Below are 288,358 nucleotides of genomic sequence, written 5' to 3'. Positions count from 1 at the left end.
ATTATCCTAGAGTTCCGCGTGCATGTATTTTGGTTTAAGTTCTTCTATTCTTTTGATGAAATCAGTCTTCTCCAGGCACCCATCACAGTTTTCGTCCCAATCGTTCAGGATCTTCTTAAGATCGCGCACTTTCAGTTTCTTGAGATCGACGGACTTTAAATCTATCTGCTTGTCATACCGGAGGTCGCAGATTTGTGAATCTTTCTTTTTCAACTTTTCGCAAATTTTGACAGCAGGCATGGACCAACTGATTGGCTTCGATATTTCTCCCAGAATACCGGTAGCCGATTCTTCGAGGCCTCCCAGATAATAGCAGAACCGATTTTCTTTATTTTTACTTCCTTTACAAAACTTTTTAAATTCGGTTTCAATTTTTTTGGGGTCTTTCTTCACATCTTCGCTGAGTGACGAGGAAAATTTCTCTAGGGTTTTTATACAAACTTCACAGTCGCCTTCTTTTAAACTAGATGAACTAACAATGAATATTGAAAGAAATATGAATACACCGATTTTAACACTAAAATTTATTGAACAACGTGCCATTTTTTGAGATATTACCGGCAGGTCAAATTTTCTAAATTAAATGACAAGTGTGGAACTCGAAGCGAATGTTCTTTTAATATTACGTTGACAACCGACATGGCGAATTCTGATTGGTGCACGTGTGAGCACTAACGACGCCTAGGGGCCGACTTTATAACTAATGGAATTGACAGCGATAAGTAAAGAATAATACCCATACACCTCATGCTCAAAATACTAAAAGTAATTTTATTATACACACCTCTAAATTCATAACCTCTCTCCGAAGAGAGCGGATGTCCTGCGAGTCAACCTCTTTATTTTGAATGTTATCCATTCTGCAAAAAATATAAATTAGGGATTTTAGTTTCAGAATAACACAATATTATTGTTGTCAAAATTATGTTTCTGTGGGTGTTCTATAATGAACCCCATAGACGCATTTTGGATGTTCATGTTAGCGGCGTTAGTGCTAGCAAATTGCACAAAAAAAATAATTATGTTACAGAATAGAAAATATTTTAATACAAAAACAAAACTGAGTAATGTCCTTAACAAATACAGTCGTGACAATAAATAATTTATATAAATTATTATTTTCTAGTCGTCTGATGTAGGTACATCCGGGAAATTCAACAAATTAGAATTTTCCCTACAAATATCTGGCCACACTGGTAGGTTCATAGACAATATACCTACAAATTGTATGCAGAGAAAGTAAACCGGAAATGGTTTGAAATTTGATCACTGTTCCATTGAAAATTAACTCAGCCGTTAGAAATGGTTTGATATCTTCGCCCCAAAAGCAAAAGAGCACATCTGCAATTGTTACGGTTTTGAGTTACGAATGCAGTTTTCTTCGTAATTTTTTTCTCTACATTATGGGCAAAATGGCATTTGTGAAGCAAAACCCATGAATTCACAATTGAGCAAAGAAAATAAAGATTACTTGTGTACTTATTTGTAAACTGATCTTCATTTTTAATGTAAGTATAGAAAAAAAAGTAACACGTACGCGATTTTAGGGACTAGGTATGTGCAATGTTTACAAAAATAATAAGTATGGGAAAAAAGTAACAAGTGTAATTATTTAAAAGTGAGTAAGGTCCTTTGTACTTACAAAAAAAATTTTGTTGCAGAAAAAGGGCACTTGTAAAATTTTAAAAACATGTTGGCAGCGGACAAAGGAGGCCCAAATAAATTTTGGAAGATCACAATAAGCGTAAAGTGGACGCTTGCATATCAAAAGATAAAGCTAGAACGTTATTCGATGACATTTTTAATCTTTCACTTTTGTTTTACATGCGGTCCTCTACACTCCATGCTCACAAGTATCGAGTTTTTATTACACGAGAAAGTTTGGTACATTCAATTTTACCATTCATGACCAAGCATTAAAAGAAGGATTATGCTACATTTAGAATTGTGACGTTAAAAAACAAACGTGGCCATCTCCAGTCAAAGACTTTTTTGTTATTTTTGGTTGGTATGATTGCTTGTGTTGTTTTATAATACTATAATAATATTCAGTTCAGACATGGCTATCTCCTCAATTTCTGCTTCAAAAATTCAAATAAAAGATGTGATTTTTTTCAAACTTAGGCATCTCCATTGATTTTTTTATATCAAACGTGGTCACATTCGTCTTGGCCAATAACGACGTAGCACTTTTTCAAAATGGCCAATCATGTCGTGGCATTTTATCAAGATGGCCCCCATCAGCACAAAGTTTTCTCTGTGTATAAGGTGTGCTCTTCAAGTTTTTAAGCGAAATAATAATTGTCTAAGAATGGAAAATAATCCAAATAAAGTTTATATCGTGAGGTGTTCATATTAATATGTTAGACATTTACACCATAGAAGTTTACTTGAAGAATTTATTTTCATTTTATTTATATTTTGTAACGGAGATTCTAAACTACAAATGATCTTTATATTACCTACCTAACGAATTTTATCAATTTAATATGTTCGATTGTCGTGTAGTGGTCAATTATAAAAAGCTCTTATCAAAAGTAATTTTTAAAAACTTGTCATAGGTACGTATATAAATGAACTAAATGGCTACCTATTTACGAAGCATTCCTTATATTTTGTACATTTAAAATGAATGAATACGAATTTGTATTATTGTAGACAATGATAGGAGGTTAGAATTTCATAACAAGTTGACGTTTCAATAAATATGTTTCTATTTTAGAGACTAATATGTTATGAATTAATTTTAAGTACTGGCAACACTAATTAGTCGTCAGAAAAGCGTTTCCGTGGACATTTACCAAACGGTCCCAAACCAAACGGTTCCATTTCGTTTGTTTGATCCAGGTTGAATAATACAGACTTATTAACCGCGTTGTGGCCACATCAAAAATGCTTTTCTGTACTTATGCCAAATTGAAGTCAAATGACATTTTTGAATTTCACAAATCTTTTTATAAGCATTCAAAGAAAACTGAGCAGCACAATTTTATACTGTAATATATTAAAACAACAAATACTGAAAGAAGTATTTTGTTAATTGCGATTTAAGAGTGTCAAAACGAATTGTAAAATGTGGAAAAATGATAAGTCAAATAGACCCTCAGCCAATACCACCGGGAGGTGGTATTGGCTGAGGTGATATACTCCCGAATACACCAGCCAAGTTAACCGACGTCAACAATTTTCTGAATAAATATTACGATAAAGATTGGCAAAATAAATTCGAGCAGTTAAATTATTACAAAAAGTTTTAATCTCAAGCAATTTACCAATGAGGTTAGACACCAATGAAGTAGTAATTGATGATTCAGAAGAAGTTTTTGACTTTGTTTAGTGATTTAATATCATAGGTTAGTTTTTGTACTGATTTGCTTTTTTCTAATTCAATTAAGTACTTTATTATTCTTTATTCTTAAAATAGAATTAGTGTTTGATATCATTGTCTCGAGTATTTTACTCTTTATTAATGTAAACTTATTCTCCTTTCTTGTCATTGCCTCATGTTTAATTTTCTGTAGAGTTTATTAAGATATATCATTCGAATTGTAAACTAATTTGAATATGTAAACTAAAACATTAATTATTAAATAAACTGTTTTTCAATAGAATACATAATATGAACGTTTAATTTAACACAACCCTGTTTATTAGAATACAAAACAAACCGATCGAATACAAAACAAAACTTTCCATTTCCAATAGTATTTATTTCAAACCTGGTCAAATTCAGATGATACAAAACAAACATAGCCATCTCCAACATAAAATCGTAAATATCTTGTTTGTTAAGGATTCGCGATTATTGAGTATTGTTTAAATCGTATTTTTTAAATAAAATATAATCATAAATTAGGAAATTATTAACTCACGGGTACAAATTAACCACAAAAACAAAAAAGTTGATTTACTCAGTTTCACTTGTGATGGAGATGGCCACGTTTGTTTTTTGGCGTCACAATTAGAGTCACGGTCATTGTGATTCTGATGAAGTTGGAACAGTTTTATTCACTCATTTAAAAAGCCTCCCGTACTCTGTTAAGCATGTTCCCTTTTTTCTGACTCATGCGGTGGCCAAAATAGGAATCGTTTTATAGCTGTTATACTAGTGTACCTATATTGTGTAAAACACTACGTTGGAAACTATCAACCTTAAATTCCTGGAGACTGGTCATTCTCAAATAGACGTGGACAGCATACATAGTAGTATCGAGAATTAGAGTCACGGTCATCGTGGTTCTAATGAAGTTGGAACAGCTTTATTCACTTATTTAAAAAGCCTTCCTCATTCTGTTAAGCATGTTTCACTTTTTTCTGATTCATGTGGTGGCCAAAATAGGAATTGCTTTATTATAGCTGCTCTACTATTGCATATTGTGAAAAACACTATGTTGGAAACTATCGAACCTAAATTCCTGGAGACTGGTCATTCTCAAATGCAAGTGGCCAGCATACATAGTAGTATCGAGAAGATAAAAAATGTATTTCTATTTACTCACCAGAAGAATGGCCTACACTGATTATACTGGCCAGGCATAAAAAACCGTTGAATGTGATTCAATTGACTTTTAGTGATATTTTTGATCTAAAACTGCTAAAAATTAAAACCATCCAAGGTAACACGGACAACGTATCTTGGATGAAAATAAAATGGATAGGTACGATGACTGAAAAACGAACCGCTGAAAATATTCGTTAAGACGTCGTACCTATGACGAAACAGAGTTCATCGAGATTTCAGCTCTTTCCATTCTTACTCCAAGAAAGAGAGGAAGGCATGCATTATCAACACAACCCGAAAACTTTCTAACGCCAAAATACAGCCAAGAAATTCTAATAAGCCCTTTAAAATTGCGAGACCTTCTGAAACTGTGCAGTGATCGAGTTATTCCTCGCAATTATCATGCATTTTGGGAAGGATTACGACAAAGCAATACTGAACCCGATGCCTCTGAGGATAATGAACTTGATGACTGAACTGCTCTTAATTTCTTTACCTACTTATATTTATTTTGTAATGCATGTTCTTCATAAATTCTTTGTCTTACACTAATAAAAAAATATTTAAAAAAAACACAAATATTCATTTTCACTTAAATATTATGAACTGAAACCTATATACCAATTTAAGAACACTGAGTTTGAATTTTAAGTATTTAACCTCAGTAGATGAATGAATAACTGCTTCAAATTCATAAATGCATATAGGAAAAAGGTAACATGTGACTTAAAATCTCTTAAAAATCAAAAATCGACAACTTATAAAAAAAATAAAAATTGCATTGTAATCTTGAGTAATTATGTCACCTGTGTTCTAAATTTCATTTCAAAATATTAAGTAATAACCTCTCCACAATTTTTTTTCAAAAACACTTAAAATGCGTTTTTCTTAAAACTCAATTCATGCACAAGTGCCCTTTTGCTTTTGGGGCAGTGTTGCCATATTTTGAAAGTGAAATTATAGTACGGTGCCTTCAAAATTATAGTATTTCGGCAAAAAATATAGTACGCGTTGAGTGACGAATAATTTTCTACATTTTCAGAAAAATAAACGTGGGGTAATTAACGTCTTGTTTTTTTTAGACAAAATATCCATGAAGGTTACGTCTTGTTTTTTTAGACAAAATTCAAATGTTATGTCAATGGCTTCCAAACTTTATGTTACCACACCTCCCTTCAAAAAAATCTGATCTAGGCGCCCCCCCCTTATTTCATTAAATAATACAGACACCTTTTTAAATAGTCAACAATGTACCTACTTACGAATACAAAAATGAAAAAAAAAATAAACAAATGATGAATAAAAAAACAAATAAAAAAAAATTACTACTAAAATTACATTAATTTTTGACGAATTTGCTTGTTTATTAGCACAATCAATTTCAATAGTAGTCAATCCAAATTCATCGTCGTTCATTGACAAATGGATTCTATCATGGACCCCATATCCCGAAACGGACCCCCCTGGTCAGGATTTTTCAACCACATATTTAAAATATTTAATAGCTCCGAAACAAAGCAGCTATTAATAAAATAATGTGGAAAGTGCATTAGCAAACTAACCAAGAACTCTAGCGTAGAAATCATTTAAAAATAATGGAGACGTGGCGAACTTTCTTTTTGTCATTTTGATTTCCTAAGCTCTAATTTTTTATGAATGCCTTTACTTTGTCGTTTTAAATCGGTGAATGCATTAGTGGTCCTTGGATTGATTTATTCACTCAATTTTTTTTAAATTTAAACCAAATAGACAAGTTTAAAAACAAAATTATCTTTCCTAAACAAATTTGCCTCATATTTCAACATTTTGATTAATTTGACCCTTTTATTTTACGAGATAGTCATTGCGGTTTACAATAGTATAGAAGTGAGGGATTATAAAATTAGTCTCCATATTTGCAGAAAGGTTTGGAGACAACCTTTTATAGGACTGTTTTTTTGTGTAGTTTATAACTAGCGACCGTTTTATAAACTACGCATTTGCAAACTGCAAACCTGTGGCTACATTAATTGTGTTAACCTTTTGCGTCTTCCTTTGCAACACTCCGCGCCTCCCAGTTTGGAAATCGCTGTGTTAAGTAATTAACATCACCTTTTTTTAGACATGGGGATTTTTTTTTTTTTGCTTCTCACGGATTATTTTGGCGTTGTTTTTCTTCTATTGGCAACTTTTTTCCCGATTTATCAAAATTATAGTATTTTGGGCGTACTATACCTGTTTTATATCGTACATAGTACGCAGACGAAAATTATAGTACAAATACTATAATTATAGTACGAATGGCAACACTGTTTTGGGGCGAAGATATGAAACGTCAAACCAGTGTTGCCAACCGTACTATAATTATAGTTTTTGCACTATAATTTTCGTCTGCGTACTATGTACTACATAAAACAGGTAGATACGCCCAAAATACTATAATTTTGAAAATTCGGAAAAAAAAGTTGGCAATACAAAACACAGTTGAAAATGTCCCTCTGAGGCGGACGAAACCGGTCTTAATTTATTGATTAAAAGTGGAATAAGTACTACAAAAAAATTGCGTTTTATTAAATTAAAGCAACAATAAAAAAGGCCTTTTGTCTAAAAATACGAGATAATAATATATTCAAAATGCTTTTAAACGAATGGGTATGTAAGTATTTCAATCGATGGAAAATGACAGCAGAGCCAGACTAATTATTAAATTATTATTATAAACAGTGCTGCCAGATGAAATAAATTATTAAGACATAATTTCAGCAAATTTGAAAAATCTTGGAGTAGACTTTAAATTAAACATAGTATATATATATCGTTCTCTCATGATTGAGGATCGTGACCACTTTGAAATTCTGTCATCTTTTGAGAAACCAAAACTTTCCACGCTTCTCGATCCTCTGTTTCTCTCATGGCAGATTAACGGCTGCTCCCAGTCAGCTCCTACACTACTTGGTCGCTTTTCCTCTGCTTAACCTTCCCTGGAGATTAACCAAAACTACCAGTCTCTTCAGTCCGCATTGAACAATATGTCCCTAAAATCTGCAGAATGCATGTCAAGACACTGTTGAGAGCCGTTCCTTTATCTGTACTCTGTCCAAGATATACAAAGTATTCAGCACTAACACCACATTTCGCATCGATCAAGCATCATTTTCGTGGCAATGAAATTCCCCGATCCTTCCATATAGTGGTAAGATGTGTCAGCATTTTTCGTAATCTGTGTGCGCCTTCCTATCTCTGCTTCACATCCGTCTATTCTACTAATGGTCGATCTCAGATATAGAAATTCGGCCTCTATTTCTAGGTTTCCGAGTATACTTGCTGCTGCTAGGTTAACCTGATCAATAACCATTAACTCGGGCTTTATTCCTATTATAGATTATATAGAGGTCGTGTAGCAGCTTGGTGAGTCTCTTTCATCAGCTGTGATTAGCATGGTATCATCTGCGAATTTTAAGTTCTTTATTTTCTGACCGCAAATTGTTATTCCGCCCTGCGAAAGACCTACGGGCCTCAGCATAATATGCTCTCCATGCATATAGAATAACTGGGGATATAAACCACATACCTGACAGACTCCCTTTTTGGTTCGGATACTCTCAGAAAATGCACTATTTACTCTTTACCTTTGTGACTATTGGGTACTGTTCGGTTATTAGGAATACAGCGGAAAACACATTTTGAAAAGAGCGGATAAACTGGATTATTTGCTAGGTTAACCTAACCAAACCTAAACTAACAAATAATCCAGTATATCGGGTATTTTCAAAATATGCTTTCCGCTGTATTCCTGATAACCGAACAGTACCGACTATTGTTATATAGGTTTTTGATGAGACAGGTAAGGTGCGCTCTAACTCCTATTTCCAAAAGTACCTTTCACACAGTCGAATGCCTTCTGTTTCCAACGAAGTATGACAATATTGTTATAATCCCATTAATTAATTTGATAAAAATATTATAAAAGAGAACTTTTTGAAATCTAAATATCAGTAGATACGATTCTCTTCGTGTTAGGTCGATAAAACATTGATGCTATTGTATAATGTTTTTCATCAATATTTTAAATTTCACACCAGTGTTGTCAATTGTACTATAATAATTGTGGTATTTTAATTTTCTCTGCGCTTTATGAAAAAGGTATAGTACGCCAAGATAACTATAATTTCGCCATTTCTGTACTACATATAACTTTTGTGTGTGAAACACTATAATACCGAATTTGACATTGGAGATGATCATAATGTGTAAAGGGGAAAAAAAGGCCAAAAGTTCTATCCAAAATGAAGATGTTGACTTTGATTGTAAATAGAATTCCATAAATTTACCAGTAAGGTTTTGTCTTTAATCTGGAATGGAATTTCTTGAATTTGTGTGTAAAATATCATAATAAAGTGTGAAATGCGAAAATTAATGAAAGGCTGGTTCGATCACGTTACTACATAATCATTTATTTCAGATTTTATTAATCATTTAATTACAATAAACATTTGCAAGAATAAAATCAAAACAGCTTCATAAATGGAGACATTCTCACAGCTATGATGGTTGATGTACAGCGATTGAGGATGTAGAGTTTAGTGGTATTTGTAGTTCCTGTGGTGCTCTGAAAATGAAAATAAAAAAAATTAAACACCATGCAGAGCGGTTTTTCCCAATTGCCAGTCAGCAAATAGTATTGTCACCCACTTTAAAATGCATGTCAAAAATTCCAAGCAAATTGTCATTCACAAAACTAAATATACAAATATTATTTATTATTCATCTAATGCCACTCTGGTGTACAGATATAAAATACAAATATTACTTCTGCTTTGAACATCACAAAAATCACTTAAATTATTATTTTCCAGATTTATAGTAACACTTATAATAGACGACTAACTAACTAAAGCCTGCAGTAGTAATGCTGCACAGAAAAGACTCCCTGAGTTTAACACTTTACGGTCCGGTCACGCCACATTGGCGTCCTTTGCAAGCCGAACGTTACGATCCGGTGACGCCTACGTGGCGTCCTCACATAGGCATATCTTTACTGTGAAAAATAAATATGAAATTTAATATTTGGTTGCAAGATCTATCGACAGATGGTTGAATGACATGTGCAAGAAGTAAAAGCATGATGGAAAAAAAATATTTCGGGGTTTTTACAGAGATGGCGGACGTAATACCATTCAGTATTTTTTTTGTACCTATACAATTTTTTTTATTAGTTACAAGCCCATTTCTAGACGGCTGAATCACGAGACGTAAACAAAAACGGTAATAAACACTCAATGTTATATTCCAGTGTCATCACTTCAACTTCGAAATTTAATTGTCGACCCTTTTCAGTGGTAGTCACCCATTTATGAACCTGCATTCTTTTTTTTTTAAATGAACGCGATTTTTCGCTATGTCAAATTGTCATTAATGGTTTATTACCCATGAAACATCCACCCACCATGCTTCATCATCCATGATAGAAATCTTAACTTGAAAATGAGAATAGTTATAAATGTGAACTTGTATCGCGTTGTCATTTTCGTTCGCTTTTTTCGGGAGATTATTGCTTGTGTAACTGCATAAATAATAGCTATTATTATTTATATTGCACTAATTTCATTGAAAAAATAATTAATCTAAGTATATTTCAGCTAGGATATATATTTTTTATTAGTTTTATCTCCAAAAAAACTTTTTAAAATGGAGGACCATTCGTTTTTAAACAGAGGAAAACTATGCGGATTGTATGTCAGATATTCCCAGTGACTGAAGATATCGGAGATTTTAGTGTAATTTTCAATCACAATCAAATATTTCCGGGGATTTCCGCAACTAATAAACGTTTAAGAAGAAAGTATAAAGTGTGTTCCTCACATAAACTTCGAAAAGAAACTATTTACATGTCCAAAGAGTGTAAAGTACCTCTACATCTACATATTGGTAATTGGTTTTCTTCGTATAATTTTAAAAAAAGTGTATTAGTTGTTAGTTCATTTTACATTCATAGTTTTATAAACTATTTCAAATAATTTCAGCTTTAGTGTGATAATAATTATTTCGTGCCTAGCCAGTTATCTAAAGGTATTATCCATAAGATTGAGTGTTGATTCAAATATTTTTGTGGAATGTAGATGTTTGTTTTACAATTCTATTGCTCATAGATTTTGTTATATGAATTTTTTACGCACGCCTCTGCACTGTTATTGAATTGTCTCGATTCCTACAATAATACCAAATTGTAATAAACGGTGGGAATGTATATGCATGCATTTTATTTATTTGAATTTACTCGAAAATATGCACGCCACTGCACTGCCTCAGCCATAAAACCCATAAAACCAATAAATCAGATTAGTGTTCGTTCGGGAATGAATGTGCATTTATTTTTAAACACTTCACAGTTTGTGTGAAGTCTTTGTTATTTTATTATATTTGATAATCAGAGACATGAGTAGTAGCGCTAAAAATGAATTGATACGTATTCTATAGCGGTGTAAAACATTTTGTATTTGAATATTTTATTACATTTTTAAATTAAAAAATAATATATTGTGATTGCTTTATATCAATAGGCTGTTTCCTTTACATTATATTTAACAAATTGAACTAATCTAATAACATATAATAAACAATTTACGAAAATTTACAAATTATATACTTTACCTTTATGGAACGCGGGCCAGAGGTTGACAAGTGTTAAATAAATGACACAATTTGATGCATTGATATATTTTAAGTATTTTCTGAAAATTTTATTGAAATATATCAATAGGTTCAAAAGTTATATCATTTTTAACTTCGCGATCGAAATTTGTTGATTTTCATTAAAAAATACCGGATATTGGCGTAGGTTCTTCGCGAAAATTCGCGGACCGTATAGTGTTAAGATTGTAATCCAGTCGTGTCACAGAAGTCAATCAACAAACATCAATCAAAAACAGTTCTGTGTATTAATTAATTCTGACTCCACATCTCAAAAACATAAACTTAATAACCACACAACTACAAATTGGTGATCCCCTAAATTAAATCAACGGCTACAGATTTTCAAGTACTTTCCACTGAACTCCCTTTTTACATGTTTTTTTTTTACACGATTTCGAAATAACACGGTGCAAAGCCATCAACTCTGAATGCATGTTGGAGAATTGTTAGGTTTGATTTTTTAAGTATTTTAGTGTATACTTTTTTTACATGTTTTTTTTAACACGGTATCGCGAGGAACGTATCTACCGTGTAAATTGGGAGTCCAGTATATTCATATTGTGAGAAGACTTTTTCGGCCACGTCAGTAATGAAAATTAAATAACAGAATGAATGTCAATGCAGCGCTTCGTCTCTAGGTAACAACACTGAAACCAAGGTTTATGGTTATCAAATTATTCTAGCAATGATGCAGCTGCAAATTTATCATAATTATTAACAATTAATTTATTTAAAGATCGAACTAGTATCAAGATCAAGATTTAAAAACAAAGTTTTTCTCCTGTTTTCTAAATATAACATTTGAGACTGAATATACATAACATAGATCAGAAAAATTGTAGATTTTTTTTGGATCGAGCGGCATTCATACACACATTCATCGCTTGCCAGATGAGTGTTTGTACCAATTAAGGATATTTCTTTTAGGTATGATTCTGAGGCTCCTCCAATACATACTATATGTATTTGAAGTAATAAATTGATTTAATATTAAAATTCATTGCATTGAAGTCAGAATAAATGTTGAAAAATTCTGGTTATCAAAAAGCATCAAAGAAAACCTTCTATGGAGACAAACCGAAAATATATGAAAGTGAAGTTGTTACTAAACCAAATGATTAAACTAATTGCAAGCTATTTCGCATTACACTAATTTTAAGCAATTTCACAGCTATGCATTCTGAGAATTATTTTCCAAAATGACATTGTAAAAACATAAAAAAACAGGTTTTAAACACCGACAATGATTTTGTGGTTTTGCGTCAGCCTTATAATGTCGTGGTCCTGGGTCTGGTAAATTCAAATGTGTGTTTGGACCCAGAGACTAAACCTAATAGGTTGAGCAAGTGACTAACATCCATTCCTCGTAAAAACAAAATTCTGCTAATACAACCTCCACTCTGTGGACGCCTATATTATGATCTTCTTAGGATCGAACCAGGAAAAAAAATGTCATCATTTAGATGGAACGACCACGTAAAATCGATGGTGGCCTGTTTCGAAATGTTGTTATGTATTGTCATTTAAAAAAATGTTTTACGATTTTAGCATTCACGCAAGTCATTTTAATCTCAATGTATGTCTGCAAATAAATTCACTTTCGAAACTGTTGCATTGTTGATTTTAAGAATGGTTTTTCTGATTTTACATGATTGTTCATTGACATATCATAATTATATTAGGTCACCATCACATCACATTCATGACAAATTCACGTTTCAAAGATTATCTTAGCAATATCAGCACATTTAATAAATCACAGATTTGACTTGACATGCATGAATCTAAAATTGTGTTTGAAATGTCTAAATACTTGGGATTTCGAGAGATGCGGGTGATAATCATGAAGTTTGCTACAAATGAATCTGAATGCGATTTAATTAAGTAATTTAATCATAATTCTTAGTAACATTTGCTTGAGCTTCACTTTCATATAATATGTCCTCTTCAACTATTAGAGAGAAGTCTTTGTATGAACCTCAAAGTATTGTCCAGACACTAGGCTGTTATCATGTTATTTTTTTACCCAAATGACACTCATTTAACTGGACAAAATTAATGATAGAACAGTGTAAAGATACTAACGAATCTTTCCGTAGTTGATAATGTAGAAGAGACCCATGGCGGCTGTAAGGGCCTGGACGTATGGAGCAATTCCTGCACGCCTGGGCTGTACATACTTATGCTGCCATCTCCAGAATCCTTAAAAACAATAAAAATGTAAAAATTTCAACACAGCATGCTGCTCTTCCCTTATCAGACATTTTGGTCTAATATCCAGGATTACCATCAGCGGTTGAGCAATGGCCCACCCATCAGAGTCTACCAACTTTAATGAATTCAGAGATACATTTTTCTTGGAAAACCTCCAGGTTATGTCGAATACGCTATTCTTCTCCTTTTTGTATGGGCCCATATATCCTACACAGCATCTTCGTCTTGAATATATTGAGCACACGTCAATGGCGAAGGTAGGCTGTGGAGATCCGAGATAAATAGTGCACACTAAACTTTGTCAGTCAGTGTTTTTTAGGTCCTTTGAAGACGAAAGTATTGATACTTGATATTGTATTGAAACAAAACTATTGGTTTAAAAGTTAAAAGTTTTTTCCTACCAATTATCGATAATGTGAAATCAAAGCATGTATCGGTTGTCATTGTTTTTTATCCTTTGCCCAGTTATTCATTATCAAGTAGCCATTTTTCAGAGATTTTCACAGATAAATTATAGATTTACCATTATAAATTATTTGTTGAATAAAGGTGTTACAATACGCTAATATTAAATTTGACATATCATTCAGCATTTTTTAAATACTGCAAAGAGTTTAGTTCCAAATTCAAATAGTGGATAATTTATGTCGGTATATTATCTATAAAACAGTCAGTTTATTATTGATAATAAACTCAAATAGTAGTCTATTTGAGTGTTAAATAATGTATTTTAAACTCTTATAGTTCATAAAGTGTAGAACCCATAAGATTAAAGAGTCGGTTCAAGTTCTCACTTAAACATTGGTTGGTTATCATGATTACAAGCTCATTGGTATGGCATGTCAAAAAAGTAAGTAATTTAATCTGCACAAATTGAACAAGCACCTACCAAAACGAAATATCTTGTAATATATTTGGATAATAAGCTAGAAGATAAAGTAAAAAATTACCTCTGCTGAAGAGACCAGCGATTGATTGCGGAGACTTATTACGACGACCGAACCATGATCCAATTTCGGATAACTTCAGTTGACTGAAGGGTTTATCAACTGAAAATAAATACAATTGTCTCGTGAAAATAGCGTTATGAGAGCACAGATTAAAACGGTGGAGCAGTGTCAAAATTTTGAAGTGTAAGTCAATGTTCCATTGACAACCCGAAATTACATAACTTTTGAATAAGATTTTGACGAAATGTCGAAAAATATATATGCTCTTGAGGCATTTTATTTGAGAATAAATAATTTACTGACCTTTTCCATAATAACGAGCTGGGTCATAAGGACCGTGAACACTTGGATTATATTCTTTGGGATAATCACCGAAACCCATGATTTATCGGGAGAAAAACGGAATATGGCAGAACAGGATGGTGCTGCCAACAGAACAGACAAATTTTGATGAACTAGTGAGTTTACTTTACAGTATAGCCAACATAAGAAAATATTTAAATTTTAAAGGAATACTTGATCATACGCGAATGGACGGCAAAACTTTTTGAATAGGTACCTACCTACCTATCTATTATTTTTACCGTAAAAAATATTTAGATACCTTACATAATTAAATGAGATATTATACATTCTCTACACTGCTCTTGTAGTTTTCACTCATTATTTGAAATCATATGAATCACTATAACAATTCCTCAATATTTTCTCCATCAACATTTTCAAAGCCATATAAATTTGTCATTAGCTCACATATTTCAAATAGGTATCATTTCATGATTTCACTTGTCTCAGGCTCGATAGAATTGAAAAAATCATTTTCCACATTTGGTAGAATTTTTCTCCACGACAGAACAAGTTTAGTACCTAGTGTTATTGATTTTATTTTGTACCAAGATTGAGTTACTCCCATGTATCGCATCCAGTATTGTGATATTCTAATCAAATCGTCATTTTCCTTACAAAGGCTTTTAGGAAGGCCATGTTACATTAGAGGGTAAAAATTTTGCAACCATACAGCTGTTGCTCGTTTTCAATATGCTTTCATTTGGATAAGGACCATTATCTAAGAACAGCACGGCTTTCTGTGGCAACCCCTTACTTTTCCTCTCACTTCTGGAACCCATTTAGTTTTAAACCAATCTTCAAAGATCTTTCTATCTCTCCTTGCTCACAAACATGAAAGCGAGCAATTAAAAAAAAAAAAATCATGCATGGATAATCCGCAAACCAGATAATCAGGACATGGATAATCGGAAGTTTATTATATTATACCCAACTTTGACATCAAATTTCTCATCTTGGGTTATCATAGAGGTTTTCAAACTTTCTTGGTCCAGAGCGCCATTAGTGTGTAAAATTTTGGCGCACCAATTTATTCACAAAGCTACGTTACTTTGAAATGTTTACTAAATTTTAATGTGACAGTATCACAATTCATAAAGTAGAATCTCTGCTATTTGAATCGTATAAGTAGCATCAATGCAAAAAAAAACCAGTTCCATATTATTACCTAGATATCCAAAATATTAATTATTCGAAGAAGTTAACAATCGCGCAGATCAAATCTGAATTAGATGAAGTTCATGGGGACTTTCAAAAAAGAGTTTAAACGTGGATGCACTAGCATTGAAGAGGATTCACACTTCAGATGCCCAATTGACGTTACTGAGGAGGAAATCCATGATCTTTTAATGGGAGACTGTCAAGTGCATGTGCGCTAGAATGTTGAGACTGCGGGCATCTCAAATTAACAGTTGTATACACAAAACAGTTTAATAAGATAGACATGTAAAATCAGTCGCCATAGACCAAGATTTTGAAGCCGAATTTTGTTTATGACTTAAAGGCGGTCATGCTATAAATGCTTGAAATACAAATCCCCGGAATGTCCTAAAATATTACCTACCAATATTGAAAGCATGTTTCGATTAATGCCATATTTTTCCAAACGAGAATTAAACCTTGTTACCACCACAAGAAGATGGTACTGCACTTCCCATTATTTATGTGTTCACTGGTGTCAATATCTTTTACAAAAAATAGCTTTTTGCGTGATTGTTGACTGTAAACTAAAAAGCACTAGAATAGACATATAATTTTTGCCAATATTTAAAAGCAATCCATAAGACTTTTTGCATGGTGACTGTTGACAAATCTTAGATTCATCACTACACACCAAAGTCCAAACAGCAGTCAAAACAATGGGCAAGAACCGGTGAAAATTAATCAAAGAAGGCAAAGACCGTTTTGTCGGAAAATGAGGCTACTGTTTTGAAGGGTTCACAAGGAACCATTATGATTGGAAAAGGGCAAGAAAATAACAGGGCTTATCATTAATTATTATGTGGTGTTATTGGATCGTTTGAAAGATGAGTTGAAAGTAAAATAGCTAAGATCGGAGCACAAAAAAATTCTCGTCCATCAAGCTGCTTCCCATTTTACAAAACAATGTCATCCAATCGCAAAATGTGATGAAAATGAATGAAACCCCAATTTAATGTTTTTGAAGGGACTGACGAAAAAACAACAAATAAATAGCAGGAAAATGTAAAAAGGTGATGTCTCTAGGTAAAGTTGTTATCGAAAAATAGCTAGAAAAGTTTATTAATCGGTAAATATATATTCAAAAGTAATGAGAAAAATAAAATAAAAAATTAAGATGTATCGTGGAGTTCTATATACCAAAAATACGTGTCAAATTCGGTACATTTCTATCGGGTGGTAAGAATGAATGACATAAGATTTATTATCAAAATTACAATAAAAATGTACGTAAATCTATTACCTAGGGAAACGCTAAACGTTAATTGGAATTTATTATATCCTTATATCTGTTTTTTCAAATTTAAAAAACATCGATTTAGAGGTTAGAAAGCATGCAATTAAAATCGAAACATCTCGGTTCAGACTTAATTTATCGCAAAAAACGCTTAGCGTTTCTATTAAAAATATTATTTAATAATTTTTAGGCTAGTTATTTAAATTTAATCTTGTATTTTTGTATATTAACGAATCGATTGTAAATAAAATGAATATTTGACAAGACTTCATCGACATATGCTGCTAACGCGGAAATAAATCGAAATATTTTTGAAACAGTACTTGCATAGATTAAAAATTACATACACACACACATACATTGAAAATAAAGGTTCGCCAGGTACGAAGACAAAAACTGTGTTAATTCTGCTGTCAATAATTTTTGTTTGCGATATTGGAGCATATGTCAATGGACTACATATATCAACCTCCACTTTCTGAAATAGTGTTGTGTAATTATTTCAGATATTTATTACTGTTTTGACGTACCTACCTTTTATAAAGCGATTTTAAAATAAATATAGTTTCATAATAATATAAAGAAAGCATACGAGCGAAAATGCCTAAGATACTTCTGACACACATCGAATTTAATCTTTGTCTAGTAACTGTACAATTTATCCATATTTATGTTAAGTGTTTAAAATGTTATAGGTAAAAAAAAAATCGTCTATTCACGTGGTAGTCGCGAAAATTATGAACAATATACAATGTTAAAAATAATAAGAATTGTTAAAATTTCTAGTCACAATATTATTCAAAGACAAATTAACCCGATCAAAACAGCCTCGACAAACTTCCACTTCACTAACTTTTGTTCTATATGTTTATCCTGGATACAGCGGCAAACACATTTTTAAAATAGCCGATATACTGGATTATTTGTTAGTTTGGGTAAGTTTAAGTTAGATTAGGTAATCCTAACAAATAATCCAGTATATAGGCTATTTTCAAAATGTCTTTGCCGCTGTATCCAGGATAACCGACTTGTACCCTAACTTTAATTACATACATACTATTGTACTATATTTGGGCCATCAAACGTTCATTCCTGTCTACGGCCTTAAAATTATTATCTACGTGCCTATATAACTGTATGCCGTCCTGTCAAAAAGTGGAGGTTGATAATTTAGTATGTAGAAAATAGAAGTTATTATTAGTCTCCATAAAATATAGGGTAAACAATTCAGTGAATGAACACATAAGAGGTGAATTTGAAAATAAATTAAATTAAAAACGATTAAATGAACTAAGAAAATTATAACAATAGGTAGGTACAATAAATTGTGTATAACCGTGGTATTACTAATTTTATGCCGTGATGCTTTGATAGTTGAACTTTTCATAATATTTGGATCACTATTTAGTTGCTCATTTATCTGCTACATCATAAAGTCGTAAATATTGTTTTTTTATGAAGCAATCATAAATACAAAAAATTAAGATCTACTTTTCAATCATAGTAGATACCTAGGAATATGGTATAGGTGTTGATAATTTTTAATTATTTATTCGAGATCTTCAGGGAATTACAAAAGTCCACACCTAGAAACCACTGGGCCAATAAGGTTTCTTTTTATATCTCCAAATCCATTTCACTTACACATTTATAGGTAAAATAAATAAAACTATCTTTTATTTTATCTTGCACTGTTCTTTAAAATCGACATTAGATTTTTTCAAAGAAATAACGTTCTGTCTTTTTCTTAGAATATTATGTAATCAGTGGTGCACTTACTTCAAATTCTAAATTTTTTTCTTACGTTTTACAATTTTTTTTTTAATTTGTCACTTATTTTGTCCTTGGGTTTGCTTATCAAGATTTGTTCGCATGTTTATTTACGTTTTTTCTTACCTCCAACTTCTTTTTTATTCAATTCGTTGCGTGTCTTACTTTATTCTTATCTCAGATATAGTTAGTTAGTTAATACAAACCGTCCACTCTGTGGAGGCCCATATGAACCCATTAGGATCGGACATGGTTGAAACGAAATGAATTGGGATGTCTATATAATATCGACATTGTCATAATTATAACTACAGTCGAACTCGGTTATTACAATCTCGGACATAGCGAGATCTCGGATGTAATGAGGAAACAGTCGTTGACATTTGGTATATGATTTTCTCCGTACATTTTTATTCACTGTTATAACGAGATACTTATCGGATATACCGAGCTAAAATACTGGTAATGTGTTGATCGTTTAAAGACATTTCGACCCTAAGCAATAAAATCCGATCGGACAGGATGCCGCCGGGGACAGATTACGTTTATAACACTAGTTAAGTGTCTAATTGTTGTTTTCGCCGACAATAAAAATACCTATTCTCTGATATAACGAGTACCGCTTATAACGAGCACATTCAGCCGGTCCAACCTTCCTAGTAATAACTAAGTACAACTGTATATTCCTTATTTTGTTTAATAATAATTCGAATGGCATTTGTTTTGCTATTCATTTCATATCATTCTTTTATTCCACCTCTAGTAGAAATTCGATGTAATTGTCAATTGTACAAGATTAAACTCAATCTTATAAACATTTGTACTTAAATGTTCATTTACTACTATAAATGAATTTTACTGTAGAAAAATATTTATATTAATTCGTATTGACAACGTAAAAAAATCTGGTTCATTGACTGGACAGGATACCCTTGTATTGCCACTGTAAAAAAACTACGGTAAACAAAATGTAAAAATCATAAACACTTTAAATCAAATCAAATAGACATGTAATGTTTATATAATATTTTATGGGGAAAATATTAATTGTAAATATTTTTACATAGGTAAGTAAATATATAATAAATTTAAATGCATTTTTATCAAGCTTATGATTTTTAATATGTGGCGACACACAATATTTTATTTTATTGCCATCTGGTTGCGATCGACGAAAGTTTTTAGTAACACATTTTTAGAAATTCATGGTAGATGCCTATAGATGCCTTTAGATGGCGTTGAAGTCACATTTGATCGTAAATTGAGGCAAAGAATTCGCCTTAAAAAATTATTGAAATTGGTTTGGTGAATATTTTTGTCTTGTTAGGTAAGTAGGTATTGAATTTATTTAGTCTACATATACAGCACACACGCTCATAATATATCCACAGTGGATTAGTTGATATAGTGCCCATCTCTGAACTAGTTAGTGGGTTCAATCATGCGGCTAGAAAAAAAATGCATTTTTTTTAATGGTTTCGTCATTCCACAGAATATTTTGAATGATCACTATCTCTATAAATTCAATGATGGATAGTGCCAACTCTAATGTATTAGTATTTTGAATTATTATGCTATTTTTTCTTTAAAATTACTTGCGATATTGCATCCATAGATAATATTTTGAACAGAACCTAACCTGCAGACCATAAATAATAGATAATAATTTAATAGAAAATTCAGAGAAAACCACGAAAATGCGATTTTTAAAGTCGAAAATGTGTAGGCATGTGGAAAATGATAAAAAAACATTCATTGAGTCATGCGGGTGTCGATGAAGCGTGGTACGCTTGAGATGACCTGTTCGTTGTTCTGGTGATTTTGCCAGATTTTGCTAACTGACAATGTTTGTTTAAAGGTTCAAAATGTGCTACAGGATGGGAGCATCACTCTGATAATACTTTAAATACCAATAAAAATGGCATTACACACTTTTTCCCGTAGCGGTAGCTTACTGTGACATCACATGACATGATCATAATATATTTGAACCTTAAATAACAACAAATTGGATGTACAAATTTCATTTTACTAGTTTTCTATAATAACATAAACTTATTTAAGATTAATTTCATAAAATAACACTTAAACCACCACATTGTAGTGATGTAAATGAATTGTCCCACAGACAGAATGACAATACATAATTACAGGCGTGATTTCATCAGACTAGTGTGATTAATTCCATCTGTAAAAAAAATATGTATGTTAAAATATACCAACATAAATACGAATCATGAATACAAACAGATTTTTAAAATATGCTTACTTAATAAAACGAAATAAAAAAAATATCTATGTTCATGAAAATTATAGCCACAAATTATTATGTATAAACTAAATAGTCATGTGAACAAGTATGTAACGATGAATAGACAGATAAAGATTACAGCAATTGTGTCTCACCTATAATGCGCATAGGCCCTATTGGCCTCGCATTGCTTATGTAATTCTTGCTTCCGTTTGACAACACGCCCCCGGTTTTGAGCTCCATCTATTATCTCTCGAGCCAACTTGTCAGGGAAATGTAAAGTTCCTTCTTTTTCACGGCAAGTCTGCACCATCCACCTCATTGCAAAAAATTTCGAACGTTTATTTGATATCGCGACGGGTACCTAAAATTTAAAGAAACTGTTAGGCTTTTTTAAAAAAAAAAAAGAAAAAGGTGCCGGAACTCACTTCTTGCCAAACAATTTACCTACTGTAAAACGTCATATATTTGAATAAAAGTATATAGTGATTTCCATGGTACCCACATCCTGAAGCGGCCCCCCTACCTATCACTAGTGGCGGCCAGTGGTCTTTAAAATTGCATTTTCTGGTAGTGCACAATGGTTTTACCTTCTATAAAGAGAAGATATTCTTCTTTCACCCTGTAACGACCCAGCATTAGAGCATAGGGCAAGCACAAATTTGCGCAACCTCCCTCGGTCCATCGCCAACTCTTGCGCCTCCCGCCATGTCAGACCTGCAGCACGTAGGTCGCTTTTGTGGCACCGGTGCAGGGTGAGGGAGGGCCGGCCATGGCGACGGAACTCTTGAGGCTGTGCCACAAGGGTGCGAAGTGTCACACTCTTTGGCGGCATCCGGACACGTGTCCTAGCCATGTAAGGTCGTAAAGCGTCTTTTCATGATTACCTCAATCACCGAAGGCTGCCGTGTTCTCTTACCGACTTCTCAGAAGGTAAATTAAATGTCTTTGTTTATTTATACTATTTCTCAAAAAAGTGTTTGAACAGCTAGAATGATTTAATATCAATAAAGAAATATAAATGTCACAGTTTATGGCTTTACGCTCCAAGCGAACAATGCTTCAGCCAAATAAATAACCGCTGTGTTTTTTTATTATTTTGAATGTATTTGAGTGGTTTAGAAATAAACACGGCAGTTTGTATGTTCGTAAAATTTTGGCGATTCATTAACTATGTTAACTGTAAAATTGTTAAAAATTAACTCGCCAACATTGTTATAAAACAGAAACTGGCATTTTTGTTTCTAGAGTCCTTCGTTTCGTGCGCCGATCTAAAAGTGTGTAAAAAGTTCTACACAAAACGCCATTACAGGAACATTCGACCACGGTTTAAGTAGTATACAATGACCTCATTGTAATCCTGTGCAAACTGAAAATCTATTTGGATCGTAATCGCTTTGCGCTCATGAACGGAGTATTGTTCATAATACTGCTACATGTTCTACTTCGCGAAGTGAGTGATACACGTATGAATAACAATGAAAAGTTGAGCGATGTCTTCAAAGATGCAGGCAGTGCGTAGCACTTGCAGGCTATAAGAGGACCCGCCGCTGCCTACCACTAAGGTTAAAGGCAGTGTGATGCTCTATAGTAGCATTTTTCAAATGGTGTTCGAGGTAATATTAAAGGTATTCAGTGTATCAACAAACATTAACCAAAAAATGCAATTACACAACCACCTATTTTAATATGTTAATATGCCCGAAGGAAATTAGCGCGAAATCAGTTTTTTTATAATTAGAGCAAATTTGTGATGTGCGTTATTTCAATTATCTGGTAGATCCCCCAGGCTAAAGCCCTGTCAGACCCCCCTTTGTGGGGGCCATGGTGATTTGGAGATGATTCTGAGATGATTCAGGAAAATTAACTTGTAATATGTAATCGCGATCAATGTTTCATCTAATTGCTTTTGAAACATTAATAATACCGTGAAAATGGTGCCGGAACGCTGTTCCACCGCGTTACATTACAAAAAAAGCCCTGCTGTTAGGTATAAATAATATTACCAATCTAAAACGTGAATCACACCTTATTGCGCAATCGATTTGGGAGATGGCAATTAATTAACATTCCTAAATCCTTTAACGTTTCCTAATCACATATAGCGCAGTTTTTATCTGAACCTTATGAAATTGATGACACTCTTCGAGCGAATGCTCCTAATAAATATTACATTCGTAACTTTATAATTGTTGTGTGATGTTATCAACTAGTGCAGGGTTGGCAAATCTATGGCATGTGTGCAGTGGCACGTTTAGTGAAGTAGAGGCCCGGCGGAATGACTAATTATCAGACCTACTACAATAAAAAATGTAAAAAAAGTAAAATCTTTAATATAAGTATATTTTGTATACTTCCATCACACAGCACAAACCGTCACGTCCTAATGGAGTGAACATGAACCGTCAGTTTTGCAAAAAACTCGTGTAGATCATGCATTCATCAGACAGCAGAATTTGGATCCCTGGCTATGAGACATCTCATACTGAATTTTTGGCAAGCACTTTATGCATTGTTTCTATTGAATCAGAACTCACTGCATCTCGCTAACAGAATGTGAATTATTATCACCTGATATTTGACGCCACCTCTTCGGACAGGGGTAAGTTGCAGCAGGGGTTGACTGTTCTGGACAGCTCTATGAAACAGAACTTTGGGGTCCAATTCAATCTTTTTCTTTTCTTCGATATCCGTTGTTGAATGATATTTCTGTATTTGAATGCGTTTAACATTCTCATATGTCTTTTCCATGAGTTCTCTAGCTAATTTTTTCTTTCCCATTTTCATTATGTAGTTTACCATTTTTCTGGAAAAACATTTTTTTTGGAATTAAATAATAAAATTGTTGTTTTACAGTGAGTTTCATTTTTACAGTAAGTCTACGTCTTACTGGGTCAAATCCTTAGTTTGAAGGATATATAATTAATTTACAACTTTCATAATTCATGTATATAAACCTGTCTATGGTATGCCTATGCACTAAATCTGTGCAAAGAATAAGGTAGGTAAATTTTTGACAAGATTTATCACGATTAGGCATTTTCATTTTCACGGTATGTATATGTTACACCGAATGTGCGAAATCGACTATTACATGAAATGGGCTAAATTTTGGCTAATTCATGTAATAGTCAAGCCTGTTGCCTTATTCATGAATAAGGTAAATTTTCTACCGAGTACATGAAGTCGCCAGGGCATGGAATTCTTAAACTGTCAACATGACAGCAGAAAAAGTAAATTTAATACGGATGATTTTATTAGTTATAATTGGACATAATATAATATTATTAGGTTAGGTTGGGTTAGGTTAGGTTAGGTTAGGTTAGATTAGGTTTTGAAATTCTGAATTATTCAACTGAATGTCCATTTTGAGGTTAGCTAACAAGTGTCAACAATACAATCGACCATTGCATGTACGATACCCAAGCACGAATCAAATCGCGAAAATACCTTTAAATAAAATTCATCCGTTATCATATTATAGTTCTAGTTTTTTTGCGCATAGTAAATGGACATGAACGTCATTTTAGTTATTGATTGGTATATTTTTATATTATAATCAATGACATTTGACACAAATTTGGTTAGTTGCAAAAAATACCACCGGAGCGCGACCACCTATTTCGACCATAGACAATATACGTATATTTTGACCAATCCACGAGCATTTCACACATTTAGTTTAGTTGCAAAAAATACCACCGTAGCGCTAGTATCTAATTTGTCCAAGACATGAAGTAGGCAGAAAAATTACTGCCGATTTCACGCACTCTCCAGATATTTTGTCTAATTCATGAATAAGACAACGGGCTTGCATTTTTCATGATTTAGGCAAAATTTTGCCCATTTCATGTAATATTCAATTTCGCACATTCGGCGTAACATATACAACCATAAAACTGACAGTACTACAGTACGATACAGAGTGATGTGATTTAAAGTTTATCTTGATCTGAAAACATAATTTAAATTATGAGTATTTTCCTCATAGTAATAATATAAAGAGAGTGGGTATTGTTCAGTAAAATGAAGCCGCGTTTCTTGGGTATAACGCACAGTAAAACCTCGATTTTATTATTTTTAACTAAACTATGAAACGTTATAATACAATCATGTTGCTTCTCAATACGACTACCAAATTTAAATACAACATAATATTTTCTACTAAATTAACTAAAAACAATTACAACCACTAACTTTATATTTAACACAAAAACAATAATGTTCAGCAACATGTGCTCGCAGTTTTTAAATGACTATAGTCATTCAAATCAATATTTACCAGAGACGTGTACAAAAAATATTTAATTCAGTCGTAGAAATTCTATCTTAGTCCAACGCATATTGCGGAGATATAAGCGTGCCGAATATTTTCCCACTCGCACTCATGGTTCATTTTTGTTCAAGCTTTGGTAGTTTCTAAATATAATTTATGCATTTATTTATCATTTCAATCGTAAATAATGATGGCACAACGATAGAAGCCAACACCATCTTTAAATACCATCAAACTATCGAATCTTTATTGGTAAGTAATTAATATTCATATACACTAGTATGATGTAAAAATGTCTTTATCATTAAATACCGAAAATCGTGTGACATTATTTGAGGAGCAAACATTCAAAAAATGATTTGTCACACAGATGTTGAGCTGAGATAATCACGAAAAACATATTGTATAATAACCTAGCCTATGTACTCAAAGTATTTTGTATAATCTAAAACTCGCGGAAGTGGTTAATTTTTTCATTTGAAATTTGGACAAAACACGATTTGCATGAAACTTGTGGACAAAACACTATTTGAATGAAAATCAAGGCATTTCATTTATATCATATATTATTTTAATAAAATTTATTAGGGAGCATATTGTATAATATTATGTACAGATTGTTAAATAGTAAAAGGTTCTGGCTCCACACAGTCACAAATGACCTCCTGCTCTTCTATATTGGCCGATGGTTCATCAAAAAGTATTTTTTTGTACCATTCTAGTCCTATCTCCAAGATTCTTCCAGTCGCAAAACATTACTTTTACATCATTTTTCTTCTCTTGTGATATGAAATGTGATAAGGGCAACGTGTCTGGTTGCACTCGTTGCAAATGTGAATAAGATATACCTTTCTTCACCAAGTAACCGTATTCTTACGGGCTATCGCTAATATAATGAAAATTCGTATTTCCTTCGACCAGTACACGTTTTTGGCCACATGGTGTTATTTCTACTTTTAGTGATAATCGTTTTAAATCACTAATGGTTGGGAAGTCTTTATATAGTTTATTCAGGGACTTAGTAACCACTATGTTCCAGTCTTCACCCAGCACATTTTCTGGGCCGATCCGTTTATACACTTCTTGGTATTCCTCCGGTGTCAAACGAGTTTGCTTTTTTCTTAGCATTAGTGTAATGCAACCATCACAAAACAGTCGAAGTATTTTTTTTCCCTTGGAAATCCATATTTCTTAAATGGTGCAGCAAAGCTGAAGATATTTCTTGACTACCTTTCCCAGCTTTTTCTTCTGTCCAGGTATAAAAATGTGGTATAGAATATCTTTTTTTTTTGTTTCAGATCGTTTCCCACATGTAGCTAGAGCCAATATTGGCTTGGCTAACTTCGATATGGTCCTCACTATCTTCTTGCATCGTAAATTGTTATAATGAATTAAATTTTATTAACGTCTTGTTGAAAACACAACCTCTTTAAACAATACTGTCACTGAAGTAACAGCTCACAGTTACCGTGCAAAATGTGATTAGTCACATATGCAATATGGAGGCTTCTACGCTGTGATTGGTTAATAGGACAAAACATCGTATGATTGAAATCGAGTGCTGGAGAAATCATGGTTTGCTTGAATGTGTCATTTTTAGGATTGATTTTTTATAGGATAAAACGTTCTTTCAACACTTATTCTGGTTTCTTTTCATAGATTTCAATATGGACTATCAGAATTGAAAATAATCGGCATTTTTCAAAATGTGTGACAAATCACTTTTTGAATGTTTGCTCCTCATTTATGGCAAATCCCTATAGCAGGCATGTCACAATCACATCATAAAATGTACAAAGTATATACATTTAGTTTTAATATAATATGATTTCATGGAGATTTTGAAGAGGAAGTATTATGTTTATTTCTTTAAGTAGCTTACGTGAAAGTCTTTTACAAATAAACTTCGAGGAAGTCCATGTGACTTCGTCGTTTCACTTGATTCGTAATGCATTACTCACGGCCTGCCCAGAGAGTGAAAGAGAAGATTAAATTGAGGCAATTTCCCCTTAGCATCACACAGTAGGCTCTCTGCACAGGACGTGAATAGATTGTCAAGTGCAATGAGTACCCCAAAGGACAGCTAAAACCATCTGTAGCAATCACACCACTGAGCATTACAAGGGTGACACACTTTCATATGTATGTTTTGTTGTCAAAACAAAACAATGGAGCAGAAGCGATAGCATTTCTTCAATCATAACTAGATCAATAGTTTATTATGATTTGTTTAATTGCGACAATGTCTCTTGTAATGTATGAACTGCATTTGTATAAATAGCAAAGACAATCCATAAATTCTCACTCACATCGAGTCCGTCACTCGGCACACTACTCAACTCGAGTCCAGTCTCTCGGTTGTATTAACATCTCGGTACATCGCCAGCGGTGTCGCCAGACCGCTTGCAAGCAGAATGTTCATTTGAGCGTAGGATACCGATATTAAAATATGAATTTCGCCATCCGGCAGACCCGACACAAAGTGAGTGTCATTTTATTTTCTAGATGCTTCGTCCATATTAACGTCATTGGGCCTATCACTGTCAGTTTTGATACTGGATACTAGATCAGAGTCTACTTGAAGTTGGACATGCGTGCCCTGTAAGATGATTTAAGTCGGCAAACATTTAACTACTACCTTCCCAATTACTATTGTAGTATGTAAAGATTATTGAATGGTGAGTAATTATTATGATTCTATCAAGACAAGTACTATTCTTACCCAGTAGTCTCATCATAAAACTGTGAACAGGTTTCGGAGATTTGTGGCGGAATAATTGGGATGCTTCGACGATTTTCGGATTCTCCGCTTTCTATCAACTCCTTTAGTTGACGCTTGTCAAACACCGGTTTTAAATAATTATCTCCAAATACTGACATATTGTTGCTTGGGACAGCGCAGACTGGATTCCTGAAAAGTGAAGTACGATTTGCTCATTTACATAGGTAAGAAATTCGTTCTTGCTACCTACTACTTACTAATTATATGAATGGTATAATAAACAATAAATTGTATGTGGTATTTCGGTACTTGAATTTGAGGTTAATTTAATAATGAGAATAAAACTATGAATACAATGTAAATATAACAAAAAAACATGACACAAACTAACGCTTTCAGAATGTAATTGTGTTGCATTCCCAGCAGACATCTACGTATTATTCTCAAAGCCATCGTGGATTTATTTAAATTTATTTTATTTGTCTTTTGTCAAAACTTTATAAAAGGCCAAAGGCGACCATAAGTCAGACCATAGACTAAGTCAGACTCAGGCACTCAGCACAGTGTTGCCATATTTTCAAAGTGAAATTATAGTACTGAGCCTCCAAAATTATAGTATTTCGGCCAAAATATAGTACGCGTTGAATGACGAATACTTTTCTGCATTTTCCAAAAATTACACGTAAACTAATTAACGTCACCTTTTTTTAGACAAAAATTCAAATGTAAAGTAATTAACGTCTGGTTTTCTTAAACAAAAATTCAAATGTAAGGTGATTAACGTCTCCTTTTTTTAGATAACAATTCAAATAGAAGGTGATTAACGTCTCGTCTTTTAGACAAAAGTTAGGTATTTTAGTTCTCCCGGACAGCTTTAGCGCTATTTTTTTATCTATTTTTCCGAATTTTCAAAATTATAGTATTTTAGGCGTACTTTACCTGTTTTATATCGTACATAGTACGCGGGCAAAAAATATAGTACAAATACTATAATTATAGTACAATACTATAATTTTGATTTCGCAAAAAAAGTAAAATACTACAATTTTACGCAAAATACACCAAAATACTATAATTTTAAAGGATTCAAGACGAAAAATGTTCCTGTACTATATATTTTTCAGAATTACTATAATTTTTACGCCTTTGTACTATAATCAGCATAGAAAAATATGGCAACACTGCTCAGAAGTGAGCAGAGCCTCCAAAATTATAGTATTTAGGGACAAAATATAGTACGCGTTGTCATCTGTTGAAAATGTATAGGTTTTTTGTTTCTCAGAAAAAAAAAACGGATAATTTGAGAAACCCTGAGACTCATTTTTATTTAGGTACCTCTTCCGACCAAAAATGCTTACCAAAGAATTCAAGAAATTTCAACCAAAGTCAAGGGATTTTTTTACGTTTTTCGAGTGCTTAATTTTTTCCAAGTTCTCCAAATCTTCTTATATTGCGAAATTATAGTACTTTGCACCAATTTATCGAGCGGAAATATCGAAATTTCAGTACTTTTTACATAATTTTTCCGACATTCAAAATTATAGTATTTTGGGCGTACTATACCCGTTATATATCGTACATGGTAAGCGGGCCAAAATTATAGTACAAATACTATAATTATTGTACGGTTGGCAACACTAGAGCAGAGAGACAAAACGTCAAAATATTGTAGGTTAGGTCATAGACTACTAGACAATGGTACGTTTACATCTGACACTTATGCCGTTATACTAATTTTATGTGTCTGACATAAAATTCTCGTATACTTCTCGTTGAAATAAAGTTTTTACACTTTATTCTATGACAACATTTGGAATAAATATATGCGGTGTTTACATAATATGGCATTGTAACTTATTCGGACATTTATTTCGTATACTTCTCAAAAACGTTATGTCAGTGATCAGTTCTGTTGTCAATATGGGAATGTCAAAAAAAAAGAAAATAGCAGCGAGTGTTATTATTTTAAGTCTTTTGGCAACAAAAAGGAGGGAAAAACGGTCTAAATGGGTGCGGGAATGGATTCAGCGACGAGAAGAACTAGGTGCTTTCCGTTTTTTTTTTTTTGTTAATTATTGAATTGATTCCGTAGGTAAGTTGTGTAATTTTCGGTTTATATCCAGTATTGTTATATCAAATTTGTTTGCTAGTTCTCGCATCACTTTTCTTTGTTCTGTTTTTATATTCCTTCGTGTTCACATCTCATAATTCTGGTTTTAGGTAATACTGGTCAATTAACTCGAATATATCCGCTTCCAACCACTCTTTTTTAACATTCATGATGTATGATAATTAATTGTCCGTTGTTTTCGAAATATACCTATGTACTTCACTACCTGTCAAACTACGAATAATGTGTCAGGTACTTGACATAAAAGTAGACGGTGGCTCAACTTCGGTGATATGTCGCTGGAAGTTCGGACTTGTCGTATACGCGATGTTTACATTATTTGCGTATATAAGTAGATTGAATAAGTGACAGGTGAATGTCGACACACGCGAAATAAGTGGGGGGTACAAATATAATTACTGTTTACACTAGTGAATATTATGGTGTCATACATAAATATGACGATACAAGTGTCAAATGTAAACTTACCATACAACGGGTTACTACTCGCCATGTTATGAGGAATAAATCCATAAAATATGTAGGTACCTAGGTAGATAGTTTGTGAAACGGCAATCTATTGACGTCTCATAATATGGGACTTGAATATAAACAAAATGTTTCGTGATAGGTATTCTTAACTCTATAGAAAACAAATCGCCTATATTTTTCAATTTTTGATTGTTTTGAAATTAGACCCCTTTTATATCTTTTATTTTTTGTATTTTCGTATTCGAAAAGAGATTGAAGAGAAGAGAGAGAGTTCAATCTCTTTGGAAAATCGACATTTTCAAACAAAATAATATTTTTACGTTAAATTATTAATAAAATTGTTCGATGGGCGATGTCGATGCCGTGCTAGCAACCATAGCAGTGTTGCCAACCGTACTATAAGTATAGTATTAGTACTATAACTTTGGTCCGCGTACTATGTACGATATAAAACAGGTATAGTACGCCCAAAATACTATAATTTTGAATATCGGAAAAAATATGTAAAACGTACTAAAATTTCGATATTTCCATTCGATAAATTGGTAAAAAGTACTATAATTCCGCAATATAAGATTTGGAGAACTTGGAAAAAAAATTGCTTGAAAAACGTACAAAAATCCCTTGACTTTGGTTTAAAATGAAATTTCCTGAATTCTTCGAAGCATTTTTGGTCGGAAGAGGTACTTAAATAAAAAGGAGTTTCGGAGTTTCTCAAATTCTCCGTAATTTTTTTTTCTGAGAAACAAAAAACCTATAAATTTTCAACAGATGACAACGCGTACTATATTTTTTCCCCAAATACTATAATTTTGGAGGCTCTGTACTATAATTCCACTTTGAAAAGATAGCAACACTGTACCATAGACTAATATACTTTTACTAGCAACGTTTATGAGCGTTGTCCGTCTGCCATTTTCTATCGATTTTCTGTCCAAATTGAAACTTCGTCATACTGCTTGTTATAACGTGAAATTAAAATATGGGCGAAGACAAGAGTGTAAAAGGTAAAATATATTATTGTTTACATTCCTTTGCGATTCTGTTGATCTATCGGTTGCCTGTGCGCGTAGTTTCATAGTCCGGCAGTAGTACAGTGGAACAACCTTTTTGGGGTCATTTCAAGCATTATTCCCATAGTATCGCGCGCGCTTTTAGGAAATGCACTGAATAATTAATTATTATTTATTCCTTCTGCATTTCATTTCCACCAAAATGTCTCATAATTATGCGTAACGTCAATTAATCTAAATATTTCCCGCCGGTTCTTAAAGTTTTTGTTGACAACGCGTTCACTGCCTTCATTCATTATTGTGTTTATATTAAATATGAATGGAACAATAAATGTCCCGACGTGTGTGTTATGTAAACTAAACCTCTTTTAGTAGATAGGATGTATTAGAAATGTCAACAATCATAATATTATTCAACTAATTACTTAGTATCTAGATCTTAGTACTCGAAGTGACTACAGCGTATCGAGTTTATGTATGTAATTTAGTTTAGATTCACAAAACACATGTAACCTTATGTACTTACTGCACAAACTGTCAAGACAAAATTGTTCATTGGAAAGTTAGCCATCAATCAGCGCTTGCAACTAAGTTGGACATCCCATTATGATCACATAATATTCATGGGTTGTCACTCATGTCAATCGAAAAAAAAAAGTTTCAGTAAAGATGCAGGCGATGAAGTACTCCATATAGTTTATTTGTCAAGCTCTTTCTAGACAAAAAACCAAACCAAAACCTAATAGTATCTTACCATAACCTAAAAATAAGTTGGTTGGGTTTTGGTTTTGTTTAGTGTCTCAATTTCCTCGATTACGAGTTTTTACGAGCGAAAATTTGCAGTCCCAAAGCTAGAGTGTGGAAGTTCCTTCACAGGAAGGCTTGGCCGTAATAGATTACATCGAATTAGGAAACACTCTTTCTAACGGATGCTTCGCAAAGTCTTGGGACATCTAACGTGGTCCACGGAATACGTTCACGTGGTGGTTATATTTTGGTTTATAAGCTTAATCTTTTCATTTTAATGGCGGTATATCTGTAGATTGTAGAGGATTTTTGTCCAATATCTTTGGGGTGCATAATATTTTGATGCATATTTAGCAGAGCGTCGGCGGCGATCCAGGTCCCGTGAACGTCGCAAGAGTCGTTCGAGGTCCCGCAGTCGCGAGCGCCGCACCGAGCGCAAAAGGAGCAGTTCTCGTTCGCCCAGCGGCCGGAACACGCGCTCTCGCAGGCGCAAGCCTTCCCTCTACTGGGATGTGCCCCCACCCGGCTTTGAGCACATCACCCCTCTGCAGTACAAGGCCATGCAAGCGGCTGGACAGATCCCTGCGAACATCGTCGCCGATACGCCCCAGGCCGCCGTGCCTGTTGTCGGTTCAACCATCACCCGCCAGGCCCGAAGGTTTGTTTGTGTTTCTTCCATGTTATCTATTAAGCTTGTTCTAGTGATTATGCAATGATTGTAAATTACGGAAATACCATTCCTTCCCATGCGCTGGTGATAATTTTAATGTTAATATCTATAGTCACTGCTGTGGAAAGTGTTCCTGTTGTATCGACGTACCTCGCTTATGTCCTCTCACTTTTTCTAGTTATCTATTCGAACTACAGAACCTTATTTTCAATGTTGTACATTTATAAATATATATACATGTCTATGTACCACATTTTTCGTGATCTAACACGTGATTTAACATGATCCTGGACCCAAGTCGCTAACTATGCTGCTGCGTAGTTTATAAATGGGCCCATACTAGAAGAGGAAGAATGTTGTATTCGGCATAACCTGGAGCTCTACAATGTCTTCCAATCCGGGGGCCTTGCACTACAAAAAAATGTCCAGGGTTTTTACAAGGTGGTTTCATAGGCCCTGGCCGAATTCAAATTAATACCCAATTTGTCCTTCGAAAAGTCCTATAAGAAACCTCGATAGTAAATGCGAGGTATTCATAAAGGCATCGACAAAAAAAAGCCTATTCCAAGAAGAATGTATCTCCGCATTCGTTTAGCCATATAGCAAGAATGGACAGTGCTCAACCACCGAGGGGAATCCTTATGGCTGTAGATAGTGACCAGCTTGAAATTCTGTCATAGCAACCAAGACTTTCCACCCCTCTCGGTATGGACATATTATCGAGAGCCATTCCTTTATCTCTAGTCATTGGATGGTTGGCTGGTTCGTCTTGCGTTCTGTCCAAGAAATACGAAGCCAACACCACATTTCAAAGGCATCGGTTGCCTTCTACTCCCTTGCTCTCAGGGTCTATGACAACACCATTCCACTACTAACTGCTATCCTATATTATTATAGTATTTGCGTTATTTTTGTGAGAAAATTAACTTCGGAACCTTTTGAGACATCGAGATGAAATCCATTAAATTGGTACTAAATAAGTCAAGCTGTGCAAGTATCATCAATATGTTCAGTAGTTTTTGAGTTATAACAATAAAAATGAAATTGCTTTCAGTTATTATGGATGGCTGATCAAAAGGCAAATATTTAAGTCGGACAACTCAATTTTATTATTGCTATAGATGATTGATTACCTACAATAATTAAATTATATTTTACCCGTCAAGGTGAACATAAATTGGTGTTTTATGTGGAGTCTTCGTTAATGATGAATGACGCAATCCCAATTTGTACAGATGTAATCACGGATACATTTCTTGATGCGTTGTCGAGGTTGTGCGATGTTTAAACAGTTGGTCAGATTTTGTTTTGATTAAACAGATCCGCCGATAAAGAATTCATAATTCTTTTATGGAGCCGAGAAAATGGTATACTACCGTATTCGACCCAAGGCCGCCCTAAGCGGAGGCATTCTTGGCAAACACCACTGTGGGCGCAATTGCTACAAATATAATATATAAATTTTGACTTAAGAAGTATTTTGATTAGTTTAACGATTAGAGCACAAACTGGCAACAACAACTGCATACTGATTTTCAAAATATGTATTGCGCTTTTCATGGATAAAAGAGTGTCATGCAGAAACATATCGTCACCGTTCAGGCAAAAGTCACCAACCCTAAAAACATAGTTTTGAGATATCGCAATTTGAAAGTTTGAAAATGCAGGAAAAATCAGATTTTAATGTTTTTAAGGTTTTATCTACATTAAATTATTTTCTCATGTCTTTTTAATAATTGCTTTAAGGTACTTTTACTTTTTGATGCTAATTAAAACATCTGGAAGGTTTTAAAGGAGGCAAGGTAGCTCAAATTATGGTTTGGTGACTTTTGCTTGTTAATAATCTGAACAATGTTAGCCAAAAGAAGCATCAGTAAAACTCACCATCCATAGTATAGTGACTTTTGCTTGTATATTTATAACGAAGGATTTTTTTTTATAGAGTCAATAATGTCTATTCACCTACAATGACTTTTGCTTGTTAAGATTTTATCGAAAGTCATTTAGTGAAAAACAAATATTTCGGATTTAAGCAAAATTTTACTAACTAATGTACCGAGGTGAGTTTTGCATCTTAAAGAACATAATTTTACGCTTCGGGTGACATACTCAACTCAAAACTGCCATTTTCAGGGTTGGTGACTTTTGCCTGAACGGTGACGATATGTACTTATCCTTTAATATTAATTTGCAATATCGAAATCGACTACCCAGTTCGATTGAGAAAAACATATGATTTCATTTCTGCACTACACTCAAACAATTAAAGGCTAAATGCAAAGATTTTGATGTTATGTAATGCTAATTGATTATAATAACCCTAACTAAACACTAAATAATAATATGGCAACATTGTTTTTGGTGATTTAAAGTGCACTTTCAAATTTCTAAAGACATAACGGTGAAAGTTTAGAAACTGCACTGGAACTGGAATAATTTTAAATTAATGTTTAATGTAATTGTCGCCAGTATTTGACAACATCATTTGAATTGCAAATATGGCAATACTACGTCAGTTAAAACATTCATATAAAAAAATGTCAGATTGATTTCAATTGTTCGAATAACATAATACGATTACTGCTAGTATTTCGTGTTTACTTAGATAATCGGCACTCATAACAATTTTGCTTTTTCGGACAATGTTCAATACTATATTTACATGATTTTTGTTCATAATACATCTTTATTTGACATTTGTTACTCATTCTGTGTTATGCGTCTGAAAATCGGCTATATTATGCCTAAGACCATTTGTTGATTAAGGTGATGTCTCTAGGTAAAGTTGTTATCGAAAAATAGCTAGAAAAGTTTATTAATCGGTAGATATATATTCAAAAGTAATGAGAAAAATAAAATAAAAAATTAAGATGTATCGTGGAGTTCTATATACCAAAAATACGTGTCAAATTCGGTACATTTCTATCGGGTGGTAAGAATGAATGACATAAGATTTATTATCAAAATTACGATAAAAATATACCTAAATCTATTACCTAGCGAAACGCTAAACGTAAATTGGAATTTATTATATCCTTATATCTTTTTTTTCAAATTTAAAAAACATCGATTTAGAGGTTAGAAAGCACGCAATTAAAATCGAAATATCTCGGCTTACACGCAATTTATCGCGAATAACGCTTAGCGTTTCTATTAAAAATATTATTTATTAATTTTTACGGCAGTTATTTAAATTTAATCTTGTATTTTTGTATATTAACGAATCGATAGAAATCGAAACCATAATAATTGCTCGAATTGGCAACATGCTGACAACACTAAGCCGACGCTTGGCCGTATAGTGCTGCCGTCGTGGAATTATTTGGAAACAAAATTTCTTCATACAAAATACACACACAACCATAACATGACGTTGAAAATGAAACTCACACATAGACAAGACAAAATAACATTATTTTTCTCTGAATCTTGGCAAAAATCAGTTTGTGTTAAACTTCTATGCGAAATTGCCATATGAATAAAAATAACTTAACAAATTAAAATTACAATATTTACTTAATATACGTAGGAACCTGCCTATATTCAAAATTTGATACTGAAAATTATTTTCAATTAGTATTTGCTTAAATTACAACTGTTTTTTACCATTATTTATGATAAAAATAAACAAATCTCGCATTTTGACATATTATGGCAGCACCATCAATAATCACCGCGCGCTTAGGCAACCGCCAATCAATTTTATCTTTTTATTAATTAATTGTAATAATTATAATTAATTATAAATTAATTAACTAATCAGTAACATTTTCGTTACTAAGTAGGTCGTGTGATTATTGATTGATTTTTGGTGAAGAAATCACACATTGTATGATTTTCTGCAACCAAAATTATTTTATTAGGTTATGTTGTAGCTACTGACGTTTGGCGTGTTGTTATTCTTTATGTTTTATGCATTTTTATATAATTTATGTTACTCAGTGCAAATTACGTGTTATTGTTGTGATAAATTATATTGTGAGTGTTTAAATTACATCACATATTCAGTGTAGTTTAATTAAATAGTGAATACCAGAGGTGTGTGATAAGTGAATATAAATCTTTGTTACATATTGATCTAGTACCTATATTTTATTAATAATTATGGATGTGCCATGTGTAAGTGTTAAAAAATATAAGTCCTACACTAGAAAAAATAAAAAACTATCTTAAACTACCAAAATATTGATGGAAAGTCGTGATGAATACTTTAGGAAACGGAAGTTAGTATCATCCAACACAGCCGTTGCTTGTGAACCAATTCCGGTGATAAATAGTGATGTATCCATCTCGGATGACCCAGACAATCTTCCAGTATTGACAGATGAGCACAATTATTGTGTGAGACTTGATAGTTGTGAAGACATTCAGAGCTGTTGGCCGAAAAAATTGAAAACGTATTCGGTATACGGTATATCGTATACGGTATTAAGTCAACATTGCATTTTGAATGCAGGTGTTGTGAGAAAACAGCGTCAGTATTAACTGAACCCCAAACGTCTACGATTAATACATCATTTGTTTGGGGATCTTTAAATATCGGGATTGGTTACAGTCAGGCACAGGAATTATGCGGTATTGTGGGAATTCCATTCATGTCTTCGGGAACGTTCCAAAGGCATGAAAAAAAAGTTAGCCAGTCATGGAAAACTCATTTGTGTGATCAAATGTCGAAGGATATAGAGATCGAGAAACAGTTGGCTATAGAAAATAATGAAATTGATGAAAAACACCCCTATATAACGGTCATTGTTGACGGAGGTTGGTCAAGAAGGAGTTATGGCCATAGTTTTTCTGCCAAATCCGGAGTGGCATGCATCATCGGAAAACGAACAGGAAAACTTCTTTACCTAGGTGTTAAGAACAAATATTGCCACATTTGTACCATCGCAGCCAATGAAAAAAAACCAGCTAAGAAACATGAGTGTAATATATCTTTTTCTGGACCATCGACAGGCATGGAGCAAACCATTGTAGTTGAGGGACTAAATTATATTTTTGACAAACATCAAGTATGGGTAAAATTTTTAATAGGGGATGGTGATTCAAGTGTATTTGCTAGGGTGCGTGAGAGAGCACCGTTTGGGTATAAAATTAAAAAAATGGAATGCGCGAATCACATGGTCAAATGCTACACTAGCAAACTTTATACGATGGTTAATAACGTAAAATACGATACGAAAAGCCGAAGCTTATTGCGGAAGGAGATTAAACGTCTCAAAAGTGCTGCACGATACGCTATAAAACGATGCGAAGGCAATATCACTCAGTTAAAGTTGGATTTGAAAAATGGACCCAATCATGTATTTGGCGAACACTCTGAGTGCCGTGCAGATTACTTCAAATAATTAAAAGTGTTGTTATTAGTCGGCTAAATCGTCAAAATCGTCTTAAGGCGAGACGTTTAGATTTCACTTCCAGGTATAAAAAACCAACTGTCCCTGTAAGCAACCAAGCTGACTGTGAATATGGCCCGCATGCTGCCGATTCAGATATTCCACAGTTGGACTTACAGGAGAAAATGAAAGAAATTATGGAATCTTTACAGGCTGGGGTTTCTTGCGATACAGATTGTAAGCAATTGCAGTTGGCGACAGTAGGGCAAAGTGAAAATTATTTGTGGATTGATGCCAGGCATAAACGTTTGACAGCATCTAAGTTTGGGAATATTTTCAAAATGAGAAATACGACACCACGGCATAATACTGTTAAAAATATACTTTTCCCAAGTGATATTGTGACAAAGGATATAATGTATGGCAGGAAGAATGAACGCACTGCTATTGCCTTATATGAAGCAAAAAACAAAGTCACTGTTATGCCTTGTGGTCTTTTTGTAAGAACGGAATTCCCATTTTTAGGAGCAAGCCCCGATGGTTTAATTGGGGAAAATGGGTTGATAGAAGTTAAATGTCTTCCGTCCATCGGTTCCAAACCAATTTTAGAGGCAGCATTACAAAACAATATATTATGTTTAACTATTGTGAACTCCGTACTTCACTTAAAAGAATCACATAATTATTGGTTTCAAATACAGGGACAGTTGTACATTGCGAAGAAGGAATACTGTGATTTAATTGTATATGCCGACAGTGGAATCGAAATCATACGACTTTTGCCAGATCCACAGTTTGAGACACGTGTTCTACCGCGTTTGATAAGTTTTTATAATGATTGCCTTCTTCCAGAATTAGCTGATAGCCGTATCCAACGGGGTATGAGAATTCGCGAACCTGAGTTTATATTAAATAATTTGCAAACTAAAGCGAAGAAAATAAAAAAGTAATTTATGTTGACTTCTGATATAATTCTCGCAATAAATATGTCATAGTTTTCCTTGACATTTGGACATGGAATTTCGCGTATCCATAAAACTGATAGACTACGTAGTGCGCTCTTAGAAATCACAAAGGCCTACCGAGCAACTTCAACGGACGCGCTTCCGGTCCTGGCCGCATTCTTCCACTTGACCTGCACATACAGGTCAGCGGTCCGTCAACGAAGCTCCTCAAAGGTGAGGAGGCCGTTGATGGTGACTTTCACCTTGCCCCGCCTCCTCGGCATGTTGCTGAAAAAGTAACCTGACTATACGTCTATTGACGCTTGACGCGGCATAGAAGACCTGGCAGCGACGGTGGAATGAATCAACCAAGGGCCGGCACACATTTAAATTTTTTCCAGACATTAAATGGCGATTGGAGATAACCAAATATCTGACTCCTGACCATCACACCGATCAATTTGTGATTGGACACGGTGGGTTAGCTGGCAAGCTCTTTGAGCTTGGACTTGTAAGCCGTCCGACATGTCCATGCGGAGGGGTAATTCAGGATGCCAACCACATCCTCTGGGAATGTCTTAGAATGTGCTCCCGAACGGGAGGAGATGCTCAGGTCGGTCCAACCAGCTGTTGGGCCCATCGGGCCGTCCGACTTGGTTGCTACTAAGGCCAATTATCCTGCATTTAAAAAATTTGCGGCGTCTTACTGCGGGCGTGAAGATCTCTACACGTAATTTTTGCTGTTCGTATGATTAGCTTCATTATTTTTTCATATATACAATAGAATTATTTTTATTTTAATAATTTCCTTGCGCTCTTCTCTCCCCGGAACTTTGCATTAGAAAGTAACTTCTTTAAACTCAGTCAGAGCTCACTTTGAGCGTAGCAACCTTAGTCCTGGGTATCTTTTCCTAGGGCATTCCCAGCCTAAAACTGAACTAGATGCTTCACATCAACCAATGTAGGGCCACGTGATGGCTCGTGGGTTAACTTCAATAATATTGCTTATTATATATACTTCATTAGAATAAACAACTTCTTTTGTAGCTGTTTATGCATGCCATGCTTGTTTCGTGGATTTTCACGATGGTTTTCAGATTTTTCGTGTTCTATGCTTATAACGATATCTCATAATTATTATTAATTTACAATGCTATACAATGTAACCAATGATTTATTATATTCTAAAATGTTTTAATGAAAATAACTAGTGGAACTTTTTTATATAATTATATACCATATATAGTTAGTTTATTTAGTGGTTATTTTGGTTTCTTTGGCAATTCTTCCAGAATATATTCCTAGAATTGTCGGACTTGAGCGATAATAAAACGCATTTCTAATCTACGCATGCGTTTTACTATTTATTATACATGTTTTCCTGATATCGTCGCCTTGGAAGTGAATAGAGCTTCACGGATGTCATTTGTGTATTAGATTGTTTAGCAAATTTGATGGAAATCATGTTCCTGTAAAAAGATCAGTTATTTTTCTTCACCATAATAATAATTATAACCAATAAGTATTTCAAAAATTGTTTGGTCAAATAAAAACGTTTTTGAATTTTGTGTGGATTACCTCTATTCACTTCCAAGGTGAAGATATTCACCAAGATTTATTTTCAACACGTCTAGTATTCTCAATACTTTCTATAACCTGATTCCTAAACCTAAACAATTTTTCACAAACATGTGTTTGGATCCAGCGTGTCTATTCCTTAGACTATGTACGCAAGACGCTTCCCGCTGCTATCTAAGGAAGGTTTGTATCCAATTGTTGTAATTGTTACAATAAGTGCTATGTTTTAACAGCACTTTTCTTGGCAAAGCTAAACTTTCGAGCGAGATGACTGTTTAGACCAAGGGTTCCCAACCTCGGAACGCGACGGGTTTTCTGTGGGGTCGCCAGCATATAAAGCTAAAAAAAATTCACTATAATGCAATTTTTATTTTGGGCAGAGAGGTGGTGGCGTTCTCATTGCTGTACGCTCCGACCGACCAGACAGTATATCTGTTGTTGACTGTCACTTTGCTGCAGCTATTGACGTCGTTATTATTCGATTACGGTGAAATGGGTCATTTTTCACTGTTACGTGTATTTTCCACCGCGATCGTCTCGCGATGCATATAATTCGTTCTTTTCATACTTTGAAAACTTGCCAGTTGATAATTGTATAACCATCATTGGTGATTTCAATTTGTATTCATCTCATTTCTTATCCTGTATGAATCTCAAGCAGTTTTCAGAGATAAGAAATTGAGATACCCGGGGTTCCAGCGGCTAGCTCAGGTGTCCATCGAACCCCGGATTCACAAAAAAAAGATAAAAAAAGGATTTATATATGTTGGTAAAATTAAATAAAACACTAAGTCTTTAGCGTTATATATTTTAATATTTGGTTGGACAACGTTACTTTATAGTCCATTACATATTTTGTTTTTACAATTAGTTACACAGGTCCGTACACGGTTTACAAAGGACGCTTACTAACTTTCTTTTTCAAATTCCCCGTACCCACGCCGTCCAGCAAAAAGGACTCTCGTGATTGGACATACGATTAAAGCACTTGCATCACAAAAAATGGAAGAAAGCGAAGTGTCTTAGCGATTTTATTTTCTTATATCATATCACGTGTATTATATCAAATCTTGTGACATTGTCAATGTTATCAATGGAATCCAGTTTTTACTCTTGGCAGACGATTTAAAATTATATGTGTCAATTCACAGTGAATTAGATTGTCACATATTACAAAATAACTAGTAGAACTTTTTTATATTATAATAAGTGAAGGTAATTCCATAAACAACGTTTTTTGTGTAATTGAATTTGATCAAATTATATACCTACAATATATTATAATATACTATCATAAAAATGTCAATACGATATAATAAAATATTGTACTTATTTAAAAAAATTAATAATTATTTGAATAAGTATATATATATAATAATATTATAGTAAGTAGAATATATTATATTCTTATAATATGTAAATGAATTTTTGTCTAGCGATTTTTTTCATCTGGCAATACTTGCAACTTATTATGGTAACTTACTGCCATCTGGTTGGAATCGACCAAAGTTTTTAGTAACAGATTTTTAGAAATTCATGGTAGATGCCTGTAAATATAAATAGATGGCGTGAAAGTCACATTATATGTGTAATTTAGGCCAAAGACATCGCCTTAAATATAACTAAGCAAGAAAGAGTGTTAGGAGCAAATCAACACAGACTGTGGTGCCACAATGTGGGTCTTACTTGATTCCAAATGGATCCAATTGAAATAAAGTGAGAACCACCACAGTTTGTGTCAATTTACATCAAATTGCACTGCCGTGTGCCTTAGCCCTTAGAGCCTGTTCACATGGTGCGTTTTTGCAGCGCGCGTGTACCAAAAATGCGTTGCGCCCACATGACGCGTTTTACGCGCGACCAGCAAAAATACTTTACGCTCAGTATTCAACATGGAAACCGAGGAAACTGTGGCTTGCGTACCGTCAATGTTCGTACAAGATGTTCTAATGCAGCGGTCACCATTTTTTTTTGAAAAGGGTCAAGATGTAAATATTTTAGGCCATTCGGTCTAAAAATCTTAAGATATTTATGTACCCATCGAGCCGAGCCTACTTAAATAACAAGTAAAAATACACTCTCACCAATTTATTGAACAAACTGTTATTTTAATAATAATAATAACAAGAATTATAATAAGTCAATTTAATTGAAATACAGCTCTAGGTACTGAGAGTTACTAGAACTATATAACTAACTATAATTCATTGTGAGAGCACCTAAATTTTTCTAAATAAAGTTTTTCACTTACCTAGATTTTTTTTTTTGTTCTTCCGAATCACCAGGTTTACAAATTTTTCTACGAGCTCTTCCCAGCTTATACGTTTTATATTTCTATTAGAATAATCAGAAGATTCCTTGTCCCATATAGCCTTCCTTTATTTCCATTTCATCAATAAATAATTCTGTATCGAAGTATTCACGCTCCATTGTGAAAAAAAAATGTGTATTTTAAAACAAGCCGACAAATCTGGGCGCAATAATTGGCGGCATAGTACCTCGACTCGCGCACAACACGTGCGAGGTCGAGAGTCTGGCGCATTCCGCGTGAGAGTCGTCACGCGCGAGCGCTTGTGGACAGCTGAATTGGGTCACATGTACCTGGAGAACGCGCGATTTGTCACTCGCGCGTAAAAACGCGCCATGTGGACAGGCTCTTAGTCCTCCCAGTGTTTTGATAATATCTGCATAGTCTCATCACATGCTGTTTTTCTAGGTTATATGTGGGCAACATACCATTTGGAGTGACAGAGGAGGAGACAATGGAGTTCTTCAACCAACAGATGCACCTGTCGGGGCTGGCCCAGGCTGCCGGCAACCCCGTCCTCGCCTGCCAGATTAACCTCGACAAAAATTTTGCTTTCTTGGAATTCCGGTGAGATAAAATAATATTCTTCGAATCGTTAGTTGAATTTTGAAGGGAGTGTAATTAGTGTCAATCAAATTTACATAATATGTAATTGTTAGAGAAGAAAAACCACAATATATTTATGTTTCAATATTCAATTGTTAAAAATAATGGGTTGGGCGAACAGCTATTAACTATTCAAAATTCTACTCTGTGGAGGCCATACGCTCTGCGTAAAACCAAACATGGTAATATACTCTTTTTTTGAGTTACGTAAGTAAGCTACTCGTAAGTACCTACCTATAATTTTCAAATGTTTGTTACGAATCAATGTTAAATCATCTAATTCAATCTAATTGTAACATCGCTGTCTACAAATTAACGCTTGGCCATAATGTATTCATACAATTTACCGGACATAAGTTCCATCAAATGGTGTTTTATTTAGAGCTTATGTTGGAAAATTATTTAATGATAATATTAAAAATATAATAAATACTTTATTATATTACATAGTTATATTTTATATATGCGTACAGTAATACCCTGACTTATGCGAACTTGGAGTTACGCGGTTCTTTATCTGACACTTCAGACCCAGTTCCATCAGAAAAGCACATGACAATTGCTTGCCTGACAGAAAGTCTAAAAATTTTAGACAACATAGACTCCAACGAAGAACTAGCTACCAAAGCAAGGAATAACAAAAATTATTAGCTTGCCACAAAGAAATTCTTCTTAAAAACAGAGGGCATCGTGTTGTCAAATGAATTTGTTAAATTTTATGAAGCCATCGACATCGAAATAACTTTTTTGCATTTATTATTTATTATCTTAGAACTCATTTATTTTATTAATATTTTGTACGTTATGTATAGGTAAATCGTTTTACAGTGGCACCATGAGTACGGCAAATGCGGCTTGCAGTTGTAGTGGTATTGTTTGCTAGCATTGAAATAGGCATTGTCGCAAGCAATTCAATACACGCGCGAATCGCCTATGGTGCCACTGTAGAATGATTTACCTATACAATGAACTACAATTTTATTAACTGCTTTCAGCAAGTTTTCTCGCTCTATGAGGCTGTGATAGACAGGCCGCACATACAAATTTCGCGTGTAATCTCGTCTGACTTAAAACTCAAATTACTAGCCACTGTCAATTGATTTGCATAATCTAAAAAATTAAACACACAGTGACATCTGTTTGAATAATTATGAAATACCAACCCACAAATTATCGGTATTACAGCGATTTTAGTAAGAGTTTCGATTTACATTCAATGTGTGTTGTTAAAAATTGACTTAAGTGATTTTCATCGGACCCACCTATCACATAACTTCGGGGTATTACTGTACTTGTTTCCACAATAAATTATTATTTTAAAATAACATTGGTTTTAATCATTTGAACTTTTTTCATCTAGGTCTATTGACGAAACAACGCAGGCCATGGCATTCGATGGTATCAATTTCAAGGGACAGAGCTTGAAGATTCGCAGACCTCACGATTACCAACCCATGCCGGGCACAGAGAATCCTTCCGTCAATGTACCAGGTAACATTATCATAAAATCATACCTTATGCATAATATGCCCAATAAGAGAGATTAATGCCGTGTACTAGTAAAACCTAAATTGGATATCGGTGGGTAAAAATTTTATACTGTCGACGGTTTGACTATTGATGAGCAGGCATTAGAAATTTATACAGTAATTGAATAGATGTTTTCAAAAATATCTTCAGTTTAATTAACCCGATCGCCGCGGATGGGACATATCGACTACCTCATGGAATAACACACTAACTCTAAATTATCAACTTTTCAGGAGAGCAAAAAAACCAATCAAAAAATGTGTAGCGAAATCCGTTTATTTTATGCAAATATTATTTAAATTATAATTTATATCTTAAAAAATAATAACAATAACTTGTGATACCAACTACATGTGGATTATTGTTCCATGTTATTTAAGATATTACAAAAAATGTTATATAATCATAACTCTACTTACGAGTATTATTTTAATATTTTGGCTGTTTTTCGAGAAAAAAATCCAAAAAAAAATTGGCTGGTGTGGAATTTTTTTCTATGCATCAATAACTCAAAAAACATAAAACACACTATTTCGAGTTGGTGTGTTATTCCATGAGGTAGTCGATATGTTGTTTTCTACATAAGCTCTGATACTGGGCGGATGTCGCAACTGTTGATATCGAAAATTGAAATGTCGGTAAAGTAGGAAATACTTCACGCATAGTATTAATTTTTGTATTGAAAGATGCTCTGATTCGTGTTCGTACCGCCATATCAATAACTTTGTCAAAAATATGTTGTTTTAATTTCATAAACATCGATCTTTCGAACCCCCTCGATCTATTGAGATTCGCCGGTACGATTGCATCAGTTCAAATCTACGCGGTATTTTTCGCGGCTGCGCAGTAGGTATACAAAATATATTTCATTCGAGTTGAGTGTGCGCCGAGTATTTACCGTGTAAAGTTGAATTCACCGCGATTTTTACATCATGTGCGGGAATACGAAAAAGACAACCAAAAAACGAAAAGAAATTTGTCGTTATATTTCTAAAAATGTACTTGAACTTGTGTTCTGGATTATGTCATTTATTACTCATGTGTCTCCCCAATTGTTTCAAAGTCATAAATCGAGCTCATTATTGAAAGTCGTAAATCATTAGTAAAGTAGTGTGGACTACTTATATTATATGAAAAAATATATATTATTATATTTTAGAGGATTGCAAGTTTTACCAATAAATTACGAATTACTATGAAGGAATAACGTATAAATTTTTGATAAAAAAAACACACACGGTTAGGTATACAATAAAATATAAATCATGGAATATTGACTTTTCAACTATATTACATATTATCTTCGCGTACAATTTAATGCTTGTAAATTTTTAAAACCTTACCCAAAAAAAAGTTTTATAGCACTTGGAAAAATTTACGCAATTTAAAAAATAAATATTGTTTTTTTTACAAAACATAAAATGACAATCACTAACATAACACAATGCTCAATAAAACTGAAAAGTTATATACAAAATCCAAGTTTCACTAAAAAAAAAAATAACAAAAAAATTATTATAATATTTTCAACCAGGACTCACCTTTAACGCTTAAATTAGAATGGCCCATAGAACATGTAAAATCCTGACACAATCTATGCCACGAAATAAAACTGGGGACTACCATCCAATTTTAATGGATTTTTCATCAATAAAACTTACACTAATTAACAATAATTCATAAGTCACCAATAAAAGCTATTATTTTCAATAATTTTTATGGCATTTTAAGTGTTTTTAACACAGTAAAATAAAATTAGTCGGTGATTAATCGTCTTCATCGGCGCACTTGTTTTGAAGTCGAGTGTTATGTTATCGAAAATGGCTACAGAGTTTATCGGAACAAAGCAATATGGTAGTTTTGTTAAAGTAAACACAGCTAAATTCAACACTCCATTATGTGTTTTAGTGTGGCACTTGGATCCTTATGTATCTAGGCATGATAACAGTTGTAGCCACAATTTTTAACTGCCGTATTTGGAAACTTTACGCGCCGATCGGGTTAACAATTTTTTCTTTTACAGCCGGAGTAATCAGCACAGTTGTACCAGATTCCCCGCACAAGATATTCATCGGAGGCCTGCCCAATTACCTCAATGAAGATCAGGTATTTGTTAATTCTAATCCCGTAACACACTATCTATCAAGAATCACCAATTATTATCTCATGATACAACATTATTTGAATTCAAAATCAATCTCACCGATTTCTGTCACAATGCATATATTTTGAGCTCTCTCCAATAAGAACAATTTGACTAGGATGTTTCTGCTACAATGAAATGACAATATTTTAAAAACATAGCCATTATTTTTATGGGCAAATGTGACTTGTGGTTATAATAATAATTGTCATCTAAACTCTCATTAGCCTAGCTCTCCCTGCCGCCCGTCCGGACTCGCCTTCGTAAGGTTTAATTTTCAGCTTTCATTCGGTGTTGGTCGCGTCAAAAAAAACACAATATCCCTTTTTATAGGTTTCTTTTAGCATCAGTTCCGCAATGTTTTTTCTAGCACACGATTCTGGATATCAGTACATAGTTAGGTTTAATTATTCTCAGAATTTTATATTTCAACGCAGCATTCGGCATGTCTATATGTGCGCTGCCCGTGTCAATATCCGGATTGACAATGTCATTGTGTGTTTTGGTGTTGGGCCATTTTTTATGATGAATACTTTACTGGAAGTCAGAAAGTACGATGTAAATTATCTCTTTTTTGAAAATATTATTCACCCACTGACTGTTTATACTAGAAATAAAAAAACAGTTGAGTAGGGTTACAGGTTATAATATGCTTAGTGCGTAATGGTTTCGAGTACGGTGACATGATTTTCGGGTTTCCAAATTGGTCTTTCGAGTGAACTCAAAACAAATGATGTTAAACAATGGGATTGAAGATTATTAGTCTCCTCAATCTCCACTGTTCTCGATTAAATCTTCCGGTTTGGTATTTTGGATTGGAGGCAAAAATCTTACTTAGAATGGCAACACTGCTTTCTGCGATTAAAATTGTTTATGCAATCAATTTATTAAATTCCAATTGCCGGTGAGTTCTCAAAATATTCTTCAATTGATATACAATTGAACAATATAAACTCTAAATGATTTATCGGTTGCTTTTCAGTCAGGGTATACATACCTACATGGTCTTCATCATTCATATATTTTTTTTATTGACATGGCAATGTAATTTTAGATAGGTATTATTAAGATAGTGTCTGTTTACATAATAGATGTCAATCTAGTGTCAACATATAAATAATAAAACATTTAATACTGGTAGTCTTTCGTGTTTGTGTATATAAAATCAGTAACAAGTAAACAGCGTATTATTATTTTATTGCTAACTAATACTCGATTATTATAACTTATGTCGGATTCGTTTTAATAGTTACGCTTCAGCACATATCACCCATTACCCCACACTTGCGTGCGTTTACTCATTGTCTATAAAACACTAAACAATATTTACCTGAATAACGGCTGTTTAGAGTGTTTTGTGACATTCTATGCATCACAACCTAAGTTTTCATCATTAAAATAGGGGTCCAAACCAAATAATGCAATGTCATCACTGAACGGATACCGATCTAGTGCTGTGTGTATAAATGGACCTTGAAGGCGGAGGGCTCCCACCCTTACGCACTATTCGATTTCAGCCTTCCTTTTCAGTTCAATTTATTTCAGGGTGGCCCGGTCTTTGTTTTTCAGACTGTTGTCCAATACATAAAATTTTCAGCTTGACTCTCGGAAGAGTGGATTATTGCCGGTTTGTTTATTTTTTTTACAATAGCTAGGGAGCGAAGCAAACCTCGGGGGCCACTGAGCACATTACACCGACACGCCCTTTCTAAAGGTAACTTTCCGCCAGTTGTAATGTTGCCCGCGGGAAAAGTCTATCGATAATAACTGATTACTGATTCCGTATGCTTTCTGCCCCTCCCTAGCTTAGATTTGGCAATAGAGAGGCCTGTGTAACCCTGTCTCTCATTCTCACATTTACGTCTATGTTCAGAATGGGGTGAATGAGCGAGACAGCTGCACTCGAAGGCAAGTCACACATTTTCAACTCATTTTGTTAACAGCAAACGCGAAAACGACAGGTATTTAAAAGAGTGATGCTTAACTTAACTGTCTTTCATTTAAAATGATTCAGCCACAGTTTAATTTCAATTCATTCAACATTTTACGGACTTCAATAAAACGGACTTCTTGACGCACATCATGGATTAAATTTTAAACAGATTAGGCTCAATAGAATCAAAATAATATTCAATTTTAAGGTTTATCATTAGATATCTTTTACAGGTATGAGAGTGTTTTAATATATTATCTTATTTTCAACAGTTACATATAAAACTATATATTATAATATAATATTTTAACAGTAATCTTTTATTATTATTATAAAATTTATCAAAATTATAATCATGAATATTAAACAATTAAATTCTAATATACAGTTAGGTTCTCACAGAATAGTCACATTTTATTATTTACTTATTTTATAATACTATGTATCGTTGTGTCTATTCCAAAACCTCTTACTAGAATTTTTTTGCCATGCGAACAGTCTAAAATAACATGAAATTATTGATTTATTCCCCTGTAAAAATAATATCAAGGAATTATGAATTGAAGATTGAAAAATAGCACTATTCGATACTAAATGAAAAACAATTTAATATATTTGTTGAGAGGTTTTGTTATGGACACGATGATAATAATAATATACGTTTTATGATAGATGTTTATGATTTACTATTTAAAAAATATACATATATATCCAATTCTTTTGAGTAAGAATGTAATATTTATATGAAGAAACCAAATCATGCGAATTGATAATTTTTTATGCATAATAATTATTATTTGTAATAAATTAAAAATATAAAAATTAATGCACTTTTCAAATTTCTATTTTTTTTTTTACATAATTTTATATTACAAATTTTAAATTACAATTACTTATTTAGTACATACGTAATGCACCGTATTATAACTGGGTGTAGTGATCAATGTAATGATTGGTGAATAATTATTGGCGGTGATTATTTTGGAGGCGTGTGACTTATATTGGGATCTGTGTAGGTGAAAGAACTACTCATGTCCTTTGGCCAACTGAGGGCCTTCAATCTTGTGAAGGATTCTTCCACTGGCCTCAGTAAAGGATATGCGTTCGCCGAGTACGTGGATATATCCATGACCGATCAGGTAAGATATCATTTTAAGGTATGATAACAATTCGCGTTAAAATTTAATGTCAATAATTGAGTAGCTTCACAGAAGAGGGGACCGAGTAAAATTGGGGCAATTGCTACGTCGGTGTCTTTAGACTTCTTGCTTTTGCATGTCACTCATAAAAATACACCATGTTTGTATTAATTAATATGATTGTCTTTTCTTAAAATTTTGTTTTAGTAATTACGCCTCTCTTCTCCCCTGCTCTTCAAATTACAATATAATTAACATTGGGCTGAAATTTTCAGTTTCACATAACTCGTCCTCTCTTCTATGCAGAACAGACCTTTCATATATGAAAGTGAGGCTGATGATAATTAAGGTTATTAAAGTTAATGATTAAAATAACTGAAAGTTGTTTTGCATTGCTGATTCATTAGTATCAATTTTCACATTGACGAATCATTATTTATTTAGATAAACAATCACAAAAATGACGTATTATGTCAACTGTTAGAGATAATGTCGTCATATTTCAACGTACCAACTTATAATACATAATTTTTCAATTTTCTAATTCAAACACACCAAAATGTTCCAAAATTTCGTATTTGTCGTCAATTTTAACCCCCAAGAATCATTTTTCATACAAAAAGTACATTATAAATCGTAATATTCGTTATTTCGTAATTTAAAATGGAATTTGTTCCCAAAGAGCATTTTTATCCATATAAATCAAAATATATAATTGTAAAATACTTTTTTTTTGGAAAGCAATAAATTTAATGATTACGTACATAATACTGAAGTTTGGAAGGCACCCTCTAGTTCAATCGCAATCCAAACTCTGATTGTGACATTTTTTCTAGAAATTCCTTTCATTATAATAATATATAATGGTTGTATGTTATTCTGCATAGGCGATTGCTGGATTGAACGGAATGCAGCTTGGTGACAAAAAGCTGATTGTCCAACGTGCCAGTATAGGAGCTAAGAACTCTTCAATAGGTAAGAAGCTTACGAAGCTGTTGCACTCCTCACAATTTTATAAAAGAAAACATCACTTCATTTTGATCATTCATTACTAAATCAGTGTTTTCACTCAATTATCATAATGTGAATTTTATGCCGTTAAGTAATAACATGTATGTTGAACTCTATGTGTGGCCATGTGGTCCAGTGCGTAAGGCACTGGGCTCCCATCCGGGGGCACCGAATTCCATTACCGGTGAAGTCACAATATATTTTATTGGTTTTCTCAAAGCCTGGGTGTTTATGTGATCGTTTCGCTTCTACAGCACAACAGTTTCACTACACTACTGCTATTGGGCCTCATGGCCTATATATATTTTTATATAATATGTGTATGTGAAAGGAATTAGAAGAAAAAGAAATTTAATATAATGTAACCACTCATTGCGGTTGGGAAGGTGAATTCCATTAAAATCTTTGTCGAAGATCTTTTATAGTGTAATACCGACCTAATATCCCGTTTACACGTGCATGGATTTGCTGCTGACAGTATGTATTATCGCGGCCATAACAAAAAAATGCATGAATCAAAAAAGTTCTGAAATTTCACGCGGCAATTCAACCGTGCAATATCTGCGCCTGCGCAGTAGAACGACAGTGGCGAACCCGCCGAACAAAAAAAACTACATGCAAAACATTCTTGACATTAACCAATTTTCACAACCAGTCAAATAGTACCATATCGTCGGTTTTTTGTAAAAAGGGCGAATTAACCAAAATGCTACTTTACAGGAGGAGGATTTTTAACTTTTAACATTTATTTGTTTTTTTACCTGTAGATGATTATAAACATCTAACAAGTTTATAATAAAGCTTAGAAAGAATACTGTCATTATAATAGGTATTACTTTATAATATTTTAAAAGGCCTAATATGTCACATTTGATTTTTATTTCGTAATTTTAATTAATTTAATTTTAGTCGATTATCGTTTTTAAGTACTTTCCTGTGGAGATAAAAATTCGCCGTTTTTACACAATAAAGCTAGTGGGGTACATATTGTATTTTCATTAAAATCTCGATTTCGCCAAAATGGTTGATTCGCCCTTTTTACAAAACACCGACGATATAATGAAAACATCGTGTCTTCCTTACTCTTGAAGAATGAGATTGGTGAGACAGCCAGCACTTTTACGTGTAGACGGTTATTATCGCGATAGTTTAAAATACACACTATTGGTGCAAGTAAATCCATGCACGTGTATGCTAAGTATGTATGTATGTATGCCTACAAAATAAGCGATTCATCATATTTATTTTTGGCTGAAATATTTTAGAGTTCTAATTGATCTCATTATATCTTCAAGCATAGACTTATACAGTCGCAGTCTGTTGATAAAACAAAGATAATGGATTATTCGAAAAACATCTTCATCAAGTAGTGGATTTTGTAAATGCATCCTGAATCTAAGGAATTTTGTAAACCACCGGCTGTCATTGGTTGAAAATACTCATTGATGTGTTCCTTTGTTTTGCAGCGGCCATGATGGTAGCGGGTGCAGCGCCGGTCCAGTTGCAAGTTCCCGGGCTGTCTCTCGGCACTGCGGGTCCGCCCACAGAAGTGCTCTGCCTGCTCAACATGGTCACCCCCGACGAGTTGCGTGATGAAGACGAGTACGAAGACATTCTTGAGGACATCAGGTAACACTACATAACCGTTTAGATGAAAATATAAGACTAACATGCAAATAAATCCAATGAGATGTCTTTCAATCGATTTTGGATAGTAGACTAATGTTATTTTTTGGCCTGGTTATCGTAGAACTATTTTAACATTTTCCAAAAAATTATGGTTGAATTGCACGCACCAACGGTTCTGTGCAGTTTCAATTTAAAATCATTATTTTGAAGTCAATGACAAGTGAACAATATAATTGAAAATAGTCGTTCATTCGCATTATACACTGAAGAAATGGTTATTGAGCCGTAAATTGAAATTGAATCATAATAAAGACCGCTGTGGTGAACGAGTGGCCATTTATGTAGTGAGGTATATGGCGTGTACTTATGAATATACATAGTTAATTGGATCTAAAACATAAAATGGTAATGTTCTTTCAGAGAGGAATGTAATAAATATGGCTGTGTACGCAGTGTGGAAATTCCAAGACCCATTGAAGGAATCGAAGTACCTGGCTGTGGAAAGGTATTTTATTTTGAATATATTTTATTTATATTTTAACGTCTACAATGGCCGAGCGGTTTACACGGCGCCTTAAAATGTCGTGGGTCCCAGGTTTGAATCCTGGGTCTGGCAAATACACATTGATTTTCAATTCGTGTATGGACTTAATAGGTTGAGCAAGTGGCTCTATTATTAATAAAAACCTCCATTCTGTCGAGGCCCATATGATCCTATTAGGATCAGACATGGTTAAAAGAAAAAAAAGAAGATATCTAATATTCTTTACATATTTTATCTCTTGGAGACTTGTGGCAGGTTTTATTGGATGTATTAATCGACTCATGTCTTATCAATAAATGAAAAAGTTATTGATTAATGATGCCTGATGGAAGATGTATGACGTCCTCATTATCCGCTGGTCCGTGATCCGCTTAAAAATGGCGACCAAAATTACTTGGAAGATAGGTTTAATTGGGACACATTTAGAAAAGAAAAATACATGTGAGCAAGACAGAAATAGTGTAGGTGTGTGGGATTGTAAGATTGAAAGTGACAGTTGACGCCTGTGAGCCATTGCGCTGGTGTTTTTTATCTGCATTTTCCTGGAAATTCGTAATTGCGGGACTCGTATAAAGAAAACTCGCATAGTGAGGACTCCATGTATAGTAAAACCTTGGAATGCGAGCATAATTCATTCCGGATATGTGTTTGTAATCCAAAGCTCTCGTTTATCTCATTTTCATCGCTCGCATGGCTACAGTCTTACTCGGATGGTCATTGACAACATATTTTTGCTCGTATTGCAAGACCTCACTTGTTCATCAAGTTAAAATTTGCTTGTTTTGCAAAAACTCGCAGAACAAGTTACTCGCAATTCATGGTTTTACTGTATACTCAAATCATTCTACAGTGGCACCATGAGTACGACAAAAGTGATTTGCAGTTGTATTGTTTGCCAGCATCTGAAATAGGCATTGTAACAAATACAACCAACACACTTGCGAACTGCCTGTTTTGCCACTGTAGAATGATTTCAGTTGTTTGAGTCAGTAAAAAACATAAAATTCCCTTTTATCTTCCGAATGTATTGAAGAATGTTATCAGAATGTTATCGTTAGCTATAATATAACATTGTATCTTTTTGGTATTTGTATTAAATTCAGTAAATGTGTATCTATTCTTACAAAATCTACCTTAACCTATAAATAACAAATGCGATGAAACACTGACGGGGTATTTGATATTTTTAGGTGTTTGTGGAGTTCAACTCCGTGGGCGACTGCCAGAAGGCGCAGCAGACCTTGACGGGTCGCAAGTTCAGTCACCGAGTGGTGGTCACATCGTACTTTGACCCTGAGAAGTACCACCGCAGAGAGTTTTAGATTTAAGCTACCTTTTATCTTAATTTAGTGTACGTGTCCATTTATAAGTGACCCGGCCGTTTGCAATTTACTGTGTTTATTGTATACCTTTCGCAATAGCTATTATGTAACTTAACTATGATGGTATACCCTCATTTGGACTGTGTTATGGCAATTTATAGATGAAGAATCGATGCAACTTCAGTTTAATCTGAGACCAGAAAAGTAAACTTAATTTCACTCCTGTTCTCGTACGAATCTTCATTTTCGTGTTCTCAACTGTTGAGGATCGTGACTCCTTTTACATGTCCTAGTTATGGCCATCTGCACTGCTGTGGTCAGACCATCATGTAGGTCAGTGGTCGGTAACCTACATACACTGGAGTGACAAATATATTTTTAAGTATTGGACACTCCCAGTGCTCTCAAAATAATACAAATACAAACATCATCTCACTATAATATAGTGAGATGATAATATATGTTTCCATATGAATTAGCAATCAGCATATTTTCTTTAATGTTACAATTTTTCCACATGTTCATTCTACAATATGCATGCCTAGGTTGCCGATCATGGCATAGGTGATTTTTACCTCTTTCCGTTGCCCATAGGTTTTTTCCAAAATACTATTTTCCCATCTGGCTATGTCGCCATTTATTCCATAGAGTTAAAAGATTAACATCGACTTCTAAATATGCAAACTGACTAAATGTTATTAACATGTTCTGTGTGAATAAAATTGATGCCAAATGCTATTTCTCGACCTCTCGGATGATAAGGATATTATTGCAATCTTGTCATGTTTTTCAGATGGCAATAGTGCCAAAGTCGGCTGTAAGTGACACATGCCGTACCACTGCAGACATGTATGCCATTTGTGCAATCGTCACTACATTCGAGATTCTTTCAAGAAAGCCTGGAATTATGGTTTAGTTGCTTTGGAAGTTTATTTGATTTAAACGTTTTTACTAAAAGTTGTCCATTGGTAACACATCTGTTTCTTGATCTATAGATGCATAAAGCCGTCTAAATCTCGGGACCATTATTTATAATTTTATATTATCTCCACCATATCTATATAACAATATGAAAAAAAAGGCATTTTCTTTTCATTATTCAGTTGTATTTTTTTGATTCAATTGACATGATTAAAATTCTAAATAGTATTGTGGATATTGATTAAAATTAAATCATTTCGTAATTTTCAGTGTATTATATTATTATATATAAATTGTAATTATTCTGGAAATCAGCAGAAATCAGTTTGGTACTAATTGCAGTAAAAAAGCGTACCTACACAATTAGTTCACTTAGGAATGTGTACGATTGACGTCACACTTTTAATGCGCTTGCATAATGTATTTTATTCATAAGTTATCTCGTGTCGAGTGCCACGTAATGTATTGATCTTCCGTTGGTCATAAAATTCAAAATAACGTTGATAGTGTCGCTTTTAAAGCGATTCAAATGTCCCCGTTGCTTTAGCTAAACTTTCAAAATGTACACTACATTATTCGTGATTACACACTACTTAAAATAACATGTAATATTAAGCTAAATGCTCGTAAGTTGATAATATTAACACGATTCTCACAAACCTACCCGTTGTGAAGAGAATGCTTGCCGCAAAAATATCTTATTAAAGGCGGTAACTTAAAACAAATGGAATATTTATTTTCATGAATGAAAAAGCCTATTTCTACTTTCATTGTGTTCCATTTTAGCTGGTATATTGTAAGACCTTCAATGATCGTTTGTCAGTATATAATTTTACAGCACTGCTGCTTGGTCTAATTAAATTATTAAAAATGTGGGTTCCACTGAGGTGATTTCTTGAAGTGATATCCACTGAAATTTTACATTCTTTTGTTTATTGTCTTATCACTGTAGTTTCGTGACGAAGTGATATCATTCCCATATAAATCACCCAGCATGTCTGGTGCATAATTATCTCCATTTTCATCGAATCGATGCAAACATTTTTTTTACTGGATTAGCTTAATATTATTGCAATTTTAATGATGCATTCTTATTCTTCCATATTTTGCTTCTTAAAACATTGCAAGCTTTTGTATTGAAAGAAAAATTGAACGAGTCTACGGTCACTGTGTTATAATTTAATATTAATTGTCAAATTTTTAGTTTATAGTATGTAAGTTACTGATTTTAAAATAAAAATCTTTATTCTACAATACATTGTAATATTTATTTATTTTCCTGGGACCTTTACAGGTCGACTTGATATGTCAGCCACAGAACGAGTTTTTGTTTTTGTGGTCAGTCTGACTGCGTTTTGTGGCTGGCATGTCTGTCGATCTTGTGTCTTTACGCAATCTTAATAAAATACTGTTCAAACCAGAGCTGGAGATGAAACCGAAATCGAACCTCGAAACTTGAAGAACTCTTTCAACATAAAGTTGAGTAACAAAAATCGAAATGTCTTGAAGAAATTTTGAAATTGAAGTAAAGTATCCTTTAGCTAATAAGTAAGTATGGGAAGGTTGATATATTATCGATTCTTTGAAGAACCAGAACCTGGGTTGCAATTTTTCATTTCTTCACATAAACGTACTTATGTAAACGAGAACTAATTAAAAATAAACAATATTTTGTAGTAATTCCTATTTTTTACAAAAAACCGTGACTTGACAGTCAATACCAAAAAAAGTAAACTAAAATATTAAAAAAACCCTCTGGAGAATTATGAAGCTATGAAAAATGATAAAAGCGGAAAAATTGTCAAATTAATATAATAGAATCTATCATTAACTGCAATCCTGTGAGAGTCGTCCTTATTCAGGCGTTGGTGAGTTGCTAGGGTAAATTACCCCATGGCTAAAAATGGTACATTGAATCTCGGAGCAAACCAGATTTGTCATTTTTGTCCAGGCCTTGAAATTGATCATGCGATAGCAATAAAAATGCTGCTACTGTTTTTCCACACGTGAATACAGAAATTGATTGAGCCATGAAGACAGCTTATACTGACAGACTCAAATATTAAAAAGCTCCAATTTCAATGCCCTTGAATAAAATATTAACATATTGATCGCCAACTAGTTTTACATAAAATAGTTAAAAAATGATTATTTGTTTCTAGGGTATTATTTGATAGGCTGTGAAAGAATATGTTTTTTTTTCATTTTGATGATTTTTTTACGTAAATATTGGTTTTTATGATGTGCCGGCCTCAGGTGTCCGTCGCGGCGCCAACAAGTTAATTTATTATATTGCGCCGGGCCGGCCATTTCGCCGGTCACCTGTCCATATGTGTTGACGAGAGCATGGTGCCATTTCGAGGTCGAATTATATTTAGATAGTATAATAAACAGAAAAGGCACAAATACGGAATAAAAGTTTTCAAATTGGGTAGTATAATACCTGGATACACATAAACTGGAAATATTCGTATAAATACATTATAATCATTTTTGTAATTCTATTTTTTTATTATTTACATAATTTTTATAACTTACATTTTTATAATCTATTTAATTTTTATTTATATATCAATAAAAACACATTTACAATTTAAAAGGAAAACTTTTTTTTTCAATATGTACACTCTTTACATTAGTGAGCCTACTTTCGTTACTTTGAAGGAATATTCTCAGGCCAAGCTGCATTAACATATAGAAGAGCCATGCCGGGCACCTCATATAGGATAATACTCGGCGCGCGTGCCCGCCGGCGCTGAAAATCAACTCAAACGTAGGTCTTCCTTGCCGGTCACCGTTGACCCCCACGGCCCCCATCTCTCTCATGGCGATCAACGTGTTAAATAACATTAATTCTCCAAAACTTGATGTGAAAATGTTTTTCATGAAATTTTTTTTTCATCTAAGTTAATTTTTCATTGTATGTTCCTGTAAAAAGTTCCCTTACCGTTGTCCTAACTTAAGCGAATGGTGGTGTGCGTGTTTGTTTTTAAAAGGATGTTGGGAAATCTCGTGAGGTAGAGATCGCAGAGCATGTGGCAGATGATTGGTTTATTTGTCGAGACCATTGCAAGTTGTAGAAAATGAAAATCATTGTTTATAAATGTATATAGTATATTTTATTTATTCAAAACTGTGCCATTTTTGGGATTAACAAAACCTCTCTCCATTGCACATGATCATAATAAACCACACTTGGCCATCACTGTGTGTTTGGCCATCCTATATAAACTCAACCTCATTACAAAGTTCATTCTCAAATGGGAGAATGAATTGAGTACCTGAGAATATATTGGAAGTATATAATGCAAATGTCTAGGAATAATATCGTCGTTCTATCCAACAGTAACAACCGTCTAATTTTAATTTTAACCTTTCCTATACGATCCTTAAAAATTCCATCTGTTCCGGTGATGACACCTTCAGTTACCGTACGAGATTGACAATATTGCTGTAGATAAGAGAGAAATGTAGTAGAAAAGTATTTACTGGATAATGACATTGATTTAATGATTACATTATTTTTATTTAGATGAAATTAGTGTATTTTGTGGTGATTCTAGGAATAACTAAAATATTAAAATGACGGATTGGATGAAATATTTGTAATAAAAAAGGTTGCGTCACATGAAGTAACCAAAAACAATACAAAATTAAACAAAATGATAATAATTCCTGGTTTTAGTTTAATTATGAGGTTCGTAAATTTTTTTGTGGAGTAAATTTTAGATTATGATTTAGAAGGTTTTTGCGGAATGATTTTTGAAAAGATTAGACATGGTGTGGTTATGGGTAAAGGATCTTACACCATTACAGATATTCGATAATACAAGCGTATTCAATGAATATCAATTTTTTTTTCAAAATGGGATTTATCAGTTTTACAAGATAGACCGACGATATATAAAATTGATATATATATTTAATGAAGATATAAAATTCCGTTAAAATAGAGGACAAATTAATTGGAGGGAGAATTTTTTTTATTAAAAGCAAGGTAATTTTATGATTATATATATTTGTTTTACCTTGCTTTCAATGGAATTACAAACTGTCATAGTCACTAACTTTTATGTTAATTATAAAGGCACAATGCATTCTGTGCAACATTGACTTAATATAAATAGTAGGTACAAAGTGATTAATTAAAAATTGACATAATTGTATTCCACTGATTTTTAAACATCATTTTGCATAGCGGGCTGGTATGTTATGGGGACTCGATCATCATCCTTTGATAGGACTATTCTTCTCATCACTCCATAGATGACAGCTCCGGCAATTAGCATTCCTATGCCGACCAACACTGTGACTACCCATGCAGGTACGCTGTTACCACCTTGAAAAGAAACGTATATTTAAATTTATATTTCTTTAGGGACATGGCTCAATCTAAACAAAGGGCTTGACCTAAGGCATGAACGAATCGAACCATAAGTGCGAGTGAGTAAGCCATTCGGCACGCTTATAATATATCCGCACTATGCGTTAGAGTAAGATAGAATTTCTACGGCTGAATGAATTATTTTTTCAAAATGTCATCGGTAAAAATAGATTAGACTGATTACATTCATTTAAAAACTGCGAGCTCAAAATACGTCCACGGTGGCCGTGCGGCTTAAGCGTTGGACTATCACGCCGTGGGTCCCAGGTTCGAATCCTGGGTCTGGCAAGTACACATATTGTTTTTCAATTTGTGTGTGAGTCAGGGTATGGACCTAATAGGTTGAGCAAGTGGCTGACATCCATTTCTCGTAAAAAACAAAATCTGTTAATATAAACCTCTACTCTGTGGAGGCCCATATGATCCTATTAAAATCGGACACGGTCGAAAAAAAAAAAAAAAAAACTGCGAGCTCAAAATTTTTTTTTTGTGTTAAATATAAAGTTAGTGGCAATTATTGTTAGTTATTTTAGTAGGACATATTGTTAACTAAGATGTGCTTAAATTTGATAGTTGTACTGAGAAGCAACACCATGGTATAACGTTCCATAGTTAAGTTGATAATAATAAAATCGAGGTTCTACTGTGTTATACTCAAGAAACACGGCTTCATTTTTCCGATAACTTGGCGCTCTCTGTATATCATTACTCTGAGGCTTGACTATAATAACAAGGAGACTCATAAAATTAGATGACATTTTTGGTGTGGTTGATTTGACCAGTACAAAATGATATTTTGTAAGTTGGCTGTTTGAAATGTAAACATGGCGGTTTGTTCATGGCCGCCATCTTTGTGTTGACTTTTCGGTACAAATGTGACATATTTGTGATTATTCATCTAAATATCTGATCTGCAAATATCTACAAATTTTCTATATGCAACAATTTTATATAAGCCATTTGACGATTCATCTTTCAGGATCGCCTTTTCACTCATAATTCTGTGTATCATAATTATAGCAATAGATGTTTGGGTCTTGTTTTAGTAATAAATAGATATGTATGGCGATTTGAGAACTGCAACTAATTCATTGTTAAAATCATATGTCATATAATTAATTCAGCAAATTGTGATTGGATAAATTTATCTAACTGGTTTTAGTTAAAGTGGCTTGTTTATATTGTGTTAAGATGTTTTCATTCAGCAGTGAATTAATCCATGCTGATGAATGTCTCTCCACCAAGAGTTGTCAGAGTTTACTTACGGTAATAGTTCCTTGTCAGTGCTTTGCGCCCTCGTAAGATTTTTCGTCTCGCTTCTGTTTCTTGGACTAACACACTCACGAGTACTGAAAGAAAAAAAACAATAATTAGAATAGGTTCTAGAATACCTAGAATTAGAAATTAATATATTACCATAAAACATTAACAACTTGTTTGCAAAGCTACTAGGAACACATTACCATCATGGTGAAAGTTGGTCAATAAAGAATAAATTAGAATTTAATATGGACAAATGTTTTTGTATTACTTTTTCTAGGTCAAGAACCCCGATTATATATAATTATATTATGTCAAAAAGTTCATTAAAGCGTCAATCGGAGGCGAAAGATCTTGGGATAATTTTTGATTCTTCATTATTTTTTTTATATTGCCGATTTTTTAAAACAGTTTTATTTGTCTCCTGGACAATATGGTTTTGTAGTCATGGCAGGTATTGTAGAATTAACGACGATATTTAAAAAAAATGTATTAGGCTCTCATAAGACCCCTGCAGGCAGATTGTTTTTGAAAAAATGGAAATGCCTTCTAGAATTCTCACCTATTTTACTAAGCTTAAAATAATATAAATAGTGCATATTTAAAAAAAGTGTATCAGGCTCTCATAGACCCCTGTAGGTAGATTATTTATGAAAAAATGGCAATGCCTTCTAGAATTCTCACCTATTTTACTAAGCTTAAAATAATATAGATATTGCATATTAAAAAAAATGTATCAGGCTCTTATAGACCCCTGCAGGTAGATTGTTTATGAAAAAATGGCAATGCCTTCTAGAATTCTTACCTATTTTACTAAGTTTAAGGGCCCACATGCTCAGCGTATGTCAAAATGGAGCTTTTATGGTATTTTCAGAGCATAACCCTGGACATTCCTTAAACGTTGTAGATAATCTATTTATATAATTTTGAAGTCTTATTATCCTTTATATTTATTTTAAACATTTGATGACTGCATAAAGTATTTTTATTACATAAATTGTATTCTTTTACCTCTCGATCTAATGTTTTAGAATATAGTAATTTTTCAGTGGTGTTAAGATTTTTTAGATTTATTAATTTTTAAACGCATTTACAAAACCATTAGTAAAATTAATGTTAATATTATATAGTGACGTATTTACGATAAAAAATTATATTTTATAATCTTTGTGATCCCAAATTTGACAACAATTAGGCATTTTATTATTCAAAAAATGGGCACGATTAACACATTTGAAGATAATTCTAAAGATACTGATTATAAGCTATGTCTTTGACCATTCAAATGTAATAAACATCCTACGAATAATGATTGCTTTATAATAATTATTGACCTAAGAATAAGGTAGTATTTTTTTGAAATACGCCATTTCTATTGGCATTCCCCAGTGGTTAAGCTACAACATACGGCCGTAGCTATAAATTGACAAACAATAAATGAAGTATGGAGTAAGATCATGGTAACGCGCGTGTTTGAACATGTACCGTTTTTTAAAAAATATTTTTTTTTCGGTTAGGTACAGTCAACAGTCACCGGGACGGGACAGTGGAAAGATATGAGGTTCGAGTCCCTCTTGGTCTAACCTATTTTTCTAATATCTATGTTCGTAATTTAATATTTCTAAGTGTATATTCAGTATTCAAAAAGATGCTTTAGTTAAATATGGGAGAATTGATCAACTTGCAATATTTGTGGGAGATTATAACAATTTCTCATATTGAAAATAAAATAATCGTAACATTGACTCTTGACATGGGTAAGGAGCAGTGTATTTCCTCCCCACAGCCAGTCTCTGATACGAAATATGGAAAGCCCTCGACAAACTCCACACCATGGTAGAGTGCACTCGAGGTAATATGGTGATGTGGGGGATCTTTGATAAGCCGCGAGTATGACCTCCATAAAGAATGATGAAGAATATCATAGATTTGACTAGGCAACTTTGGTCTATTTTGATGTCACTGCTTTTCCATATTTTATTGTAGCTTTTCATTACTCTCCTTGCGATCTGTGATTAATCTTTTTGCATCCTCCGATGTGTGTAATGCAAAAGCCAACATAAACAAAATCTTCAACCATTATAGGTTATAATACCAGCACTTGAAATGGATAAGTTAACAAACTGAAGCGCTCGACAATTTTCTAAAGATCGTACATAACATGGTTATCAAATTTTATGTATTTTATAAAAATAAATGTGATTTTTGAAGTTATACTTCTTTAGGCACGTTTGGGAAAACAGATCAGAGTGTATTTTTGGCGTGTGACAAAGTTGCGCGTGCAAATATAACGCATTATTTTGGCATGGGACGGAAGTTTTCCCCGCCGATGCGACATAATTAATTTTGATCATCTGTCTGTTATCTATGATCTATCTCTTTGTCTTAATGTTATTTTATATCCAGTACCATATGCAACTCAATATCTATAAAAAAAATGTTCTATCACGTGTCAAGTTGGTGGTGTGGTATGATATATGTGAGTTGACCTTAGTATGGTTCAGATACATTTTGATAGATTTTACTAATTGACATTATTCATTTTTTGTTCAAAATATGCCGGATGGGGAGCATCAGTCTGATAACATTTTGAATACCAAGTAAAACGACATTACACTTATAGCCCGTTTACACATGCATGGATTTAATACTGACAGTACCTATATACTACCACGGACATAATAAGAAAATACAAGTGTAAACATATTGTATTAATGTGCAAGTTGCAAGACTACATGCATGGATCAAAAAAGTTCAGCGACTTCTGAATTTTCACTCGATAGTTGAAACTTGCACAATATCTGCACATGCGCAGTAGGAATATAGTGGCGAACCTGACGGAAAAAATTCAAACTACACCGCACAGAGCATTTTACATTACCGATTTTCACAATCTGTCCATACCTGTCAAATAGTACCACACAATGACAACAATGCGTCTCAATTATTATGCTTGAATAATGATAAAGTTAACAGTTATTATGTAACGCGATAGTTTAATTTACACACTTTTGGTGCAAGTAAATCCATGCACGTGTACAGGCGCTATTACTGTAAGCTTACTGTGAGTTCACTTGACGTGATCGTAATGTGTTTCTGGCATAAGTATCCTAGGTACCCAACAAAGAATTGTTTTTCACAAAATATGACATAGTTAGAGCGATGCCGAGTGAGAGAAAACGATGCAATAGACTTCATGTAAGAGCAGTTGTAAATAATAATACTAACAATAATTTATATATATGAGGCGTCTAATTCCAAAAAGCGATAAGTTTTCACATTTGGTCAAAATCGAGAAAAAAATCCGCACGTATTCTTTGTATAATTTTACACAATATTTGTTGGTCTATAAATTCCAAAACACGACATAACCCTACGAAAAAAAATATATTAAGTCTCGATTTATTACAAAAAGCGCCAAGTCCGTTTTTCATAGTATTTAAAGTTTGGTTGATTTCGCGCGTTTTTAAGTCAACCAATAAGGGAACGTTCAATATTGAAAGGGGCGTCTCCCATGCTGTAGCATCTGGTAAACTCATGACAGTGCGAAAGTCTTAACACCACTGCACAGTTATGTACCGAAATATGACTATATTCTAAAACATTAGAGCGAGAGCTTTAAAAGAATACTATTTTATGTAACAAAAATACTTTATGCAGTCATCAAATGTTTAAAATATCTATAAAGGATAATAAGGCTTCAAAAATATATAAATAGATTATCTACAACGTTTAAGGAGTGTCCAGGATCATGGTTTGAAAATACGATAAAAACTCAATTTCGACCTACGACGAGCACGTGGGCCGTTAAAAATAATGACAAAATTTTAGCTAATTATTACCACTTGTCTAAAAGAGAAATACATTCTTTGTGCTCGATTCGGTAGCGCAGTTGTACGTAAAAGGACATTTCAAATAATTATGCAAGCAAATTTAAAATATTTTATGTACATAGGTACCAATACAATGCATGTACTAATTAAAGAGTTTTAATTAGAATAAATATATTATACAGTAGACTCCCGATTATTCGGGATAATGGTGGGGAGCGGCGGCACAGTTAAACGAAAAACATGGATAATCCGAACTACGCGTTTGTCTTTTTATAATACTACATATAATACATTTCTAAAGCAGTGAATTATTTTACCATGTTTAATGCTCATTATTTATTAAGAAAAATATGTGATTTTGGTTTGTTTGCAGGAATCTTTTTAATATCAGTCAAAAAAATAAATTCATGCACGGATAATCTGCAAACCGTATATTCCGCACACGGATAAACAGGAGTTTATTGTATAGGTAGGTATTAAATAAACAAAAATTTGTCGATTCATCGAGGATTCAGAAAAAGTAGCTTTCGTTTAAATTAATTTATGTCATAACAAAGATAACCTCAAGCCAGCGGTTAAAATTGCAGAAATTTAATGATTTAGGTACATAGTACAGACCCATTATCTTATTTTTGGTTTTACTAATTAATGAGGCCTATAATATTTCATGCATCTACATAATATTTACAAATACCGATAAGTCCCCAACACCCTACCCTTTTTGTGTTTCAAACATAAAAGATTGATTTTAATGTCAGTCTCTTTTCTTTATTGTATATAAATTGTATTTTTAGATTAGAATAGTAAGCCCACTTTATTATCTGACGAATCCTTTATTTCAATACGTTCAGCCAAACAACATTTTAAATATTAGAATATATCTGTCATTTTTATTAAGCAATTTCTGCATGACGTTAAAATTTTAAACAATATTATTTTCAGATGCATTTGGAAGTTATAGATTATAATTATATTGAAATTTATATTGTGTGAAATTACACATAAATTATGTGTATATTTATTGTTTGATCTTTCTCATATGTGGACTTATGGATTGTTGAAAATAGACACCTTATTTATAAAATATTTCAACTTACCCAAGATCACTGCGAGATAAAAGAACAGGGATTTGCTGGACTTCATTTTAACTTTGTTATTGAATTGCTTTCAAAGAATGTTTCTACTATATGATCAAACCTATAGTTTGGTACAATATTGCGTTGTACAGGATAAGAGAGGCACACCTTGCAGTGACTGTTCAGTTAGTCTGAAATCATGTTGACACACTGATAACAAAGATAAGATAAGTATTTTTTATTACAGAAACTCATTATCTATTTTATTTGGAAATATGACACATAGTAGGTATGTTAATGCAAATAGAGAAGATAACAAAGAGTCCTGATGGATACCAGAAGCGCGTTTACGCGCTCTACAAATCCATGCATACAAGGCTGGCCATAGAAAATGAGCGTGTATACACGCTGTATTTTACACTCACTACACTAGCCCAAGTCTGTTGTTTTAAATAAATTAATATATTGTACACAATATACTGCCATCTCTTGTAATAATAGTGACATTCTTAACTGATATAGAAGTCTTTATGATATACTTTTAATACATTGCTAAATAATGATGCTTCTAACGTTTTATTTATCATTCGTGGCCCGCCGGGTTCTACCTCCCGGAATTTAAACCTCAATTGTTTTTACCAATAAATGATAAACCAAATAGTTTGTATTACAATAAACTCCCGATTATCCGTGCATCCAATCCGTGGGTCCAATGTGTACACATAACGCTTAATTATTCCACGATATAATTCTTATTATTATTCAACGCCTCATCTGGAGCGAACCCTTTTTTGAGTTGCTCTGCTCCAGCTCCGCTCTGGGTAAAAAGTTTTTGTATATATACAGTATTATATGTATACAAATATTAAAAAAAAAAAAAAAATAGTAGTTTTAAAATAATCGTCATTTTCATTATTAATTCTATTAAGGCGAAGTCTTCACTGAACCTTTTTTAAAGAGGCACCTAGCGGAAAAATACGAATCTTGCAATTTGAGACATTTTTTTGATAATTTACAATTTCAACTGTATTAATGAATAAATATGTATCTGAAAACATTAAAAATAAAAATATTTTTTATTTTAAGTCAAAGACAAACTTACAATTGTAAAAAATGTAATAAAATGTGAATTTGTTCTATCGGACCGCACCCTATTATTACATATATTTTATGGTCATATTTATTATTAAAATTTGGTTTATTAAGTTTTCTAAGCATCACCTAAGCGATTTTTGACTAATTCATAGTTTTAATATTTTTTATATCTATTTTAAAAAACATCGATTTTTATAAAAAATATAAATGTGTATAACTTGAAATCCTTTTTATTTATATCAAATCAATTATTTTTATAAATATAAATAAAATATTGAAAGTTGAACAGTTGAAATTGTAAATTATCAAAAAAATGTCTCAAATTGCAAGCTTCTTATTTTTCCGCTAGGTGCCTCTTTAAAAAAGGCTCAGTGAAGACTTTGCCTTAAACAAAAATACCGACAGCAAATCGTCTCTCAATATTTGCCTATATAAAAAGTGAAGTTATTTATCACTCGACAGTGTTGCCATATTTCAAATAATTCCAGTGTTGCTAAGTATCAAAATATACTATTTTCATTAGATTTTAGGACGAAAATTTAATAATAAAAAAAACATCCGGAACAGTGGAGCATTACAAATCTTCGGTGCTCCGGCTCCGGGTAAAATCCCACTGCTCCGCTCCAACGCTCTGGCGGTAACGCATCTGGTGCACACAAAATGAAACTTTTCGTGATTGAAAAAGCGAAAAAACCAGGGTCATTTAAGGGCCCACATGCCCAACGTAGGTCAAAATGGAGGTTTTATGGTATTTTCAGACCATAACTCTGGACATTCTTTAAACGTTGTAGATAATCTATTTTTATAATTTTGAAACCTTATTATCCTTTGTATTTATTTTAAACATTTGATGACTGCATAAAGTATTTTTATTACGTAAAATAGTATTCTTTTAAACCTCTCGATCTCATGTTTTAGAATATAGAGTCATATTTCAGTACATCCATATGCAGTGGTGTTAAGATTTATTAGTTTTAATAATTTTTAAACGCATTTACAAAACCATTGGTAAAATTTATGTTAACATTAATTATATAGTGAAATATTTACGATAAAAAAATATATTTTATAATCTGTGATCCAAAATTTGACAAGAATTAGGCATTTTATTATTCAAAAAATGGGCACGATGAACACATTTGAAGATAATTCTAAAGATACTGATTATAAGCTATGTCTTTGACCATTCAAATGTGATAAAACATTCTACGATTAATGATTGTTTTATAATGATTATTGACCTGTAATTGAGCAGCTGCTTCACACTGACAGTGAGGCGGATGCTCAGCGAGGTGACTGGCTAGCATCGGACGTGAGGACTCCCATCTAATTGTGGATTTCCTGGACAAGCTTCCTGGCTTTAAAGGTCCGGTACACATGCACGGATTCACTGCTAGCAATAGCACAAAAATCTAATTTATTTCATTAACTGTGTACATCATGGCCCCCACATACTGAAGCGGGCCCTTAGGCCAAGATATTTGGCGGGCCCCCCTACCTATCACTAAGGTTAAATCCATCCGACGTTCTACAGTGGCGTTTTCTAAATTGTGTTCGAGGTCAATAAAAATTCAGTGTGGTTGTCGACTATCAACATACATTAAACCAAAATTGCATCGCACGACTATGTATTTTAAAATGGTAATGACTTCAATGTAAAAAAGCGCCACAGGCGACTTTTTTTTTACTATTAAAGCATATTTAAGATGTCTGTTTATCTCAATTATGTGGTCGACCCGTCACGCCGGGCCCCTAGGCTAGAGCCCTGTCAGCCCCCCCTTGTGGGGGCTATGTTGTACATACAAAAATGCTGATTATCTCGGCAATGTAATTTTTCATCAGTGTAAGTGAGATGTCTTTGTTGTTGTTCTGCGCTGTGTATTTCATATATTTTGACGCCAGGATCGAAACTATCGTTCTACCGTGCAAGTTGCTACTATCGTGTAAAAATTCAAAAGCCACTTTTTTGATCAATGCATGCAGTGTTGCGAGTTGGACAACAATAAATGTTTAAGTACCTCTTATTTTTATGGTTGCAACAATACATACTGCTAGCAGTAAATCCACGCATGTGTATTAATAATGGGCTATATAGCCACGCAAATATAGGACATGTCTGAACGGAATCCAATGTGGGCATTTGAATTGTGTTTATACGATGCATAAGTGGGACTTGAAAGGGCCCCTACTTTGTGAGTGTGGTGATATTCAGACCAGAGCAGATCGTGAAGTTGTGCAGCGTGTATGCTTCCCCTGGAGGAGTTTCAGCTATACACCAAGCCATGTTGTATGGATATATGCCTTGCTGCTTCTACTTGTTGTATGACTAGTTTTGTGATTTTGTTTTCTAATGTAATTTTTTAACCCAAACGTTGTTTTATAATATTGCCACGCTTATTACCATATCGCGATTATATTATTTTAGTACCAGTTGAAAAATAAAAGATAAAATTTAATTGTCTATAACATTTATTTCAAACATATCGAGAACTACTTAGAACTATGATACTTTAAGAACGCAATATATAATAATTTATTCTTTGAAGATGTCTTTTAAGCTAGGTGCCGAAACTGGTTCAACTTTTTTGGTTAGTTTCAGGTGTGATGTAACACTTCTCGGGTCGAGGATGTGCTCGGATTCTTCGCGGCTCGGTTGTCGCTCGGCTGGTTTAGACCCCAGCTCAGCATTCAGTGTTGCCACACATTTATCATACAAGTCTTCTTCGAAATCGGTACTAACTGCTTTTAATTTTTTGTGAATATCGATGAGTTTTTGTGTATTGGATTGATTTATAGCATCCGATAGTTTCACCGTACCCAGGTGCTGTCCGGATTTGTGAAATTTCCTGTAAAGCGAGAAGGTTCAAAATTAATTTAAGGCACATTTATCATAGGGCGATATTAAATACTCCACAGCGACCAAAACGTATGCTAAAAAAATGCATGATATAATACGGTTTTATAAATCGTATTTTTTGTGTGCTAAATTTAAAGTCTTCTTCTTATTGTGCCATCCCCTAGCGGAGGTCGGCCACCATCAAGGCGATCTTATCTTTGTCGTCTGCTACCCGTTCTACTGCTAACAGTTCGGTGGAGCTGCACTCGTACCAATCACGGAGTTTCTTAAGCCATGAAATGCGGCGCCGTCCTCTGCTACGCTTCCCATTGATCTTTCCTTGAATGACAAGTTGGGGAATGCTGTATTTTTGTCCTCTCATAATGTGGCCGAGGTATTGTAGTTTCCTGGTTTTGATACTACGTAGAACTTCTCGGTCCTTCCCCATTCGATTGAGAACTTCAACATTTATCACCCGGTCAGCCCAAGGAATTTTGAGGATGCGTCTATACAGCCATATCTCGAAAGCTTCAAGTCTCCGTGACATCTCTTGGTTTAGCGTCCATACTTTCATACCATAGAAAAGAATTGAGAGCACATAACAACGTACCATACGCAGTCTCAGACCTAGGTTAAGATCTTGATTGCTAAGGAGGCGTCTCATTTTGAGAAAGGCGCTCCTTGCGATCTCAATTCTAGTTTTTATTTCCTGAGACTGAATTTAAAGTAATCAATGATTTTTGTTTGTGTTTGACAAAATTCATATGTTGTTTTTCAATGCATGTTTTAACTAGAACAAGCAAGGATCTGATGGATTGTGGCAACATTCGTTGTAAAAAATTGTTAATATAAGATATTATCTTCCTCTCTGTCAAGGTCCATATCTTAAGTTTAGGAGCGAAAATGGTACCTAATAACTTTAATTAAATTGTATAATGTTGCAAAATGGGTTCAATTGACCTTTATATATGAACTCAATAACTAGTATGGATATAATATAGAACTGTTTTGTTTACAAGGCAAATTAACAATAGTCTTACGCTCTTAAGTTATCTTCTTCGTAGAAAATAGGACGGATGGGGATGTTGGAGACTGGGCGCGAATAGAGGGGCTCAGCCAAGGGGGGGAATGCTCGATAGATGTCCCACCAGAGGGGCCTGTCCTCCACACGCATTGCGCCACTGCGTAATAGTCCTTCAACCCTAAAACAAATAATTCGTCAAATGCAATCAATGTATTATCTTTTCATACGTCTAGAATGACAGCAAAATTATATGCAGACTTGCATACTTAAAAAAATAAAATAAATATCACAAATCAACTTTTCAATCGCACCCATAGTGTAGTTAAGCAGCACTCATAGTCTACTTCTAAATTACGTATCTGACAAAATTCACCTGTTTTTACTATGTGTTTGATTCACAGAAAGTTCATTGTGCATTAAAAAAAAATGTCCCTATGTAAACTCGGACATCTACCAAAAAAGCATTTACTTTTTACTATAAATGGAAAAAATAAATCTCACTTAATTTCGGAAAAAAATCTATGTAAAAACGGACAAATACTCTAATTTTATTAAATGAACTTTGTAAATGCGGATGTGTTAATACGTGTCCGCACATTTGTACGTATGCAGTTCACCGTATCACACTTCACTGTGAAATGTTGTATCGGAAATATTATGGTCGACAGACACCGCGACTGGCCATTAGATATAATTAACATGATATTTAAATGTGGTAATTAAATATTAATCAGCAGTGATTGGGTTATTAATGTGCATAGTTTATCATACTTTATTATTTGTTAGGTTAGGTTAGGTTTTCATTCATGAATTTTGCTAAAATCAGAGATGACCATATGTCACCGAGATGTCATCTCTTTCCGATAAAAAAGCTCTCGGCGAACTGTGCTACGGAGAAATGTAATACGCACAATTTAGATGTAACAGTGTTAATAATGGTTCCATGACTATTCTGTTCTGTTTTGTCCGGTCACCGTTAATAATATATCCGTCTTTACATTGGGCACCAGACAGTCGCATAAACAGATAAATGCTCTTTATCTTTATGTATTACGTTACAGAAGGTCGTTAGCAAATGTTAGAGATGCAAGTGTATTAAGGTTCCTCTGAGCAGTTCGAATTATGATTTCAATTGTGATAATTATAGTAGCTAATAATTGATATGACTTCTTCGAACGTAAAGTGAGGCATGTGGTAGTTGTCCCATTAATGAATGTTTGAAAGTCAACGTGAAGTCAGACGATTTCAATTCTGCCAAAAGTATATAATTTAGAAAGAATGTAATAATGCGTAAATAAAATGTGAATAGTATTTATAATACACACTGAATTTCAGGTGCCTAGTAATAAAAACATAGAGGTTCTAAGAAATTTTACTTCAAATAGCTCTCCTGTAAAATTGCATTTTTGTAGATGTCCGAGTTTACATAGAGACTGTCGATATGTTCTGCTTATGAGCAACGTTCCCTCTAATTTTTCTGTTATGTATGCGGATCGTCAACGCATCTGAGCAGGGTTGGTGTCACCCGGTGCGGTAAATTTACACTCCCCCCCCCACAAACACACATACAATTTTTCATTAAAACTTATATTTTTAAGGTATTTATTAATTTCAGTGATTTTATATAATAATAACACTAACAACGATAATTATTTTTGAAGTATGTACTTAAATAAAAAATAGGAAATAAAGAAACTCGATATATATCCGTACTTTCATCAACAATTAATGTATGAAACCGAAACTTCCGTAATTCGTCAAAAAAATCTTTTTTAATGACTGCATTCATGCATTTGACCGCATAATTTTTACTTGCTAGCTTTCGGGAATATCTGTGTATTTTAGATACTTACATAATTATGAATAATATCTTGTACCTACAAAAAGCATGGATGCATTTATTTTTATGGTCAATAGTATATTATCAATTTGCACTTTGACTAGATTGCAACCAAATTTTTTGCGCTCAGCGATCTCAATCCTATTCTTTCGTTCTTTGGGTGTTTCCGTAATTATTTTCAAAAGTCCACCTCTTTTGAAAATAATTACGACCGAGAAATGAGTCGAAGAATTGTGCATGTGATGGTTTCGTGCATTCGAGCAAAATTTAAATCTGGCAAAGGAAACTTTCATTTACAATATTTTTGTGTGAGGACTGTGCGGGGGATGCAAACATGTGTGCGGACACATTTTGGTAGGTGTGCGCGCGCACACCTTACAGGGAACATTGCTTATGAGTAGTAATGGTAATTTACATTTTTTTTTATAACCACAAACTTTGTAAAGAGTAGAAAGTAGGAAAAGTTGGCGAAAGAAATTTTGGCTCATTGAATCGTCAATTGGTCAATGCCAGGCTGAAAGCCCTGAGAGACGAGGAGACAGACTCCGACCGAACCGAGGACCGCCGGACTGACTACCAGACCCAAGACAGGGTAGTCAAACGATCCGTGCGGTTGGACAAGCGCAATTTTATGAACCAGTAAATTGAAGCGGCAGAAAGCAGAAATGACACCAGAAAACTCTTCCGAATCACCCGTGAAGTCTGCGGCAGGCGACCACCGACTCTCAGAGCCATTCGTGGTCTCAGTGGAGCAATAGAGTCTGACGCAGAATGCGTCAAGAAGATTTGGAAGAATCATTTCTGCGGAGTGCTGAAACGCCCACCCCCTTTGGATCCCTTTGATATATCTGCGGAAGCTTTACTTTTGGACATTCCCCGAGCGACCAACATTTCCGATTGCCCGCCCATGCACACCGAGATAAAATCGGCTGTGAAAAGGCTCAAGAACGGAAAGGCACCGGGGGGAGACAGGATTTATCCTGAATTCCTCAAGTACAGCTTGAGCACAATCCTGCACCCTATGTTTCATCTGATGACAAAGGTGTGGGAAGAAGAGCGCTGCCCAAGAGACTGGGTGAACGGTGAAATCATCACATTTCTTAAAAAAGGTGACCCTCTAAGCTGCGACAATTATCGAGGCATTACGCTACTCAGTGTTCCGGGAAAGATTTTGACAAACATCATTTTGATGAGAATAAGGGACCCAATAATGCACGTCCTGAGGAAAAATCAAGCCGGGTTTCTACCTGGTCGAGCGTGTGCAGACCAAATCCACAACCTTCGATGTCTTCTCCAGCAGAGCCATGAGCTGAACAGTCCGATGGCTTGCTGCTTTGTGGATTATGAGAAGGCTTTCGACAGTCCGCACCGCCCCTCTGGATGATACTGGGAGCATACGGGATCCCTCCCAAGATCATTGCCATAATCAAAAGCCTGCACGAGAATAGCGAATGCTGTGTCAGAATTGAAGACACTGTCACGGAATGGTTCGGGGTCACGACCGGAGTCAGACAGGGTTGTGTCCTTGCACCGTTTCTCTTTATCATTCTCTTTGACTTCATACTACGGAAGTCAATACCACCCGACCAAGGCGTACCTGTTACCCCCACGGTGAAGCTATGCGACCTGGAATACGCCGATGACGCTGTCCTATTCGACAACTCAATCGAGGGCATTCAAGAGACAATCGACAGGTTGCAAAACAACTCCTCTTGCATTGGTTTGAAAATCAACGCGAAGAAAACCAACGTCTTGTGTAATAGCACCTGTCCTGATCCAGATTTCCCTCTGATTAGCGATGGACAAAACATCGAGAGCGTCGACAGCTTCAAGTACCTGGGGGTACACATCACGGGAGATGGCATTTTGCAGAAAGAGCTCGCTATCCGAATGGGAATGGCTGGAGCAACATTCAACTCGATGCGAAATGTCTGGGACAATTGTACTCGGTCAAAACAAAATGCCGCCTATTCGACGCTTGCATTCTGACGGTGCTGCTTTACGGTAGCGAATCATGGCACCTTACGAAGGCTCAGAGCAACCGTATACTGAGCTTCGAAAACAGATGTTTGCGACGAATACTGGGTGTGCGGTGGTATGAATTTAGGAGCAACGAGGAGATAAGAGAACGCACCAAGCAGCCTCTCATCACGCTGAAAGTGAAGAGGCGACGTTGGACCTGGCTTGGCCACGTGCTGTGGATGCCAGAAGAGAACTTTAACCTGGCTTGCCTGTTCTTCAAGCCAACCGGATTCCGGCGACCTGGAAGGCCGCTAAATACAATCTACAGAGTGTATACGCCGGAGCTACGGGATGCTGGTTTGACCTGGAACGAAGCAAGAAGACTGGCGAGCGACAGGGATTCTTGGAGGCGCCGCGTGGTGTCCATATGCTCCAGTTAAGGGGCGGATATGGACAAAGAAGAAAGAAGAATCGTCAATAATTATGTTGCAGTTTAAATACCAGCAAGTAATCAACATATTTCTTTAACTATCTTATCATAGATATTTTTTTTGTTTATTGTTCAGTAAAATAAATCAGGGTGTTTTTAACTTGAGAACATTATACAAAGAAATTGTCCAATCTGTCTACAAATTTTTGATTCTTGAGGAGAAACTTGATTACTTTGATCATGGTCCCCACACCCTGAAGCGGGCTCCCAGGCCAGGATATTTGTAGGCCCCCCTACCTATCACTAAGATTAAAGGCAGTATAGCGCTCTACAGTAACGTTTTTCAAATGGTGTTTGAGGTAAAATTAAGAGTATTTTTTAATACATCCACTGGAATTATTGAGTATCGACACACATCAAAAATTACACCGCATAACTAGACGTTTTAAAATCATAAATTTGAAGTAAATTAGCGCCAATTTATTAGGGTCAATTTGTGATGTGTGTTTATCTCACTTATCCAGTTGACCCACCACACCAGGCCCTCAGGCTAGAGCCCTGTCAGCCTCCCCTTGTAGGGGCCATGCCTATGATAGCCCAGTGATTTTTGTCTTATTTATTTTTTGTCATGGACTAATCTTTTTCTTCAAAATAATTAAGTGGAATTAATTATTTAATATATTTTAAATCTATTGAATAATGTAGCAATTTTAAAAGCTATATTTTTTAAATATTTGTCAATGTGAGTTTTTTCTCAGTTTAATTCATTGTAATTTTGTCTACAATAATTCTCTAATTGCAATTATAAATCTTGAAATTTATTAAATAAAACGAACACGCCATTTTAAACTTGCCTGGGGTACAATAATTCAATCCATATAATTACCACTAAGAGAGCTTCAGCAATTCCTGTATCATAGTATGATGCAAAAATATAACAGATGGGTGAGGTTTTGGATAATTTTATTAGGTAATTTAACAATTCACATAAGATATATTATATTTAATTAGTAATGGACACTTAAAACTATAGTCAAATAAACAATATATTATAGAGACAATACATAGCTAAATGTTATCAATAGGTACAAAGATATTAACTGAATAAAAGAGTTTATACTTAATATTAATTACTTATCAAATAATATCTTTTGAATCTTAAAAATTAATGATAAAATAATATGTTAATACATTCTAACCAAAGGCATAAATTCCAGAGTGTGGCAGGGCGAGCTACGGTTTGGCGAACAGTCTAACCACACATATAAAGTAAAATGTAAACTGATAGTACAGAATACTAGCCGAGAAACGGTGGACTGGGTGACCTATTTTATTGTACGACAACATCTTTTTGGCTACGTGTTAAAAATGTGAACTAACATGCTCCGCCCATTTTACCCGCAATTCCATTATAAACTAATAAGCTCCTCCCATTTAGTAGACAGCAGCGCCTAGAAGCGTAGCCAAGAAGATGTTGTCATACAATAGTAAGTACGAGGTTTGGTGCAATGGCACACACCTCTCACACTGCTCGTCGGTAGTGTTTTGCAAATTAAAAACTTTTTTCTTGTTGGTGGTATTAATCTGAAATTTTGTCTAATTAATTATTTGTGGAAGGATTCTAGATGGAAATCTAAAAAATATATATATATGCTGTCGATCTATTTTCCGAGACATAGCGACTAAATTGCGTGTCAGAAGCAAATTCCACATCCACGCCAAACTGCCTTCTGTGGGCTCTTTGCCCATTTAATATTCAATAGCCATAAAATAATTGACAATAACACATTTGGGTTATTTGAATCCAAAATACTTCAGTGTATAGATTAGAGTTTCTACCGTAATAAAAATCAATTAACACCTTTTAAATCTTATGGTAAACAAGAAAATAATAATATTGTAGTAATTTGGCAAACATGGCGAGTTTTATCTCAAAGTTTAGTATGAAACGATAAAGAGTTAAATAGGTTGCAGATAAATCTTTCAGTTAAAAAACCGTCTGTTTAAAGGTGATTTTAAAAATAAACTAAACAAAATGCTTTCAAATTCTCATAGATAATAAATCTGAATTATAATTTTTAAGGTCTCTCACGGGATAATTAACCGAAGTGGTTTTTTTGCCTCATAGATCATAAATTTTAAAGTTATGTCAAATTAGAAGTTTTTTCATCAACTCAAAATACATTAATTTACTTTACCAAGCCATATTATATGAGTGCAAATATAAGCGCTTGGCCATAGTGACGGGCGGGCAGCGGGACGGCAGCGGCTGGTACAACTCAAACATATAACCGTATGTGATTTGCCCCAAAATAGACACTGTCAAGGAACATTTCACACACGGTTATACGTTTGAGTTGCGCAAGCCGCCGCTGCCCGCCGACCACTACGTTCTTGCACTTCTTAAGAGTTTATTAATTGCTGATATGTATTAATTTCAAAGCTTCACTGAACAGTTTACCAGGAAATTTTATTGTCATTTTTACTGTGTACTTCAAGATAAAATCAGCCACCTGCATATTCTTGATTAAATTTCATATTGTATGGCGTCAAATAGAGTCTGGCGCAACCGTTCCATGCCCTCTTTGCGAGAGTCCGCGAGAAGTTGCTGATGCAGAGATTGCATTTCATTGGCCACATCTGCTTCCAAAGCTAATCGCTGACTCTTATGTTTCTCATCCACGCTGGCAGACCTGAAAGGAGACGTTATATTGATTTGTGGAAAGCAATCGTCTTGCAGCATTGCCAAATTAAGGCTACAGATTACATCGCAAAATTATGTTAAATGCTAAGAAGACCATATTGTTTTACGAGAAATGGATGTTAGTCACTTGGTTGACCTATTAGGTCCATAATCTGGGTCCAAATACACATTGGAAAACAACATATGAATTTTTCCAGACTCATAACTCGATGTATCAATTGTAGCAAATGGATTTCGTATCCAGTCATAATTTTCTATATTTAAGGAAGGAAAGTAAGTAATATGCAATATTTTCTTCCAAAAAAAGTTTAATGTTCTGTTATAGCGGAAATAATTCCCTCGGCAATGTTTTCGTTAAGTGAAGGAAACATATCCACTTTATTTTTCCCTATTATTCAATTTTTTCCGAAATCAGTGTCAGTGGATGTCAAAAATCTTTCATTTTTTCCTTGAATGCTTGTCTTAACATTATTTAAGTAATCAAAAATATCTGCTAAATATGCCATTTTAGCACAAATATCATTCTGAAGACATTTTACAAAATCATCCACACACCTTCATTTTGGAAAAAGATTAACAATTCATTCTTAAGTTCCATGAATCGGCATAAAACTTTACCCGTAGATAACCACCTCACTTACACAGTGTGAAAAAGCAAACATTCGTTACTTAGCTTCCATAGAAATCCAAAGTTTTCAAAAATGCATGTTTTTAAAGGTCTCGATTTGATGAAATTTACCATATTTACACATTAGTGGTGCTGGTAGTGTTTTCGAAACTAGAGATTCCCTGTGTAAAAATCAGTGCGTAGATATAGATAGATAAATAGTATATAGGATTTGAGGGTAACAAATTCTTTAAATGAGCCTACCATTGACGGAGCACCGTCCATACAAATTCCTACACATAACTCCCATGATATTTTAAATTATTCTAAATATGAATAAATGGAATCAAAAACATCTTGTCCTGTCGTACACCCGGTAAAGGTTTACTATTTCACGGAGTTTTCTGCTTTTATCATTTTTTCGCGGTGCACCGGTTAAGAACCACTGCTATAAGCAGATCCGGCATTATGGCCAAACTCATTACTTATTTTAAAACAAGGTTCCAAGTTGTACTTTTCTGAAAGGTTTTTGCAAATTCTCGATGGGATTCACTACTCCACAAAGAGGGTGCTGTCATGATAATGATATACTAACTGTTTGTCAAACGCGGTGGTGATTTCCTTGAGAGTCGATAGGATCTGTGCATGACAAGCCGCCGCTTGCTGTGCACCCTTCGCCTGCATCTTTTGCAGTTTTTCCTCATTCTCCTTTATCTTCGCCACGTCCTGTTGGTACTGATCCAGTATGGTGTTCAGATTTTGAGACAACTTATCTCTGCAATCTCTCCTACAACATGGTATTATAAATAAACAATTATTTTTATTCAACGAGTAATTTACAAGATTTGAGAATGTAACATTCATTATTGAACATACATAATTTGAAAACATCTCAGACAACAGGTGGAGCACATTTCACGCGGGGTCGAGTCCCGCTGGTAATATATTTCTCTGAGGTGTTTTCAAATTATGTATGTGTATAATAATTCGGTACTATGATGGCAAACGGTTACAACTGCTGTTACACAATTTTACAGGAGAGCAAAAACACAGTTTTGAAATATGTCTGACAAGAGTCGGTTTATAAGGCGCCGGACACATAGAATCGGGCGTGCGGGGCGCTCACGCATTTTGAATGTGAATCATCGAAAATACAACGTGATCAAATATGACAGAGCACACTGGTTTTGACGAAGCACTGTGCCCGCCCGCCCCATGATTCACGCGTTGTTTGGCTTCTCAGCGGGACGAATTAACGAAAATACTACGTTGTCAAATATGTCAAAGCCCATTGAACACGGCAAGCAAAAAGGGCGCACGCTTTTTATTTTATTCGCTTCTGGACGCGTTGTCGATAGACGGGCGAGTAGGCATTATTTAATAACAGTAAACTCATTGTTTAGTTGCTGGGTGTCCGATATTTCGTTGGTAGAATTATGTCATCGTGAATATGAATTACAAGCCGCCGAGAAATAAAATAATATTTTTATTGCTTTGTTATGAGAGACGCTGATAATAATAATTATTTTGTGCTTCTCATGCCCCTTATTATATAGGTGAAGGGTAATGAGCGGGTGAGAGGGGGCCTACTTCGTAGTGAGCGCCCCGAGCGCCGTTTCTGGTGGGCTTCATCACTAAGATATTTTGAAGTATTTTATATCAAATTAAGCGGAATTAGTATCCCAACACAAACCTCAAAAATCATTTCTTTTATAAAAATTGAAGTTTTATTTATATTGAATTTTAAGCAGATATATCTTTTTGCCATATCAACTTTTTTCACATTTGGTCAGATGCAGATATCTTTTAAGTAATGTTACTTTGTGTCCAATAAATTTGCAGCTCTAATATTTTGCCACATCAAAGAATGTGTAATTTGAAACATATTATGGAAGAAAACTTAAAAAGTGAAAAAACTGCAGTTGTAACCGTCTGCCATCATAGTACCGAATTATTATAAATTATGAGAAGTGTATCATGAAATTTCTATAAGTCCAAAGACTCCACTGGGTGTGACATATGAAAAGGATGAACATCAGCATAGAAGCGCTTAACGATAAAGCTGGAGTACCGACTACAACTCTGGTGACTGAATGGAATAGAAGACCCACCAGACTCTAAGTGTTCAACTGGCGTTCAAGGGAGTAGAGAGCAATGTTGGAGTCAGCCGTGGTACACACCAAACCGTAGCGCCAATAATAATAAGTATATGGTGAAACTATTTTTATCTCAAGAAACAACATTCTAAAAAATTTAAAAAATATCAAAAGAATATTTTTTTCACCGTACTTTTTGCATAAAATAATATTGTCACGGTCTAATACCCCGTTTACATGAGCATGGATTTACTGCTGACAGTACATAATATTATTGCAGCCATGAATCAAAAAGTTCAGAAGCTTCTGAATTTTCACGCGGCAGTTGGATTTGTTCGATATCTGCATCCGCGCAGTAGAATGATAGTGGCAAACCTGCCGAAAAAAAAGGAACTACACCGCGCAGACTTATTTTGAGGTTAATCGATTTTTATGACTGTCAAATAGTAACATAAAATGACAACATTGCATCTCGCTTACTCTTGAAGAATGAGATTGGAGAGGCAGTCTTTACGTGTAAAGAGTTATTGTCACAATGGTTTAAAATACTCACTATTGGTGAAAGTAAATCCATGCACGTGTACAGGTGCTGTTCTTATATAAGTAAATGTCTCATTTAGACGAAAAAGTTGGCATGGGGTTGAATTTGACAATTACCTACTTTATAAGACAAGCGCAGCAATCGATTACAAAAAAGTGCAGAGAAGCTTGAATGCATTCTCTGCTACATAAGTAGGTAAGTTAAATAATCAATGTTTTGGTATGAAATTTATGTATATTTATAATATGAATGTGTGTTACCATTGAGGTTTTGTGTTTGAAAAAGTAAGAAAAAGATTTACCTGGTTTCTGATTGTTTTTCCAAAAGTTCTTCAATTTTTTGCTGACTGGTTTTGATGGCGCCCAAGGTGAAGGCGTCCAATTGTTTTCTCCTGCTTTGCTTCACTCCTTCATACTGATTCAACGGGGTAGACATCCTATTTCCTTCTTCGACTAAATAGTCCCCGCCTGCTTTAGTATCAATAATATTGATGCCTTTCGAGAGTCTTTTGTAGTTTGACTTCTCGTCTTTGTAGTTCATGGTTTTACGCGGGCAAGGAGATTCCATGGAACCGTTAAAGTCCATTACACTTCCGACAATCTTTTTTTTCAAAGACTCTTTGGGCATTTTTATCAGAAAATTTACACGACAACCTACCACAAGCGAAGAGAAAACAAAATAGCCGAAATACTTTCCCGCTTTTCTATTTATATGCAGCAGAAAGCACGCAAATTCAGACGCAACCAAATTTCAAAAATGGAACACTTCTTGTATAAATCTTTTAAACCATAGATAAACAGATATTCTATTTCAAACACTCATAGAATCGGCTAATTAATTATGAAAATGTCATCTACAGTATAAAATTGATTAAGTATTACATGATAGCTAAGGAAATTTTATTCAATTAACCTAAGGAATAACCGGGGTGTATTAAAACGTCTGCAAAGATAATAAAAATAAACAACAGCTTACCGGGAAAATATGGTCCCAATTTTTTCAAGTCGGCTGGTTGCCATTTTAAATCAGGTTTTATGATTAAATTCAGTAAAACGGTAATATTATTGTTAAAAATCGTGATTAATAACCTAAATTTTCATCACAACAGAATCCCAGATGACACTTTCCGAATGGATATTTAAAAAACTTGTCAGTCGAATAAAACTATTTTTCCATACATTATTAGATTTAAAATTTCCTCATGAGACATTTTAATATACCGTGAAATGGGGTGAGATTAATAGTCCAGTCAAATTAGACCGAAAAATACGTTATGGTTGCAAAAGGTCGGGTAGAAGATTTTTTTCCCCTACTTGTATATAATGAATAATGAGTACGAAAAAAACCATTTTTCCAATTCGGATGACTTCGGCACAACTTTTGGCGGGCAAAAAACCGCAAATTTTTGGGATTTTTTTTGGTTTTTCGCTTATATCTCAAAAACGGTCGGTCGTAGCAAAAATATTGTAATATACAATTTTAAAGCTTATTAAATTTTCTAAAATTTTTATATCATACTTTTTTTTAAATCTCTGACCGTTTATGAGATATTTTCTGTTGAAAACAGTATATATCAAAGAGATTGGACTCCTCCCCCAGAGGTAGCACACAAATGTCAGTGTGTACTCGTTTTGTGGTAGAAAGCTCTACCTCTCTGAAATTAGGTACACTTTGCTGCAAATGGGCCATACTCGGACATAAAAACGCCCCACTGAGTATTTTTTTTTATCAACACAAACTTACAACCAATTTATGATAAACGTATTTTCATTATAAAAAGTTCCCGCAATAAAAACTTTATTAGGATTCAGGGTAAGAAAAAATAATGTAAATGGATGTAAGTATTTTATTTTTAATAACACAAAAAACACAATAATATTATGAAAAATTATACACAAATCAGTTAATGGCAAATGGTTAAATATTGGAATAAGAAATATATTAGACACAAAATAAGGTAGGTATGTTGAAAATTTGATTATATAGTTAATTACAATATTTTATCTATTTAACATAATATTATTATCAGAGAAGCCCTGCATATATAATATGAATTCATACAAAAAAAAGATTATTTAAAACGAAAATGGTTTTATTTGAAATATAATGTATGAAAGTTAGCGTTGAGAAAATAATATTTTGAAATACTATTGATTCCTAAGTATACTTAATCTATTAAAATATTGTCTAATATGGTTGATTTGTTGCTCTGCATTTTTCGCTAAATAATGATATTTTATTTCTAAATATTTTTTTGAAACAAGTTTCATTAAATTTGTGACGTGGTTTGTTAATGACGATGTATCATACATGTGATTATCTAATTCTCTAAAAATACAGTTGCTATTAACAAAAAAGTTTATTATTTAAATATTCTAAATTAAATTTTGGATGCGTACGAATGCCTCCGCTTTGGTGCAGGGCAAAATATATTTAACTCTGAAAACTATTATAAATTTATCTAAATAATGAATGTCATTAACTAGAAAGTACTAATATTTTTTTTTACTTTGAAAAACAAATCTTATATTTTGGGTTCACAATAATATTACGAGTGCGGCCCTGGCACATGACATTGGAGAGTAAATATTTTGACGTTTGACATAATTGTTATTGTAACAGATGTTTTAGGAAAAACTATCAATGTATAATTAATAATATGCATATATTGTTCCGAAATGCTGTTACTCCTTTGTATTCTTCCATTAAAAACACCTTTTTAGCCGAATAACATCTGAAATCTTTGTAAAATACAACAACAATATCCGCCATGTTTTTTTACAACATAAAAGCAAACGCTAGTGAAGTAGCAGCGTACAGTAATGCCAACAGACTTTTTTTCCTGTTTCGTAAGGCTTCGTACGTGTTCGTACGAAAATGATGATATGTTCACTCTCCACAGTCTAATCTCTTTGGTATATATGTATTCGAAAACACGCGTTTTACTAAAAATCAAACTTTAATGAGAAGAAATACCATTTTACCTTAAGTGCAAGAACGTAGTGATCGCGCGGGGGCGGCGCGGCGGCGTCTTGCAAAACTCAAACGTATAACCGTGCTTAAAATGTTTGTAGACAGTGTCTTTTTTGGAGCATAATACACACGGTTTTACGTTTGAGTTTCGCAAGACGCCGCCGCGCCGCGCCCGCCAGATGACTACGGACGAGCACTAAGATCTTACAAATAAACAGTTTGGGGTTACAAACTAGACTTTATGGTCAATGGGCCCAATGTTCCAGATGGTGCGTGGGGTGGGGGGAGGTTAGTGGGAGTGGTAGAAAGAGCCACATTCCAATACCCCCACCAGTACCAGTGGTGCTACGACACGAATCAGTACCAATTTTGTTTTAGTTTAGTCTCCATAGACTAATATTAGTCTCCATCGCTTTGTCTTATGTATGACATGATATGAAAATATGTTTAAAGCTTTAATTAATACTAGGTATATATTAATTGATAATGATGAAGTATAATGAATTTCTATGCCTCCCCCCCCCCCTTAAGATCTTACAAATAAAGTATCGTCGCTATAGGATTTGTTTCCCGAATATCCATTTTTGTCGAAATCGACAATTTAATGCAGTTCAATTTCTTTTATCGAACTCTACCGAAATCATTTATAGAAACAATATATTTTTATCTAGGAACAGAGATATTTTTTAAAAAAACCCGAATACGCCATGTTAAGTTACAATTACTCCGTGGTGTTCTCCCGAATGTCCAACTATTCGTACCTGAATATCCAAATTAATTTCGGTCGAAATATATCTCTGGCTGACTGTTTATTTCCCGAATATGACTTTAGCCAATCAAACCGCGCTCACACCGTGCATCTCGCTCCCACATTCACGCTGTCTAGCTCTAAAACAATCACGCCCACTTTCATATTTTTCGGCCGTCCGGAGATTTCTTTCAAATTTCGTCTTATTGATATTGTTTTTAACGTTACTATTGTTTTAATAGTGAATTCATTAAATTTGAAGAGCTCATTCATAGCTGATACATCACCAGATCGCCCTGAACTTATAGTAGAGTTGTGGAAGTGAGTATTTTAACCTAAATAACTGCATTTTGTTTTGATAAATGACACAAAATCCCAACGGTTATATGAATTCTACAGTATGACCCGGCAACTACTATGACGTAAAAAATAATTATTATTTCAAATTATTATTAATCAAACATTGTTTGTCTTTATTTTACTTTTAATCTAGGTATTTCTATGAAAATAAAGGCGATGCTATTATTTATTTTTGAATGCGCTGATTGTTAATTTAATTTAATATGTATGTTAGTAACTATTTATTTGGTGGATATTATATACTTAGGATATTGGTACCTACCTAATATTAGCAGCCAATGGTAATTAATTTATACATGCTATTATTTTGTGTTGTTATTCCTTACAATATGTAATAAGTTTAATTGTCAATTATAGAAATATATAGATATAATAATATACAGATATATATATATATATAGATTTTTTTTTTTTGGAAAAAGTATTATTATAAAATTGTTAGCAAGTACGAGTAAGTACCATCATAAAATATTGGAGAAATGACCGTGACGGCGGTTAGTAATTGAAGTAGTAGATACCTTATAATATATTTTCTCAGAAGTGATTTAAAAAATGTTCAATTATTATAATGGTACATTCTTAAATCTTGTGAATTATTCGTTCAATAAAAAAATAGTTAATTACTTAAAAACTATTTTATTACTTAATCCGAAAAAAAACCGAAAAAGCGATTGCCGCATGTTATTATTACATACGAACTTGGATAATTACGATCATTAAGTATTTAAATAGTAGAGGCAATTATTAACAATTATCGTGTAAATAAATATAAAATTTGAGGCGCGTACTTTTTGACCACTCAGTAATCTGTGGGCCGTGCAGCAATACGCTACGGTCTTAAATCCCGAACGTCCATGTTTTGTCCCGAATATCCATTATTCTGAGAGAGCGCTAAAAATTTCCCGAATATCCACAGTGAGTTCTTGTAAATAAAACGCATTTTCTGTGCATTTAATGATTTATACCAGTATATTATTCTTGGAATCTATTCTTAGATAATGTTGCAATCATACAGTATAGAAAGAATGATTGATACATCTACTGATATTAAAATATACGACAATGAAATTTGTTTTTTGTCTCCTGTAAAATTGACATTTGGTCTATTCGGGAAACAAATCCTATAGCGACGGTATGTTGATAGTTTTAGTAATGATAGCAAAACAAATGTTAATACTTACAGAATAATAATATTCTTCACCAAACATCTTAACCGTTTCTGCCGCTTTAGTGGAGGTGGAGTAGGCAAAGGTTGTACGTCTTCAAAGTCTTACAATGCAGCTCCCACGTATCTATTTCATGAGGGCTGGCATCTGGATTGTTGAATACTGTGTCACTTCCTTCAACTGAATATTTTTCTCCAAAATACCACACAATTTAATCTTTATATGGCCAAATAGAGAGGATGTTGTATCACACCCACTGGACGTGTGTGTGAAAAGAATGGTACGTGCGACGATTTTGTCGAGAACAACACATCTGGTTTACTTCCCTTTCCAGGTTTTCGAAAGACTAAGTTGTCCAAGAATTGTCCTCTTGCCGACATCAGTATAAGAAGGTCAACATCTTCACCTACAACAACTACTCTTTTGAATTCATTTGCTTTTCAAATGTCAGTAGTTACAATTAAAACATCGGCATCCTCTTCTGCCTGGTTCACTTTTATGCCAACCTGTAAGAAAAGCGATTTTTTATTATTTTCGTTGCTCAAAAAAAGTTTCTGGTTTACCTGATTGACAGTGTTTCCTAGAAACATAATTTCAGGGTGTGATTTTAAATTTATACGGCGTAATCTTTCTACAAACTTTGTCCCACTGGATGCAGCATTGGATGGATATCCGTCAAATACAACTTCAATTTGTGACTTATAGTGTTTTGTCAAATAATCCGAATACATCTTCGCAATGCCACCAAAGGATGAATTTCGGGACCACACTACTTTATATAGGAGATGTCCTCCATCAGCCACAATAAACTGATTGTTAATGCTGGTGCCGTGAGTCTCAATGCTGGTGAAAGCCTTGTAGAATAACGATTTTGTCCCTTTTCTCATACCCTGTTCTGAAAACAGTGACATGGGGTAGGGTGCTACATAATATTCCTCCGTTTCTTTATATATACATATTCTGTCAAATAGGGTAAGCGGATCAGCTACAACAACTTTAGCGCTTCCTGCTTTCATACTACCGCCAACGGATGCAATGGTAACAATTTTGTCTTTTCTTTTGAATTTAACATTGTGAAAGTCGTTACCGACTATTCCATTAATCCCTTTTAACCACTCTTCTTGGGAATTATAGCAGTTTACTGCTGTTCCTCCAACAATCCCACTACTCGACGACATTATCTCGTCGGTTTTGGGAAATGGGTAGTGTAATGATAGCCATTCAAGAAGCTTACTTGTGTCAGCATTGTCTCGGTCAATTCGGGAACTTCTCATGTCAACATGCTGTTCCGATGATGCGGACTGAACATTACAGAATGACTCAATTTCATTGCATACCTTCTGCATACTGACCATTCCCAAAGTCCATCTGGTTAGAACACTGTCACTTATGCCTCTGCCCTGTGTTAGACCTCTATAAATCTTCATTGTTTTCATTAATGTTTGTTGGATGGTCATATCCGACCAAATTCCACTCCAGTGTTTGTCAGAGCGACGTATCGTAAAATATCCTCTGCTAGTGAACTCCTCTAATTCAGCAGCGTCCATTTCTTTTTCAGTTGTTACATATCCTGAAGATACAAATGGGCACTTTTGGCGTAAAGAAAATGGCCTGCTGCATGAAAGAATGGAAAAATTTTTTCAATACTTTTCAAATGAAGGTTCCAATCACCAGTTCGTTCGGCCTGGATAAAGTGTTTGATGAGCGTTGTACTGTAACCATAACTTTGCAGTAGGACCATTATTTTCTAGCGACCACATGGCTTTTTCAAATTTATTTGTGACCATTTTGAGGACAGTATCATTGAAATAAGCGTTTGATAACTCCGTTCGATCAATACTACTAGTAAGGTGATGGAGTGCACCTACTTCTTCTTCGGTACGTTCAATTATTGTATCCCAACACAATACACATGTAAAGAATAAACATAACTACGCGCGCGATGGAGACTAAACTAAAGCAAAAGTGGTACTGATTCGTATCGTGGCACCAGCGGTACTGGTGGAATGTGGACCTTTCTACCACTCCCAATACCCTCCCCCCACCCCACGCACCATCTGGAACATTGGGCTCATTGACCATAAAGTCTAGTTTGTAAGCCCAAACTGTTTATTTGTAAGATCTTAAGTTTAAAATGGTATTTCTTCTCATTAAAGTTTGATTTTTACTAAAACGCGTGTTTTCGAATACATGTATACTGTTTTCAACAGCAAATATCTCATAAGCGGTCAGAGATAGAAAAAAAATGTATGATATAAAAATTTTAGGAAATTTAATAAACTTTAAAATTGTATATTACTATATTTTTGCTACGACCGACCATTTTTGAGATATAAGCGAAAAACCAAAAAAAATCCCAAAAATTCCGCCAACAGTTGTGCCGAAGTCATCCGAATTGGCATTATCATTATATTATATAAGTAGGAAAAAAAAAACTTCTACCCCACCTTTTGCAACCAAAAAGTACAGATTCACCCAATCGAGATTTTAGAGGTAGGTACCTACTGTGAACAAATTTAGTTTAGTTATTTAAATTTATGTAGCAACGTTAAATATTATCAAAATTATTACTAATATTAACATTTTTGTTCCAAGTAGCTATTTCGGTTATTATTACACCTGATTACACCATTCATTGGGTCTATTATATACACAAGGCTGGTATCGGCGGCTATCGAGTGTAGTTTATCATATTTATGTGTTGAGCCGGTTAGTTGTTACAATAAGTTAACCATCTGATTTAATAAGTTAAAAGTCAACCTATTCCATATCGACAATGATTATTCTTAGTACCTACTAATGCAGATGGGCTGTTTTATTACTGAGTGCTTATTTGTTTGTCAGTGGCTGATTGACCGCTTACAGTATGAAGTTCACGCACAAGCATTTTTTCGCAATCCTAACAGGGCTCTAACCTGGAGATCTTTCAGCTAAGTGAGATTATTAGGTAGGTATATTGGTATTTAAAAATATGTGGTTATGTCAAAGAATTTGGACTTTAGATAGAAGGAGCCTCATTATTTCTGTTATGACATTTGAAAATTATCTAGCAAGCGGGTGAAGCATAGTTATATTGGTAAACTCCACAAATATGAACATCATTCAATTGCCATTCTGATTTCCTTATTCTCATAATATGGCGGCCATATTTTATGTTTTTTGTGGTTACTTACTTGAGTGCAGTTATAATGGTTTTACACAAATTTATACAAATTTTCAACTAAATAATAGTGCCGAAGTGTAGATTGGCTGCTTATCTATTCATCATGACAGTTTGTCTTTTTATTCGCCCTGCAAATTGGCAAATAAATGTCATCAGTAGTGAGAAGTTCTCTGTAAAAGTACCTACCTGCAATTCAAAGTCACTTGAAGCTAATTTCACATCTGTACCAGTGGTATTTTTTTGCTTCATTTTCATACATTTTAGGCTCCATCTGCATAGAAGGAGATTTTCAACATCTCTTGGTTACGCATGTGTACATACCTACAAACTTATCTGAAGAATGAGATGGGGGAGCCACTGTCGAAAACTACCCAATCAAGACTTGTAACTGGACAAAATGTGACAGTCGAATGAAATTTTCAAAATGGCGTCCTATGGTAGTTCGTAGTTCCATTTTTGGCCATTCTACAGATAAGTTTGTAGGTACCTATGTATCATGTATTTTTCAATTTTTGATTATTTTATTGGTAGAGTTGACCACTTTTGATTTGGTTAATCTTCTATACTGAAAGAAATTAAGCAATATGTGAGCTTCCATAATTTTTAACTAGACAGGAAATTTTAGGTCTCCATTAAGAATTCTATAATTAATATTATCTGAGAAAACTAATGGAAAGACATCTTTTATATCGCGAAATCTATCTTGACCTTAGCAATAGGTAGGAGGGTCCGCCGAAGATCCTGGACTAGAATGTGGAGACCATGTCTTGCATACACACTTATTTTTGTATAATGCTCTAAGGCAGTGCATTCTCTAAGCATTTTTAGCTCGCGTAGGACATTTTATCATATTTATAAATTTGAATGTGATTTGTCGCTTAAGAGTGTTGTCTCAACTGTAGAATCTGTATGGCCTTTCCGTCCCAATAGGTATCCAATTTTAGTTTGAATTGCGCTCAAAACGAAGGCACTGTTTTGTTCTACCTACTTATGTGAATCAACGTTTTCCACTATGAAGGTGGTTAAAAGTAAATATAGAAACACACTCACAGATGTACATCTTGATAATTGCATTCGGGTTGGAGTGACAAGGTACACTCCGAGATTTGAAAAAATTGCGGAGGAAGGTTCACACTTATTTTAAGATATTTTTCAATTATTATTTTGTTTATAAATAAATAAATAATTATTTACGTATTTTATGTTTTATTGGAAGTCCGATGTCCTAATTTATTTTAAGTAATATAATATTATGTATGGTACGATAACGGACGATGATAAAAATTATAAAGAAGGAATATTATGTATAAGTAGCTCACATCCTTATTGAGTTTGGAGACCACTGCTCTAAGGGAAAGTTTCTTAACCGGTGGTCCGCGAAGATTTTTAGGTGGGCCGAAAAAATTTTCTGCAGTTCAAAAATAGTTACCTAGAAACCCAACATTTGAAGTGGGGTTGTATTATATTTCGACAATTGTTTCAAAAATAGTGTAAATATAAATATTTATTATTTTATTCCAATGTTGGTCTGCAAAATTTTTTTTGTAGTCCGCGGATGTAAAAAGGTTAAGAAACATTGCTCTAAGACAGGGATTTCCAATTCCTTGCCCGTGACCGATTTGTGTGCGCCCGCCACTATTCGACCCCGACAGAATTTTTTAAATTTCAGTTTTATTTCGACAAATTATTTATGAAATTATTTTTTTATGTATTATTTTTATTATCTACCTATGTCCAACTAGGCCTAGGGCCTAGGGTACAAAAAGGTTGGGAGTTGAAAGGGACAAAATAAATATGAAAATGTCTTGTTTAATTACAAAAATGGTAAGGAGTTTTATTTAAAAAAAAATATATCACAAATTACAATATGAAAATAACATTAAATAAACTAATTTATTCTACAGTATTTAAAAATAATAACAAAAATAACTTCAGTAAAAATAAATTATTATTACTTAAGGATTTAATAAACTTTAAAGTGAAAGCAAATATTTTAAGAGAAAAATATTAAATATATTACAGAACTAAGTACTTATGTATATAAAACAATTTATTGAAAGATAAAAAAATATGTTACACAATATAAATATCTAATAATTTGTGTTTTTAGTATATATTAAAACTTAACATAAAAATATGTATAAAATGTATTATAATGAAGTATTTACATAATATATTTATATGTCCTTACTAGGGACATATTTCCAAATTTATTATTTGTGTTTTAGAAATAAAGTAAGGAAGATTTATCTCTACGATCATTTATTCTTCATATAAAAAATATTTAGGTATATAAATATAAGCTTTATCTTGTATAAACTTGTATCCCTAAGAACAAATTTTGTTTGAGTCATAATTAGTCATTTTATGCGAGTCCTTTGTGTTTTGAATATGGTGATTTGTGGCCTTTAGCGAGGTCGGTGAAATTCATCGGTCTCGGCAACTCCTTCGATGCATGAGGATCTGAGTCAATGGACGGCATGGTATTCCAAGCGTAGTGCGGCATATTTTCTTCAGGTTTCTCTCTGTACGTCATCCACAACGTTGGGCTGAAACATCAAAATGGATTATTTCAAAATGATAAAAGAGTAATTAGGTTGTTTGGTAAAAAAATGTCACCAATTCTGCTCTCAGAATTGGAATATGACGCTTCCATAAAGTTAAGAAGTATTTTCAAAGATTTTTTATGACGATTATATTGTTCTTATAAATTTTCACAACCCTTACTTGAGATACACTCAGATTTAATGAAAATGGTGTGGGAAGATGTAACAGAAAAGGAAGAACATGACAGACATTCCTATCTCAGACATATGAGGCTATTAGTTGGTTTTTTGTTTCTTTAATATTTTTCTTAAGAATGATACTGTAAGGCAGTGGTTTCCAAACTTTATGATACTACGCCTCCCTTTTAAAAGAAATAAATTTTGGCGCCCCCCCCTTTATTTTATTACAGACACCTTTTCAAATAGTCCAAAATGTAGTAAGTATTACAAAAATGAAAAAAAAATAAATATATTAATTTGTTTTTCATGCGATGAATGTGCTTGTTTATTAGCACAATCAATTTCAATAGTAGTCAATCCAAATTCATCATCGTTCATTGACAAATGGATTATATCATGGGCACCACATCCTGAAGCGGGCCCACCTACCTACCTATCGCTTATCACATCAAATTGCAACGTACAACCACATATTTAAAATATTTAATAGGCCTAAAACAAAGCAGTGCCGCGGGCTACTTTTTTTACTATTAATAAAATAATGTGAAAAGAGCATTAGCAAACTGAACCAAGAACTCAGTAAATAGATTTTTGTTTGCTTCAATATATCTGGCGCAGAAATTATTTAAAAGTGCGATGGCGAACTTATTTTTTTGTAATTTTGATTTCCAAAGCTCCAATTTTTTCACTTTGTCTTTTTAAGCCAGTGAATGCATTAGTGGTCCTTTCCTTGCATTGATTTTTTCACTCATTTTTTTAAACAGACAAAATTATCGTTCCTAAACAAATTTGCCTCAAATTTCAACATAATGATTAATTTGACCCTTTTATTTCATTTTTTCACGAGATAGCCAGCGCAGCGCGCTTCACAATTACTAGTATAGAAGTGAGGTATTATAAAATTAGCCTCCATATTTTCAGACAGGTTTACAAACAACCTTTTATAAGACTGTTTTTTTATGTAGTTTATAACTAGTGGCAGTTTTATAAACTGTGCATTTGTAAACTGCAAACTTGTGGCTACATTAATTGAGTTAAACTTTTCGCGCCTCCCTTTGCAACACTCCACGCCTCCCAGTTTGGAAATCGCTACTGTAAGGAGATACTTTTCCATCGTGTGATATATGTATTTATAAAATATCAAATACAGCTCCGTTTGTTAGTTAAATAGAATTAAACCCGATTATATTCATCAGCCGCCATTTTTCATATTTTACGACTAATTTTAAACATAATTTTTTATTAAATTTCATGTTAGGACATTTGATTTCGCTATTTGATTTTTCTAATAATTGTTTACCAACATGTTTGCGAAAGAAAATATTATATTTGCAGTTCTAAAATCTCAAAATGGTGGAATATGGAGGTTACCAATTTTGAAACAAACAGCCTCGCTTCTTCCTAATCAGTTTTTTTATTATTATTATCATGCAGTTGGGTTAATCAAATGTAGTTAGAAGTTTTAAAATATAAATTAATACTAGTATCAAACATACCTGTGTTCACTGGGTAACGCGTTGAAGAAAACATCACTCTTGATTTTATTTGCATTCGGTTTCACTGGTGGTGAGTCGACGGCCGCTTCCCTCTTATCAGAAGAAGCACCTTCCAAATCATCTACCTCTGCGCTTTTAGTTTGGGCACCTTCTGCCAGTGTTTCGCTATCATCCAGTATGATATCATCGCTGCCGTGTTTCAGACTGCCTTTGATGCCTTCGTAAGGCTCACTGTCATCGTCTTCATCATCGGGTGAACCGTAAAACAGTTTGTGTTCATTTTTGTCAGGTTTCCACGCGTTGTTGTAATTTTCTTTAATAATCTGATCTTGTTCTTTCGATTCGGAAGGTGAATTTCCATCTTTTGCGTAGAAACCATTGTCAGAGTGGTCAGGCGCCTTGTATTTGTGCAAGACGTTACCGATATAGTAAAACTTCATCGGTTTACTTGTCGTAGCGTGAGAATTTCCCAACGGATTGCCTGTAGCTTTAAGGTTACTTTTATATTTCACGTTAGGTTCGATGACAATTGATATATCAGTATGGTGTTGATTTCCAAATTGAGATGCTAGATTAACGTTAACATTTGTGGGTCTGTCGTAGTTGGGATATCTCGAAGTCGTAGTTCTTTTTCCATTACTGTCGTAAGGATTATTTTGAGGATATTTATTGCTGTTAGGTGTTTGGACCCATGGAGAATCAGCTGAAAACTGTCCATGTTCACTTTGAAGGGGTTTATTGTATCCGTTATTGTCTTGGTCAGTATTAGCAGGTCTGGTATCGTCATTAGGTCTGTTATAGTCAAAAGGATTTGGTTTAGGAAATTGCGGTCTGAAATTAGTCACGGGTTTTTGAAGGAACGGTCTTTGATATGTGGGTCTAGTAAATAACGGAACAGTCTCTTCCTCGCTTGAGTATGTATTGTCAAAAACGATCGGTTTCGGAAGATTTGTTCCATATCCGGCGTTATTACTTGAGTCTTCGTGTTGGGGTTTCACCGGTGAAGGTTTATTGTCAATGTAGATAGTTATACCCGTGCTAACGGGTTTAACATTTACTGGACGCACCGGTCTAGGGTTTGCCCCGTAACTACTATCATCGGACGATGCAAAAGGAGGTCGGACGGGTTTGTAATATGTACTCGTTGTCTGATAACCGCTATTTCCACTCAAATCAAATTGCGGACGATTAAATAAGTCATGTTTTTTGGTCGTTTCAATATGGCTGAAAGTCACTAAACTGTATGGATTGTACTCTGTCGTATAGTCATTGTTATATACAGGTCGGTATGGTTTATTAGGGCGGTAATTGTTTTGTACGGGTCGGTAATCGGATTGTTGATTGTTGTTATTATAGGAATTGGTCTCGTGGGAGTCGTATGGGTCTTGATTTACGATGTGACTCGGTTGGCTGCCGTATGGACGGCTGTCATGATCTTGCGAATCCGACTGCACCGGCTTATTTTGCGGTCTATAGTTGTTATTTTGTGAATTAGCGATGTTACCGTACCGTTCAAAGATGTTTTGTCCGTATTGGTTAACCGGACGGTACTCTAATCTGTTGTTGTTATAAACCGGGCGTTTATTGTAAGGGAACGGGTTAGAGTTAGGAGATTGCTGTTGTCCTTGAACTGTTATTTTAATGGTTTCTTTATAGTCATCGTTTTGGTATTTGGGTGTAGTCTTCGGTACAATATTTATTAGATAAGTAAAACGGTTGGGATTGGAAGTTGTCTGGTCGTTTTGTTGATAGTATATTATGTGAGGTTTAGGTCGCGATTGGATGGAAGGTTTAGGCGTTGTCGTCTTTATTAAGCCATACAAATTGCTAAAGAATGGAAGTTGCGATTCATCGCTGAGTAGAAGGCCGTAGGTCTTCACTGAGCTTTTATCTTTGTCTGTTTCAATTTTAGTCTTAGTCGGTTGGTCATCGGTTGAGTTATCATCGCTTTCTCTACTTTCTAAAACTAACGAAGGTTTACTATTGTCAGTAAAAGAACGCCTGTCACTTAAAGTATTATTTGTCTGGTCAAGTTTTTGTTCTATTTCACCGTCAATCCCAGTCTTAGCGGAGAAATCTAATTTGTCATCGATTTTAATAGTATTTTGAGTCGTCAGTTTAGTTTTAGTTGTAGGTCTGTTGGTAGTCTTCGTTTTAACAGTCTGGGTAGTGGAAATTGGAGCGGGAGTAGTCGTTTGTTTATCGGGTAAGTCAAGTTTATCGTCAAGTTTTATCGGAGTGATATCATTAATAGAGGCTGTCGTCTGTTTGTTTTTGGTTGTCTGTCGTCGGGTTATAGTCGGTTGGTCGAGAAATGAGGATGGGAAATTATCAAAGGCTTGGGAAAAGTGCGGTCTGGCGGTCGGTCGGAAAGAACCGCCGATTCTGTCCAAGTTGTTGATGTCATTCTCAAAGTCGGCTACTTGCTCTGTCCACGGAGTCAAATCAAAGCTGTTGAGTAAGTTACTGTCGCAAGGTACGCGCTCGTTTCTAAATTCGTCAGCTGACAGGAAGACAAATGGCTGAATGGTGTCCACATTTTCCATCGTTTTACAGAGTACCTGTGCCAGAGTTACACGTCTCAGTTGTTGCAATTGAGCTGGAGTAAAGGATGACTCAAATTTACCATTCTCATACCTACAAATATAAAATGAGATAGTTTTAACAATGCTATAAAAAAACGACAGTTTTAGTTAATTTATTATCTATTGAACACAGAAACATAATATAAAATTAAATCATGTTATCATTGTTGTTTTAATATTAATGCATATCAGAAAAATGGGGTTACATTTTAACCCGGCGCCCGCTTCTGTCACGAGAGTAGTACGCGAAATTTCGCAAAACTACGGGGCTACAGCGCTTCTGTCGCCAATGTTGTACGCAAAAATGCGCCGGTCGATTATGTAGAATATACATGACGCATGATTTTGAAATCTCTACCATAATTTGCCTTATTTCATTACCAACGGTGACATATATGTAACATTGTCAAATAAATTGTGTTACAATACTAAAACTAAGATGTTTGACATGCCTTCGACAGGCCGTCAATCTACGCTCATTTAATTTTGGTTTGAAACATCGTGCCACTTTACTGCGTTTGCGCAGTATGCGTAATATCACTGTTGTGAGAGGACTGTGCAAGGAATCGCTCTTGTCGTTTTTCCGTACAAAATATTACGTATTTTACGCGATCTATTGTATTGTGTGAATTTTATTATAATATTTTGTCTGTGTTATTGTTTATGTTTTAACTATACCATTCATGTGTATTAAACTGTTAAAAAGTGTTTTGACTATATTTTTTTGGACTATTTTACCTTTGTTATCGTGTGAGTGTTTGGTTGAGAACTTTTTTCAAACTTCAATATGGCTGGTTTAAGTGAGGAATTGGACTCCGATTACGAAATGTCTGAAGAAGAATTGGAACCATCTGACCTCAGTGATGTAGATATATCAGAAGAGCCAATTGAACACTTGAGAACATGGACATCCGGACCCCATGTTCCGATCGTATATGAGTTTGATGATTTTCAATCCGGCATAGCAAACAGCGATTTGACTGAGACTTCGCCTGAGTGTCTTTTTTTTGAACATTTTTTAAACAGTGATATAATGTTGAAGGTAGTCCAACAAACAAACATTTTTTTCCACTACCAGTATAACACTCAAGAACTTGGACCAAAATCACGTTCTCATAATTGGATCGATACAACTGTATCAGAATTATATGCATTTTTTGCGGTGTCAATGCTCATGACACGAAACAAACATTTGTCACTAGAAGAACACTGGAGTACGGATTGTTTTTTAAGTGCACCCATTTTCGGTCAGACGATGCCTAGAGACCGATATGAGTTATTGCTCCAAATGCTCCATTTTTCCGATCCAACAAGTGTTACCTCAGATAGACTAAATAAAATTAGGTTACTTTTAGAGCATACACGCAAAATTTTCAAAGACACGATGATTCCGCATCAAAATCTCTGTATCGATGAGAGCATTATTGTTTTTAAAGGGAGACTTATTTTTAAACAATTCATTCCATCGAAGCGTCATCGTTTCGGTATCAAAATGTTCGTGCTGTGTGACGTTATGACGGGTTATATTTTAGATTTTATTATTTATTGTGGTGACGGGACAGACATAGTGGATAGCCAAAACTTTGGAATTTCCGGAGCTGTTGTGACAACGCTGCTGACCGAGTATCTGGGCAAAGGGCATTCGTTGTGGTGCGATAACTGGTACACCGGTCCACAGTTATTCAAACACCTCCATGAAAATAAAACCAATGCTTGTGGGACTGTACGTAAGAATCGCAAAGAAATGCCATGCTTCAAAAAGCTGAAAAAGGTGGAGACAGAGGTAAAGTCAAACAGCCCATTGTTGGCTCTCAAATGGTGTGACAGAAGAGATGTCCACATGCTTACAACCATGCACGATGACTCCTTCGGTCCAACAGGTAAAACTAATTTTAGAACAGGAGAACCCATTATGAAGCCAAAGTGCATCTTAGAGTATAATAAAAATATGGGGACTGTCGACAAGGCCGACATGATGCTCAGCAGCTTGTCGTGCATGAGGAAATCTGTGAAATGGTACAAAAAAGTAGCATTTCACATGATTGACCTCTATTTATTAAATGCGTTCTATATGTATAAATCTGTTACTGGTAGTAAAAAAACTTTAGGAGAATTTCAGTTAGTCGTGATAAAACAATTAGTTGCTAAGTACGCTGTGAAAATCACGAAAACTCCACAACCCAGACCATCGACTAGTGAAAATCCATTGAGGTTGTTGCCTAGAACTTTAACAGATCATTTGCCGCAACACATTCCGCCCACGGCAAATAATAAAAAGCCCAGAAGACGCTGTCATGTGTGCGGAAATTCAAAAATTAATAAAAAAAAAACATCTCTATCTAGATATATGTGTTGTATTTGCAATGTGGCTTTATGTCTCAGTCCGTGTTATAAAATCTACCACTCTTCAAAACAATTTTAAATGTGTAAAGTAAAAATAAATATGTAACTCAGTAATAATATTTAATAGCTGTTTAAGTGTCTGCCTAAAAGTTTGTTTAGTCTAAAATTATTGTGCTATTTTTACGACCCTACTCAGGGAAAAAACATTATGTGTGATTTTATTACCATTTGTGAAGTGTTTCTATACTCGCGTCAAGCACGAGCGTGACGAATAACAAAATGCAAGCCTTGCAGTGCTCCATATACATAAAATGGTGAGTCTTTGTATAGAATTAATTTCTTCGGATATTTTTGACATTATGACTGATTTATTACGGTTTTTTAATGTTGTAAAATAATCTGAACATGTCTAGGCGCCTAAAGAGCCATAAAACTCATTTTTTATTGCCGTTTTTATTATGAAACACAGAAGTTAAATTAAACAAAAACCGTCACCGCGAGAGTGAATTCGTCATACTACAATAGGCCGCGAGTGCCAGGTTAATGAAACGCTTTATTCCAATGTAATTTATACCATAGATAAAACTAGATTGTAACAAAATTAGAAAGTTTCTAAAAACACAATGTTTTTAGAGCTAGCGGCCAGACCTTTAAAGATATTCATTTATTTAATTCAAATTGATTCAATTCTATTTGAGTGGTAGGAAAGATGAAAAATATGTTGATTCTCACCAGAAACGATCGCCTCGTCTCAAATTGGAGAACTGTTGTGCAATGATGCAAGCAAATGTCGGTCCGACCAATCCTCCGATAACGGGCCTCTCCGCCATTCCTCCCGTAAACAAATCGATGTCATCCACATGCCTAAAATAAAAATCAGGAAAACATAACAATCAGATTGCGCATTTAAAATTAGATAAAAACATTTAGATTGATAAACATCATTTGTTTCTGTCATTATATTAGGCTCATCTCCGACAATGGCCATAAAGCGTGTACGGATATAGAAAAAAGTTGTCCACCTAATATAACATAGTATCATAATATACCACACCAACAATTATTTTAATGGATTTTTGAGGATGCCTTTTGAACAATAACAAATGCGAATGGAATGGCTTCATTTGTTTTCTTCTTTTGAAATTTAATGATTGAGCCGAGACGTGTTGCCGATTTTATGATGTTGTCAACGTGAGTCAGGACACTACTTTAGACTCGAATCAAGTTTACTCAGCAATTTTTATGCTGTTTCAATGGAATATATCCGTTTCACAAAATTTCATTTGTCCATTTGATAATAATAACAAATTAAAGGTTTATATTATTATTATTATTGGTGGCCTTCAGGAATGTCTCCACTCTCCCTTTCTGTCACAAGTTTTTTAGGCGTTTGTAACATCACTATAACCTGTGAAAATATTTTATATTAGTACAAATAATTCTTCTATCAACATTACCTGTATATTTCCTCCATTTTTCTGACGGCTCTCGACGGCATTATCTTAAGCAAGTCATCCCAGTCGTTAATGAGTGACAATCCGCATGGCTCTCTCCACGTGGTGTATGATGGTAGACCATGGTCTCTGCCTCTTTGAATATTAATGGAGGCCAAGTCCATTCCGAAGGCAAATCTTGAAGTTTGGAATAGATGATTCGTGAGCTCTGGCGATATGAATTCATCTCGCTTCTGCGACAATTGGTTGCTCATGCCCAAAATCAGTCTGTCAACTGCGCCAAAGCTCCATATATTTGAAGGATTTGTTAGTTCATCATGCAGAGAGACATCTGTGGACAGAATGAAAATTTGATTTGAAGAGACAATATACAGGGGTCTTTATTATCTGCGTCCCTGCAATTACGAATTTTCAGGAAAATGCAAAAATAAAATACCTATAAAAACACAAGCACAATAGGACACAGTCGTGAAAAATTCCACACTCCTACATTATTAGTGTCTTGCTCGTGAGTCTTTTTCTTTTCTAAACGTGTCCCAATTAAACCTCGTAGTAAAGTAGTTTTGGTTCCCGTTTTAAGCGGATTCGCTTTAGAAGATATTTTTTCGGTACGGTACCAAATACCCTTGGATAACGAGGACCCCCAGTAATACAGAAAACTTCAGTTGATTTTTTAAAACTGTGATTATTATAATTTTTTGTGAAATAAGCCTCAGGACGAGGAATTATAAATTCTTCATTAAAAATTCAGATGGAATATCATCATAGGCTCACTTATTTAAATCAAAACTTTTATTAAAGCAAAGGGTCCTGCTAGTACAGTTTTACTGGTGGTCGGAGTTGAATAAACTGGAACTTAAACATCTAGTGATATAGTAGAACCTCAATTACTCGGGTTAATTGGAGACAAGGGTTGTAAATGCAGATATGACAATGACAAGGTTGGATAATTGAAAAAACATGGAAGATATTATTTAGTTTTGGAATAATCCAGAATAAAAAAAATGCCTTTTTCTGATGCTCATACGAAATTAAAACCGCATAATCAAAGTCCGGATAATTGAGTTTCTACTAATATTGAATTATTTTTATTGGACAATCATACCAATTCTTAACAAATGCTAATTCAATTGTCACTTACTGTTCGGTAATGGCCTGTGAAACCGGTCGTATCTCACGAAAGAATCCTGAACGAGGCTGTGACCGAATCTGAAAGCTGCCGCTCCGAAGGAGTTTGCTGGATTTGGATTAACTTTAGAGTTGTATCCTTTGTAATATCCCTTCTTCAGTAAGTCTAGTTGGAATAGACGCATTACTTCGGATCCTGAAACAAAGTAAAAATAATGATCAGTTATAAGATTATAATCTAATAATTTAAGCAAGGTTTCTTAACGTTTCACTAATTTGTTAATATAACTGTGAAACAGTGTATACTAATTTGATAATATTATATTAAATAAGTTTTATCATTCATGCCTGGTGGGTATGTCAAGTGTACGAATTAATGCCAGTCGGTGTATTAGTTGAATACTAACCTAATATAATCGGCAAGAATTCTTTGTAGGTGATATGCTGAACTAATGCTCCGATGATTTTTCTTGTTTCTTGATACACCTTTTCATCACTCCAATGTGGATTCAGGTGCGATAACTCTGTAGCAAACCTGTAGAAATAGTTTTGATAAGAAATTTTCTCTATATTGTGAAAATAGTAGCATGCTTTTAAATTAGAATTTTCATTGTTAATTACCTGTTGTGTTTGCGCAACCATACGATATGCATGGCCACAAGACCGGGATGCTCGTTGACTCTGCCATCGCCGGCCTTAAAGCAGGAAACGTCAACTGCACCCCCTCTGCAGAGAGCCTCTTCATCAGAATCCTCAGCTGGCAAAAGTGGGCGGCGAGCCTGTGCCCTGCCATATTGCAGAAGTCCTATAATTAAACAATATATTTAGTGACATCTGTTAATGAATAATTACACTAATAATATTTTAGTTTTTAATGTCATTAATAGATGGCAGTAATACTCACATTGTGGTAAGTAATCAATATTAATATCTAAATATAATTAGGTAATAATTATTATTGATGGTTTATTCTCACCATTCCTGAATAGTCTTAGTTTATCAGACTGCCTGGCCGATGCACCGTATATCGGAGATGCATCAACGTAAGCTGTCACCCTGTTGAGTTGTTCACGCCATCCCAGTTCACAGTTTTCCCGGGGGGCAGGTCCAGACCGGAGGAATTCCAGGCATCTGATGCCCAAGGGGCCGTAAAAAGGGTCTTCGTCGGGCACCAAAATTGGCATGCACTCAGGATGCTATATGAAGATAACAAAATGTCTTAATTATTTATCCTAATATTAATGGTGACCTACAATAATATTTTATTTATATTCTAATATAAAGTTGGATTGGTATATTATTTTATAGTTTATCGAATTGATAGTGGGGAGATGATTTTTGAACCAAGTTACTTATAATAAACTGATTTAATTAAATATCTAGATAGATGTCTTATAGATTGGAAAATATATTATTATACCTAGGACCAATTAACTTAACTTAACACGATAAAAGCATTCATTTAATAATCAAAAGCCTCAGGACGAGGAATTAAAAAATCTTCATAAAATAATTCAGAGGAATTGTCATCATTAGCTATCAATTTATTATTTGAATGTTTCAACGTGTTATATAATTATTGATTGAATGGTTTTCAATATAATGTCCACTTCAGATGAATCCTCAATGTAGATGTATATATTTCGATAGTAATCTGCCTACAGAGGATTAGTTGTGACTCATTTTCTCAGGACCTAAGGTTTTCGACATAAACAAACACGCACTGTGGGTTACGTATATAGGTACCTTAAGATAAATTCAGAAAAAGGCATGCAAACTTATTAATCTAGTTGAGATTTGAGCTCAGAGCTGTATTAATACGTCCCCAAATCGCGATAGTGGTTAAATACCACACCAACCTTGTAAAAAGTCTATTAAAACATCCACTGTGGAAACAAAAACAATACTTTCCGTTCTCGTAAAATTTTGGCAAGTCAATAAAAATGTCTTATTTCTTTCTTATAGGTCAAAGACGTATTAAATGGACAACTCATTTCATATTGGCGATCACGAGAAATAGTGCACGAAACTTATTCACAGATGTATAGGTAGACGTCACGTGATCATATGACGTTGCATTTCCATTATACGATATCAAGCTTCGAGAATTTAGAGTAATATAGCCTTTATTGTAACGGCGTATTAATGTCATCGCGTTAGAATTCTCGGGTTACTTACGTCTTCCGGAGATTCAGCGAAACGCTTCCAGGCATTCAGCGAAACGATTCCAGACGCAAACTGGGAATTCTGCCCTTAATTAATAACTTTAAATATTTTTGTAATTCGTTATTTATATTATTATTCTTTTTGTTGTGTGTATAATAAATACATGCCTTTTATCAATTAATAACACAGTTTCGAAGTATGAATACAGAAGAAAGTAGGTACCTATGATAATAATACAAGAGAACGGAGGTAGATAAATATAACAAAAAAAAAATAGTCAAACACAATTAAATTTTTATTGAACGCCATTTATTCGAGATAAAAACAAGTTATAAAAATATATTATTATTGTATGTTTGACGTATGTATCTTCGTACATTTATTTTCAAACAGGCGATACCAGTTTCATCATTACGACATTTTCAACTGAAAGTTGATCCGTGGAAAATGTTATAACAACGATACCCGTATATTATCAAATCATGGTAATGATAACAATGGTATTGTTAATTTAATTATTATGACATAAACAATGAAAACAAAAAAATATCAAGAAACAAGTTATAAAATATACACGATAAGCAGACCAAACGTTGCTTAGGGGCGCCACATTTTGAGGGGCGGCAAATTATGGAAGAAATACGAATATTACGTAGTTTTGAGAAAAGTTGTTTGTCTAAACAAAATATTCTTTGCTACGGCGCTAACAAACCATACAGTGTACAAATAAATATCAACGAATATGTAATTAGATTTTCACGTTTTGATCATATTGCTTTGCTTAAGATGTTTGAGATTAAACAATAACATATTATGATTGTTATTGAATTGCAATATAATAATTTGGTATAATTTGAAGCGTCGGTTAATAAGAATATTTTGAAACTGAAAATTGATCCGTTGAAAATGTTTTAATGACAAAACCAGTATCAGTTTATTGGAGAAAATATTATTTCAGCATGAAAATGATAACAATTCTATTACTGTTTATTTAAATATTATAGAATCACAACAAGAAATGAGAATAAAATCAAGAATCAAGTTATAAAAAATACACGATTAACGTTATATTATAGGTGCATGTTTTAATAATTCAGAGAGCAAGCAAACAGAGAAAACAACAGAAAGTAAATAGAAATATTCATAAAAAGTAAATGGAGCACAAGATATGAGATTAATAATTATTAATATTATTGGCAAACATACAAAGTGGAAAATACTATTGAAGTATGACAATGATAACAATTCTATTACGATTCATTATGGCGTTCTAAGAAGAAATAACCGTAATGAACAACAATAATTAAGTTCAACAACAGATAAAACAGAAAAGAAAAAAAAAGAAAGAAGAAGATAAAACAGAACAACAGATAAAACAGAACAAAATCAACGACAGATAAAACAGAAGAAAGTAAATGGAAATATTCGGGAGTAAAAAAAACAGATGATATCTTTAATTTAAAATATAGTTCTGCATGCAATTAACTAAGTAGATATATTTAAAAAAGTATTTTTAATTAAACAAACGATGTCAAAAAATATGTTTAATTACATACCTATAATAAATTGAAAATAATATTACCAGTCCGTTCATGCAAATCAATTAGCTGAAGTACGGTGCAAACAGTACTACCATATTTGAAAAATTGAACGAATATATACCTTACTGTCATTACAATACGGACCATATTTATAAATCACCATTTGTGCGTTGAGCCCTCCTAGGAACGGAGAAATCATCGCTGCCTGCGTAAAAATGTTCGGCTATTTCTGTCAAATTGTTCTGTCATTGAATTGCATCGAATAATATCGTTTGTCAATATCTAAAAATGGCATTTTATCAATAATAAATAATACTTACACATGAAAAGTTATCCCATCTTTCTTGGAGTGTTTAGTAGAATTTTTTTTACAATTTTTAACTAGGCACATTGGCATTTTGTAACACAATAATAACGGCGGTGTCGAAATGTAACGGACGCGAACGGCAATTAGTTCGATATTTTGTATGGGCAGACCCAGTGGTGTCGCCAGACCGCTTGCAAGCGGAATGTTCATTTGAGCGAAGGATACCGATATTAAAATATGAATTTCGCCATCCGGCAGACCCGACACAAAGTGAGTGTCATTTTAATTTCCACATGATTCGTCCATATAAATGTCATTGTTATAGGTATAACTTTTGAAAAAACTATTAGAAATGTTATTTTTTATTAGTGTACATACAACATTAAATTTTAGAATACAAGAACGTCATAATATACGGATTTTTTTTGTCGCTTACTAAAATTTTACGAAAATAGAAACTGCCGTTTTTGTTTCCAGAACATATTATTATGTAGCTAGTTTCTTACCAGAAATTCTTCCGGTATAAATCCTCTCCCACCATCGCCGCAGCACCTGGGGACAGAGCCATTGAATCCTCGCGACTGGCTGGAAGAAGTCACATCGTGGTCCAAGAATTGCCCCCACTGCATGAGCATGTGAGTGACCGGCGCCGTGGGCCTCCTGCGCCCTCCGAGGGACGATGTGTCCGCATGCACCGCGGAGCTGACACGACGGGCCGACGGCAGGGTTGCGCCACCGCGGACGGAGAGTCTCGGGGCCTCGAGACCGTCGGAGTAAGTCGGCGGGAGGAAGCGCTGGGCTGGCGATAGGGCGGATCCCCAACGCGGACGTCGTGCATTGTTACAAGTTCCATCATGGGTGCGGTACCTAAACGTTCCATATTCAGAATGATCATTCTCGTCAACGCATTCATCGTGAGATTTTTTACTCAAGACTCATCAATAATAATAATTGATAACGGTAGTATAAACAAAAGAGTACAGTAAAAAATATAGTAAGAAGTGTTCAGTATATTGACATTGACCATGTCCGATCTAATAAGATCATAATATGGGCCTCCATAGAGTGGAGGTTTTTTGTATAACAGATTTAGTTTTTACGAGGAATGGATGTCAGCCACTTGCTCAACCTATTAGGTTTGAAATTGAAAAACCAAAAACCAGACGCAGGATTCGAACAGGACGCAGAACAGATTAATTAATAAGATATAAATGTAAAAGTCAGTCGCAATGGAATACCTACGATTTTTCAGACGAAAATTACCGTATTTCACATTTAACATGAAAGAAAATGAAACAGACAATACAAAACAATAATCGAAGGCTGAAAAATATTTAGTAGGTACCTAACTATCACACAAGTACAATTAAAAAACATGTTAGAACCTTTTACACAATAACCAAGTTTTCTAATAAATTATTAGGTATTCCGAGTCTAGTACAAAATAGAAAATTGCATAATATTGATAACGCATTTATAAAACAATGATTAATTGCCGGTCCAATGAGTGAGAAACTGTGTGGTATGTCATCAACGACTACCCAATACTAGAAAAGGAGCGATAGACTCTCGGAACTCTGTGTGGACAACAGTGCTCGAAATGGAAAAGTTTACGAACCGGAGCACTCGACAGTTTTGTAAAGACAGTTATCAAATTTTATGTGTATTTCATAAAAATAAGTGTGTTTGATTTTCTATTATATGGCCTATCTAGCTCAGACGGTCAAATTATTTTTTCCACGAGACGGAGCGATACCTTTACCGATTTCACGAACAGGAACGGCGCTCCGGTCCATTTCGAGCCCTGGTGGACAACATAATTACGAAAATGACAGCCAAACACCTCACGAAATATTAAACAACAAAATAACATAAAAAATATTTATTTTTAGCCATAAAGTATAAAGTAAATTAAAGACATAAGTACATGGAGGGATATAATTAAGTGCACACTTCACTTAAAATTGTAATCGAACATTTTTTTTAAATATCACCATAAATGAGAATATGGAAATGATTAAACTAAACGCAAAGAAAAAAAAAATAGTGAAAAACTTATTAAATAGAATAATTGAGAAATTGAGAACAGAATATTTGGAGAGTGTCACTTTCCTGTTAGATTCTAGGTACGTACTAGATCTCGCAAGATTCTTGTAGTTCCTATTAGAATCTTTCTGATCTGGTACCTACGCAGAGTGATAATATTGCTGTTCTTCCTTTCCTTGACATTTAACACATCAATATATTATTAATCTCTTGATAATGACTTCTGCATTAGTCCGAAACGTCAAGGAAAGAAGGAGGAGGAACACAAGGTGACAACCCAAAAATCAAACACACTACCAAAATAACTATAACATATGAATGTAAGGCTGCAGACACACGGCATTGCAGTAGAAGTGCGTCGATGCAGGGTCTTGTTTGATTCCAATTGTATCCGATTAGAATCACCAGTTAGATAATAAATAAGACCTGCGTCGACGCACATCAACTGCAATGCCGTGTGTCTACAGCCTAACAGGTAATTACAAAAATGTGCCTATCCGTAAAATGGTAAATATATAAACCATTAAAATTAGAAGCCTCAGGACGAGGAATTAAAAAATCTTCATAAAATAATTCAGAGGAATTGTCATCATTGGCTAATAATTATTGGTTGAATATATTTTTACCATTTAACGTGGCTAAGGCACACGATACTGAAGTCAGTTTGCGTCAACGCAGGTCTGACTTGATTCCAAATTGTTGAAACGATATAAATTACTTTGAGGAGAGACATCGCAAGAGTCATGCCACAATAGCTGATTATGGAATCCTTTTCACCCCCTTGCAGTTTCTTTATAATGGTAAAGTGATATAACCGAAGATAACAACATATTAATTTAGCTGACGTCCTACCGTTTAGAAGCCGGGGGACATCTCGGTTCACCCCGCAGCGGACACTGCTCCCGGAGCGCGGAACTCTTGACGAGGGAAGACCGCCGAGGATGGCCACCTTCTCCGCCTGACACGCGACTCTCCACGTCCGATGGGTATCTGAGGAAATGGAAAATAACAAATTGTTAGACGCCATAATTAAGAGGTTAAAACATAGAAAAGACATAATTTATGACATGTAATTTGCTTTGTAGGTATACCTAGGTATTCTATTGTTCAATTATTGTTCTCTATCTTCTGACACCGCCCTATTTCATAATCAATAATCCTGATGAACGCCTCACTTTTTTAAGTATTATTACACTTTAAAATAATCTTCCGAAAATTTATCGTCTGTAGCTAAGATAATATTATCAAGATGATCTTCTATAGTATAAAAGTGAAACAGAAAAGGATTACTAATGTAAATAATCATGTTGGCTGCGAATCATTTCGCATTGTAGGTTTATTTGTAGTAAATATCATACGTATTCCATGACCGAACTGAGATAAATAAATCAATAAATTAATATTATTAATATGTAAAATAAAAAAATATGTTTAAACATAATAATATATTCTTTAAGCTATTATTCCCATTACGATCGAAGCGAATAATGTAAGTAGGTAGGTATTCATATTATTCAGATTAACCCACGTGTAAGATAATATGAAATACTTACCTGTATTATTTTATATAGGTACTTAAATCAACTGTAACGATATTACTTGAGTTAATTCTGAAAACACCTTTAGACTACATTGATACATTGTTTAGACCTAGTGTCTAGACGAAAAGTTAGAAAAGCTTTCCAAAATACTCGCATGTCTACCAAACGTGGCTACGTGCCCATCGACGTTTTAAATACAGCAACAGGCCGTGGGGCTCAATATCAGTAGTGTAGAGAAACATTTATGAAGTAGTAGAAGTGAAGCAATCAAACACTCGGGCTTTGAGAAATCACATAATATCTGCGAAATTACGGTAAGTAAATAAGTAGTATTCAAAGCAGGATGTCAACAGGAGGCTGTCATATTATTATTTCTCTATGGTTAACAGTTCAATCATAAAAATCGTATAGATATTATTATACCTACGATTATTTTCTACTGTCAAAAGTATTCATTTAATAATCGAAAGCCTCAGGACGAGGAATTAAAAAATCTTCATAAAATAATTCAGAGGAATTGTCATCATCGGCCATCGATTTATTATTTGAATGTTTCAACGTGTTATATACCTAACTGATTTATCGTTGTTTTTTGATTTTACAATAATATGGCATATGTCAGAAGATACGTCATATGTTCCAAAGGTTCTTTCTCTCTCCTGAAAAATCATATTTTTTGACAAAAATGTCGTTTTTGTAATCAACTCGTCGATTGTCACTTCGCGAACACGAATATCATTGTCACTTTCCCTCCAAGGATTATTCAACATAACATTTTATGGACGTAAATAATAGGACCATGGCCCCCACATTCTGAAGCGGGCCCCCCTACCTATCGCTAAAGATAAAAGCAGTGTGACGCTCTACAGTATAGTGTACGCGGTAAAATTAATGTGCATATTTAGTAATTTTTTTGTATATTTTAATACATTCATTTGAATTATGGAGTTGTCGAGTATCGATACACAATTAAAAATTGTATCGTACAACCACATTTTAAATAATAACATTATTGAAGAAAAAGAGCGGCGCAGGCGACTTTTTTTTACTATTAGAGAGAATTTGTGGTGGGTGTTTATATCAATTATCTGGTCGGCTCGCCACGCCGGGCCCTTCGTGAACCCGGCCCCCAGGCTAGAACCCTGTCAGCCCCCCTTTGTGGGGGCCATGAATAGGACACTATGTTTGAAAGGACCTATAATAATATAATTTTATTATTTTAGGCTGTTAGTTTCAGTAAATGAGATATAGAATATTTGTTTCGACAAGTGACACGATATAATAATTTGACTATTAATACTAGAATTCAAATATTCCAAGCGTTATTCCATCATTAAGGTATATTATTTAATTGGTACTTATTCAGTACCAAATTTAAAGAAAATGAAGATCATCATTAATGATTCGATTAAAAAAAACAATTGTTTATACGCGTGCCGTAAACAAATAAAATTATGACGCGCGCTAATGCGTGAAATGGAAAAAGCCTGCGCCGAAAGTGAATGGTACACGAATAAGAAATTTTCATAACAGAACAACATGCCGAACATATTAATAATGCCTATTAAATTACACGTTGGTACGAGAATCACGGAGTGTTTACGTTTACATGCTTCACTCTCTCGTATTATTTACATAGCGTGATGTCCTTTTCCTATGGTTACGATAACTGTTTAAAGGATGTATCTATAGTCTATGGTTCAAAGTCAATTTTAAAATTGGAATTAGAAAGCCCATCTTCGTCTAATCTAAACCATGTTATACTGTTACATATTATTATTGCTTGTGTGTGTGTGTTTTTTTAATAATAATTGAAACACTGTTCACCACAAAACTTCTTTCATTCTAAATAAGAACATATTATTATCACCCACTGAAACCGTTTGATTAAGAGCGTACTTCAGTGAAACGGCAAATAATTTTCAACAGTAGGTGCGACGAAATTTCTCACTGGTCGCCAATCGGAGACCGACAGTCGAGGTGTCCGCACGTCGATTTGTTTTGTCATGGCGTCGGATGAAAATATTCTTAAATCGTGTAAAGATGACTAAAAAACTTTACGTATGTACTTAAAGAAGAAAACATGTCAATGAATACACTATTATTATTAGTAATATAACAATAAACATAACATTAAATGGACGCATGTTGGATTTTTATGACAAATTATATTTCGTTCGGCACGCGTCATTTGCACAATCTGCGCATCGCCTAGCCACGATCTTTTTAGACCATATCTCAACTGAAGTATAGCCTTAAGTAATTATTTAAAGTAGTTTTACCAGGGTCTAGATATTGTAGTAGATTTACACACAGATTTGTTGTCAACTTACTTAATTACTGTCGTGTCAATTTTAACTTGTAACCACAGAATAGATAATAACTAGAATTCCGACAGGCTATATACATTAACAGTGCATATACATAATATACATTATACAGTAAATTTTGAAGCAGGGTTTTCAATATGTGAGTGTCCTACGAAAATGAACCACGCAATAACTAATACACAAATATTAAATGAGCGTCAATGCATAAACCGAGAGCAGTTGTCGGTATTCGACGCATTACGTATTCTTGACACGTGTTTAAATTTATCCCATATTCTTCCTTACTCCAGATCGGTTGCCTGCTTCTCCTTACCCGTTAGGTATTTCAGTTCCCCATTATTTCTGAGTTCCCTGCTTGAAACTGTCATGAAAGTTAAATAATATAGGCTTCAAATTATTTGGTAAGTATATATATGCATTAACAGCAAGTATTTTAATAAAAAATCGAGCAAGTATTTTATTAAAAAGGTGAGAACTATTTAATATGAACAGCAAGTAAAAAATGATTATTGGTAAGTATTATAATATAACAATGGAAGTATTTAAATTATGATAGGGAATTATTTAAACAATTTCCGGGAATTATTTAAATAATTAATGGTAAGTATAAATATCAATTTGTCAGTATAAAATCTATTTTGGACAGATTTTTTCTTTTACAGAAATAACTTATTTAGTAGCTTCCTTATTATGTTAAATTTAGTAGGATAGTATTGTTCTTTCTATCTGGCTCTCCAGAACAGATTGTACTATTAGAATGGTATTTCTCTATTATTTCATCCCTTACGCCCATTTAGTGTAGCAGCATTTGTGTATCTATAAAATGGCTCAATGATGCAATGCGAGTCTCCTGAGCAAGCTTCTAGTGCCTTTAAGATACTATTTCATTTTAACTATCAGCTGTAACTTAACTTAACTGCACCTTCCGAACCACCAGTTGTAGGTAGCTGTTATGCATACACTCTTGATCTAAGCGCACTTCAAAGATATATGTAACCTTACCTTATGAGATTCAAACCCTTAATCTCTACTTCATCGCGGAGTTAAATAAATTGTAGTGTCTATTATATACATTTTCAACTTTGCAATAATAACAAGACATACTTCAGACTTGTATAGTGCTTATTAAATATTATTTTCAGTACCAGAATTAAATAATAAGACAGACTTCAGTTGTTTACAATAAATGTATTTCTTGTGTTCAAAAATTCACAATAATAATCAATTGTAACAAACATATGACAGAATAAGACGTTTCCTTCAATGATATATCAACTACATACAACCTATTACTAAAGACGACCGATGTCGATCAATGTGAATGATTGAAAATGATAATCTAGAATACACACCCAGTCAAACGATAACATAAAAATCTTTTCCTTCAATTACGTACAACCTATTACTAAAAACGTTTATGAAATTCATAAAAGAAAACATAAAATATGTGTTGTTTTTACTGTTATATTATTTTATGCAAGTCTACATATAAATAACACAACATTTTAGGATTATCGGAAAACATTCCGATAACCGCAATTTGACAGCTCGATTTTTTTATTCGTTCGTTGATCAGTATCAGAGCATAGACAAATCGGACGACTTATTAATTATTGTCCTCGGACTTTTGGCTCGCCAATGGCAATACGTTTCACGGTCTTGTTTACATTACATGCTGTAATAAATTAACAATATTAAATAATTATCTGATTCGGCATTTACACTAATAGTAAAAATAATAATATACATATTATATAAATAATTAGGATACTTACTTAAATTAGTAATTTTAAAAGACATTGAAAAAAACCTTTTTTGTAGTGATGAGTAAAAAACATGTAAAATATAAAAAATCCACGAACCCTAACTAATTATTTAGCATACAATTTTAATTGAGATAAATTTAATATCATACTATTAATTATTGTTGTATCCAAACTGAGATTCATTTTTTTTATAAAATTAGACAATAATAGGTAATGAAAATGTACTTAGTTTAAAAAAATGATTTCTGTAATATTTGTAGTACCTACCTAGAGAACCTATATTTTTGATCAATTATTAATTTAATCTTTGAGGTTATTCGCATTTATTCTGTGAAATGTCCATCTAGCTCTTTTTTCTGCACCTCTGCGACTTCTTATTTGATCTTCTTTTAATAATAATATAATCATAAATAGTTTGTTCTTACCGATATTCATGAATGCATAGACTAATATACTTTATATGCGATAATGGTAACCCTAAAATGCCGTGCGCCCCATTGAATGTTTTTTACTTTTCATACTATCAAAATAATAATGGATATTGATTTTATCTATTGGCTCATGTCATTTAAATAATGATTATTTATTTTTACTACTGATTTTTGAATATTATTTCTTGCTGTACCATTATTTTACATTCAACATTAAAACTGGCGGGCTTATACCGATACTTTGAAATAAATACTTACCATTCATTTAAAATTCTGACAGTTGTTATTTAAAAACTTTTCAAAATTGTCTATTAATACTTGCTTCAAAAATGCACGCCAATAATATATCGAATGTAAAGCTTTGCGTGCGTAAATGCCCCATAATACCTACATTCGTGAATTACTACTGATTCATCAAAGTAGGAATACTAATTTTATTCATTAGTAGGTAATTATATAATTACTAATGATCATATTATTGTAATCACGTAAAATTTATTACTTTATTATTATTATGACACCCACGATGGCCGTGCGGTTTAACATCGTGGGTCCCAGGGTCGAATCCTGGGTCTGGCAAGTACACATTATTGTTTTTCAATTTGTGTATGAGTCAGAGTATGGACCTACTATGTTGAACAAGTGGCTAACATTCATTTCTCGTAAAAACAAAATATTATGTTAATACAAACATCCACTCTGAGGAGGCCCATAATGATTTTATAATGAAAATAACCTGCATTGTAAAACATAATTATACAGATAATATATACAATATTTTTGATTTTTTCTAATCGACGTGATAGACAACGGTTGAATTTTGCGTAGTCAATATTAATAGTATTATCATTTTGAAATAAAATAGTGTTCCAAACTTACATCAATATTTTCATTGTTTCGTTTGATAAAAATGCTGTTGCAAAATTTCAATAATTTGAAAGAAAACTACTTATCTGGATAAGAATAATAAGATGATATTATTGTGGATTTGTATAATTATGTATTCAGCAACTACACAATAATATAATATGTGCTTTGAGGTATATGTTTTTGAATATTTTTTAAAATCCCGGCCATAAAATTTATAATAACATCTAAATGAATACTGTTTATAGAATAGAATGCGTGGGAAATAAAGAAAGACAGTCTGGCCGATTTATTTATTGGTGAATTTCCGCCTCGTGGATAAATATCACCTCCGGTGTGCCTAATGATCTCAATCTCAAATGAAATGTAAATAAGCAGTCATTATTTTCGTATAATTCTTTTTTTACATGGTATTAAACCTCAATAGGAAATCGTTTTGGTCGTTAGAAATTTTCTAATTGAATTTTCATCTTCGCTAACTGATTTCCGGAAACGAAGGCTGATAGCATAGCGAAGAAAAGGGACGCATAGAACGAGTTCATCCTCCTAGTGGAGCGACGAGATTTGTACAAAATTAATAAAGAATAATTCCATAGATATTACAATGCTGGAAACTTTCTTTGATATTTATTGTATTATATTGTAACTGAGTGAATCACTATGTGTACATTTCGTGATGGTTCCTTATTTATAACTACAGTAAAAACTAATAAAACTAATGTGCTACATTCTGTTTTATATTCAGTATTGAATATAAATAATCAAACCTTTGAATATGGATTGTGTCAAACTCAATATGTATGAAATCAAAGCAATGCTAGTTATTCAAAACTCCCTCCATATTTAGTTAATATTTAGGTTCAAGGTTTTACAAACAGATGGCATAATAAATGATTAATTTTTCTAGATGTCACTAAGTAGGTAGGTAATAAAATAGCGCGCTAACTATTGTAGACATTCAAATAAACGTAATTTGGAATCACATAATATAATATGAAGATTAACTAATAGTTGGTAGGTATCTAGTAAATAGTTACAGGTACGAGCCATGCACGAGTTAACCTGTCTATTATAACTAATTCACATAATATAATTAGGGAATCCAATCAGCGCACCTATTTTCTAAATATTAATTAGGTATACCTATTTACTAGATGTACGGTGATTAAATCTGGAGCAAAAGGCCAATAGTTCAAACGAATTGACAGCTGCCAAATTGAAATTGCTCGTCTATAACTTACCCTCAATAATGTGGATCCGATGTGGGCCACGGCGCTAGTCGCGTTTTCTAACAGCCGATGTATAATATTTCGTATTATTATGATAATACAATCACTACTTACTTGCCTGACACTAATTAAAATATTAAAAATCTTACTTTCTATCGAGTCGCTTTTACACTTTCTCGACCGCGTCGTCGAAATATTAAATAAACAAGTTTTAAAATGTATTGCCAGCCCCCCCCATTTTTCTTACTGCACGCATTTAATGCGGATGGAAAGTGTGTTGGTACCTAATTTTTATTAGAAAACTATATAGTTGTTAATTTTATTGCTCAAGATGTCTGTTTTGGTAAACATTCTTGACGTTATAATATTCCAATGAATATTTTCATTTTACGAGGATTCCAGTATTATTAAAAATACTATGTCTGTGGTTAAAAGGTGTGTGGTAAAAGTTGCGACTGAGATAATCGGTTTTTAAATAAATCACAGTTTTCAAAATACTTTTGCTTGGAAGTTAATATATTATAATAGTTATAATTAAGTTTCTGATATTTGTTAGGTACGAGTATATTTAATGTTTTGAATAAGTTATTTTACTTATAGTAAAAAATGATTTTCTCAATTTAAGCTATTTCTACAAATTAAAATATCTATTTATTTTGTTTACATGTGACAAAATCTAAGATACACAAAAAAGAACACAATTTTTTTAAACACATTGGCATTAAATTTAATAAATAAATAATTACAAGATAAAAAGAACTTTTTATATACAACGTTTTTAAATTTTCGCTTAAACGATCAAAAAAATTTGAACTTGATAGAAATAATACTGAAATGTCATTTTGATTTCCATAGTAACGCACGTATATATTAATAATTTAATTGCTAGGACCATCCGCTTAACAACCAATAATGGTGTCGAAATAAATTTTCATACGAAACAGAATTAACTGAAAATGAATTCAATTCTACTTGTAGATGGCTAAAAGTATTAAAAATGGATTGGTATCGTGTTCTGATATATTATAAAAGTTTCAAATGTCTAGCTAGTCGGGAAGTTAGTTAAAAATCGATTGCAAGATTTGTACCGGACAAAGAACCACCGGACAAATAAGAATACGAGCTAAGAAAAACGTTGTAAAAAATTAAAAAAATTAAATAAATAAATACATTGAAACTATTCACTGCTCAAAAATCTCTCTTACAGCTTCGATATAAAAATTCTTATACAATATTCCAATCGTAAAAATATGTATTAGGTACGTATTGAATTATAATATAATAACAGTTTTCTTTAAAAGCGTTTTAAAATATCGAATTCAAAATATATTTAACTTAATTTTAATGTTGGATTGAAGAATATTGATAAATCGAAACTATTTTAAATTAATATAAACTGTATCCGTTTCCGTCACTTGATGTGTTTCCAGTAGTATAACCACACGCATCCCTGATCGCTTGTACCCGGATTATTTATAATATTATTACTAACATAGAGACAACAAAGCCAAAAAACAAATGTAAATAATTAACATAATAATATTATTGTGATGTAAATTATGATTAGAAGTATAAAATTATGTACCTTGATAGCGGTAGGTACGATTTAATGCAAATGTCTTGGTGTTTCGATATGCTTTCACTGGTAAAATTTTTAATAAATTAACATGATATAAATTTATTAACATTGTTTAATTTATAAATGCATATTTACATATTGTGCTACCAAGTGATGACTAATGTGAAAAGATTTTTAGCACAGTCCGGTGTGTTATATTTTGCTGCAGAGTATTAATTTAATACGGCAGTGTGTTTTTCATATTTGATAGCGGCTACAAATCGTCAATAATTATATGCTGGATCGGTGATATTTTATAAATCAACTAGATTGGTAACTGTGATCAGTGACGTCCCTAGACAAAATGCCGCCCCGAGGCAGCGCCAAAATGCCGCCCCATTTTTTATACAGTATTCTTCATCATCCTTTCATGACTAAAATATTTAAGAAATGTGTTGTATAGATACATTACCGACAAAATATATACTTAATACATACTAAATCTAATTGCATTTATTAATTCAATTACAATTTTCAAATATTAATTCAGATACATTTAAAAATACACCTGGCAACTTCCAAAACTCGCGATTGACCGGAAAAAATATTTGGGTACATTTTAAATTAGGCAAGTATGTATATACGTATAGGTATATAAGTAATTCAAAAATCTACACGTGTCATTGCTGGTCATCAAGGACTTGACCTCCAAGGAAAACGGAAGTAAACTAGACATCGCGAATCCGACAAAAAATACAGTCCTGTTAAACCTTGTGTGTTAGTTAATCAATACATTTTGTTTCCAACCAGTGAGCTGATTTTTTTAATGGAAAGATATTTCCGTTATTAGGTACTAAGTTTAGGTAGCTATTTCTATATATACCTAATGATTCTACTCGATTTGCACGTCACTGACTGTGATATAATTAATATGGGTGTTAAATTTAAGGAACATAGATAATATATGTACAGTGACGTCCCTAGATAAAGTGGCATCCTAAAACAAACTTACAAACAACCAATTAAACTTTTTTCAAACCGGATCCAGCGTTTTAGATTGCGAAATTTGTATTTGACATTTATTATTATGGCGAGTATTTCTATATCGCAAATACATTACAAAAAACTAATATTAGGTACACCAGTGGGTCTATTCTATACTTATCGAACACTAAAGTAATAAATAGTATGAAACTTAGGGTAGGTTTGTATCAAAATATTAGCACTTATTGTAACAATTACACGAAGCTGGTTTTTATTGTTGCAATAAGTGCGATATTTTAACAGCAGCAAGATAGGTGCTGTTAAAATATAGCACTTATTGCAACAATAAAAACCAGCTTCGTGTAATTGTTACAATAAGTGCTAATATTTTGATACAAACCTACCCTAAGTTTGATAATATTTATCACTTTATCACTTTAGCGGTCGATAAGTATAGAATAGACCCACAGATTTGCTTGAAAAATAACACGATTGCCTTTTTGTCTTCCTTTTGTCTTCTTTTTGTCCGATCTTACAAATGAAAATACAATGACATAAACATTATAGTATTTTAGTGATGACCATTTTTTTTTTTTTTTTTTTACATACAATTGTTTTTAGCTGATGATGTATTTATTGATTGGAAACCATATTTTTCAATATACGTTCTCGTAAAAATCGTTTTAATGATTATGATTAATTTTTTGAAATGTTAGTTTTTAGCGTTTTTATTTTATGAAAATCTAGCATTTTTTCAGCCATCTGACTTATTTGTTTACCCTATCTGCCATATTTTATGACAATGCCCACGGGACGTCACTATAGACGTAGTTATTTAATATTTATAGTGTTTACGCATGGATAGATGGATAGACTCCAGAATAGGTGAGAGAATAGTTTGACGCTGAATGCAATGCGAGGAGTATTTCTTTGTAATGGTGAAAGACGAAAAATGCAAAATAATAGTAAGTTGTATTACCTCATTTGATCGAAAGATTGTTTCTTTTAGAAAATCTAGCAGGTTAGCAAATATAATATAGAAACATCGACATAACTACATTCTGTGGAAAGTCTCGGTACGGAAACTGGCAGTAAGCTGCTTTTTAGAAATTGTTCCGGTAAAGAACCAGTTTCGATTTGTACCTACTTGGACGAACGACATCGACGATTTCACGACCTGTAGATCGCGCAATCAGATAATACTAATATAATATCGTAATATTGTTACACTTTGAAGTTAGAGCAGGGTTTCACAAGCTTTTCTCCCCTAACAGCGACAAGCAGGCGATATTATATGATGTCGCCTACTGTTGGTCATTTAAAAAAAAACGATTCGCCCACAATAATTCCTAAGTTAGAATCTGACTTGAAACTTGAGCCCATATCAGTTGAAGTTATGCCCTATATTGAATAAGGTTTAAAAGATTATTTGAGACTTCCTTTCTTGAGGTTGTATGGATACCTTAAATCCATGGTTTTAACCAACTGGCTTTCTTTTGGTAATGCTTACATAAAGTGATCTTTATTTTGTCTACGTTTAGCCAGTCATTGATATATTATTTAACTAACTACACAATATTATGCTTTGAATGGCGTTGTATTTCGACCACGTTCTCACCAACAAGTAACAGCCATCGATTGCAATTCGCTAGAATTTTAGAGATGACTAACTTCATACATTTTGTAGCTGTCTAGCTTTTGTAGCTAGTCTGTAAACTATCCAAATATTGTGTATCCATAAGATTATAGTAAATATTTATGGCATTGTGATGTGTTGCGATATTATGTTGTTTTATTTTACAAATCTACCTTCATACAGTTGCGATCGTGCAAGAAAAAGAAACGATTTTAATATACAAATATGTCATAGATAGTGATTGAATTATCATAGGATACTGCTATCTCTTGGTTTGCACGAATTCTAAAAGTATCTATTTAAATTTTATAGTTAAAATTTTGCAATTTAGGAACTGTTTGATCCGAAGTCGTCCGATTTGTATTTTTTGTTAGAATATGTGCCCGTGATATATAAATAATAATATTATATAACCGAAATAAACATATTGCCAACAGTTTTTTTGCGTATTCTACGTTGGCATATTTAAACATCTGTATTTGTGTAACCGTATGTTTTTCGAACATGCTGACGTGCGTGATTAGGCGCTCTGTGAATAAAAAATTGTATACATACCTACAACAGTTATCTGTAGAATGGCCAAAAATGGAACTACAAAGTACCATATGAGGCCAATTTGAAAATTTAATTCGAATGTCAGATTTTGCTCAGTTACGAGTCTTGATTGGGTAGTTTTCGACAGTGGCTCCCCCATCCCATTCTTCAGATAAGTTTGTAGGACTGTACATATTTTTTTGCGTTCAAAAATAGAATTATCACAGTTCTATTATAAAACAATAGATTAATATTTATTTGGAAATAAATATGGCCGCAATCTGTCAGACGTAGAGAAAGATAATACAGCTTAAAAAAACTGTTCCAGAATCATTATAATCAACTATGTACATGCCTACGAATATAATATCGGAAATGACGTATAGAAATCAAAGAAATATTTAAAAATCTCAAATAGAGATGTGTGTGAGTTGAAACTGTAACAGTGTTTGATGTAGGTAGGCATCTATCTACATAATGTTTAATTTATTGAAAACATGCGCAATTGTTCATGCATTTGCAAGACGGATTAACTACGAATGTATGTCTTAAATCTAATAAAACATTAAAAATAGCTCAACGTGGCGTGGAATGATGAAGGATGCATACATAATAATAGAGCCGACAAGCTTACGAAATATTGTGATAGTGGTTGCTAAACAGTTGGGCAAAATGCTATCATGAATGACCATAGAGGCGCTTCAAAAATTGCTGTATCGAAGAATCGTATAAGTTAGAGAAAACGACGTGGCAGTAAAAAATTAAGGACCGGGATGAATGAAATGATCTGGGGGATACCTTTCTTCTTTCTTCTTCGACCATGTCCGATCCTAATAGGATCATATGGGCCTCCACAGAGTAGAGGTTTGTATTAACAGATTTTGTTTTTTACGAGAAATGGATGTCAGCCACTTGCACTTGCTCAACCGATTAGGTCCATACCCTGACTCACACACAAATTGAAAAACAATATGTGTACTTGCCAGACCCAGGATTCGAACCTGAGACCCACATCGTGATAGTCCAACGCTTAAGCCGCGCGGCCACCGTGGGTGGGCCTTTATCCGATATTAAATCACAGCTATGATAAAATATAAAAAAACATTAAAAAATAATAATGACACAGGCTAGGTTCGATTCGATTTGTTTACATTTGATAATGTTTATGTTCATGTAGATGTAGATATATATATATCTGTAAACAATTAATATCGCACCCTTTTTACGCGTAGACAATAATTTTTTAAAGGAATTTTCCCCATTATTTTTACGTTAGCTATTTTCCACCATTTCCAACATTTATGTTCGCCGACTGATATAATAATTTTGCGTAACATACGTTCATTTTGATTTCTAAATTGTGACCATTAATTTTTTTTAACGATGTTATTTTTATGTACACTCTTGTTATTTACCGGAAAGAGTAAGTTACAGTAAAAATAAACATTACAGGCTGCAATATCATATTTGGTTGTAAATATAATAAATATTTATTATTATTACTACATATCTATATCAATATTAATTTAAAATCAAATAAACCAAACAAACAAATTCTTGCTTCCTGAATTCGATATGACTTTCCAAATAAATATAAATATTAATTAGATATTTACAAATTGAATTATTCAATTTACAAGCTTTCTATTTAATTAAATCATGGTTGGAGAAACTTTGTAACATTTCAACGATATAATAATATTTAATGGTTTTGCAACTTTATCGAAAAAAAAAAACTTAACAGAACGTGTGGCAAGCAATGGCGATTGCTTATCAAAATATGTTCGTGGAAGTAACACAATGTTCAATTTATTTAATCTTAGTCAAATAAAATATTTTACGATTACATAGCGTCGGTATCCATTTTTAACCAATAGATAAAAACTAAAAGGTTGGAGTATAATACATGTATTATAGATAACGCATTTTAACATTTAAATTATTTAAACAAATATTACCCATCGAAAATTATTGTTATCTAATAGTAAAAAAAAATAAATGAAACCAAGCTTTGCGTACACAGAATATACTAGGTACATACAAAATACCACGTTTTTGAGCCACGTGTTTTACAAAAAGTCACATATTGTGATTATGATACAAAACTGTTGTGGTATTTGTGGATTGGGTCAGAAGTTATTTTTAAACTTTATTAAAAAAACTTTGTTATTAATGTCGACGATTATTGTTGCCACGTATTTTAACTTTTAAAAACAAATTCATTTGTGCAGATACAGTTTTACCTCGTGTTTTCCACGCATTTTCTCGATGTTGAAAGCACGTGTCGTTTTAACCACGAAAAGTTTAGTAGGTACGCATTTGGATATTCAAAAAAATGCTATAGCTGGCTGTATTTATACGATCAGAATCGACACTAGAATAAATAGCTTTGAAATTTAATTATATAATGAAGTATTATTAGTATTGCACAATTAATATAAACTGAAACTGTATAGATTTTAAACAGTTGATTATAATACGTTTATGAATGTGAATCTTGACCGATTAATCACCACTGGTAATAAAGGTATAAAAACACGAGGAATTTTATAACTAGATCTGGAAAACAACACAGACTGCGATTTTTTTTATAATTTGACAATATTGAATAGTTGTTACAATTCACTTACCATTGTTTTAAGTGAAGGCATTCCTCCTTGGGATTATAAGCACAAGTTTATAATTCGTGGTGATGACGTTATTCAATCGTCTCTATATAGCAACTACACACCTCGCGGCTGAACACACCGCGGACGACTACTAAAATCGAAAGCGCTGCATCTCATATTATATAGTTCGTGTTTGAGGCAACTTTGTGAATACCTCTTCTCTTTTTATAGCCTCCGTGGAAAGTGCTATCGGCTGCATATTTTTTTATTATTATTTTAAAGAGGCATCAAATCGCATTCAAATAAATCATTAATTTGTTATTAATTCTGTTTTACTTTTACACAATAACGATTTGTTTATCGCAACGAAATGCGATAGCACAGCGATAAAGTGAGTTATAATTAATTAGCTCTAAACTGGATTTTACGTTCATCTAATAGTTGTAAAATGTAACAATCATTATTTAGTAATGAATTCTTACAATTATAATATTTATTGTATTGTATAGAATCATATATTAGAATATATTGACAGTGACTCTAAAACCATTGAATTTCAATTGCGTAAGTACAAACATTAGTGTTCTCCATATTTTTGTACGGTGTCGGGTCATGGAGCCTGAGGGCAAGGGAGCGGAAGGCAATTTATTGGTGGCGCCGAATACTTCGTGTTTCTTGGATAGAGCATAATAATTTATTATGACGAATTAGTCAATTATTCACAGACTCCAGATAAACGAACGGTCAGTTTTTGGGACATATCATTTGGCGCGGTCAAGAAAGCCTGGATAGACGAGTGGTTTTAGGGTGGTGGTCTGCAAGGAAGGTAAAGCAGTGGAACAATGTCAGCGCGCTGGAGCGACCAATTGGAGTTAATGGGGACAGTATTCCTTCTGTCTTGAGAGAAACAGATAACTGTGAGGGGTGATCATCAGCCATGAGGGAACGACCGAGAAGAGACCTATATAAAAATAGATTATACTAAGTGCTTTGGTAAATTATCTGTTTGTAAATACAAAATAAAATAGCGGCCTGCTTGTCTGTCTTTTTTACGGTATTATTTAAGATTTTACGTTATTGTTCATATGAATAAGAATATTTGGTTTGAAATATTATGGCAAGGTATTTTCATATACTTATAAATATATTATGGCCATGGCCCCCACAAGGGGGGGGGGGGCTGACAGGGTTCTAGCCTGGGAGCCCGGGCTCAGAAGGGGCCCGGCGTGGTGAGTCGACCAGATATGTGGGATAAACACACATCACAAGTTTGCTTTAATAGTGAAAAAAGTCACCTGCGGCGCTATTTTACTTCAATAATGTTATTCAATTAAAATATACGGTTGTGTGATATAATTTTTCATTGTGTGTCGATACTCGGCAACTCCATAATTCAAATGGATGTATTAAAAATACACTTTAATTTTACTGAATACATAATTTTTAGAAAACACTACTGTAAAGCGTCACACCGAGTTTACCCTTATCGATAGATAGGGGGGCCTGTCAAAGATCCTATCCTGGGGAACCACTTCAGGATGTGGGGGCCATGATTATGGCACAAATAAAAGCATGAATATTTTTGGGAAACGGGTTTCAGCTAATTTAGTCGTAGCCCTTAGTATATTTTTTTTCACATTCATTTATTTCAAATTGGCGGTTCGTCACAGAACTTCGTTATAATAATGTTAAAGTTTTTTTTGTTAAATGTGGATTTCTTATGCGTTGGTCGTGACCAACAAAACGAAGATTGGTGATTTTTGTTTGGCGACTGTGAAATTATTATTGTCAATTTTATTATACATATCCTTTTCATTAGAACCTTAGAGCAGTGGTAATTTAAGTTGAAAGTCTAAGTATGAGAATAAAATTTCTAATAAAAAAGTTCAATTTAGTGTCGTTATTATTTCTAGCTGGCTGACACAGACACGCTCTCAAGTTTTTGATCAGACCGTCTGGGGTAGTTTAAAGAAAGGTATAAGTACCTGCTTATTGACAATTTGTTTTAAAACGTTATTACGAATAGGTAATAAAGCTATATACAATATATCTTCACGAGTCTAATCGGAAACGTAAAAACGTAGGGTTGCTTGATTGTTTTTGAGAATATTGGAGCAATTGTCTGCCAATTGCAAACAATTCGGGATTCAATTCAATTAGCGGGAATCTCTTGCATTGTATAGATCATATTAAAAAAACTGTATAGTGGTGACAGGGTACATACGCCCTTGTCTTAATCCTTTCCTAAAAACTGCTGACATTGACGTAACATTGCCAGTTTGACCATGTAACCGGTTTTGGGACCAACAGACTTACATTTTACCCAGTCTACCTTTCGGGTGTATAATATATAATATATATCAAGTAGGTATTGACATGTAGTTGTTGGCCCATCTGTGGAATGTGAAATACCTACAATATATTTAATAATTTAATTAACATGAACTGTTCAACATAAAAGCCCCTGAGCGACAATACGACTCCTCGGGAAATTTGGGACTTACACTTATGGTTAGTCATTGTTCAGGCCTGGTTTTACTAAACTTTTGATACATCAATGTAAACTATAATAATTATAATGTAATTTTTAGGCTATGCTAATGATAAAAACAAGAACCTCCCGAATTGAAGACCTCATCAAGTTTGCAAAAAAAAAATCACCCGTATGAAGTCTTTGAAGTTATCACCGTGCAAATCGATAATGGAAATCCAGCATATTTGAAATGGATCAATGATGTTGTTCCTCCGCAGAAATAAACAGCAATTTGTATGATTATGTATGTCATGTTTTAATTTACAGTAAAGAATGAAAGATACATGGAAATACGATTTGTTAAATTAAGGACACGGTCAGATAGGGAAGAAAAAGAAGAAAATTTTGGAACTAGCATGTGGAAACTGGAAAGGATGGGTGAAACTAGGATTTTACATATTGCGATGTAAGTACGATAGATTTACTAACTAGATGTCGTCACATATGATGAAAAGACAGATTGGACTCAATTTTGCAAAAATCTAAAATAAAATACACCTGTCAAGAATAAAACAAAGTCTTAGACTTGATAAAATAGCTCACGTTAATACTTTATATTTTATCACAAATATATCAATGTAAATCTTACTGTTTCCCAACCTACCTAAAATGGTTGCAGGGTAGAAGTTCTTAAGTCGCGTTTTTACGAAATTAAGATTTAATGCCAATGTGTGTAAATAATTGTGCTATCATAAATTTTGTCACATGTAACGAAAATAAATAGATACGTATTTTAATTTGTAGAAACAGCTTAAATTGATAAAATTAGCTCTGTTTTGAATAAGTAAAATTGCTTATTGAAAACATTGAATATAACTCAATATCAAAAACTTAATTGTACATAACTAACATACGTAAATGTGAACTCTGCCATTCTTGGTGGTATTGGCTTGTGTGTCTCTGATAATTACCTTAGGAATCGAGGGCATGCGTTGTTTGTTCTCCCACGGTGCAGAACTAACCTGCCATTAGTAATGCCAATTGGGAGGGCAGTAACCATGCTTAATGAAATCGCTTCGGATATTGATATATTCCACTTACGTGAGGGTGAATTTAGGTGGACGTTGTTTTATAAGTTTTTAAGATAGGGTTTATCAAAGTTCACTCTGTGTGCTTCCATCTACTTTTATTTTGTTACTTATTTAATTTATTTTCTTATTTTATTACTTTTTCTCTGTATTTTTTTTTTTTTTTTTATTATTAACACTTATTTTATGTCATGTCGTGAACGCTTTGAATTTATAATTTGTTATGTTCATTATATGTAAAATAAATAAATTTGATTTGATTTGATTTGATTTGATTTGATAAATAATAAAAGAAAAACCAATTAACTTCTAAGCAAGTGTATTTTGAAAACTGTGATTTATTTCAAAACTGATTATCTCAGCTGCAACCAAACTGACAAGCACTTTTACCCCGAAACTACAGATTTTATAAATATCGTTATTAAAATAACCTTAGAACCAATATGTTGTACGAGTACCTATGTACGATTTTGTAAATAATGAAAACATGTTTTGTACTCGAAGCATATCTTTCAGAGCCAAATCATCTGCCGGGTCTATTTATATCAGAATCCTGAAATTCCTAAAGCTAAAAATCCGAAAGACCATAAACACCAAATAGCCGAAAATCTTAAAATAAGTTTTTTCTGGAAGCGTTCTTTTTATACATACGATAGATGTAGAGACGAGGGAGATGGGCTACGGGAACATGTTCGCTCGGATTTACCCCGACTTCGCAATTAGGTACCCCATCATCCCCGTCACTAGCTCTCAGAAACATACATTATAATATACTTATATTATATGTGAACAATTATTTTCAAGGATGGACCATTTAAATATCACTTGTAAGATCGTCACAATGCGTTTTTTTTTTATCTCAGTGTAGTTAAGTTTTTTGTTAGAAATAAATCTGTAAAATGAATTAGGTACTTGCATCTAATTTAATAGTTCCCTTTGGTACTTTCATATACCTATTTGGCTCTGTCTCAATATAACAAGTCTTCTTTGATCTTTGGTTTTCACTGATTACAGTGTCAGACTTCAAGCAAATCTAAGGGGGGTTGTTTTATTTCGATATCACAACATTGGTTTCTCCAGTGATGAATATTTAGGGATGCGGCAATGAGTCACCGGATCTTTGGGGTAATTGTAAATGATTCATTCTGAATTCTTTAGAATATAAACTTTGTTGGTTAATTAGGTATTATGAAGGTGTAGTTATTTTTCATAAAATTTTCTTAATGAAAGAAATGCAAATCTTGTGGATAAAATATTGAAATTTGGCATTGAAGAGTCACAGCGAGAGTTACAGCCGCCTGCGTGCGAATAAAAAATCTCCACCCACCATAAGTTAAATAACCCGAAATAGGTGTCAACATAAATGACTCAATTAAAGAATAATTAACAAAAAATAAATTTGACCATACATAATTTGAAAACATCTAATATCTCTTAAAGTGTATGTTATCAAATTATGTATATTCAACATAATAATTATAGAATGTTACATTCTCAAATCTTGTGGCTTATGTGTTGAATAAAATAATTAGTTATTAAACTTTGTTTCAAAACCATTATATTGGTGTCTACCATGTAAACACCAGTTCAATGAATAAATACTTACTTAATAAATAATATTTACTTATTTAATTCACCTTGTCACGTCCTAGCATTGGGGCATAGGGCCAACACAACATCGAGCCACTTCCCTTGGTATATTGCCACGTCTCGCATGCTCTATCTATATTATAATATAGAAGGTTTTCTTCAACGTTTTCATCGTATATATTCACCGACATAAAAAGGAAATAAGCTTTAATAAACGTAGGGACCTCATTTTGTAGAAAGAGAGTAGACGGGTAACATTTGTTGTTTTTCAGTTCAAATCAATGACATTAATATGGACGAAGCATCTAGAAAGTAAAATGACACTCACTTTGTGTCGGGTCTGCCGGATGGCGAAATTCATATTTTAATATCGGTGTCCTACGCTCAAATGAACATTCTGCTTGCAAGCGGTCTGGCGACACCGCTGGGTCTGCCCATACAAAATTTCTGACTGCCGGGTTTCGACTCCACCGTTATTATTGTGTTACAAAATGCCAATGTGCCTAATTGGTGCAAATTAACCTTTTGGGTCTATTCATAACGAAAAACTGAAATTCTTAAAACCAAAAAGCCGATAGTCCATAATATTTATTATATCAAACGGCTGAGAAATCTTAAATTGCGTTTGTCCGAAAATATTATTTCTGAATATTGTAATAGAAAAAGTAAATTTTTAAAGTCGTGAGAGTAAGATACTAATTATAATTGGCGACATAGATTAGTGTTCACGATACCCACAAATATTTAGATGGCATCATTTCGTAGCTTGCAAGTTTGGAAAAGTAATGACAATGATCATTACAATAATTGTGTATATATTATCAAAATGATCATTAAAAATGATTTTACCTCGCAATTTTCTCCTCATTTGAACGTAAGTAGATACATAATAAAATAGTGAGCTACTTTCGCAGACTTATACTTTGAACTTGACTTGAATGCTTTCTATTCACGACTAGATAATATGTGGGTGGAAACGTGTACTATACAATATAATAATATATTCAATTACCTGGTTATTCATATATTATATTAAATATATGAATAAACTGCTGATTGAAAATATACGAAGACAAATCTAAGTTTGGATTAAGTAAACGAAACGTCACAATGTTTATAAATCATCGTTAGGATTTACAATATGGAGTTTTTGTAGAGAAGCCAGTTGCAAAACTCTGTATTTTTTCATTCGTTTAATCGGAAATATAATAATTGTAATTGATTTAAATATTGTACTATTCCTTATGGGTACACTATGCGCACTCACCAATGGGAAATGCATGCCTACTGATACACGATAGTATTAATTTTGGAATACTCTGTACGCTTGCAATCGAAAAGGAAAGCACATCATAAAAATAACGATGATAATTACAATTAGTTTGAATTTAGTACACCGAATTTGACGTTATTATTCGTTGTTATTTAAGTACGGTTATTAAAAATAATTACTAATTTTTAAATATAATATATAAAAAAATGAATAATACACTAGATTTAAGAATGTGGCACTCGTTGTTGAATATTGTAGAACAGGGTGGTTAAACGCATTGATTTTGGACATTAAACAAATAAATATAATGCCTTCAAGGTGTGACTGTATTAACTCAAAATCTCTTGGAGTGGTACAATGTCGAATAATAATGTAGGTAGAGAGAGGACCGATACATTATGAAGAGTATGGGAACTAAAAAAATATAGTACATCGGCCGTATTGTGGGATGACAGAAGTAACACCATTCTCTATCTCATCGTTCAAGAAAATATTAACAATAAGTAACAGCAAGTCCGCTGCAATATCCAGGGTAGCAGACGATAAAGTAAAAATTACTCTGTCCGTAGCCAACGTCTGATAGGGGATCGTGTCCGGAAACTTGTACGTATGAAATTCGCCGTATCACACTTCACCGTGAAATGTTTATCGGAAATATACGGCCGTATATTAACTCATTCCGTGCGTCCAACGCAACTATTGCGTTGCCCATTAGACGGCCATTAGATATAATTAGCATGTTATTTAAATGTGGTAATTAATTAGTAATTAACATGTCGGCAGTGAATGCGTTAGATCGTCCAACCTCTTTGGGTCGTATAGTACTGACATAATATTCATGTACTTTATGTTTACTACATGGTTTACACTTTATAGGAAGCCAGCAGCAAATAAATTTTGAATATAGCCGATATACTGGATTATTTGTTAGGTTAGGTTTAGAAATTTTAGAAATTGAATTAATGTTCGTTTTGAATCTAATAAAATTGGATACCGTGTATTATACGGTCATCTCTTTCCAATAAGAGAGCTCACGGCGAACTGTGCCACGGTGAAATATTTTACGTACAATTTACATGTAACCATATGGGGGATAGCACAAGAAAATAAGATACATTTACTTTCAATTATCCATAATTTTTATTTTCTTTAAGTAGATCAACCAAATGACGTGATTGATGTAATTTGGTTTGACATTACGAAATTCTAAACATTATTTTAGTAGTTATTTATAGAGAAACATTTCCCGGAGATGTTGTTTCAATATTACAGCAACTGTTGACGAAGTAGTGAAGTTATGGTATTTTTCTTAAATCACGTAATAATTTTTCAGAAATCTTCTGCGGTGGATTTATAAGTACCAACGTGACTTCAATATTCATTTTCCGCACAGATGAACAGTGTCATGAATAGATGTTATATAATTTTAAAATAAAATAATAGATTGTAATATCACGTTCGATAATGTTGTTTTAATTATATAAGCATAATTATAGTTAAAAAGCAATTTCAGTAATGGTTACAATTAATTATTGATTGATCATTAAATAACGTTTAGTAAGCCATTTTAATAATCTTTATTTTATCAGTAATATTATTTGGATGCAATTAACACACTGTATAGAATAATTACGATTCATCTTGTTATGAGAGCAGAATATATCTTATAAAAAATATATTTAGAAAAGAATCGGTATCTAGGTACCTAGTCGTATTTTGCAATACGTGAATAATTATTTTATAAACCGCGAGACGTTTTACGTCCTCCAATACAATAATATACATTTACTTATATTATGATGCAAAATAAAAAATAATTTTTAATACATCAAGGATTTTTTTAAAATCTCAATGCAGCTTATCACAGTACCGATGCTATACTTACATGAATAATATGCAATGCGAAATGATTTGACGAGCTAATTAAATCATTTTCATTAATGATAATTTTAACAGCTTAACTTTAATTTATGAATGCTCTATAATTGTCATGTATACATACGTATTTTAGACTTTAAAAATCCCATAACATATCTAGTGGAATTTTAAAACACATACCTATCTATATCGTGGGTGCTTTAATCAATTAAGCTACCCACCGACTGAAATATTTATTCATGCAGATATTTTCCAATAAGTCCGGATCTATTGTGTACACACGGCGGCTATCAACGGTAGTTTATCATATTTACGTATTGAGGTATTATAATTGTTACAATAAGTTAGCCGTCTAAACCTAAACTATCAAAATTGTCAATCTCGCTCTAAAAGTCTAAAAGCTAACACAGTCAAGAGAAGGGCTGTTAAAACATAGCACTTTTTGACAGTTTAGAGTGAGTTTAGACGGTTAACTTATTGTAACAATTAACCGCCTCAATAAACTACCGTCGATAGCCGCCTTGTGTATAGAATAGACCCAATGATGTGTTTAAAAATATGTCAATAGTGGCTAAGTAACATATTTTTAAATCGAAATAAGGTAATAGCTTATTTACTCTGCGACGTAGTCCATTGCGTAAGACAACAGATTTTAATATTGGGGGTTCCGGGCACGATTCCCAGCGATGTCACAATACGTCTATGACATATATGATTTTCTCAAATCAGTGTTTTTTTTTAGTAAGTTTCACTAGTAGTAAGACGTTAAAAGTAGTAAGAAGTACCAGAGTAATTGGGTCTCGTGACGTGTTGAAGTATTTAAAAAATACTATCTTTAATTCATAGACGGCGTCAAAATTTCTCAAAAAATCCATTTGACGTCTTATCATTTGCTAATATTATTAATTGTTTTATTTTTTATTTACTGTATATAAGCAAGATTGAATAAATGTTTAACAGTTTAATATGTAAGTTATAATTATTTTTTGTGCCTATTCCACAATTAATTTATATTTTTAACACGATCGATTTCACCGTTTTCAATTGGTCGATTGAAAATGACCGGTTATTTATTGAAGTATTCAATATTTATGCCAGATCCATAATATAATACATAAATTTCATTGAAGAGTGTTGCATTTTTAAATCTTGTATATAATATTCAAATTAAAAATATCACCTATTAAACCTTACCAATTCAGATCTACAATTTCATACAGAAATAATAATTATGTAAACATATTAAATCATTTGTATTATATTAAAATATTATAGTAATGTTACGAGTATTTACTGTGGTTCACGCACACGAGTAAATCAATTAGGCTTTTAACAATTTCTTATTCCACGCCATTTAAAATAAACATCATTCTTTGTAACCAACACAATGGGAGGTGAAAGATGGTGAGAGATTTCTTATTATTTTTAATACCCATAATAACACTGTCGTGTACTGAAATATTAAATTTAAAAAGCTGTTATATTAATAGTCATTGTAAATTATTGTACTTAACTAAACTAACCATCTACAATTATTTCAAAAGACATTTAGTTACAAAGCTTACATATACTAATTAGTCACTGTAGAAAGTAGAGTGGAGAGTAAAAAAATATATTCTTAGTTTTAATGATATTTTATAGGTAATTACATACATATGATTCGTAATCGTGTACATAACGGTGACTTCTATTTATCTCCAGTGACATCCCATGGAAGCAGGCAGGTCATGCGTTGCTTAGGGATGTCCAGTGACGTCCCTAGACAAAATGCCGCCCCTAGGCAGTGCCAAAATGCCGCCACATTTTTTATACAGTACTTTATAATATGATCCTTTCATGTCTACAATATCTAAGAAATATGTGTTGTATGGATACATTACTAACAATACAAATCTAATTTAAATGCCATCTTTGATTCATTAGACAATATTGCGAGTCTACGGTTTCAGATAGGTACATTTAAAAATATACTTGACAAGTTTCAAAACTCGCGAGTGACTGGCAAACATATTTGGATAAATTTTAAATTAGGTATGAACGTATCATTGCTGTTCACCAAAAACGTGACGTCCAAGAACAATGGAAGTAAACTAGACATCGCGAACCCGACAAAAAAAATCCTTATTCGTACCTAATTAATACGTTTTGCTTCCAAACAGTGAGCTGAATTTTTTAATGGAAATATATTTCCGTTATTACTAAGTTTAGGTATCTATTTTTATATATACACCTAGTGATTTTCCTCGATTTTCCGCCCTTTGGGTAACTGCCGCCCCCAAGCGACGCTCAATCTGCCTACCCCCACGGGACGTCACTAGGGATGGCATTCAATAAACGCGGCGAAACGAAGGAACGAATAGAAATGTTGTTGGAGAGTAGACACCTATATCTTCGTTTAAAAATTACAGAAGCAAAAAAAATCCTGTCACCATAACTATTGTTGTACCTATCGTAATAATCCATGGCGGTTTGTCGTACGGGAAAAAATCACAAGGAGCCTCGAAACTTATCAGTGCCTCAGATCTCTAGGTACAAAAAACCGCCGATTGAGAAGTTTCACGGAAATGCTCTGACATGGTATATATTTTTTATATATATTTTTTTCAACATCTTTGTTACACTTGTCTGTTTAAGATAACCGAAAGCAAATAATAAAATATGTAGGTAGGTATCTAACGATTTGAAACTAAACATGATTAAAACGAAATGCTAAGTTTGCTAAGGGCGGCACTTTTCCTAGGGTCGTTACTGTGTCTCTCCAACGATCCCCGTATTCCGCAGTCCACATAACTGAATCTAAAGTCACATTACCTACTTTATTTGGTAGATCCACCCTGTAGAGTAGGGGTAGTCAACCTTTTTATGCCTACTGCCCACTTTTGTATCTCTGTTAGTAGTAAAATTTTCTAACCGCCCACCGGTTCGACAGTAATGTGTGATTTATAAAGTAGGGAAGCAACTTTACTTTATAAATTTTATAAAGCTGAGTTACAGCAAGTTAAAGCATATAACAATAATAACTTACCAAATACTTTATGTCAGACTTTCGCTAAGTTTAGCAGAATATATCTTTGTAAAACAACTTACTGTAGTTAAATCTATCTTTTTATTTATACTTTGCATACATAGAAGCATGAAGTCTGATGAAATTACATTTAATTAATTAAATTATTAATGAGATCCCTGAGGCTAATGCTGTGAAACTAAATACTGGATATCTGGCTCAATTTTTGTAAGGAACAAACGAAGGTCTCCTCTTTCGGAAATATTCAGGCGGTTTCTTTCTTAGGTCATAATATGCAGAGGCGGCTCTTCCTTAAGGGTTCGTAGGGACCATCCCCACATCGTTATGTCAAAAATACACGTTGGATATTTTATCACTGTCATAATATACATAGGTACTTAATTACATGATTAAATTAACCATTTAATTTATTTTATCATACTGGGGAGCGAATCAAATGATCCCATGGTATTAATTAGGTTAATATTTTTAAGCACGCTTTTTAGATGTGATTAAGTGACGACTCAGATAATCATTTTATTTATTCTGAAAAATTACTCATTTCCTCATTATATTATATCATATTATTATAACTGTCTTGATATATAATGTATAATGTGAGAAAGTAGGTAGGTATTTATATTTAATAATAAATGGCTAAGCCCCACCACCTAGAAAATCGTCGAGCCGCCACTGTCAATATGATTAACAGCACTAATGCCTGATTCCACAATATATGCGGTAGAGAAAGGTATCAATAAACTGGATATCAGTTTCCACATATTTGGATATAAGAAAGGCATTTTTTTATTATAAATAGTATATTTTCTGAAATTTAAATTGTTACAGGGAATTTTATGAAAACATAATGAAATAATGTTTTTAAAACCCCTAACGTCCACAATGAAAACTGGACTGGAAAGCCCACTAGTGGGCGGTAGGGACCAGGTTGACTACCTCTGCGTAGAGTATAGTCTAGAGAGTCAGAGATTCCCAAGCTTATTTGACCCACCACCATCATTTCAGACATAAAAATACTCGTCTAAATAAACGTCTCCCTGCAGATTTACATTCTTTAAGCGAATGCACCATTTAAGTATTATTATAACAAATAGAAAGATTCAGTGACAGAGTTGTATATTTCTACATACGGAACATAGCAAAGAAATATGTCGTAAATAATATACCCAGATGCTTAACCTTTTTATTAAAATTAACCATTCTAACATTCCCATTAAACATAATTTCAAAAAATAATTTATTAAGATAACGAAACATAAATAGAATTTCAATTTCCTAATGAGAACGATGGACCTGAAGCGCTGCTATCGATTTATTAATGTTCAGCTTCACTTTTTTGCCAGCAGCATTCTTTCAATTCAATTCAATTCAATTCCATTTATTTATTTTACATATTGTGGACATTACAAATTGTAAGTTAAAGACGTTCACAACATGACATGAAATAGTGCTATAAAGAAAAAAGAAAAGGGATAAAAATGAAAATATAAAAAGAGAACATAATATAAACATACAAACGCAGTGAAAATACAATTATACATCTATAGTAGTTCAAAGTAGTACACCGAGTTAGCTAAGGAGGCCCTATTTTAAGAATTTATAAAATAGTGTCCACCTAAAATCACCCTCGCGCAAGCGGAATATATCAACACCCGAAGCAATTTGGTTGAACATAGTTATCGCCCTCCCAATTGGCATTACCAGTGGCAGGTTGGTTCTGCACCTTGGGAGAATAAACAACTGTAGGTCCCTATTTCTAAGATAGTTATCAGGGACACAAAGGTCAACATTGCCCAGAATGGCAGAGTTCTCATTTATACCTAGTATAAGTCGAAAAAAATACGTAGCTAAATAAAAATCTCTTCTAAATTGCAGACTGCAGTATGTAAGCTTAAATTCTTAAATCACAGCAGTTAATAATTGGTAGTTGGATCCTTTTTTTAGGTAAGTAACAGATTTTGTGACCATACTGAACCCACGTTCCACTAAATACGATGCAGGAAATGCAATAATTAAAAACGTTAGTGTGGTTATTTGGAAAATATGGAAAACACTATGGATTTAATTGTATGTTACTTTTTTCAAATTTTCATCTGCTTTCTTTATTTTTGCTACCATCGCCCCAATACTTAAATTTAACGCCTCCCAATGGGTTACGTGTACGTTGTACGTATGCAGTTTATCGTGGGACACTTATTCGTGCGCCGTAGTACGTGAAACATGAGTTCGTATAACATTTGATCAAATGACGAGTTCTTCGTTGAACATTTCACCGTGGAATTCATGTATCTTACAAAATGCGGCGATAGTTTGCAAATAGTACAGTTCCAATTAGATTAACCCTAACCAAACCTAACTTAACCTAGTAAAGACATCTCATAAAATTCGCCACATGTTGTAGCATACGTACAAATATACTCCACGGTGAAATGTGCAATGAAGAACTCGTCATTAAAATTTTGATTAAACGTTACACGAACTCATGTTTCACGTACCTACTGCGGCGCACGAATAAGTGTCCTGCGGTGAACTGTTTACGTACAAATTTCCGGATACGCTCCCAATGGGTTCAGACGTCACTATATATATATTCAATAAAAAACCTGTAATTAACTTGTATTTAATTATATCTCTATAATATGAAGGCGTCCTTATAATAAGCAAAAATTAAGTGTTAAAGGAGAGAAGAAAAACACTTGGGAAATTAGAACTTTTTAAGTATATCCGGTTTTGGATGTTTTTATACTCTTCTCTAAATTTTTCTGCATCTATACTATTTTTTAGGGACGTCTTCGTATATCGTAAAATGATGGAATTTATTCAAAATTACGACTCGATTACAAATTTCGATAGACAGTTTTGCCGAATACCTGTATTTAATAAAATACTGTAGGTATAGAAAGCGTTAAATTTATGTTTAATTCGCATTTTGACAATAGAATAATCTGAAAAAAACTGTAATTGCTATGGATGTCTTATGAATCGATATATTAGTTTGATTTTATTATCTAAAAACAAAAAAAAGTTATAATAATACGATTTTATGGTATGTTTATTATTATTATAATGAGAAAATATATGGAATGATAATGACTTATTATACATCTTGTTGTTTTCATATTTTTTTTTTCATAATCAGGACTTTCACAAGTTACGCTTCTTTAGTTTGCAAAAATAAATACATTCAAACGATAAACAAATAATGAAGTTTAATCCCAATTCCGGGATGGTAGCGTTTTCAATTCCAAGTTATCGGTATTGCAGATTTCTGTACTATCCACCTAAATAGTCGGTGAATATAGATACACGTTTATAAGACTTAAATGGAGCCCAGTTCATTTTTATGATAGTATATTTATTTGAAAATTAAAACGTCCGTAAACAAAAACAAAAAATAGATCTAGGCACCTTTATAAAAATGCTTATCTTCACTATTAAAGAGGCCATTTATTAATAAAAAAAGAACTGATCAATCTGTCTTATACGCAGTGAAACAGTAATACGCAACCTTTGTCGTTCAAAATACAACTCAAATGATAATACAATATAATATATGAAAATCTATTGATTATATATTTGCTAGAAATACTATTATTATTATTATTATCATTAATATTATTATTATTGAATTAAATGTGCCATTAATAATACAGACGCTACTCTTCCTCGAAGCGATTTAAACCACTGCTTAGTGAGCCAGAACGCATCAAAACGTCGATTAAAAAGAATATATTATTTTTATAATACGAGGACAAAGAAAGTCAAAAGTTTATATTTTAAGAAAAAATATTGTTAATCATTGAAACGATTATGATATCAAAATAAGATACCTACATCAAGATTAATATACAATAATAAATATATCGTAACTACACAGTGGTGATTTTCTTTGACGTAAATTACGTACTTATTCGATTTTTCAGAAGCTTTAAAAATCAGTTATACAATTATTATTAAAGTATTCCAAAATTTTAAAATATATACACATTATAATATATAGTTGTATCTTTGGCGGGCCCCCCTACCTATCGCTAAGTGTAATGGCATGTATTGTGTGACGAACAACAGAAGCGTTTTTAGTGATTTGTTGTAGTTGTAATACATTTAGGTACTTGAATTATGAAGTTGTCGAGTAAAAAATTGCATCTTACAACCTCATTTTTTAAATGTTAATACCCCCCCCCCCGTGAAAAGCAAATTTGTGATGTGTTTATCACACAGATCTGATCGACCTGTCACGTCCCCCCTCTGACCCCGGGCCACTAGGCTAGAGCCCTGTCAACCCTCCATTGTGGGGGCCATGGTTGTGGCATTTATGTTTCATATTGGATTTATCAATAATGTAATAACATTAAATAATATTTTACTTAAACAAAAACTCTATTCTAAGTTGGAGTTATCGTTGTCACCTGCACATTTTTTAATGTCCCGATTCACTATTAATACTTTGCACTTTTTTGAACTCTTTCAAACAGTACATACGCCTCTTTGGCTGATTACCTCGCATAAAATTAAATCAAGTGATATTTACTTGTATTAATAAATGTAGTAATAAATAAATAGACAGATAATATAATACGAGTATGTTAAACAAATATTTTTAGAATATATTACATCATTTTTATCCTAGAGCTGGAGTGCAAAGTTATGAAGCATATACTCTACCTTTTCGGTCGATAAAAAGTTAGGAGCCACATTAGTTCTGCTCACTATTTGTATAGGGAGTCTTCGACTTACGACAGAGTTCCGTTCTGGAACCTAGGTCGTAAGTCGAATTTCATTGTAACAGGTGAATGCTTGCTGAAGAGTGCGGCAGCGAACCGTCGAAGACCTATCTTCCAATTTAAAAAGCGATTAAACCACCGTTCACAATCGATAGCATCATCTGAAGCGCGAACCAAATTGAGGTGCATGTCGCGGACTATCACGTGACGTCATAGTAAAGTGCCGCTACGGGAAAAAGTGTGTAATGTCGTTGTTCTTGGTGTTTAAAATGTTATCAGACTGATGCTCCCAACCCGTAGCACATTTTGAACCTTTAAACGAACATTGTCAGTTGGCAAAATCTGCCGAAATCACTAAAACAACAATGAGGTCACCTCACGTTGAACTGCACTGCATTGACACTTGCATAACGTTTTGAACTTTTTTTTATCATATTCCACATGCCTACACTATTCGAATGTCATGAGTTTTTGTTTTTGTTTTTAGAGGTTGGCACTATGTATCGATCGTAGATAAGAATGTTTGTTGTCTATTATCTATGGTCTGCAGGTTGGGTTATGTTCAAAATATTATCTATGGATGTCATGCCGCAAGTATTTTAAGGTACGCACACATACTGTTAAATTAATTTAAATTAGCATGAATACATAATTAATCGACCAATTAGTCTACTGCCAATTCTGTATAAGGTTTTCACGAAAATACTCTCAAACCGTCTCGAAACAGTTCTAGACGAGAACCAACCAAGAGAGCAAGCCGGATTCAGAAGAGGCTACAGTACTATGGATCATATACAGGTCGTCAGGGAAATCATAGAGCGCTACCAGGAATACAAACTGCCATTATATCTTGGTTTTATAGACCATGAAAAGGCGTTTGATTCCATCAAAAAATTCTCAATTATAGACGCCCTTAGCAACCAAGGAATTTCCAGACGCTATATAAACATATTGAACAGTATATACAGTGATGCCACAGCAAACTCCACAAACGGTCGTGTAAATTCCCCATTAACAAAGGTGTCCGGCAAGGTGATACCATTTCACCTAAACTATTCACCTCTACTCTTGACGACTTATTTAGGAAACTTGATTGGGAGGAAAAAGGTGTTCCAATTAATGGGGAGCACCTCAGTCACCTGCGCTTTGCAGATGATATTGTTATACTCTCACAAGACCCGAAAGACCTCCAAGGTAGAATGCAAGAACTCGCGGATGTCAGTCAAACGGTCGGTCTAAAGATAAATGTCTCAAAGACAAAAGTGATGAGGAACTGTTTTCCGGACCCTGCGATTATCTGTATTTCTGGCACCCAACTCGAGCAAGTCAGCAGCTACGTCTATCTCGGACAGCAGGTGTCCATAGACGGAAGCATGCACGATGAAATTGCTCGAAGAACAAAGCTGGGATGGAGTGCTGAATATTATCTTCAAGAGTGACCTACCACTATGTCTTAAGCGTAGGGTGTTCAACCAATGTGTGCTACCCGTGCTCACGTATGGCTGCGAGACGTGGACCCTCAACACGAGAGATGTCCAAAGGCTAAGAGTCACACAGCGAGGCATGGAGAGGTGCTGTTGGGCATCACGCGAAAGGACCGTAAGAGGAACGAATGGGTTAGGAAGCAGACAAGAGTACGCGATGTAATAGACGTTGCCAAACAGCTGAAATGGAGATGGGCGGGGCACATTGCTCGCCGAAAGGACGGCCGCTGGACAAATGCCGTCATCCAGTGGTACCCAAGGGGTACGAAACGGCCACAGGGTCGCCCTAAAAGCCGCTGGATTAACGAACTGGTAAAGTTTGGCGGAAATACGTGGTAGCGAACGACACAGGACCAAGAGAGTTGGAGAAAGCTTGGGGAGGCCTTCATCCAGCAGTGGATTGACCCCGGCTGATGATGATGATGATGATGACATAATTAATAATAATTCAAATTACTAATACATTATAGTAGGCACCCTTCATCAGTGTCATTCTTCAGTGAATTTACAGAGATGGTAATCGTTCAAAATATTCTGCAAAATGACGTTACCATAGACTAAATTTGTCGCCGCAACGGCGTGACGACATGCACCTCAAGTCGAGAACTCACTGTATATGTATGCTTCCAAAGCGATGGATTGGATGAAATCCCAATGTCAATTACATACTATGAGAGTGGGTCAATAATTCCTTAGAAAAAAGCATTAAAACAGTTTTTATTTTTGTATTTTTTTTTTATTTCTCAACATAATCTCCTTGGAGCTCAATACACTTGGTTAGACGTTTCTCAATTTTTTTTAAACCGTCAGAAAAATAAGTTTTCGGAAGGTCCTCAAAATAAGCATTTGTCCGATCGATGACTTCTTCATTTGAAAAAAAAACGTTGTCCACTTAGCCATTTTTTTAAGTTTGGGAAAAGGAAAAAGTCACTGGGGGCCAAATCTGGCGAATACGGTGGGTGGTCGACCAATTCGAGCTTCAATTCTTCAATTTTAGCCATTGATCGTAAACATGTGTGAACACGGGCATTGTCCTGATGAAAGAGGATTTTTTTCCTGTTTAAATGAGGCCGTTTTTCTTCAATTTTGTTTTTTAGCTGGTCCAATAAAGATACATAATAATCCCCTGTTATTGTTTTTCCTTTTTCCAAATAGTCAACGAAAATAATTCCACGTGCATCCCAAAATACAGTAGCCATAACCTTACCAGCTGATTTTACGGTTTTCGCCTTCTTTGGACATGGTTCGCCTTTCGCAATCCACTGCTTTGACTGTTCTTTCGTCTCGGGAGTATAGTGGTGTATCCATGTTTCATCTACAGTCACAAAGCGACGAAAAAATTCATCCGGATTGCGTTGCATGAGCGACAACAGGGCTTTAGAGGCCACCACCCTATTGCGTTTATTGTCGACTGTGAGCAAACGCGGCACCTATCTTGCAGAAATTTTTTTCATGCCCAATTTGTCATGTAAAATAGAAATGACGCTACCTTTTGAGATCCCTGTAACCTCAATTATCTCATTCAACTTTAATCTTCGGTCACTTAACACCATATCGTGGAATTTATTGATCATTTCTGGTGTAGTCACCTCTACAGGACGTTCTGAGCGTGGTTCATCCTTTGTTGATGTACGACCACGTTTAAATTCATTTAACCAGTTATAAATAGTTGCAAGTGAAGGAGCAGATATGCCGTGAACTAAATCCAACTCATTTTTTATTTCCTTTGCTGTTAACCCTTTTATATTAAAATGTTTAATAACAGCTCTAAACTCAATTTTCTCCATTTTCCGTTTTTCCATTTTCCACAAGCAATTTTTTTTTAAATGTACGAGAAACACACAACAACCCGACCAATCTGATTGAAACTTCGCAGCATACTGAATCGGTAGTGCCGCTGCATGAAAACAAACCGCTTACATTACTAGTCGCGCCACCTGTCGGCTTTTCTAAGGACTTATTGACCCACCCTCGTATATTAAATAGAACAAATTTGTTCTATGCATAGATTGTGGGATGGTTTGTTATCGATCAGACCACCGGATGGTAGATTATAGCTTACGTGAAGTTAGACATGCCTGCTAAAATATAATATCCAGTTATATCCGCGAGTCGACAGTTGCATGTCGCTGGTCAAAAGTGAAAGGTAAAAAGCGATATCCACGACCAATTGAATGATCAGTGATGATGCTAGCACTCCTCGCGCCTCCACCTTCGTCTTCTCGTCTGATCAGGCGTGGATGCTTTTAATTTAATGGGCTGGCAACTGCATTACGATGACCCACATTCGAGACACAGCCTTCTGTCGCACTTGCTCACCGCTGTTGTCACTCAGCCATGTGTTGTCGTCTTTTTTGTATGTTTTTTTTTTTCATTTCTAAACTGATCGATTTAGTTTTCTACTGCTCGACTTTTGGATGTCTCTTTTTTTGAAGACAAATTAAATTTAAATCGAGTTCTAAAAAAATATTCGTACTGGTGGTTCAGATACACCAGTTAGCATAACAAAAATATTGTATACAATTAATTTTTTATTCAACGAATAAATCACAAGATTTAAGATTGTAACATTATTTTATTGAATAGGTATCTATATATAATTTCAAAACACTTGTGAGAAATATATAACGATTAGAAAAAATCTTTTTGAAAAAAATATGACACCCAGTAGAATTCGAGCCTGTGCCCCTCGGGATTCGCGCCCATGTACACTCACCACTATGCTATACGTGTCCTAACTAATTGCGACAAAGTTAACTAACGCATGTTCGAATCCTGCTGGGTGTCGTATTTTTTTCAAAAAGATTTTTACTAGTGGTTATATATATTTCTCAGAAGTGTTATGAAATTCTGTACTTAGGTATGTTCAAATATTAATTTTAATATAACAACATGTCATAGGGCATAATGGCAGTGCCCAATGAAACAGTAATGTAGTAAGTAGTAGATGTGAAACAATCAAACACCCAGGTTTTTAGAAATTCATATAATATAAATGTATTGTGATCTCATCGGGACCGAATCCAGAGCCCCTCGATGAAAGGCCAGTGCCCTACCCGGGGGGTTATAATATGTACACACGAATAGGTACAAAATGAGTTAAGAGCAGATTTCACATACATAATACCAATTTATATGGAATTTGTATGAAACGTAATAAGTATTCTATTCCTGTTTTATATAATATTTATAATCGTGAGCGGTATTATGAGATATATTATTATCCTTGTGACGACGAATATTCCAATTTTGAAATAATTTATTTCTACTAATTAACATTCGATGACAGATTTTCAAAACAAATGAATACAGTGTTACGTTGAAATACCCATTGAAAACAATGGGCAAGCTAAATTTTATAAAATTATTTACAAAAGTTAACTATTTATTTTATTCAACGAATAATTCATAAGATTTAAGAATGTATCATTCTAATTATTTTTCGGTTTTTGTTGGTTCGGTTCGGTTGTAATTTAATTTCGGTTGGTAATTAAAGTAGTACCTACTTTGATTTAATAAACAAAAATCGATTGCCAAAGTAGCTTGATTTCGAAGAGCGCTGATGAGCAGGTATTAAAAAGGCCAATAGTAAAAGTTTGTCGCAATTAGTACGTCGCCTTGTAGCATAAAGGATAAATGCGCGGACGGGGCGTAAACCCAAGAGATGCAGAGTTCGATTCCCTGCCGGGGTGGCTTACTTTAAAAAAAAAAAGATATTTCTATTGGTTATAATATATTTTCTCGGAAGTGTTTTTTAAAATTATATATATTTACAAAAGAGGCATTTTTTCACGTACCTGGTCCATGTAAAAATACGTGATGGTTGATTGTCTTGATTACACGACTAGATCAAAAGACAAAGTATACCACAAAATCACGAACACCTACATAATGTTATTTGCTTTATTTCTCCTGTATAAAACAACCTCTTCTAGTTATCTACCTGAATCTGTATCATCGAACCGAACGATATTGTTAATATGAACTTCATAGTAAAACTGGTTTATTTTTGCGAGAAAAATTTAAACTCTCTCGTTTTATAGAAATCCATTTCAGCTCATTCATCAATAATTTGCCAATTAATTCTCGTGGCTTTTTCGTATTGAAGAAAAAAATGTCAAATTACAAACCAATCATATCCCACTGCATTACGCATTGACGCCCGGCAAAGATTTTCTTTTTATGTAACATAAATTCATTTATTTATTATTTTTTATGTTGTAGGTGTTAGAAATTACTGAAGCGTCAACGTAAAGTATTGACGATTTAATATTTTTACGACAGATTCTTAAAAATAGACTAATTAAATAACACGGCGTTCTCATTAAAAGAATTTAGAGTTTTTTTTATAAAATAGCTTGTGATATATTTAGGCCGTATGACTTTTTGATAGATCACTTTTAAAAGTAGGTGAACGTTTATTAATTTTATTTTACTGAAGTGTATGACAGTTACTTTTTAACTAGAAGTAGGTACTAAAATAATTGTGTATAATTGCATAGTTAATTTAATAATTGTTCTACCAAATTAATTACTACAAAATTTAATTTTATGTTATGTAATATACTACACCCACGATAACCGCGTGGCTTAAGCGCCGGTCTATAGTGTCGAGAGTCCGAGGTTCGAATCCTGGGTCTGGTAAGTACAAAAATTGTTTTTCAATTTGTGTATGAGTCCGAGTATGGACCTAATAGGTTGAGCAAGTGGCTGACATCCATTTCTCGTTAAAATAAAATCTGTTAATACAAACCTCCACTCTGTGGGGGCCCATATGATCTTATTAGGGTCGGACATGGTAGAAAGAAAAGAATATACTTGTATATTACTAATTATTGTATATCAGTTAGTTTGACTAATAGTTATTATTTTCATCTGTCATTTTTTTGAAATTGGAACTGCGCAGAAGCCCGTTCGCATTTCATGCTGAAAATTATATATTTTTGGCTCTTGCTTTGTCAGTATGAGAGAAAATTTACTATCTCATAGGACGAGACTTTGATGACGCCTTCAAGTAAAACCATATTAATTTAATGAATAATGGGATACCTAAAAAGCGGAACAAAGGTATTAAAAGTAACTATCAAAGTAATCAGCTATGATTCGGAACTAATAGAACAGTCAACACTTCAAACGAGATTCGGACTTTTAATTATAAACCTAACAACCAGTTAAACATAAACCAACCGAAGTTAATGCAACCGCAAAATTGTATTAAACGAAAGTTGATTATTTAATAAGTATGTTAAATTCGATTAAATATTATAATTTGTTAATTTAATGGTTATATTAGATTAATATTACGACTGAGGATTCTGGATACGTGGATGTTGAATTAAAATTTTAATTGATTTAATTTGTGTTCTTTCTCATTTGAGTCGTATGTGCGATCTGAGTATCGCTTTTTAGCACCAAGAATGGTAAATACACAATGGCGGCTCTCGTGGTGCAGTGCGTAAGACACTGGCCTTCCATCCGGGAGCTCTGGGTTCGGCGAGGACACAATATGTTTATGTGATTTTCTCAAAGCCTGGATGTTTGTGATTTTTTCAAAATTACTAACAACCACCTTGTACGAAAAAGCAAGGACATGTTTATTAATAATTAAAAAAAAACACAATGGTCTTAGAATATAGTTAAAAATTACAGTTTATATACCACATTAATACGTTAAAAGACCGTGAAAAACATGAAATGATTACCTGGGTATTGAAAAATATGAAATATTAAAGGGGGACGTTAACGCGCGTGTTTGAACATGTACCTAACCGATAATAAAATATTTTTTAAAAAACGGTACATGTTCAAACACGTGCGTTACCATGATCTTAATCCCTACTTCATTTATCGTTTGTCAATTTATGGCTATGGCCGTATGTTGTAGCTTAGTCACTAGGAAATGCCAATAGAAATGGCATATTTCAAAAAATACTACCTTATTCTTAGGTCAATAATTATTATAAAGCAAACATTATTCGTAGAATGTTTATCACATTTGAATGATCAAAGACATAGCATATAATCGGTATCTTTAGAATTATCTTAAAATGTGCAAATCTTGCCCATTTTGTGAATAATAAAATGCCTAATTCTTGTCAAATTTGGGATCACAGATATTATCAATATATTTTTTTATTGTAAATATTTCACTATAATAATGTCAACATAAATTTTACTAATGGTTTTATAAATGCTTTTAAAAATTAATAAATATAAAAAATTTTAACACCACTTCACATGGACGTACTGAAATATGACTATATTCTGAAACATTAGAGCGAGAGGTTTAAAAGAATACAATTCTATGTAATAAAAATACTTTATGCAGTCATCAAATATTTAAAATAAATATAAAGGATAATAAGACTTCAAAATTATGTAAATAGATTATCTACAACGTTTAAGGAATGTCCAGTACTTATCATGTTTTGAAAATAGCATAAAAGCTCCATTTTGACCTACGCTACCTATTTGCTACGCTACCATTTTGACCTATACCTAGTATTTGGAAATATCGTACATTGACATAATCTACATACTGTTAAAACAACATGCCTTAAAAATATATACTTATTTTGTAAGAAACGAAACTGCACAAGTAATATAATTGAAAATTTATATGAATAATAAGTATAAATGTATTAAATAAAAGTAAAATAAACAATTTTATGATATTCTTACGGTGAGAGGTGATACGTGTTCTTGCACACATAATAACAAACATCGTATTTTAATGGAGTTTCACAAGTACATTTCGTTTTATGTGTATTTTATTTTAGAGATAAGATTATGTATATTATAATATTATGCTTGTATAAGAACAAAAATTTCTCATTTAAATGGGATATCGCCAGTATTGTATATATTTTGAAATGGTCACGGCCTTTGCTTATACATAAACATACACTGCATTTAAATATGGTTAAAAATATTGCCTACTTACATATTTTAATTTGTGTGTTCCTTTTCTTTTGAACTATATTTAGATTTTGTCCTTTATTTTAGCAAGAAAATGTGATCCATGCGTTAAATTTCTTCTTGGAAAACCTGCATATTATATATTAATAATAAATAGCTATTATTATTACGACGATTTTAACTAGTAGTTGTTACACGAAATGCTTATCGAATTGTATCATAATATAATGTTGGCTATCGGTTTTAGTATATTAAATTAAGTTAGGCATCAATTAATTATTCCTTAATTACTAACCGAAGTCGCGGATCACTCCATTATTTAGTTTTTATAACGTACTTATATTTGTTATATTCTTAAATCTTGTGTCTTATTCGTTGAATAAAATAAATAGTTTATTGTATTATTGGCAATCTATATACTGTATATATTATATAATTTGAAAACATCTCATTCATATACCCAATAGATAAGCATTTCATCTAGTTACTAGTCATTACTAGTTAAAATCGTCGTAGTTCAGTAAGATGCCCGTAGCTTAATTGGAAATGCATACTGGCGCGAATCCAGCAGATATAGCTATTATTATTATTATTTAGCTTTTTAAAACAAACGACAAATATTAATATTATTGATTGTTTATTTCATTCATTTGAAAAAAATATATAACTGAATCGTATATTTCTTCATTTCGTATATCTGTACACATTTTTTCTATTCGTCGTTAGTATATTATAAAACTTATTATGACTAAAATACTTATATAATAATTTTTGATGAAAATAATTTGAATAACTCGAGTTTGTTTATTATTAAAAGATGAAATTAATAGTCAGTATTTGCTTCGTCAAAAAATACAAAAATCTTAAAATTATGTTTTTACAATTTGAGTGTAATCAATCAAAGTATAAAATATCCTTTCCAATCCCTCCAAGGATATGACGAAGTGAATGGAGGACATAATAATAGGATGAGGAACTGTCACTTATTGGGCGCCATGCGGGAGAAATTTGGCGGGAAAAGGCGACCGGAGATGCAAAACGGCGCGAGAGAGAGATGCTGTCGCGAAAGTAGACCGCGAGGTGTTTGTTGTTTTGTGGAAAAAATAAAAGATGAGAAGAAAGTTGGCCGACGCCGCAGCGCCTGACAGAGAGAGCGGCGGATTCGCGCAGCTGCAGGGCTGCCATATCAGATTAATAATATTATTAATATCATTATAATGGTAATACTTGTACATACTCCCTAGCTATTGTAATAATCCTAATAATAAATAACGCGCCTCAAGACCTTCACTGACGTAAGTCAAAATAGCCGTTTTCCAGGAGAGCCGAAACAAACTTTTTGAACCATGTTTATGGTACTTGATTTAATGTCTAATGGCTTTACAATGTCCATTTTTTTGTAGAATTGAAAAAAATATATCTTTCTAGTGGCATTCATTTAAGAGTATCAGAGTTACTGAAGTGTTCTTCTCAATATTTGACTCAATTTATTTTAAATAACACTGGGGTTAGGGGTATATCTTGTTAAAGAGGGTGAAGATACGCGAGTGTTCTCCTGAGACAGAGAAAACTAAATGTAATTGAACTGCATTCATAGCTCAAAACAGCAAAATTCAGACTTACGCCAGTGAAGGTCTGGGGGTGCGATATAAGTTCGGAGGAAACGATGCTCACGGACGCAAACAGCAGCTTATAATATGTAACCATCCAAGTCGAAGGAGGTGTCTTTTAATCGTAATTTTGCGTCAATAATAAATACGAATTAAAAATAAAGTAAACCCAATCAGCACCTAACTAAAGCCGCGTTGACACGGTCCAAGTACGATCCAAGTACACTTGGACCGAGTGCCATCCAAGTGACAGCTTCATACTAATTATTCCTATCCAAGCTAACTTGGATGAGTAGGACGCGGTCCAAGGAGCTTGGATAGGAATAATTAGTAAGTATGAAGATGTCTCATACGAGTGCACTTGGATGGAACTCGTTCCAAGTGTGCTTGGAACGTGTCAACGCGCTTTAAGTCATTTTTACTAAAAAAAACAATCTCCAACAATTTGCATTGATATTTAAAGTAAGACTGTTTAGTGTAGTCACCAAGTTAACCAAACATATTTTTTGATTCATTAGTGATGTATTTTAATTTTTAATACTAACAACATGACGTACCTGTATTACGGGTGATTCGATTGATTCGATTGATTCGAATGTGTAGGTGTGGTGTGGCGTTATCCGGCTCAGGCAGTCCGCCGCGGGCCTTGGCACAGGCAATACGCAGACTAGTAGATATATAGTCAACCCAAATAAAAAGATTGAAAAAATATTTTTTCTTATTGATTTTTCACTTGTTTTGTTGTTATTTTTGATACTTAATATGTTTTGATAATTGGTGTGAATGTCGTCTGATTTTAATTTTATCTACAGAGTGTGCATGTTGCCCGTGCCAAGGCCTGTAACGGACTATATGAGACGGTAACATCACATGTATAACAGTTATTAAAATTACCATTGATGATTATGCATGACGACAGGCGCGGGACTGGAATTAAACCTATATGACCATATTCAGAAGTCTGATGTCTATGATCAGACTCATTTACGAGCCTCATTTTAGTAAGGTAAATAAAAATAAGAACAATTCGACCAGAACAACCATACCTAATTGTATTTTTTAAATCAACAAAGTCGTCATTTACAAATTAGCTGTCTTACAGTGTATGTAAATACCTAGTTTACCTAGTTAGAGTTTCGTGAAGTCGTGTCGTGTTCGTGAAAGCAATTAAGGTCTGATCTCTTTCATGGTTTAAATTAAGAACAGGGTTATTATAGTCGCAAGGAGTTAATATTGTGCAATTTATATGCATACATAATGAGATTCAACTAAAATGTTGCACTTCTTTGAAAAAAATAAAATAATAATAGGTAGGTAGGTATATTTAATATCTACTCATCTTCAAAATATCGTGATTAAATTTACTGCAGAGATATAATTATGTGCTAAGTATAATATAGTACGAGTATAATAGCAATGTACAATCTATATATTCTGGGGAGTAGGTTTGAATCCTGTTTGCTCGTTTAAATACAAAATAATAACGTTGTTTTTGCAATCAATAATGTCTATTAAAGTGCGGGTGTTACCAATGTTCTCAAATTCCTTTTTTTAAATTCCCACTTTCTAAATATATGCCGAGAAAACAGTTTGCGAGAAATCCTTTAAAAAACTACATACCTTCCTAATAGTATGTACATATTGTAAGGTTCATAATATGATTAGAAAGAAAATTAAAAATGCTAGTTTTTGTTTATGGTATTATAATTTATGTAAGTAAAAAAAAATATTTTAGAAAAGTTTTTCGCAATTTCGCGACTGCAATAATTTTAGTGATTATTTTAAAATTATATAGATTATGTACAATTTTCCAATCTACTAATTAGTCGTTCTTAACTTATTCTTGGTGGAAAGTTTTAAATCTTTATCAGTAGGTAGATAGGTTCACTTAGAATTAGATGATCTTTTTCTTTCGCCTACAATCTACATTTACAGACATGGTTTTAAAACAATTGAAGTTCAATAATAATTAACAATATTCGTTAACCGATATTTGTATAACAGTATAACAATGAGATTTCGTATATGCATTGCGAACAGATTGCAAAATTGAGGTTCCTAAAATGGCCTGGGGCAACTACTCATATTGCTCCCATCTTTGATGTGGCCTTCCTATAAGTATGCATAATATATTGTAGACACATAGCTATTAGGTACACATATAAAATAAACTTACTCCAAATTTGTTTAAGAGAATCGGTGGTTAGCCATTCGATTAAATTCAGTTCAGTCGTAGAAATATGGACAATAAAAGGGAAACTATCGCAAGGTGTGAATCCAAATACAGAATATGACAAATATCTTAAAACATTCATGGTACTACATCGGTAGCAGAGACGATGAAAAAAACCGTGTTATATCGAATATAATTAGGTTTCTAAGACTAATGATTAAATTATCTGCCAGCCATTTCACTTTACAGATTCGTTGGTAGAATATCACGCAGTTGTGGTCTCAGATTTACTGTCAAACGGCCTTACTTTACTGTCGATTTTTCACTATTCAGAATATTCAGACGAAGAAACAGAATAAATCACAAATAATAATTATGTACTTATATACGTAAGTAACCAAACCAAAAAGTGAAAACAGGCCGCCATATTGTTTATTTACAAAATAAATAATGCAATATTGCTAACGCACCATTCTGGGATTGCACATCAATTAATGTTTAACAGAAAAGTTACAAGAAAACTCCCTCTAGTTATTTAGTAGATATCGCTTTGGTACAACAGTGGGAATTAAATACATACCTACGTCATAATATTACATTCACATAGTCTCTCCCAAATATGCGAAATGACAAAAAAATGAAATTCAAGATGAAATCTGTATTCATATTATTTGAATACGACCAAAATTGAATAGTTAAATTTGAATAATAACGTAAAAAAAACTTTATGGGCCACCTCTGGCTGTGTTTACAACTTTCATTTGAAATCGCTTTTGAACCAAACTTGACCCGAATTTCTAACCGATCATGTATAAGTAGTAATGTATATAAACGCCAGTGGCGTATCATGTGACATTGCAATACTGCCATTTTTAAATCAAAATGCCATAATCCCATATTAGAGGATTGGGAGTAAAATTGGTTTAATATTTAAAAAATAAAAATGCTCTTATGAAGTGATGTAATAAGTTTAAATATACTTTTTATTAATTAAAATAGAACGCACAATATTATTATATTATGTTATCTAGAATTTAATTCACATATTTATTTCAATATAATATAGGTAGGTATATAATAAAAATGTCGACAGTAAAAAATAAATACGTAAAATATTTCGCTCAACAAGAAAAAGACATTAGAAAACATATAATAGGTTACAGTGGAAACTGCAAGACATCAATCCATGCAACGGCTGAAACTCCTCCGGGAAAGTATTACCTACTTAACTCCACGATGTGCTCCGTGGTCTGAATTTCACCATACTCGCAAAATAGGGACTCAAAGGCGCTGGCAACAAAGTGGGGATAAAGTGTCAATACATGACGTTCAATACCTTCGGTCAGTCTCTCAAGCACCGCATAAAATGATTTTTTTCTGGTGTCTATCTATTCAACTTGTTTTCATAATTTGATATGCTGCTTTTATTTTATTGTATTTTTTTTTACTTCATTTAAAATTTAAAGATAAACTTGTTCGTTCCCTAAAACATATTTTGCGACAAAATGCAATAAACTATTTTACAGACTAACGATTTTTAGTTCATTTGTAGTGTAGTATATTTAAATTTAAAATAGAAAACAAAGGGAAATTTATTATTTTAGTATTTATTAAGAATCTAATCATATTTAATGTTTTATAAAGCGGGGATTGAAAGTGAAAGTTGGTATTAGAGTCGTTTCTGCAACTCAACAATTTGGATTAATTCGCCTATACACGTATGCAACTAAATGACATACCAGTAAAATGTTATTTATATAACCCAAACACTAAGCTCCCATTGTCCAACGTGAAACGGGCCGCCTTTGAAACTAAATGGACATAGTTATGCAGAAAGTAGCCAGTCCACAAAAAATAAAAAAAATTAGATATGATATAGATCAGATGCAAGAAGGTTTTCTCTACGTTCTGTTGAAAATAGCCAAGCCACAAAAAAAATATTCTTAAAATAAAATATTATTTAGTATTTTACATACATTTTTAATATCATGTTGTTGCTAAAGTGCCACTATCTCAGCTCAACATTATTGTGAACTGGCTACATTCTGCATAACTACCTTCAAATATTGTGGAGTAAGCCACATTTGAAAGTTGCGCGTTATTTTGATTTGATATTTTATGTGTAATAATGCCGGGTTTGGGGCTACTGTCTAAAAATCCTATAAAAAGGATTTTTATTTACAAAATATAATATAGATATTGCATTATAGTTTCCTCTATTGTAATTATTATTCTGTATACTGTGTTTTACTCAAGTTGCATCTTATATGTGTATGCGCAGTTGATAGGTTCATATATTATATTAGGCGTTTCTCTCCTTGTAAAAAAAATATACTGCCTCCAAGCGCTGCACTGACGATGCATATTTCTTGTTCACTTTCGTAGAGATTTAACAATAAGCCCACTTGAAAGGAAATGTCAGTCGAACAGCAAGTTGTACGGCATGATCTTTTATGCAAGTGAAAACGCCGGACACTTAAGCCTTTCTAAATCTAACAACATTAAAAAAAAGACACTCAGTGTCAAGTTCATTAATTCGTATACAGAGCAGAACAAAACTATTGTATCCACCACAATAACGGATAATTATCTATGCTAATATACCTAAAAGTAGGCATAGATAATAATAATTAGTGTCGTTAGTGTTCGTGATATAGTATATACTAATTCTATTTCCTTAGTGCGGGATAAGAATTGCAATCCCGGAGAGAATGTTAAATCCCGGGGTTATTAGATTAGTATTTTTAAATCCTGCAGTCGCGCATAGAGAAAAATGACATAGAGGAGGGTGCCCATTGTGAGAAATTATCCATAATAATATGTACATATTTTATTGTTATGTATGACTTCTCAAAAAAATCTAACTGGTACCACTGACTGTCGTATTTACCCCGCTTACTAATTGTAGCTTTTCGTTGCTTCAACGACAGACTCTCGCATTTTCCTGGTATACCTATAACCAGTGGCGGCCGGTGACAAGAATATGAGGGAGTGCAAAAAAAACTCACCTATTTATACAAGAAGTCCATCTTCCATCGATTTTGAAAACACGTCGATAAGACGAACATCTATACTTAACATCGCAAGAGCATTTAGCCTGTCTTGAGTCATTGTATTTCTCAAAAATGACTTAACCTTTTCTAAAGTTGAGAAACAACGCTCACTTCCCACTGAAATCATTGGGATTGTACAAATTATTTTTAATAGGGTAACACTTTTGCCAAATACTTCCAGTAAATTATTATTAGTGAAAAGTTGAAGTATCAATAATGCTCCAACAGTAACGTAGAAATCTTCTCTACTGTATAAGACTATTAGTTCATTTTTAAGTTTAAATTTGTTACGTTAATAATAATTATTCATTATTTATAATTAAGTATTAAATTACCCGATTTAAAAAAATTCATTTACTAAAATATAAAGCCAGCCGGCTAGGTAGGCGGCTAGCTCTCTTCAGTACACATTTTAAATATACGTATGATTTTGAAATGATTAATGCGAAACATAGCTGATAATTTGGCATAATTCGGTCGCGTTGTTTACGGAACTCTAACTGTGACCGCCGATTTTTAAAAATTCATTGCGTGCGGCCGCATTGTAGATATGTTTCAGATGATGCATATTTACATATTCCAAAGTTTTAGCGTTGTCCATCGAGTAATAAGATAGTTATAATAAAAGTTATAAAAAATAAATGTCACCTCCGCGCATTGCCAATCTGCCCCTATGTTAAACGTCGAACTGCAAAAAATGATATAAACTTTGCAACGAAGGAATTTCGGCACATTTAACATGAGTGACATGCTTATTGAACATATTTAAGCCGAAACGTCGATATTGAGTGGAAAAAATTAATATCTTCGGTATTTTCTTTAAAATCAGCCCATGTCAGATTCAAATCGCAGAACGTTCCCGCGACACGACAGTGCTGTGATCTGTCATATAAAATCGCAACTTCGTTTAATGAATGCATTTTCACGATACCTACGATGACGTTATTGAATTGAATCGTCGATTTATGCTCTAAATTCCCATTGATGACATTCTGCCGCTACGGCAGCTATCCAAGGTAGGGTTGTATCGAAGTATTAGCACTTATTGTGATCCAAAAGCAGTCTTTATACTTACCCACCTATAGAATAGATGATGCGGCGATGTGAATAATAATTGCTTCATGAATTCGACTCGGAAAATTAATTCCCATTAAACTATAGGACAGTGGGTAGTTACCGACATACTACCTACACAATTACCTACCTAATGATAAGGTTAATGATACCTACCTAATCTCAAAATGACCACAAAAAAATGGGGCCTTTTTATCGTACTTACTTACCTATCAAAATAGGTACCACCTAATCTCAAATCGACCACGAAATAGGGCCCCATTATCGTTTCAAATAAGAAAAATTATAAATAGGTAGGTATGTACCGTTCAATGAATGAATACTTGGCTGAGCTAATAATGTCGGCCAATGTAAACTGTCATCCGTCTCGATTTGAATCGCTAATTAAAATAACGATGAACAATAATAATTTCACTTGTAAAATTCTCATTCAACGACAGTACCTATGCTCCATGTTCCTTCTTATTGAATAGATACCTACCTACCTATCTGTACAAAATAAACGTAATAATAGATATTATAAGTCCTATGTAACTAGGTACCTACTTCAATGCGGCAAACACTAGGCTAATTAATTGTTAAAAGCTACCCACCCACCTACGTCTACAATTCTACACCTAAGTACCTATTTATTCTCAATAACAGCCTTTCTGTGGAATACCCACCTGATTAAAATCATAATGCACCTAAGTACCAAATTAACAAGCTGAACTGAACTGTGTGTACATCAAATTTAAGATACCTACCTATTGAAACACTAATAGTAATAGGGTAATCTCAAAATGAAAATAAAAAAATTAATCCACCAACGTTAGCATAATAATATCGGCGAAATCGGTGAAACCGGGAGCGGCTTACGTTGAACTAAACTTACTAAACTAACCGTTTGATAAATAAGTCGGGAATAGGTATGTTTCTATTTTTGCACTGCATGCATCGACATGACATTAGTCATCAATAATTAGGCTTCCAACTATATCTCGACGCGTGGCCTAAGCGCTTGTGTTGGAATATTTATATCGGCCAGTGTATGATTTTATTGTCCGAACGCCGAGTTAAGCTTTGTGTGCTATGGCATTAAGTACAGGCAACCTCCTGAAGAATTAACTTGGAAAACATCATTTCCAACGAAGATTCATGTAGTCTTATAGAACTTTTTTGGTTTTGATTCTACTAGCCTCATTTGTCGATCTAAATTTTTCAATGTATGCGTGAAAAATAGTGTAAATTCAAGGTACACTTTGAATTTTGCTCCTTGGCATGTCTCACCGATGGAGGCATGTGTGTATTGGTCGCGTCTCATTGGTGTAGTTACGTGTGTATTGGTAGACGGTGGCGTTGGCGCGTCGAAATCACATGTTCGAATACGCGCGGAATTCAAAATGATTGATTTCGTATAAGTTTCCGATATCGCATTTTTCGGAATAAATGGGGGTTGTATATTATATATTTTTATTTAATCGATGATGGGAGTGCAGTGCACACTTTGCTCCTTTACTAGAGCCGTCCCTGCCTATAACCCATTCCCAGACAATCACGAACATTGATTCAAGTGATTAACTACGGCTGATTGCGACTTGTCGTATCCACAGGTAGTTATCGTATACACGTAGCCTATCGTCATATGTAATTATTAAGATTATCAGTGCCCACTTATGTCGTCCATGCTATCTTGTCTTTTAGACACGCCACGACAGAACATTAGATACCCCAGACGGTTGTACTTATTCGGTCAAATTATTTTTTCCACGAGACGGAGCGATAATTTTACCGATTTCACGAACAGGAACGGCGCTCCGGTGCGCTCCGGTCCATTTCGAGCCCTACAACCAAATTGTTTAAAAAATATACCTACTCTATAAGCTGTGCAAGTTAGTCGTTTTTGAGTTATACTGGAATAAAACCATCCGATATTATCGTTACACCTTAAAAATGATAGAATTGTCTAGATTGATAATTTGGTTTAAGTATACGAAGCTTTATAATTTTTATGTATATTATTTCTAATTGCGTGAAAGATACGAGATGAATAGTATTTGAGATGTTAATATTATGATTATTTTTATAAACTAACTGTTATTTAGAATTACCCTTCTTTAATTGATAAAATATTAATATTTCTTCTAATATTAAAGATTATGTAAGAAATAATGCTGATATCCAAGGATTCGAACACTTGTCATTTCAGGAAAAACCCAAGAATGCTTGTAAACCCTAATGTCAGAAACTTCTTCTAATATTCACAAAAGACAATTCAAGTCATAGCTTAGAATGTTGGAAACTTAGTTGGCAAAATTGCATGCATTCATTAATTTTCCGCTCATAAGCAACGCATAGCCTGCCTACCACTGGACCTCACTGGATGTCACTGCATGCAATAATCAGCATCATAAAACATTACATCGGTAATGCGATGAGTACCATAAAGATTGCAGATTGGTGGATGCGCAAGGATATTTTTTTACAACCAAATGGATCATTTCAACATGTTACCAATAAGATATAGCTGGATAGTTTTCATATTGATAAAGATTTATTAACTTAAAGGTACTCATACTCGTCGAAAAATACTTGCCAATACTAATATATTAGCATTGCATGCGTGTTTAGTTGACTCCAATAAAATATTCTAAAATGTGCATAAAAATTCGCATAAGTAATGCTTTTTAAACATTCAAAAAAGAATTTCGAATTACTTCTGACTATATACAATATTATTTATGTAGTTAGGAACACGCCATAATAAATGTAGACACTAAACAATGCGGCTTGGTGATTATCGTAATATGTCTTTACAATTAGATATAATCACATCTGACATCACTCACATTAGCGTGTCGCTTTCTAAACCAAGACCGGTGCACTTCTGACATTGAATTTATGGATAAACATGTTGTTTTGTTACCGATCGATTTACAGAGATATCGCTACTACACCAATAATCAGGGTTGCCAACTATTTTTAAAAATGATCGCGGGAAAAAAACTTCCGAACAGTTTGAGATAATAATAATATGCTTCATAATATCGAATGCTTACTTAGAATGGATGATGATAATCATCAAAGTATCGAGATACATTAAACTAATTAAAACACTGTTATTAAATAATTATTGGCGTGATTCTTGTGAAGCCCAAGAAACAATTAACCCTTCGGTAGAATTAGGTCTTTATAGACTGTATATAAGTTTATTTATTACTCCTGCGGGTCTATTCTATACACTAGGCCGCTAAAGTGATAAAGTGATAGTATTTATTACATACATTATGTATTGAGGTATTATAATTGTTACAATAAGTAAGCCGTCTCATCAGCCAAAACTGTCTCTCCCTCGCTCTTTCTCTCCCGCTCTCGCTTTAAATTTTATCACAGCCAAGAGACGCACTGTTAAAATCTAACACTTATTGCAACAATACCAACCATCTTATTGTATTTGTTACAATAAGTGCTAATAACTCCATACAAAGCTACCCTTGTTAGCCGTAAATTCTATCACTTTATCACTTTAGCGGACTTGCGTATTGAATAGATCCGTTGGAAGTTGAAGAATCATCGTTCATGTTTCATTTTAATACAAACTTACTACCCTTGATTGGAACAAAATGTGGTTGGTGTAGGGTTCGAAGTGGACCGGAGCACAGCTCTTTATCGTGAAAACCTAGAGATTATCGCTCTATCTCGTGGAACAGTAATTAAATATTGCATTTTGGTTTGTGAATTATAAAAAAGTAATTAAATTCACATACTGTTATTTTAAGTTTTATATAAAAGTTATGGCACTAATGGCTCATATTTATAACATGTAGAAAACCCATTTGTATGCCTTAATCTTGTATGCAACAAGTTTAGACTGTTATTCCAGTTAACTGTTTCATCCAGGTACCTATATATATATAATACATATATATATAAAATACAAAATTACATAAATTATTCATTAGTATTTTTAGGAAAAATATCAAGTGCTCAGGGTGCAAAAAAAATCGAAAGAGTTGATGACATAAATATAAAACATTATAATATATATAATTTAAAACCTACTTGAAACTAGCTTCGTACGTTATTAAATAACTGTAGGTAGGTAAGTATGCTAATTTACATTGATTGTTAAATTAATATTCTGATACGTTGAAAATTCTATTGACATGTTAAGTATTTCTAAAATGTGTAACTGGGTGCATTGAGATATACATTTTATTAAAAAATATATACCTTTACGCTTTCTGTAGAGTAGACATTATGGAATATGAATTTTCGCAGAAACCAGCCAGCCCTAGAAAACACTAACATATCATAATTAATATTCCAATTTATTTCATTAAAAGTTATTAAAGATTGTTGAAATGTTTATCACTAAAAAGCTGATATGTTGTAGGTATATTTTGTATATATACAAAAAGTGTAGTTTTATATAAACATACCTAACACAAAAGTGCTCATATCGCTATCTGTGTTCTGTGTAGAATGACTGGTTTCTGCATAATTACGATCAATTATACGTTTAAAATTATAAAAGTGGGCAGTTGGCAACCCTAACATAGAATGAAACTTTTGTAATAATTAGATTACATCGAACGCAATGACATCGGTTAGAAAGTCGACATTGAATAACCGTGTGTCTAGTAATTAGATATTATGTTTTTATTGGATAGGATTAATTGATTTTGACCAGAGACAGTACGCAACAAAGCGTAAACCGAATATAGTGTTTTAGATTTAATGTATTATATCTTTAGGCATTTCTTTCAATTCTAACCAATACACATACGAATGAAATAAACCTCTTAACCTTTCTCTCTTAACTCTTAAAAGCATTCATCATTGAAGAGTTAAAAATGTATAGATACTGGCATGCAATATTGTCATATTATTCCCTAACTAAATGAATATCAGCTAATTAGACACTAGTATTAAAAGAATTATTTTTAATCCATAGATATTTATTACATTACACTATTTTACGTACCTATTGGCTTAAGCTGGCTAGAAATGACACATAGCGATTAAAAAAAACTATAATAACATAAATAATAATGCTGTCGACTGATGCTACGTTTTGATAATTTTAGCAAAACTTGGCAACACTGGGTGTTGTTTTGATAGGTCATTCACTCATTACAAAATAAAAATGGAAGGCGGAAAAAATTTAACAAATACAGTTATTGATTGAAGAATACTAAAAATATGAAATGTTAATATGATTTACGCAATCCAGATTACAAAAATACATATAAAACCAAAGAGATAGTCCAATCTCTTTGTATAAAACACTAGAAAAATAAACGTACAAAGCAACATACATTGATTGTCATTTTTTTTAAACTTACTCTTAAAATAAATGCTTTAAAAAATTGATAACATAAATATTTGTCAAATATCTTAAACCGGTCTGCAGGTACAGATTTTGTACTTAAAATTTTATATCTTTCAGAACCAATTTATCTTTTGAACTTAATAATTATTCTAACGGTAACATGAAATTATAAAAAGTTCCATAGACAACAAGTGGCTGAAAATTTTGAAATTGTGTTTTCCCGCTAGTGTTCTTTGACGTGATAGAAAACACTGGTAGATACACTTTTGTATTGTTAGTATAAAAATATGGAAGTTATCGTATCGCATCTTGTGTGAAAGGCATGTGAATCATATATATAATAATATATACATAGTGTGTGAAATGCATCACGATTTTCGCATTTTACAATAGGTACACGTCTTATTAGCTTCATTATTATCCAACAATTCTCATGCGTAAATAAAACTGATCGAGAGGAACAAAAGATTCTGAGAATGAGAGAAATGACAAGTCTATGGAAGAGAATAAAGCGTAAAAAATAACAAAGATGAGAATTTCCGCACAAATTAAATTTCTCTCATAATAATAAATTGAACAGCGACAATTTTTGAATAAAAAAATGTTTTATTTATGTTATATTTCTGAGAATGTTACATACTTAGAAAGTTGACAATAACAATACATAATACTTGACAAATCTTCGTAGGTAATAGGTTCACAACGAATCATATTAAGTCATGGATTAGTAAGTTGTATATAGTATTACGTAGGACACATCCGGAACGATTCTTTGAAAAATATTTTATAATAATATTATTATATAATTAATAATTATAATATACTAGCGGTAGCCTGTGACTTCTTCCACGTGATATAGGGAAATAAAAAAATCAACAAATTTATTATTCTTTCAACCATCCATGTTCGATCCTATTATACTCGTATCATATTGTGGGCCTCCATGTTGTGGAGGATGTATTAACAGATGTTCGTTTTTATTTAAATTTGAAATGGATGTTAGTCACTTGATCAACCTATTAATATCTGGGTCCAAATATACATTGAAAAACGACATGTAAATTTTCCAGACCCAGGACTCGAACCCGGAACACACGACACATATAAATATACGGTACAGTTCGGTTATGAGGAATACAGCAAAAAACACATTTTGAAAATAGCCGATATACTGAATTATTTGTTAGGTTAACCTAACCAAACCTAACCTAACCTAACCCAACCCAACCAAACCTAACCTAAACTAACCCTTTTTCTATTTCTATAACTAACCTATTTTCAAAATGTGTTTTCCGCTGTATTCCTCATAACCGAACTGTACCAAATATACTAAATATACATATTATTTTAGACCATCTCCAAGAAATGGGTCTCCACAGAGTGGAGGATGTCTTAAGAGATTGTTGTTTTTTTTCGAGAAGTGGATGTTAGCCACTTGTTCAACATATTATTAGGTCCATACTCTGAAAAAACAATCTTTGTACTTGCCAGACCCAGAATTCGAGCCGAGAACCTACGACATTATAAGTTAGCCATTCGGCAATCGTGGACGTTACAGAGAAATATACAGAATGAAAATATAGACTGATTAAATTTTAACGTAATTTACCGCTTAGTCACGAGTTAGTTCTAGGTGCGCGCCTCACCTCACCGCTTCACCACTGCTATCTAACTACTTTATCTACTCGTGATGTATTGTTGCAAATGTGTCATGCAACAATGGTTGGATGTGGGCGCGCGTCCCTCTACCCGTACCTCATTTCACCATTCCACCGCTACTATGTTGCAAGTGCGTTATTTTCGAAAAGTTTTATCTTGTAATTTTGGAACCATTTGAAATACCTATCGAGATGAAACTCTACTAAATTACTAAATTGTATAAACAATGTCTGAAAGCATAGCAAGTTTCATTGATATTAATAGAGAAAAATCAAATACAAAAATAATCAAATTACCTATCAACACCTCCTAGGTAAAAGATCGTAACTGAGTTTTTTGGATAGTTTGACTTGATTGCCTTTATTAAATAATTTTAAAGATAATAAAACGATGATATCGAAAAAAACAATTCAATCAATATTTTATAGGCATAACTAAAAATGTACAATTCCAGGATTTAAATTAACTTGTCATTAAAATTTATTCAAAGCGTACTACTGAAAATTTAACATTTTGCTGTTCCGACCTTATACGAAAGCGATGTTGCTATATTTTGTGCTTAGATGTCACGGAGATAGCCGAAACGTTGATCAAATTTTTTTTTTACAAAATCACAGTCAGCATTTCAATTTTATAATAATTATTTAGGATCGATTTTCACTTTTTTAGTCATGTGACGTGGTGTGATAGTAATATGTTACTAGCATAAAAGTTCAATGACCGCATTTTTGATGATTTAATTAAGTCCTTCATTGGAAAATAGTTTACGTAAAAAAATTGTCTGCTATCCGAATTTGGAGCAAAAATCACCATTCATCAAAGACTACAAAATAAGCGACCAAACGTTTATGGGATACTATTTTTTGTAAGAATACCGTTTATAGTTATTAGATTTACGCAAAAACGATGAGGATTTAAAGTGAGGTACGTGAAAATATCTGCAAAGCAATGGTATATCTCGGACAACGCCCTCAATTGACGCCATTTTGCAATGGTCACACAATTATTATAGACGTCATGTGTTTTTTTTTTCGAATTTACTGGTCAAAATTGTCTACAAAATTGTGTACTTACTATTTTCGTGATTTCTCGTCCTCAAATGTTAATTTACTACTACTATGTATTAATTTACACCGGTTTACAATAAATGGAGATTTTAGATTGCACATTTCGTTCAAATTATTACAATTTAATTGTAATTTGCAACATTCGTAATTTTCTACAAACAGTTCTCGATATTCCATACGAGCAGTGACTGACACTACCATGGAAGTTTACAGTTTCGTGTCTGACTATAATAATGAGCCTTGGGGTCAGATCATTTGTCTTACATATTGGTAAGAGCTAAGAAAAGAAATGAATATCATTAATATTGTAACTATTACGGAAATAAATGCATAAACAAATGAACGTCAGGCACATTCTGAAATAGATAAAAAGATAGTTATAATATTACGATGGACCGTTAAAAAAATGAATTTTCTTTTTATTGGCGACAGTCACGCTTCGCTGGTATCATTCATCCATCATACGACAAACAATAACATTATTAATTTATCCATTACAATATTGTCGTGTAAATAATGTTGTTAATAAAAAAAAACGAAAGCGACCATACAGAAAATTGGTGCAACTCTTTCTTCGCAGCAAGCCTTTGTGCAATTTGTGTTAAATTCAGCGTAAAAAGACCAACCTGTATTGCCACAGTGCTGATCATTTATTATCATGTAAGAATTTGTTACAGTTCATTCATCGTAAAGTATACAATGACCAGATTAGAGAAACACGACGTGTTAGTATCTATTCTACCAGAAAACATGAATATATAGTTAGGAGTTTTCAGAAAAACAAATCGGACTTAGGGCATTAAAAGGATAAATTGAAAGTTAAATTTTAATAAGAATAATAAAAAAAACTCTTTAAAATTACCTTTCTCAACATGAACAAACATGTCGTATCACTAATCTGAAATATACATTGAAGAATACCCATTTAAATGCGATATTTATTCATAAACAAGCAGAAGTTTTAAGCAATCAAAAATAAAAAAAAATACACATACTGATGGAAAACCATTCGTATGCGATATGTACTATTTGATACACGCCATGGCTTCAAAACTGATAAAACTATTTATACAGGTGAAAACCTAAGGTATTGCTTTGTAGTATTTTTTTCAGTAGCCTGGGGTCCCCTATCGTCTTATTGCAGTCTAAAGGATAACATATATATTAAATATATGACAAAGTAATGTGTTTCTCTGCACTCATGAATATCACTATACATATGTTGTATTTATTTTATATTAACTTTACCTGGGGTTTATAATTATATATGTACATAATATTTTAATAAATATATTATATAATATTATTATCTATCATTTAAACTGTCAACAGATTTTCACTATTTTCCGTACATACTCAAAGACTTGAAATTTGCATACGAGTACAAATGCGTTCTGTTGAAATTTGGAAGCGGTCCGGTGCTCCAAACATGGGGTCTCCATACGCATGTGGCATTTATTCTGAATTTACCAATGTGAAAATTAACTTTATATAATTATTTATAGTTGACACTGATTGAATAAGCAAAGACAGTGTCTTAATCTATGACGGTGACGCATATGCGATATGATTATTGTTGTTTTACATTTAAATATAAACTTATTCTAAGGCAGTGTTTCCCAACCTTATTTGTGACATGCCCCACTTTAACGTCTCAAAAATCTCCCCCCCTATCAAAATTTCATAGTTAACTAACAAATTATAGGAATAAAATTAGTGCGATCCATGTGAGCTGCAAAGAATTTTATGTGAGATACTAATTTGGTCAATTTTAATCATAAATCATCACCGTTTTTGATATCAAAACGATTTCTTTTTTTCAGTAACACATCATTTACAGCGCTAAAGCGCCCCATTCAACTAAATATTATGACGGGAATGGCAACAGTAATTTTCTCGGAAAGTCAATGTAGCAAATATTAATGATTTGCAAATTGCCCCCCAAAACATTCAAATTGCCCCCCGGTGTGGTTTACGCCCCACGTTGGGAAACACATCTAAGGTTTGTCAAAATAGATAAATGAAAGTGTATAAAATGTGTAAATAGTTTGAATGATAGTAAAAGAAGTTTAATAATTGTAATGCACAATTATCAAACATAAGAGTGCCAACTAAATCAATCAATAAAGCATGAAATATATAATACTTTTAATCTCACAGCTTATAAGATTCGGCTTTCTGCCAACTTAACCCTGTGTAAAGAATGCCTTATAAATCATTTGTCTACCTCAAATAAAATGTCATTTGTAAACTCGTTGAAATATTAAATTATAATTTTTGGGCGCCTTAAAAATGTGTGTACAAATTAAATATAACAGTAAAAAAAATAAGAACACAGCTTAATCGTTAATAGTGTTATTTAATTACACAAACCATTGAAATTTAAAAACATACGGAAACAAATACAGATTTTTAATACAACTTTGAGGATCGTTTACTTGGTATGGAACATAAGAATATCTTTTAAGATGTAGTAATTACTTAGCTTTATGTTATGATGGTTGGAATCCGCCTCCTTGTCGTCTCGTCCGAAAGAAAAAAGGCGTCATCTTGCTTTTGAAACTGTCTCTATACTTTAACCAGTGACATCCGTCCAGCTCTGATACTATTCCCGGAGTGATGATATTCTGGGCGGAAATAAGTATTGTTGATGGGACGCTTTCAAAAACGCGCGAAGGAACCTGATTGGCCCCTGTCATTGTTTAAGAAACAAGGTTGACACAAACTTTAAACAAGGTTGTGCCAAATTTTGTTAATTAAATTAACATTTTTTTTTTATATCTGCGTTTTAAATGTAGCCATGTTACGTAAAATGTAACATGACAATACCCTCGTTCCGCAATAGATGAAAAATCTGGAACTCCTCCCCAGGGTGTCCAAAGTCAGTCGACAGTAGTCGCAGGCACCTCATGTGGAAGCAGTATCCAACAGATTGTTAGAATAATGTAGTGACTCAGCATAGTTTTGTCCATCAAAGGAAGGTAGTGTTGTCCTTCAAAAGAAGATCATTTTGTACATCGGAGAAGATTGTGTCGTACATCGGAGAAGATCGTGTCATCCTTCAGGTCTTCGCTTTTCATTCTTGTTTAGAACTAGCTAAGGTTTCACTTTCTTTCCTTCAATAGGAACTATCTACACTTGCACTGAACTTGAAATTATATTTATTCTTCTCGTCGTCGAAAAAGTTGTTTAAAAATTATATATTATACCATACTCTTATGTACCATACCAATCGAAGAAAACAGATATACAATTATAATTAATAATCACATATAAATCAGGTTATAAAAATGTACATGCCAGTACACACAAAATTTTTTAAAATAGGGTAAAATTTAGAGAAAATTGTAAATATAGTTAATTATGCAAAAATTTGAAAAAGAAACAATCTTAAACATTTTTCTTTTATAACAAAAGCGGAATACTTATTGTTAATCAGTCATTTTAGGTGATAACATATCATAGTAAACATAGTATTACATTATTATAAAGAATTGTGGAAAGTTACGGTAGTACTTTTGGAAAGTACGCCAACAAATTTGAAAAAGAAATCCACAATCTTTTACTTAAATTACAGAAATTTATTTATATATAAATAGTGATAACTTTTTTTGGATAGTTAGAATTCCATTAACATTAATAATATGTGGTTGTTATAACAAAATTGTGGCGATTTACGGTAGTTCTATGAAAAGAACGCCTAAAAATTGAAAAAAGCGCCACAATCTTATCAAACAATACCTTTTTGAATTATAATTATAATTACCACGATATTCCATTTAAATATCGGTAATAAAATCAAGAAATAATAGTTATTTAATACTATTTGAACATTGGTAATAAAATATAGAAATACTATTTAATACCATTTAAATATCATCATTTAAATACTGGTAATAAAATTCAATAGACAATAGTTGCTTCCATTTAAATATCATTCAAATAATGGTAACAAAATTAAGAGATATTTCCATACTATATCATCATAATAATGGAAATAAAGTTAAAAGATTTAGAGATTAAGTTGCTTCCATTTAGATATCATTCAAATAATGGAAATAAAGATAAAATTTTTAGAGATTAAGTTGCTTCCATGCTATACCATTATAATATACATTATTATTGACAATAAGAACAAAAAAATTACAATAACTTTATACAATCCAAGTTATATTGGATGAAAAGAAAATTTTAATTTATAGAATTATACTATAAATTATTTTTAAAGAGACATTTAAGTTTTACGAACATTCTTGTTGCATTGAAATTTAATTTAATAAGAAATATTTTACTTTTAACCATATTAATTTACAGGTTAAATATCATCAAATTACAATTTGTAAGAAGAAAAATTATACAAAAATTAATTATTATGCACAATTAAGAGAAATCAATATGTTTACATTCATATTGATTAAGTATTTATTTGAAAACAACTGCGAATCAACGTGTAAAATATGACTATTCATTATGAATATCAACAGGGTTAATTCAATAGAAATTCTGAGAAAGGTACCAAACATATGGGTCTGAGAAGATTAAGCAAGTACTAAACTGATATTCCTTTCGCTCCAGGTCCCAGAAGGCAATTACAGGCTACAAAAAGAACACAATCCAGTACCAACTTGTAATATATAAACATTTACACTTGTAAAATATTTAAAGAGAAAAAATATATTCGAAAATATGAAAAAAAAGAACGCCCATATATTTAGTGATAGGAATAACTCGACTTAAGGTTTTCAACTCGACGGTATATACTAACTTACCATTCAGCAAGCTGTCCGTACATTTATAATTAATAGTTAACATAGCAACAAAATATTTAGATGAGTTTGTGGTCTTTTGTGTCATTTACCGGGATTAACGCAATGAATGGTTCAGTTACTCTCAATAGCATCGAACAACATTTCCTAAACGATTAGACATTCTACGACTAATAAATTATCATGATATTCGCATGACAAAACAAAATAAAACCTTCACCGAGGTTATTATACATACAAAAATTAATCAATATTAATATTTCCAGTTTTAATTGGCTCGGACATCCCTAACTATGGCCCAGTCTTCATGACTACACTATTCTAACATACCATACAATTTCAGCACTTTCATACATCATCTGCTGCTTCTATTCATCATCTTTTATTGCTCCACCGGTTAGTTAAGCCAAGATCAATCCAAACACAAAAACAATCTCGAAGTCTTTTATATTCCTCCTCTAGATTCAACTGCTTTAACTAAAGAATTCAGCAAAGTTGCTGGATCGATCGGAAGGTATAATTAACAAAGAAATTAAAAAAAAGAAAGCTATGAAAATATCATCTGAACCCACAAAAATAATCAAAAACATTACATTAAACGTCAGAAGTTAATTTGTAATTAAGTTTTTGAATTCCACCAGCGAAATTCGAAGCAACAAACACTTTGTCATGTTGTTACCTCTTTGCAAAGAACGAATTTAGTGACACAAAATAAGAAGCATTCGAGCCTCCACCATGCCTTTTTACAATAAAAACATTTCGAGTAAGAACTTAATTTAGTGACCAATTCCCAGGCTTGTTTCCTATTCTGCGCTCGAAAAAATAGCATACCGTGAGATCACGTAATATATGCCCCATTGAGTAAAGAATCCCCTCTCTATGTTCGCAACTCAATGGTAAGAAATAGAATCGTTGCAACTTAATAAAATTTCGCGACTTCATAAGCTAACAAACAATCCATAAAAAAATACACGAAGGCGCTGGCCAACATAAGTTACACCAGTCTATCCGACATGCCGAGCTACAGAAGAGAAATTGTATAACCTCGTTCAATAAGGTTAAATAACTAGAAATTATCACCATGAACGAGAAAAAAAGAGAAAAAAAAATACCTTTGAATCTAGGTGACCGCGTCAAACTCTCTACTCTCAAAAAAAAAAACTTTTAGCAGTATTAAAAAATATAAAGAAAATTAACCCATAAGCAAAATTAAACCTTTCTCTCAGAATATAATGTAAGTATAGAAATAATCCAAACAATATTAGGATTATAACAGTATTGTTAATACAAAACAAAAAAATTGACAATCGTACTTGTCAGAATCCACGCAGAAAACCTCTCAACAACTACAACCAAGCAATTAAAACCGATACCTGTCAATATACTGAAATACATTATTTTATAAGTGTTTTTTATACATTCATTAAGCAAAGTATACCATTTTTTAGGACAACAATTTGTATCAGGTTGCAATTCCATAGTCGAAGCGCCGGAAAGCTGCCGCCTTGAATTCCACAAGTAGACTGTACTTCATTCATAGTACTTCAGGATCGACATTATCAACCTTGAATAAAAAAACAAAAATATGTAGTTTAAAACAGTTTAAACAATTTACATAGAAGATTTATTTAATTAGAGTTAAACAATATTAAGAAGTTTCTATAATATATTGAATAACGGAGAAATGATAAGGTAATTGTTGCAAAAGCGCAACGATTATTACAACAAGAATGAAAGTTTTGTTTATAGACAGACTTTTAGTCTTTGACATCAATACATACACAAAGAATCGATAGTAATACAAAATTACTTGTATTAACAATGAATCTAAAAATAAGTGTCTATACAATGTATAGAGTTACCCCTTTTGTTGAATAGAAAGGAATAAATAACTTTCTTATTAAAAAATAAAGTAAGTTCGTTTAATTTAAATAGTTTAAATCATTAATTAATGTATTCAATCATTAATTCTTTAGAGTTAAATTAACAATTAAATACTTTTTTAATATCTTTTATATGGAATTTTCCAAGTGGTTTTAAATTCATATCTCCCAGAATATACATTACAGGTGAAATCTTTTTAAGTACTATATTTTTAACAAAGCGAGGTGCTAATTTCGACGAAAAGAAATCTATAGCTCTCGATTGAATGAAGTTTTTACGGTAAACAATGTCACCAGTATTATATTGAACAGATTTTTTTCTTAAATTGTAACGTTTTGCATCGTTATTGAAATTATTAAATAATTGCTCCTGAACAATATCAAAAATAATAGGAAGTTCTATTAATTTATTACTGAAGTTATTATAATCAATAGAAATAGGTTGAGCAGAATTTAAATTATCAGGAATTTGATGTGGAAAATGAAATCTTCCATCAAGAATGATTTCTCTACCGTGCATAAGAAAAAATGGCGTATATTTAGTTGCTAAATTGACAGTAGCGTTAAGTGCTGTTTGAACATGAAGTAAATTATCTGCCCATAAACGTTGATTCTTACCTACGAGAATGGCTAATAATGTATTTATAGATTGATTATACCTTTCCACTGTGTTACTTTGTGGTGAATAGTACGCGTTTAGAAAAAGTTTGGGAACATGAAATTTTAATAGAAAACTCTTAAATTCTTTGGAAATGAATTGTCGTCCATTATCGGTGATTATTGTATGGGGTACGCCATATTTTAAAAATACTTCAGATTCTAAAAAATTAATTATAGGTTTTGAAGTAGCCTTTTTCAAAGCTTTTAGCCATACAAATTTTGAAAAAACGTCTACGATTGAAAGAATAAACGTAGAACCATTAATTGCCCTTGGAAAAGGTCCAATCAAATCTATGGAAATTGTTTGTAACGGGCGATCTACTACTTTTGGGTTTGACATTAATCCTGAAGGAGCAGAAGTACAATGCTTGTATTCTTTACAAATTTTACATTTATTAATAAAATTGCATATGTCGCGGAACATACTTGGCCAATAATAATACAACGAAATTCTTTTGAATGTTTTATACATTCCTAAATGCGCGAAATTTACGTCAGTATGGATATCATTTATAATTTTAATTCTCTCAGTTAATTTTACACACTCCTTCCAATTATTGTCATTAAAAGGTAGATCACTCGCTTGAAATCTAAATAACTTATCATTCACAATTTTGTAACGATGAAATTTAATAGTACCGTCACGACAACCTTGATAAGTGGAGTCAAACCAGGGGTCGGTAACACTATCAGGATTATTAGTTAACGCTGAAATTTCCTGAATATTTATTCGGGACAAAACATCAGGTACAATATTTAACTTACCGGGTCTATGTTTAATGTCAAAATCTAATTGTAAGAGCGTCGTAGACCATCTAGCCAATCTACCAGAAGCATTTTTTAATGAAATTAACCATTTTAAACTTGAATGGTCAGTATGAATAGTAAAGTGACAGCCATCTATGTATTGTCTGAAATGATGGACTGATTCTATAATAGCCAAAAGCTCTCTCTCCGTAACTGTGTAATTACGCTGTGCTTTGGATAGAGTTCTTGAGAAGAACGCAATCGGGTGTTCGCCATCCTCAAACTCTTGAGTTAAGACCGCCCCTATGCCGTAATTACTTGCATCAGTATGTAAAGAAAACTCCAATTCAAAATTTGGACAAGCAAGAACAGGTGCTGTTATAAGTGCCTGTTTTAGTGACTCAAATGCTAATTGTGCATCTGGTGACCATTTAAAATTAGAAATACCACCTTTTATACCAGTTAGTTTAGTTAAAGGTGCAGAAATAGTAGAAAAGTTATTTATAAATCTTCGATAATAACTACATAAACCAACAAATGATTTAATATCTTTCGAAGACTTGGGTATTGGAAAATTCTTAACACAATCTATTTTAATAGGATCGCACTGCAAACCTTTTTCATTTACAATATAACCCAAAAATTTTAATTCTGATTTACAAAATTCGGATTTCTTAAAATTAATTGTTAAACCAGAATTTTTTAATTTAGTATACACTCTAAAGTAAAACCAAATCATTTATTGTACTGAATATATGTACAATATTATAAAATATAGCTGTGAAACTCTTCGTTTCACAACAGCTTGGACAAACCTATTCAAAAATATTGAATAAAATTGGTTCATACACAAAAAATTAAAATATTTCGCTGGTTGTCAATTATTAAGTAGGTATATAAGCTGAAAATTACAATTTATTTATACTACATTAATAAAATTTGTTGAAATTGTTTAAATGACCAATGGACGTTAAATGAATTTCAATATAGAATTAAAATCACAACACTTAAAAATTTCAAATGTGAATCATAAAAAAAGATAGATTATAAAACTATCAATAATTAAACAAACAAATATTATTTTGCTTGGTAATTTTAGTAATTTATTTTAAAAAATGAGTAAGTACTTTTAATGTTGAGAAGAAGAAGAAAGAAAAAAAAAATTTATTATAGCATTACTAAAAGTTCAATAAAAACAATTCCAATCAATTCTATTTCAATTTACTTAGCTTTTTCAGTTATTTTTCATCCAGTTGTGCTGAGAAATGTAGATTTTCTCTTTAAGATCGAAGATCCAATCAGTGCAGAGAAGTGAAGGAGTGAAGTGAAGTAAAGAAGTAGTTGTAGTATCGATGTCGATGATCTCGTTGTCTCATCAATCACAATACGAACAGTTGAAAAAACCTGAAAACAGTATTTGGCATAGCGTTTTTCAGTGATTTGTAAAAAATAACGAGTTTTAAATCATTAATTTCAAACACTAAAACAATATAAATTTACAAAAAAAAAAATTATTAAGAAGTTAACTTTAAACAATTTGAATTTGTTTAGATAGGCATTTTTTGCTCTAAAAAAACATATAAATACTCCATTATCTTGAAACAAGATTATAAATCATTCCCATATCTTAAAAAAAATAACCAAACATTTATGATATGAAAAGAAATCAATCCACAAAAATAAAAAATATTATTTCTCAAACACTCACTTATTTGTGTGTTTGGGATAGCAACAAGACATTCTATGTACTTGTCGGATTCGGCCGGGTTTATTATTTACTATTTATTATATACTAGCTCACTAACCACATAGCATACAGAGAATAAGTACGTACAAATTGCAAGATTCTAATTTCGAATTTAATTATCATAGGATAATTTAGAAGGAGACAACAAAATTTATGATTTCTCTTTCTAAAATGTTTTATAATTTATGTAGGTATATAGGTACTATGGAACAAAATTTGGCAACATTGTAAATTGGTAATTTTCCGTTAAAATAACGGCATTTTTAACAAATTTTAGGTTTTGCAAATGGCGGAATTAATTTCTCTTTTCTGAAAATATTTTAACAAAATTAATAATGAATTTTTATATATGACTGATTTGAAATTGAAAATAATATGACTTTATTTAACCGGATTACTATGAAATTATATCTGCTTGATCATTTCCCCAAAACACAAAGATAAGATTTAATGGTTTTTCTTCATTTATATCTTTTTCCAAACAAAAAAACTTGGAAGACAAATCGAGTAGGTACAACTAACAACAAAAACTAAAAAACAAGCGGGAATTCATGTAAGTAGGTATTATAAATGCTTCTACAATGAACTCAACAATATCGTTTGCATAATATAATTTTGTTTACAAGAAATATACGCATATAATGCGTGATTTGAAGTCAATGCATTATTTCGACACGGGTATTGAAAACAACAAAAAAATACGTTTTGAAACACTAGGTAACACAACGATTCTATTGTTTTGCGCGCAAAGTGTTTCATACGACAAAATGCGTAAATAATAAAGCCGTCAACAAAAAAATTATGTCTCGGCGTTTTTTATCGCGTGAGAAAGAATGGCTACGTCGTAATAATAGGAATACTTTTGTAACAGAAAGAATTAGGTATAGTCCATAATATTATTGAATATTATGAAATACAATATAGATTTATTTAATTATAGTACTCACCGTGAAATTTCTTGAATAAAACAACAAAATTGACTATACAAATTATAGTGTTTTGTAAGACGGCACAAACTGAACTGGATTCATAACCAAAATGGCGTATGCTTTTATAATTATAATATTACTAATCATAGTAATTTTAGTTCAGAAAATGGCTACCTCCTTATTAACGGAAATAGCTTTAAAATTTTAATGGCAGCTATGAACATTACCATAAATTTAGTAATTATATCATATTTAATAATAATACTAAAATAGTTGAAAATTAACTAATTCTTATCGAATTTGATAAATTTGAATCAATTTAACAACCAGCTAAACATTTAAATGAATTTACTTCATACTTTTCATGTTTTAATGAAAAGTATGTAGCAAAACAAACTTTATAATAAGTTTTTATAAAGTAGGTATGTATGCATTGAATGTCAAAAAAACGTAAAAGGAATACGAATCACATAAAATTCATGCAATAGGTAATATACAATAATAAGCAAATTGTCAACATAAATGAAATATAGCATGGAATATAATATAAAATATAATACAATATAATAGGTAATAATTAAGTTAAAAGTATTGTACCAAGTAACACATCTCAAAGTTTAAAAGTCGAAACAAATTTACAGTGACATTTTATGAAATGAAAAAAACTCTCCCTATACAAGATCAAGTCAACAAAAACACAATATTTCTTAGTTCATTTTATTACATCGTAAACTAAAAAAATCGCACCACGCATTGGTAGCGCCAATTGTCAAAATAGATAAATGAAAGTGTATAAAATGTGTAAATAGTTTGAATGATAGTAAAAGAAGTTTAATAATTGTAATGCACAATTATCAAACATAAGAGTGCCAACTAAATCAATCAATAAAGCATGAAATATATAATACTTTTAATCTCACAGCTTATAAGATTCGGCTTTCTGCCAACTTAACCCTGTGTAAAGAATGCCTTATAAATCATTTGTCTACCTCAAATAAAATGTCATTTGTAAACTCGTTGAAATATTAAATTATAATTTTTGGGCGCCTTAAAAATGTGTGTACAAATTAAATATAACAGTAAAAAAAATAAGAACACAGCTTAATCGTTAATAGTGTTATTTAATTACACAAACCATTGAAATTTAAAAACATACGGAAACAAATACAGATTTTTAATACAACTTTGAGGATCGTTTACTTGGTATGGAACATAAGAATATCTTTTAAGATGTAGTAATTACTTAGCTTTATGTTATGATGGTTGGAATCCGCCTCCTTGTCGTCTCGTCCGAAAGAAAAAAGGCGTCATCTTGCTTTTGAAACTGTCTCTATACTTTAACCAGTGACATCCGTCCAGCTCTGATACTATTCCCGGAGTGATGATATTCTGGGCGGAAATAAGTATTGTTGATGGGACGCTTTCAAAAACGCGCGAAGGAACCTGATTGGCCCCTGTCATTGTTTAAGAAACAAGGTTGACACAAACTTTAAACAAGGTTGTGCCAAATTTTGTTAATTAAATTAACATTTTTTTTTTATATCTGCGTTTTAAATGTAGCCATGTTACGTAAAATGTAACATGACAATTTACCTGTCGATTCAATAACCAATTATTTTCTGGGTTGCATATATACTTCTAACTCTCTGATTTCTTAGCCCCATATATTATATTTTTTTGAAACATTCGACTTTAGAAAGGAAAAAGGACGTAACCCTCAGTTTTTTCAAAAATAGGTTTTATTGCATAATGTCGTTGTACACGACTAAATACACGTTGTATTCAAAGGATGTAAGCTGTAAATGTCGTTTTATTACCTAAATTTAGCTAGCAATTAAAAAAAAAAGAAGGAAGTGACGTGGGAAAACGACTTAACCATCATTTTGTTGTTTTTTTTTTAATTAACTGAATAATTAATATCAGATTAAGGATATAAAAATCAAAATCTTAATTATCATGCAATTCAAGGTTACGTCTATTATGTATTTTAATTTTGAGCGAAAACCATAACAAAAACGTTTTTGTGCCTCCTGTAAAATTTGAATTGTGTGAATTACGCTCTTTTCCCTTTCCACAGTCGATGTTATTATCTATTTTTTACATTGCTATGTGTAAAATGTTGAAGAATGCATTAATTTAAACTATAAGAAGGGCACTAACTTTTGTTTGAGGCGTGCTGATGCTTGGAGAGATGCATATCCGTATTTGGCCAATTTTCGCGCCTCCTCAGACTGCCAGTTGAAGGTCGCCACAAATCTAGCTGGATTGTCAGGTTCTAGCCAAAGACCTATGAGAGAAAATTTTCATAATTTTAATCCACACTTTGAGACCAATACTTACATAATTAATATTATGTATTATTAATTGTAATGATTCTTCAAATATCAATAACCTTTCACCTAGTCTTGTGCGGAGTATAATTCGTGTAATTGAAGCCTAGTTCGGATCAATATAACTACTTATAGGTACATAATAATAAATCCTCGTACACTAATTTATTTAGGTACAGGTACAGGTACATAATAGTTTGTAAACTTTTGTCGCTACGTTGTATAATTTTTTAGAAACTCAACGCATGTCCATATCTGCAATATCGGCTTTCAATTTGGAAACCCACATTGTAAAAGTTGCGTGGTTTAATAAAAGTAACATTCCAAAAGAGTACCCATCGCTATTTCCGATAACAGTAATAATTGCTTCCACCCTCCGCCAAGTATGGCCATAATGGATTATTTTTTAAAACAAATCAAGGGTGCACTGCAAAAACAGATAAAATGGTAACTGTGCAGGAGAGCAAAAATAAGAATGATATCGTCAGTGGTTGGAAAATGAGTTTATTATTAAGTAAAATAATTTACATATTGATTTCTCATTTATTTTGCAATATAATAAAAGTAATAAAAATATATCCTACAATTTGTGCAGTTTTATACACAATGAGCTGATTTTTGCCTTGACTACACTTTCTTCTCCCTTCATTTGTGAAACAATGAAATCGATTTTGGTAGTTTTAATGACACCATTCTTGAGCTCTTCTTCTGTTGAACAAATTGGCATTTTAATCTCAAAAATTAAAAAATTCGAAGAGCCTGTTTTTGCCGTGTACCATTCAAATGGTTTCTATCATCTACGGGGTGATGAATTTTCGTCTGAACTAACCATAAAATGAGCGAATGATCATGCAAGGGTTGTGATAAGCCGATTGGGGAATACAGTCACAAACAAAAAGTGATCATGTAGCATTATCAGATTGTAGACTGGCGCAGTAGTAGTTAATTTTTTTTTATAATTTTTATAATTTAACACACGGTGAACATTATGAATTATTAGTTCAAGACATTTAATATTAAGTTGTTCTTTAATCAAATAAACAAAAAATATGTAATATCAATTAGTAATAAGTTAGATACACAATATAATGAGAAACAAAAAAATTTAAGAACATTGATAACTCGGCACTATAGTCATAAATTGTTGTAAAACAACGTTTATTTAAATTCACCCTCATGTAAGTGGAAGGATTGATTATTAATTATTGTGCACAAACAATTTAGTATGCGGAGGGGATGGTAGGTGTGCTGCGTGCTACTCGGTTTACGGTGATTTGACCACCTTTTATAATTGAGCACAGACGACAAGCTATGCTATATGGTAATTCCACGTTTTTTTTCTATTATTCTGTTTATATTACGGTTAGTATAAAAAAATCTAGTAGTGTATCTAACTCATTCAAATAACTGTAAATTAATATTATTCAAAATTCTAAAGGACGCTCCAGATCTATATTAATAGACGATATATTTGTAGTGAAACCAGTTGTTGAAATACAATAATTATCAGTATTGTATAATGTCAAAAAGTGAAGTAAAATGCCATTTCGCTACAAAGCGGAGCATATCGTGCTCCGCAAAGTCTGCCCACATATCAAATAAACATGCGTTTTTTACGAGGAATGGTTATCTACTATTATCACAAACCATTCGGTCCTTGCAATTAATTAAAACATACTGACAAAAAAAAACGATATGCAAATTTGTGCCCGGTCGCGGGTTCGAACGCTCTACAAACCAGGCCACCGTTAGCGCTGTTCATTGGTAGTGATTATCATTTTTTTTTTATTAATATCGCATTGATTTTATATTAGTTTTTTGAATAAGCTTATGAATCTGTCCATGCAGATAGTTGTAATAATTATTTTCAATAGTGTTTGTGATACAACATATTATTAGTGTTCAACTCATTCCTTTTGCCAATCTTTAAATAATAATTATGCAAATAACTAATGACGAATCCTCGTTATACGTATATTGGAATTACATTATTATTTTTTATATTCTCAGCATGTACCTACCTACGTTTTCCCACAATAATTTTATACTATAGACACGAGGTGTTTCGTGAATATATAATAATTTTACAAGTATACTTTATCATATTTTATTAACGCGGAACTTAATGTGGTAGGTAATTAAAAATATAATACTGTATTTAATAACTTACCCATCTTGTAAAGTTTAGGCTCCTGCACTCCGTAGAGGTCGTCCATCATTTTCAAGCCATAATTTGAGGCTTCAATAAGATCTCTATCCTCTTCTGATAGCATTTTATTTTCAGTCACGTTTAAACTCAAACTAGCATTATAATAGTCATCTAACGCATCTTTATTTGTGACTATATCAATATTGTCAGTATGATTTTCAATATTTTCATCATTCAATACTGTAGTTGAGTCGTGTTTTGATCCAATATCGGTAACATTAGTTTTATTTAAATTAGTTAAACTGTCTAAATCAGCGTACAATTGAGGAATGGTTATCTGAAATTTAGAATCATTGTCTTTGATTTCAGTTTTACTGTCATCTTTATTACATTCTTTATTGGTATCATTTCCCCCGCTGTTTTCATCTGTCACATTGGTTGATGAAAACGTCACCAGGTGTGCTGTTGTCAAAGGAACATTATCTCGTACCAAACTAACGTTTATTTGGGGATTTATTAGTTTTTCATTATCTTTAATTGTTGATTTCGGTGATTCCGTGTTATATTTACGCGTCGAATCACCGGTGACGGTTGACCAGAACTGAAACATAGTGGAGTCGTCGTTTGAAGGAGCGCCATCTTGCTTCGTCGTCCTGTCATATTTACTTGTCGTCCTTTCTTTGGGATTATTTGTTACAAAAGCTATTCTAACGTAGTTTTTTTCGATCTCAGTCTGGTTTTCAATATTACTAAGCGTACTTATTGTATTCGTTGTAGTTTCTACGGCGCGCGATGGTTTATCTGTGCTGAAATCAGTCATCGATTCGGCCGCCATTATTTCGGAAGTATTAACGACATCTCTTGCGTCAAGAGGATCGCTCTGTGATGAAACATTGTCAATTATTATTGCAAATGGTTCGGCGGTTTTTGAAGTTGTTAAATTTTCTGTTACGTAATGATTGTCTGTAGTTTTATCAGGTGCGACGGTTGTGTAAAGTGTGTTTTTTCCGGTTGACGGTTCATCATCGATTTCATTAGGAGTTGTGGTTGTTTTTTCCGCTAAAATATTAGCGGTTATATCTGATTGCGATGTTATTGGTTGCGCAACGTGGGTTTGTTCGCTAGACGATTCAGCCTCCGGGTTTGGATTGGTTATTTTGTTTGTGTTTGAAGTGGAGACTTCGTCTTGTTTGGAAGAGTCAGAACGATTGGTGGTGGATGGATCAGGTTGCTGGCTGGATATGGCGCTTGTATCACGACACTGGAGAAGAATGGAGGTGACTGCGACCAGTGTAGCAATCCTGATAAGGTGTTTTCTGAAAATAAAGAAAAAAAAAACATAAATTATACTAAGCCAGTTTATAATGTTAAAGAAATATAACTTTCAGCTCGTAAAACAAAAAAAAAATATGACGTTTCGCCTGTGATAAAACGTAATATTGAATGAAAAACCTATCGTTTATATCCAATGAAATCATTTTTCAAATTAGTATGAAAAATGATATTACACTGTAAGAACCTGTTTAACCTAAAATATAATATAGGACTTCTACGCCCACGATAGCCAAAGAGGGTAACGTGCCGGCCCCTTAGCCCTATAGTGTCGTAGGTCTGGGTTCGATTTTTCCCGAATCTGGTAAAAAAATCCCAGGGTATTAAGTTTAGCAAGTGGCCAACATCTAATTTTCGTAAAAACAAAAACTGTTAATATAACATCCACCACATGTAGGCCATTTTATGATCTTGTTAGGATCGGACTTGGTATATAAAAATGATATGACTATCACGATGCAATGATAAAACGCCGTAATATATCGTTCAACAACCAACACATCTTCAATAAGATTGCAGTTTTCTATGCCGTTTGATATGGGAGAACAGGGGGCTCCAAATAACTCATATTTCTTGAATAGATCACAGGATAAATCAGTAAATCATCCAGAAATAACAGATAAAAGAACGGCTCTCGACAATATGCCTGAGACGAATCCTGCAATTTTTTGGACATATTTTTCGGCATGGATCAGATAACCTGGAGAGATTGGTGTTTTTGGGTAGACTAAAGAGAAGGCGGTGCAGAGAAAGAATGTTGGCGTGCTAGAGCGACTAAGTGATGCAGGTGACTGGGGGGAGCATTCAATCTGCCTTGAGAGACGCAGAAGATCGAGAGGGGTAGAAAATCTTGGTCGCTCAAAAGATGAAGAAATTCCAAGGTGGTCACGATCATCAGCCATGAGGGACCGATCAAGAAGTGAGAAAGTAATCTTATTGTGTTTAATACTTTGGCTAGGTTATAATGATAGTGTAAGTCGTATACGTGCAGTGGTAGTCAACATACAACTTATGATTCATTATAAAGTAATTTTAATTTACGATAAAAATATTATTAGAAGATAGCGTACAACCATTCTAAATACTGTACTTTTTTATGTACAATTATTATGTACTAAACTAAAAAAAAATAATACAATTGGGATATTATTGTTATTGGCTCTATTTAGTTAGTTTAACATAAGCAATTTTTATTTAAAACGAGTATCTTCAAAGATGATCTCAAATTATAACCAAAAAAAGATATTCAAATAATGTATGCATGTGAAACAAATGCCACTAATTTATAAGACAGACCTAATAATTATTAATAGCAGCGCAATGTGGTATGGAAAGGTCCACTTTGAACATAATGCGGAAAGACCACAATATAATATGGATACGGCGATGTGATAATATGTTCAAACAAATGAAATGAAGTACCTAGGTGCTAAACGGCCACAGCAAGAGCAAATACGTGGCAGTGAAAAAATAGTGGCTGAGAGGAGTAGAAGGAGATAAGGCAGTAAGTAGATCGACCACGGCTGACGACAAATTTTGATGCTTCGATACAAACAAAATGTATTTATATTTTTAATTTACTTGTCAATGCATTTGACTGAAGGTAAGAGATGTAGTATTGCATTATTTGAAGAGTAAATCAAATCCGAAAATAATTTTATAAAAATAATAATTATCAAACAATGTTTTTTCTATATTTCTTATGTGTGTGACAATTTTGTCAAAATATAAAAAAAAAGTTTATGTTTATTTATATTGATTACATCGTATAGTTTGGTAAACCCTCAATGTCCTATATGCCATCAAAAATCAAATTAAATTATGTAATTAGTGAACCCCTGAATTAACACGTATTACATTATGTATAAGTCTTGATTTATCTGTCTGTCTATAACGCCTAAGCTGTCTCTCTCTGACGCACGTAAGTTTGTCTTTGTTCCGCGATCTCCCAAATGGAACACACATATTATTGTATCCCTCTCACTGCAATAAATCGCCACTCGTATGCATTTCGATCACACGCTTCAATGAAACTCGTGTAAAATACACCGGCTTTATCGAAACGGATACCTACCTACCAATCTGTTACCATAGATTGCTTTGCTTATGATATAAAAAATAGTATTATAGTTAGTTGAATAATTGAGCGCATCGACTAGTTTTTTTCTGGTCGTTTTCATAAAGTCGTAATTTGTCAAATGTACGTAGGCGTAGTACAATGACGAGACCCCCACTGCCTACATGTTATTTAGATTAAAAAAAGGAGATAAATAAGAAATCTACTGAATGCCTATCTTCATTTTTATGTTGATAAAACAGTTTTTGTCTTGTAATTAAATTTTATGACACTTCATATATATATATGTAAATATAATATTACCGATATAACACAATATTGTTAATATACAAGTAAATTATAAAATATTAAATGAGCACCTACGTAACAATATATTTTTTAAGTTTTCACAAATAATAAGTCATTACTTACATGTGTTTGAATGATATTGTATGGGAATCCATTCTCTAATGTTTGTATTTCTAAAAAGTATTTAAAGAGCTACATCCACAGTTTAATGCCAATGTGACTTTTCATTCTATTACGTGAATACGTTTTCAGAAAGGATAAATATTTAATAGTTCATGAGTTTCCTTTTATCATTGCAATTTTTGAGTTGGAATAGACAAATTAGTAATGACATTCGAAAGCAGGTTACGCAGTTACCCCTTCCTATGTCACCACTGCAATAACAAATCTGTCTTGTCGATGTTATTATTTTTGAATATACCGATCACACTTATTGAAGTTGTTTGACACTGGATCCATGCGAAAAAATGTTGTCGATTCACTGCATTATCAAAAATTATTGAAGATTTAAACAGTTACACTTGACTGAGATAATAAAATCACCGTTAAATAACTCATTAAAATTTAGTTTTATGCAAATCAATTTGACTTTTACCGGCTTGGTTCAACAATTAATCGTCACTTAACAGCCGATAAAAAAAATAAACAAGAAATCTATTCACTATGGTAGCCCGTTTCCGCGTCGCCACTTGTTGTCTTTGCTATTTGTTCCGAATTCGAATTTGACACATTGGATATTATTTAAAATTTTCTGTTTATATTAGTATTGAACACGATGTACGACTTGGCTAAACAGCCGTTTGTAGTCAAGTAAGTCCTTTTCTTAGAGTTGTGAGATAGGAAGTATGGGAGCGCTCCGACATGGAAATACAGTTAGACGACCTCGGCCAGTTGATGAGATGTCGATGGCATCTAGAGACTTCATCCTGCTCGGAGCCAAGCGATTTGCACGCTCGCATTCGTAGCAGAAGTGTTAACACATTAGATGGACGGGCGAGGTGAGAAAATCAGGGATGCGCGCGGACGCCTGGATTCGTGAGCGACGTCAAAAGCTCCCTAGATGATCGTAATATAGGTACATGCTATTCGCGTCAACTGCCATAATAACTACGTTATCATATGTGCACTATTAATGGGTATACTAAAGTTTAAAAGAAATCGTTGAAGAAAAGAATATATAAATGGTCGTGTTCATCAATTGACAACCCTTGTTTACCTGAGAGAAACCGGTCCTGATCATTATTTCACATAAAAAGAAATGCTAAAAACTGTTGAATTCTCTGCACAATCACTTAATTTAGCTGAAAAGTGTATTATGAACATCTAAGTTTTTTACATATAGATATCTACCACAAGGTTTGAAATAGAGCTGGAACAGAGCACTTGCCTTACGGTGCTCATAAGAGGCGGGGGGTATCAATTTTTCGAACGGAGCAACTACTCAACCAAAAGGGAATACCACAGAGTCCGCTAAATGTAGTGGAGTGAAAAGGGTGCGCGAAATTCTTACAGATCGGTTTTCTGATAGAAATGCAAAAAAATATGTCGTTGATCTACTTTCTAAGATAACGGAAAGCAAATTGGTGTGAGCCGGGCAATACATCGAAAATCCTCGCCACATCGTCTCCCGTGGCATTTTTTATGCGGATCGAAGATCAAATAGATCAAATTCGCGTGTTATTTTTCAAGTCGTCTTTGAATCCAGAGGAAGGTTGGACGAATCGCTAATAACTATCCTCGGTGAAAAGAGATTATCTCCACACTATGGGACAATGGTAATTCGTCTACTCTGAATGTGTCTACTGCAAAAGTATCTTTTATTCGTGTGAAGAAAGATGCCATGAGAGCATGGCCCCTACATCCCGAAGCGGGCCCCCAGGCCAGTGTCTATGGCGGCCCCCCCTAAATAGCGCTAAGGTTAAGGGCAGTGTGATTTTTTACAGTGGTGTTCCCCAAGTGGTTTCTACGGAAACCCAGGGTTAAGAGTATTCCGTGTATTTTTAGCGATTTTAAATAAATCCAATTGATTTATTGAGTTGTCGGCATTCAGTATAATATTATGAAGCACTGATCGCGACCTTCTTTTGTGGTACCCAAGTAATATGGAACCTTTCGGCATATTGGATAAAAAGCCATTTTGTAAGTAAGGAAACACGCATAAAATAATTATAAAATAAAATTATACCCATGAATTATTTTTTAATTATATCAATCAGCAAACCACTTCAAATTGCATCGCACAGTCACATACTTTGAATTGTTGATAATCATTGAGGAAAATAGCGCCGCAGGCGACTCTTTTTTACTACTAGAGCAAATTCGTGGTGAATATTTTTCTCATTTAACTAGTCGACTTCCCACGCCGGGCCCCCTCTAAGCCCAGGCCCCCAGGCTAGAGCCCTGTCAGCCCCCCCTTGTGGGGGCCATGCATGAGAGTTCTCATTAATTATTAACTCTGTAAAGTGCGAAGCAAACCGAACTTATTGGAGTTGAGTTGTTGTGCTATCGAATAAGAAGTCACTTTTAAATTACTTTATATATTGGATGAAACTTTCAGGATATTGGTGCTTGTAAAACCTAAAATCACTACAATGTAACCGATTCGAAAATTATATTAAGAACTTATTTTATGGCTATTATTTTTATATTATTCGCAGTCGTGTGCACTGTTCATACATGTAACGCATAAAATGCAATGTCATACTTGTGCAATTACGACATTGCAATATTCAAAACATTCTTTAGTTAGAAGATCTGATAAGAATTGATCTATTGATAAGGTGGGGCGTTTAATTTATATTCAGACAGTGTTTTCTTGTCCAATAATAAATGTCAAAAAGATAATATAACGATGGATAAAACACACCCATGTACGAATAGTTATTCCATAAAGGTGTACTTATAGATAATTTTATTTACTTCGGCGATTTTATTAGTTTATTTTATTCGAAAGCTTTAAGAGTTAGCAAGTACCTAGTTGTTAAATAATCACTTTTGGCGCTTATTTTATAACGAAATAATTCGTAGAAAAGCTGTGACACTGCAACACATGAAAATTGTCCTTCGAACTTCGTACACATCATAATAGAGGCTCTTTCATGTCAATCGACATAGGGTATACTTTTATAATAATGTGTAATCAGCATTCTGCAATACAATCAAGTGGGAAATGCTGTTATACCCCGTTAACAGATGCATGGATTTACTGCTGACAGTACGTATTATCGTGCAAGTTACAAGATTGCATGCATGGATCAAAAAAGTTCAGCTTCTGAGTTTTCATGCAATAATTGGAACTTGCATGGTGGTTGTGCATGCGCAGTAGAAAGATAGTAGGTAACCTGACGGAAATAATACCAACTACGCCGCGCAGTACATTTTCGACGTTTACCAATTTTCACAACCTGTCGACTAGGCTTACGCTCGAAGTATGAGATTGGCGAGATAGTCAGCACTTTAACGTGTAAACAGTTATTGTCACGATAGTTTAAAATACATAATATTGGTGTCTGTAAATCTATGAACGTGTACAGGTGCTATTATAGTAATTTGGCGGCTTCCAAAGCCTTCCATACCGGAGTTCTGGGTTCCATTCCCGGTAAGGTCAAAATATATTTACATCTAATCTAATCTACTATCTACTATCTAATATGTAAATTCCTCAAGCCTGGGAGTTTTACCACTATTATTGGGTTTCACGGCCTGTTGTGGTGTCTAATAAAGAAACAAATAATAATAATAAAAAATAGTGAGAATTTTAAATTATCGTGACAATAACTGTTTACACGTAAAAGTGCTGACTGTCTCTCCAATTCATTCTTTAAGAGTGAACGAGACGCGATGTTGTCATTTTATGGTACTATTTCGTACTATTTGACAGGTAGTGAAAATCGGTCAACCTGAAAATTCGTTCGTAGCTCGTTTTTTTGCCGGCAGGTTCGCCACTACTCTTCCTTCTACTTCGGAGGCACAGATCGAAAAAATCCTACTGTCGCATGAAAATTCAGAAGCTTCCAAACTTTTTTGATTCATACATGCAATCTTACCAATTGCTGGATACTACATGTTTACCCATACATTTTCTTGTTATGGCCGCGATAATATTTCCTGTCAACAGTAAATCCATGCACGTGTAAACCAGTTAAAAAAGACAGTACAATCTATTTTAATTAGCGTAACTGTACGGAAGCAAAATATCGGTATATTGCAGCTGTAAAGGAGAAAATACGCTAACATGAATATATTTAAATATCTCGGCATGGGATGTGTTAACAGTCGTTAAACCCCGAGATGAGAGAAAAAGAAAAAAGTATCACAGGCTAAGAAGAGTGATAAAAACCTAGCCGCGAACTTGAGATGAAAAAATAACAATCCAAAAGGCCCGCGGGCAAGAAGTGGAGTCAGAGAGAAAGAAATCGATTTGAGGAGAACCAAAACACCATCAGCATCATCATCATGATCTCTAAATTGTTTTTGTGAAGTTTTTTTCTCTCATATTGCAACATCGCGGCTTTTACAATTATTGTAATCGTGTTCCACAATGAACATAGGTACTTAGGAAGGCGGTGTGCGAAGGGATGTGAAACTATGCAATATAATAATATTATGATCATTAAAAATTTATTGAATTTGAATAAAGAACGTGATTGAATGTTTTCTTGTCTATTACTAATTAATTCCAAATTTTAAATCTAATTTAATCACCACGTAACAATACCAATCCGAAAAATATACAATTTGGTGTATAATAAAATCACACTGGCAAGTAGGTACCTAAGTACCTACGATTATGTATGAAGATAACTATTCCTATTTCTGAAGTTATTCGGGAGTTATTTTAGGATTCTTGTAATAAACATTTCAATAAAATGCAATGCTTTCATATGGATGTCACCGTATGCTTCGTATATAAATTAATAACCTACTTCGTGAATAATGGTCTTAAATAAAACCTGACAACATTATTAAAATAATGCGTGAATACATTCATGGCGCAATTATTTTTTTGTAAGTTGGTTGTACCTATTGGTATCAATACATTTAAAATAATATAGTTGGGCCTAGGTATAATAAATATTCACCTCACGATAGATATCGTTTATAGACGAATTCGGTCGCTATAATAAAACGATTAGGCATAGTAACCTTAATTTGGTATCACTTTGTGGGTATGTGCCACAGCATTAAGCGGATTAATCTGGTTTTTTCATATCTTCCGTGAGGATATAAGTGTATTGTAATATTATACATGTTTTTTTTCATGCATTTCTTTATTTTTTACTTGTGCCAAACTGGCAATCGTCCAGTTATCCTGGCACCAAAATTTCGATACATCAGATCTATGAGATTCATGTTAATTGTTAACATATTATTATATCAGTGCCTATAATAGAGGTGGTGATGATTAAATGAGCACATGTGACATGAAATTAAAAATGATTTAAAATCAATTATTACATCACATTTATTTGTGAAACAGTATTAAAATATGTATAAAATATAATAATACACGCATTATTCCCAATGTTGGATTATATCCCATGGGCAGCAGGGTGTATAAAATATTATTATTATTTTCACAGCGATGCATGTAATTTAAATGATTTGGTCTGACATGTTTTCGCTCAAACACTAAAAAACAAAAAAATATCGTTAATGAAATAGTAGGTAATAATTTGAGCACAGTACCGTATTAACATTATGCTGAAAAGTTTGAAACAGTCATGTGGAATCTATAATTAGGTACATTTAACTTTGAAGTCGATTTAACTTGGTGACCAGTACAGTTGTATTATTTTAATCTACAGCACCTCAATTGGAAAGAGACCTAAACCACACACAGTTTTGATAACTGATAACTATTTAAAGTATTTTTTTTATCTTACGACAATAATATATAAAATATGGGATGTCGAATTGCCACTAATTAATGTTGACAGCAGATAAATTTGATATATTATTCTATATCATCATATGGTTGTGTACCACTTTAAACTTCGATAAAATAAATAAGCAAGTAGCATCTTTTGTTGGTTTTTACGCTGTTTATATCGGCATTGATGGATCAGACCGTTTTTGCAACCAAATTCGATAATGTGTTATTTATTATTATAGGTACATATTGTAAATGTTGATAAACTAGTAGCGACGATAGTTTACGAATAAGACACAATTTAAATATAATAAACATTACACGATGTGTAATGTTTATTGTGTAACTTCTCCCTTATCACATACATCGTGCTTGCGTTTGTATCGTGAACGGGTAAGGTAGTATGTGTGTAATAGGGGTAAGATGCATAGTAACACAATGCATAGTGGCATTATGTTCGACTGTTTATGGAACGAAATTGGACCAATTGTGACTAGTGTCATAATAATATATTAATAATTATAGGAAATTGTACTCTATACAATTTGTCGTATCGCGAACGAATTGACAAAATACTTACAATACTGTATTTTTGTTTGAATTTTGAGAACAATACTATTTCAATATTTTGACAGCTGTCACATTTCTCACTCTATATACAAAATGTGGTGGTGCTAGTCACTGTAAACGTCCGATTATTTATCGATGACTCCCACATTCTGAAGCGGCCCCCCAGGCGAGGATCTTTGGCGGGCCCCCTTACCTATCGCTAGGGTTAAAGGCAGTGTGTCGCTCTATATAAGCGTTTTCCAAATGATGTTCCAGGTAAAATTAATGGTGTATTTTTTAGCGATATTTTGTATTTTTGAATAAGAATAAATCTACTTGAATTATGGAGTTATCGAATATTGACACACAATAATCAAAAATTGAATAATTATACAACGATATTATAAAAAAACGTTAATAGGTACTCTTCAAGTAAAATAGCGCACAGGAGACTATTTTATCATTAGAGAATTTTTGTGATGTGTGTTTATCTCACTTATAACGTCAATCCACCACGCCACCCCCTCAGAGCTAGAGCCCTGTAACCCCTCCTTGTGGTAGCCATAATTTTGACCGCTTAGTTAAGGTTCACATAAGATCGCATATGATTATGCGGTCTTAGTAAACCATTTTTAAAAACTCTCTCCTAATTAATGGACCATATGAGTCTCCATTGAGTGGACATTATATAAGTAATTTTACAGGAAATCAGGCACTTGGCCAAATTCAAAATATACACATTAAAAAAACAACACGCATTTTTACATTTATTTAAACATCCACAGTTACCATCTCTGTGAAATATTAATTGACTGAACATTATTTTCAGCATAGGTACTGCTAAGACCTAAACTATCGTTCATTCTACTATAATTAATAATTGAGAATATAACAACGGGATACCTACTGCGATAATGGAAGATTTAGTATTGTATTTTTTTTTTAATTGAGTTACTTCTGTCTGTTTGCTAATTTGTCTAAAATACATTCAACTGAGAGACTTTCATGATTTCGTATTATCGTAGATACCATATATGCCCAGAATTAATGCTAAACATTTACATAAAAAGTGTAAAGAAATAATTTATTTTAAAGCATTATTAAATTTATTGACCACAATAATTTGATTAATTTATTAAATTTGTCCATATTTAAATTTGGAACATCACAAGCAAACTATATGATATCAATGTTGAAGATTGCTTTTTCTGTGATTGATCGACTGTAATACGCATGATTATGTTAAAAGCAAAAGGGATACTCTCCATCACTATTGAGATGTTATACGGACAAACAAACTTACACAGTTTTTATGTGTTTTGTTTAAATTTAAAATAAACACTTTATTAATTGTCTTGTGTGAATTTAAAAATGGAGAGTAGTCTTTTAGCTTCTAACATACTAAACCATAAAATTTATGAAAAATCAGTTATGAAACAACATTTTCTTCTTCTTCTTCTTCGACCATGTCCGATCCTAATAGGATCATATGGGCCTCCACAGGGTGGAGGTTTGTAATAACAGATTTTATTTTTACGAGAAATGGATGTCAGCCACTTGCTCAACCTATTAGGTCCATACTCTGACTCATACACAAACAATTGAAAATCAATATGTGTACTTGCCAGACCCGGGATCCTCGACTCAATAGGCCGGCGTTTAAGCCACGCTGCCATTGTGTCGCCGAATTGTGAAATAAAAAACCCATAATTCTTAACACCTTGGTTATTTTGCAAACGGCATATTGTGCGTGTGCAATGCGAGAGAGACTGAGTGCGTCACGTAACACTAGATATGTAGGATTATTTGTTTTATTAAAGTCACCTACGACTTGATTTCGGGTATATGTCAAGTGTATTTATTTATATAATCTACAAGGATTGCAGTGGGGCTGTAATATAGGACTTACCCTACATGTGGTAGAGCGGAAAGGGTGCGTGGGATTCTTCTGGACGAACCTTGGGTTGTAAGGGTACAGATGGATAGAAAGACAATGTTAATAAAAACTAAATTTTGTATACATCATGGAAATAGTTAAAACACTGATGACGGGGACAATATTTCGAAAAAGTAAACATTAAAAGTTTCATTATTGGTATATAAATAATATCCCCCCACTGAGATACTATTTCTGTATTACTTACGACTATTGATGTACCCAGTTAATAATATATCAATGCTTACGACCCCCAAAGCGTGGGTGCAATCTTATAATTATAGCTAGGTCAACCCTCACCTATTGCACCCTAAAAATATTTATTTTCAAAATTATTGTTTGGGAGCATTTATGTAACTTTGCATCTATATTTAGATTAACCATTCACACGGGGTAAAATATGACGATATGTTACTAGGGTCATACTTATTGAGAAGCTAGTGGAGGTCCAAAATATTTAATAAACAGTCACCGTGGAGTAAAAGCTAGGGCGATCGCTTTTACTCTGTGTGTCACGAGTTCAGAATCTGCTTAAAGTTATTTTGATCTGTCTTATTCTAATGATAGGAAAGCTGCTTGAAATTACGTAGTCGGCCGTTATTAATATCAGTTGTCAACATATTAACATAAACAACAAAAAACTTGTTAAAACATTGTTGTTTAATTTAGTAAAACGCATTTTTTTTTGTAGTGGAATAAGTACTACAAAAAAATCCTTTTTATTAAATTAAACACCAATACAACACATAACCACCATGAATTGACAGTTAAAAAATAAAAGAAATTGTTAAAACTTGTAATCATTCATTTTTATGGAAATAATTTCATTGCAGATTTATTCGCAGCCAACATCTAATAATATTTGTGCTCCAAGATTTGTTTTCCAGAAATTCTTTTTTTTTTCTTTTGACTATGTCCGATCCTAAAAGAATTATATTGGCTTCCACAGAGTGGAGGTTTGTATTACCAGATTTTTTGTTTTTACGAGAAATGGATGTTAGTCACTTACTCAACCTATTAGGTCCATACTCTAACTACAAACACAAAATGTGTATTTACCAGACCTAGAATTCGAACCTGAGACCGATTACATTATAAGTCGACGCATAAGCCGCTCGGCCATCGTGGTTGTTATGCCAGAAATGCTATGAGATAAACACGCTTTGTATTGGTGTTATAAGACCAAAACAAGGATTTTTTTTTAATATAAAGGCCCATGATTATTTAGAATTAGATGAACGATTACATGATACGTACAAGATAAGACAAGCTGCCATGTTGTTTATTCCGCCATGATTTTTAACAATACTAAGAATTTTTCAAGTATGCATCCCTATAGCCTACTAAAGGTACTACAGTGACGTCGCGTACGACAACCTTTTGGGAGTTTCATCTTAATGCTATACTTGCACTAATGTTGGTGTTTGCAACTACCGATGTTCATCCTATAAAACTGTGACATGCCAGCCGACTGACAAGTTCGTATTCAATAGCATGATTTCTTATTAAATTATGAACTATAAATGAAAATTATGAAATTATTACCACATTTAAATAACATGTTAATTATATCTAATGGCCACCTGATGGGCAACGCACCAGTTGCGTTGGACGGAGTGAATGGAAAGAAATACACCGTCACGCGACATTTAGCCCTTAATATTATATCATGTATTTAGGGAATCCAATCCCGGGATCCCGAATCCCGGGATCCCGAGCTATTTTCGATACCTATGAATCCCGGGATTGATAAACATAATCCCGGGATTTCGGGATTGATTTTTTTATCAATTTTTATGGAAAATATAACAGAAAAAATACTTTTAATACAACATAACTACATTAGAAATAAACTGAGTTTGAATGAAGTTTGATGTGTATGTTGCCGATTCATTTTATTTTTTCACATAGATTATTAAAAATGAGAAAGATTGGTAAAAAAACAATGCTTCGCACTTTTAACAAAGTAATTCCACCATGATATCATACGTTTTACGGCAGTTTCATATTTGGCTGACTAATTAGATTTATGAAGCGGAAAGGCCATAAGTACGCCATGATTATTTGCTTTACTATTTTAAATCTCGCTGATCTATTCATTATGTCTTTACTATCAGAAATAGCAATCTCATATTAAATTCACATTATTATTTATATTACAATATTATTTACTCCATTAAACTTGTGTATTTCCAAGATTTAACAATATTAACAATAAATGTCTTAAATAGTAGAAATTATACTAGATTTATTTTTGACCGATTTTATCAATGTTATTTGTAAATATAAAAATTCTATATTAACAATGGAAAAAAATCCCAATCCCGGGACCAGTCCCGGGATCCCGGGATTGTCAAATTGTAATCCCGAAATCCCGGGATCAGAATTTTGGCTCGGGATTGGATTCCCTACATGTATTGATGACAATAGCGAACAAATCTGGCATTTAACATTATTAGGTACTTGTTAGTAAAAATTCATCCTTGCTTCTAGGTCCAATCTCATTCATGGCAACACTGCATACTATAAAAGTGCATTAATAGTGCAGGATCCCATAGACTTTTCGTATACATAATATGCGGAACGCATTCTGACAATTGGAATAGGTTTTTGGGGTCACAAAGATATATAATGTCGATGTTGCCAGGCGATATTAGTGGTCAATTTTTTTGTTATTGAGGTTTTAATTTTTTTTCTTATAACCCACCAAAAATTGTTCTGTGTTCTTCAATAAAACCAAGACCAAATCAGGGATTGATTGAAAATGCAATAATTGTACCATGCCATCGGCATGGTCGTAAAACGGTTCGTCCCATTTGAAAAAATAAAAATAGCGGGTAGTGCAATGTGTTCAAAATTATCGATTCTTAGAATCCTCCTTGGCTTAAATTATTTAAATTGATTGTACTTTGTTTTGAGGGCTGACAAAAGAATATTTGCAATTAATCCACCACATCTAAGGGACAGTCTCCAAGGCTTACATATTATTAAGAATTTAAATATAAGTATTTACATTGTTTAAGGGCTTCAGCACAAGTTTATTTATGGAAAAGCTCATCTGATCCACTATTTGAGCCTGTTGATTTCCTACAACTTGGCTATGAGTTACGAGAAAATAATTTGTATCCAAGACAAATGACGAATGAGCCTCTAACAAATTATTTAGTTAAACCATGCAAATGTAATTCTAACTGCCGTACATTATCATGTAGCTATAAGAAATCGGCTTTGACATCTATATCATTGTGCAAATCTGTAAGTAGTGTTTGTAAAAACTGTGATCATGATATTTAAAGCAGTTTGAACACTCGACCTGTTTCTTTTTTTTTTTTAATAAAGTGCACTTAGTGTGGTTAGCGGTTATCGTTATTTCATTTATTCACCTACTTATATGTGCAACCTACACTGTTTCTGGATTGACCATTATACTAAAACTAATGTCATATGCATATATATGGTAAGGAAACCAATCTGAGTGATTCTATACAAAAATATTACCTAAATAAAATAATTTAAGCCAAGGAGGATCCTAAAAATCGATAATTTTGAACACATTGCACTACCCGCTATTTTTATTTTTTCAAATGGGACGAACCGTTCTACGACCATGCCGATGGCATGGTACAATTATTGCATTTTCAATCAATCCCTGATTCGGTCTTGGTTTTATTAAAGAACACAGAATAATTTTTGGTGGGTTATAAGAAAAAAAATTAAAACCTCAAAAAAAAATGACCACTAATATCGCCTGGCAACATCGACATTATATATCTTTGTGACCCAATGACATATTAAATGGACGACTCACTTCATACCCGGCGCGCACGAGAAATTGTGCATGAAAGTCATTCACAGATGTATAAATAGATGTCACGTGACCATTGACGTATCCGTTTCCATTATGCGATACAAGCTTCGAGAATTTATAGTAATATAACCTTTATTGTAATGGCGTATTAGTGTCATGACTCATTGCGTTAGAAACAGATTCTCGGTTACTTACGACTTCTCGGAGATTAGACGCAAGTGAGCGCAGCGAATCACAGGCGACTGACTGTCCAATGGTTCCTGTCATTCAATTGCATTGAATAAACATTCATCAATATCTTAAAATGGCATTTTATAAATAATAAATAATACTAACACATGCAAAGTGATATCCCATCTTTCTTGGAGTGTTTAGTAGATTTTTTTACAATTTTTAACTAGGCACATTGGCATTTTGTAACACAATAATAACGGTGGAGTCGAAACCTGACAGTCAGAAATTTTGTATGGGCAGACCCAGCGGTGTCGCCAGACCGCTTGCAAGCAGAATGTTCATTTGAGCGTAGGGTACCGATATTAAAATATGAATTTCGCCATCCGGCAGACCCGACACAAAGTGAGTGTCATTTTATTTTCTAGATGCTTCGTCCATATTAATGTCATTGTTGTGACCCCTAAAACCAATTCCAATTGTCAGAATGCGTTCCGCATATTATGTATACGAAAAGTCTATGGGATCCTGCACTATAAGTAGCATTAGAAAATACTGGAGACACGTGATCCATCATCGTGAAGATGAAGAGTTAGCAGTTATTACACGGTCTTGAACATAACGTGCAGCTTGCGATGTGTTACTCACAGCAGACGTCTGTGATTTATATTAAGCTATAATTAACAACGTATTTTTTTAAACTAATTACAGTGAAAACTGGATTCGCTTTTGTCGAAGTGCACGCATGTATTTATTACTCGAGCTGACATAATCGGATCATTATCGTTTATTCGAAAAATGATAAGCTAAATTTATTTGATAAATATGTAAGTAGGTATATATATTAATACGTAGCATCTTCGTAAATAGTTATATATTTACTTGTTCCCATTACTCCACAGATGAAGGTTGAATGGAAATAGAGTTGTAATCAAATTTTTAGCATCGAGGCACGCACACAAGGAGTTTTCGAGTCCGTCACCCCTCCCAAAAGACAAATTATTTACGTGAATGGAATATTACTACTTTTTTTTCTTCGTCTGGATCTGATGACTGAGGATCGTCACTAGGATGGTTTGGCTGACGACCAACCTTCTCAACGGGGTGTCCCCATTCCTCTCGGAATTCTACGAGACGCAGAGCATGTTTCAGCGGAAGACCCGTGACATTCATGAGTTGGTGAAACCATCTGGGGCATCCAATGTTTGCTTTAATATTCTGACAAGGCAGTGCGGATGACACAAATGATCCTAATTAGTATGACTGTTAGGCCATGCGACAGGTCGCAATGAACAGTTAGTTACAGCTACAGCCCAGGTGTTCATCGCTAAACTAAAAGCTTGGAATGTCTGGGTATGTAGAATGCGAGCGTTCACGGTTGAAGGGACCAAAGTTATAAGTTGTAGGTAGGACAAATGCAGTCATTGGTACCTAATAGGCTTTGTTAGCCCTGCTCCTTCTCACTGCATTAAAAAAATCAACAATAAATTAGAATGAACCCCTCATTCCATTTTCCCCAATTTCTTTTCAATATCATCCGTGTGTCTCAGTTACTGCTTTATTCTAGAATTTAGACCCTATTAAAGTGAACAAAGCATGGATGATCAAGACAGAAAAATAATAAACAATGAAAGAACGGGAAAATCATAGAAGTATTATTGCACCAGGAAAATTATTATGTTTGAAGATAGCTAAAACATCGCTGACATCCGATAATGCATGTGGCACAGAATAAGGAGATTTTTTAGTAGATAGAAATACATTAGCTTATAATAGGTATATATATATATATATATATATGTATTTATGACAATGAAAATCAAAGTACATTTCCCAGACGTTTTTCTTCTGTTTATACTGTCAATGAAAGCGTTGTCTACCCTATCTACTTTCAAGAATTTATTTCTACTTTGTGAGTTCATTGAATATTCTTCTAATCTTCACTATAATTCTGAACCTATTATTTTAAATTTTAATTTCACACCAATGTTACTCGTAATAAAAAGTATATGATTAAATTTCATGTTCTTCTTAATTAATATTCTCTTTTGGAAAGTAAGATAATATGTATATCTGTTTGGCAAAAGTGTTAAAACTAAATATATGTCAGGTGCCATATAGGCATTATTTTATCAATCGATTTCGCGAACAGGCCTTTTTATATTCGCATTTAAGTGGACATGTCCCGCTGTATTTGAGAAATATAACTAAATAAAACTAATCGGTATATTATTATGGCTATCATTTAGTTACATTTTTTTATGCCGACCTTTTAATACGTCGCATATAGATAATATTATTTATTTATTTATTTAGAAAAAGAGTATTACGGCATTACAGCGATTGGCCAATGTGCCATAATACATAATAAATACAAATATATAAAAATATCTTAATTACAAATAACAACTAATATAACATGAGAGTAGAAACGATAGTAGGTGTATATTAAAGAAACATGATAATATATACAATTATAAATTTAACCTATTTAATGCGTCCACAAACATTATATAGTTAATAAAAAACAAATCAACTTTTATGGTACCATCAAATAAGCTAATTGCACGATACACAGCATCATGAAACATAACATCTGTCCTGCGACGAGGTATCTTGAAGACCGTGGAGCTACGAGTTATATTGGTGGGAACATGAAAATTAATATTTGCCAGTATATACGGATTTTAAATGAACCCACGAAGAAGTAAAAAGAAATGCTTTAAAAGAACAATCACTCATCGGGTAGACAGGGATTGCATTGATAGCATACCCAGAAGAAAACGAGTCGGGAAATTCATTTTATTATCATTATCATAAGGAAAGAACCCGTATGTTCTTAAGTAGAGAAATCTAAGATTGTGAACTCGATCCAACTTAATTGTGTGGATTAGGACTCCAAATAATGCTAGCATATTCAAGAATACTCAACACAATTAATGATACGTATAATGTACGTAGCACTCGGACGTTTTCGAATGATTTTGAAACCCTCATAACAAAACCAAGCATTTTGCTAGATCTAGTACTGATGTTAAGAATATGCTGATTGAAAGTGAACTTTGCATTATGTCAAAATATTATGAAGAATTCCACCAAGATGTGATTAATTAATGCAGAAAGGGGCCACTTAACCATACTTGTCACTGCAGATGTTCGAAATTTAAAACTGACAGTTTAACATACCTTCAATAAATTATCCAGTAAAATATTACTGAATGAGTATTTTCAACCATTGCCTGTTACACGACATTGATATTAACGTTCACGGAGCATAAAGGTGATTGACTTTGTGCATAGTGGATGCATTATGTTTCACTACACAACTATATAATATTATAAATAATTGCATACGAGTGTAGTTTTCATGAACACACTGTACCGAGAGTGTTTCCCTAATGTCTAATAAGAGTAATAAGTAATAAATAGCTATCCTCGTCTATGTTGTTATCAAACAATCCGAAGTAAAATTTATTTAAAAATATTGTATTTCAGTTTTTTTTAATATTATATATCTTTTTATAATCAATCATTATATTTGCTACCAAACGGAATAATTGGCCAACCCATGTTGCGAAGGATTGTTTATTTACTTGTTAGTGATTTACCCAATCTCAAACATTACAAATATCGATGTCGTTGGGATCCCAACATTTTTTTTATGATTATTATTTTCTAGATAAATAAAACACGATATTTTAGAGGCTCTGGATTTAAACAATGTTATATAATTACTATTAGGCCAATCGGCTTTTTCAATTTGATTTTTAGATCAACATAATATACCTATAATATGTTATATTAAAATCAATTTTCAATGTCAAATGCGATACGCTTATAATCAGGAGAACCAAAATAAGAGTGATCTGTGGACCGTTTTGTATGGGAACTCTAATTTGTGTGAAATTTAGTAATTCAGATGTGTTCATTAGAGTTATTCTTTTTTCATTTAAAATTTTAAGACTTATGGCCTTTCACACACAGGACTGGCTACTATCTCTTTATAAGTGCTAAATGATTGAAGAAGGATTTTATATGATTGTTCTACTATGTTCATTATTAAATACTAATGCAGGGGCGGCTCTACCTTAAGGGTTCGTAGGGACGATCCCCACATTGTTTTCATATCAGAAATACACGTCCGATATTTTCATCATTGTCATAATATACCTACTTAATTACATGATTAAATGAACTATTTAAGTTATTTTATCCATCTAAACCCGTCGCAATTTTATAGATATTTATTATTATTATGACTTATACAAATAAATAAAGCAGTGATTGTAAATTATGTAATAACATCATGATGTTATTACATAATTTTCTCTTTTTCACGGTGATACCGTCAGATGTTTCAATTTAAAAAATCTATGGCGTCTATTTTTTGCTGACCTGGGGTCACTCAGTCCCATCCCGTCGTCGTGGTACAAATCTCGTTCTACAAAAGATGTAAATGTATTAGCGTTAGTATACACATACTGGGGAGCGAATCGAATGACCCCTAGGTGAGTAAAAACGCTCACTGTATGTCGTTATTCAAAATTGATAATGGTAAGTCTATAATTATAATTATTAATTAGGTGAATATTTTTAAGGACGCTTTTTCAATTTGATTAAGTAACGACTCAGATAATGATTATTTTATTGTTCCAATTATTATTATTTCCTCATTAATAAAATCATATTATCATAAGTAGCTGCTTGGTACCTATAAAATGTAAGATATGAGAAAGTAGGTAGGTGTGTATATTTAATATTTAATGGCTATACCCCACTACCTAGAAAGTCGTCGAGCCGCCACTGCTAATATGTCATCCTGTCACGCTCCAGCATCGACGTATAAGAGCAGCTTGCAGTGTAGATCGCTCATGTAGTAACACTTTAAGGTCATCCACGACGCTGGAATCTATGCGACTGTATACGACGGCGCGGAGAGTTAAAAGCTTTCGAGGGGCATCCGGAGTGAATGTCTTAGTAAAGTTATTTGTGATTCTGATTCTACCAGATCACATCCGTCACTCGAGTGTTTATGACGTATATGACGTTATTATATATTGTGTGTTTCCGCATAGCTGTGCATAGCTGTACATAGGGGTACATTGTCATGACAACTGTTATTTTAAAGTGAAGCAAATAAATATAGCGATGCCCTGCCAGTAAGCAATTTAGTTATGTAAAATAAATTGACAAGGATCATTTAGGTAACTTTTTAAATTATTTTGTTGCTAATTTTTCACGCAATTATAGTGGACCAACGATAATTAATTTGGTTCTATTTTAATAATATAGAAAACATTTCGAATTCATCAAACGAAACACTAATTCAGTCACACCTGATGCCAAAAACATTGTGATTAACTGAGCCATACCGAATAGTACACTATTAAAGATTTCATAACATAAAAAATAAGAAAATATAGTTTTTTAGACGTCTTCATACTCCATTTCATTAATAAAAGAAAAATTCGTTGCATAATTTATTATTAGATCACTTACCTAGTCATCAAAAGGTGTTATGAAATTTGCGAATTATAGTAATATTGTAATAATGCCACCTACCTTTTTTATATAAGAATTACTCAGATGAAAATTGCAGATTGATAGATAAAGAGAAAATATGTTTAAGGCGTTTCTCTCGTTTTTTTTGCTGCTGTGAAGAAAATGTGTATATTTCAAGTACCTTGATTACTTACAGCGGATTAAAACGTATTGGTCACTATACATTTTAAATACTTAACTTTTAGAATTTTTAAATTAGACATAATTTAAAAAAATACTTAATCTGGTTATTTGAGAAACTAATAGCGCTTATTAGAGATGGGAAAACTGGTCGATTTTGAAGACTAAAACAGTATACTTACTATCAGTATAAAAAAATCTTCTTCTTCTTTGTCCATATCCGCCCCTTAACTGGAGCATATGGACACCACGCGGAGCCTCCAAGAATCCCTGTCGCTCGCCAGTCTTCTTGCTTCGTTCCAGGTCAAACCAGCATCCCGTAGCTCCGCCGTATACACTCTGTAGGTTGTATTTAGCGGCCTTCCAGGTAGCCGGAATCCGGTTGGCTTGAAGAACAGGCAAGCCAGGTTAAAGTTCTCTTCTGGCATCCGCAGCACGTGGCCGAGCCAGGTCCAACGTAGCCTCTTCACTTTCAGCGTGATCACTCGTGATATGCGCGTGGCTGCTTGGTGCGTTCTCTTATCTCCTCGTTGCTCCTAAAGTCATACCACCGCACACCCAGTATTCGTCGCAAACATCTGTTTTCGAAGCTCAGTATACGGTTGCTCTGAGCCTTCGTAAGGTGCCGAAGTAAGCGAAACGCGAGGTTGTCAATTTATACTACTATCTGACAGATCGTATTGAAAATCGGAGCTCAAAATGAGTAGTTCGTTTTTTTACCGGCATGTTCTCTATCGCTATCTCGCTCTCTATCGCTCTACTGCGCAGGCGCAGATCGAAAATAATCTTACTGGCGCGCAATAACGCAACACTCACAATTTGGAATCTTCCAAACTTGTTTGATTTATGCACGCAATATTACCAACTGCAGGATAATACATATTTCCCCATACATTTTCTTACTGTGCACAGTACATCCATGCACGTGTAAACGGGGTATTAATCTGCGTTAAAAATTCAAAATTGGAAGGAATAACCAAACATACTTAGTTTGTATTTTATATAAATATAGATTTAAAAAAAAATGTCTAATCTATGTGTTAGTTGACTTTGATCATGCTCGGGAGATACATGTATTCGCCTAGGCGAGAGTAATCCCCTTAAGTGCCTTTTCTAACGAAAGAAAATAGTGTTTTCGAAATGCGTAATTTGAACGAATTATTGTTTTTTTGGACGTTTTGGTTATAAGTTATTTTATTACTAAACCGAAGAAAGAGATTTTATTATATTAATATAAAACATGACAGGAGAAAATAAATGCCTATTTATTACCGAACGGTACCTTGTATTGTAAATTATATGGAATTCTTACGTATCGATGGATTTTCTCAACAACTGAGGTCAATTTTCTTAGTACAAAAGAAAATAAAATAGATAATAACAAGTTAAGAAACAATAAACCTTATATGGGCAATAAGAATTATCAATTTCAGAGATTAGAAAATAATATATTAATTGAATCGATTAGCATGTTTACGAATCTTTATATTATCCATTTTGCTTCCTGGAAGTCACGAATTTAATCATCTGATCAAGAATGATCTCCATAATTTTTCCTCCTAGACGTCTTATTTCGTAATATTGCGATATGGGCTTCCCATGGATTTAGGAGTTTATTATTTGGCCATGGTACATTTAATGCCAAATTAATTTCCTTCACCTGTTTGTATGGTGAGAGCAATCAAGATTTAGCACGCAATTATTGGAATCAATCGTTTTTTTTTTGAAAGAGAAAGAGTTTGTTGAATTCACGCAGAACAAATTGATTTGGTACAATCGGGCATTCAGTTTTGGCTTCGTAGCCATTTTATTTTAAATCCTTTTGAAAAGAGATTACGAAAATTGCTTTTGGATAAAAGGTATACCTTCCCCGTCTGTCTTCTTTAAATCAATTTTATTTGGCACTTGTATTGTTTTCGAATCGAATATTTGAACTTGAAGTTACTCGAACAATGGACGAGTTTGTTTATCTGGGATCGACCGTTGATGGAAAAGGCGGATGTGAAGCAAAAATAAGAAGGCACACACATTGCGATGACACGTCCTACGAATATATGAACGGATTGAGGAATTTCAATTGTCACGAAAATTATGCTTATGCAAACATTCGTGTTCTCCTTATATTTGTATGGTGTTAAGTCATAAGTCGTAAGGAGCCTGAAGGCAAGGGAGCGAAAGACAATTTATGCCTTCACAGTGACATCCCGTGGGGGTAGATTGAGCGTCGCTTGGGGGCGGAAGTTACTCGAAGGGCGGCAAACCGATTAGAATCATTTGATGTATATAGAAATAGCGTCCTAAACTTAAGGTTCAAATAGAATAGACGATCGGGCACATATATGCTAAGAGCGTTTTAGTGTCTATGATCAAATCTATGCCATTCCGACATATTATACATACATATTGTATGACAGCTATGACATCCTATTTACACTCTGTGACACCCTGTGACACAGGACGCCAACATAAGAAACGGGTTTTTCGACATATATATGACCGATCGTCATATAGTGTATTTGAAGCATTAGTAGGTACTTAATAACGAAAATATCTTCCCATTAAAAATTCAGCTCTCTGGATGCAAACAAAATGTATTAATTAACATAAAAGTTAATAGTACTGTATTTTTTGTCGGGTTCGCGATGTCTAGTTTACTTCCGTTGTCCTTCGACGTCCTTGATGACCAAAAACGATACGTGCACGGATGATAAAAAATAGTGTATAAAAAATGGGCGGCATTTTGGCGTTGTCCAGGGGCGGCATTTTGTCTCGGGACGTCACCGTGCCTTCGAAATGTGGTGTTGGCGCTGAATGCCTCGCATTTCTTGGACAAAGCACAAGACAAACCATATAATTAAATATATAACATATTTTTATTATAAAAAGTTTCAAATTAGTACGTAAATTGATAGATCTTTACACCACGGGAGCGTAAAAAGAAATGATACATTTGGGGACGTTTGTCATTAGAAAACAGAATTGCGAATAGCTGCGACTTCTTGTTCGACAATATTATATTACATTTGAAGATTGATTTTTAAACCCCTAGAGAGAGTTTACAAAGCTCAGCAGGTTTGCCTATCCAGTAGATAACTAATAATAAATACAAGTAAATAAATTATTGTTATTATAAATAGAGAAATGATAACAACAATTATTAATAAGAGACTATCTAATATTAAAATTGATTTTGACACTGCTAAGCAATGATAAATGAAGTAATTATAAAATAAGTATCTGGTAAGAATAAACTTGTATAACACAGAAATCAATTTTATCGCTCGATTTGCCACGCATTGTGTGATTTTTTTTAAACCATTCGATAATTAAACAACAAAGTTTCTAATTCAATGAAATGTGTCGAATTAAAAAAAAATGTATGGATGAATTTTCTCTTTTATTTTGAGGAGATTGTAAAGGGAATGCTTTTTGTCTTTGAGCAGTGAAAAGTATTTTAAAAAAGAGGTATGTAGGTATCTTGTTTCTTAAATCAAGCGTTGTATAAATAAAATTGACAAATTGTTTTGAAATGTTTACTTAACCGATTATACGACATATCCAAACAATGACTTATGAATAATTATACAGTGAATGAAAGAAGGTAACATTTATAATATATTGTGTCCCTTTAATAATAATTTGAATTAGCCACCAATTCATCAATATTGCATACATTTTAAGAAAATATAAAAAAAAGTTGAAGTTAACGTCTAGTCAGTGACGTGCCTAGACCAGCGCTTGGAAAGTTTACGAAGTCTTGTCTTATTTTTAGTTTCAAATTGTCTGTAAGTCTGTTCGGTACCTTCTTACCTATTTTATGACGAATGTATCTTAAACAGACAAATACATCATCTGCCGAGAATTAGAGCATTTCAGCGAAATCTACTTTCAAACAGTGATGTATTTAGGTATGTTGATGTCTGTGACGTTGACAAATTTGGAGGCACCCCTGCGAAAATTTTGCCCGTGCGATAAACCAGCATAATAATATGTATTATAATAGGTTTTATTTATGTATTATAACAGGATTTTTATGCTTCAATTATTTTTTAATCTAATATGTAGATACTTTCTAATGAAACGACCACATCGCCTGCTTCTATGAATCAACCACTGGTCTCAAAAATTGTACTATTTGTATAAGTGCCAATGACATTATTAATGGACGACGCACTCAACGACATTCGCACATGTATAGGTAGACGTCACGCAATTTCCATTATGCGATATCACGCATCGGGAATTTATAGTAATATCACCTTTATTGTAATGGCGTTAGAACAGTGTTTCTAGTGTCAATGTTCATTTGAGCGAACTCGTTCGAACCAAACCATTTGGCACACCCGACAAAAAGCATCGGGAATTTATAGCAATATCACCCTTATTGTAATAGCGTTAGAATAGATTATGCCATTCGGCAGACCCGACAAAAAAGTGAGTGTCATTTTTTTTCCAGATGCTTCGTACATATTAATGTCATTGATTAGTGCCTTCATTCGCCGCCTTTTATCATATGCCGTCGGAAAAAAAGGTATGTATATGTTACACCGAATGTGCGAAATTAACTATTACATGAAATGGGCAAAATTTTGGCTAATTCATGTAATAGTCAAGCCTGTTGCCTTATTCATGAATTAGGTAAATTTTCTGCTGAGTACATGAATTCGCCAGGGTATGGAATTCTTGAACTGTCAACATGACAGAAGAAAAAGTAAATTTAATACGGATGGTTTTATTAATTATAATTGGACATAATATAATATTATTATTATTAGGTTAGGTTAGGTTTTGTAATTCTGAATTAAATTATTCAACTGAATGTCCATTTTGAGGTTAGCTATCAAGTGTCAACAAACATTCAATCGACCATTGCACGTTTGATACCCAAGCACGAATCAAATCGCGAAAATACTTTTCAATAAAATTCTTCCGTTATCATATTATAGTTCTAGATTTTTTTGCGCATAGTAAATTGATATGAACGTCATTAATACATTCACACATAATCAATGACATTTGACACATTTGTTTAGTTTGATTAGTTGCAAAAAATACCACCGGAGCGCGATCATCTATTTTGACCATAGATAATATATGTACATTTCTACCAATGCATGAGCATTATTGATACATTTAGTTTAGTTGCAAAAAATACCACCGTAGCGCTACTATCTAATTTGTCCAATACATGAACTAGGCAGAAAAATTACTGCCGAATTCACGCACTCTTTAGATATTTTGTCTAATTCATGAATAAGGCAACGGGCTTGCATTTTTCATGATTTAGGCAAATTTTTGCCCATTCCATGTAATATTCAATTTCGCACATTCGGCGTAACATATACACCAATTTCCCACAACATTTGAGACTAAAAATAAAAGGGGGGGGGGGCATTATAACTAATTATGTCTGCCTAAGGGCGGCACTTTGCCTAGGGACACTCCTGGCCATTAGATAACACATAGTAACACTACGTCATTAGATATAATAAACTTAGCATGCACGCATTGTAATAGCATATAGCCGTTCATATATGTATGACAATAATAATGGTTTATAAAAAATACGCGACGGGCATCCGAGATGTTTATTAATTCGAAGCAATGGAGAAAGTTTCGACCGCAAAATGGCGCGCGATTCGCTCATACAATGCCTCCATGATAATCGAGCGATGCGTTTTCGTTTATATTTTATTTTAATAATAGCAACAACATGGTTGGTACTTATATTATTAGCTAGGGTGAATATTATTGCAAAATAAAAAATATTATTTATATATATATATATTATGTACCTAAGTAAGCAGCGACGGGTTTCTTTTACGCACATGACGAGATAGATTCGTCAGAAGATTTAAAATTGAGTTTTAAAACGGATTACAACCAGCGCTCGAAATGGAAAAGTTTACGAACCGGAGCGCTCGACAGTTTTCTAAAGATATTGACATAGTTATCAAATTTTATGTGTATTTCATAAAAATAAGAGTTTTGAGAGAGAGAGAATTTCTATTATATGGCCTATTTAGCTCAGACGGTCAAATTATTTTTCCACGAGACGGAGCGATAGTTTTACCGATTTCACGAACAGGAACGGCGCTCCGGTGCGCTCCGGTCCATTTCGAGCCCTGATTACAACGGTATAATTATTAAATTATACAACAATCTCTAAAATTATATGCGTATTTCGCAACTCTGCCACTCTTCGTAGTATTGACCTGAGTGTCCCTGATAACTATCTTAGAAATCGGGAGCATCAGTTTTTTATTCTCCCAAGCTGCAGAAATAACCTGCCATTGGTAATGCCAATTGGGAGGGCAATAACTCTGTTCAAACAAATCACTTCGGATATTGACATATTCCACCTGCGTGAGGATGAGTAAAGGTGGGTATTGTTTTATAAATTATTAAAATGGGTCGGCTTAGCTCATCCGGCGTACTTCCTTGTTTCTAATTTATATATTTTTTGTATTTACACTTGTCTACTGTTTAATAACTTTTATTTAATAATATTTCTTTGTTTCTAAATGTCATGTTGCGAACGTCTTAAATTAATAATTTGCAATGTAAAATATAACATTACTATACCTACTGTATGGTAGGTATGTAAAAAATAAATAAAATAAAATAAATGAATTTGAATGAAAACAATATTAAGTAGGTACTCAAAGCATAACACAATTTCTGCAATTAACTCAATCACCCCAGTGAAGCCCTTAGGCAAAGTGTCGCCCTTAAGTAGACTAAGATTTCCTTACTCTTTTATTTTTAGTTTCATAATGTATCTAAACAATCGTTAGTTATATACCTACCTATATATTTTATTATTTATTTTGAAACACAACAAAAATCTTTGAATTTACATACACACAATCTACTGCGAAAAAGAGCATCTCCACGAAATCTAGGTCTATAGTGCTGATGGGTTTGGAAGCACCATTGTGAAAATATTGCCTTTGCGGTGAACCGCCATCAAATTAAAGGATTTTTTAAGCTTCGACTATTTTTTAAACTAAGATGTTGATTTTTCTAATGAAGTAACATCGTCGTCTGCTTCATTAAAAACTACCACTGCTCTCAAAAGTTGTAATCTTTGTATTCGTTCTTTCATTCGCTGTCCCTATGCAACGAGTGACCTGCCTACCCATACGGTACATCACTGCCCCACCCCCATGTGTGCACGCCTGATTTATAATAACATTAACAACTCATACATTCAGATTCCCAAGCACTATACCGTTGCAAACGCAATCTATGCTGACTGTGGTGGTTGCGGTGATAAAAAAAATACTTGAAATCATGGTCACTACCTTCTCAATTGAATATACGTGTTCAGAATGCAATGTGACTAAAACCATGCATGTAAATTTAATCTAATCGCCTGTTCTGCGAATCGGGAATCAATGGCCCGTACTAGATTGGCGGTAGGCAATAGCAATTTGACTTTCGTTTGCAGTTTAGCTGTGGTTATCGTCGTGTTATTGTTTATCATTATTGTACGCCGGCGGCCATTTCGTGACGAGGCTGAGAAAGCCATTTTGAGGATGGACCGCCATCTTGTAAAAGCTTCTGGCTGAAAGATAAACGATTGCTTTCACTAAGTATTGCAGACCCTCTACTTAGGTATTACAAAAATATTCATGCAAATTCACTGCGAGTAATCATAATATACTTAAGTACTTACATATTAATATTTTTTCATTTAATATCGAACAACTATGATATTATTATGCCTTATTTGTGTATAACGTTTATTATACCTACCCAGGTATAGTACAGGTAGGCTATATATTGTTATTCTTTATGTTGGCAGAACTATATGTATTTTTAATAGACGAAATGCATAATGACAACACAGAAAAATATATAGAAAAAGTTGTATAATCGATTGCACAAGTGAGGGAGGGTTGTTAACGACAGTCCCGATCCTAGGGCCAAGATAAACGGCAAAGCAGCAGGTCTTACATGATTCCATACATATCCTATGTATCTAGTTGGAATGGTCTTGCTTGATTGGCGTTATAGCCCCGCAGTTTTGAACCAATCTTTATATTCTTATAAGGTATTAATAAGCAGCATAATGAGTGTCTGGAAATGCATTTGATAAATATTTGATTTGTCGCACCACTGTTCTTATCAACGCGCTTATAAATGCCCATTGTTTCAAACCTTCTTTTTAACGGATATTGTTTTATATCCATTTTGCGTAACAAAATAAACGTCTGAAAATGCCATGCGTAATATTAATACACTGGAGGCTAAAGACGCGCCCAGCGCGTAACGATTAAGGTAGCCATTCAATATAATTAGCCTGCCATTTAAATGTGGTAATTAAAAAGTAATTATCTAGTCAGCAGTCAATGTGTAAAGTTTGTTTTATATAGAATCAAAATAGCTTTTCAGATTAGTATTAACTCAACCTTAAAGAAGGAAGCATCAACTGCATTCAATCACTGTATCAAATCAGACTGTTAACAAGTTATTGTCCATAACGACTATGTCCGATCCTAATAGGCTCATATGGGCCTCCACAGAGTAGAGGTTTGTATTAACATATTATGTTTTTACGAGAAATGGATGTCAGCCACTTGCTCAACCTATTAGGTCCATACTATGACTCATACACAAATTGAAAAACAATATGTGTACTTGCCAGACCCAGGATTCGAACCTGGGACCCACGGCGTTATAGTCCAGCGCATCTAATAAAGCCAGTTTAATAACATTAAAGGTTTTTATATGAAGTTGATTCCGCCGTTCCATAAGATTGGGCCATTGGACCGATTGGGTCAAATCAGTTATGGTTTTAATTTTGTGTTTTGTCGCGGGGGGGGGGGGGGGGGGGCGTCAAAATCAACCAGTGCCTCAGGCCTCCACGTCTCTTAGTCTGCCACTGACTCCGTAGCTGGAGCGTGATGAGGTTAAATAAGTACCTAAGTATGGAGTTGGGTTTGATAATCTATGCAATACCTTATTATAATAATATATTTGCTTAACTGACAATATGGTATGTACATAATATGCCTTTGTATTACTAAAGTATGTTATATCTAAAAAAAGTTAAAATGTTTCAATCTCACAAGAGAAAAAAAATGTTTGGTGTCTAATATTGTAATATGAATATTGGAACAAGTGTTTTTAGTTTATTTGATTTGAAAAGAAGATTCTTAGTGTCTAATTACGTTATAATAATAAGGTTGATAAGATGGCATAACATTTCAACAACGTCATTATCATGGGAAAATAATCAGGTATCCATTCCCATAATATGGTATATTTATATAATTCATAGGTTCGTTTTATTTTATAATTTTATGTTATCAAATAATAATTCGCGTATGGAAACTTTGTATCATAAAATAATGGTTACACTGCCATCTATGCGCTGCAGCCTTAACAATAAATTGAAAGATTTCGGTTTGAAACCATGCTTAGTAAAATATTACAAGCCAGTAAAGTTACAGTAATTTTATTACCTACATAAATAAATAACTACTAATAAAAATTAACAATGTGCACAATATAAAAAAAATAATAGTAAATTAATTATAATCGTAAAAATTACTTACAGCTAGTGGGTTCTCCTCGCCTCTCTTGCGGCGCGTTCTTGAAGTTTGAGTTCATTGATAGCCGCAACCGTTCCGAATAAAACTTTCGCCGTTACTTGCTGAAACGAGAAATTACACTTGATTAAAACATTAAATAGTCATTTAACAATATGCATCTAGATATTATTGTATATAATATTCATATTCATACAAATAAATTAAATTAACCGTGAAGAAATAACACGCGATAACTAGCGCCATCTGTATAAAACTCTCGTAATGTATTACAAATAGTTGTTAAATTTTCCCGCAAGTTTTCCAATTTTAGTGGCGTTAGTTGCATTACTAAAAGTTCAGTTGGTTTCATGTTTACAAAATTATGTTATCCACAATGGAAATAAATAGTCATGCTTAAATATTTTTTTGATAGAACATGACATAAATTATCACCTACCTATCTTTTGGTCATTTTTGTCTAAATTATTCACATAGGTAAGTATTTATTGGTTATAAATCTTATGTAAATTATTTCTTTATAACCTATTAGTAATTTACAGCTTACTGTACCAATTAAGTAAAATGTGCATTTCATCATTGGCCAATTTGGCGCCGCTGTTACAGGGTGCAGGACGACATGGTGAAAATCAAATATTTTTAATTATGAATAATTATGAAGTTACTTAATAATAGATGTAGCCATCATTTTATGGTGTTAGTTATATAGAGTCCTGTATATTTTTTTTAAGAATTATTTGAGTTATAAAATTTTTACTTAAATTTGTCAAAATAATGACCAGTTTGGTAGGTATGAGGTGTTTGAGTGAGTAAAAAACATATAACGGCCCTACATCTTCTAAATATCTTGAAGAATGAAGAGTATTATATTTAACTCCAGTTTTAGTATATTATATTTATTTTATCATTTAATTCTATCATACTTTTTACCTTTGTCATTTTGTATAAAAAAGGCTAAAAAACACCAAAACCTCTATTTGACATGTTTTCTTATTTTAACTGATACACAAAATTAACTTAAAATATAAATAAATAATAGAAGAATTCAATACGTATTTGAATTAAATGAATAATAAATGAGTTATATCAATTTTAGTAATCAGTGTGCCTTTTTAAGTGATACTCAAAAAATATTTCTGTCTCAATGGGTTAATACTAGTGCGCTAAATTAATTTCAAGTTGATTTTACTTACTAGTTGTATTAATTATTTCCGCTCCGAGTCTGGAGGTATATAATATAAAGACTTTTTAAGGAATTCGCACACCTTTGCATTAAAACATTGGAAAACAACGTATCAATTTGATTCACGCAAATTTATAACCCATGGCTTGTGGAGCAATAATATTTTCTGTCCGATTTTTCATTGCAGTCTCTATTTATAAACAAAATAATTACAAGATAAAAAGATCTTTTTATATACTTACAACATTTTAAAATTTTCTGTTGAATTATTATGCTCAATATGCTCAAACTTGTACTTGATATGAAGTAAATAAAAAACAAACAAATATAGAATACTGAAATGTCATTTTGATTTCCATAGTAACGCACGTATATATTAATAATTTAGTTGCTAGGACCACCCACTTAGCAACCAATAATAGTGGATTGGATTACGGATTTCTTCCGAAATAACTTTTCATACAAAACAGAATTAACTGAAAATGAATTCAATTCTACTTAAAGATGGCCAAAAGGCATCGATGATTGATGATCAAGATGGAATCGTGTTCTGATATATTCTAAAAGTTTCAAATGTCTAGTTAGTCGGGAAGTTAGTTAAAAATAGATTGCAATATTTGTACCGCACAGACAGCCACCGGACAAATAAGAATACGACCTAATAAAAACGTTGTAAAAAACAACGTTTTGACGATTTACATATAATGTGACGTACGATATGAGTATGACATAGGTGTTGGACGAAACTATTTTATATCAATCACACGTCATCAGCTTTTCTGCAGTCATCATAATTAATCCAATGCTGGATAAAGGCCTCCATAATTTTATGCCACTACGTTCGGTCGTGTGAATTGCGTTACCACAGATCTGAACCATTTCATTGATCCAGCGGTCTTTATGAGTGTCCGGAAATTTGTACGTATCACAGTTCACCGTGAGATGTTGTATCGAAAATAGATGGCCGTATAGTATGAAATCAAATTCATATCTCAATAAAACAATTAAAATACGTATAAAACCACCGGTATATAAGAAAAATAGGTAGATAAGTAAATTAGAAATACAATCATATCAATCAATTCTGATTGGTGGAATTGCTGCTACGAGTACATAAGCCCCCGACTGGATAAACTCCTCCCACCCCCTTGATAACTACGCTGATTTATGTGATCAAGAATCATGACCAGGGCCGGCGCGTCCATATAGGCGAACTAGGCAATCGCCTAGGGCACATAAATGGAGAACTAAAATTAATTTCCATATTTTAATGGTTTTAAATAATACGTTTTATTTTGTTTTGATGTTTTATCTGTTTGTTGTAATTATGTATCATAAGTAGTGATCGAATTCGGAATCTGGTGGCGATCCATGGCCAGCTTCAGGTATACAAATAATGATACAGCCAGATACAAACGGTACAAACGATACCAATCCCGGGGTTTTGTCACACAGCTGTGTATTGTTTAGTCTAATTACTTAACTTGTGTAACTAAGTGTCTATTATATGTCTAATGATCCCTAAATGTTTTTTTATTATTTCGAAAAAAAATGAGACAATTTGTTTAAAAGGGGGCACGCAAATAAACGTTGCCTAGGGCACCAAATAACCTCGCGTCGGTGCTGATCATGACTATAATATTAATAGTGTAAAATAAAAATGTATTTACCTATATATTGAAAAATGAATAGATTCATACCTGATATCCTTTGGTGTTGGCATTCGGCGGTGGTCCTCCGAAGGTTTTCGCGGAGCACCCTCCTCCCGAGTACATGTTGTTGTTGGCGTCTCGCTGGGTCGACGTAAACGTGGACTTGCAGTTCTGAGACATCTTCGCGGCCGAATAAGTGAACACTGACCAATCCAAGAATCGCTTATTCTCCGACGCAAAACGTCTAACGATACAAATCGTTCACCGATTCTTCGGATGGTAATAATACACGTCTGGCAAGTAGTTTTGAACGAGTTGTAATTTCCTTGTTTGAATTGTTTTCACTTTCACTACTGGTATTCAAGTGTTATTGATTCTTAATAATATACCAATTTATTATTATAGAACGTTTCTAAACGGATAAAACAATAATATATAAATGTATATTATATATTATCAGGCAGAATTATTTGCTTCAAGATGTACCACTTAGATTCACTGATTAATTCATAATCTGTTTTTAATTAGACACAATTATTTGAAACGCCCGTAGATTAGCTCGCCTAGTTCTTTCTGAAAATTAAAACAAAATAAAGATTAGAGAAAATAAGGTGTTTGAATTTAAATTATTTCTTTCAATTTACCGGTGGTCAGTGACATCCCGTGGGGGTACGCAGGTCATGCATTGCACATAAGTGGCACATAATAAAAGGCGGCGTATGAAGGAACGAATATAAATGTTACAATTTTTGAGAGCAGTAGCGGTTTTCCACGAACCAGACAATGCGATCGCTTCATTAGAACGTATCGTTGTAATACTCGTTGTAATACATATTATAATGGTGTTTAACGCACAGGAAAACGTTTCACAAGGGCTGCTCCAAACCTGTAAGAGCCACAGACCTCCACGTACCTAAAACCACCACTCTTTAAGAGTAGGTTTTGTGGAAATTCTATGATTCTCATCAGGTGTGTGTATGTCAATTTTAAAGGTTTCTGGTTAATTTGTCTGCTTAACATAGCCGAAACCGGTTCTTATTATTATTAAACAATATTGAATAAGTACTATATATTATTTTATTTTAATTGATAGGTGCCTTTCCACCAATAATTGACAGTTCACATCATTAAACTATAATATTCTTTACATTTTATTAATTAATACAGTATTAAAACTATGTTTTTCGAAATTGATTGGTAGCTCTTCTTCTATCTTTTGAGAGCTATATGAGTTTATTTACGTAAATCCATCGAACAACAATAATTATTGTAATATGGTCAACTTGAAAATAGTTTCATTTACTTATGTTGTATTTCACATTGATTTTTAACAGAAAACATGTTATCAAATGCTTTTTAAAACACACTCAATACAAATCGATATTATGTAGTACCTACATATCGACTAAACATCACAGATATATTAAAAAAAATCAAAGCTTATACTGATTTTTAAAACACTCTTCAATTTCAGCGTTTGATTTTTTTGTTGGTAGGTACTACTGCATGAATACGTCTGTTTAATGTTCCTTGAATGATACATTTAGCACATAAAAGTACCGAAGTATGTAATTTTGGCGAATACTGAAGGAAGTGCCTATCGGACTAATTAAAATTCAGGTAAACGTGAAACTTACTGAACATTTACGGCGTTAATATTATGAATTTGATTGTATTATAGTAACAATGTAAGAAATCTTTTTATTGTCTACTTAATAAGAGCATAAGAGGTTAAATAACTATGATTGAAAAAATTTTGGCTATTGTGTAGTATCCAGCATTGGCGAGCGGTGGAGGGAGGCTGTTAAGATTTTAGCTAAATAGTGCACACTAAACTTTATCAGTCATACTCATATACTTTCGCTAAACTAAGAATACAATGTGTTAATAGTGTTAGTTAGTTTTTAAAATTTGTTATTTAATTAATAATCGATTACAATTAGCTTGAAGAAGGGACAATCGCTGGAGAAATTGAGTCATCCAGTGATACCCAAGAGGTACAAAACGTCCGCAAGGTAGACCTAGAGGCCGCTGGATCGATGAAATGAAAAGAATCTGCGGAAGTACGTGGCAACGCAACGCACAGGACCGAGAGAAGTGGAATCAGTTGGGAGAGGCGTTCATCCGGCAGTGGATGTATTCAGGCTGGTGACGATGATGGAAATTCGTTCGTTAGTGTCCTTTTGTATTGTACGCGGTGTCTTGTCTTTTAGGCGAATGCTGTGTCAGAATTGGAGACACTGTCACGGAATGGTTCGGGGTCACGACCGGAGTCAGACAGGGTTGTGTCCTTGCACCGTTTCTCTTTATCATTCTCTTTGACTTCATACTACGGAAGTCAATACCACCCGACCGAGGCATACCTGTTACCCCCACGGTGAAGCTATGCGACCTGGAATACGCCGATGATGCTGTCCTATTCGACAACTCAATCGAGGGCATTCAAGAGACAATCGACAGGTTGCATAACAACTCCTCTCGCGTTGGTTTGAAAATCAACGCGAAGAAAACCAACGTCTTGTGCAATAGCACCTGTCCTGATCCAGATTTCCCTCTGATTAGCGATGGACAGAGCATCGAGAGCGTCGACAGCTTCAAGTACCTGGGGGTACACATCACGGGAGATGGCATTTTGCAGAAAGAGCTCGCTATCCGAATGGGAATGGCTGGAGCAACATTCAACTCGATGCGAAATGTCTGGGACTCACGATTGTACTCGGTCAAAACCAAATGCCGCCTATTCGACGCTTGCATTCTGACGGTGCTGCTTTACGGTAGCGAATCATGGCACCTTACGAAGGCTCAGAGCAACCGTATACTGAGCTTCGAAAACAGATGTTTGCGACGAATACTGGGTGTGCGGTGGTATGACTTTAGGAGCAACGAGGAGATAAGAGAACGTACCAAGCAGCCTCTCATCACGCTGAAAGTGAAGAGGCGACGTTGGACCTGGCTCGGCCACGTGCTGCGGATGCCAGAAGAGAACTTTAACCTGGCTTGCCTGTTCTTCAAGCCGACCGGATTCCGGCGTCCTGGAAGGCCGCTAAATACAATCTACAGAGTGTATACGGCGGAGCTACGGGATGCTGGTTTGACCTGGAACGAAGCAAGAAGACTGGCGAGCGACAGGGATTCTTGGAGGCGCCGCGTGGTGTCCATATGCTCCAGTTAAGGGGCGGATATGGGCAAAGAAGAAGAAGAAGCATCGGAATATTAAAACTAACCCCAGATATCTGCACAAATTTATAGTTGCCACGGATGTTTCACTGGCCTCAGGCTTTGCGTGTCGTTGAATGCCGAGAGGAGTGCGTTACGGTCCTAACTCCTGGCGAAGAATTAGAAGAACTATTATAAATAATTTGATTTTTTAGAGTTTCTGGGAGGTTCCGAACCCGAAAACACCCCCTTTGAGTACACGCCTGTCATGGATTGAACATTCTGTCCGGGATTACAATCTCTAATGCCGGCGCTCCATTGGCACGCAAGTCAGACGATTTACAGTCTGGAGCGTGGAGCACCCCAGATCTGCGGATTTTTTAATCCGCAGACCAGGCTCGTTGGATTTCAAACACGTTTGATATTTTACTCTTCGAGTTGCCAGACTTCGTCCATCGATCACTACGTAAATTCGATTTGACATTAATACGTAATCATTCGGACCGAAAAAACATTGTAATTGTTTTAAATATTTTTATTGATTGATTTGTTAATGTACACATTAGAAAATGAGAGATTTATTAATTATTTTTTTATTTGTAATTATGAAATTCATGAAAGAAAACTTGAAAGAAACTTGTGTTGTTTTCATTGCTCTATTATTTTATGCAAGTCTACATATAAATAACACACAAAATGTAGGATTATCGGAAGACATTACGATAATCGCAACTTTTGACTTTTGACAGCTCGAGTTTTTTTATTCGTTCGTTGATCAGTAGCAGAGCATAGACAGATCGGACAATTTATTGTCCTCGGACTTTTGGCATAATAGAAACACACAGGTGTGTAAAGGAATAAATCATTCGTCATTCAGTCGCTAGAGTCGTGATTCTTCACACACGGCAATAAATCAAACCGACACCATTGTGCGCCGCGATATTGTAAATCAGTGGGCAACATAACTGTACAACTACTACAGATGTGCTGTAGAAGATTTCCTTTCGTTTGGCATCGCACTGCTGACTGACATTTTGCGCTCGCGGACCGATTGTCAGTTGCGACCGAGCCGGCGTTCGACTTCACCATTCACCGTCTACGTAAATTGCAGTCGCACTAAATAATGTTGCCAGATAGGTTATGTTTAATGGTTACATGTAAATTGTACGTAAAACATTTCACCGTGGCACAGTTCGCCGTGAGCGATTAAGAATAAGTACATTTATTACACATATTGTTGGTTCATTTTTTTAAATTCATTAAACCCTTTTATTGTGTTAAATGTCAATACATGGTGGAACTGCATCGTATTATTGATTTAAATTAATAAAACGATTTTTTTGTACTTATTCCACTTTTTTATTTAATAAATTCGGACCGGTTTTGTCCACCACAAAGGGACATTTTCAACTGAATAATAAAACTGGTATTTCCCACAACAAAATCATAAAGACGACACAAATAATCTACTATTACATCGCATTATCCGTCCAACAGTGCTCTGTCACTAACAATTAAATTAACATTAATGAGATTGGATATTATTTCTTACAAAAGGCTATACCTCAGCTGAGGCATGATCTAAAAAGCTCGGGACTAGGTGATGCGCGGATTGCGGGTCGCGGGTGCAAATAACGCAAGCCGAACGAAATATAATTTGTCATAAAAGGTCAACATGCGTCCCTTTTATGTTCATATTCATTGACATGTTTTCTTAGTACATGCGGAACGTTTTTTAGTCATCTTTACACGATTTATCACAAAAGATCACAAGATCACAAAAGAAATTGACATGCGGACAGGTCGACTATCCCTCTCCGAATGGCAACGCGGCCAAAATTTCGTTCCACATAGTGTTGAAAATTATTTGCTGTTTCACTTATGTACGCTCTTAAATAAAAAAGTGGAATAAGTACAAAAAATTGCGTTTTATTAATTTAAATCAATAATTCATTAATCCCTGCCTAAACCAAACTGTAACAGATGAAAAATATTATTCTAACTATAAAATATCCAAAGTTATGTATGATTTAATTGGATAATTTAGATTCTTTATAGATGAGTATTTTTTTACTATTATTCATTATGTCTTGGTTTCGCAGGGTTTAATTGAATTTTAAAAACTAACCAACATCTGTAAATAATTATTGTAGTCTTATTTCAATGAAAACAAATACATATGACTGACAAAGTTTAGTGTGCACTATTTATGGCGAATATTAACAGCCTACCTCCACCCTTCGCCTCTGGTAGATAGGTACCTACCGTTATTTTTTTTTTTTAAATTTTATTAAAATAAATTACATAGGTACATACAGATTGTGATTATTTCGATGGATATAGCAACATTAGTGGGATCACTGACCCGACAACTTGCCCTACTGCCATCTAGTACACCTACCTGTACCTATACCTGCTCTCACGACTGAGGTTCTGTAAAAGTGCGCAGATAGGACGGAGCTCAAGACGATACCCGATTCTATATTAATTTAAAAATAATTAGAAGATAAAAAGAACTTTTTATAATACAACGTTTTTAAATTTTCTGTTGAATTATTATGCTCAATATGCTCAAACTTGTACATGATAAGAAGTATATACATAAAAAAACAAACAAATATAGAATATTGAAATGTTATTTTGACATTTCATTTTGATTTTCATAGTAACGCACGTATATAATAATAATTAAGTTGCTAGGACCACCCCCTTAGCAACCAATAATAGTCTTTTACTTTTTACGGATTTTTCTGAAATAACTTTCCATACTAAACAGAATTAACTGAAAATGAATTCAATTCTGCTTAAAGATGGCTAAAAGTATTAAAAGAATGCATTGGCATCGTGTTCTGATATATTATAAAAGTTTCAAATGTCTAGCTAGTCGGGAAGTTAGTTAAAAATCGATTGCATTATTTTTAGTGGACAAACAACCACCGGACAAACAAGAATACGAGCTTATAAAAACGTTGTAAAATAAATAAAACCGAATACTTTTGTAAGTAGGTGCCGCCAAAAAAGATATATATTAAAGTGTTTATGTATCATAATTATGTGTTAACGAAGTAAATTATCATTTTCGTTCATGAGCGGAGCAGATTTAAAATAAAACCATTTTGTCTTTTTACTCATTGCGTTAGAGTAGGGAGGGCTGGAATTACGATTGAATGGGCCTTCGGATAAAACAAAATAATATTATGAAAATGGCGTTTCACAAAATGTTCAATAATGTGTTCAATCGTCGTATTCAGTGGGAGGTTTAGGAACTAGGAGGCCCGAGGCACTGGCTGATTTTAAGTCTTCCTACGATAATTTAATAAAAACAAAAAAAATCCAATTACTAACGTAATTAGTAAAAATATCAATGTAGTTATCTCTTTCAGAGAATCACACCATCTAACTTAAAATAATAAATATTGAAGATGACAGCCACGATTCATAATAATTTAACTGATTTATTTGCTTGAGTGGTTATGTTATGGGCCTCATTGATGTCAGTTGCATGGATTTTCTTATGGCTTGGGCACATAATATTTTATACGTAATTTGTGAGAAGTACGCATCTTTTTAAGGTTCAGATATACATTAATTTACTGGTTTGAACTATTTCGAGGCCTCTTTTGAAATTTTCCGACAAATTGATTACGTTATGGGTAAGCTTCGAATTAAAAATCGTCGTTGGTCGTATTGCCGTTTTGCTTCATGATGTTGCATGTCCTCCGAATGTTTTATTTTTAGGTAATACCTACGTGCAAATTTGATGATTTTAAAAATGTACGAAAATTCAAACATTTAATAATGGTATCTAAATTTTGTTCAATGTAGCTACCTACCTATTTTTGACGATCTTTTGAACCTCGCAAACTCATTCGCACAAAGGCAGATGCTTCTTCTGGCGCAAGATTTATTCGTAAATGTTTTCAAATTTTCATTTTACAGAACCCAAAGGCTCTGCCAATTTAGGGGCTCTGGGCTATAGCCTTTCTTATTTAGCCATATGATAAATCTGGTACTGAGAGTAGGGCAATCTAGCACTGCTTCACCGTGGCCATGTGTGTATCTAATATTAATTATTTATACCTAATACATTACTCAAAGAAAGACACTTTGAAATATAATACTATAATATTTGCTTGCTATTCTCTCCACTAGCTGCAAACTCGTTATACGGGCGTAATGAAGGTTAGGACGAAGACATACGGCTTTTCAATTTGCAGAATATTTGCGAAAACCGTGGTAATGCTTGCTTGATTCTAATTGGATTCTCTTTGAATCGACCAAGATCTGCGTTATAGTACTCCAGACTGCGTCGTGTGTCTTGAACCTTTTAGCCGGGTCGCACATTGAAAATCGACTGGGATAGGGTCATAAATCAAAATCAAAAAAGGGGGAAATGTTGGAATTCTCTTTCTTGGACAATGCCATCACAATGAAAGCGCCCCGTGTCGAGTAAACTTTGTTGCACGCGATAAATAGACGTTTTTCTCTAATTAATTTGGAACGGTGTTAGTGTAATTTGAAAATAACGATACCGACACCTAAATGAGTCGCCGGCACTGTCAGAAGAATTCGACACCAATCAATATGCGACAGTGGCGAAGACTCCTTATTAGGAGATTATTTAAAGCCAACCTTCTTAAGAAAAATATTGCTTAATTACATATTGACATATTTATAATTATAATCACTTCATTATTTTATATTCTATAAAAATAGTTTATTTTGCCAACGAGAGATGTCGTATAATATGTAGGAATGTATTACACAGATTAAAGAACAATCTGCAAAGGTTTAAAAAAATATACCACAGCGCGCCATCTGCCTTAACGTAAATAAAGGTCGAATTATGTGTGAAATAATTCTGAATTTTTTTCAAATGGACTTTTCGCCACGCTACCTTCGCCAGTCTGTCGAATTGTATGAAATAAAGTAAGCTCATATCGTAGAGACTAAAACGTTAGCCCATAATATTGACATGACTTCACTTTGTCCAAAATAATAATTAATAATTAGATTAGAATTAATAATTTTAAAAAGTAATTTCTATTACTTTTAATCGAATATTAATAAATATTTAAAAATCTAATAATTTTTTGATGGGTATATATGGTTTGAAAAATACGTAATTTAAACACATCGCTCAATTTTATGCCGTCTGTGAGTTTTTGAAGTTTCATTGAATTAGTGTGTCGTTGTCATTAGTGTGTACCCAATATCGCAGTATCTTCTTATTTTTCGTAAGTAGGATACCTGACATGAGTGCTCTTTTTATCAGATCTACCTCTTTATAAAAGTGACCCTTCGCCACTGATATGCGATTTGAGAATGAAAAGACAATTACATCGAAAAATTCAACGTGTTGCAGTCGGACGATTTTCAATGTGCGACCGGGCTTAGTATTGTGTATTATTCATTTGAATAATTAAAAAAGTGTCAAGTAAAATCTGTCAAATAAACATTAATCGTATTGTTCTATCGGTAATATTTCCGAAATTAATTACTTTCCATCAAGTGATTTTACTCTACCACGGTAGAATATGTATTGATATAATTTGATAACAATATATATGTATGTGTATAATTATTATGATCTTTGGTTTAACAACAATGTCAGGAATTGGTACTCCGCAGTGATTCGCAGCAATGATCCGAAGTCAACTTTCTCTTCCTTTGAATTCCAATCAAATGTCATATTTTATCTACCGAGAGGTATCGAGCTAGACCTGTCCCTAACGTATATACAACGCTCATTTAAAAATGATAACTTCACAACAATACGATTTGATTTTAATTAGATAATATAATATAATATATACACTTGCAATTTTTGTCCACACATAATATGAATACTAAGTGTATAAATTATATTAAAAAATTATTGAGTGTATTTTATCTATCTGGGTCTACTTGTAATGTAATAATAATAACTAACCATGATTACACATAATATTTAATAAACCATTTCATTTATTCAACGAATAATTCACAAGATTTGAGAATGTAACATCCCATAATATATTGAACACACCAGTGGCGGATCGACTACCTTCTAGGTGGTGGGGTTTAGCCATTTATTATTAAATATATACACCTACCTACTTTCTCACAATATACATTATATACCAAGATACTTATAATAATATGATATAACTAGCTGACCCGGCAAACGTTGTTCTGCCATATAAATTATTTCTAGTGTATATTGTGGTTGTTAAATAAAAAATAACGAATGTATCGTAAGTGTGTGGGGATGGGATATATGGCAGAAAGAGGAATAGAGCGCTGTAGACGATGACCGCCGATAAAAACAAAAAAACATCAACCATTCATTTTCTCAATTCAAAATGAGTAATGATGTTCACAATGAATGAATTACCCGTGACAGGATCTCGTTGTTTAATGTTTATGCAATATCCGTCTTGTCCCTTCCAGAAAATTAGCGGATATTGGAGAGCGTCGTATGAACGGTGTGTGTCAGCGATGAACTCCAGATTATTGTTTCTTCTTCGAATCACGATTTCTCGCGTCGATGTGCGGTCGCCAACCATGATTCCAGCAATGTCGTCAACAACAATCGCATTGAATAGACGTACGTGCTCTCCAGCTGGTGTTTTATCAGGATTGATGACAATAGCGTGATTGTCACTTTGCAATTCGTGCATGTGTGCTTTGAAGAATTCCAATAATTCATTGTGCTCATTCAACAGGGCGTCCAGTTCGCCGACGATGCGCCTGGCGTTAGGCAAATTGAGGTTATTGTAGCCGCAACATGCATTCACACGATTGATGTCCTCACCGCCCATGAAGTAGATTTGTAAAAAATGATGTGGGTCGTTTGGCATTGGCAGCAATGAGCCTACTTTGTGGTACACTTGGCCTTTGATTTTGAACGTTGAATGGAATTTTTGACCATTGCTGCAGTATTGTGAACTATTTCTGTTGCTCCGAACGAAGTCATTTGGAAGCATGAATTGAATGTGTGAATGTACTTCAGGAACAGGTTTGAATCTGGAACCGTGCCGATGAGCAAGCCGTTCAATGGTTCTGGTGGTATCTCAATTTCTGGTAGTTGCACTTTTCCTGATGCGCAACACATCCCGGCTGACTCATGTTTGAATTTGAGCGCATGACAATGGGGACATTCTTTGTCCATAGCACCAATCAGCACTTTCGGATGAGCGGAATATTCAATATCTGGCTCGTACTCGAATGCGAGACGAAGGAACGAAGCGGATGTAAATGTTCGATGTACTTGTTGGCGTTGTCGGTCATTTGCTCTGCGTGTGTTAACTACGAACCGGCGCGCTTGGCTCCGTTCCAATTGTCGTTGTTGATTTCGGTCAGCTCGTGCCTCTTGTGATTGAGATGCACGCAATTGCGACATGCTTACACGCACGTTTTTGTTACTCGTATCTTGTTGGATTTGTTCGTCTGTTCTTTCTGCTCTACTATTTCGCATGTTTGTTGCTTTATTCGTTCGACGGCCCAAATGGCCCCCCTTGCGTCTTGCTGGCATTGTGCACTGTAATACATGCACATAAAAATAGATAAATTAAAATAAATCGTACAAAATTTTGCAGGCACTGCGTTGTGATATGCCGAATGAAATGACAAAATGACGCGACGCTTCTCTTGAATTCTTCTCGGACGTAGCGCTATCTGTCATTCAACAACATAAATAATTTCGTTGTTTGAAATACAAACGACGGTTAAATTTGTTCATACAAAAATAATAAAATCGCGATTTAAAAATAAGAGGGTGGGGGTAGGAGAGTGAAAATTTGGGCTTATAAGTATTTTTTTATGCCAAATAATAAAAAAAATACAAAAAAAATTTGTCAAAAAAAAAAGAAAAATTTTCTGGATAGAGATACCCTAATCACCTAGCGGTATGAAATATACTTGTTGACCTATTCTCATACCTAAAAAATATACATAAAAAAATCATAAAAATCGGTCGAGCCATTTCGGAGGAGTTCGACCACAAACATCGTGACACGAGATTTTTATATATATAGAGATATAATGAGGAAATGAGTAATTTTTCAGAATAAATAAAATGATTATCTGAGTCGTCACTTAATCACATCGAAAAAGCGTGCTTAACAATATTAACTTAATTAATACCATGGGGTCATTTGATTCGCTCCTCAGTATGATAAAATAAATTAAATAGTTAATTTAATCATATAATTAAGTACCTATGTATATTATGACAGTGATAAAATATCGAACGTGTATTTTTGACATAACGATGTGGGGATGGTCCCTACGAACCCTTAAGGTAGAGCCGCCCCTGGAACACACATAACTTGAAAACACCTCAGATATATCGTCGGTGTTTTGTAAAAAGGGCGAATCAACCATTTTGGCGAAATCGAGATTTTGATGAAAATACAATATGTACTCCACTAGCTTTGTTGTGTAAAAACGGCAAATTTTTATCTCTACAGGAAAGTACTCGTACTTAAAAACGATAATCGACTAAAATTAAATTAATTAAAATTACGAAATAAAAAGCAAATGTGACATTTTAGGCCTTTTAAAATATTATATAATAATACCTATTTTAATGACAGTATTCTTTCTAAGCTTTATTATAAACTTGTTAGATATTTATAATCATCTACAGGTAAAAAACAAATAAATGTCAAAAGTTAAAAATCCTCCTCCTGTAAAGTAGCATTTTGGTTAATTCGCCCTTTTTACAAAACACCGCTATATCCACTAGAGTCTGTTAGGCGTGCGGTTTTCTCCCCGCTTCGGCATTCAGCACTGCATTCCCTCTCCTTCCCACCCATTGAAAACTTGCGACAATCGAACGAGATGGTACAAAGCTTTCCGTCCGCAAACGACGTGACGCGAACGCCAGCTTATAGAATACAGACTCTAGTCGTATTTGTTTGAATTGTGATTTTTTCTAATGGGTATATATGAGATATTTTCATGCTATGTACCTACTTACATAATATGCTTAAACAATATCATATTTAAATCCAACTGAATAGACTATGATGTAGGTAATGATTAGAAAGCGTTTCAGAGAGAATTGTAAAAACTACTAGTTAATTGAGTCGCAATGGTAGGGCGCACATGCCTTAGTTTTTACGTGCAGTTTCGAATCCCGCTGGGTGTCGTATTTTTTTCAAAAAGATTGCTTCTAGTGGTTACATATTTCTCTGAGGTGTTTCAAATTACGTTCTATGTTTGTTTTTGGATTTTTTTGATGAAGCATTGGCTGTTATACATGTCAAAAGTATATGATTTGCTTGAACTCAAATCGTACTGGAGTGATGCCATCACTTTGAAATGATCAATGTACATGGGTTCATGCTACAATCACCGAGCTAGTACCTTTCAAGGCAGCCGCGGAATAACTACGCCGCAATAGGTAAACGACCCGAAGTGTTGCCATCATTCACAGCCGTCGGAAGTTTTTCCTCGAAGCAAATTAATTATTCCCAACGCAATAATGGATCGATTGTAATAATTATTACGCCGCATTGTCGGGAAATTGTAAGTTTCCCGACAATTTCTGTTGGCACACAGTCGTTGTGCGGTGAGAGTGTCACAATGTTATGTCAACAAAGAATCGATTGAGTTATTTTACGCACGAAATATGCATATAACTGACAATAGACGGTAGTAGAGCATTACCAGACAGAATTTTAATAGCCTCGTAAAAACTAACGAATTTTATGGTAACTAGATGGACTTTATAATAAACATTACAACATGTCAATTGGGTACAAATTACGGTAGTAAACCACATTATAGAAACACTAAGAAATCACATGTATTGTCATACTGGGAATCGAATCCAGAACCCTGACATGCAGTGGCGAGGTGTGGAGGTAGTCTGTCAAGATTCTACATAAATAGTGCACACTAAACTTTGTCAGTCACACTTATTTGTTTTCATTGAATTGAGGATACAATTAGCAGATGGTGCTGGTTGGTTTTTAAAATTGAATTAAACCCTGCCTAAACTAAATCATAATAGTTTAGGTATACTATGGATGGGCGACCCGAAAAAATGGTGCACACTTATTTCGTTGTCGTTGAATTAAGAATACATATTACATAATATGGTGTTGGATAGTTTTATTAAAATTCATTAAACCCTGCCATAATCGATAAAAAAAAATATTCTTCCATTTATAAAATATTAAAAATGATGTATGGTTTAATGTCATAGTTTTAGATATGTCATAGATAAACAAATATTGTTGACTATTATCTACTGTGGTTTTGATAAGGCAGGTTTTAATTGCATTTTAAAAACAAACGAATTCTATCTCTCTAATATTAACAATTTAAAATGTTTGGTTATGCAATTTGCAATTGTTGATTTGTCTTAGCGATATGTAGAAGAGCCCGCCAAAGATCCTGGCCTGGGGACCCGCTTCAGGGTGTGGGGGCCATATCTGACGCATTGGATTACGAGGGTCTCCTTATGAGCGTTTATTATTTATAATTCACAGCCTTTGTGTTTGAATTGTTAACACTAGCTAAAATAATAATAAATAATGAACAGTCTGTAAATTCGCAACTGACTTATTAACGTTTTCTAATTGAATCCTTCTTCTTTTTAGCTCAGCGATAGGCCATGACACCCAATGACAGTAGTATAGTGAAAAATTATAGTTGACAGCATATTTTTTCGTATATCCATGGATGGACTTTCTAGCTTGTAATATTATATTATTTATATGAGGGTTAGTGATACTGATTAGTGGTGGGAGTAGGGCCCCCGATTAGTTAATTCTGATCCTGTTTCTGAGGTTACAATCATAAGAATCGAACTTTCTTCCGTCTTGTGTATATTCTGCATTGCATAATAACAAATGATAATAATTATTAATTTGATTATTAAATCAGAGCGTTGGAGTGGAGCTCGGAGTAGGAGGAGCACAGAGCAGTGGAGCAATGTAGTTTTACCTGAAGCACCTAAAATTTGTAGTGCTCCACTGCCCAGATGTTTTTTTAATTATTATTAAATTTTTGTTCTAAAATCCAATGAAAATATTATATTTGACACTAAAATTATTTGAAATACGGCAACACTGCCGAGTGATAAGTAACCTCACTTTTTTGACAGAAGAGGCAGATAATGAAAGACGACTAGTGTCGGTAATTTTGATTAATATAATTAATAATGGAAATGATGAATAATAAACCTTATTTTAAAACTTCTTATTTTTTTAATTTTTTAACATTATTTGTATACATATTATAATACCGATTAAAACTTTTTACCCGGAGTGGAGCTGGAGCAAGTATTAGGTTCCGGAGCAACTCAAAAAAGGGTCCGCTCCAACTCTCTGTATTAAATACAATATTGAGACTTGTAGTCGTAATCTTATAATATGAAGATTATGCCGATAATATACTAAAAATACGTAGTATAATTACAATTTTATTTAGTACCTACTTGAATAAATAATTCGAATCACATTTTTAAAGGCGAACGAATTCAGATCTCGACGAGCGGTCAAACTAGAAACCCGAAATTTAATTATGCTGGTGTGACATGACATCTTTTTTTTATAACGGCTAGCTTTTTAATATAATCAAATAATAATAACTTGGTCAATGTGTCAGTGAGAAAAAATAGCAGCGCTTGAAACATAAAAATGAAAGTGCAAGCCGTTTAAATAAAAACACACTGCGTAGTTATAAGATAATAATAATAAATTAAACATCACGTATAGGCAACAAGCCAGTTCCACGCGTGAAAATGTAAATTTTTCTCCGACTAAAAAGCATGTCTGAAATGAGCGATTGTTTGAAAATTTTAATGTCAAATAAATTGCTTAACATTAATATTATCGGTTGAGATCTTCAATATACGGCCGCTCTACAAACTTGGATAGGTACCGTAAAAGTAGGCGCGTTTTATAACTTTGCATTTAATACCTCTACGCTTTGCACCTAGGGGCGGAAAGTATGGTGAAGCAGGCAGGTTATATAAAAAAGTACGGTGAGGCAGGCTGGTAATCAATTTGCGGCAAAATTAACGTTACATTATTAATTATATGGGTAAGTTATAATGACCAAAGTAAATCCTCCGTGATGCCCTGCATTTTTTTTTATCTCGTCGCTATTTCTCGTAAGTTGTCGGCTATTGTCGGCCTGCTTTACTTTAGTTATATGAGAAAGCCGATTCCTTGCCCTTCTTTTTATTTAATACTTCTTTCTATGCTTTGCACTTTTTTCACTTTTTACTACACTGATACGCCTTTTGTCTGATTACCTCGTATAAAATTAGATCAAACGATATTCATTTGTATTAATATATTCCTTTCGACTATGTCCGATCCTAATAGGATCATATGGGCCCCTACAGAGTGGAGGTTTGTATTAACAGATTTTATTTTTACGAGAAATGGATGTCAGCCACTTGCTCAACCTATTAGGTCCATACTCTGACTCATACACAGATTGAAAAACAATATGTGTACTTGCCAGACAAAGGATTTGAACCTGGGACCCTCGATACTATAGACCATCGCTTAAGCCACGCGGCTATCGTGGGTGTTATATTAGGTAGTAATAAATAGATAAATCGATAATAGGTATATTATGTAAAAAAAATATTTTTAGAATAGGTATAACATCATTTTCGTCCTAGAGCCGAAGTGCAAAGTTATGAAGTAGCAACTCTAGTAGAGTAAGCAGAAATAGACTACAAATTACTTAGGAAAATATAATATTACTTTTTCGGAACCGGAACTCTCTAGAAACTATAAAAATACAAATTATGTAGGTAAAATAAATAATAGTTCTTCTTATTTTTCATCAGGACCTCAAAACTGAGAATCGTGGCCCGAATGATTTGAATATCGAGCAGTCTATGAATGGATTAACCCCACCTCTCTCGGCATTCTATGGCATGCAAGACCTGGAAGACCCTTGGCACTGATAAATTCGTGCAATTATTTGTGGCATTTTATATATCTGGTTTAATATTCCGATGCGGTATGTATAAACAGAGAGGACAGCGCGGACGACGCAAGCGGATATTAACGACCACAGAACAGATAATAAATAGAATACCGATAAGCTATATTCAATACGCCGCATATTGATGCAGGGTTTTGAATGTGTGAGTGTCCTACGAAAATGAAGCACGCATTATGCACGTGCAATAGTGTGTGTAATACACCAACATTAAATGAGCGTAAATGCATAAACCGAGAGCAGTTTTTAGTATTCGACGTAAAACGTATTCTTAACACGTGTGTAAGTTTAACCCGGATTCTTCCTTACTCGAGTCGGTTACCTGCTTCGCCTTACCCGTTATGTATTTCAGTTCTCATTATTTCTGAGTTCCCTGCTAACGACCCTGACAATTATTATGACTGTTATGATATGTGTATTCTACAACCCCTTGTGGATGCGACAACTCTCGATAACTCGTAGGTGAACACCCTTAGTTATACTAATTGCAAGTCAGTTTTTTTTAGATTGAAACACCAGGCTGTATGGGTATGGAGAATGTATCGGTATTCCGCGGATTAATCGACGAGAAAGTATAAAGCAAGGAGGGGTAAATGTTGAAGTCGGTGGCACCTGCTAGCATTTCTTAACCACGTCCCCTCCCGCCGCTCAAAAATCGATAAAAAGTATGGTTTTTCTTTCAAAATGTACCTTTCTACCGCCATCTTTAGATTAATAAAGCCTGAGCATAACTTTTTGCACAACCAACGAGTGGTCCACTGCCATACTATTTATTGATAAAAAAACTCGATAAAAAAGCAGAGTTTGGCATTCTATAATGACTGAAGAGTATAGATAAGTTATTAGTTATTGTCGTTTAGAATCGACTGTCACATTGACAAACGTCCTAGTGTATTATGATATTATTATACAAAGAAGAAGTTTACTTTGATCGTCACTTCCAATTATTAATAACACAGAACCACTAAATCAGATCCAAGGTTTCCAAGATACGCCTGAAAGAATACTCCAACAAGTGAACACGACAGACGCGTCAATATGAGCACTCTATAGACAATGACAGGCAATGACAGGTCATCCATAGACAACGGGAAGGGCGAAAAGTAGGACCAGTCGTGTAATGTATTGGCTTTCTTCTTCAGTGGGTAATGACCTTCCCCCAAACCATTTTTCTGTGTGCGTGCCTGAGTGAGAGTACATATTATTATGGATGGAATAAGTATATGAATATAGTAGACCAAGCGCCATCTTTAGATACATTGAGTCGGCTGTGGTAGAGGAAAATATTATTATAGTATTAAGTAGATAATAATTCGTTAGATTCGCAGAATTCTCACTCATCGTTAAAAATAAGAAGGTTCTACTACAATAATAATTGTGAAATTATTAATACTTATTTAATAACGTATTCTTCTTATACTCTTGCCATCCACCATGCTGATACTTATCATTAGTGGACCCCCACTCTGTTGTTCATAACACCATACAATGTTTTTTTGTTAAGTTTAATTATTAATACAAGTATTTTCTATTCTAATATAAAATTTCTTCCCATCCTGGCTTTACATTTTTAGTTCTTTTGAGCTGAAGTCAGTTCATGGCACATGCTTAAAGCAATCTATTGAAGAAATCGTCTAACCCTGCCTAACAGATTTTCCCAAATCTTAACAGATTTTACCAAAAGACGATGTAAAAACGAAAACAGTTTATATGGAAGCCATGACACATCCGCCTCATACTCCTGATCTGGCACCATCAGATTACCATGTTATCCGTAGTCTATAAAACGATATTGGGCCTCGCACTTCCTAGGACTGCCCCTGCGAAGGTATTCTATACACAAGGCGGCTATCGACGGTAGTTTATCATGTTTATAAACTGAGACAGTTAATTGTTACAATCAGTTAACCGTCTAAAATTTCTAAACTCTAAACTGTCAAAAAGTGCTATGTAAACTTTTAGAGCGAGATAGATAGTTTTGACAGTTTAGACGGCTGACTTATTGTAACAATTATAATACCTCAATACATAAATATGATAATCTACCGTCGATAGGTGCCTTGTGTATAGAATATACCCACTGATGTCTTGCATATATAACGCAGCTCTCGTAGTCCAGTGCGCAAGACGCTGGCCTTTCATCCGGGGCCCCCGAGTTTGATTCTCGTTGAGGTTACAATATATGTGTCGCTGAGTTTCAAAACCAGCTATAACACTTTTTCATTATGTTGAGAAAATCAATAAAAACTTTTTGAACTAAAAAGGTTTTTGAATGTTTCAGTGGTGTTATAGCGGGTATTGATATACGCATTGATTTTGTTTCATAAATGACAGTTAATCGTAGCGGATTTTGAAAGAGGCGATACAATTTTCATGTAGAGATTTTAATAACGAATCCATCGATATATATATCTTAATTATTTCAAAAAAGTGTTATATCGCGTTTTGAAACTCAGTGACACATATATATACTTTTGTGATTTTCTCAAAGCATGAGTGTTTGTGATTGTTTATCTTCTGTACTCAATAAATTAATGTTTCACTACACTACTCTTATTGGGCATCATGGCTTCTTGTAATGTTAAAAAGAATATATAATATGTATATTTATAATAAATAAATAACCTGATTGTCATCTGAGTAAATAAAGTATTAATAAATTACTCTCAAAGTAGTACTCCCAAACCAAAAACAAATAAAAATTTCTTAATTACACAATATTATTTATACGATATTTCAATTTTTGATATATTTTTTTTACAAATAACTTATTACATAAAGGTAGTTTGAAAGTGTCGGTGACATTTAGCTTCCACGATGCAAAATGCAATACAAAATAACTGCCTGGTAAGTTAGGCACTGGTTTTTCGCCGTAAAAATAAAAATATGTGGGATTTGAACTCTCGACCTCTCGTTACCCAGGCTATGCAAAAGCCGCTCGCCCCCGTTTCCAGCAAGTCGTGTACGCATAAGACAGATACTTGGGCCATCGACGTCCACAGTGTGTCCGGAAATTTGTACGTATGCAGTTCACCGTATTACATTTCACCGTAAAATGTTGTATCAGAAATGGTCGTATATTAAAGACCGTCCAACCTCTTTGGGTCGTATAATACTGAGATAAAATTCATGTCTAAATAAAACATGGTTTTTGTCGGTTTACAGGAAGCCAGCGGCAAACAAATTTTTGAAAATAGCCGATATACTAGATTAGTTGTTAGGTTAGGTTGGGTTAGGTTAAGTCAGGTTAGGTAAGGTTAGGTAAGGTTAGGTTAAGTTATGATCTAATACAATTGGAACATTATTGTCTGCAATGCTCCACAAACAACGCGTATTTTTTTCATCTCTTTCCGATTTTATCGTGAACTGTGCCACGGTGAAGTGTTATACGTACAATTTACATGTAACCCGTCTACAGATCGCACCGTGAGTGTAAAACCAAGGCATCTGCAAAAGACATATTTTGGACATATTAGGGTTTGAAGTCTTCGTTTTGTTAGGAGAAATAGAGTTTCTAAAAAAACCCATAATATTTGGTTTATATCTACATTATATTGCATGTTCTTTCAGTTACTTCATTTTTACATTACCAAGTTCACGACTTTTGCAGTTGTTTTGCATTTATACTCGAAATTGAAAAAAATGCAGATGCCTTGGTTTTACACTCACGGTGCGAGTGACGGCTTTGACATTCGAAAAAGTATTAAAAAACTTCGTACTTTAATATTTTACTAAACTTTAAGTTAAGTTTTAGTGTATTTCTTGATTCATAGGAATAGCTATTTATACAATACGGTGAGGTGTCACATTTTACTTAGCTACAACAAAAGAGGGTCACAATCAGTGCTTCATAATAATATGATACCGTGTGCCGACTGATGAATAATTTAAGTGAAATTATTTAATAATGAAAATAAGGAAAACACTGCCCACAACCTAAGCGATAGGTAAAATGGGTCTGCCAAAGATGCTAGCCTGGAGACTGGCTTCATAATGGGGGACCTTGGGGTAAATAGGTGTACAATAAAGACATGTTAGCTATTTGCTGTTCCAAATCGTAACGTAAATGTAGTTTTTCATGTTTTTTATCGTTACCGGCGCCAAGATAACAATTGTCTAATTGCCCTGGTATCCAGATGGCGGCATCAAATTGTAAAGTCGCCAAAAGTATATGTTTCTCCAATGAAACTGAAACGCCGTTATGTTTATGGCCAGTATTACATATTATTTTGTGTAAAGTTTCTGTATTATTTTGTTGTTTGGTATTTTTGATGGTAATTTTCATAGTTATGTTGTCTACACAAAGCTCCCTGAGCCCAAAACTTTTTTTTCCGTATTAAACAGTCATTAATGAGACGCCATACTGTTTTTCAAGATATTGCCATCACATAAAAGAAGGCACTGTCCCTAAGTTTGAATCTTTTAGATACCTAGTGTCAATTAAGTAGAATCGTACGTACGTAATCGATTTTAAGTGGGTGCGTAATTACAGATTTAGCCCGGGACCGCAATTAATACACCTGTACACTTGAAGTTGGCAAGTATAATTGACGAATGTAAACGAGGTGCTGCAACGATACCCACGCGTTATTTCGCACGCCGCGGTGTCGAACCGGGCTGCCCTCGCTACAACATGGAAGGACTTAACTGTTAAACAGCTGTTTGACTCCACTATGCAAGTGATTAAACTTAATGCATTACAATTCAAGGCGACGTGAGTGTGTTTTTTGTTAATTTTTAATGATACTGTTCATGACTAAATATGACTGATGGCCTTCAAAGCTCGTGAATCTTTCATAGATGATTATATATTATTTAATAATTAAGTATATTAATTTCAAAGAGAAGCCTTTTTACACCGCAAGGTAGATCAATTTCATCGGAAGAGTGGATCCGGCTAATAAATGTTTAACGAAAAACCGGCAGCCGATTCAACAATCGAAAAACAAAAACTTCCACGGTCGGCCTCAAACCACCACCCCACCCCGGTGGAGCCATGTATTTCAGTGACGTCCCGTGAGGGTAGGCAGATTGAGCGTCGCTTGGGGGCGGCAGTTACTCGAAGGGCGGCAAATAGATTAGAATCATTTGATATACATAGAAATAGCTATCTAAACCGAATACTTAATAACGAAAATATCTTTCCTTTAAAAAATCAGCTCACCGGTGGGAAACAAAATGTATTAATAACATAAAAGGTTTAACAAGACTGTAATTTTTTGTCGGGTTCGCGATGTCTAGTTTACTTCCGTTGCCCTTCGATGTCCTTGGTTACCAGAAAGGACAGGAGCACGGATGATAAAAAATATTGTATAAAAAATGGGGCGGCATTATGGCGCTGCCCAGCGGCGGCATTTTGTCTAGGGACGTCACTGATTGTATTTAATATGTATATCGACTATAGAAAGGAAAAAGTCTTAACCTTCAGTTTTACATAATAGGTTGTATTAGATAATAACGTTCTACATGACTAAATACACGTTGTATAAAAAGGATGTAATCTGCAAATGCCGATTTATGAACTAAATTTAGTTGTCAATTTATAAAAAAGAAGGAAGTAAAGTGGGAAAAACGATTTAATCATCATTTTTGTTGGTTTTTCTTTAATTAACTCAATAATTAATATCAGATTAGGAATATAAAAACCAAATTATTAATTATCATGCACTTCACGGTTAAGTTTATTTGTATTTTAACTTTGACCGAAAACCATAACAAAAACATTTTTGTGCCTCCTGTAAAATTTGATTTGTATGGATTACGTCCCTTTTCCTGTCTACATTCGATTTTATAGTACCTATAATTATTCAGTGGCGTACTGTTGGGGAAGGCAGGCGAAAATGTAAAGGGTGACGAATAAAAGACGTTATGCGATTATTAGCATGATTTCTGAAACTAGGTTTCACGGACATAATTAGCAATATGGCTATCCTAATCGTCAGTAGGTGTGTGTTTCAGACATAAATTAATATAATTTTATTACATTCGTCCATTTAAGACAGCCGCGAAATGATAATAAAATTATAGTTGTTAATGTATTTATATATTCTAATTACAGGCTAAGAATGGAAGATGATGGCATTTCAAGTATGTTTAAGGGGTTTATGTTTCCTAGAAAAGCTTTGGTACGTGCACGGTCGCCTTCTACGGAACTATAAACGTGTCGGATTTGGACCGGAATAAAAATAGTGTTTTTGTTAAAATTGAGTTTAGTGTGCCTACTCTATGATGAATATCATCATCATTATCATCATCAGCCTGAATCTATACACTGTTGGATGAAGACCTTTTCAAGTTGCTTCCACTTCTCTCGGTCCAGTACAATTATTTGCTATTATACAAAGAATATTTTTATGTAATTACCCATTCTCACAATAACAATAACATTAATATTTACACTATCGATCGGATAAAAGACAAAATGGGACATTTAACACATTTTGATCGCAAAAGAGCCAATTTGCCAATGATATCAAACATTTGAATTAAACCAAATGCGAATATATATGTTTCTATACTAAACTATCGTGTTTATTACTCAAATATTTTGTTTGCTTGACTAAAAAAAAAATATCTTATTTTTGCTCTCCTCAACATTCTTGAATGACAGATGGGCCCTTCTGCCATCGATATTTTGTTTTGCTGTGAGTAATATTTTTATACTGAATTTGTGATTTAATAATTCTGAGATTTGATCTGTTTTGAGTCCCCCTTTTGAATTTTCTGATGAATCGATTGCGTCAAAGAAAATCTGCTGATGATTGTTAACTTTCTTCAGTTAATAGAATTATAAACAAGTTCCGCTGAGTCGGTCCGCAAGATCAATAATAATTGTCCGACTACTAATATTATACCAAAGCTTAATTTAGCCAATTGCTATAAAAAATATAATATTGTTAATAATACGCATGCATTAAATGTATTGTAGGGTCCATTGTGTCGTCTGAAACAGTTAATCCACCGCGAATATTATACGTAGGTAAACTCAACTTTTCACCTGGCCGACATATTTTGGACCATTGAAGAGTATCTCGTCTCCATGGCAACAAAACAAAGGTAAGTATTGCCGTTGTTTTGGGATGTACAGTTAGTTGCTATGGAAGTTGGCACAAGACTGGCGAAGACTGCCAGTGCCGAATTCATTCACCAGAGCGCCATGTCTAAATTTCATTTTACAATTAATATCTTCTAGGTATTTAGGTTAAACAGCTTTTGTTCATTCGAAATTTGGTTTAGTTTGGCATGCGATTAAATTAAATTAGTTTACCCAAAGAATTAAATACATTATGTATTTAAACTATTACTATTTCTTACTTAAAAAAATACTAATGCTACGTACCTACTCTAGCTTTGCTTACAAGGTGCTTCATAGTATTACAATTATTACCATAAATAAATGAATTTATTTGATTCTCTTTTCCTGCTTGGCCTCAACTGACATGTACTTTTTCTTTTATAGGAAGCATTACAACGAGTAATCGATTTATTATTTGAAATACTAAATTCTAAATGTTATATTTTTCACACTGTTGAATGCATAATTATTATCGAGCATATTCTTGTAGAAATTTACATTTCTAGAGATATATCATTTTCAAAATCGTGTTTCCTATCCGACACTATACTTTTTTGCACCTACCTTTCCAACAATTTATCATAAATTAATAACTGTTATGCCTTTTAATACTTTCTATAATATAATCGACATACTGCAACGTAAGCAATTGTCAAACTATTATGAGAGTATCCTATAATTATTTTTCTTTCAGTACCCGATTAGAGTTAATGATTCATTTATTTTCGTGTCAGTTTATTTCTCAAATTTAGAATTTACGTTGACGTGTATAGGTATATTCTTTTACTTTTTCTTTAATTCTCCCTGTCTCGTTCTCTCCTACACATTTACATATATTTTCTCTAATGCGTTACAGATAGATATCGTGAAAATAAAAGTTGACAACGACTGGGCAAAATGTTATAGTGGTAGTAAATAACAAAACAGTTGGATCGACGAATTGATTAAAATTAGTCGAAATGCGTTGTGGGGAACAGCCGAAAACCGACAATAATGAAAGTAGTTAGTAGAGACCGTCCTGAAAAAATATCCACATATACATATGTAATGTCATTGTTTTATTAATTTAAAGACATGGTGACCACATTCTCTCGCAAAATATACGTTTTGCTTTTTCAAGGTGGTATTAACGTAATAATTAAAGCATGCCTACTTAATTATTTATCATTTGGCATTATTGAACACTTTACTATATAAATTAAGTTAAATTAAATAAAATGTCTTAGTTTAGTTCTGGCAAAAATTCGTCATTCGGCTGAAATTTATTTTGTTGGTCGAGATGTTTAACCACAAATAATAATGAGAAAAAGTTAGCACACATAAAAAAAAATTCCGAATGTGAATAGGTAGTAGGTACTGCTATAAATTATAGGTATGCAGTTATGAGAGTACCTAGTGATAACCCGCGACTTCGTCCGCGTAAAATACGCAAACGAGAAGTATATATTATATACATAATATATTTTTTTTATCACTACAACATGCCTAGAAGCACAATGCCAGTAGTGTATTTTAACAGTAATATATTTTGTAATATAAATGAACCAATCAAAAACACCCAGGGTTTGAGAAAATCAAATAAATATAATGTGTCCTCGCTGGAAATCGAACCAGGAGGTCCCGGATGAAAGGCCAACGCTTTACGTACTACACAGAATGAATGATGCAATTGGGTATAGACTGGATTATCATCACATCTCATCACTCCACCACTGCTATATCACCACTCGTAGTGAGTTGTTGCAAGTACTTAGGTTTTTTTACTTTATTTTTGATAATAATTTGCCTTAGACGTGAAATTTAATAAATACATCTATTTCAAAAGGTTCTGAAACCTATTGAAATGAGATGATAATAGGTCTTAGTCTAGAAGTTTTTGAGTTATAATATTATAACAAACATACAGATAGAAAGACATAACAATATAAACTTTTATTAAGAAGTTGACCATAAAGGTGTTTAGAAATCACATACAGACTGACGCGTCAGTTTTATTTCATTAGTATATAGTAAAAGACAGATAAAATAACAGTTATAGTTACTACAGTACTACAGTTACTACAATAGTTACTATTACCTAATCATTTGATATCTGTTACAATATTTGTACCCATAGCATATACCGATGTCATCGTGTTCGGTATTGTGTACGAAAACTTAATGAAAATTGGCTGAGAACATCAGGTCGAGTCACAGATGCCATTCAATACGAATATAGATTCTATCGATCAGCACATTGTAAATAAAATTACAAGATAAAAAGAACTTTTTATCTACTTACAACGTTTTTAAATTTTCTGTTGAATCATATAAATTTGACTTGACTAGCTTAAACGATCAAAAAAATTTGTACTTGCTAGAAATACTATTATTATTATTAAACTGGCGCTAGGGGCCGTTCAGGTCCATGGCCGACTGCACAACGTTTTTCCAGGCATCTCTGTCCAGCGCTCTCTCTTCCCAGTTGACTATCCCCAGCCTTTCCGCATCCCTTTGAATGTTGTCCGCCCATCTCCGTCGAGGGCGGCCAAGAGGTCGAGTGCCAGCTGGTGTGCCTTTGTAAATCCTATAGAGAGTTCTAGATCGTTCAGATCGTACAACGTGGCCCGCCCATCTGAGCCTTCTTGACCTCAGAATATTAGTGATTCTAGGTTGGTATCGGTCGAAGAGCTCAGCGTTTGTGCGGATGCGCCACCGGTGGTTCTCATTGACGGGTCCAAGTATTCTCCGGAGGATTCTGTTTTCAAACACTTGGAGCGCCTTTTCTTGTTTTTCTGTTAAGCCCCACGTTTCACATCCATACATGACGATTGGCTTGATGACCACGTTATACACCCGGAATTTCGTTTTGATGGACAGCATTTTGGACTTGAACAGACGACTCAGCGCGAAGTACGCTGCATTTCCACTTCTCAGTCGGTCAGAGAGCTCTAGGGACATTTCATTTTTAGAGGTAATGTTGGAGCCCAAGTACTTGAAGAGAGAGGTTCTCTCGAACGAGGAGTTTCTTATTCCAATGTTTCCAGAGGGTTCAATGCCTCTTGTCATTTTCAAATACTTGGTCTTTCCCACATTTACTCGTAGGTTCAACCTTTTCGCTGTGTCCTCCAGAGGAGTGAAAATATCTCTGACTTCTTCTTCAGATTCTCCGAGCACCACCAAATCATCTGCGTAGCCCAATATTTTATGGGACCCATTCAGGGTAACTCCACCTTCTGCTTTCAGAGCTTCTCTAACGGCTTTCTCTAAAGCTAAGTTGAACAGCATTGGTGATAAGGAGTCGCCTTGTTTTAGTCCTGCTGTCACCTTAAAAGATTCTGATATACTACCTTGCATATGAATTCTACTTCTGGATCCGTCCATGCATACTTTTATTATATTTATAAGTTTTGACGGTATTTCAAATTCTTTCAATATATTCCAGAGAGCTTCTCTATCAATAGAGTCATATGCGGTTTTAAAATCTACAAAGAGACAGTGTACATCTTGGGCGTATTCCCATTTCTTTTCAAAGATTTGGCGCAGTGTAAAGATTTGATCGGTAGTACTGCGGTTTCGTCTAAAGCCGCATTGGTAGTCACCAAGAATGTTTTCGGCATATGGTAGAATTGCTAGAAATACTGAATAATGAAATGTCATTTAATATTGATTTCCATAGTAACGCACGTATTTATTAATAATTTAGTTGCTAGGACCCCCTAGCAACCAATAATGGTATCGAAATAACTTTTCATACAAAACAGAATTAACTGAAAATGAATTAAATTCTACTTAAAGATGGCTAAAAGTATTTAAAAAATGCATTGGCATCGTGTTTTGATATATTATAAAAGTTTCAAATGTCTAGCTAGTCGGGAAGTTAGTTAAAAATCGATTGCAAGATTTATACCGGACAAATAAGAATACGAGCTAAGAAAAACGTTGTAAAAAATTGGCGTTCATTTTGTGATCGTTAATAAAACGAATAAATAAAGTTTATAAGATCAATATAGCTCTCGCTGTTCTGACCTCTACAACTTGTTGGAATACGCGCATTTGATTAGGGAGAAAAATCATCTGGCAGCCCTGACGCAGAAACGTCAAGTCACGTAGAAAAGTTAACATTTAAATTTACGATGACTCGAATAACGCCGGTTGTGAATGTTGGCCTTGACAAATGGGCATCTATAATATTATTATAAATCTGAATGACAACAGTTAATAATAATAATAACAATGTAAATAATTGCAATCGTCATTGTTGTAAATGTTGCAATTGCATTTTGCATCTCACCGGCGCGTTTAATAGTCCTTTTTAAGAAACGACAACATTACCCAGAAATATGTGGGCCGTAGTCGGTACTTACATAAGTACTACAAACTACAGGGATTTTGAATATTATTATTTTCATAATAAAGCTATTTTTCTATTTGTCAACATTTATTTATTTACAAGCTCAATGCGATGTATTGTTATGACTGGAAAAACAGATCAAAAAGAGTTCCGTTCGATTTTTAAATTAAACATTTTTCGCGGGATACCTACGTACCTATCGTCATTAAAAAAAGTTTCTATAATCCGTAGATATGTAGCGATAATCTCATTTATATTTAAGAACAAGATGGCGGGATCTGAACGTAGTAAGAGGTCGTTTTTTTCTATCCACCCTCTTACCAGGCATGATTAATTTAATAACGTAATCACTTGAAAACGACTTGAATGAAACTTCGGGACTATAAGGTAGGGTTCCGAGCCCCTCATTATATGTACCATAATGGTGTAAAATCCGTAATTGTAAGGTTTCTGTTTAATTGTCAGTTTTTACCAAAATAGTAAATGATACGGTTACCACGTACCGGTTACCACATACGATAATGACCACGGTTACATGTAAATTGTACGTATTACATTTCACCGTAGCACAGTTCGCCGTGAGCTTTCTTATCGGAAAAAGAAGACCGTATACTATACGGTTATCTCGATCGATTTCGGTAGTTTTTATTACGAATACAAATAATCCAGAATATCGGCAATTTTCAAAATTTGTTTGCAGCTGGCTTCCTGTAAACCGACAAGAACCGTGCTTTATTTAGACATGAATTTTATCTAAGTACTATAATATGACCCATAGATGTTGGATGGTCGTTAACATACGAAAATATTATATTTCCGATACAACATTTCACGGTGAAGTGTGATACGGCTAATTCTATAAGTAAAAATTTCCGGACACGATTGACTACGCGATAAATTTATTTTTGGTTTCAAATGCAGTATTGTTCCTTTATATTGCTCCCATCATGGTTCTCTGTCTAAGGACTGGTCCTTTAAAACATAACACACAATAGGTATAAAGGAAGTACTGCGATTAGACGAAATAATATAGTCATCGGGCTCGAACCTGGAACCCCCGGAATGAGAGAATGAAGCCAGTGCCTTGCGCATTCGACCACGAGGGCTACACAATTGTTAGAGGTTTTATTTATTTAATAATCGCGGCCCTCGTTTACAATTTAAATACCCACGCCGAAAGTGATATCACCGCTAAGATATTAACATTTTGTAGAAGGTGGGCTTGTAAAGAGATGCAGAATCCGATCTTGACATTTACTTTTCTGCAGACAGTGTAATCTAAATGAGATTTCGCCAAAACGAAGCACGATTTAGTACCTAATATATCCCAACTAACTCGCAAACATCTGACATATTTATGCAAAAGACGTTGACAGTTGACAGGAAGTGACGTAGCATAAGAAAATTTCTTGGCACATTATTTGTTTATAATACTCACTGGAGGTATATCATGTAAATTGATCACATTACTCAGTTTCACTAAGTTACATATATTAATACTTTGTATTATATTATTCACAACCATACTATATTACCTATATCGACATAGATGAGGAATAGCGCATTCCGATGGTAGTGGCAAGGCGCACAAAAAGTGGTTGGGGGGGGAGGTCCTTATAAAAAATAATCAGAATATTAATTTGTTATATACATAATAGTTATAGCCCATACAGTGTAGCGATGAACAGCTGATCTGCAGCTATAACTACGGGTGTTCACTTACGAGTAATTGTCGCATTTATAAGTTGTCATTGAGTGCGCGTGGCCTAATAATTATAATTTATTAGAGATGGCGCTTCATAAAAGCAACCATTGGATCCCCCAGATAGCTCCACCAATTCATGAGTGCCACGGGTCTTCCAATGACACGAACGAGCCTTATTTGTCGTAAAATGCCGAAAAAATCATTGCGTTAGACCCAACCCCCGCTCGGACAGACGTGTCACCTTTAAGTCATAGCGATTATAGGTTCCATACGATAGAGTGTGCGTTTCGCGGTGTACAGAGGGGGGAGACAGTTGCTGCGACGCGTGGTCGTCATGGGCGGACAGTCTAAGCCCGCGCGATTGACAACGATTGGATGTAGGCGCACGCTCTTTAAGTAATACATCACTTTACCTAGTCGTGACTAGGGAATCCAATCCCGAGCCAAAATTCTGATCCCGGGATTTTGGGATTACAATTTGACAATCCCGGGATTGGCATTTTTTCCATTGTTTATATAAAATTTTTATATTTACAAATAACATTGATAAAATCGTTCAAAAATAAATATAGTATAATTTATACTATTTAAGACATTTATTGTTAATACTGTATACGTTCAATCTTGGAAATACACAAGTTTAATGGAGTAAATAATATTGTAATATAAATAATAATGTGAATTTAATATGAGATTGCTGTTTCTGATAGTAAAGACATAATGAATGGATTAGCGAGATTTAAAATAGTAAAGCAAATAATCATGGCGTACTTATGGCCTTTCCGCTTCATAAATCTAATTAGTCAGCCAAATATGAAACTGCCGTAAAACGTATGATATCATGGTGATCACTTTGTTAAAAGTGCGAAGTATTGTTTTTTTCCAATCTTTCTCATTTTTAATAATTTATGTGAAAAAATAAAATGAATCGGCAACCTACACATGGGTATAAATCAAACTTCATTCAAACTCAGTTTATTTCTAATGTAGTTATTTTTTATTAAAAGTATTTTTTCTGTTATATTTTCGCTTTTATTTTATTTTCCATAAAAATTGATAAAAAAATCAATCCCGAAATCCCGGGATTATGTTTATCAATCCCGGGATTCATAGGTATCGAAAATAGCTCGGGATCCCGGGATTGGAATCCCTAGTCGTGACGAATTGTTGCGAGTGGGTTATTTTTGAGAAGTTTTATTTAGTAACTTCAGAACCTTTTGGGATGTTGATTTGCCAAACCCTTACTAAGTTTGAATGAACAATGTGAGAGTCAGCTGTGAGAGTTACCAATATTGGTCTAGTTCTACCGAAATAAACATACTTACCTACCATATAGAAATAAAAATTAGAAAACATTATTTTATGGTTACATTTGATTAAAAAGGCAAATATTCCGAAATCACAGACAATTTAATCAGTATAAATTCTCGGCTATCTTAAATGGGAAATGTCATAAAAATCCTGAAAATTCTGACATGTACATATACTGACGTATAAATAGAGCAGACAGACGGCGATACATTTCTCATACGCATGAAACCTACCCTTAACAGTTTTATTATCCACATTCCTTCATTTATTTTCCACCAACAAGCAGCGCATGAGTGTATGATCTGCCTACTCTCATCATAGAATACATCCTATAATCATACTTATAACCATACATATGTGCGTTTGATAATCTCTAATAGGTAACATACCTAGAAAAATCGTGCAAGGCCAAATCCAAATCTGATACAATTGGCTCTTTCGCCAAACATATTATTTATTTGCGTCCGAAATTACGATTTATTTTTAATCTACATGTTTTGTGAATGATATATTATATTCCGACCATGTCCGATCCTAATAGGATCATATGGGCCTCCACAGAGTAGAGGTTTGTATTAACAGTTTTTTTTTTACGAGAAATGGATGTCAGCCACTTGCTCAACCTATTAGGTCCATACCTTGACTCACACACATATTGAAAAACAATATGTGTACTTGCCAGACCCAGGATTCGAACCTGGGACCCACGACATGATAGTCCAACGCTTATGCCGCGCGGCCACCGTGGGTGTGAATATTACTAAATAGAAAATCAATTATCAATTGTTGGCCCATTGTTCGACTGGGCCCTAATACCCCATTTACACGTGTATGGATTTACTGTTGACAGTAGTTTTATCGCGGCCATAACAAGAAAATGTATGGGCAAACATGTATTATCCTGCAGTTGCAAGCTTGCATGCATGAATCAAAAAAGTTTGGAAGCTTCTGAATTTTCATGCGACAGTAGGGATTTTTTCGATCTACGCCTGCGCAGTAGAACGATAGTGGCGAACCTGCTGGCAAAAAAAAATTTAATGTTAACCGATTTTCACTACCTGTCAAATAGTACATAACACGACAACATCGCGTCTCGCTAACTCTTAAAGAATGAGATAGGAGAGAGAGTCAGCACTTTTGCGTGTAAACAGTTATTGTCATGATAATTTAAAATACGCAATATTGCTGCCAGTAAATCCGTGCACGTGTACAGGTGCTATTATGCTTTGCATTCTTTACGCCAAGGCAGCTACGCCACTGATTCTTATTATTATAATAACTAATGGTAAAAGTAAAAAAAACCTATAAAAGAAATAATACAACTTACTAAAACTAAGCTATTATTTGACAAGTCGTCTTTATCGTAAGTTGCACGCATGATTGAATTTCAATATTATCTGATAGAAGTTACATACCAACACATTTTTCACCGTACGTACCAAGTAATATGACAGCCAGCAGTGGTCGAGAAATTTGGAAAATGATAATATAGATACTATTCAAAATTTAAACAAATATTGCTGCACGCAAATGTATTGAATGTAAACCTTCTTTTATGTAGAATGTAGATCATAATTCACCAACTCACCACAATATTTGCGGGAAAATTTTATTACTATATCCAGTGGAGATTCTCTACTATAGTACCCACAACATAGCTCGTGACTTCGCAGACACGAATATAATTATAGTTCAGTATAACATTTTATATACGTAAAAGATAATAAGATATTATATTGTGCATACTAAAACTTTGACTAAGTATAATTATAAAATTTATTGTACCTATGTTTTTATACATAAATAGGTAGTTATAGGTATAATGTAACAGTACAGGAGGCTATGAGGTCGATTAATAGTAGTGTACTAGTATAAGTGAAGCAATCATTTATATTAGTGTACTTATGTGAATTTTAAAAAGCTAATTTGATTACATAAATAAAATTATAAAACTATTTATTAAAATCATAATATAAAATAGATGATTTTTTCCGTTTAGCCAACAAGCTGTGAGCATTTGCCCCAATTATCATAATGTAGTAACGGTGAAACAATGACACACAATTAATTGCACATAATACACTAGATTGTTCTCTATTATTAGTGATAAAATCAGTTAAATTAAAAATAATAACTATTATCAATATTCTATTGAGAAAGATGAGCCTGACACAATGCTATAAATTTGGCTAAATATGTTCTTATTGTCTATTTGGTCCTCAACTCCCCCACCCCTCTACTGCCTTTGGGTCTAGCATATACGAGTATTACTCACAGATCCCTCCAATACCCACAAATGAAACCTAACCTGGAAAAAGGTTACAACACTGCGAATGATAAAATTAGATGTAAGCTAGTTTATAGTGTAATTTCACATTGCAAGATAATTTGTAGAAATCTCCACACTTGTCTTGCTGTATTATCAGGTTCACTAATGGAAATATCAACTAATACCCCCGTTTCAGACGCCGGTGTCGCGCTCGTATATAATAAGGAGGCCTTTGTATTCGAATAAAGGGGCCATTGTATTATTTTTACAAACGCCCAGAGCTAATGAGTCAACGCATAATTTCGCGATATAAATTAGAACATAAAACTGGCTGCGGTCATAAAAACATGTGTATCGGCGGCTTGAGAACGTAGCGGCCGACGGAAAAGTGTACCGGACACGGTTTGACTCATTAGCTCGAGGCGTTCATAAACATAATACAAAGGCCCTTTTATTCGAATACAAAGGTCTTCTTGTTATATACGAGCGCGACACCGGTGTCCCGTCTGAAACGGGCCATACTCTCTCTGAATTCACAACCCATAACAACTTCATGTCCTTTTTATGGGAATATCTCGTGGCGTAAAAATGTAATGAATATTTTCAGTCGGTGGGAATATCATTGATACAAATACTCTGAAATATGTATCAGCAGTTCCTATGCTTAAAATTATTATTATGCAGTGACATCCTTCGAGAAAATGCCGCCCCATTTTTATACAGTATTTTTTATCATCCGTGCACGTGTCGTTTCTGGTCACCATGGACGTCGAAGGGCAACGGAAGTACACTAGACATCGCGAACTCGACAAAAAACTTACGATTCTGTTAAACCTTTTATGCAAATTAATACATTTTGTTTCCAACCAGTGAACTGACTTTTTTAATCGAAAGATATTTTCGTTATTACTAAGTTTAGGTAGGTAGCTATTTCTTTATATAGTAAATGATTCTCCTCAATTTGCCGCCCTTCGAGTAACTGCCGCCTCCAAGCGACGCTCAATCTGCCTACCCCACGGGACGTCACTGTTATTATGCTAATATAATATGACAGTCAATAATGAGCGTATCGGACGCTATAAATAAATATAGTTTATAATATTACATTGTATGGGTGTTCGTGAACGCAAGTTTTTTATGTGAACGGGGTCGATCGTTTCGTTCGCAAAGGTTGACGGTCGCAGCCGTACTCTACTGACCCAGAGCCGGCAGTCGCTCGCTACTGAGCTAGTGGGTCGCGAATGGCGCGTATAATACCTACCTATCTACCTCTTCTTATATCAATGAAGAAGGCACCGTTCGAATTTCGAACGAAGTTTATGTCAATGAGTGTGTGCGTTTTTTTAAAATCTATTTAGCGATCGGATGTAAATTTTATTTGGCCAGCTGAATAATATTTAAATGATATTATTTTCGTTAAACTAGGAAGCGTAAAATTTATCGACGTCTTATTCGTATTATTCAATTAAAATGTAAAATAAATAAACGGTGATTTATACGTGTGCTGAATTTTGTGATTTGCATAGATTTAATTTATAATAATAATATTATGGTTTTGAATAATAAATTCAAACCGAAAATAAAAATGTTCTAAAATACAAAAGATGATGTTAACTTTAAAAAAAATATAATATTGACTCTACCATCCAGCGATTAAATGTAAATTTATTTCGCCAGGTGAATTTTGTAAAAGTGGTAGGTACCTAGAGTATTTTAATATAATATTTTGAAGGCATAGATAGTATAATATGTTTCTTATTGCATAATATTTCTTGGTCTTCCAGCTTTCTTACCAAGCAGAGGAAAACCTACATAGTGTGTTACAAACAATATACCTTCTCAGTTATTATAAAATATAACTTCTCAATTCATATGTTTAAGATCTGGCATTTAGAATTTATGATAAAATTACTATAAGTGCATACTTACCTAGTAGTTTCACTTTTTTATAAGTACCTGATTTTGGATGCTATAATGTGATTCGTGTTTGATGAGCCATTATCAATTAATAATCGACTATGATTAATTCATACAATGTAGTGTTTTTCTACGATATCCCCATGTAATTAAATGATTTTATTACGTTAACTATATCTTATATTTTATAGATTTGAGATATACTTATATAATAAAATTATTATGAAAAAATTAGAATTTATTGTGACAAAGACAACGTCATATTATGTTTTATTTACCTACCTACCCAATAGACAATTAATAGTGTCATTATGAGGAATACTTGGTAATAATTATTTCCATTTTTAAATTATTCCTGGATTACTTTTAAAGTGTTCCATTTCTCGTTCAAATAAATTGACCTCACTTCCACCTATTTCATAATTGAAGTAGTAAATTGACCTACAAAATACTTAATAGTATTATAATGCAAAATGTCTGGCTGGAGAAGAAGAAGTTATACGACCTTTTTGTATTAAGGGGGGACATGTTCAGCGTAGGTCAAAATGGAGCTTTTATTCTATTTTCAAAGCATGATCCTGGACATACCTTAAACGTTGTAGATAATCTATTTATATAATTTTGAAGCCTTATTATCCTTTATATTTATTTTAAACATTTTATGACTGCATAAAGTATTTTTATTACATAAAATAGTATTCTTTTAAACCTCTCGCTGTAATGTTTTAGAATATAGTCATATTTCAGTACATAAATGTGCAGTGGTGTTAAAATTTTTTACATTTATTAATTTTTAAACGCATTTATAAAACCATCAGTATAATTTATTTATGTCGACATTATTATAGTGAAATATTTAATATAAAAAATTATATTGATAATCTCTGTGATCCCAAATTTGACAAGAATTAGACATTTTATTATTCAAAAAATGGGCAAGATTAACACATTTGAAGATAATTCTAAAGATACTAATTATAAGCTATGTCTTTAACCATTCAAGGATTCAAGTGTGATAAACATCCTACGAATAATGATTATTGACCTAAGAATAAGGTAGTGTTTTTTTGAAATACGCCATTTCTTTTGACATTCCCCAGTGGTTAAGCTACAACATACGGCCGTAGCCATAAATTGACAAACTAAAATTGAAGTAAAATGAGCTGATTTAATCATTAGTCTTGGTTACTATTGTTCAGTATAACTTTCATGAATGTATGTTTCATCTTACTATAAGAAGGTTTTTCTCGGCAGTTTTAAACTATTAATTATTCAAACAAGAAAATATTATTATAAGATTCATTAATACAACTTTAAATATCTATTTTTCTTTAAAATTGATGATTATTATTTAGATGAACAATCCCACAACTTTGTTAATAACAGTAGGTAGGTTCATAGGTAAGTAACATAAGAAAGATGCCTCCATACTCCGTCATTTAGGTATGTTAATTTCACAAATTTAATAATGCCGTATTATTCTGGAATCGCCATGTAATCTTGTATTAATATAAAAAAAGATTGATTTCAACTAGATAGGTACAATACTTACAAACTTCTTGTTCTTGTAAAAGACATTTACTAGAAACAAGAACGTCTATAATTATTATTGACTGCGTGCGTACACACAATAAGCTATAGGCTCTGTAGAAATTCGTACAGCCAATAATTCGATGTAATAATCGTTGTAAAAAATGGTGAAATACCAAACGGAATTTCAAAAAACTTTCCACTTACCTATAGGTAGATTTATAAGTGAAATAACTAGACCGTGGCTTTTGAATAATATTTTGAAATGTTTATTTTAATCTGAAAAGAAATCACACCCAATTCGACTCGATCGAGAATTAATTATGAAATTATTTATTTTGTAAAGCACTTGGTGACTTGTATGTAAAGTGTACACAGACGTAAAAGTACTACGTGCTATATTATCAACTTTATATTACATACGTAACTTCACATTGGACTGATATAATATTTTTGTCTTTCCGCAAATTTTCAATGAGATGATAGAACATTGTATTAAAGATACAAATTCAACAGTTAAATTATGTCGTTTTTATCCTTATACGTCATGTACAGAATGCACCTTTCCATACCATGTTGTATTAGTCAAAATTTTTGGACCTGTCTTAACTTAGAGCTAATTTTCGCGGTGTGCATGTATATATTAACGGGGATTCAAATTTTAAATTCAAATTCTTTTTATAGATATATTGAACATTACAAATGATTGATTTAAGACGTTCACAACATGACATTTAGAAACAAAGAAATATTATTAAAACAGTATAAAATAAATAAAGTTATTAAACAGTAGAAAGGTATGAATACAAAACGAAAAAAGATACAAGGAATTACACCGAATGAGCTAAGTAGACCCTATTTTAAGAATTTATTAAATAATGCCCACCTATACTCATCCTCACGCAGGTGGAATATGTCAAAATCCGAAGTGATTTGGTTGAACAGAGTTATTTCCCTCCCAATTGGCATTACCAATGGAAGGTTAATTCTGTACCTTGGGAGAACAAACAATTATTGATGCTCCCGATTTCTAAGATAGTTATAAGGGACACACAGGTTCTCATTTTCACCGTCGGTTATGGATATGCATACACGTGATGAAATATAATTAGGTACTTAGATATAAATAAATTGATGAAACAGTTTATACGTTGGTATGTATAGTCCGTTTGTTACAAAGATCCTCCATATTTGGGGTCTTCATTGCAGGAGCATTAATGGAGCTTGTGACGTGTTGTTGTGAATACGTGGTTACTAAGCAAATCAACAATAATTATTCTTCAATTTTCTATCACCGCTTGTAGAGTTTATGACCGAGAAATGTCGTCTCGAGAATTATATTTTGTTACTTTTAATAAATTGTTACTAGGCAAATAACAAAGATAAATAAAAACAAAAAAGAAAGCTGCCGACCATAACCAAACCAGGATTCGTAAATTTATTCGGTAGTGAAATTTTCTTTTAGCGTTTGGTATGAAAAGTCTAAAAGAACGTCTCGATTTTTTTCTTTTTGAATTCTAAAATTCTCGAATCTCGAGAAACGAAAAATGTCGAGAAATCATAAGCTCACAATCACGTTTGCAGATGCCAATTTATTTATCAGTAGTTTTTTTCAATATAGGTATCATATTCCTATGGGGGAGGTGTGTGGAGAGTGGGACAGGGACAAAAGCGAAACGCGACAGTTTGACGTTGTTGTGGGCGGACTTATATTACAATTAGAATTATATTAAAAAGCCTTATTTGGGCATGCAGAACAACTCATTAACGTTATGTTGGAGTTCTGTTATGTTGGAAAATTTGCGAGATTGACCTGTAATTAACCTAATCATTGGTCATATTGGTCCTTTTGCCACCACTTTCATGCTTTTCGATCCTGTCTCAATAGAAAAAGGTTTTTCAATATACCTATTTGGCATGTTAGTTATTATTAAATGAAGGCCTGAACAAAAACGAACCATAAGTGGGAGTGAGTAAGTATTCGGTACTCATAGTTAGAGTAAGATAGAATTTCTACGGCTGAATTAAATATTTATTGTAAACATCGCTGGTAAATATGGATTCGAATGATAACATTCATTTAAAAACTGCGAGCACGTGTTGCTGAACTTTATTGTTTTTGTGATAAATATAAAGTTAGTGGTAATTATTTTTAATTATTTTAGTAGAAACTATGTTGTGTTTAAATTTGGTAGCTATACTGGGAAGCAACATGATGGTATAAGGTTTCATAGTTAAGTTGATATTAATAAAATCGAGGTTCTACTGTGCGTTATACGCAAGAAACGCGGCTTCGTTTTGCCGAACAATAGCCGCTCTCTATATATTATTACTCTTGAGTATTAAAAACCACTTTTTTGTTGTCATGATTATTTGTTTGACTTCTATATTGGCGCAGTGTATGAACTATATGTAGCTTACCTATTAACGATAGAACCAATAAATAATAATAACTACTGTTATTAATCGAATTAAAAATGTATTAATGAAACTTACGGTGTGGGCATTTGATTGAATTTCAATGTCATGACGACCGAATTGATAATCTCTCGAAAATGTAGAAAGCGCCATATTTGGTTTGACACATGGAAGCCAAATTAATCGATTTTCGTTAAACGTTTCTAATTCAATGTCAGTCGTTTGACATTCAACGAAATGCGCGTAGGCAAAAGTACCTGTCTTAGAATGCAGTCGGTGAAAACACAATCGATAGGTAATAAAAGAACACATGCCTCCTTATATTAAAGCAAAAGGAATACACAAGATAATATTAATTTCCACGCTTGCAAAAATATGCGAAATAATTACAAGATAAAAAGAACTTTTTATATACTTACAACGTTTTTAAATTTTCTGTTGAATTATTATGCTCAATATGCTCAAACTTGTACTTGATATGAAGTAAATAAAAAACAAACAAACAAACAAATATAGAATACTGAAATGTCATTTTGACATTTCATTTTGATTTCCATAGTAACGCACGCATAAATAATTTAGTTGCTAGGACCACCCCTTAGCAACCGATAATAGTCTTTTACTTTTTACGGATCTTTCTGAAATAACTTTCCATACAAAACAGAATTAACTGAAAATGAATTCAATTCTGCTTAAAGATGGCTAAACGTATTAAAAGAATGCATTGGCATCGTGTTCTGATATATTCTAAAAGTTTCAAATGTCTAGTTAGTCGGGAAGTTAGTTAAAAATCGATTGCAAGATTTGTACTGGACAAACAACCACCGAACAAACAAGAATACGAGCTAAGGAAAACGTGGTAAAATAGTAATAGTTGAGGTTTGGCGGCGGTGCTCGTACCTAATCGTATTGTGAGAGTACATTTTTTACTTATTTGAACATTTTGCAACATTGATTTGTCCTGTCATCGCCGCGATTCTTTTAACATTGTTTATTAGCCGAATAAGCTCTTTTGGTCATTTTTATTCTTCGCAGTATTACTTATAATTTTCCTATTACCTATCATTTTTCAAAACTTTTTGCATTATTAACACATCTAAATAATCTACAATATTACAATGCCGTCCCTAGACAAAATGCCGCCCCTAGACAGCGCAAAAATGCCACCCCATTTTTTTATACATTATTTTTTATGATCCATCCATGACTCCAATATTTAAGAAATGTGTTATATGGATACATTACTAACAAAATATATACCACTAAAACATACATTAAATTTAAAATATTTTTTCTCCAAAACTGGAGATTTTTCTGACGTTGGTAGCAACGTCCCCTCTAATTCTTCTATTGTGTGTGCGGATCATCAACGCATCTGCGCAGTGGCGTCACAACTGGGGTTGGTGTTACCCGGTGCGGAAAATTTACACCCCTCCCCCCCACAAATACACACTTATTAATTTCAGTGATTTTATGTAATACTAACACTAACAACGATAATTTTTGAAATACTTTTTGACCTAATGTATTTTTAAAAGATATAACCTCCATCCAATCCTCTTCTCTTCTGACGTGAATTCTTCTTGCATATTTTATGCGGAGCATATGATGCTCTTTTACAATATTTTTATGTGAGGACTGTGCGGGGGATGAAAACATGTGTGCGCACACATTTTGGTAGGTGTTACAGGTTTCTTACATGTGATTTTTGCAATACATTAATTTGCTCGATCTTGAAGGATTAAGCGCAATCTGTGTCGCTTTTCTTCTTCACAAAACTTGGCAACATATTTTGTATTTTTAGCCTGAGATCGCAAAGGTTGAAGTGTTATTAAATCGATAATCGATATCATGACGGCGCGATGCTTCGATACATACTAAAATCATGGACCAGGAGTGGTTGTTGGGACGCTCTGTAGGAGGGAGATGAATCTTTAGTTTTGACGGCCATCTCAACTTCCGTGCGCACTGGTTAATAAGTCAGACTGCAGACATAGGTACTAATTATTTGCACGTGTCGTTTCTGGTCACTAAGGACATCGAAAGGCAACAGAAGTAAGCTACACATCGCGAACCTGATAAAAATTACAGTCCTATTAAACCTTTTATGTTAATTAATACATTTTGTTTCCAACCAGTCAGCTGATTTTTTTAATGGAAAGATAATATGTTCGTTATTACTAAGTTAAGGTAGTTATTTTTATATGTACAAATGATTCTCCTCGAGTTGCCGCCCTTCGAGTAACTGCTACCCCAAGCAACGCTCAATCTGCCTACCCCCACGGGACGTCACTGACAATATACATAAATAAGAAACATCAAATGCTTTCATGGTGAGAGGAACAAACATAGAAGCGCGTCATGGGGATTTTAGTACACCAAGCTGCCGTACGTTAAGTTACACTTGTAAAAACCATTTCCAAAAATCACTTTTCTATTTTTATATTCAATCAGGAATCTGTATTTTTTCTCATATTGTCATATCTTGTCATGGAGAATTTTACATCTTAAGAAGAATACAAAATTAATACTTTGGACGCTGAAGACGCACCTGGCGCGTAATGACCAGGCGGCCGATCGATGTAATTAACGTGCATTTTAAAGGTGGTAATTAAAAGTCATTATCTAGTCAGCAGCGAATGAGTTATCATTATTTGTGTAATTTAAAAATAATCAAATTGACAATGTTGCTCATTAATATCTATGATATATTTTGTGACTACGAAAAATAGTGCTCTAATGTTTTATTTGAAATTGATCAAAAACTTGATTTTTGGATAATTAGAGTTGTGACTCTTCTAGGCGACTAATTTACTCTTTTACTAATATTGGTTATATTTCTTTGTTTTTTTTTGTGTCATGTTATAAACGTCTTGAATTTGTGTTTTGTAAAGTTTTTGTCTATGTAAATAAGTTAATTTGAATTTGAACGATTCGCGGTTTTTTTTCACATTTCTGAGGGAGGTTTAATAAGAGCCGAAAACCCCCGCTTCCTGTCCGAGCGCCTGACGTGATATTATTCCAAATATTTATTGCTTATATTTTTCTTTCATCTAATGTTGCTAATGTAATAATAATATAATGGCATGCGACCTTGAGTGAAGGTCGAAGAGCATTTTAATAAGCAACGCGGCTTATAAAACCAAACTTCCTATAATTTATGATTAGGTAATGATTTCGATTTTCGTAGCTAGTTTCGAAATACATTCTTCTACGGAAAAAAATGTCGCCGAAATGTCGATAATAATAATATGTAGCCAGTCTATCTGTGTCGTATTGACATGCCGTGAAAAAATGTCTAACTATACTGACCTTGAGGATTTTTTTTGCCATGCCAACACAACACGGTTATTAGTTTTGAAATGTACCTGAAGGAAAATTAGATAACAACATGAATAATAATATAGCGTGTTAATTACTTCGAAGTACAACATACATTGATTTGGCATAAGTGATATTCAAAATTATGATCTAATTATAATAGCGCCTGTACACGCGAATGGATTTACTTGCACCAATAGTGTGTATTTTAAACTATCGCGATAATAACTGTTTACACGTAAAAGTGCTACTGTCTCTCCAATATCATTCTTCAAGCGTAAGCGAGATGCGATGTTGTCATTTTATGGTGCTATTTGACAGATTCAGACAGGTTCGTAGGTAATCGGTAAACGCCAAAATATTCTTTGCAATGTAGTCCGTATTTCTTTCGGCAGGTTCGCCACTACGTTCTACTGCGCATGCGTACCCACCATGCGAGTACCAATTATTGCGTGAAAATTTAGAAGCTTCTGAACTTTTTTGATGCATGCATGCAATCTTGCACGATAATACGTGTTTACATGTGCATTTTCTTGTTATGGGCGCGATACTAGGTAATATCTGCAGTAAATCTATGCACGTGTAAACGGGGTATAACGATAGTAAATTCAAAATTCAGTGCCGGGTTTGGGGACATAAATGCACTGACTGATTCTGAGCCCAATAAAATAAAAACCATAAACACCAATAATTAACTACCCACGTATCTAGTAAAAATAACAATGTATATTTTTACCATTCAATTATTATTGAATATGACATGACAATGTGGTTATGATAAGTGTAGGCCATTTTGATGATAGTTGCAGGGATTTTGTTTGAGTAATATTTTAAACTTTGTCAGAAATACGAATATTTTCAAGGTTTTTGTACTTATACGTAATTTAATAATTTTATGACTGGTTTGCACTATTTATAGACCCCCATTTAAATCTTCCGTTGAATCCATTGCATCATCTGCCTCTGATTATTTACATAAAAATATTTTTATAATGCAATAATTATTTACCCTATCTAATAATATAACTTGTTGCTATTATATTCAACTGTTTCCAGGTCCCCTTATAACGCCTTTTATTCTAACGAATCGATTGCGCTATCTGCGTCAAAGAAAATCGCCGCTGTATTGAAAACCTCATGAAGGATGGAAAAACGGTGAATGATAAAAAATCCTGACTTTTGAAATATGCCTATTAGAAAAAAATGATTTTGAAAAATATGAACATTTGCTACATTCGTAAATATTGTGTATTTATTATTCATTTTATGAAAAATAGATAAATTAAAAATACATATTAGCAATTAGTGCTAGTATGTCAAAACTGAAAATTAAAAAAATTAAAAAATCCTCAAGTTAAAATTACCATGATTTAATATCACAAAATATGGTCACCAATATTTTCGGTATTTGAGATAAACCTCAGACGCACAGTTGTTAGTAAATTTCGGCGTGATTATTACAATATACGCATTGTTTAAATATTGGTAATGCACATTGGCCAAAATCCGACAGATGCAAGTTCGAGTACCGTTCGGTTGTCATATTTTTTCAAATATAGTTTTTATGTTTTTGAAATATTACTAATTATGTATGTGCCTTAACGAATGCTACATTCTTAAATTATATGTATTATTGATTGATTAAAAAAATGTTTACTTAATTAAATGTATGAATATTAAATATTTTCCTAAATAAATGAATAAAAACGATATTTTTACCAATTAAAATAAATACCATGACAGGGTACGTCCGGTGAACAGGACACATTCAACTAAATGTTATTTTTTATCTTCAATAAATTCAGTACTTTGTTTTCAATATAATAATATATTATGTAATTTAGAAATGACACATATATATCTCTTTACACATATATATTTGATACACATATCTTTTTAACACTTGTCTATACGACTCCTTTCTTCTCCCCTCATATCATTGACAGTAATATTACAATATATTATGTATAAACTCAAACGTAAAGTTTTAGTAGGTGTACGTGATAAAGTTGTGTGAACGAAAACGAGTTGCATTAAAGTTTTATGAAATATTGATCATGGAAAATCCATAGGTAGGGTTGAAGTGTAAGAAAATTACCATTTTCACTGAAAGCCGAAGTTGGTAGGTAGTAGGGATTCCAATCCCGGGATCCCGAGCTATTTTCGATACCTATGAATCCCGGGATTGATAAACATAATCCCGAAACTTTCGGGATTGATTTCTTTATCAATTTTTATGGTAAATAAAATAAAAACGAAAATATAACAGAAAAAATACTTTTAATAACATATAACTACATTAAAAATAAACTGAGTTTGAATGAAGTTTGATTTATACCCATATGTAAGTTGCCGATTCATTTTATTTTTTCAGATAAATTAATAAAAATGAGAATGATTGGAAAAAAAACAATAAGTAATTCCACCATGATTTCATACGTTTTACGGCAGTTTCATATTTGGCTGACTAATTAGATTTATGAAGCGGAAAGGCCATAAGTACACCATGATTTTTACTATTTTAAATCTCGCTAACCAATTCGTCCAAATCTTTACTATCAGAAACAGCAATCTAATATTAAATTCACATTATTATTAAATAATAATATAAATTTTATATTACAATATTATTTACTCCATTCAACTTATGTATTTCCAAGATTTAACGTATACAATATTAACACTAAATGTCTTAAATAGTACAAATTATACTAGATTTATTTTTGACCGATTTTATCAATGTTATTTGTAAATATAAAAATTTTATATTAAAAATGGAAAAAAGCCAAACCCGGGACCAGTCCCGGGATCCCGGGATTGTCAAATTGTAATCCCGAAATTCCGGGATCAGAATTTTGGCTCGGGATTGGATTCCCTAGTAGGTAGGTATATAATTCTCCACAGAATAGAGATTATGATTATATTGATACATTAAAAAAAGGATGACATAAAATTTGCTTAACTAATCGTGCCCATGCTCTGGATTCAAAGATATTATATTATGGAACATAATAATGACTCTAGACTCCGGGAGTATGCAGTTAGTATTACAGCTCACTGTTAGGTGGTATATCGGAAATAAATGGATGTATAGTATTGAGATCAAATTCATGTTGAAGTAGAATACGTAATAAAACCACCCGAATACAAGGGACAGAAGAAAATACGTAGGTAAGTAAGTTGGTACACTCGTATAATTTATTTAAAATTCTGGTAGGTGATCGTACGTATCAAATCATACCAATTATATAATATGTACCTATATATGATAATAGATGTTGCCAAACAGCTAAAATGGAGATGGGCGGGGACATTGCTCGCCGAAAGGACGGCCGCTGGACAAATGCCGTCATCCAATGGTACCGAAGGGGCACGAAACGGCCACAGGGTCGCCCTAAAAGCCGCTGGATTGACAAACTGATAAAGTTCGGCGGAAATACGTGGCAGCGAACCACACATGGCCGAGAGAGTTGGAAGAAGCTTGGGGAGGCTTTCATCCAGCAGTGGATTGACCCCGGCTGATGATGATGATATGTGATAATAATGACAGCGTTATTATCAATCATTATCAAATTAATTTTCATTTGAATCTAAAAAAAATTGGAACAATATGATCTCAATGCTATATGATCATCTATTTTCGGTATGATAGCTCACGGTGAACTGTGATACGTACAATTTACATCTAACCTTGTCCAGTACTCGACTATGGACGGGAACAACAGGTGGTATATTTAAATGAAGTATTTATGGAACGTTTTTAAACATTCAGCTGTGATTTGTGAAGAGACAGGATTTCGCAAAGAATACCCGGTGTGACTCGATTCTCAATACCATTTTAAGCAATTTTGTATAAGCTATTAAATAAAATGGGATAGTGGTTAAATATAAAGAAAGAAATGATTTGGATTTCTAATTTTGTTAAGAAGGAAGATTCAGGAAGAGCAACAACGATTCTCGGAGGGCGCCGCATGGTGTAGATAAAATGCTTCAACTAAAGGCACAAATTGTGTTTATAATTGATCTGGAATCAACCATGACCTGCGTTATGGCACCACAGTCTACTTCGAATTGCAGCGTTTGTTTGTTTTGCAAAGAGCGTACATGCTCTTAGAAGAAAAATAAGAAATTAAGATATATGAGAAAATATGAAAAATGATTAAGGGTATACAATTACACTTAGATAAGACAATGGGAGAAGGAGAGAGAGATGTCGCTGTAGTATAGATATGTTTGGCATATTATTATCGGTAGGGTAATGTGAAACGTAAGTAATATGTGGTATTCGTAAGTATTTTCCGTTGTAAAAAAATACGACCATAAAGTAATTAATTATGAGGTAATATTATTACTTCCCATTGTGGCGAACGTAGCTTCAACATACTCAGAAAGTAAAAATCAATTTACTAATTGTGCTGCCGTAAAATGAAACTAAACACAATTCTCCGGGATAAGAAAACAAAGATTAACAGTCTTTGAGAGAAAAATATTAACCATACGATGGACAAACTAGCTGAAGAAAAAACTATAAAGCTCAAATTACATTAGCAGATTCTCACGACGATCGTCTGCCGTGATCGTCAAACGTCACTTTAGAGTTTTTATCGTTCCTCGAGTCGTGGCCAAAATATAATAAATCGAATGTTTGTGCCCGATTTATTAAGAGATTAATGATAGTTGGATCGAAGATTACTGGGTACTTACAAAAATATCTGAATTGCCCGAGAGCTAGCAAAAAGGGAACGCAGCGTATCCTTTCTTGATTTTGACATAACACACATTTGACGTTTACATAATAAATGAATGTTAATTATAAAAAAAACAATAATACTCGTACTACATACAAAATAAAAATAATATGCTAGGTACTAAAAGCAACCTGTTATTCGTCTAAATTGTAATCTCTAATAGTTTCAATCGGCATTTAAAGTAACAACATATGCGTGAAGACTATTATTTAGTATTGCCACTAAGCTGACCAAAATTACGTCATAGTTTTTGGTATACTTGTTAATATTTGCCGTTCTGTCCATCAATAAGCTTTAACTGCCTGCCTAAATGTGTTCCGTAGATAAGAGTTTTTAAATTTATGAATTGCAGAGAAACAAAGTGAAGTTAAATAATAAAAATACATATATTTTTTAAATCGCGTAAGTACGAGTTCATATGCGTACTGTATTATAAACCAATCAATACGATCGGGTTGGTAGCTAGATCGTTCCGTTTAATTTCTAATTAACGTCGACGATTTCTCGCGACGGTCGGCGTGAATCGTTGGACCTGGTTGGGTCTGCGAGTCTATTGGTGTAATTAGGCCTTTAGTCACAAGTACTGAGGGGGGGGGGGATTATTAAAAGATTACCGGACGACCAAAGATTCTGACCAGGTGGGTATACTAATGAAAGTGATTCGGGGTAGACAAAATGCGTGGAGAATGACTAGAATATTATAATGGAAATACCTTGAAACTGGAGAAGATTGGCGAGGGAATGGAGCGAGTGGAGAAAGTCATATCCCAAATTCAGATTTATAGCACCGAAAAGACAAGATATTTAAACATAGTCACAAAACTATCCTTATCAGTTGGGAGCATAATAATATCGTCTGGACTTTTAGGACGTAAGAAGTCTTATGAAAAAATTAAATAGTGAGTAGCACACAGAACAGATTAATCCGATAGAAATGCGAAATCCAGTCACTATAAACGAATACTTTCTATTTATGACTTAATGAGGGGCAAGCCATTAAACTCAAGAAATAAAAAGACACTCCTGAATGTCGTCAAATATTAACAATATTAAATAGGTTTTTCAGAGATATCTGAAAATACAAATTAACCAAGAACAAGTGGCGCCGAATTGACGCCTAGAATCATTTGGTTAACAGCGGCGTCAAATTGGTACTGATTGTCTGCGATGGGTTAATTATGTACTTATACTAATTAACCTATATATATATTGCAATTTGTCAATTGATGTTCATATTATTTAAGCTTGTTTTTGTTTTAAATGTATTATTAAAGTCATTTATTTATGTTGTTTACTCTCCCATGGCACATTTTATCAAATAAATCAACACAGTCAAAGCTTACACGAGAGAGTGGCAATCTCAGTCTTGGGTATCTACTCCTGAGACAAGGCGTAAAAATTATTGTTGCTTCACATCGAACGTAGGCCTCGTGATACCTTCGATCAAAACCAAGTGTGGTGCGGAGCGGGTTGGTTTGGAGGGCGTCTATGTTTGTGTTGTCAATTTATTATAGTACGTTTAAAATTTTAATTTAAAAGAGTTTTAACCTTTAAATTCTCCCAGTAAATCGAAAAAAAAAACTGCAATGATACATTTTATAAAACTGACCATGAGATAATAGATATTGTTTCAATAAATTTGATTGATTAAACATCGAAATATTTCATAAAACTGAAATATTTCGTAAAACTTACTTACTTCATACATATTATCAATTTTGTCACAGTCGGAAGCCAACAGCGGTGGAGTGAGGTTGTACAACTTCGCTTGCGTATTCGTGTCGCATTCGCCTGGTTACTCGCGAACGTTTATAAATACGTGATACAACAAAAATAATATTGTTTGTAAATGAATTTGACAATAAACTCAACATGTGTGGTCCCATGTGATTTTGACAATCAGTGCCAGTGCTTGAGAAAAAGTGAAAAATATTTATTGTTGCACGGATAGTGCACTTTGTGCGGGGAGTGCGTCAAACGCTGTGAAGCGAGGGGTTGTCCACACTGTTTTTTGTTCACACTGTTGCGCGAATTCCAAGACCGCGTGAATGGCAAAAACAATAAAATGGAAAACACCACAATGGAAGTGAATGAAACGAAAAAAACGAAGAAGAAAAGAAACGATGATGAAGAGGAAGTGGTTGGAGAAAAAGAAGAAGAATGGCAGACGGTGACCTCTGGAAAAAAACCCAGAAGAGACTCTGGGGTCACTCCAAAGGGAAACCAAAACATCGTCATGATAGCGACGGGAAGTAAAATTCCATTAAAGCTGAAAATAGCGCAGATGCTGCATAAGGCAGGAGTAAAAGTACAGAAAATTTACAATAAAAATTTAAAGACGTACATCCAAGTAGAAGACGAAAAAGAAGCAGATAAAGTGAAACAAGCTGGAGAACTCAAAGATCTCGGTTTTGTGACCAAAGAGAATGACTCCTGCTCTTATGGAGTAATAAGAAAAGTCGATATTGATATGGACCTCCAAGAACTGCAAATGGAAATCAAAAGTGATGCAAAAGTAATCAACCTTAAGAGGTTGACAAGAAAAGGTGATACAGGAGAGCTGACAAAGACCTCGTCAGTCAGTATTAAATTTGGGGAGAAAATATTGCCGAGAACAATTTACATATATGGAGTCTCTTTTGCTGTAGAACCGTATGTATTCAGGGTTATGCAATGCTACAAATGCTGGCGATATGGGCATATCGCGAACAATTGCGGACGTACAGTAGAAACGTGCCCTAAGTGTGGTGAAAACCACAAAACCTGCGAAAAAAATGAGGAAATTACGTGCATCAATTGCAAAGGCAACCACGCGGCAAATAGCCAAAAATGCCCAAAGTGGCAAGAGGAAAAGAATTGCAAAGAAGCAATGAAAAAAATGAACATACCTTTCAAGGAAGCAAAAAAAAATATGTTAAATAATAGCTATGCTGACATATTAAAACAAAAAAAAATCGTAGGAAGAGATGAAAGCGAAACAATTCAAAAAACTAAGGAAATCAAAAAGAAAGAAGAAGCGGTGGTAGAAGCTTCAGGCTCAACAATAATAGCTACAGGTAGTAGCGTAAAGCCTACAAAAAATAAGAAAAATTCAAAAGGGAAGACAGAGGTTAACGCGATGGGAGAAATTATGAAAGTCTTGCTGAAAGGGGGAGATTGGCAGCAGATCATTAAACAACTAATAATTAAAGCAGTGGACTGGGTATGCAAACACTTCAAAGAAGGAAACTTAGGGGAAATTCTAGGGGAGGTTCTGCAGCAAAATGGATAGTAAAAAACAAATTAGGATTTTACAATGGAATGCCAGAAGTATGAAGCAAAAGAAGGATGATATAGAACTCTACTTAATAAGACAAAAAATTTCAATAGCATTAATCTCAGAGACTTGGCTGAGGTCTGAATTAGACTATCTGAAATTCAATGATTACACGATGTATAGAAAAGACAGAGGGGATGGTTACGGAGGAATAGCGATACTGGTGCATAAAACACTGGCGTCTAAAGAAAAGACCCTACAAGGCCTTCCAACTGAACTGGAGGCATGTCAAGTCGAAATCAGAGGGACACAAAAACTAAAATCAGTGACAGCAATATATTGTAAACCCAATGTTACCATTCGGAAAAACGCATGGAGCAGGCTCTTCGATCAAATGGGAGAGGGATCAATTATGGGTGGGGATTTCAATGCACACCACCCAATGTGGGATCATATACTTCGAGACGCAAGAGGAGAGGATGTCGCTGACGTATGTCTTGACTCTGACTTAGTAGCGATTAACAATGGACAAAGTACCAGGGTCGCCCCTCCAAATCAGAGAGGAGCGGCACCGGATATAACATTTATCTCCAATGAGCTGGTACTGGAAACCGATTGGAAAATAGACTCCGATACTATGGGCAGTGACCATTTACCCATTATCATCGAGTTTGTGGAAAATCAATGCCAAACAGAAATGATCCCAAGAAGAAATTACCCTAAAGCAAACTGGGAACAATATCGAGAAATCATCTCAAATGACATAGACAGACTTACAGAACCTACCAGAGATGTACAAGTAGAGTATGATAAATTGGAGGCAATATTGAATAATGGGGCAAATTCAAGCATTCCGAGACTCAAAGTATGCAGTCACCCAAACTTTAGACCAAAACCATGGTGGAACTCCGAAGTATCAAAGGCAATCGCTGAGAGAAGGCTTGCCTATACTCGCTTCAAAAAAATCAGTTCAACAGAAAACTACCTAGAACTAAAGAAAAAGCAAGCCACAACTCGAAAAGTAATCCTAAAAGCCAAAAGAGAAAGTTGGAAAGCATTTTGTGACTCCGTCAACTCGGAGACTTCCTACTCAGAAATGTGGAGAAAAATGAGTTGGATGAAGGGCAAATCGGGAAACAAATTCAAAAATCAACTGGATGAAAGCATGGCGTCACTCCTCCTTGAACAACTAGCAAGTAAAAGTGACGAAACGAAGGAAGAAATTGCAGAACAGGAAACATATAATCCTAATGATACAATGAATGAAATTCTTACAGTGGCGGAACTAAGATCAGTAACCAAAAATAAAGACACTGCCCCCGGCATGGACGAAGTTTCATATTCCATGATCGCTCAGCTGCCAGAGACCGGAAAAAATAAACTAGTGGAGATATTCAACTTAATCATGGAAACCGGAAAAGTCCCTAGGCAATGGAAGGAAACGATGATTATCCCAATCTTAAAACCAGGGCGAGACCCTACCCTAGTGTCGTCAGTCAGACCAATTGCACTCATATCATGCATGTGCAAAACGTTCAACCAGATGATTGCAAGAAGAATCGAATGGTTTGCAGAGAAAAAACAACTATTTCATCACAATACTACGGGATTCAGAAGGCAAAAGTCGACTCTGGAGAACATAGGCAACCTAGTACTAGACATCAATGCAGCACAGGTCAAAAACGAAGTAACTCTGACAACATTCCTGGACATCCAGGATGCGTATAATAATGTGCATGTGAAAGAAGTGTCAAGGGTGTTGAATGAATGGGGAATCGGTGGGAAGATCACTAAATATCTTAAGCAGTATTTAAATGAAAGAAAAATCACCATGTGCATTAATAATGAAAAGAAGAGTACGGTATGCTCTAGAGGCCTTCCGCAAGGAGACCCCCTATCCCCATTACTATTCAACATTCTTACAACTGACATATTAAAGTTAATAACAAGGGTCAACATTGTACAATATGCAGATGATTTTGCACTTTTTTGTTCGGGAAAAAGAGTAGATGAATGTCAAAGGTTAATGCAGAAGAGTCTTGACGAAATAAAATTATTATTGGAAACGCGAGGCCTCAAAGTAGCTCCCAGCAAAACTAAGGTGGTACTTTTTGCCAGAGGCAAGAGACAAAACCAGCTTAACTTAAAAATCGACGGCACTATAATAGAAAGAGTAGACACTTATAAATTTTTAGGTATGAACCTGGACTATAGACTAACGTGGAAGCATCATATTAGTCATTGCGCGAATAGCCTGACACAACCTCTGAACATACTCAAAGTACTGGCGGGAGGTGGGTGGGGCGTACACCCCATTCATATGAGAAGGTTATACACGGCACTCATTAGAAGCCGATTAGATTACGGGAGCATGTTTTACCACTCCGCTGCAGAAACTAATTCGGTGAGGCTAGATCGCATCCAGTCCAAAGCATTAAGAATATGTGGAGGATTTATCAGGACAACGCCCATTCACGTGCTACAAGCGGAACTCAGCGTACCTCCACTGAATGTCAGGAGATGGGCACTGGCTACCAAGACATGGATGAAGTGGAAATCTATAATAGATAACCCCATATTGGCAAAGGTGAAACTCCTATACGAGCTCGTTGAAAGCAATACATACTATGAGAAAAGAAAGCTCCCACTACTGGTAGGAATCCTTAAAGCCACAGATAGTTGGGAGGTATTAAATACAAAATGCCTAGGTATGTATTCGCTGAGGAGGCCAGTTGGTACCTACGACCTCAGCTCTGTTATCCAACTAGAGGTCAAAGGAATAGACAAACCAAAACGGAGCATAGTATCCGATAAAGCAAGAGAGCGTGTCGAAAAAATGCTGACAGAGAGGTACGCAGGATGGAGCCACCTTTATACAGATGGATCCAAAGATCAGAATAGAGCAGGAGCAGCTCTTGTGATACCAGAAGTAGGTATAAACAAGAGCTGGAAGCTAAACCCAGCGATACCAATAATGACGGCGGAACTCATCGCGATAAACGAAGCAATTAAATACACTTTAAGCGATGATTTCTCGGCGCAATCCGCTGTCATTTTAACAGACTCCAAAAGCGCTTTACAACATCTTGCCGCAGCAACTCGCTCACATAACAGTAAAACCATAGCATACCACATCCTTGACCAGATCGACGCCAAGAAAAATAGAGGAGGAGATCTATGCCTTCAATGGATCCCATCGCACATGGGCATTGAGGGAAATGAAAGGGCAGATGATCTGGCAAAGGAAGCCGGCCATTCAGGGGTACCACATCAGTGGATACCAGAAAACCTGGACTGGAATGAGGCTATAAAAAAAATGTGCCATAGTATGTGGATAGATTTTCACCATAGGGCATCATTAGAAAAGGGGAAATGGAGTAAGTCAATTCTACCATCACCACGAGAGGTGCCCTGGTTTGTAGAGTCTTCTTTGACGAGGAATGAGCTTAAGTTAATTCTGAGGCTAAGAACAGGGCACACCATGGGCAAAAGATTTGATGTCCTCATGGGAAGAAGCGAATCGCAGCTCTGCGATGAATGTCATGTTTTAGAGGACATTGTACATATAGCACTGCAATGCCCCAAATATGAAATTCACAGAGTACAGCTGCGAATTGCAGATATCTATGAGAATGTCGACGAATTGAAGGGTGTCCTGGCGGTGGGTAAGACGGAAGAGCTAGGCATAATTGTAAAGTTATTTAACAGAATAGGAGTGAGGACCTGATCGACGGATCCCCTTCTAGAAGAGAAGAGGCGATATGACAGCGAGTCGCAGTCAAAGCCTCGGTAAAATCACAAAAAAAAAAAAAAAAAATTATCAATTTTGTACTTGTCATAAATTTAACAACAACTACGAACACTACGAAACGATGAACATACTATAATCGGTAAATATTGTCAATACGGAGAAAACTAGGTCATTTATAAACACTGGTAAGGCCCTTTTGCAATTTTTGTACCGGGACCGAATATTTATATATTTTACAACATTGATCTGTATCTATTTTTAAAACGTTTTTCTTGGCTCGTATTCTTATTTGTCCGGTGGTTCTTTATCCGGTACACATCTTGCAATCGATTTTTAACTAACTTCCCGACTAGCTAAACATTTGAAACTTTTAGAATATATCAGAACACGATGCCAATGTATTTTTTTAATACTTTTAGCCATTTTTAAGTAGAATGAATTCAATTTCAGTTAATTCTGTTTTGTATGACAAGTTATTTCGACACCATTATTGGTTGATGGTCTGGGGTCCTAGCAACTAAATTATTAATATATACGTGCGTTACTATGGAAATCAATATGACATGTCAAAATGACATTTCACTATTATTTCTATCAAGTAAATTTTTTTTTGATCGTTTAAGCTAGTCAAGTCAAGTTTATATGATTCAACAGAAAATTTGAAAACGTTGTACTTATATAAAAAGTTTTTTTTATCTTGTAATTATTTTAATAAGTACTTAAGTATAAAAATATCACTTATTTTATATGCCATACATTTCTGACGAAGTTAATTCTAGAAAAAAACATAAAAACGGTTTATATTATAAACCTTGTATTATTTATTGCGTTTTTTATGCAGGGCCTTTTTAAACTTTGGGTGGAAATACTTACTGTATATATCAGTGGCGAAGGGTGGAGGTAGGGTGTTAAGATCAGCCATAAACAGGGCACACTAAGCTTTGTCAGTCATGCGTATTTGTTTTCATTGAAATAAGACTAGAATTTACAGACGGTGTTGGTCAGTTTTTAAAATTCAATTAAATCGAAACCAAGCCATAATAAACAATAGTCAAAAAATACTCGTCTGTCTATAAAATATATAAAATGATGTAATTAAAACATATATAACTTTGCATATTTTATAGATAGAATAATATTTTTTATCAAAGTATTTAGTTTGGTTTGGGAAGGGTTTAATGAGTTTAAAAAAATGTGTACTTAATGTATTCTTAATCCAACGAAAACAAGTATGAATGAAAAAAATGTGCACAATTTTGTCGTATCGCCCAAAGTATACCAAAACTCTTATGGTTTGGTTTAGGCAGGGCTTAATTGATTTTTAAAAACTAACCAACACCATCTGTAAATTGTAGCCTTAGGACAATAAAAACAAGCACGTATGACTAACAAAGATTTATGTGCACTATTTATGGCGGATCTTAACAACCTACCTCCACCCTTCGCTACTGATATATACACATTATTATCTCAGTCAAATTACCACTATATTGTATGAGGTGTGTACATTTTCAATTAATGTAACTGTTTATAAAATCATACAGTTTTATACAAACAGTTTGAGACAATATTATTTGAGATTATATTGTATGGTAAACATTATTATTTTGTAATATAAACAATGACCTACCAAGCCGACGGTTAGCTCGTAACAGTAACACATTTATCAATCCACGTGTTCGATTATGTAAACACAGTTATTTATTGGTGTATAGAAAACCTTCACAGAATCCGGAAAATTCACAATAATTTATTATCAGTACACTGTTGCCAATATAATCTCGAAATTAAAACTTCAGTATGACTTATCGAATCCTTCAGTGTTGTCACAGGCGAGACGGGAATTATGTGCGAAATGAAAGTTAAATGATTGTAGAAAATGGGGAAAATTTTGCGCGTTTATTTGACAGTCGGGTTTCGCGTGCTGTCTCGCCGTGCAGCAGAGATCGACTAATGTAAATGTAACGTATCGCGCTTGTGAGTGTATGCAAGATTTACGAACACCAACACAGAATAAATCAGTGGAATCAGCTGATGGTTTACGTGCCGATGGCGGTTTCAGAACAAAATTATTTATGATTCAAGACTATACCTAATAGATTTAACAATGAATGTATCATTATTTTTATTGAAAATGTGTATTTTTTCCTAGGATATTTCCAATACAATACATACCTAGTGAAGTTATTCAGTTTTTGAAGTTATACTTCTTTTGGCGCGTTTGGGAAAACAGATCAGAGTGTATTTTTGGCGTGTGACGAAGTTGCGCGCGCCGATGTAACACGATGAGTGTGACGGAAGTTGCGTACGCCGATGCAACACAATTTATTATTATGTATTTATTCATTTCGGTCTCGAGGGTACATGCGCATGCGCATAATGTTACTTAGTAAGTCGTTCAATACAACTAAGTAAACAGCACGTAATAACCAATATTTCTACACTGTTAATTTATATTCATTATTTATATTGGAGTGTATATTTATTTTTCATTGTAAAGATTGTGTATCAAAATTTGACGCTATATTTCTGTAAGTATTATTTATGAGTAAAATTATATATCAGTGTTATCAGTGTTATCAGTGGTAAATAATTCAAAAAATATATTAAAATTTGATTTTTTATTAATTCATCATGGGCACTTCTGAATCAATTATAACCGCTGTATGGCAAAGATGAGTTTGGGTCCAACACAATAATTAAATAACAATTATCATGTACTATATGAGACACAGATGAATCGCGTACATTTTTATCTACCTAATCCACTGTAATATTAATAGACTAATGTAACGGCTTATTTTGTATTGTTATGCCAAAGAAGTATAATTTTAAACTACTTAATAATTTATAATGAAATTAATACTATACTAATAATGAGAAAGATTCAGTGGCTTACACATTAGACTACGACGGCCGCTGGTTGTCACACCATTATCAATACTATAAAATAAACGTTTTGCCATTGGTTATAAAAATAAGTTATGTGAAAATGCTCATCGTCAAGGGAGATATTCGTTTATTATGACGTTTTTATTATTATATTTAGATTGTTTATGATGCATGAATGAATTGCCACGTTTTGTGAATTTTCATTGACGCGACAGACCCATAAAACCGGATTCGTGTTTTTTCGCAATTGCTCCTCTTGTTTTCCCCCTCCATACCGGCATATACCATGGCGTAGCGAACGTTATGCGCCCGTCAAAGTTGTGCTGAGAGTATCCCAGGAGCAACTTCCTAAGATTGGCGTGCACTAGTGTGTGCGATTCCTATTTCGATGGAATATTATAACGATCAATAATTCTCGATGAGAAAAGAACTTCTCGTACACTAAAATGCCGCAAACTTCAAGTAGCTCCGACCCTCAGTTGGACCGGTCGACCATTGCAACTATTGGTATATACGAGGAAAAATATCTCTGCTTTCTTACCAGGGGATACAGTTAATATTAAAAAAAAATTCTCGTGATATACCTGCGCGTCAGGAATAAAACTTTATAATTACTTACCATTACAGTGAAAATTAACCATTTGAAACTTGTTATAATATATGAAAAAATCCAAGCTATATTATATTGAAACCGATAATATTAACATTAAAAAAACTATATATAATTTTTTTTACAACAAGAAAATAGTTTTTTACAATAACACAATAATATGAGCATTTATTTTGTGTTCTAATAAAATTAAGTATGGCAATACAATGTATTTCATTTTGTTTCGAATGTTCTATATTTAAATTTTGTATATATTATATTTTTTAGGAATACATTTATTTATTATACATTCTTAACTAATCGAATAACTCCTCGTATGATATTTCACGACGAGTTATGGCATCGATTAATTAAACAAATTTTACTTGAAAAGGTTTGTCCCGTCTGCGTAAAGTAAGTAGGTAAATACCGAATACTCATAGTAATATTATTGTCATCGTGTTTTTCTGTATGGAGGAGGTAATGCAAGTTGAATAAGTGAACGGAGACTGTGTTCGGGAAATGTGTCAAAATAAAATTGTAACACTGCCGCCTCGAAATGCATTCATGAAAATTATACACGCGTTGCACAACTTAATGCATTATGTACCGCGTTACTGCATAATGCAAAGACTACGTATTGGCGGGCGGTATTATTGAAGAAAAAAATGGATTTGCCAGGTTCGAAATCAATGGCAGTACGATATAAAATTAGTATATACTTACGTGGAGTATGATGATAATAACAAGAGAACGTTATGAAATGTTAGAGTTAAAATATTTAATGACATTTCTGGATTCAAATTATTTTATCGACAACCAGTGGTTTAGGCGTTGTCCAGATTTAATCCGGGATTTGTAAAAAGTCGCGCGCATTCCAGTTACATGTGACCTCATTGAGCCGTCCACATATAATCGCCGCGTGTCACTTCTCGCGCGCTGTCAAGGTACAGGTGACTTCATTGAGCTGTCCATAATATGCGCAGGCGGGGAATCGCGGCGAGACACACGTCATCTGGACAAGCTCTTAGTTAAGAAGCGCGCTACGCCACTTCTCGAAGCAATATTATGTTACAATATAAAATAATAAATTTTGAATCACGTGAATATAGCCAATTACGTCGTTGTTATTTATTATGTAAAAAAGTATATTCATACACAGTAAACTGCATATAAAATGCGAGAGAAGCGATTAGTCAGTTAAATTTCTAAATAATTATGAGAAAATGTATTGCTTTTTTGGTGAAATTGTAGGGATAGTGGGTGAAGTAATTAAGATTTTAAAAGACAAGCGACCCGGCACTATTTTATTTAGTACCTACTACACCACTGCCTAAAACGGGGAACTTTGGTAAATATCAAAAGATTGGATGTAATGAACGTTCAAAAAATACAAATAATAATAAAATAAAATCCTGAGGATCAACTCGAACTTTGGAATTATTCTCCAGTACGTAAAGCGCTGGCCTGTCATCCGGGGTCTTCGGGTTCGATTAGTGAGGTCACAGTATTATATTAATTATGTGATTTTTTTAATGCCCGGGTATTACTACGCTATTGTAGTATGTTATGGCGTGTTGTTAAGACATATCTTAAATCTTTTTTGATGTCGAAAACTGCAAAAGTTCTTAAAATTGCACACGTGGAAGTTACAAAAATGCTACTGGTTTTTGTAATAATACATCGTTGTAATTATGAACGTGAAAACGAAATACAGAAAACACTAAATCCAATTTTCTTTGACATCAAAAAGTGGCGATGTTTCAAATGATTTTTTTTCTGTATATTATTAATTCTAACAAAAATTAGCTTATAATAATTATTATTGTTTATATTCGATATAGGGGGGTAAGGTATCATTTGACACAGATAGGTTTGTGGCAATATCCAAAAAAGTTTTCCGTCCCTTCACTTTGAGGGATTCATATTTTTTTTCTATTTTGTAAAGAAGTTGATAGAGATTCCGGAACATTTATAATGTGATTAAGTTGGTAGCCGTATAATGTTGGCGCATTGAAATATGATATAAACAAACTGGCGGACTGTTTGACTGTTGTTATAATGCACGCATGATGTTTAGTTTCATACGATTTTTGTAATTATTCATCTAAATATTCTAAATAATAATGCTTCATTCTATAAAAAATACGCTTATAGGTACGGCGTTTTAATCTCAGTGTAACCCTGACAAATTAACGAAGTATAAATTCATCTACAGAGTACAATTATTTGAAGTATTTTCAGTTTTTGAAAACTGCTATGGTTGCCTTAAGACAGTCTCAACCTGACCTCCCTTTTCCTAAAGACATCCTGGAAGAACGCTAAATGCCACCCATACGGCGTATTACTGCGGAGCTACCGATGCTTGCATGACCTGGTAAGATTTTAAAAGACTGGCAAACGACAGAGATTCTTGGAAGCGCCGCGTGGTGTCGTGGTGCTCAACTAAGAAATGGATAGAATTTAGGGATATACATCATCATCTTTTTAATTTAGGTTACATCTTAATAGAAAAAGATATTCTTAAACATCTTAGTGTTTGAAACTCAGCGGTGTGTTAAGGAATATGTTACTTTCAATAGTTACGTCTGTATCATCTGATTAAAGTTTGTCATGTAAATATAACGAGCGTTCAATATTTGAGGGCATTCGGCGCACTTTTTCAGCTTGGGTTGGCGTAACCGTCATAAAAATCTTCAAAACCATGGTCCACGGTGATGGATTTTATATTTGTATTTTATTAATGTATTTTGTGAACAACGACATTAATATGGACGAAGCATCTGGACAAAAAAATGACACTCACTTTTTTGTCGGGTCTGCCGAATGGCATAATCTGTTCTAACGCCATTACAATAAAGGTTATATTGCTATAAATTCCCGATGCTTTTTGTCGGTCTGCCGAATGGTTCGGTCCGACCGGGTTCGCTCAAATGAACATTGACACTAGAAACACTGTTCTAACGCAATTACAATAAAGGTGATATTGCTATAAATTCCCGATGCGTGATATCGCATAATGGAAATTGCGTGACGTCTACCTATACATGTGCGAATGTCGCTATGCGCGAATTTACTTGCTAGCTACTGTATTGAGTGCGTTGTTCATTAATAATGTCATGGTCTGTGAAGATAATCAATAACTAGCACTGCCATCGTAATTATTCGCAATTCAGTGCCACGTCCTGAATGTAGTCAGTGATGGTTTCGCACTACCTTTGCTGGACGTCAGGTTTCATCATCGCACATTTCCAACGTAATAACTCAAAACTAAATGACCAGTAAGCGCAATGTTTGTGTCTCGTTATTAATTGAGTGAATGCAATCAGGTTACAGGTTTAAGACTCAAAAAGTACCTATAAGCAGATACCCACTTACAGTTACCGTTTTTATTATAATTTAAGAGGATAAAAGCGGACTTATTACAAAATGAAATCTTAATAAAGCAACCGGGAATAAGGCCAATGTCCAGTTATTTTGTTAAACACAAATTGAAGATTATAATTATTGTATTAATACCAGTTCTCCACAGTGTAACAAATGTTAATAGCATCTATATTGTTAGCGGCGATGCTTTTAAAATTGTCGATTAATTTGTTTATCTAGTGACCCTTGTAACAATTACCACAAGCGACGAAAAAAATCGCCGAATCAATCTTGCCAGCAGCAACTATTTTTAAGCCATTTCTTTTATTCAACGAATAATTCACAAGATTTTGAGAATACAACATTCCATATATTGAACATACATACATAACTTGAAAACACCTCAGATATTATATACTCACTAGAAAAAATCATATTTGAAAAAAAATACGATGCTCGGCGGGGTTTGAACGCGTATAACCACTGGTATCGCGCCAACTGTGCATTAACCAATTATGTTACGAGCCTCCTATCTAATTACGAGAATTTAAACTAGTACGTCATACATGAAATGCTTATAAAATTGCGTTATTTTTGACTATCGGTGTTTGTGTATTAAATCAAGAAATATTAGGTAATTACCTTAATTACAAACCGACGCCCCGCTCTCTCTGAAATATTTTAGTTATAACGTCTACTTGAACTTGCTAATAATTTTTAATAAACCATTTCTTTTATTCAACGAATAATTCACAAGATTTTGAGAATGTAACATTCCATATATTGAACATACTTAAGTAATCGTATTTTTTTCAAATATGATTTTTTCTAGTGGGTATTAGATATATTATCTGAGGTGTTTTCAAGTTATGTACCTATGTTCAGTAACTATTTTGTTCTCCAAAGGCTTCTGAAAAATAAAGCACTCTCAAGGAAAACCAAACAATCCTTTATAAAACTGTCATGCACCCAGTATTAACGTATGGAACAGGATGTTGGGCACTTAGCAAACAGGATGAGATACGTCATATCTTTGAGAGGAGAGCATGTATGGAACTGTTCATGATGGCATTTCCAAATCACGTGGCAAATGAAAATGCAAAGACTGTGCTGCATCGGCCAAGTGCATAGAATGCCGGAGGAGACATCCGACTATGTACTCAACCCCCGAGGGCAAGAGAAGACCTTCACGGCTGAAACTACTACGTACCTTCCTAAATTAAAAGTATCCAGGAAATTGTACGTAGGCAGTTGACCGTATAACAGTTCATCGTGAGATATCATATCGGAAATCGATGGCCGTATATCATTGAGATCAAATTCATGTCTAAATAAAACATTTTTATACACAAATATTTAATAACACCTACGAGGGGTTTCCAAGAATTAAAGACCTTTATTATTTAAAAAATCAGAAAATTTTTATTTTTATAAAAAAAAAAACCATACGATACTTGAACCTGTATATTCTACTGGATTCGATAAGCATGTCATGTTACAACTACTCGTTTAAATTGTCGTAATTAACTAAGATGCCCGTAGTATAATTAGAAAAACATACTGGCGCGAATCCAGCAGATACAGGTTCAAGTCCCGTCGGGTGTCGTATTTTTTCTACAAAATGATTTTTTTCTAGTGTATATGCATGCGATGTTTTCAAATTATGTACCTACCTATATTCAATATATAGAATGTTACATTCTGAAATCTTGTGTCTTATTCGGTGAATAAAAAAATAGTTTATCTTATATTATTGTTATTGTTTTTCTATTAATTAATTAATTCTTTATATAATTATTATAATTTGCAATAATATTTGAATATGATTTTTCCAAATCAATGACAAAATAAATAAAACAATTTATTGATTTTACAATTAATATAAAGTATGTTTGTGGTATGTATTTAAAAAAATATATGAAATGGTTATTTGGGATTCGAAATTCAAACAGGACGTATAGTAATTCTAAAATCAAAAATTGTGGATTTGGCCGATTATCTATATTATATCAATCAAATTGCATATTTCGGTAATGCATATTTATATTATATTTATTTATTATACCTACTGTATAGATACAAAACAATTTGGTTTGTGGGTACCTATTTGAAAGTAAAATATGCGGTAAATAAAATGCAGGCAGCAAGAAGGTTAATCTCATGGCTGAAAATTTCATGAGAGCGATTCGGATTTGCAACAGCATCCTTGTTCCGAGGGCAGCTTCCAAGGTGGAACCACCAAAGATGTTATATAACCACCGTTTATGTACTAACTACAAGAGTAAATACGTCAGCAAACTATGCACGATTAAAAAAAACGGTGTCTGTACCTACTTATGTACGCGCGTTAGAAGTTATACTTATTTGGCGTAACAAAACAAAACTTGTGATAAACTAGATTCTTTGACTAACTCTTAATTATCTTGTTAAATCACACACTCAAGAAAAGGGACCGCTTATTGGAACGCCGTTGGTTTATTTCTATACACTTTAACTTATATTACTAAATTATATAATGGTTTCTCGTTGTTTTTATTTTTAAAATACCAACTGTCACTCTGACATTTAATAGTTTGTTTACGTAAAGAATTGCAAATGGCTGACAATAATAAATTCGCTGCCTAGGCAACGGAATAATTCTAAACTATAATATTATACTGTATAATCGTCACGATTTCAGTATCATACTGTGGCGTAAAGGTAGTGCGTTCGGCTGATAACCGAACATTCGTTGGTTCGAATACAATCGAGTGCGTTTTTTTCGTGTGAAAAAAAAATAATGTGTTACATGTCACACGCCAAAAATACACTCTGATCTGATTTCCCAAACGCGCCCAAAGAAGAGCTTATATTTAAGCGTTCTCATTTCTTCTCCATTTTTGCCGAAGATGCTGTGTATCGTGTGGTTAACGTATTTCATAGAACTAATAAAATAACATTAAAATATGTTTTTACTAATTTTGACATCTATTCATACAATGTAGCGCAACGTGGAATGGGATGGTGCATGTTGGGAATAGCGGGGAAAACCACAATATAAACCAATAAATGAGAAGGTAGACAGGAGTACAGAAAGTGACAGAGGTCGCCAAGAAAATAAAATGGTATTGGGCTGAAAATGTTGCTCAGCGATCATCACTCAAGGGGCACTAAACGACCACATGGACTCATAATAAATGATTACGTGGCAGCAACAGACTAGGGACTGAGAGGAGTGCGAGAGGAGAGGAATGAGCTAAGGGAGGCTTTCATCCATCAGTAGATCGACCCTGGCTGATGATGGTGATGTTATAAGACTTAAAATCCATCTATGGTGTTAGCTCTAACCGTATACTGAGCTTCGAAAACAAATGTTTGCGACGGGTAATGGGTGGGTGGTATGACTTTATGAGTAATGCGGAGATAAGAAAACGCACCATGCAGCCTCTCATCAGACTGATAGTGAAGAGGCCAAGGTAGACCTGGCTCGACCACGTACGGCGGATGCTAGAAAACCTAGCTCGGTTGTTCTTCAAGCCAACTGGATTCCGGAGTCCTCGAAGCCCGCTAATTACTATCTATAGAGTGTATACGGGATGCTGGTATGACCTGGAACGATGCAAGAAGGCGCCTATATGCACAAACTAAGGGGCAGATATGGCTGAAGAAGAAGATAGTGTAAGCTGTCAATTTTTGGTGGAAATAAGTACATTGTAAATAATAAATTTGAATCCTATTCGATTTTTATATTTGAACAGAAAGCGGAAACGACAACCGAACTAAATTCGAGCGAATTATTATGACACGTTATAAAAATATTAATATTAGGTTTATACTAATTATTAGAACAGTATGTGCCAATTGGATAATCAATATTACCCGCCATTTTACGCGAGACCATTTCCATTATGATAAAAGAAAGAAAATACGCAAAGAGAGAAGAACAAAGCTTGCTGGCTGAAAAGGCGCAACAACCGGTTTTGAATAATAATAGACAATAATAAAAAAGAACAAATCCGGTAGTCACTCGCCAAACGAGATGGACGCATAAACCATTATATCAAAAATGGTTTCTTTTATTTATGTTAAAGTCCCATTCACTAAATTTCAAGATAACCGTAACAAATTTCGATACAAAATCAACGGAATTTAAAACAAACAGTTACTATGTATGCTAGGGATGGGACTGCGTGAAAAGTACCATGTAATCAGCAATCAGTATCGACAATGACATTTTATATTTGAATATCATAGATAATTAAAATAAACAATTACAGGATTGGGGTTGGTATATAATTGAATAAAACAATCGGAGAAATGTGTTTTTTAACACTACAACAGGCTATGAAGCTCAATGGTATTTTTGTAGTGTATTGGTTTAGTAATAAAATTGAAACACCCAGGCTTAGAATAAATCTGTTGCGACCTCACCGGCGTCGAACCCGGAGCCCCCTGAAAGACCGTTGCCTAACGAACTGGACTACGAAGACCGCCTCTACATACATGATAATATTAAAGTGAAGCGGCCAGTCAATGCACTCCCTAGAGATGTGGACATTTTAGTATTTTGTTTTAAAATTCCATTTTATCGTTTAATTGGTATTTTTATTGAATTATTATTTAAATTTTTTGGTACTAAACTTATTATTTTTGGGTTTTTTTTTCTTTACTGATTTGAACTTACATGTTCTTTTCATTCTAAATTTCATGCTGTGAACATTTAATATTATTATATTATACATTTGTAATGTACTCAATAAGTTTTTTTTAATAAATAAATAAATTATTGAGCTGTTAGATACAAAATTAATTTTAATGTAAAAGAACTTTATAATTTATTTTCCTAACGAGCGATAGGGATCCTCAGAGGCGTCACCTGGTGTTCATATTTATTCTACACAATGAGCGGATATGGACTAATAAGAAAGAAGAAGAATTAATTAATGAACAAGTCAGATGAAAGCTTTCGTTATTTTTTCCCCACAAAATAGAGCTACACAAAAAAAAGAAATTGCTTATATCTATAAGTACTCTTGAGTCTTGATAATGGGGGAATATGTTTGCTATCGTTATATAAAAGATGAAAAAGTGTTTAATTTAACAATTCTTACCTTTGGAAACTTTTTAAAGCTTCAATTTTACATATTTAGATTCCGAGAAGATTTTATTTATCGTGTTATGATGACATATCGAACAATTAACGTAAAGTAACGATTCATCGACGCATCTCTAGCGTCGTTCGGCGGGGTGTCCATTTCAGCCTCAAGTGCCGCATGATTGGACCCGAGGAGTTCCGTAACGCAGCCATTTCGACGACGCGGTTCTGTACAACAGCAATAGCGGCCTACGCGAAGACATCGTCGGCCTGTGCCGTAGATTGACGTCGTAGGCGGTAGTTACACCGGGTACCGGGTTCAGCGTCGCTCAAAACTACGGGGACAACCCTATTGATTCTATTTTCAAAAATATTTTAATATTTGAAACTACTTATATATTAATCCTATATATACGGAGGTAAGGGGTGCTGGCATGACTTATGCAAGAGGGATGGCGAGCGACACGGATCCTTGGAGGCGCCATGTGCAGGTGCGCACACAGAAAATGGTTGGGACGTGTCCATTAAAAAAATACTATGATATATATTTAATTAAGCGGCGGGAGGGGGCGGGGTTAATAAAAGTTAGCAGGCGTCACTTACTTCCACATTTATTACTTATAGTGGCTTCAACCGCTGAATAACACACTTTTCCAAATACATTCCCCATGCCCAGACATTACGTATTTTGAGTCTAGCAATAATATCTGGTCTGTAGGTATAACTAAAGGTTTTCACCCACGAGTTATTGCGAACCGTCGCATCCACAAGTGGTTATCGAATGCGTGTGGCCTAACAGTCATATATTTATTAGGATCGCTAGTGTCCGTTTAAATATTAAAGCCAGCATTGGATGGGCCGGATGGTTGCGCCAATTTTGTGATCGATGCCTCTCGTAGACTGTTCGATCCCAAGTCATTTGAGTAATGATCCTCAGTCATGTGGCCCTGACCTGACGAAGAGGAAGAATAAGAAAATATTCCCTTCACGTCAATATTTTTTTTCATTCCTGGGAGAGGAAGGGTCATATTTTTGTACGGTGTCGAGTCATGGATACTAAGGGCAAGGGAGCGGAAGGCAATATTTGATGTTTTTGAAATGCGGTGTACCGAATGTTTCGTAAATCTTGGACTGAGTATATGACGAACCAGTTAATCATCCAGAGACTTCAGGTTAAAGAACGGCCCTCGACAATATGTCTGAGACGCATTCAGCAGTTTCATTCAATTACATAAACAATACAACTGTTTCGAGTGACTATTGTCGGTCGCGCGGCTTAAGCGTCGGCCTATAGCGTCGTGTCCTAGGTCTGGCAAGTACACATACATACTGTTTTTTTAATTTGTGTATGAGTCAGAGTATGGATCTAATAGGTTGAGCAAGTGGCTGACATCCATATCTCGTAAAAACAAAATTTGTTAATACAAACCTCCATTCTGTGGAGGCCCATATGATTTTATTAGGATCAGACATGGTCGGATATTGTCGGGAGGTGGCAATTAAAATGGTTAGTTTATTCAATAACGGGGCACCTGTATTCAAAAAGTTTGAGATGAGCTGACCTACCTGCGCTCGCACTGTGTTACCGGGGCAGTAGTGGAATGGACAAATTTCGCTGTGACCGCTCGCAGCGCAACGGCAGTGTGTTCGCTGTACACACAGTGAGTTATAGCACCACCAATATCACTATAGGTACGTATGACGTTGTACATGGTATGGAGGTTTCCTGTTTTGCGATCGGATCCGTAGCGGTTCATTTGAGCCAGGGCTGCCACACGCCCACATGCTAATATTATAAGCCATTAATCATCTGAATATAAATATTATTGAACTGACTCTTTAACAGTTTATTTAACGTAAATAATACAGCGCAGGTCCACCCAGTCCGTATGTGCAGGAACAGAGACGGTCAAATGTCGAGAGCGGCCGTAAGCCGGTTCTCACATCAAATCTCGTCTTGCCTGCAACGATGTGACGTCATCGTTATTTACAAAACACACGTTGCCAAATGGATCTCCGCAGATTGAAAAAAACATCTGCTATTGCAATCGACAAGTCGCATCCTTCTCGGGCTGCGAGTCGAAGACGCCATGACGCATAAAAACACCTACGAATTGGTTATTTCTATACCGGCTCGCCGATTGCCGCATCCAAATATCTATACGTTCCGAAGGTTACGTGCGACGGTCGCTAGGTAGATCTCCGCGGTCTTCATATGCAACACCGGATCGACGTTCTTGGAAGGTTTGATTTATGGCTTTGCGGCAGACGAGGCGATTTTAAATGTGAGATCCGGCTAAGATCGGTTATTATGTGTTTTTTTAAAACGAGTACCTATTCATAGTTTCACAAATCGCTGCCATCGGCATAGTAGGTATAATAGGTTTGTTCCAGCATTTGAAACCAAACTGGTCCAAATTATTCAAACTGAATCAAACAGGGTCGTCGCACGAGAGAATTTCGTAGTGTTCAACCAATTTGTGCTATCAGCATGTGAAACATGAAGCCTTAGTGTATATAAGTGAAAAAATAATAAAACTAGTGTAACATGGCACGGAAACGGGAATATTAGGCATAACAGGAAAAGATCACAGTATAAATTTAAAGAATAATGATGCAGAAATGAGACAAGGGTACGCTATGACAATGTGATACAGATGGTCAAGCTGATACAGTATCAAATATACACTGCAAATGGACAGCCGCTGTATAATAAATACGCTCATAGAGTTGTCACCAAATGGAACTAAATGGCCGCAAGTCCACCCTAAAACCCGCTTTGCTGATTAACTCGTCCTCGGCTGATAAATAACTAGGGTCAACTACTAAGTAAATAATTAGGGATGCAGAATAGTTGAAGGAGCTAGCGGATGCCTTCATCGAACAATGGATCGACTCCAGCTGGTGATGATGATTTGTAGATACCTACTAGAATTATATTCGGGTACTTATTTGAGAAAGATTATACGAAAATTATAAAAAAGAGATTTAACTTGCACCATTCCTAATATTACTTATCGTGTTATGTTTGTAAACCATCTTCAAGCGTAGACACTGCGTTTTGATGACCACTCAGCCTGCAGCTATAACAACAAGTGGGATAATCATCTACGTACCCATACGTCACTGTCGTGTGTTTGTGACGTAATCACTATCATCATTTATAATACCTAGGTACTACAATCCTTGGCGGGTCTTGGCCTACTCCAAAAACTTCCATCCCGGACGATCCAGCGCCGACGCTTTCCAATTACTTTGGCCGAGCATTCATCAATCTCCCGTGACGCAGTTGCAGTCTTATCTTATCTTCAGGGAATGCATACGTAGCCCACGTTACTGCTAAGTTCATCGAAATTTTATGTACGAATTTTCATATATGTAGCACCTGCAGGGGCGGCTCTACCTTAAGGGTTCATAGGGACCATCCCCACATCGTTATCAAGTGGAGAATGCGTAAAAACGTCCGATATTTTTATCATTGTCATAATATACCTACTTAAGTGATTAAATGAATTATTTAAATTATTTTATCTATCTAAACCCGTCGCAATTTTTGAGAGATATTTATTATTATCATACAAATAAATAAAGCAATAATTATAAATTAATTATGTACTTAATAACATAATAATGATTACGCGGTATTAAAATAACTTATTAAATTAAATACGCACCATTTCACGGTGACACCTATGTACAAATTACCTTACAAATTAAATAAATTAAATAAACGTACAAATTAAATGACACCTATGTACGAAAGCTATGGCGTCTATTTTTCTCTGATCTCTTTCTACAAAGTATGTGAATGCATTAGCGTTATTATACGCATACTAGGGACCGAATAGAATGACCCCACGCCATAGGTGAGTAAAAACGCTCGTTGTATGCTGTTGTTCAAAACTGATGATGATAAATCTATAATAATTATTATTTTTATTTAAGTTTATATTTTTAAGCGCGATTTTTAGATGTGATTAAGTAACGACTCAGATAACAATATTATTTATTTTGAAAAATTATTCATTTCCTTTTTAATAAAATGATATTATTATAATTAGTAGCTTCATACATAATGTACCTATAATAATAATATGAGAATGTAGGTAGGTACATACTTGTACATATAGGTATTTGATAATTAATGACTATACCCCACCACCTAGAAAGTCATCGAGCCGCCACTGAGCACCTGGCCTAATGATCATAATTATTAGTACGGTTAGTGTCCGTCTGTGTTGTCCACGACACAATGTCTTGTAGATCTTGTAAAAGCAAACAATATTAACTTAAAAATATCACCACGCTAAGTAATATTCACATAGGATAGACTAATAAGATAGAAATGTGATAGCCAGTTGTCATAAACCAAGACTTTGAAGCCGTGGGTACCTATTCGATTTATTACTTTCTGACGATCAGGCCATAAAACGGAAGAACTACAATGCGTGATGAATGTCCTTAAATATCACCAATATTGAACGCGCGTTTAGTTTACCTGACAAACTATTGAACATAACATAATATATTTTATAACACGTCGTCAGCTGAATGCAGAACTATTCTAACTCACATTTTAAATATTTTGAAAGAGAGTTTTTTGACAGTCTACTTCAGTTATTTATTATTTATATATACAAGTGTATGCACATTTTTTTTCATCAATAATCCCACTAAAATATGATTTGTACATTTATCCATAAAAATAATAAATAATTTCAGTAAATTGATTCAAAGAACTCTCTCCTAAAAAAAAATCAAATGTAAGTTAGAATAGTTCTGCATTCAGCTGATGACGTTTTTAAGTTTATCCCATATTTCTCCACACTCGAGAATTAAACCTTGTAGTAACCCAGAAAGTAAACCACTTATAATTGTGTTTTTAGGTAATATTGCATTCACTTAAAAATGTGGGGGGGGGGGCTCCAGACCCGAGGACTCACTCTCGTGTGCACGCCTGTTACCATGCGTTATTTTTTAGAATAGGAGCCACTGCGTATCAGCTTACTTTCACTGGAATCCATAAAACTATGCCAGTCATTGAACTCATAAAATCTGGCATAATTGTTTATCTTTCACTTCATAAAAAAACTATCAAATGTGGTATATTTATCATTCGTATTTATGATCGGTCAATGGGGACAATGTATCTATCTATCTTCTGTATATTATATTAAATTATATAAAGGTCAAAATATGTTTATTTCATTTCCCTTTCCTACTTGGACCCAACTGACATCTACATAAATAAATAATTACAAGATAAAAAGAACTTTTGGTACAGTTCAGTTATAAGGAATACAGCGGCAAACACATTTTGAAAATAGCCGATATACTGGATTATTAGTTAAGTTAACCTAACCTAACCTAGCCTAACCTAACCTAACTTAACCCAACCTAACCTAAACTAACCCAAACTAACAAATAATCCAGTATATCGGGTATTTTCAAAATGTGTTTTCCGCTGTATTCCTCATAACCGAACTGTACCATCATAATATACCTACTACGTTTTTAAATTTTCTGTTGAACCATATAAACTTGACTTGACTAGCAACCAATAATGGTGTCGAAATAACTTTTCATACAAAACAGAATTAACTGAAAATGAATTCAATTCTACTTGGCGGAAAGTATTAAAAAAATAGGTACAGTTCGGTTATGAGGAATACAGCGGAAAACACATTTTGAAAATAGCCAATATACTGAATTATTTGTTAGGTTAACCTAGCCAAATCTAACCTAATCTAACCCAACCTGACCTAACCTAAACTAACTCAAATTAACAAACAATCCAGTATGTCGGGTATTTTCAAAATGTGTTTTCCGCTGTATTCCTCATAACTGAACTGTACCAAAAAATGCATTGGCATCGTGTTCTGATATATTCAAAAAGTTTCAAATGTCTAGATAGTCGGGAAGTTAGTTAAAAATCGATTGCAAGATTTGTACCGGACAAAGAACCACCGGACAAATAAGAATACGAGCTAAGAAAAACGTAGTAAAATACAAAGTTTGTTTGTTCAAAAAACTTTTCCTGCCAATTCCAATTTCGAATTTTCAAGACAGATAAAGTTTGCATATTATTTTGGATTCCATTTTAATATCTTTTGTTTGACTTGGGTGTCAGAATTATTTTCATTTTGACATGCTGTATGCCTAGATACAGATATTTAAATATTGAAGAATGTAAATATTATTGTTTTGTTAAGTATAATAAATTTACAGTACAATGAAGCGACCTCGTGCGAAGCCGGGTACATCAGCTAGTCACTAAATAAATAGGTCTCAATGTGAGGCATTACATTTGTTTATAATAGTCACAATGTTTCGTATTTGCATTATTTATATAGGTATATCAAATATTAGTTACGTTTTATATATTCTCGATCTACTATCTGGTCAAATGCGTACGTATGCAGTTCGCACGTATTACATTTCACCGTGAGCTGTTGCACCGGAAACAGATGGTTCCCGACTAGGTCACAATATATTTAAGTACTTATATGGTTTTCTCAAAGCATGGGTGTTTTATGTGATCGTTTCGTTTCTACTACTGCACTACTGTTTCACCACACTACTGTCATGGCCTGTAATAGTTGTAGTGTTAAAAAGAATTTATAACATAGGTAACATACCTACATATATTATATTTTTTACACAACCAAACAAATCTTAATACCGGCCATTTGCCTTGACGCAGATGACGCAATCGATTCGTTTAAAAGGGGGCCTCGAAACAGTTCAAACAAGTTGTACAATTATTAAATTATACCAAAATCTTAAAAATAATGTACATCTTACTATTCAAGATTGTCAACGATTACGTCATGCGCAGACACAATGAATTATTGGACTGTCGCAACGCAACTTTAATGTACCTAATCATAAAAGCCTGGGATTAAAATATTGTAATTCTTTTGTTTTTTTTTTGTTCACATCGGTACTAATATTAATTTTCAGGTGAACTTTCGACTTCTTGAAGAACATTATAGTAACATGCTAATCTATGGATAATATGCTAAGTTTAGCGCGTTTGAAACTGGTTGGAAATAATAGATTAATACTATGCAATTATTATTATAGTAGTATTGTTTTAGATTGTGACAATTTATTATGTATTAAATAAATAAGATCAAGGCTCTTTTTTTGCTCCGAATGACTCACTCCAAGGATTGAGGATTTCAATGTTAACTACTTAATATTCATCGAAGTATTCCATTTCCGCGTAAATAAAATTCCTGCGTGGTTAAGCATGTATAAAATTATATCCCCACTTGTAAACATTCAAATAAAACCAAAGACAAGTTATATCAAAGCCTCGCCAGAGCTAATAAGCCCCCTTCCAGCAGGGCTATTCTAAAATATTATTTAACTCGAAAGACTATAAAAAAAACGTGGTAAGGGGAATACAGGCGTGATATTATTAACGCGGCCGCCCACCGCGTCAGCCGCGAGTGGTCAATTAATGTCACTGAGTAACACAGCTAACACGCCTTTCTTGATTCCGAATGCATCCCATTAGAATCAAGTAATATGTATTAACTGTACTGACAATTATTGTAAATAACTGCCTTGTTTATGGAATTGCTCCTAGTGATATCCGTGTTATTTTAGAGCGATACAAATAACGGAAACGTGTTACGGTGTTAACTATTTTGAATAGCTCTACTGTGTTGGTGGCAAGTTGGTCGGTATTGTATCGAGACATCATTTTAATTTTGTGTGATGTAAGTAGTTTGATATTGCATGGCCAAGTCATTCAACTACCGGCGTCGTCGCAAGAAAAAAAAAACAAAAAGTATTGAAATAACAGGAGAAAAATTGATTTGTACATTCATCAACTTAAATAATTAAATTAATCTTATAGTAGGTACAACATGAATAAATAAGAAGCGAGGCTCTTGTGCAGTAGAATGATGATAACCATGGAGAAATTTAATCCCATTATGCAATTAGAACTACTAAACATATTGTTAAAAAACAACTAATTGGCATCATTGAAGATATTAAGTAGGTACCTATATTCATTTTTACATTATTTTTAATACTACAACAGCCCTAGAGGCCCAGTGACAGTAGTGTATTTTAACAGTAGTGTGTGTAGTAATATAAGTAACAATCACAAGCACCCAGGCTTTGAGAAAATCACATAGATATGTTGAATCCTCATCGGGATCGAACCCGAAGCTCCCGAATGATAGGCCAGCTCCTTACGCACTGCCCCACGACATCCGCTGTACAAATACTATTGTTAGGTGAATAGAATCATGATTTTTTTTTAATTTGAAAAATCTTATATTATCTAAGTTAATGTCCATTAATTATTAGGTATGCTATAATCTCCTATCTCCTATATATTATTATCCTAAGAAATTTTGGAAAACGGACCAACTGCTCATTTAAGCGACATTTTATAGTTATTTTTACATCTTCACTTCGATATGTGCGCTACCGAATTATCTACACTGTTTGAATTAAACACATTTCAGAAATTTTCCATGATTTCACAGGTACGTTTATATCCGATATTTTCTTACATACCGTATACGATCGCCATATTTACTGTTTACGCCTAACAAAATTACATCTTCGTCGCTTAGTACCATCTTAATACCTTCTAATCCTTTATTGACAGATAGAACTAATTATTTTTATTCAAATGTCACCATGTACACAATGGCGCACTTATTTTTTTTGCGGTGAAAAAACTATAATTTTGGAACGATTCCAAATCCTCGCATCGTCTGCCAGCGCTGTCACTGGTTTATTTCCATAGATTAAGTAATTTTATTCCAAATTTGATTTTTTTTAAATACTTCTTTGTGGCTGTTCACACACTATTTTTTATTCAATAATTACATAAATTTAATATATTTGAGGCTATTACAATAGTACTAATTATTTATGGTTAATTCGAATCATTGCAAAGAATGAAACAAATTTAAATCTTTATTTTAAACAATCTGACATTAGTGAAAGACATCATTATTATTATTATAACAACGGGTGATATTATAGTAGGTATTTTAATATCTATATATATTTCAATCCACTACGGGATGAAGAGCTCCGCAGTCTGATTCTACTCTTATCGATTATACAAATTTGTGATATTATATCTATTTTTATCGTCCTTATCATCATTGATCTGGACCAATCCACTACTGGATAGGCCTTCCTAACCTTATGATACTCCTTTCTGTCATATGAATCGCTATATTTATCAAAATCGGTGATGTTATATACACTTCTCTATCTATTTATAATGCCATTATCATCATGAGCCTGAATCAATCCACTGCTAGATGAAGGCCTCCCTAAGTTGGTTGTATTTCTGTCGGTCATATGGATTGCTATATTTATATTATTAATGATATTTACCTATTCATATCGTCATTATCATGATCAACTAAAATTAATCCACTGCTGGATGAAGGTTATCCTAACCTAATTCTACTGTTTTTGGTC

At 33.7% G+C, this 288,358-nt stretch overlaps 9 protein-coding genes and 1 long non-coding RNA gene across 12 annotated transcripts in view; 1 reads left to right on the top strand and 9 right to left on the bottom strand.

The window, feature by feature from the left end:
- Manf (mesencephalic astrocyte-derived neurotrophic factor) overlaps positions 1-934 on the bottom strand; it is a 7,018-nt gene extending 6,084 nt beyond the window's left edge. Inside the window, exon 1 of one of the 2 annotated variants that reach the window (XM_085949779.1) lies at positions 785-934. In XM_085949779.1, the coding sequence (XP_085805905.1) occupies positions 785-859 (75 nt within the window). In that variant the 5' untranslated portion in view covers positions 860-934. Of the gene's footprint in view, positions 637-784 lie in introns of those variants that run through there. The other variant, XM_085949778.1, reaches the window with a different exon arrangement.
- A 7,974-nt stretch (positions 935-8,908) lies between these two features.
- ATPsynF (ATP synthase, subunit F) lies at positions 8,909-14,794 on the bottom strand. The gene is made up of 4 exons (XM_085949592.1): positions 14,641-14,794; positions 14,338-14,436; positions 13,259-13,375; positions 8,909-9,089 (listed from the first exon to the last, which is right to left on the bottom strand). The coding sequence occupies exons 1-4, from the start codon at positions 14,717-14,719 to the stop codon at positions 9,061-9,063; spliced, it is 324 nt and encodes a 107-aa protein (XP_085805718.1). The 5' UTR covers positions 14,720-14,794; the 3' UTR covers positions 8,909-9,060.
- Positions 14,795-20,897: 6,103 nt separating this feature from the next.
- Positions 20,898-28,676, bottom strand: mRpS7 (mitochondrial ribosomal protein S7). Its single transcript, XM_085950036.1, has 5 exons — positions 28,530-28,676; positions 28,139-28,327; positions 23,712-23,946; positions 21,296-21,504; positions 20,898-21,077 (listed from the first exon to the last, which is right to left on the bottom strand). Exons 1-5 carry the CDS (start codon positions 28,589-28,591, stop codon positions 21,068-21,070), a joined length of 705 nt encoding a protein of 234 aa, XP_085806162.1. The 5' UTR covers positions 28,592-28,676; the 3' UTR covers positions 20,898-21,067.
- Positions 28,677-31,608: 2,932 nt separating this feature from the next.
- U2af50 (U2 small nuclear riboprotein auxiliary factor 50) lies at positions 31,609-56,265 on the top strand. 2 transcript variants are annotated; one of them, XM_085950034.1, is made up of 10 exons: positions 31,609-31,747; positions 32,855-33,158; positions 43,745-43,903; positions 45,303-45,433; positions 47,496-47,578; positions 50,565-50,687; positions 51,575-51,662; positions 53,165-53,327; positions 53,748-53,832; positions 55,062-56,265. In XM_085950034.1, exons 1-10 carry the CDS (start codon positions 31,723-31,725, stop codon positions 55,191-55,193), a joined length of 1,293 nt encoding a protein of 430 aa, XP_085806160.1. In that variant the 5' UTR covers positions 31,609-31,722; the 3' UTR covers positions 55,194-56,265. The 2 variants fall into 2 exon arrangements, with proteins under 2 accessions (XP_085806160.1, XP_085806161.1); XM_085950035.1 differs by having other exon boundaries at positions 31,617-31,747; positions 32,858-33,158.
- A 2,949-nt stretch (positions 56,266-59,214) lies between these two features.
- hoka (membrane protein hoka) lies at positions 59,215-66,864 on the bottom strand. Its single transcript, XM_085949537.1, has 3 exons — positions 66,689-66,864; positions 61,764-61,847; positions 59,215-60,453 (listed from the first exon to the last, which is right to left on the bottom strand). The coding sequence occupies exons 1-3, from the start codon at positions 66,732-66,734 to the stop codon at positions 60,293-60,295; spliced, it is 291 nt and encodes a 96-aa protein (XP_085805663.1). The 5' UTR covers positions 66,735-66,864; the 3' UTR covers positions 59,215-60,292.
- A 3,349-nt stretch (positions 66,865-70,213) lies between these two features.
- Positions 70,214-82,934, bottom strand: mRpS23 (mitochondrial ribosomal protein S23). The gene is made up of 3 exons (XM_085950007.1): positions 82,778-82,934; positions 71,639-71,800; positions 70,214-70,608 (listed from the first exon to the last, which is right to left on the bottom strand). The coding sequence occupies exons 1-3, from the start codon at positions 82,819-82,821 to the stop codon at positions 70,296-70,298; spliced, it is 519 nt and encodes a 172-aa protein (XP_085806133.1). The 5' UTR covers positions 82,822-82,934; the 3' UTR covers positions 70,214-70,295.
- Positions 78,281-82,493, bottom strand: LOC147070156 (synaptonemal complex protein 3-like). The gene is made up of 3 exons (XM_085950005.1): positions 82,104-82,493; positions 79,761-79,952; positions 78,281-78,547 (listed from the first exon to the last, which is right to left on the bottom strand). The coding sequence occupies exons 1-3, from the start codon at positions 82,427-82,429 to the stop codon at positions 78,382-78,384; spliced, it is 684 nt and encodes a 227-aa protein (XP_085806131.1). The 5' UTR covers positions 82,430-82,493; the 3' UTR covers positions 78,281-78,381.
- A 9,506-nt stretch (positions 82,935-92,440) lies between the features above and the next one.
- LOC147070153 (uncharacterized) lies at positions 92,441-179,938 on the bottom strand. Its single transcript, XM_085949998.1, has 12 exons — positions 179,125-179,938; positions 176,785-176,911; positions 108,857-108,994; positions 106,465-106,825; positions 102,921-103,140; positions 102,566-102,749; positions 102,352-102,479; positions 101,958-102,140; positions 100,820-101,147; positions 100,095-100,226; positions 94,435-97,071; positions 92,441-92,761 (listed from the first exon to the last, which is right to left on the bottom strand). Exons 1-12 carry the CDS (start codon positions 179,936-179,938, stop codon positions 92,578-92,580), a joined length of 5,436 nt encoding a protein of 1,811 aa, XP_085806124.1. The 3' UTR covers positions 92,441-92,577.
- LOC147070154 (uncharacterized) lies at positions 171,600-174,742 on the bottom strand. The gene is made up of 2 exons (XR_015070991.1): positions 174,643-174,742; positions 171,600-173,352 (listed from the first exon to the last, which is right to left on the bottom strand). It is a non-coding gene; the product is annotated as an uncharacterized LOC147070154 (long non-coding RNA).
- On the bottom strand, positions 179,639-268,918 carry LOC147070152 (uncharacterized). The gene is made up of 4 exons (XM_085949999.1): positions 268,597-268,918; positions 213,262-213,786; positions 210,385-210,482; positions 179,639-180,419 (listed from the first exon to the last, which is right to left on the bottom strand). The coding sequence occupies exons 2-3, from the start codon at positions 213,391-213,393 to the stop codon at positions 210,387-210,389; spliced, it is 228 nt and encodes a 75-aa protein (XP_085806125.1). The 5' UTR covers positions 213,394-213,786; positions 268,597-268,918; the 3' UTR covers positions 179,639-180,419; positions 210,385-210,386.
- Between the last annotated feature and the right edge of the window lie 19,440 nt (positions 268,919-288,358).

This window comes from Rhyacophila brunnea, unplaced genomic scaffold (assembly GCF_057557595.1).
Source record: "Rhyacophila brunnea isolate RB1 unplaced genomic scaffold, BYU_Rbru_1.0 scaffold_22, whole genome shotgun sequence".
Lineage (NCBI taxonomy): Eukaryota > Metazoa > Arthropoda > Insecta > Trichoptera > Rhyacophilidae > Rhyacophila > Rhyacophila brunnea.
The sequence above is the reverse complement of the archived record's forward strand: the minus strand, read 5'-3'. Positions and strand labels throughout refer to the sequence as shown.

What these genes read in the sequence shown, in the direction of transcription:
- ATPsynF (XM_085949592.1), bottom strand. Translation starts at nt 14,719, where the DNA reads ATGGGTTTCGGTGATTATCCCAAAGAATATAATCCAAGTGTTCACGGT. An exon ending in AGCTCGTTATTATGGAAAAG is followed by an intron (nt 14,437 to 14,640) that starts GTCAGTAAATTA and finishes ATTTATTTTCAG; the next exon opens with TTGATAAACCCTTCAGTCAA. An exon ending in CGCTGGTCTCTTCAGCAGAG is followed by an intron (nt 13,376 to 14,337) that starts GTAATTTTTTAC and finishes ATTGTTTTTAAG; the next exon opens with GATTCTGGAGATGGCAGCAT.
- mRpS7 (XM_085950036.1), bottom strand. Translation starts at nt 28,591, where the DNA reads ATGGCTTTGAGAATAATACGTAGATGTCTGCTGGGAATGCAACACAAT. An exon ending in CACAATTACATTCTGAAAGC is followed by an intron (nt 28,328 to 28,529) that starts GTTAGTTTGTGT and finishes TTCACTTTTCAG; the next exon opens with GAATCCAGTCTGCGCTGTCC. An exon ending in GAGGTGGCGTCAAATATCAG is followed by an intron (nt 21,505 to 23,711) that starts GTGATAATAATT and finishes TTTAAATTTTAG; the next exon opens with GTACCCGTCGCGATATCAAA.
- U2af50 (XM_085950034.1), top strand. Translation starts at nt 31,723, where the DNA reads ATGGGCGAAGACAAGAGTGTAAAAG. An exon ending in AGCTAAGAACTCTTCAATAG is followed by an intron (nt 51,663 to 53,164) that starts GTAAGAAGCTTA and finishes TTTGTTTTGCAG; the next exon opens with CGGCCATGATGGTAGCGGGT. An exon ending in AAGTACCTGGCTGTGGAAAG is followed by an intron (nt 53,833 to 55,061) that starts GTATTTTATTTT and finishes TGATATTTTTAG; the next exon opens with GTGTTTGTGGAGTTCAACTC.
- hoka (XM_085949537.1), bottom strand. Translation starts at nt 66,734, where the DNA reads ATGAAGTCCAGCAAATCCCTGTTCTTTTATCTCGCAGTGATCTTGG. An exon ending in TTATCTCGCAGTGATCTTGG is followed by an intron (nt 61,848 to 66,688) that starts GTAAGTTGAAAT and finishes TTTTTCTTTCAG; the next exon opens with TACTCGTGAGTGTGTTAGTC. An exon ending in ACTGACAAGGAACTATTACC is followed by an intron (nt 60,454 to 61,763) that starts GTAAGTAAACTC and finishes TTTCTTTTCAAG; the next exon opens with GTGGTAACAGCGTACCTGCA.
- LOC147070156 (XM_085950005.1), bottom strand. Translation starts at nt 82,429, where the DNA reads ATGCCCAAAGAGTCTTTGAAAAAAAAGATTGTCGGAAGTGTAATGGAC. An exon ending in GAAAAACAATCAGAAACCAG is followed by an intron (nt 79,953 to 82,103) that starts GTAAATCTTTTT and finishes ACCATGTTGTAG; the next exon opens with GAGAGATTGCAGAGATAAGT. An exon ending in ACCACCGCGTTTGACAAACA is followed by an intron (nt 78,548 to 79,760) that starts GTTAGTATATCA and finishes GTCTCCTTTCAG; the next exon opens with GTCTGCCAGCGTGGATGAGA.
- mRpS23 (XM_085950007.1), bottom strand. Translation starts at nt 82,821, where the DNA reads ATGGCAACCAGCCGACTTGAAAAAATTGGGACCATATTTTCCCG. An exon ending in ATTGGGACCATATTTTCCCG is followed by an intron (nt 71,801 to 82,777) that starts GTAAGCTGTTGT and finishes TATTTGTTTTAG; the next exon opens with GGTTGAAGGACTATTACGCA. An exon ending in GAAGAAGATAACTTAAGAGC is followed by an intron (nt 70,609 to 71,638) that starts GTAAGACTATTG and finishes CTCGCTTTACAG; the next exon opens with GAAATTTCACAAATCCGGAC.
- LOC147070153 (XM_085949998.1), bottom strand. Translation starts at nt 179,938, where the DNA reads ATGGCGGCCGAATCGATGACTGATTTCAGCACAGATAAACCATCGCGC. An exon ending in GCCTAAACTTTACAAGATGG is followed by an intron (nt 176,912 to 179,124) that starts GTAAGTTATTAA and finishes TTTCTCTCATAG; the next exon opens with GTCTTTGGCTAGAACCTGAC. An exon ending in TCACAGGCCATTACCGAACA is followed by an intron (nt 101,148 to 101,957) that starts GTAAGTGACAAT and finishes TTCTGTCCACAG; the next exon opens with ATGTCTCTCTGCATGATGAA.
- LOC147070152 (XM_085949999.1), bottom strand. Translation starts at nt 213,393, where the DNA reads ATGTCTCAGAACTGCAAGTCCACGTTTACGTCGACCCAGCGAGACGCC. An exon ending in CCAACACCAAAGGATATCAG is followed by an intron (nt 210,483 to 213,261) that starts GTATGAATCTAT and finishes TTCTCGTTTCAG; the next exon opens with CAAGTAACGGCGAAAGTTTT.